Source organism: Haemorhous mexicanus, chromosome 5, assembly GCF_027477595.1.
Source record: "Haemorhous mexicanus isolate bHaeMex1 chromosome 5, bHaeMex1.pri, whole genome shotgun sequence".
Classification (NCBI taxonomy): Eukaryota; Metazoa; Chordata; class Aves; order Passeriformes; family Fringillidae; genus Haemorhous; species Haemorhous mexicanus.
The window spans coordinates 30,866,257-31,110,049 of record NC_082345.1 but is presented as its reverse complement, the minus strand read 5'-3'; the positions used below and the strand labels follow the sequence as shown (position 1 = coordinate 31,110,049).

Sequence of the window (243,793 nt, the reverse complement as noted above, 5' to 3'; positions counted from 1 at the left end):
TCCATGAATGTGAATATCAGCCCTTTGGGATGCAGCACCATCTAGTGAGGCAAACTAGCTCAGAACTTCATAGGGACTTGAAACGGATGCCACCAGCAAGGCTTACAGTGGGCACAGGCCACTTTTCCCAAGAGATCAGTGTTCTACTACTCATCTGGTAACCATTACAGGGAGTTCTTTGGTTAGCATGGCAAAGCACAGGCAAAATCTTTAAGTGTTGCAGTTGATGCTCTCCAAGCCAAGTTCTCATATTTCATTTGTTCTGTAAAATTTGTCTCTGATCACAGTGATTTCTAAATCCCTGCATCAAAATCTTTTTGCCATGTCTTATCATTGCAGACTTCATTTTCTACCTCCTTCACAGATACCTGGGGAACCCACACCCTCTTGTACTTTGTTTAAATTTGCTCCCACCTAAATGCATAACCATTGTCACTAGATCTTCCCATAAGCTCACAATACCTGTTGGATAATGGATCCACACAACTCCCAGCAGGTAACAACACTAAATCAATGTGTAAAATGAGTCAGACACGTTAGTCATAAATTAATCATATTTTTGCATCTTCACAATTTTCCAAGGATGAATAGTATTTAGATGATTCCCATGTCATTTCTTTGACCTTGCTAATGCAGTATTTTCTGATTCCAGTAAATCAGCACGCTGATCCAGCTATTGGAAGGATAGTTATTTTGCTGTCATCTATGAATGCACTTTTCAAGTGTTTCTTCACTTTACCCATCTCTATTGATCCTTTTCTTTGATTCACTGTCGAGAAACTGCCTCCAAAGGCCCTGGTTGCCAGGACACTGCTCACTTATCATATTTCTCTCACTTTCATGTTTTCAGTTCAGCTGTCCCTTACGCTCATCGTGATGACGAACATGGCAACAAAATCAACTTCCTTAACATCCCTCCCAAACCTCTTTACCATAGCGTCTGTAAAGAACTTCAAAACACATACGTTGCTATAAGCACATCCTATAACATAAATACGGGCTGGTAGTTTCCTAGTTAGCCACCTTTTTTGTTTGTTTGTTTGTTTGAACAGACATAACCATTTAGAGGACAAGCACACTTTTATCTTTTATGCCTAGCCGTGCAGCAGGTACAGCGACACAACATGCCAAGCGCCATCCCTGGTGAAACAGGCTGTGGAAAAGCCGCCCCCTGCGGTACCTCCCGCCTGGCCCCGGGCGGCCCCGCGGGGACGCTGCCCGCGGCCGTTGCCCGGAGACAGGGACGCGGCCGGGCCGGGCCGGGCCGAGCATGGCGCAGCCCGCCGGGCCGCAGGCCCCGCACGCCGCCTTCTTCGGGCCCGTGGCGCGGGGCAACCCGGTGGTGGACAGCTTCGAGGCCGAGCTGCGCCGCGTCCTGAGCTCCCTGCGGCGGCTGCGAGGCGCGGGGGAGGCCAAGCACGACCTGCACCGACACGGGTAGGGCTGCACCGCCGCCCCCGATTCCCGCGTCGCCGCCCGCTCCGGGAGCCGCTCGCTGTTCCCTCTGGCCCTGCCTCAGCTCCCTTTCTCGGCCGCACCCCTCCTCCTTCGCTCTGTTCCTCCAGCCGCCCCGCGGGCGCTCCGCGCCGCCGCCCTGGCGCTCCCGGGCCGCCCTTCCCGGCCCGCCGGGCAGCACCATGCCCGGCCCTGCTCGGTCCCCCCTCACGCCAGGGGCTGCGCCGGGAGTCCCGCGCCCGCTGCACTGGGGGATAGCCGGGAGTTTGCTCGCCAAACAAACTTCCGCAGCAGTGTGCCAAAGCACCGGCAATCCGTTTCCTTTTAATTTTTTTTTTTTTTTTCATTGTAACGAAAACCCCTTAGAAATCTGAACAGCTTTTTTTTTTTTTTTAATTTTTTTTTTTCAGTGCTTCCTACAAGTCAGTGCTTTAGGGAAGAAGCACAAGGGACTGTGGAAGTTGGCAGCACCACTGTTGGTTCTGTCAGAGCTGCCTGAGCTTCCTGGTGGGAAAATCCCTTGACGGTGCTGCAGGGACTGGCAGCCCACCAGAGTGTGCGGCTGCTTGCGAGGCTGAACTCTTGTGGGCACGTACATGCCTTCAAAAGTAGGGCTACACGAGGATAACAGCACACAGCTCGTTTTGTGCATATGTCTCTGTCTGCGTTGGTATATTTTTATACACATAGATGCAGGCAGAGCATATGGCAAGTATAATAGTACATATTTGTTTGCTCGCATACGTGCCTATCTGTGGGTATGCATAAGTCGAGATTTTGTAATGCAGTTAAGATAGAGCAACTGGAATCAGTGTGTGATTCATAGTGCATGCATATGTCTTTTACAGACTGTGCATTTCTCATGTAGCTCTTCCTGCTGCATTTAGGCACATTGTGATACAAGAACTCAACTACTTATTTTAAGGTAAATAGTTGATTTTCTATTGTTGTAATCTGAATACTACTCTGTTCTAAGTTTACAGGTCTTTAACATAAACCCCACAAGTTTCCCAAGGTATCAAAAGTTCCTTCAAAAACATCATAGGAGTTAGGTTACAGGGTGGTTACCTTATCACTTATGTGCAGCTTCTACCCTTGCATATTTCACTCAGTGATTTCCTAGAAATAGTCCACAAATTACCCTACTCTGAAGTAGGTGTATACATTTTCAGAAGGTACTCAGGTTCTGCAGCCTGGCCTTTGTCTGAGCTGGAGATCTTTCCTATTCTAAGCTATCTGGCTTCCTAATTTGTTTATGGGGCATGTTCATCATCGGGTCTAGGCCTAGGTGGATCATGCAGGTATCAGTCTCCAGGATTTTGCCTTTAGAATTTTGAATCTCAGTATGTTGGATTTTTATATTGTTTCAGCAGCCGATTTCAGTGGTTTGCTATTTTGAAACATTTTTGTAGTTTCAGACCCTTTTTTCTCAGCTTTAGTTGTTAGATATTAATATTTTGAGAGCTATTCTCTCTGAGTCCACTTAGAAGAAGCAACACTTACTGGCTTCAGACACTACCAAAATTGCCAACAGTGGTTCTTGTGTGTGTTCTTTGTATCTTCAGGTCAGGAGGTGGCCATGCTGAATCTAAGTTGTTTGCAGTATAGTGCTAAGTTACCAGTTTTTGTGAACAGTGTCTCCAAGCCTTCTTTTGCTTTACCTCTCAAACCTAAGTAAGTTCTGTCTTATTCAAACTGGTGTTTTGTGGATGTGACCCATGACCATGCATACCTTGGTTGGCATGAGAGCATTTTCACATCTGAAGGAAGCTGCAGTGTTCATCATGGAGATGAGAACTGACTCTTATCAAGGCCTTGATCTCAGAAGTCTCTGGTGGTAATGAGCTCTACCAAAATTCCAGGGCATTAGCAATATTGAGTAACTTGAAGCTCCCAGTAGCTGTGCATCCTCAGGCGTTCTTCATTTGTATAGGGACAGTACATAGAGAGGTAGAAGACTGGAATTCTGATTATTAGCATATGTTCAGGCAGTCAGCAAAGTCAAGACTTAATTTATTTGTGATTGTGAAATTTCAGGATTTTTTCTCCCTACTCCCTATCATTGTTTGATAACACAAAACTGGAGCATGTGCTGCTTGCAGATCTAGCTGTAGTCTGGTCCTAAGAATTTCTGAAGGTAATGACTTTTACAGATGCTTTCCTAAATGCTCTAAAGACTTCTTGTTATGCCATTTTTCAAACTATCTTTTGTGGCATGGATTGAGATCAAAGTGTTCTTGTTCTTTGAGCAACAAGAAAACCAGCTTCCACATGGCAAGTATGTTAATTTAGAAAAAGAAAATTATCTGCTTCATTCCTCCAACTCTTTCAGACTTTGGTGTTTATAGGTCAACAGAAAGGCCATAATTTATGCATTTAAATGTTCTAATATAGGAAATAAAAATTAGTGAGGACTTCCCTGCTATCACAGATCTTTTCAGTCGGAAATAGCAATCAAAAGTAATTTTTCCTCAGCTAAACAAAAAGTTGTTTTGCTCCATTTCTCTTGGCAGCAGAGCCATCAAAGCTTTACCTTGAACTATTGATTTTATCTCATCTTGTGCGGCTTAGCCACCCTTATTTAATAAGATGGCTTTTGATCAGTATCAGAGAATTCTTTATACTTTTAGTAAAGATTTTAGCCACGTGGGCCTTATCCTGTGCACACTATTATGGGTTGACCTTAGGGAATTTTTTTCTGTTATGGATGGAAATAAAGACATTTCACCTCTGAGCTTCAACAGTCCACTAGGTTTTTTTTTTTAAGCATTTACTTGCTTAACTTGTTACTCTGGTGTCCTACAGGCTGTTTGAAGGAAAGGCTGAGGAGCTGTTTGGGAAGTGTTTCACTCTCCTCTTTTGTCTGTGTCAAAGAAACATTCCTGTGTCATGAACTCACTTGTAGTTAGTCATGGCATTGTAGCAGAATCAGTTTACCTTAACCTTCCCACTGAAGTTGAAAGTCTAGTCAGGTTCATCAGTAGTTTGCTAAACTAGTTTTTTACAGATTTATTACTTGTTTATTATATGTGAGAGTCTCTTGTGTTAACAGGAACATTCATGTTAAGGAAGATTACCATTGCTGGGGACTTAGAGCTGATCAGTATGAAAGAAATGTACTAGTCTTAGCTTTCAAGAGCTTCATCCAGGGTCATTCTTGATACCTCTTTTCCCTCTTTTTCTCCTCTTTCCCCCTTCCCCTTAATATCTATCAAATCTCTTGGTCTCTGAAATTTTCCTAAATTCTTCCTTTAAAAGTCCAAGGGAACTTTGCTCAGCTGCCAGAAAAATTCCTTAGCTTTGGAGCCTCTTTGCAGATACTAACTGGTATGGAATATTTTTCTCAGTATGATAACTCAGTACCCACCCAGGCTGTTCGTTGTTACAGATGGACGAGGAGGGACTCATTCCCATCCATTTGGAAAGTACCCATCGTTTCATTGGGCTATGGTTTCCTTAAAAAATTTCTCCTTAAAAATGCCTTAGAACATTTTATTCTGATTGTTGCTTTTGGCCTAGTTTGTGCTGTTACTGCATTTTTCCTTTAGAATACAACTCTAGGATGCCCTACTTATTTCCTTGCTGCTTACTTTCAAGAACTGAGAGTTGTGCTGAGATGATACTTTTAGAAAAAAATAAAAGGGTTATGATTGTTGCATTTCTTAATTGTAAAGATAATTTTGGCAGATTTCTCATAAAGCCACCTGTTTCACCTTGAAGTGTGAAGGTGGCTCACAATATTCTGTGTGGAAAAAACATTATCTATTGTGCTTTTTTTTAAAAATTGGGAGTGTTCTTATAAGCGGAAATGAAGTTATGTAAGAGACTGTGAGAATGCATTCCAAGTGCCTGAATGTCAGAGAAGAGTTTAACAAAGTGTCTTGCGTTCTAATCTACCATCCCAGTCTTAAGAGGAGTTGAAATGTTCCAGCCACCTCACACCAGTAAGCATATGGTTCATGCATGACAATTCAGCTAGAAGGATATTTTTCAGATGTTAATTTCTTTATAGGTTAATTTATATTTCTTTGGTTGTTTTCTTTCCTCATAAGTTGCTACCTATAAATAGTTTGGCTGTAGCAGTATCACAAGGCACTCTTCTGGCATTTCCATACAAGTGATTTGTTAAGAGAATAAATATAAGAGATGCCTGGCACTGTGAACATTGTCAGTACTGGAAGTGATTTGCTAATGGATACTTCTGTGAAGAAGTCCCAGTGCTTATTGGCAGTCTGTCTGATCAGTTATTGTTTTCCAGCTAGAATGTAGCTTTCTTAAAGAAGCGTAGTGCAGGGAAGTTGTACACATGAGGGCACGAGGCCATCAAAACATGGCTGGTAGGGACTGAAGTACTGGCAGGATGTAGTCAGTGTCTCTGTAGCAGAGGGAAACTGCTTAGAATCAGTTACCGTTTGTGGGAGGCTTGCTGGTTCAGCAAAATAGGCAATTTGTTACACAAAAACATGCTTGATGACAACTGTGGCTAGAGCAGTAGAGGCAACAGAAGAGCATCACAACCATTGCCATAAAATCCTCTCTGTTTTAGCAACTGCCATTTGGTTCTCTCTGAAACCTACCCCTTACAATTTAAAATTCCTGAACATTTCTTCTTTCATGACTCATGGTGTAGCTCTGTATAGCATGAGCTCTATATACCACAGCTCTATATACTCTATAGCTTTATGGTTTATTCCATGGCTACCAGTTTGCAAGGTTGCAGCCATCTGACCATACATTGTTATTTTGGGATTTTTTTTCTTGCTCATAACATTGGTACTTTCCAGTCCAGTAATTGCTGTGAATAATTGCTGTAATTCATTGAATCTAAGCAAATTGCTTCTTCCAACAGAACTTCTCTAATACTAGCTGAAGGGTGGGACAGATTTTCTGCTTGTGACTGTGCTTGAACAACACAACGGAATTATTACTACAATATTTTAATAAGAATTTGCATGGGAGAAAATTCATCCTATTTAAAATGCATGATAAAAACTGGAGACAGAAATGAAACCCAGAAATGTCCTTGTCTGCCCGTTAAATCTGGTTTTAATGATCAATTGTTTTGAAATATGTAGAAGTTCAAATAGATTTGGAAGAAGGGAGTTTTCAAAATTTGGAGCTTTCCTGATTTGTTTACTTGTTATGACAGGTTTACTGCCAGTTTAATATGAAACCTTTTCTCCTGTATCTGTTTCTTTTTTTTAGAGCAAATACTTTGTTTGACATTTGGATCAAATATAAGCCACGACTACCAGAATGGTATTATAATGAAAGACTTGTGAAAGTTGGTGATACCCTTGCTCAGATCAAAGTAAGTAATTTGAAATAAGAAAAGGTTCAATCATAGTCTTTGTTTCATTATGTTTCTATGCTACTTTAATTTTTAATCATATTTTACTGAAAGCTGTTTAGAAAAGTAGCAAAAACTTTTACAAAATAATTCCAGTGATGGTTGTTTGTATTTCTTGCTTTTTTATTGTAAAATTGCCCTGATTTTTAATTTATTTTCTATATCTGCATTTTCTATGCACCCATTGCCTTTTCAAACACCCCCAAATATTTCTTTTTTTGTTTGATGTTTCAGCATGATAGCATACAATATCTGACTGTGCCTTTAATGCTGTTAAAGTAAAAATTGACAATGATAGAGCAGTTCCACTGACTCAACTCAATGTTCAGTTAACCAAACGTGAATAAAAAGAATTGTCAGGAGAGGAGCAGAGAGCAGGAACCAGAGTGCAATTACACATTGTACGACTATATGTATCAGTGATGCTGCATCTTGAATTATGTGTGTATTTCTGGTCTCCTCAAAAAGGGTAGACCGCAACTAAAAGGGATTCAGGAGCTAGATTGTTTGAGACAGAGTATTTGAGAGGTTTCACTATATGATAACTCTATTTTTATGCTTTTACTTAGCCATATGTTACTGACTACTTTTGGAGATGGGATGCCAGGCTAGTAACTGTTGATCTGACTCAATAAGGCAAATACATTTTTATATGCTATTTGTCCTTTGTGTTTCCTGTGAAAAAAATATAAGGGTGAATCATTTAAAAGCTCAATGATATTTGTGTCAGAAGGTCATGTCATAGAATCTGGGGCTTTCAAGGGTAGTTACTAAACAACACTCAGAAGCAGCTCAGAGATGTATAGTTAGAAAGCCAGTTCTGTACCTTCTACTTAATTTTTTAATATAATGAGAATAAAAGAAAATAAATAAAAAAGAAGAGGGCATAACTGGAAATGTATCAAGGAGGTTTGAGGGGCCATCTTTTTGAGACACATATCCAGTGAAACTGTTCTTTCCCTCTTATGTCCTTTGCTTATGGAATGCAGCAAGGAGAGATGCTTTTTGTGCTGTTAATGGAGAGTGTTTATTTGTGGCTGCCTGGTGAGCTTTTCCACAGGCCATGGCAAGGGCAGGAGTATCATGCAGATGTTATGAAGTCTTCTATATCCTTCATTGCATATGCCCTGAAGAGTTCCACAGAGGTGGCCTGCTCCTGAGTAAGAAACAGCCAGCTGAAGCTGAGTTTCAGCAGCACTCAGCCCTCACTGGGAGGCAGAAGAAGGACTATAGAAGAGTCCATAACTGCAAAGCTATTACAATTGAAGGTGCAGGGTCATGGTGTAGGTTTAGACAGAAAGAAATTCTTAAGGAAGCTTGAACAGCATCAATTGTTAATAGTATTGCCTAGACAATTCTGTTCATATTTTCTTCTTGTTTGTATATTCCTGAGGTTCTCATAGGTTCTGGGCCCTAGGAATTGCTTGAAACATTACATGAAGCTTTTAGTGCCTGGGAACTGCTGCTCTCACAGGGTACTCAGTAAGGTTATTTCAAAAGTATCAAATGCTGCTCTCTGTACTTTGCATTGCCTTCCCAAAGCAGCACTCCAATATGGTTTGGTCCTTATGTTCAAGATGCTTAATGACTTGACCCTAGATTTCCTGAAAATAATCCATGTTTCTGCATAAAGACTTCTGTTTGCAATGTCAATCTTCTAGTGTAATGTGAAATTTTCTACAATGAAGTTACCAATGTTGTTGAAGAAGTTGTTTTGCTGGCCAGCCTAATACTTTCAACTGTTTTTGGAACTCACACTTTTAAGTGCATTTCTTTAACTTAATTTTAGAATGAAAACCTAGTTTTCATTCAGTATTTTTCCCTGAAAAGAAATAAATTGAAACAACAGGGAATGGATGCTGCAAATTTCAGATGCATTACAGGAAGGATGAATGTGGTGTAAAACCAAGGTCTGTGATAAATGGGGTAAAGCCTATTCCATAAGTACCCCTCTTGACTCCTAGTTAAAAGCTGGTGTTGAATATTTTAAGTTTTAACCTGCACGTGATATAATACTTAATGATGTGTAGTCTTTACAAAATAATTATTGCATATGAATAGTCAGTTGGTAGGCACCCATTTAGCTTTCTGTCCTCCTGCTATATTTTTCTAATGCCTTTAGATTCCTTCCTATAATACATCTGCTATGTGTTTTTTAAGACACACCTAAATTCATTAAGTCATGTATCTGGAAATTACTTAGTCTATTAGTCATCATATGATCAGTACTGACTCGTTTTTTCTCTTCCTCCCATTCTGCCTGTATCTGCCTGTATCTGCCTGTTGTCTTTGGTCACACACACATATCTTAAACTGTTTAGGAGAGAATTTACCTTTTTGTTGTGTATCAATAACTATCTTAATGGTATTCTGATCCATGGCTTTGGATTCTAGGTGTTATCACAGCCTAAATGTACATGTTAGATTACACAAGTGACTGACTGTCCATAGCTGCCCCTGGAATGCCAAAGTTTCTATGAATGGCTGTTGCTTTCACACAGCAAATAGGACAATAGAGCCATGTGAGTTAGACTTCTCAGATGATGTAAAATTTAAGGTGTTACTGTGGTGGAAGGAATTTATTTTGAAAAAAAGAAGGGTATGCAAGGAAATAAGAATTTTGTGTGATTAAATATTAAAGGATCATTTTTACCAGCAGTTTGTTACTTTTTCCTCAATAATTTATTTAGTGTGAGTGCTAGACTTAGTGAAATTGATAGAGAAACCTAAATGTAATCTTGCTGAAGGAAGTGGTGGTGATGATTCAGTGAATGTCACTTCCAGATCTGAGTCAGTGTTGAACCATAGAGTCAGCGTGATTTTAGAGTGCTTTGACATGCTGCTGGGGAGCTCTGTTTGGAAAGAGACATAAAGCTCAACATCCTCTTTGCTAACAGTTCTTAAAGACCCAGTGGCAATTTCTGGTCTATTAATGCTGATCTCTTGGCCATGTGTAAATTCCAGTTTTCACACATTGCAATCTTTTAAAATTCATCTTACCCTTTCTATCTGTTTTATTTAAAGAAAAAAAAAAAAAAGCTTTGACAACATGGAAACAAGGAAGAGAGAAATGATTATATCTATATATTGCTTATAAAGTTCTACATTAGGAAGTACTTTTTTTCCTGAAGTGTAGTATCATTGTCATCACTGTTGTAACACTTTAGAGTATTCCAGCAACTCTTAAAGTTTATTAAATTAGCCCAGAGCCCTGCTTTATAATTGTTCTCTGATATGTTGTATTTATGATTAGCATAAACAAAACTCAAAACTTGTGATGCACAAGCCATTCTTTTAAGTATTTCAACCTTTCCTATGTTGAGTGTTCACACTACATGCTGGTATTTTGTATGAAACTGTAGGGCTTTCATTCTTGTTGGTCTTTCACATTGATACTTTTTTCATAAAGTTAATAAAAACCCCACATTTATAGAAATAGGAATGAAATATACACACTATAAAAAGAACATATGATTTTTTTCAGGAATATAAGCTGGCACTTCAACAGTGTTATGAAAGATACCTTCAGCAGTTTGTTTCTGTAAACCTTGATGATGTCATGGATGATGTGCAGCGCTTTAAATCTGCCTTTTTTCCAAATGGTGTCAGAGACAAAAATGCACCACTTGTGGTAGGTTGTGGGTTTTTAAAATTTTTCTGGTCAAATACATTCACAGATTCAAAGTAAATAGCCCATTTTATCTTCCACAAATGTACTTCATATTAATTATATATTAACTAACTAATCTTTAATAGTTTGTTGATATAAATTGCATTGACATTTAATGATGGTATGTATGATATAAACATCTACTCTAGCTGGTGTAGATTTTTAAGAGGATATAATGCCTAAAGCTTTTGTAGCAAAAGCCAACCACCATCAACTTAGTGTTAAAACAGCAGTTTTCTCTGAATGTGGTGTCCTGTAACTGCTTACAGCAGTTTTTGCTCTGAAGTTGTTGCTGTTATCCACTGTCAGAATCAGGATGTGGGCAAAATTTGATAAATGTCCTGCAATTTTGGAAATTTCTGTATTGTATGATCTAAGAACCAGGCAGAATGCAAGACATTTAAAACATTATTTTGTATTTTGTACCAAAAAGTGTGCAAAATGCTGCTTGTAATAGAAGGTCATGACAGTTAGAAAAGCAGTTTTATGTTTTTTATAGCTTATTTGCTCACTATGAACAAAAAGGGCAGAATGCTGAATAATTTTTCAAGCGCTTTAAGCTCTAGGAAGCTGAGTGACCTTAAGAATGTGTTGGAATCCTTTTGTGTTAATTGCTTATCAAGGTAGGGACTTGTACTATACCTTTTGTTATTTGTGGAAGAAGGTGTTTCAGTGGATATAGGGGGAATGCTAAAAACATGTTACATTTTACGTTAAGTAGGTCTTTGCTGAGAAGCTCAACTTTTGTACATGGTGAGTATTTTGAATTAATTAATGCAAGTTCTCTGTGATCTAGAATAATGAACAGAAATAGTAGGCGGCTCCTGAGTATTGAGCTAATCAAATTTATATCCTCAAGTCAGAGTGTAAAATAGGTGTTTAGTGAAGAGAAGAAAGCAGACAGTTTGCTTAAAAGCTAGAAGCAGATATCATGATAGAAGAGATACTTTGTATTATTATTTTTCTTTTTAAAATGTGGTTCAGCTTCCTAGAAAGAATATGATCAAAGACTATGTTAATACATTTTTAAAAATGTTTTGTGTGGAGGAATAGAATGCAAGAAAATAAAGATAGTGGAGAAGATAGTCTCATAACTGAGGAGTTGTAGCTGTACCCATCACCAAAGATTAGGGACAGGCCTGCCCTTAATAGGCCACAGCTGTGTCCAGTAAGAAGACATCTGTTGCAAAAGAGTGGGTTAGCTGGGAGAGCAGGGCATTGGAGTTTGTTGGCCATGCTCTGAAGAGGAAGGAGTCAATGCTGTAAGGAGCTACTCCTGAGAAATCACCAAGAAGGTATGGGAATTTTGCAATAAGATGACAACATTTTTGTAAATAAATTTGGAGTTCTAGAGATGCTCTCCTCTGTTTTCTGTATGTCTGCCTAGGCTTTGAACCAGTCCTACTGGTAAATGTTATGGCGAGTCTATACTAAAGTGCCTGTTCTGTGACTTAGTCTTTATAGGCTGAGCTATCCTTAAATTTTCAGATATGAAATTTAGTTTGGCAATTATCCTTATAACTGGAAATGGAAAATGATTATGTGGCAAGTGATTACATCTTAAATGCTTTTTTTTTTTCCCATGTTCCTGCAGTTAGTTTTTTTTTTTTTCTTTTTAACATAACACTAAGAAATGGCATTTCAGGGCTAGAAATTTCCAACTTCAGTGAATCAACTGCAACAAAATAATATAATTTCAAATGTTACCAGGTTAGGAGGCTTTTGAGAGAATAATAGGTAGTGACTGGTCATGTCCACGTAGCCCATTTTTTCATGTTGTTTGTTCAGCTGATGCTGTAATCCAGGCATGAGTGAGGTCGCATTATTTTAGGTATTACAAGGAAGAGAAGGAAAAATCCATCTGTGGAAGAGAAAAGTAACAGATGAGAGTGAGAAATAACATAGTGGTGATATAAATGGAGAAGTGTAGAAAAGTTCAAACTTGCCTTGGTTTATGGAAGATGTCTGCAGAGAAGCTCAGTGTCAAAGCCAGATTCTTTAATAGCACTTTAATGCCTCATTCTCCCTATGAATAGCACTTTAATGCCTCATTCTCCCTATGCCCCTTCCAGCACTCCTAGTGCACTAGGTGCATTTTCATCCTGTGACACAGTGGAAACTGACATTGCTCATGGTACAGCAACCCTGAAGCTTTAGCATTTTCTCCATATTCTAATGCTCAGTTCACTGTCATGATAATTTTTTTGCTGTTGTGCCTAATCTTTTCTTACTCATCATTTTGTTGTATTTTGTTGATGTGAACCGACATATGCTTATATTAATTAACTTTATGTATATTTCTGTGTGTTTTAGTTCCATGCTTTGCAAGCAAGAAGTGTTTGCATTTATCAGATGGTTTGCAGCAGAGACAGAAATCTTCAGAATCAAGAGTCCCTGCAGACTTGTCTCAGTGCCTTGACCTCATTACGACTCACTATGCAAGTGGCTCTACCTCAGGAGAATTTGTGTTGGCTTATCTACAATGGTACCTCAGGCTTTACATTTACATTTCTTTGCTGAGCAAATCTGTGAAGGGAAAATTTTATACTCTTTATAGTCTTTAAGGTCAACCTAAGGGTCATGGATAAATCTCTAGTTAGTCTTCAATCACAGTAGGGTTTTTTCTGGTAATTTTTAATTTTTCTAATATGAGGAATTTTAAAATTAAGTTTTCCACAATGTACATTTTCAGGTGGACTGTTGTAAATGTATCAACTTTTTCATCATTACTGTGCTTAACAGTTCAAATAAAATCAAAACTAAAGACATTTTTGGAGTCCATCCTGATTAACAAAAAACACTCAAGATTTTTATATCAATAAAATGTTTGTTTTGATGGGTTCATTTTGTCTTGTTTCTTTTGGTTACTGTTTTTTTTTTGTTGTTGGTTTTGGTTTGGAGGTTTTTCTGCTTGTTAGTTGTTGGGTTTTTTTTTTTTTGAAAAGGGGATTGCAGATCTAAGAGTAGAAAATTGTCTGCCATTTCATCTTCTGCCATTACATCTTTGTATTTTTGTAAGTACTTTGAATGGAAGAGTTGATAATAAAACTATTCTAAAAAATACCATATGGGACTTAAGGATTTTGATCTATGTATATGATTTCAGGGTGCTGCTTGTAAATGCTTGTATTAGGGAAAAATTGAGAAAAGAATGGAACTTCTGCAAATTAGATGCACAGAGAATGATTTATCAAGACTTTAATTTCAGGAACAACAACAGTCTTTTTGCTTTGAAAGGCAATGTTATTTAGTCAAAAATAAACAGACTAGTATGAATATCACAGAATCACAGCATATTCTGAATTGGAAGGGCTGCATGAGGACCATCAAGTCCAGCTGTTGAGTGAGTGGCCCATACAGGGATTGAACTCACACCTTGGCATTGTTAACACTATGCTCTGATCAACTGAGCTACGATGGTCAATTGTTGGAATATAAATTGAGGAAATAATATGTTCTTAATTTCACTTTGAAAAAAGTACTTTCTCTGAGCTATGATGGGTCAAAATTCTTATCCTTTTGTTTTCTGGGACCGCTGTTGCCCTCAGTCCCTACTTTTGAGGTGTGTTTTTGATTGCTTGTTTCTATGGAAGAAGAATCAAGGTTAAAATATACTCACCTGCCATTCTTTTGTCCTGTTGCCTGTGTGTGGTACAGGTCTCTGTACCAATCCTAGCCAATAATCGGCTCTAGTTAGAAGGGGGCAGTAACTTAGATTTTCCCTAGTTCCTGAGCATTTTTCTGCAATTCAGACAATAGATTTTGTGCCTCTTTACACATTTGACTGATAAAAGAAATCTTTCTAATGCTTGCTCCATTTGAGCTTATTGGGATAATAACACCCTTCGAGCTGTGACAGTTGACATTGTGATGCCTCCTGCTGCCACAGGTGTCCCTTTCTGAACATTCTTACAGGCAGAAGAATAGGCTAATTTTTTGTCTCCCAGAACTGCAGTGTCTTTTATACTTCTAAGACTGAGTTTTGAAAAATTTATGATGTTGCTTAAGTCAAGTACATTTTTGACAGGTTTTTATTTCTAAGTCATTTTGATGCTCTTGGAAACTTTACTAGTTTTCAATTTTCTTCATATCACTTGTCATACTTAATGTAATATTGGTGGTGTCTGCTAGGACAGATGGACTAAAAGAGTCATGTAAGGTCTGTGAGGAGGGGTAGTATTTTGTTTTAAAGAGCTTGGCATTTGGGATAAAAGTAAGATTTATCTCTCTGGCAGTTACTGAGGAAAAAATGGATTAGGTAAATTTAAGATTTCATTCTCGTGAACTCTCATGATTATACTGCTTCATTGTGTTGGTATTTTTGAAACTAATATTGCAGAAGAATTGAATGGTTTCATCTTCTCTAAATTAGAAGTACAGAAAAATCATTAGTTTTTCATTTGTTTAATGAAAAGTCATTAAATTGTTTTTCTCTGGAATTAACAACCCAGATAATAAGAAAGACTGAGTTGCTTAGCATGACAAATTTCATGTGGAGTTATAGAACTTACCTGTTTATTTAAATTTATTTTTGCAGGTACTATCCATATTTACACCATATGCAGGCATTTGATAGTCATGGGTCATTCTGCTAAGGTATGGCAAAAGAAATAGAAAGGGTTTTAAAATCTGCCGAAGTTTAGAAAATGCATCTGTGTTTTGCACAACAACGTACTTGACTTTTCAATTTCACTGGCATTGCCAATAGTAGTACTTTTGTCACAAGGAAATAAAGTGTCTGTGTTTCAAAGTGGTTGGTTTCTAAGCTCTCATGCCTTCCTGAGTCTGCTCCTTCCTCAGCTGTGGAATGGGGCCCAGCATAATGTCCTGCTGGACACTGAGATGCCGTTTGTGAGGCTGTTTCAGAGGATTCCCAGTGCTTTGTTTCAGACATCTCTGTATGTTCAAGAATTAGTCTTTTGCTTCTGAAAATGTGGAAACGTGCTGACACCTGGTGGCTAGGGTTTTAGTTGCTCATACTTGATAAAAACAACCTGGCCTTTCCCCCACACTTTTTTTTTTCTGAATGTAGTTTTTGTTATTCTTAGCTTTACTCTTCTCCTAAAACTTGAGCAGAATTTAAATCAGCCTTAATGCAATAGATTTTCTTATGTGTTTTATTAATCTTCCAATGAGCAGGAAAGGTGTTTTGTTTTCGAACATCATCTGTTAAAACCAGAAGTGATTTAACACCTCCTTTAGCATACTTGGGTTTCTGCTATACAGGAAACAGGAATTGATCGTGGGTATTTTCAATACTTGAAATTTGTACTAAAAGAAAATTTGTATATTGGCTTAATTTAGGACAAAGCTTGTACACATTTTATGTACCTTAGGAAACAGCTAACTCAAAGAAAATAGTAAGAGTAAGATACAAATACTATTCATTCAATTGAAAAGATACAGATACTATTCATTCAATTTAATTATTAAAATTAGACTGCTGCAATGACTGTTTCCCTGGAAGTTAGGAGGCCAGAGTTCCATGGGTATTAATGGATTAATTAATCTAAGCACAGTTTTTCACTGCAAAAGACAGACTCCATTGCATCCCAGATAAGCCTGCTGATCCTGTTGAAAAAGGATCACTAGAGCTGCCAGAAAAGGGAGGGCTAAGTCTCAAGATAAGAGCAGATGAGAGAGAAGGGCAGCATCTTTGTCTGGTGGCAAAACTATAGTGAACTGGAGTGGGTAAGGTAGCTTGGAGGCTAAAATAATGCTTGACCACAGTTTAAGGTGAAAAAAACCAATAACATGCAGCAGAATGTTTTTTAGTCAATAAAATATGTTAAAAATTAATACAATTTCTAGTGATTTTTTTCCCCCCTCTTTCAGTTCGTCCTACCAGGTGAGGTTAAGTCTTTGTATCTGTCCTTTAGAAATAGGAAGTATATTTATGTAGGTTAAGATGCATTCATTTTGAAATCAGTTCTCTTCAATACAGGTCCTGGAATACTTACTGTGGGCCAGTATATGTATGGAATCATCCATTCCACTCTTATCTGTGCATTATTTGACGTGGAGAGCCACCCTGTATACAGCAGTTTCTCAATGTTATTTTGATTGTCAAGCCAGCATTCATGGAGAGGTATCCTGATTTACATTATGTAGAATTTCAGATACAATCAAATGGGAAATATTTATTTAAATATTCCTACTTATTATCAGATCATATTTATTTAGAGTTCTGTCCATATTCCAAAATTTTACTGCAAGGTGGAGATGAACCACATGTAAATGCATAATCAACTCAAATGCAATAGCCCTTTGTATATACTCACTGTCACAAACTTCGAGCATTAAACACTGGCCAGGTACCATGCATATATACAAAAGATACTTTGCAAAGGTTTTGTTTTCCTTTTCAGTTGTTCAGGACCTGACTTTCATTGCAGCTCTTTGCCGTTGTATAAATTCAGGAATGATATTCAAAATTAGATATCAACATATGGGATATGAACACAGGGTATATATTTTTTAAAATTCTTTGGACAGATATTTGCTCGCCGTGGTTTGATTAAGATTGATGAACTGAAGCAGTTAGAAGATATCAGTTCTTCTCTGGAACGTGTGGAGACAGAAAAGATTTTTAGAGAAGCCACTCTAAAGGTATCATCCTGCAAGTCATTATGAAAAGGTAGAGTAGTTATGATCTCTATGAACAGAACATGTACCATAGATGATGACTTACTTTTTTCTTTGTGTCAGATGTTAGTAATGATTTTCAAGAGAGCAGTATATGAATCCAGAAAAAATCCGAACAGCTTTCGACGTGAGTCAAAAGTTAACCCGAGAAAAGCAGTAAATGTAAGTCTGACATTTCATATAATCCTTCTATTCCTCTACTATTGTCATGTAATGAAACCATGATATAATACTTCTACATACACATGGTGCTATACCCAAGCAGAAGGTTTTATATTTTCGATTTCATAATTAACAGAATCCATTAATAAAACTAAGAACAAGCTTGGAAGTAGGGAAGACGCATTAATTATTACTTTAGAAAATTATTCAGGAGAGATCTGTGTAGATCTAAACTACATGGCCTTAATAATCTCCCTCATAATTTCTATTGTACTAATTTTGAAGTAAAATACCATGCAGCAGTGTGTCTGGTTGCTGTGAAATGATTAGTCTACCTAAGTGCTGTACCTGCTTAGCATGAGGCTTTGCTATGCCTTTGAAGCATGACATTAATAACAGCAATATATTTTGCAATATGTTATTTTCTGTTTTGAACATGTACTTGCTTTCTGATGGGGAAATGTTTTGAAAAAAATCTTCCTTTATTGCAAGTAGGTTTAGATACCGTAAGACTTAAATGACCTTTTCTTCCTTAGCTGTCATGGCCTCGCACTGCTACTGAGCGGCTGCTGGTGGCCATGTTTGATGGTGCTGCAGCTCAGTTCCTCGCCATCCTGGAAGCACTGTCTGATCCTAGCAGGAATTTATTGCCCCCTCATCCTCCTGTTCCTGATGAAGTGCAGATTCGTGATGTCACTTCTGAGCTTTTTTCTGCAGGCCTAGAAATCCTCTCAGGTAACAGCTTAAAGAAGCCAAAACAGTTGGTGAGGAGCCTGGACCTCCATTTTATTTTGGTGTTTTTGTATTAAAAAAATAAAAGCATTTGCCTGAAAATATATTTGCTTTATAGAAATAGCACCTGTAAGAGTAAGTAGTCTTTCTTATCTTCACATAGTAGAAAATGAAAATCTGGGTTGATCTGCATGGTCTGTTATAATCAGTAAAAATCTGCAGCACTTTATGCATTTATTTTCTAAGCAAACTGGAGTTCACTTCGTAGCAGCCTTTACAGGCTTTACTGTGCCATATATTTATGGCTAAAACAGTATTAACACAATAGTGCTTTCACTACTGCTAATCAGTTCCTGCACATCCTGAGAACAGCTGGATGGGGGTTGGGCAGCCAGGCAGGGTCAAAATACCATGGTGTTTGATGTATTCTATTTTTTTTTTTTAATTCCATTCAGAGTTACGTTTAAAAGCTTGAGAAAAATACTGGACTTGATGGTTCCTTGCACACTTTTTTTGCTGGGCTCTGGGCTGAATATAGTCCTGGGTATAGAGGTATTTTGTCAGTAAAAGGTTATATAGAGACTAAGTACACTTCAGAATTATATTTTTCTTGATATGGTTACTGGCTAATTGAAATGTAACAAGTCTAATAGATTATAAATTGACTTAAGTTGTCTATGTTGAAGGTGGAGCGAGCGATGCCACCAATCACTTTGGTATAATTAATACATCATCTACTCTTCTGCAGTTGATGCTAGCAGGTAAGCTAGATTGGAATTTCAAAGGAATGTATAACCCAGTGATATAAATACTCAGCGAGCAGAATTAATTGTTAGTACCATTTCTATACATAGAGAGTCTGCAAAATGGTGTCCTCTTGGAGTGCTTCTGTGCAGGGCCAGGAGCTGGATTTTGGTGATCAAGCTTGTAGTTCCCTTCCAGCTCATGACAGTGACTGTGGCATATTGTTAGGAGTGCACAACACTGCTAAATATATTAGCTAAAACACTTGATGAGAGTTCCAAGGACCAGGAAGTCTAGTTTCTGCCTTACTGTGGTCTGAATAAACTTGAAAAGTGAGAAAATTGGCTGCCTGTGTGTATATGAACATTTTTTGATGCAGTAATGAGAAACTCTTGAAAGAAATTGCATGTGTTTCTATGCAATTTTTAAACCAAATTTTGGATAATATGAGTCTTTACAGGGTGATATGCTCTTCCTGCAACAGCAAGGACTAGATCCTCGGTGTTCTCTACACAAGTGTGTTAATATCAATAATTGTAGAGCCTCTTTTGAATGTAACAGGACACTGTGATATAGTTAAGTGGCCATGGTGGTATTTGTTGAAAGTTTGGATTTGATGATCTTGGAGGTTTTTTCAAACCTTTATGATTCTGTGGTTTCACATCCATCATTAAAGCAGCTGGTAAGCATAGACATTACTGTGAAAAGATAACTTTACATGAAACAATAGCTTTATTAAAACATCCTTCAAGATTATGTTGACTATTCAAAAATGTATGGCAATTTCTTTATATTTATCAATACCCAAATGATGAAAATAAATTAAATTAAACTTTCAATAAACTTCTGAATACATGTACATAAAATAGAGAATTTTTTTGTCATCACTGCAGGAGAAGAAGGGGTGTCTGGAGATGCTGCAGTGAAATTTGTAAAATTAGCTTTCAGCTATGAAGAGTGGAACGTGTTTTATTCTGCTTTTGAATTTGTTGATAATTTTCTTGAGGTAATCTGAATGTGATTGAGATGTTATTTATTTAGTCTTTTCCTATGAGGGTAAGGAATATTCAAAATACATATTTTAAAGACCAATTTCTATGTTTTTTTTCATCTCAATTAGGCTCAAGATGACCCAACATGGAAGAAAGCTGACATAGAACTCAAACTTCTTACATTGATGCAACCTATAGTATTCCCAGGAAAATTTGAACGTAGTTTTTCTATTACTGATGGTGGTAAGAGCAAAGAAGGCAGCACACATCAGGGTTCTGAAAAGACACAGACAATTAGAAGTGAGTGTTGTTCAGTTATAGTTGTGTTTGAATTTCAAATATTTTTGCAGCAAGAGGTTTTCTAAATTACTTAAAAACTATGTAATATGGTTCATGCAGTAGTCTATGACCGAAAGTAGTGATTGAGAAAATGCCACCTATTTTTTCTAGTTTTCATTTGTCAAAATATGACTTTATACTAGTTCTCTTAAGTGGGAAATACATGATGTGTGTTAAACATGCATCAAGTTGTAAGCAAAGATGCAGAGTGATTGAATGTTTTCAGACAAGTTTTCAGGGGAAGAGTGAAACAGGTGTTTGAAGGTTTTTTTTTTTCCGTTCTTATACCTAATTCATGCAAAAGTTCTTTACATAGAAGCAAGAAAAACTTGTTAGAGCAATTGCAGTTTAATTCCATGGCAATCAAAAACCTGGATATGTCTTAAACTTTGTTTCCTAGAAAAGGAAATGCTCACTTTTCACAAAAGTGAATAAACTTGGAATTATCTGTCCCCCTCTGAATTTACTGTTTCTTAGACCATGTTATCTTCTGGCTTATATTAGTAAATCAGTTCACTCAGATATTTTCAAACTTAGGTTTTAAATTAGATATAATGTCTTGCCTTTCCTTCCCTCCCCCTTTTTTTTTAATAAATGCTGAATGTAGAGGAATCCTTAAAACCTGGAAATCCTTTTCGTGATCTTATGATTTTGGCAACAACAGCATTTTCCTATGTCTCCACATTTGAGCAGGTAATAACAGAATTTGAGACATTTCTTCTCAATGTATCACTTAATCCATGATGAATGCCTATAATTGGAGATCAAAGGAATTGGTTGCATGACAAAATTCAAGATTATAAAAAATGAAAAAATGTACTTATAAATGTTATCAGTTTTTGAATTTAAAAAGTCTCATTTTTTAAAAATGCTTTGTAATCGGTTACTTAAAAATTGCTTATTAGATATTAAATCTATTTGGAAGACCATAGGGCTGATTCCATGTTTCAGCTAATCAAGCAGAGATGAAATTTCTTTATGTATGTTAGTTTTAGGTGGGAAATATGCTTAGCTGTGGAAAGCACTTCTGCAATATTTATAGAAATGGGGGCAGCTACCCTAAGGAATGATAAAGCCTTTTTAACAGCACTGTCTGCAATTTAAGGTAAATTCTCACTGTAAAAAACTGAAACAAGCAGTAGCAACAACAGAACCAATGAGAGTGGAACTCTGTGCTGAAGTCTTCGCTGTAGAAATAATCCCGTTATGTATCTGACGATTTATTCCCTGTGTAACCAGTTTTACTTATTCAAACTGAGATTTCCCCTTAATCTGCTACTGAGAGGGGAAGAAATTATAGTGCAATGTCACCACTACTAGCACTTGTATTAAAATAGTTTGTGATCCAAAAGGCTAATGAAAGTTTTCCTTAGAAAAAAACTGTTCTGATAACATGGCTTATTTCTTAACTGCAAAATTTATATAAGGTATTATTTGAATATTGCCACAATTTGAATGTAACTGGAGCACACACATTTTTAGCTTTAGATGTAGTATATTTAGCCAGGTATCTTGCCTGTGAGGTACCCCACAGATTACTTTAGATAGCATGATTTTTCAGTTTTTAGTATGACCTCTGTATGGAGGCAGTTATGGGGATTTACTGGTTCTTCTGCTCTTTCCTGCAAATCTTCTTGATCTTCTGTCCAGAGAAGAAAGACAAATTCATCCTTGATTAACAGAGCATTCACTGATGGTGAAATTGCATGATACATAGCTGAGGCCATCTAGCAGCTTGCTGCCTCACAACCAGTGGCAAAAATAATTTTGATTTATATTTTTTCCATTTTTTTTTTTCTCCTCCCAGTTTCATTATCAATATCCCATAAATCTTATGCTCAAATACATGGGAGTATAAGTAGTGTGGATATATCAGGTTTCACTGCACCTTAGATACTAGTTCAGCTCTGCTATAACTGGTGATAAAGATGTGTATTGATCCTTACTCTTGAGAATGTGTTTAACACATAGATGGACTCTATTGCCTTTTAAAATGTGTTAATTGGGAGGTTAACTGACTAGAGTTTAGAATTTGGTAATTATTCTCTTTGTTAGATGCAGATAGGGTTTAAGATTTCTTTCACTTGTTAGGTATTTCAGTCCAAATTTTTTTCTAGTGGTTTGTTTTTCACTGCTTCATCATCTCAAATGCACCAACAGCCCATGGAAGTACTCTGTCAAGCAAAATGAAACTATTAATTTAGATTTTCTTCTGCAAATATTTAAAGATTTAATAAAAATGAAGTTTCTCCAGAACCTATTGGTTTCAGCCTTATAGTTAATTTGCACTCTCATGTAATTTTCATCTCACTGATTTCCTTGTCCGTGTTACTTTTAAGAGCTTGCCAATAAAGAAAAAACTCCCCAAACCTCTAAATCCACTAATATTGTTGCGAAAAAAAAAGCTTGGGTGCTCTACCAGAAATTATTTTAAAAAATTATTTCTAAAGCTTTCAAAATGTCATCTCATATAAGAAAATGACACATTTTATTTACTTGTGTTGAAAAATGTTGAGACTGTTTATGTACTGAGTTATTTGTGTTTATATGCCTACCCATTTCCACAGTTATATTATTTTTTCTTTCCAGAATGTCCATCCTGACAAAGAAATACTTGTTGATGTAGTAATGTGTTTGTGGCAGAAGTGTAAAATGGAGCTTCAGGAAATCCAAAAGTGTGGAAGTCACTGCTTAGAATATATCCACAAACACCAAGCTTACCAAGTACTCCTTCATTGTATTGTATTTCTCTTAATGTGAATGCAGTCTGTTATAGTAAAGGCAGTGAAATACTGGTATCCAGTCTAAGTACCTTTTCTTATGGTAAAGTTCAGATAAATCTTCTTAAAAATATGAGTCATATGTACACTTTGAACACACTGTGCTCACATATGCCAGTACCAAAATATTCTTAGTCGACTTTTTTGCAATAAAGTAACCTCCTGTCTGCCAGTGGGCCACAGTGGTAAGAAGCTAAATTTGTGAAAACATTTGGGCAGGATGTAAGAAGAATTTGAGATGTGGCAGAAAATATCAATGTATTTCAAGAAAGTTGCCTAGATCAGTTGAATGAAGTGGCAAAAACCTTACAACTTAAGACAAGGGAGATGGGAGTCAATAGTAGAATAATATTCAGCCCATGGGATAGTCACAGCCTTACCTTGAATTTGTCCTGTGGGTGAGAGGCTCTTGGTGAAATGGGCTCTTTGGGCTGCCAGTTGGTGCTAACCAAGCAGTTTCCAGAGGAGTTAATGTTGTGACCCTATGTAGTAAAATTGTTTGGAGGTTTCCCAGAAGGTTATTTTCCTCTGTATGTACAATAGTAGTGTTTGGGTCTCTTTTATTCTGAGTTTAAGTGGGAAGATATGGAGCTAAATGAGAGGCAGGTAATCAAATCTTCTGGGAGGCTTACTGTACTAGAGCAAGGTATAAAAGTTATGGCTGTAGAACATTCATAAAACTTTGCAAAAGGAGTGGCAGGAATAATAATGTTCTAAAATAAAACAGTCTGGTGTCTGAAGGAACAGGGGCTATGGAGCAGTATAAATTCAGCATCTTAAGTCTGGTGACATTTAAAAAAAAGAAGCCAGATCCAGGAAGGGAGTTGTGTGCATGCTTGTGAATATTTTTAGTTTTGAATGCAAAACCCTGTCTACCTCTGTAATGCATAAAGGTTGTCTAAAAATTTGATTTATCTCTGTCTTGATTATTTTTTCCCCCCATTTCCTCATTTTCCCCATTTTTAGTGGGTTCATGTACTCTGGATAATGAATGAAATAATTGAGAGGAGCAACCTAGCAGACACTCATGTAATGTTTGCAGAGATAACTTTATGTCTAGCTGCAATACTGGAAAATGTAGCTGATTCTACAAGTGAATCTAAGGACCAAGAAGGTAAAGCTTTCAAGAAAAAAGAGTCTTCTTTCAAGAATGACTTTAAAGATTGGAACTTTTCTGAGCTGAAAACTAACATACATATTGAAAAAATATTGTGAAGAGGTTGTTGAGAGTAGAAGAACAGTGTTTTTAGCACAAAATTTCACCCATTATTGGAGCTAATAAAACCAGTTTTTCCAAGGATTGGTGATTTCTTTCCTTACATTTCCAGTTCTACTGAAGTAACCCTGTTTTGAATTACATCTCTTATTACTCACCCTCCTCACAGGTCTTCTACATGTCTCTTAGCCCCTTCAGGGTAGCCTCAGATCACTCCTATTTTCTCTGATTGTGGGCTAGGCAAAAGGCAGTAACTGCTGTGGCTCATTGGAGCCTTCAAATTCTGGTTGATTAGTTGCAGGCCAAAGAAATGAGGAAAATACAGAGATCAGACTGAAGCTTTTGCATTTATTGGATCATCAGTTTGGTTTTCTTCTCTATGTATTCTTGATTTTTGTATAGTAATTTAATTGTTTTTGAAGTTGAACTTGGCTGACATTATTGGGATATGCTATCACCATCACATTAAACAAATTTCTTTCCAAAACCTGACTAATGCTGTGCAATATGCATATTTAGACATACTTTCAAAGCTCTCTGTTGTGTATTTTGAAATATGAATCATAAATCTCATAAATGTCTTATAGTAACTAGAGAGTAAATGTTAAGGATCTTATTAGACCATATCTAGAAACAGAAAGTATAATAGTTTTGCACTTTTGGAAACAAAAAAAATATTGGGAAATTATTATTTGCTATTAAGGTAGGGTATGTATTGGTTTTGGTGGTTTTATGAAAATCATAACATTCTCAGGAAGACTAAATGAGGACCTCATTGTAGCACCCTTCCTTTTTCAGTTTCAATATGTCTTTTGGGAGAAAAAAAAGCTGAATAGATAGAATCTATTGGTCAAAACAGGCTGACAGTCAACCACGTGCTTGTGTTGAAAAGCACCTATTTACTGCATGAATACTGAATGGATACATATTTTCTTTTTTGTGAGGAAGAGACAGTGAACAAGCAAAAACAGGCATGCAAAAGTGGCACAAGTAGTGACTAGAAGGTTGTTCCTCTGAAAGCCCATAAAGAAAAAAAAATTTCAGCAAAGAAATGAAACTAAAGGGTTTAACCAAGAGCTAAAAAATTGTTTTCTTTTGTTTTGCAGAGGGAAACATAGGTTTGGATGCATTCTTCATAAATGAAAGTAATTTAAACAATCAAAGCAGACTTTTACAAGCTGATAATACTGCTTTAAGAAATACTAAAATGATATAGTATTTATCATAATATGACTTCTTATTCTTAAAAATCGTTCTATAAGTGAAATTAACTGTTAATTAGATAATAATAGGTTTGAATTGAACTGTTAATTATTAGATAATAATAGGTTTGAATTGATTTCAAAATGGAGAATTGATATGAATGCTACAAAAATATGAGGAACTATGGAATGAGTCCTAGTTTCATTAGCTTGGATATGATGTGGTATGAAATATTACCTTTAAAATACAATGTTATTGGCTAGTAATATCCTGTATTAGTGTAACTGTACATAGGCTGCTGTGTATCTAAGCCCTGGAAAGCTCCTCAAGAAACAATATCATTATCTTTCATAGTCAAACACTGAAAAACGGAATTATTGCCAGTCTGAAATTAGAAGTGGAGCTGATCAAATGGTACTAAAATTTTCTGGATTTATTTGATTTTCACTTCTGCTTTTCTTTCTATAACAAAGGAGGAAGTGCTTCTCTTTCACAAGATGAAACCTGTGGTATGCCTGAAATACTGATGGTAATGTCCAATTTATCTTCATTGATACATTGATTTTGAATAGAATAAGAATACTTTTGCTTGAAGCTTTTTATACTATTTTGTATTTAGTTTTGCAAAGATTAAATATTTCACTCAATCCTACTAGTGCAGAGGACAAAAAAACAAAGATATTTTTTCAAATTAAATCAAATTTGAAAATTTTCTCTGAGTCTCTTTTATCAATCCTTTTTCTGGAAGGGATTGTAATTGAAAGTTTTTTTACAGCATGAGCATAGTGATATACTTTAGTATAGTGATTTACCACTGTATACCTTTTTTTTAATGCTAATGTGTAGTACCAGCCTTAAATGGTTTATTGTCACATTTTAGTAAGATAGTAGAAATTTTAGTCCTTGCTTAATTTAGGAAAATATTTTGTGTTGTGTTTTTTTTTTTCCTTTCTGTAAGGATCATGTGGAATAGGTGGAACATCCTGAGTGTCTTTGCTTTGGTCAGCACTGTCACTGACATGTTTTATGAAAAATCCTTTCCTTAGGATTCTTCCCTCCTGAGAAGCTGAGAGGCCTCAGGAACAAACTGTAAACAATTCTTATCTGCTGCTGTGGCATGCACCAGGTGGATCTGTGATTGGTCTCATCTGGTTGTTTCCAATTAAGGGCCAATCACAGTTCACCTGCCCAGGCAGTCTCGGTCCGAGACAAGCCTTTGTTATTGATTCCTTTTCTATTCTTAGCTTAGCCTTCTAATGAAATCCTTTCCTCTATTCTTTTAGTATATTTTTAATATATTATCTATCATAAAATAATAAATCAAACCTTCTGATACATGGAGTCAACTTTCTCGTCTCTTCCCTCATCCTGGGACCCTTGTGGACAATACTACACAGCACTTTGCAGAATTTTCCAATCAGATGACTTAGTAAAGCATATTAAGGAAAAATTATATGTGCTAGCCTGAGGATTCAGGAGTGTTGTCAGTCATGTCTTAATGCTTACACACATGGACAGGGTTTAGTTCAGCGACAGTCTACTTAAACGTGGTGTTTCCTGAAAACTGTGTTTTCTTAATAGTGTTTAGGCATATTGAAAAACTGCAAATACTATGTTTTCAATTTAATTCTTTAAATTTGGTTTCATTCTGCTATAAGCTAACTCTGAGTTTTTTGGGTTTTTTTGAGCTGAAGGAAAATTGGTCCTACTTGAAATTTAAAACATTGACATTAGTATACTAAGGTATGGGAAGCCGTACTTACGTAAAGATTGTGTGACAGTTTTAAGCTTCAACAGCTAAAAAGAAAAGTGCATTACTTTTGATTGTTTATATTATAGTTTTTAATGTTATCTAAGGAAATGTGTTTATATGGGTTTTCATTTCAGAAAACGCCTACAGAACAATTACAAATTGCTTATGAAGTTCTTGAAAAAGCAATTAATGGCATGAACACATCTCGGTTAACAACCCTTTTACCTGATGGAAAGTCGATATTTGACAGCTGCTGTACAAAGGTAAAGTTTACAAAAAGCTACACTGCAACAAAATCTATCAGTAATATATTGTATTTTGATGACACAAACCTCATATTTTATTCATACTTAGAAATCTTAGCACTATCAAATGTACCTCATCTTCCTGGCCCGTGTAAGAAGAGAATAGAAAAAATATATCTCTGTGTATTAGTGTTATGGTTTAGCCCCTGCTGGTAACTGAGCTCCTCACAGTGTCCTGGGGGAAAGGTAAAAGCCAGAGAACTCATGAGTTGAGATAAGGCCAGCTTAATGGGGGAAGCAAAAGCTGTGCACACAGGCAAAGCAAAATAAGGAATTAATTCACCACTTCCCACAGGCAGGCAGGAGTTCAGCCAGCTCCAGGAGTCCCCATCACCTGTAGCTTGGGTGGCTTGGAAAGACAAATGCTATCACTCGAGCATCTACCCCTTCCTCCTTCCCCAAGGTTCATGTACTGACCGTGGTGTTGTAAGGGCTGGAACATCCCCTTGGTCAGTGGGATCACCTGCCCTGGTTGTGCCTCCTCCCAGCTTCTTGTGCCTCCTCAGCCTCCTCTCTGGTAGGGTGATGTGAGATGCAATGCTGTCACAGCCTTGATGCTGTGTGAGCACGGCTCATCAGAAATGAAGACATCCCTGATGTTAGCAGCACTATTTCCAGCACAAATCCAAACCACTGCTTCATACCAGTGACTACGAAGAAAACTTACTCTGCCTAAGCCAAAGCCAGCACAAGTTGAAAGGGCATTTCTCTCTTTCAATAATAAACTATGCACTCCTTTAGGCTTTCTTTAACATTTTCTTTTGAAATAATGATAATATATTGATTTCTTAATAAGAACAGAAATCCTTTTCATATTTATTGTTTGCAACTGTTTATTATTAAAATCAGTTTTTGTTCTTGATGTGAGTTCAGATTTTCACAATATTTTCATTCTATATCAAGATGATATTTGTTCTATGGATTCATAACACAGTAAAAGATAATTTTTACAGTTTTGTCTTTATTATTGATCCAGTTTTCTATTGATTCTCAGATTTTGTCTATTTTTTTTTGTCCATTTTCCGTGCTCTCCCTGTCTGGTCACTCTCCTTTCCATGCTTTCTTGATTGACTGCACATTATACAAATATGACAAATTTCAGTGTTTGTCAGTTTACTGAAATAATATCAATATCAAGAAAAATGCAGTAAGCTAAGTAGTGGAACTTTGTATTTGCTTAATTTACCACTTCCTATTTTTTAGGTGGACTCAAATGATCAGAATTTGAATTCTGTTTTGGGAAATGGTGATGATAAAAGAGGAACAGATAATGGTTTTGTGACAGATTTACACTTGGAGCTCATTCAGGCCCAACATCGAGTAGCTGTGAAACTTCTTAAAATTATACAAGGTAGGCTTCACTAAAGTTAAATAATCTTTATAACTTGATTAGAATCTTTTTTGCTAATATATTCTGTAGTTCTAAGAAATAAAGGAGTATCTGCTTTCTGGAGAGGAGCTGATGTTGGGCAGTTTGTATGCCACATATAGACAGAAATAATGTACTAAATTGGCAGAATTTAGATTTACACGATACTAGTCTGCAACTTCTACTCAACCAGTGGGAGTTAAACTTTGCTGCAACTAATGGATTTCATTTCTAGACACTAGGTTGTTTATAATATTAACTTTTACAATGCCAGTAAAGAAAAATGTTCTGCAGATTTTTCTTCTGTCATGCTAATTTTCTCTCTAGGGAATGACTTTAATATTTTATTCAGTGCTCTTTGTAATTTGAACTTCTATTCCTGTGAAGTTGTCTCTGTATGTCAGGAGATACTCCACTCTTGCCAAATGGCTTCTGAAGAAAACTCGGCTTGTTCTTTCTTTCTTAGTGTTGTTTTGGTTTTTTTAAATTAAAACCTAGTATTAGTTTGACACTGCAGAGCTACACTGTGCCCTGCTCCCTATGATCAAACAAAACCTCTATTCTTCTGTGGTGTTAATATAACTACTGAAGATGTTAGGCAGGAAGGTGGAATATTTTTAGTGGCATGATCTGTACAAGAAATTCTACTTGAACCAAAAAAAAGAATGTGAGATGGAGCAGAGCTTTACTATAAGTTTGCATAATAATCGCTCACTCCTTTTTTTTGCAATAGTACTATCAAAATAACTCAGTATTTCCTTCCCACACAGGTCCTCAAGTTGTTGACAGAAGTCCTAAGTCTAGTAAATCTCAGGAGAAGAATACTGAACATTTCCAATATTTATCAGGTAAAACATTACTTAAGGTTTTAGAAGTATAATAAATTATTGCCATGGTATTATAAATGTCTTGAAATATCTGTACTCTAGAGGAACTTATAAAGAAAAAAATTAAAAGGAATAAGCTATCCAGAGCAATCTTCTTGATGCAAAAGGCTGCACAGAAGTTCCCTGAAGACTTAACTACAACTTCCCAAAGGCAGCTACTGGAGGTAATAAGAAAAACCTTATGATAGAACTTCTTTACCATTAGCACAGTTTTTCATTTTTTGTGTAATTAAGACACATAATACTACTTCTTATAAAAGCAAGAAAAATGGAAGGAACTTGAGAATCATTGTGTGTTTTTAACTTCTATTGTCAATTTTTTTCCTGAGAAGTTTCAAAGAATAAATTGATCTTAAAACAAGAAAAGAGCACATCCCCAAATTTTGTGCATACATGCAAATTTCAGGAAACCTGAGAGCATATAAGATCTTTTCTTCTGTACTGTATCTCCTGGACTTTGCAGTTACGAACCTAGACCGTGCTAAAATGTCATTCAGATTTCCTTACTTTGGCAACTTTTGACACTGTTCTTTTTCCCAGATCTCCAAGTCTTAGAATACTTTAGCTGGTGATGATGACATGGACTTTATTTTATTCTTTCTAAAAAACCAATTTAGATATTGGGATTTTTGGAATCTATTGGATCTAAAAGCAGAGTCTTCCTGGGTTCATTTCAGTCTCTTGAAATCAATGAGAGTATTTCCATTGACATTTGCGCCAGCATCTGTCCATGAAAATTGCCTGCTCATCAACAGGGCTTGAAATTTCTTTATGGCTTGTACAACAGATAACAGAAACTGCAATTTTCACTATATAAAATATGAAAGAGTATTTTAAACAAGGTTACTAGAAGTTGTTTTTCTTTTAAGTGCCACAAATTTGGAAGCATAAGTAATACATATATTTATTACATCAGAAGAATGCAAAAACTGTATCAGAAAACGCATGCATTAAGAATATATCTCATATATTTGTAAAATATGTGTATAACTAATATCAGATGTTGTGATATAGTATGCAAATTGTAACTGTAGTCACTAGTGCAGAATTACAAACATTTCCCAAGAAGTATCTGGTTATCCCAAGCAAATATTTACCAAGCTCTTATACTGACCTTCAGTACCTTTTGCTTATGTGCACTGTTGATCCAGAAAGATGTAGATAAAAAAATATAATATAACTGCAGATAGTTGGCAGAAAATATTGGAATTCATTTTGTCTGGACAAACTTAGCATGATCTCTTCTGATATTTGTTTTGTGATGAAATATTTAATTATATGCTCAATTAACTTTCCTGCTTGAGGTGGATGGTGCTCACTTAATAAGCAGCAAATCCATACTTTTATTTTCATGCTTTTGCTTTTTTTGTATTGTAGAATTTTATATAGAATTGCATCTTCTGGTCTTTTCTCCTGTAATCAGCACAATATGCTACAAATCTGTTTTTGTTATGTAGCAAAATAGGAAGCAGTTTATTTTATTTTGAGAAGCATACAAATAACCATTTCTCATGCAGTAAACAACTGAGTAGATATGGAAGCTTCTGAGTCATATGTGTTTACTCAATTACATCAAACTGCCTAATGACCTGTTATGCATTTTTATTATTTCTTTCACAGTTGTTTTCCTGTCCTGTATGTCTAGTTGGACATCCAGGTTTTTACAGAATTGGATACTCTGGTAGTTCTCATTGGCCAGTTGGAATATGAATGTATGTGATTAAGTTAATATCATGGTGCAAGTCTGTGACAGAGGCAGGGATAAAATGTATTTTATCACAGGTCAAGCATTTGGGGGTTTTATGGTGACATTTGGCTTCCTCAACCGCAAGATTTTTCTTGCTCATCTTGCAACACTGCCACATTTATTATCTTCCAAGTTCTACAATTACTGAAGTACAGGTCATGCAGTACCACTCTCAGTCATAACACCACCTTTAATCAAGCTGGGAGCATTTTCACCCTTGCACATAAACAGAAATATATCCTCAGACAAGAATGAGTCTGTGATGCTTTTAATTAAAAATTGTGTCATAGGACTGCTTACAAAGGAGAAGTATAGCTTTTAAGGAAGCAATGAAACTTCAAACTGCTGATTGCAAAAGCTGAATGGTTGTGTGATACGAAGATTCACTCTGTATCTTGTTCTTTATCTTACATCCTTCCTGTATGTGTCTCACTAGGGTGGATGCAACCCTAATCTAAAGGGTGAGGGAATGAGGTGGAGTGGTAGGGCTGTGAAAATGATTAGCTATGCAAAAGGCTCTGGTAAATTTTAGCTCCCTGTTTCACTCATTTCACCATAAGCCTGAAATCTTGTCGTAATTTTTTGGGCATGAGATTCCAGGCTTAGTTTGTGATCTGACCACTATGGTGTAGTCTTCTAAACGTATGAGGACAGAAACAAGGAACTGTTAAGGTGCAAGATTATAGGATTGTCACTGAATTACCAATAACTTGGATTTTTTTTTTTTTTTTCATTTTATCTTTCAGACTCAGCTCAGCATAAGTCCTTGGTCCAGTGTAGGGTACTAAAAGGTGTCAAATAAAATTTCTAGTTGTAGAAATATGTAATTTCTTGTCTCTACACAAAATGTAATCCTTGTTCATCTCTGTGAGTTGGCCTTTTTGGCTTTGATATGCACTGAACAGCTGCCACAAGTAAAGATGCAGAAGTACTAAGTTCTTAATATTAGATTGGCAAGTTAAGTTTCTCTTGAACTGGCAGTGAAATCAAGGTGAAGAAACCTAACAATTTGCTATTCGGTTAAGTAAGAAAAAAGTGTAGCCTTGATCTCCAACCAAATGGCCTCATAATCACTGTATTCAGGATGTCTCCACATCTTTGACACCCGACTATCAGTCAGCTTTCAGCTGTCTACAGTTAACCAAGGGAAAAATGGCTTAGCCCTACTTTTTCTGGACCCACATTCTCCTCCTTTTTCTTTATTTGTAGCCTTTATTTTTTCCCTCTGTTTCTGAAGTACAAATAATTCAGTCCAACTGCTTCTACAGCTCCTCTAGAAATTCCACAGATTAGGTTTCCAGCTCTCTCCTAAATAGGAGTTGATATCTTTTTTATTTCTTGTTGGAGTTAACCACTGGCTGGCACTAATTGCTTATCACCATTATATGTGATCACTATCTTTTTTCCTATAGGTTCTTCCAAAATTAGATCTACTTCTTTCATAGCATTCTCTAATTATGAAATTAATCTGCATATATAAGCTTACACCATTCATCCTCATTTAGGATGTAGGATAATATGAAAAGTTTACTACATAGCAGTGAAATTTTCTATGACAATTTGAAAACAATGTATAAAATTTAAATGTCTGTTATATTTTAATAGTTTTCTCTTTTGTTTTCATTTCAATCATAGGAAGCACTAGCTTTAATTGAGCAAGTTGAAGCTGAACAAAGTGCATTGTATTGCAGTCTTAAAGAATCTATGAGAAGCAAGAAGAAAAGCAGGACTCCTCCTCCTCCTCTTTTACTTTCTAGATCACATTGTTCCATGATATTTAAACCAGCCCCATTTGATTCAGATATTCAGGTAATGTTTTTTATGATGACTGCATAAGAAATAGCTAAACCATACACAGAGAAAAAGTTGTTTCAACAGTGCTAAACCAACACATTTTTCTTTGTTCCTGAGAGGATTATGTTCTTCTGACTTAATTAAGTATCCCTTTTTTTTTTTTTTCCTGCTGTGAGTCAGTTTTCCTCTGTGACTCACTGTTTTGATCTTCACATTTGCATGAGTCTTTCTTAATCTTGTGTATCATGTCCCTGGGTGCTTCTGTTGTCTAATACTTACTTATTCCACTTATCAAAAGCAAATTTTCTTGCTTAGGGGTTGACTTACTCCTAGTTACCCTCTGAAGAGAGACTGTTGCATCATGTGATGCAAACATCTCTGTTAATGCAGTGTTGAAGTGACACAGTTCAGGTGGAAATAATCCACTTTCTGTTGGACATGTAGAGTCACAGGACTATGTGGATCATAGGGAGTATTAGGAGAGGTCTCTTGTCCAACCTTCTGCTTGGAGTAGGTTTGACTGTGAAACTAAAGCACTTTGCTCAGAGCTTTATGCAGTCAGTTCTGAAAACTTCCAAGAATGGGACAGCTTCTCTGGAAAGTGTGTTCCAAAAGGGCAACTTGTTCATAGAAAACTTTTTTTCTTATGTACAGTTGGAGTCTCCCTTGCTTCAATTTAGATCTATTGTTTTTCCTTCTCCTACCATGCACTACTGTGAAAAGTAAATGGCATCTATTCCTCTCCCTTCCTTTGCTAATCAAGTAATTTTATCACAGAGACCAGTCATGGTGGTCAGCCCTGATTTGCCCTTAGTAAATCCCTTCTCACTGTTCTAAATCACCCTATTATCCATCCCTTGTCCAGAAAGGATTCAAACAGGCTGAAGTATGAAAAATTCACTAGCTGCAGTTTTCTTGAGAAATTTTCATAATGATTTTGCAAGCTTCTTCAAAATACTCATGTGTATTTTGAAGAAGCTCAAATCTTACAAATAGTGGTAAGAATATTTCTTTGAACAGTTGTTTCATAACCTGCAGTTTCATTGCAGTTTTATCAGTAAATTTCAAACAGTTTAATTAGAGAAAACTTTATAATTTTTGTCCTTACTGAATCTAAATAAAATTTAAAAACCCCCAAACTTTAAAGTTTGGTAGTGCATTTGTAGTAGTATATGTTCCAACTTAATTTTGTTTGATACAGGAGGGTGAATGCAGCATCTTGAGCCACTAGATGGCGAAGTGTGATTATTATTCTTATAATTTGAGCCCTGATAGTCCAGAAGACCTTTTTTTCTGAAGTTAACACAGAGTTGTTAGGCAGACAGGAAAGGTATTTTTTAAATGTAGAAGTTATTAACCGAATGCTTAAGATTTAGTTAGTTTCTTAGGATAAATGTGTGCCTCAGATTTAATTTGACATATATAGAGTTCCTGTACTAGGAGTCAAAATACCAGTGAGATTTTCAGATCTTAAGGCTCATTTGCTGAAAATAGTCTCTTCCATTTCAATAACACCTTGTGAGAAACAGTCAATAGGGAAACACCAACAAATGTCATCGTTTAGACTTCTGTGAGGCCTTTGATGCAGTCCCACATGACATGCTGATCTCCAGATTGAAGAGGCATTTGATGGATGAATTGGCATTCAGTGGGTAAGGAATTGGCTGGATGGACACAGCCAGAGTTGTAGCCCATGGCTCCATGTCTAGGTAGAGGATGGTGATGAGTGGGGTCCCTCAGAGCTCCCTCTTGGGACTGATGCTCTTCAGTACCTTCATTGATGACTGACAGTGAGGTCGAGTGCAGCCTCAGCAGAGTTGCTGACAGGAAGCTGAGCTCTGCAGCTGACATAACAGAAGGAAGGAGCGTCATACCTGCATTTCTTTTGTCTCATTTTAAGGATCTGTCCTCAAGTAGTTTGCTAAATCAGAGCTCAGTGCCAACTTTAGAAGAATACCATTGCAGGGATAATGGATCTAGGTGACTTTAAGTCTGTGACCTGTAGAGTCTGTGCTTTGGGATAGCTTTGAGGAATAGGGTAGCTCAAGGTGGGGTAAGGATAATGGAGAATCATCTGGTTTTATTGCCACTAGTAGTATATCTAGTTTTCCATCTAAATAAATTATTGATGTTTTTAGTGCAGTTAGCCTATACTTTTTTATAACTAAGCCAAGTTTTTTTGCAGAGACTGTTTTCATAAAATTTGTACATTCTACATTAGGCAAAAATTGGAAATAATACTGTGCATCAATTAATTTTGTTCTCATTTTCTTCAAAGGTTTCATGGTACTGTATTTTGGGCTGTGTAGCAGGAGGAAGTAATACAAAAGTAAGGTTAAATAATAATAAACTTCAAAATTCAGGAGAACAGGTAAGACAGAGGTAAAGCTTGTTTATTTAATTCTCTCTTCCTGTTAAAAAATCCAACTCTCTAAGTCTTTCTATCGGACATATTTTTCAAAATCATGTAACTGGCTAAGCCTTTGACAAGCTCTTCTATCTTCACACCGAACAACTTCCAGGAATCTTTTTTGAATAAGAAAATAAATTACTCAAAAGCTTCAAGATTTAAACTAATCTGTACCTTGTTTTAACTGTTTATTTGAGTGATGTCTAAGAAATGCAAAAGTAAAAGGAAGTATATGAAGTATTTATAGAGTGTGCTCCAGACACTACTCTTCCAGGAATTCAAAAAAAGAGAAATTCTAAACAGATGAAAATTTATTATTCTTCTTAATTGTGTAACTTCTATCAGCTATTTCTTCTAAACAATACACTGCCTTACTTAATGCTGGCAGTATGGTAATATAACTTTTTCAATAACCTTCACATTCTGGCACAGTTTATTTCTAGGTTCATGCTTTTTCCCTTTCATTCTGTGAACATGTGGTGTGGTGAATCATCCCACACATCTTTAACTACTTATGACTGATCATGTTGACTGTCTTGCTACTTCTATATTATTTGTTCATTACAATTTGACCTTTAATTTTTTTGATTTTTTTTGTTTGTTTGTTGGTTTGGTTTGGTTTTGCATTTTTTGGTAGGTTTTTTTTCCTTTATATCACATTCTGGTGTTTCTGCACAGTCTGAGAAAGTTCTGGTTTTCATTCACTCATGCCTGCTATAGCATCATCCTCCTGTATGACAACAATGAACCATCCAAATACTGTGCATTTTGTAATTTAAGAAAGGAGCAAGAAAACTCCAGCATGTCCTCTTCAGCTTCTATAGTCTAACACCTCATTGATCGCCTCAGTGATGATTTTTGTATCTGGAAATCTTTATTAAGAGTTCTGTTCTTTGCAGGGCAAAAGAATTGCCCTGTTCTTTGTGCAGAAGAATGTTATCAATCTCTTCTGCCTGATGTTTCAGGCTTTCCTGGCTTTGTAAGCAAGCTCTATACTAACACTGACAGACTTGTGTATGGTGATGGAGAGGAAATCTCCACCGTTCGTTCCCCTGGCTCTTCTCCTTAAAGGAAAGTGTATGAGAAGAGAAGGTGAGTGTAGGTGCTGGCAGTAGAGGCTTTGATGTTATTCCTGATACTCTGATCATCAAATCCACAAAACTGAGTTTCCTGTGATGTTTAGTTTGCTAGTTTCAATATTCCACCCCCTATCAGGTGAATTAAGTGTTTGACAGGTGACTTTCACCCCACTGCCAGCTGTTTTTTCTGTACATTTGCTGCAATCCATCCAAGCCACTGACCATCTTAGCTCTGACAGATACTGGAGACACACAGACCTGAGCTTAACCATGCACCTCTGCAATGGAACTTCTGTTTGCTTTAGGATATACTTTTGCAAAATGCTTATCTGCAGACAAAGCGTCTATCTGCTGACTTCAATAAAAAAGTTTAGAGTTCTTGGGTATAGAATGATCTATCAACTTATTATAAAGGGGAGTTGCAGACTGTTGTACGCTTATTTCTGGTTTGCTGGTTCAGAATTCAGCCCCAGCATCCTGAAGGGATTTCTGTTGTTCAGAGGTCTCCTTATGAAGGACAGACTGTTTGAATAAGAGCATTGTGTTGATGCTGTGTTATGATGATCTCAATTCTCATATTATCCTTCCATCACTGGCATTTGTTTCTTGTTTCAAGACCCTTGAAGTCTTTCAGTCTTCCTTATGTAAGTCACCTTGGTTACAGAGAGGAAGGTGGAAAATCCTCTTAGGAGTGAGCCATGATGTTAAAGTGCAGGTATACAATTACTTGAAGGAAAAATTAAGATCTTGAAAGTGTGTTGTTTGCTTCACAGACTCCTAAGTGTGTTAGTGGTGCTGAAAAGAGCCAGAGATATCTCTGCCTTTATCTGATAGAAGAAGGTGGCATGTATGAAGGAGAGCAATGTGGTCTTTGTGTGGAAGCACAGCTCAGGGACAGAGTGTTTCAACTCAGTGACTGCAAGCATGGACAATCACCGTGTGAATGTTCAAATGGACACAAATATCTTAGAAAAACATCAGGTCTTGGTACTTAACTGTTCTCTTAGGTTATGTGCTCTGTGTACATATCAGAATTCCAGAGAAAACGGATCCTTTTTTTCACCTATCATTTCATTGTTCTCTCATAGTTTTCAAGAATTTAATACAAGAATCTAGTACATTACACGCTATTAATCTGGATTGTACTTTGGTTATATCCAAGAGCATTAAACAGTTTGTTTAATCATTAAAGTTTAGAATTTGAGATTTGTTTTTAGTATGTACAGTGAGTCTAACAAGAAAAATATTTTTATTGGTAGATACTGGCAGATGGGAAAACTCTCTTGGAAGTCCAAGGGTTAGATGCCAATGAAAAATACATATTTGCTGTGGCAGCATATTCTGCAGATGGAAAACTTATTGGGGATGCCGTTGGGCAAATGACCAAGCCAATCCTTGCCTATCCACCCCTTTCTGCTACTACTGTTCGGGCATATCTAACTCAGGTAGGGTCAGAAATATGATAATGGACACCTACTTTCATTTGGCTGTAATTATTTGTTTTCAGTGGTTGTTCCAAAACTGCATCTGGTAACAGCTTGAGACCTTCTTGCTGAAAGCTTGATAAGCACAAATAACAATTTTAACATAAAAATAGTATATCTAAGTAAGCTCATTCTTAATTCAAAATTATTAAAAATTTCAGCTTAAGTGGAAAGGACTCAGTTTTCTTACCCATCTCTGTTTTACAGTCTGCATTTAACTTTTTTCTTTTTTTTTTCTTAATAATTTGGGTTTTTTTCATTTTTGTGGTTGAGACTAAGTACTAGAAATCGTCTTGTTAGTCACTATGGAATAAAAATATTATTGAACTTAGCAGATATCAAAGCCAACCATTTTCTTATTGAAATTAGTTTTGTAGTATTGTGTGAAAGGCCACAAAGGTTGTCAGATCATTATAATTTTGTATTCTTACAAAAGGATATTTAAAACAAATTGTGACACAGAGGAAAGTGAAATTGTCTAGCCCTATAGATAGATAATGGGGAACAGTTAGAAGCTTTCCCAAAATATTCCAGTGGGAGATATATCCATGTGAATTTATGCCTATTTATTTGGCTTAGTTTACATCCTGTTATTCAGAGCAGAAGGGCATTCTGCAGTATTAGCAAAATAAAAGTGAACCTAAATGAATTTATATGCCTTCAAGAACTGCAGTACAATGCCTGTAAAGTTTTCCACACAGGGCTGTTATAGCATTGGTCAGCAGTCAAGGAACCCCTTTGCTTTCCCTGATGCTAAATCTGAACCACACTAATATTAGTAGAATCCAATTATTGCTGCATGTATTTTATTCAACTGTGTCGGGATATTCTTAGAGAAATTGTAAATTTACATGTTGTGGGGAGTTTTGAAGCCTTATTTTTCCTGTAATTTTGTCTGGCTTGGTTATCCCATGAGCATGTCAACTCACTGTTTGTTTGTTTTGCAGGTAGCCTATCAGACGGGCAACTTTAGATTAGCCAGAGCAGCTTTTTCACCAATGTGGGATTACTTTGTTTCAGATTCTTCTCCACGGCCTCCCAATGCAGCTGTAATTTCTGCAAGTAGCAATTTGACTATATCTGGAAAAAGGTAATTGGTGAAATGAAATTAAAATAATAATGAATTATTTATAATTGTTTTTATTATAGATGTGCACATTTTATTTAGAAGAGTTCCAGGCTGGGAAATTTTGTTCAGGCTTGTGATATGAAAAATGTTCTGAAGAAAAGGTTTATAATTAGCAGAGGATTTGTGTTATGTATGGCACTGCTAACATTTACACACCTAATTCTTTGTAATGGCTGTTTTCTTAAGATAATTGTGAAACATTTCCAAAGTGGGTACTAGTTTTGTGTGATGCATTTTCACATACAAAATGTATCATATGCATTGGGTGCTTGACTTTCCAATTAAGAGAGCAATAGATCTCACAAATTGTGAACATTTCGTCAAGAACACCAACCAAAACAGGTAAATTCTTGCTAATTTTGTTTTGGGCTAGCTATATAATATGCCAGTAATCTTTGCATATGCTAAAGGTCTTTACAGATATTTAAAATTAATTACTTTATGAAAAAAATTTCAAATGTTCAACTGTAATTATAGAAGTTTTTCATTACCCAGCTAGAAATGTTGTGGCTACATTTACTGAAATTCTGTAGATCCAGGTTCAGAAATACATCAAAACTGAACTTATTCCCAGATAAAAGCTGTTTTAATCCAATAATAGACATGAAATACTATAAGAAAAATAGTTTTATATGTAAGTCAGCTATTTATTATTTGATAAGAAATTAACATCCAATATAGCTGAATACAAATAATCAACTTCAGTGTCTGCCCTTCAAGTGCCACCACATGTCTGATACCAGGCATACAAATGCACCAAGGGTCTTGATGTTACATGCAGCACTTGGGATTTACAGCCTGTGGACTGCATTGATGCTGCCAGAAAATCACTCTTCATACCATCTCATGACTATGTGGGGTTTTTTAATCTATTCCTGGCCAGTAAACAAAAGCAGGAATAATCATTGTGCTGTTTTCTGCATTTTTTTTGTCATTACTGTTTTTTCATAAGCAATTATTTTAACACGCTCAGCTCAAGAGATAACATTGTAGTAAGTCTATTTTCAGATAAATTAGATGAAGACATAAAATTTTAAGCAGCTGTGCAAAGCAGTTCTGGGGATTTTTCTTTTCTGATGGTTATGGCCAAGCCCCCCCACCCCTTTTATTTTTTTTTTTTTTAAATTAACATGGAAGATTCTCACTGCTGCGGTATCAGGCAGTTTCGGGGTTTCTGAGCAGTTGGTAAGAAATTGGACTCCCTAAAGGGCCAGCAGAGGGAGCCTGAAGAAAAGGAAACCTGTATTTCCAGCCAGAAGCCCTGGTGGTGGTATCTTGATAATGTCAAGTGATTGAATGTGTCTATTTGATCTTCCTTCTCGACTTTCAGTCTCTTTCAGGAAACACAATCGAGGAGAAGAAGGAATTTTTTTCTTTTACTTCAAAATCATCGGATTTTTTCTGTAACAAAAATATTAAAAAAATACAGCAATTACAAATGCTCCTCTGTCCCCAGGGAAGGAAAAAAACCAACCAAAAATATCTTGACAGAAAAACAGGCCGAAGAGATGAGATTCTTTTGAGACTTGTAATACGAGACATAAGTGTTGAAAAGGAGTCTGTTAGTAATAGTTAGTAATGGACTTCACAACTGCATGTATCATTGTCAGAATACAGAAGAACAGTGTGTAAAAGGAGACACTGAAAACAAATAAGCTGTAGCATCATCTGAAGTTTTCAAAGACAATTCAGAATTAGTTGCACTATATTAGATGATGCAAATAAGGACAAGTTGTCTTCGATTAGTAGAAAGTGAATAGCAATTTCAAAAGAAGTTGTATTTTTATTTATTTAGCTTTTAATTTAGAAATTTTAAGCAATTTTTCAGTTTTTTATGTAACTCTTATATCTAAAAGAAGTCATAGCAATCGGTTTTGTCCATAATTTTAAAACTAAAGGCTTTATTTTATTATAATGTAGTGTCAGGCATGCAAGATCTGAATCATAATTAACGTGCTTTTACTGTTATTTTGCTTTTGTATATTGTAGGTTACATTTTGAAGCTGTATCTCAGACTTCTCCTATTACCTTGCATCTCTTTTTGAGGAATATATTTGCTGTTTCTGACATTAAGGTCATGGAAGGAGCACTCTTCTGTGATTCCATCTGTTCCAATGAGATATTTTATAAGGAGCAAGTATGTGTGGTTTAAAATAATATATTGGATTTGATTTTACTTTTTCATCAGCTGTATTTCATCATTGCAAGATAGATGTGGCAATCAACTAATCCTATTTACAGAATACTCTATTTTCTGTGGGTTACATGGCTTTTTTCTCTGAGGTATCTCAGAAGCTGTTGGTTATTTGCATCCTGCTAGAATTATTGTTTCTGATTTAGTTATTGCCTAATCCAAAGCCACTGATTCCTACTGAGGAAGGATTTTTCTTGACTTCAGTGGTGGTAGACTATAATATAAGAAAGAAGTATAATAATTTTTATTTTTGTCCCTTAAATATCTAACTTGAATTTTTTTAACTTTAAACTTTTATGTTATGTAATACATGTATTTTAATTAAGATGTGACTTCTAACAGGGTTTCATGGTTTTAATATAGTAATATTTATTTCAGAGTTTTTAATAGTATAATGGCATGTTAATGACAAAAAACACGCTTTTTTTTATTTGGATAGTCAAGATTTGCATGCTGTTTTATTGCATTTCTTTCTTTCCTGAAGTACTTGTAAAAAATGTGAGCAGTTGATTACTCTATGACTTTACAAGATAAACTCTCACTTGCAAGGACTGCAACAGATAACTTGAAGGGAAGGGAAGGATTTATCCTTCCCTTACCAACTCTGAGAGGCTAGCATGTCAAATTTCCACTCCACATAGTTTGAAGTTATTAATCAGCCTCAGTTTGTAAATTATATGGGCAAACTCAGAGAGCACAATTAGATCCAGAGCAATAATTTCCTTTAGTATCAGAAATAATGTGTTTTTTAATGTACTTCAAACAGGTGTAAATTTAAATTCCTTCCTAAACTTTCATCTTACTTGCTGCATATCCTGCTTTTTAAACTGCAGTAACATCTATCTTCTTCCACTCTCAAATGGTTTAACGACAGAATGAATATTTAAATCAAAATGTGTTTTTCCTTTACAGGTGGCTAGATTAGCAGAATGTGAAAGAATGACTGTGGCAATTGAACTTAGCAACTGGTTGAACGATCCAAGTTACGCTCTGCAGTCTGTTGTGCAATGTTATGGTCTCCTCGCCCCACTTATTTATCACAAGATATTTTCAGTGCCAGTAGTTCAGGTGAGAGCATTTTAAGTCAAAGCAGCTGTCAGGTCCTGCAGTTATAGTGATTCAAATTAAACTTATAATAGGCAGTACAGTTGGAGAGCTAAATATCTAGGCTTTGACTTCTTAATAGCTGATGAGAGAAATGCCTTTTACAATTTTATATGTCCCCAAAAGAATCTAAGTTGTGTGTAAGCTGCACACATTCAGCTCTCAAATATGGTGAAGTAACTGCAGAGTATCGATTGTTTCTTTAGGGTGATAGTTGGTCTTTTAAACTGTAGCAGAAATTACAATTAATTTCTACTTGAATGTTATTTGCAGATAGCAATTTTGAGGAAAGAAAGGCATTTGTCTGTGGTTTTTTTTTGTTTGGTTGTTGGTTTGGTGGTTTTTTTTGTTTGGTTGGTTTTTTTGGGTTTTTTTTTTTGTTTGGGGCTTTTTTTGTGGTTTTCTTTTTTTTTTTTTTAAATTCAGAATGTTTTGCTTCATATACAGTTCTGTTTTCTTCTTAAAGAAAAGAAAGCTATTCAGTGTTTTGACAATGCAGTCTTTAGTTTCCAGGCGTCTGCTCCTTTCCAGAAGCAAGCACCTTCTCTTCAAAAACAGAGTACATTTTATGAAGCTGCAGATGTGGTTTTTAGATTCAGCAAGCATACAGTAGAAACATGCAAATGTTTTTCCTGTAATTAGGTAGCCTTTTTAGGTAGCAGCAATAAGAGTGTATTCGCTCTGTGAGAAAGGATGAGGTGACCGCAGTGCAGGTGAAGCACAGAGCAGCAGCATCTGAATGTGGCAGACAGAGCAGGGTGCTGGTAAGAGAATCCAGGACAGTCCAGGGAACGTGAGGTTATTGGGCTGGCCCAGGGTCCATCCAGGAGAAAAAGTCATGAGGTGCAGGAATTGAAGCCAGAGACTGGAGACAAGGCTACAGCACAGGTCCAGGGTCCATCCAGGAGAATGAACTGAAGACCAGCACAGCAGTACCACAGCTCAAGTAGGAACTGAAGGCTTGTGCCTGAGCTTGATTGCCACTCCTGGGCTCCTGGGCACAGGGTATGAGGGGAGGTCTCAAGTGAGGATGCTCAGGGAAGGACTGCTAGGACACTTAGGGCCCTATTTAGTTTTGAGGAGTGATAAGGAAAAAAAAAAATCATCTGTTTGAATACAGGGATAGCTTCTTGCTTAAGATGCTGTTGGCTATGGTGTCCTAAAGGTACAGCTAGCAACTGGAGATGGCTCCTCTTTCAGATTTCTTAAGTAAACTGAAAAATAATTTAGCCACATGTTCTTTTCAATTCTGATGGACAAAATTGGGGAAGTAAGCATTTTATTTTTACAACATACTGGAAATTTTTTTTTTTCATTTGATATTCTTACCATCTCAATATATTTTTAAACAGTCCTCCAGTAGGATTATGTTATTTCACTGAATCAAACATTCTTGGATTCCATGTTTGTTAAATCAGTGAAAAAAATCCATCATGTATCTGTATATTAATATCTGGGATTTTATGTGAACATGTAATTTATTCCAAAAGACTGGTTGAAATCTCACACTGTTCAATTAAATGGAAATTTAATTATTGTAATTTGTACAGCTAATGTTTTATCCTATGCATTAGGTTTCAAAGTATTTTTAAAGTTCACCATGAAATACAATGGGCTGTACAGAGGTACAAGCTTATAAGTATGCTCTAGACTCCAAATTTTGTTTTAACCCTTGTATTTACAGATCCTCATTAAATGCTTGGCCGTTCTCCAAGAAATTCCAAGTGCTACTTTGCAAAGGAGACAGGAAGGTTGTTATGACAGTATTCAGCATATGATAGCTTGTGCTTCATATCATACAGCAAAGGTATGGTGTGAATTTTGTGCTTACAGCTTAATTTGAGATACAGCTCTTGTCATTTTGGGGGGGGGGAAAGAGATTTAGTAAGCTGGCCTTCAGAATGATATCTTAGAGAACCAGCAATCTTAAATAGTAGAGGCATACAAACATTTATTAGTGTCGTTGAATCAGTGCATTTTTATTACAAAGACATTTTGACTTTTTAGTATTTATTCAGAAAATAGTCTAAAACTATTAGTCCATGTCATTAGATCTACATTTTATATGATTGTGTGTAATTTTACATTTAAGGTAGTATTATTTTCAATAAGACATACATGTAATATATGTTTAAAAGTTTATTTACTGCAAATAAGCCATATTTGTAGTTTTAATCAGATTAATATATCTGTTTTAGTTGCTAATTAGGTACAAGAGACTTTGTACTGTTTAATCTTGCATGCTGGCAAAAATAAAAACACCTTGACTTTCAACCATAATATATATTTGTAGATGACATTTATGATTCAGATACTCAATCTATTTAGTGAGATAAGGAGAAACGCAGTACTGGATTTTTTTCCCCTCATGTATAGGGACATGCTGCAGTTAATTACTTGCTATTATAAATGTGTGACACTGAAAAAGTCAGCTTTCCTCTAGCTTTGTGTGCACCTCAACTAAGAGCTCATACTGAAGCTGAGCTGTGGCTAAGGATTTGAGTGATTGCCCCATGCTGGTGATTCCTCAGCTTGGTCTTCATAGGAGCTGAATCTCAGTGCTAACCTCACAAGACCAGATCAGTACCAAATAACCCAAAAAATGCTCTGCAAGGCCAGCATGCCTGTCAGGCCAGGAGCCAAGGGCAATGTCATGGCTGGCAGAGCAGCACCTGGTATTGTGGTTCAGCCAGGCATCCACATTATCAGGCAAATCTGTGGTGATGAGGCAGGTCAGATTTGAAGCTGGGAAGTCAGTTCACAGGTGAGGATAAGGCCTGGTGAGGTGGCTGGGGTCAGACAGAGCCCAGCAGGCTGGTCCACCATGATGGGAACAGTCTGCGGTCAAGCTCAGAAGTTGGTCCATGAGCCAGGTGCCCAGTCTAGTGGATCCATTGTCACACCCAGGCATGACTTGCACCAGGCTGGAGACCAACATTCCTGCCATATAGGAGCCAGCAGGGACTGTAGGCTTAGACTTGAGCTGAGAGGAGCTCCTGGCCCCACAGGCATAGGCCCCAGGTGAATGCTATCAGGGCCAATAAAGCCTGTTAATAAAGCCTGTTAGAAGCCTTGAAGCCTTGATTAAGTGTGTGTTTGTTGTTGGGTTCCTCAGCTAATTGACTGCCACTTATATTGCTGATTTTTTTTCCCTTAGAGATAGCATTTCAACAGGATAGCATACAGAATAGCAAAGAGAAGGAGTGAATTGAAAATGCTTCTCATTAAAGCATGGTATATGTTTTTCTTTTGACTTCCAGTCAGATCATGTACTGTGTTTATGCTAAGGTAATCTGTCCTTAGGATCACAAAGGCAAAGATCCTGATGTGAAGTTAGCTTGCACATAATAGAAGCACTTGGGCCTTTTGAGCTCTATCTAAAGTAGATAAAGCCATCGAAAAACATTCACTACACTGTTAATTTATAAATTTTGCAATTTAAAAATGAATTTCACCAGTCCTTTCAATACAATTGGGATTTTAAAATGTATGCTTGATACCAGAGAGGCAAATGAGGATCATTTAGTTACCCCTTTATGTTCTTTGATACCAGTACTGCCTGAGAACAGGGAGAGTGTCAATCACAGCAATAGATACTTCTGGATAAGTCTTTCTATTCTCTGAGGGATAGGCTAAGCAGAATAGAACACATAGATAACATCTGCAATTCCAATTATTTTACATGTTTACAGTCCTGGGGTTTTTTATTAAAAGAAACTTGCATATTGAGTAATTGATTTATATTTATAATATTCATGTATTTTGACAATTATAAGTTGACAGTAATGAAAAGTTACATATCATGTCAACAAAAAATTGAGTAACCGATTATTCTTTTATAGGTACTACATTCATGGAAAGAGTATGAACTTTCAGCAATTATCATTAACTATGGGAAAAAATTGTTGATCTCACCAGGAGTTTCACCTGGCCAGTCAGGAGATGTGAAAACTGAAGAAACACGCACTGGCAAAGCAGTAAAAGTAGTTGCTCTGGTTTTTAATTTTTCTTTTCTCTAAATTCTGTATTCTATTATTTTGAAGACTAGATTTATTATTTTTTTTCTTCTAGAATCATAGAATGGTTTGTATTGGAAGGGACCTCAAAGATCATCTAGCTCCAACCCCCAGCCTTGGGCAGGGACACCCAATATTAGACCGGGTTGCTCAGTGCCCCATCCAGCCCAGTCTTGAACACCTCCAGAGACTGGGAGGCCCCACGCTTGACAAAATATGCTGTGCTTAAAAAGTCATGAACATAATTTCTATTTCATCAGAAAAGAAAAATTATACAATATTGATGAAATTATAAGATATAAATTTAGCAGACTTGTGATCTAAGCTAAATTCCACTATTGGCAAGCTGGTTTTAGTTAAAGTAAAGCTAAGCTTTCATAACAAAGTATTCAATATTTCAGAGACGTTCCTCAAGGGCATCCCATTTAGCTGCAATGGCAAAAGCAGCAGAAAATCTAAATTCTCTGGAATCAAATCTACTCAAACTGACAGAACCAGGTGGGTGTACTGTTGAAACACATCTTACCTTTGTCTATTGAGTTTTCTATGGTTTGTTTGAAAACACTACATTTACTGAAGAAGTACTTTTATTTCTTTGTCTTCCATGATGACTCAACCAAAGCAGTAATGATCTTGGTAATGATCACCTGGTGATGATGTATATTTTCTTATTTTTTGTAACTTCCACTGGAACACTCGTTTCTTCTTTAAAAGGAATATCCAGTTGTGAACAGTTCTGCAAATATTTATGTTATTCCAATCTGTTTAAACTGGATTCTGTGTTATTTAGGCTTGCTTTATCTTCTTAAATCAGAAAATGCAGTGGCTAAGACCACTGTCCATTTATAGCTTGTCTTGATACCCCACCAATGCTAGTAGCAATGACCACTGCAGGAAATTTTAATGGAGAAAACTCTCCCTGAAGAAAGTTAACAGAAATTGTTCTTTGTGTGAGGGAATTGCATGCATGCTAGTATTTAACTACCTTTTAACTCGGGAATGAATAAATGTATTTTAAAATATCTTGGAGTCTGGATCAAGCACAACAATTTTCTGGCTAATAGTCCTGCCAAAGTTAGATGAATTAACAAGTAAGAATTATAAAGAAAATTTGGTTAGAACTTAATCTCAGAGACACCACTGATTTGTACTCCTTGTACTCCTTGGAACCTGGATAGAATTGTAGAGTAGTATTGGTTGGAAGGTATTTATTCCATCCCCCTTCTCAAAACAAGTACAATAACATCAGCTTGCTCTGAGGCTTGTTCAGTCAAGCTTTGAATGTTTCTGAAGAAAGAGATTTCATAACCTTCATGGGCAACCTGTTCTGATAGTTAACCACTCTTATGGTTAGAGAGGTTTTCTTTATATGTCTTTGGAATTTTCTGATTTCTGGCTTGTTTCAATTGCCTGTTGTGCTGTCAGTGAGGACAGTCTGTCTCCACATTCTGTATTCCTCATAGCCTTTTCTTTCTAAGACTAAATAAACCCAGTTCCCTCAGCCTCTTTATGCTCTATGGCTCCTTGTCATCTTGGCTGTCCTTCTCTCAACTTGGCTATGTTGGTGTCTTGTACTGCCGTGCCCAAACCCAGGCACAGTAACCTAGATGTGGTCTCACAAGTGCTGAGTAGAGGGGAATAGTCATGTCCCCTGACCTGCTGGCCATGCTGTTTCTAGTATAGTCCAATATGCAGCTGGCCTTTGCTGCAAGACCACACCTCTCATGTTCTAGTTATCATCCATCACCTCTGTACATGCATTTGTTCAGAAGAGAAAGCATTTTTATGAAAAATAGGAAGGGGTGATCGAAAAATTTCATTAATCTGTGCAATAATCTTTCATTTTTGCTCACATTGATGCCTGCATTCCTGCAGAACAAGTCACATAAGGAAAGAATTCTGTAAGTTAATTGAAAATTATGTTGATTACTTAATAGAAAGTTAAATTAATGGATTGATCAGTTAGAAAAAACCCTCATTTTCAGTAGCTGGCAAATAATTGATCACTTAAGTCTGCTCTGTTGTTGAAATAGCCTATTTGTCAATAGTTTCAGGATACAAATTGAGAAGAAGCCTTTCGGTGTGGCCGTGCAAAGCTTACAGCTGTCCTTACAATTGTGTATTAATGATTTAGGACAATGGGCACACCTGTAGGGCATGCTGTTAAAAATGTTTTGGAAAAAGCCTTGTCACAGGAAATCCTTATAATTGGATCAACACTTAGCATTCCATTAATGACAGTCTACAAGAGAAATGGAAAAGAGCTGAACCTGCTTCTTTCAAAAGAAGAGAAAACCAAAACATTTCACATGCAGTACAATTTAAATTCTGAAATTTCAAATATTTTCCCATTAAAAAAGTGTTGGGACATATTTTTCTTTGTGAAAATGCTTATTTGGAGCAACATATTTTTGAATTTGTCAAATGGGAGAGAGTACTAACAAAGGGCGTCCAAAACGAAGACTTTAAGAAGTCTGCTTTTCCTGCTGGCTGTCCTACTTAGTTGAACATTAGTTACATTCAACAGACCTAAATTGACTGCTCTCACTGGAGGTTGTAGCTATTGATCCACAATTACAACTGATTCCAGAGTGCATTTTTAATCTTGCTTTTTTTCAGGGATTTGCTGCATTGATGTTTTTCAACCACAGGACTTGTCTTAGCACAAAATTTGTTGATTATATTTCTTTATTAAGGAAAAATAACAAGCAGTATGTGTAACATTGTTTTGGGGCTTGTCAGCTGGTAATGTTTAATCAGCTGTTGTGTTTAACTGCCAGAAGCTTGAATCCAAGTTATTGTCCTATATATTCTGTATACTGTTCATATCTGTGTATTCTATATAAAGTATATTATAGAATATAACTGAATTTCTGTACATCTATTTTTGTAAATATTTAGCTTAAGAAAGAAGAATCCTCTATCTACTTACATTATCCATATGCAGAGCATGAATGTAAGCATTGGTCAATAGCAGTATCATGGGATCAGTTCTTGCTGTATAGCCTTAAATACATTTTTGACATGTCCTTTCTGCACATTCTTCTCCACATATGATTTTCATGGGTCTTTGCTAGATCTCTGATGAACTCCAGACATCCTCTCTCATGACAGTGAGAGATTTAAAAGCAAACTCTGTGCTAGAGAAGGTTTTTTTTTGTCAGTTTTAAATGGAGTTTCAATTGTATATTCTCACTGCTTTTCATAATAGATTTCATTTTGTTATTGATGCAGGTCCTGGAACACGGCTTACAGGAAAGGAATCTCCTTTGTTACTCTACCCTGTAATTTCATGTTGGACATCAGAGCTTGCTTATCGAGAAGGTAGGGTAGTTGGTGTTTATATTAATTGTAAGGGCTCCTTTACTTCAGAAAGTTGCCAGTAAAGCAATCTCATTCTTGCTTGGACTAAGCTCTTGAGAATATTACCTTCATTTGGTTTGCAAATATACAAAATCAAGTGAAACATAGCTTATAAAAAGTTCTCAGTATAAACACATTGAGAAGTGAATGCAACCAATTATTTGGGGTGTTCATGCTAAGTATATAAAATACTAATATTTAAAATTGAATCATGTATGTTTTCTAATAACCTTAGAAACTAGTAAATTTTAAAAATGTATGAAGTTTTCAAAGATTCTCTTTGTATGGAATGTTCTTTTAAAATTGAGGTACCCCATTTCTACATTAAATTATTTCACTGGAAGAGGAATTCACAGAAATCTGTCTCTATAATGTTTGTAGTTCTAGGAGTATATTAAATAAATCATGATGATTCTGGATGCCCAATCACAAGAAGCATTTAGCAACTGCCATTGTGTATCCCTGATTTTAGTGTCACTATGAGTACACAACATGACATAAATAAGTGCTTTGAGGCATGCATAGCTGTAATTCTAGCTGACTTTAGAATTATGTTATGGTATAAACACCTGTGTTATTTGTTACTTTATTGCAGTGCTTAAATTCAAAGCCCACGCACGTTTCCTTGAGTTCTTCGTTCAGCTTTTGCACAAAGTCCTGAATGAAGAGAAGTTTCAGTGTGTTCTGGAGTGGGCAGAGAGTGTGGAAAATACCTTGAAAAGGTAGATCTCTGTTACAGTAGTAGTGATAAACTACTACATGGGCTCATGAGAAAGAAGAAACTCTTGGGTTTTACCCATTAGAAGACCCATCAGGAGTAATTTCCATGACTTCTAGTCTGCAGAAGTTCCATGAACATGGATTACATAGCTATTATTATGGGGTGGTGGCATAGCTTGGGAAGGTATGATGGGTTAAATCAAAAGCAAACTGATCAGGGCCTACTATAGTGTCAAAAAAATTCTGTGGGGAAAAGATAAATGGAGCCAGATTGTAGACACTTACCTGAGAAGATCCTGCTTTTAAAAAGGCACATCAGTATTTCTAAAACGTGAAAGGCAAATAATCAGTGAAAATGAGATATATATTTCAGGGAACAGAAATTGTGGTTACAAGAGACCAAAACAATAGGATGTGGAGAAATTATTTTCAAAAATCTGTAGTATAATTTGGGTAATGAAGAAAACTATTTTATTTTACTAGGCATTAGGAAAGTGATATAGCTGTTACTCACAAATTCAGATTTCTATAATAAATGTTGAAAATTAACACTTCCTATTTTCTTAAGAGGATGAAGAAAAGAAAGTCTTTTGAATTTAAAACTGCAAATGAAATAGGAATTCCATGATGTGCTCTATATGTTCCCAAAGATAATCTTTTACTATGGAAGGAGTTTAACATGATGATTGTTATGATGATGATTTAAAAAATATTTTTCATCAGGAGGAATGAGAACTTCCTCGGTACTGATGGAATTTTAACACAAGCAAGATCTCTTACTCTGGGAGAAAGCCCAAATGCTGCAGGAGTTCAGAAAGTGAGTTTTATTTTTAAGGAGTTGTGTGTTTTTACTGGGTAGCAATACCATAAGAACAAAATAATTTTTCAAAAATTGTCTCATAAAAATCTCATCTAGAGACGTCCACAGTTCCTAAAATTTGGGATACAATCTCTAGTCCTCAGCTGACCTCCGCACTTCTAAAACCAGGAAGAAAAGTTGGCATGGGATTCATCTGACAGACCAACAATTGAGAGAATTTGAGATGAGTCAGAATAAGGCATTCTGAAATCAGAAGAAACTTGCCTTTCCTTACTCCCTTTAAAAGAACATGGTGGTAATAGGAAATGTCTTGGGTACCATCACATTCAGAAAAGGAGATCAGCTCAGGCCTTTTTGTACAATACCTACTCAGACTTTTTTGTGAGTAATTGTTCATGGTTAACTCCTTGTGCAGGTGTTCTAATTGTACAGGAAAGGCTTTTTGTTCGGAATTAATTTAAAATAAATTTTTACTTTTACTGGAAGATACAAATAATCTTAATGAATTTGTATTATTTTTCAGGAAGAGTTTTCTCCCTCATAATTCTCTAGTAATGTTGAAATACTGCTAGCATCTGAGATAGATTAGGAAAAGGGTTTTTCTGTCTCCGTTTTTGCATTGCAAAGTTTTACTGTTTATAATATTAGGAAAAGAAACTATCATTATTTCTGTGATGAAAACACTGGTATATGAAAGAAAATGTTTAGGGACCTGGATGGTTTCTTTGTGTCAGGCATTTGACATGTACTTTCCAGAAAAATGGTGTGTTTTCTGGAATTTTTAAGTATTTCTTTTGCAGTCTTATTTTCACAACCATTTCCAGAATTTTTTTTAATGTTCTATTCCTACGTAAGCTGATCTGCTCTATACCTCAAGTAATTGATAATGTAGGTATAAATAATTATTTAAAGTATATTTAAGATTTTGATGCAAGATTTTTTTTTAAAGGGAAAGAATACCCCACCTTCAGGGAAACCAAAGGCATCACTTTCAAAGAAACCAACAAAAGAAGCTGTGCCTAAGAAAGGACCTCTCAGAGACTATTTAATGAAAAATCCAGATGTAATGAAATCTTCAGAAACACAAAAGTAAATGAACACAGTTGTCGGGCTCATATACAGAAAAAAATATTTTTACTGAAATTTAGATTACAATTAAGTGTGTATTTTAGTTTTTGTATTATATCAAAGAGAGTAATTTCTGCACAGTCCTCTCATTTTTTGATGTAGTTTAGTATAAAATTGGTTTCCACTCAAGGAAACAAAATCTGTTGCATTTCTGTTTAATAGCTGTTAATGATTTCAAGTCTTTGTATTAATAATCAAAGATTGTATTTCACTTGTGTTAGCTTGAGCATGATGATTCATCAAGGAAAATCTCTGATAATCTGTGTATTATAGGGCTTTTCAAACTCTGTAGGGGAGTTTCTGTTACAAATCTAATAAAAATATTTATTATTAAATAATAATAGTAGAAGTAGTTTCAGAATGATTTTTGTGGTCCTTGTGCTAGTCATTTTGGACTATCTGTCCTGTAGCTTCCACAAAACTGGTTTTTGATTAAAAAAAAATTCACCTCTTCTTTTGGCAGGTATTTGTTTATAACATTACCCACTGACCTAAAAGAATGTGTAGTATTCATAACTTGGTCCTTTGGTCACGTCACTTATGGTAATTAGCAAATAGGAAACTATAAATATTTCCATATAAGCAATCATGTAACTGATTCTGGAAGTGTTTTAAATAACCTGAAAAAAGTTTCCGTACAATCTTCTAAATATTCACCTAAACCATCCAAAATGTTATTATTCCTCCTTGACAGAAGAAACCCCACCTTACTTAAAATTATTTTCATGGCTTTCAGCAGAAGAGGGAATGTTAAACCTATCTTGGGTTTTTATCAGCTACTCTTTTGTGTCTTACATAATAGTAATGCTGTATAATCTAATCAAAATATTATGTGGTATACTATTCTGCCCACATCTTAAAGGTGAAAAACAGGCAGAAAAATAATTTAGAATAATAAAGGAATCAGTTCACAGTTAATTTAAAAAAAAAGAGATGTGGTTTAAATATAGCATTGTATGTTTGTGAAGAAATACAGAATTTTTTAATCTCTCAGGGAAACCTTAAAAAACTTTGGCTGGAAATTAAAGGCAGGCATCCAGATTTGAAATACTATGTTCTCTTCATACTGAATGTGCTTTACTACTAAAGCAAAGCAATAAAAAATCAAAATCCAGATTTATAGTAAAATAGAAGACTCTCCTGAATAGACTTTAAAGCACATTGTATTTGCTATCATAATCTGTACAATTCAGGGACAAATAACTTCAAAATTATCTAAACTCTTTAAAGTACTAAGACAATTATCTTATAGAAGCTGGTAAAATATAAAATAGGATTTATTGTGTGTTAAGTGCACTTAAAAAGGGAAAGCACAGTTGCTTTTCTTGACTAAAGTAAAATACTTTTATTTAGAAATATGTCCTATGCTTATGTGCTTATGCATCTAAATCTGGGGATATGCAATGGAATATCACAGTGTATCTTTAACAGGACCTTTTTTTCTAGAGCTTCAAGAAAACAGAGTTTCATTTTTTGCTCCTTCATATGTTTTGGTTTAGCAAAGCCAAGGATAAGTTGAAGATGTTAGCTCATCAAACCTTAGTGATGCTGCTGAGTAAATATGTAACCCGAAGTCGCTTTTGTCAAATGTGTCTTGAAGAGATGCCCTGGAGGTCTCAGATGAATATCTATCTGGCAGTTGCACACTACCACCTATTTAAAAAGAACCTGGAAGAGCAATATAACATTGGAATTAGTCGTTCACAGCATCTGGACAGGTAAATCTTACTGTACTGTAAGTGATTGGTATTAATAGAGATTATTGTGTTATTGCTGTTACTGCAGACAGATCTGAATTACAATATATTCATATGAACAGTTCAGCTTTCAAATACAAATTACTTGTTACTATGTAAAAAGTTTTGTTTTCCATCTTGTGGACATCAGGCAGAGTTTTGGTTGCTAACTTCATTGGTGAGATGAGAGCTTTGAAATATACTATATTAAGTTAGTTTTTGGTTCCTTATGACATTTGGCTATCATTCATTATTTCTTACTCCTAAAGCTGCTAGAGATTAATCACTTCTGAGAAACTGAATATTGTGTATGTACATAAAAAATTTTTTGATGTTGTATGTGGGGTTTTTTTGTTGTTTTCTTCTCTCTCTCCCATTCTGCAGTTACAATATTTTGGATCCTGAGATATTCTCATTAAACAATTCTGGCACTGTACTGGCAAGAGAAGCTGCAGATGATAACATAGGAAAGCCAACTCCTTCTCTCCTTGAAAAGTCAGAAGAGACTGAAACCCAAACCTGTAAGAATTTTTATTGGTGCACAACTGAAATCAGTTTCAATTTAACTTTTTGTTTCTCTTGATTTCTGTCTGTCTTGACCTCCATCATTAGTTGTCCACATCACCTTTGGAAAAACAGTCATGCCAAGTTAATAGAAGACATTTCTAGGTTTCAATTGTCCTCCATATTTTTTTGGCATACCTAGTATAACAGAAGTCGTAGTAAGTGATGTGGCATATCTAATAATTCTGGGCATTGTTTAATCTATTAATAGATATGTTGCATTTTATCAATTATTTATTCTTTATCCTATAATTTATTAGTAAGTTTGTAAGTTTAAAAAAGAATAATTATACTAGCTTTAGGTTTGCAGATACCACACTACCTACACATATTAAATTGATAATATTCTGAATTATTCTGAATGCACTAATAATTTCTTTCAGTTCTGAGGTTTGTAACTGATTGGTAGTTTCCTTTACATTTCTTAGCAGGTAAAAATTTTCCTTGGTCATTCTGTAAGTAGTTTTTAAAGTTATTGACTTAAGCTTATTATTATCTTTCAAATTTTAAGTAGAATTTAATTTTCCTTCTCTACTGCTTTCTCCCCAGTGTTTCCCTGCATCAGAAGCTACCTCAGGAACAATTTATTTTCTACTACTTTTATTTAATTTCTTTGTCTTTCACATTTAATATTTATTATTATTCTAGCTTTTTTTTGTCTATGAGGATTCAACAGGAATCAAAAGGCTCTTATCTGTGGGTAACTGTGAAATGCAGGGCTTTGATTTCCTCAGATGTCAGTGGTAGTGTACAAGTCAGCACAAAGTCTGCATAGGCACCAGAAGTTCAGCAAGTAACCACAGGCCTGGTCTTTTCAATAGCTCTTCAGGGACCCACTCTTCCCATGGCAGTAAAGATCAAGTGTCTCCTGTCTTTCCATGTAGGACTTCCTTAGATAAAATCAGCTGTCCTCTTTGCCTTCTCCAAGTAGGTGTGATAAAAACTAGCACTTGAATTTCTCTATCTCACTGGTTCTCTTTGCAACAGCCTGCTTTTACAGAAACACCTTTGCCTTGATGCTTGCCAGTCACTGAGACACACTGAAATTGGCTGAAACCTCATAAGTCCTCCTTACTATCTCCTAGCATTTTCTACAGTTATGATTAAAAGAATTATGTAAAATGTGTTGTTTGCCATAGAGTTCGAGTATTATATAGGAATTAGCTTCTGGCTGAAACCTATAGTTCAGATACTACCATATTCCACTACCATGAACCTTTGCCTTTCCCCTTGGGGGATATTTGATAGTGAATTAAGTAATGAAGGAATTCTACACATACCACAGAATTTATCAGAAATCCTCCTTTCTTCCTAACATCTCCTTTAAGCGGTTTCTGTTTAAGAAAGATTCTTACAAGCTTGCCAAGAGATTTCTTGTTGTGGTGATTTCTTCCTAGAATTTAAATGAGGATTGTGTTTTGACTTTGAGGCTGAAAACTATTTGGTACCCATTAGTGTTTTGCTGAAACTCGTTTTCATCCCAATTCCTAAGTAAAAAGCATCTTATATTTTAAATATCATAACCTTACAACATGATAACCTTAGCATTGGTATTTCCTAACATTTAAGTATTTAGCCACCACAGGAAAATCCTAGCTGACTGTTTTTTTCTTTTTTTTTTTTTTGAGAACTTCAACTCAATTTTAACGAGGGAGCTTTTTGTTTTCAGCTACAGGTAAATCTCCTAAAACCAAAACTAAACCGAGTCGAACTTCTCGAAGTCGAACAGCAAAGACCGAAAAACAGGACCAGGTTCCATCAAATACCCTTTTACTGAAGCATTTTACAAGCATCTTCTTGCATTTGAAAAGAGCAGTGGTAAGATGTGGTTGGTTTCTTATTAAACTATATATTACTAAGTATTAGTAATTAATTCATTAAGCATGTCTTGCAATACTTACTACTTTTTACATGAAAGACCTCAGAAAATGAAAAAAAATTTCACTGTTTAAAAGTAATGTTTTCTCATCTTCTGAAAAATATCTAAATACAATATATGAAATGTCAGCCATATCACCTATCATAATGGATATTTCTATCAAACATTCAATAATTAATGTAATTGTTTTATTTTTAATTCGACCTTTCTAACTTTCCTTCTCATGTTTGTTAAATTTTTCTGAAAATATTTGCAGATTTAACATTCTCTTTATAGGTTTTAGTGAATCTCACACTAGAAACAGGAGGACCAGTCGTTGAAGGGAAATGCAGACTAACTACTCTTCCCATAAAACCTTCTAAACCCAAGTAGAAGCACACATATAGGTGGTGTGAATTAATTTTTATTTCTTATTTGCACACCAAAACCTACAATTAAACTCACTTATAAATTAGTCCTTTCATGAAAATGTAAAAATTAAGGTTCTGTAATGTCTAGACTGTAATTCTGAAAGATTAACTGTGGCCAAGTTTTGCAAGAAAAGAATGAAGCTTTCAATTTCTGCCTTTCCAAGGTGTAGTTATATTTTGAATGGTATACACAGGTTCTTGCTCACCGTGGTGGCCACTGGACATTGCTTCAAAATGCTTGTCGAGATCTGTGGAGCTATACTCAAGAATTTCAATTGATTGCTAACCAGTCACATTCCCATACTGATGTATTTCCCATCACCTGGGATTTTCTTTGCCACACCATCTGGTTGCCATTTTATTTTGCATCAGACGTGATCATTGATATGATAATTGACCTACAAGCAAGCAGTTCTCTTAAGGTAAAAATTATTAAGACAACTCTTGATTATCACATTTTCACTAGAGATAGTTTATTCTTTCTTGCACTATAGTCTGGTATCTTCAGGTATCTTATTCCCTGTAACAAGTTTTTTAGATGATTACAGTATATTCTGATCTCTGTAATTGATTTGTCCTAAAAGCACATTTGAAAATAACAGGTATAATAATATCTCTTCACTGTAGATTGTGGATCCTGAAGGAGAGTTTTGCATTCCCAGTTGTTTAGGAGGTATTGTGGATGAGAATGGTGGTTCTGGTCTTCATCCTCAGCCTCCCATGGATGATGTGAATGTGGTTGACCTGAGATGGATTTGTAATCTGGTTCTTAAAACAATAGAATTGTTATATCACATGAAGAAGTGGGAAGCACTGGTGCACATAGCTGTACAATTTAACATATTTACACAGTAAGTTATACCAGCTCTAATAAAAACTAAAAAAGTTGATATTATATAGTTTAATATACCATTACATTGCTTAGTTACTACACTTTGGTTTTTTTCCAGTGAGAGGTTCACAGAACAAGTGAGTCCACTCCTGGTGTATGCTCAGAGGCAGCTGCTGGAGAGGATAGAGCAGTTCAGTGGCTCTGACAGCCATGAATCCCATTTCACAAAATATCTGTCTGATGATGCACAAAAGGTGAAACACAGATTTCTTTTTGTGGCACTGACTCTTAATATGAGCTAAATGTGGAGAAGCACTTTCACTGATTAGCTTAATATGCTTTCTTAGATGTTCCCAAATAGTCAATTATAACATTATAAATTAATGAACATAATTGATTGAAGTGCATGAAAAGGCTTATATGACATGATTCCAAGAGCAGCAGGTGACCCAGAGGACATTTCTTCCATGCACAACATACCCATTCCATATTATAAGCCTAACTCTAATTTCATGTTATTTCTTGATGCCACTCTTTTAACCTTAAAATATTTATTTGGATATTGTTTGCTTCTGCATTGGAATACTGCTCCAAAAGTAATAAAATTGAGTTAAACCAAACACAGACAATGTAGATTAAAAACCTTTAAAAAACGTGATTACCACCAAAAAAACCCCTAAGCAGCTCAGCAAGTTCCTCTCATTTAAAGCCGTGGCTCTATGTATTTGCTTAACAGTGCCAGTTGGAAATTTTTCATTGAATTAGCTATTAGAAATTAGAGTTTTCCATTTTTTTGCAATGTCAGGTTTATTTCTAAGAAGTTTTGCTAAAGTCAGTCTCTCTGTGGATATTTTTAGGATGTTTCCATCACTAAAGTAAAGAGAGGATTTGAAGGAGAGGAGGGGGATTTGGAGTACCAAAGAGGTTTGTTCTGAACATGAACATGGGTTTCAGGGTTCACTGTCTTGCCACAGCACAGTGGTGCCCAGGGCGTGCAGGGACTCTGAAGGCCCCCGAGGCTCTCAAGGGCAGCTGGGGAGCTCTGTGTTCTCTGTTTCCTGCTGACTCTCTCTGGCCCAGCCATTCAAACATGGTCCTTTGTCTGTAGAGGGGCACCATAGCAAACCCCTTCATAGTGCTGGTAACTGGGCTGTGGAAAAATAATCATAGTTTTGAAAAACAGCTTACAGATTAAAGACTAGTGTTAGCTGATAGTAATAAGGATTTCAGGTAAGAAATTTGGAGTTTATGGTTACATTTCTTAAATAAATGGCATTCAGAGAATTCCAGAACTAGTTCTATTGGTCCTTCTGCTTCTGAAGTGGTGTAACTACATTAGCAAAATAAAAAGTCTTTTGTGGATTAGTCCTTTATAGAAGTCTGGAAGTTTGCTTCTCTGCCAGAGTTAGGCTGCTGTTGTTACTTGCTTTGAACTATTTTGTACCTCTGTATTTAGCATTCCATTGTGTTTCCCAGGCAACATGTCCTTTAGGCATGCTTAGTGACAGGTTCTGTGCAAGCATGCATCTGAAGAAAAAAGTGTGGAATATTTGCAGAGCATCAGGAGTTGCTAATGATTATGGCAAATACTAAGTAAGAGACAAGTTTAGTGCAGTAACTTCAAAACACTTATATGCAATATTTAGGTGTGAATGTTTAACCTCTTACTGACAAGAGTACTAGTTATGGGCCACTGGTGTCTTTCTTAATTAGTCCTCTTTTTATTTTGTTGTATGAGTGAGTATAGAGATATTTAACTGTAAGAACTAAATGTCAATTTTTCTTAATATTATTCAGTTCTTATGAAACAAATCCTGCTTTTTAGATGAGATGCAGAAACTACATAGGGTACAAATTACAGCTGCCTGTTGCTCGTTCTGCCAGTGAAGGGGTTTTTCCTGGATGCTTTTTCAATCCTCCAGTGAATAATGATTCTACAGGTCAGAGCACAATTCAGTGTTGTGTGTTCTCTTTTCTCCCAGAGTTTTGTCTTTGTTTTATACTGAATTTTTTAAAAATTCTGTTTCCTTCCCTTATCATAGTCTTCCACTTCTCCTACAATTTGTCTTTTATTATAAACTGAGTTTTATCTTCAAATATGTGTTCTTGATATTTTGGCTGGATTGTAATGTTGTCAGGATCTTTCAAAATATATTCAGGCTATGTCTGAAAGCAGAGAAAAGCAGGTGCCAGATAACCTACAGCCTGTGAGGCAGCATGGTGGTCTTGGTCCAGTTTTCTTTTGTTATTTTTGGATATCCAGCAATATACCCATAAGTTAGTGGGAATCAGCACTGTTATTGACAGAATTAATGTTCCTGGTGGTTAATAATTTGCTTTAATTCATAAAGCAACAGGAAAAAAAAAGGGACTACTTTAGTTCTGAAGTTATGAAAATGTTCAAATATGTTTTACAGGGTGGTTTACTAAAAATATTTCTTTACATATTACAATTTTTCCTTCATAATTATTAATTCCTTATAGATCACAATCAAGCAAAAGCCCTAGTTTGTGTGCCTCTTGATGTGAATGATACACTGAAATGTTTTAAAGAAACTCTAGAAAAATCTAAATATGAAAGCAGAGCACTGAGACACAGCAGGAAACTACTTTCATTATTTCTTGCACACACACAAGGTGAGTGATTCATTGAAGTGTTTTGCCCTTAATAAAGTGTATATGCAGTTAAAATAGAAAAGAGTGAAAGGAACAGATTTTTCTGAATTCAAGTTTTAGTTACTGACAATTAGAAAAAATACAGAATATGAAGTTAAATTTGAAGTGCTCTAAGCCTTATTTCCTATGATTTGTCTAATAGTTGGATGATAATTTTTTTTTATGCAGCTGTGTCACCTGTCTGTCTGCAGCCATACTTCCCTCAGAGGACTGACTGGTAGATCTTTCCAAATTTGTTTTCAGTAACAGAGCACATACCCTTTGGTTACACTGACCAATGAATTATGTCCAGTGGGTTTAATTAGGGGACACACAGAATTAGAGCATAGGAAACCAAATGGAAATAGGGCACACAGGAATTTTATATTTGTTTGATTAACATGGTTTGGAAATAGTTGGGGTGCTAGAAATAGTATAATACTTTTCCAAACTGATCATATAAATCACTTTTCTAATCTAGAAAATACTGGAAGAGCAATCAGCAGTCATATCTCTTCAAGCAGAAAGCTGAAATTTAGCGATGTAGATGAAGTGATATTTCTACCGACACCGTGTGATCTTTCTCAAGAAAAATATAATTTCTCCAGTATGGTTGAGAGTAGACCAATACCAAAGTCACATCTTTCAGTAATTATATCTTCCTATGAACAAACAATAGGTAATTTTTTTCATAAATTTCTGCTTACAGACGCAGAATGTTGTTACTTCTTATATCTATGTTTATATTTGTTTATTCTATTGTTATTTTTCATCTGTAACTGTCTGAAGGCTGGTTTCCAGGGATGTACAACCTTCTTCCTCTTGGTTTAGGAAATCTGCGTTAGATCCTAAACAGGCCACAAATTGGTTCATAATTGTTATGGTTATCTAATTTTATGAAAAAGCATTACTTCAGTGGTGTTATGTTATGCTGATTAATCCCCAGAATTTGATATAATGTTTAGCAGATTCATTTTAATTCCATGACAGTTGTTTTTTTTTCCTGGAAAACAGACTTAAGATTCTGTGCATTTGGATGTGTGACTTAGTTACTTGGCTTCCATCTTATGTTCTGGTATGGCTTTACTTGTACAGTCACAGCTCCTCACTACTACCTATGTTTGCTGTATGGCTAAACAGGTCAAGCGTAGTCACTCTGAGTGGTTTTATTTGCAGCGCGGGTTCCAAAACTGTGTCTGTGAGAGTGCTACTGTGCTGTATGCAGGCAGAGTTGTTTAGCAGGGCCAATGACCTGCTTTCCAGTGTATCTTGTGAGCAGGAAGAAATTTGAGGAGGTCTGATGAAACAAAAATACAAAAGATTATGTAAACAGGTCCATACATCTTATTTTTCCTTTCAAAGTTAGTTGTAATAAGAAATGGTACATTTGAAAGCAAAATATACAAGACCAATAAATTTTAAAAAATATTAATGCATTGAATTACATGCAAATTCATGTCTACTCAGGCCAAATTTGTGCAAGGTTCAGTAACTTTTTTAATGATATGACAATGTTTTTTTTAATTAATGAAAAATAAATTACAGGAATCCTTGAAATGAGTAACCAGAGAGACCTCAAGGTACAGGCTCTACATGAACTTGGAAATCTTCACTTTTATGCTGGAAATAAAAGGTACATAGTTACTGGATTAAAAAAGAACAGTTTATTTTTTTTTAATTGTCAGTCCTGTACCTCTCAACTGTCTTGTAAGTTCTTGTACTGTCCACTAGTTCTTTCATCTAACTTACTATTAGCTGTATTTTGAGAGGGCTTTTCCCTATACATTGTTTATTTTTCTTAGCTACCTAATTGCCAGTAAGCAAATTAATGATACATTTTTGTGTTTTTAAGAAGTAATGTCTATGGCTTGAGGATTTGAGTCCAAATAAGTCTCTTGACCAGAAATGGTATCTCTTTTTTTGTGTTATAGAAACTGTATTTCAGTTTTTGACCCAATCAGAATTAGTTAAATCTCAGGCAATAAAGAAAAAATGAAGCAGGTCTTATCTTCCACTTTGGAAAATGTCAGCAATATGATGGTATTTTTTTATGTTACAGAGCTGCTTTTAAATACTGGTGTCAATCCCTTGATGAAACACTCAACATTGCTGATGCTCTTAATACCTGGCAAGAGTTAAGTTTTCCAAAAGATGCTACGGACTGCTTTGCAGTTGGAAGATCAACTGATATGAGTCAGAAATTTCTTTCTCAGGCTGGAGCTTGGGGATGTTTACATGCAGCTGTCCTAGTGGCAAAGATAGCTCAGTAAGTATCTTACCCACATATGTATTTCTGTCGTATTTTAAACAAATTGCTCATTCAAGATATGAGGCAACTTCAATCTAATTAAAAACCAATAATGAGTTGTTATAAAAAGGACTCTCAAAAGCAGAGTAATTTTTCCTTTCAGGGGTAAATTTTCTTCTTTGGAGAATATTGTTTTTTCCCTTTTCTAGAGTGCTCATCTTTGATCATAAATGCAGCTGTGTGCTATATGGTGAGATCATTAAAAGAAAACAAAATGATAAAAAGTCGTAAGTGCAAGGATTTTACAGTCATATTGATTTTCAATCAAAATATCACATTTCCCAAGGTACTGCACATATTAAATATTAATGTATCTTGAGGTCAGATTTACTGCCTAAAGTACTGGTTTTCTGGTGAATTAGAGCTAAATGAAATTTGAATAAAAATCTACCATCAATAAATATTTCCATCCAGTACTCCTTGACTGCTGGCAAAACACTGTGAATGTAATTCTGAGCTGTTCCTCAATGTGCTGTACAAAATAAAAATCTAGAAGTACCCAAGACAGTATTAAATGACTTTAAAAACACTATAACCATGAAAAGGCAGAGTTTCATCCTTAAGTAAATTGCCTTACCTGTGAAGCAGGTTGTGTTAATAGCACTGTAAAATATCTATAAGCCAAGGTACCTTTGCAAGTACTAAGCATGGGTATTTCAGGATGAAGAGACATTGCCACACGTAGAATTAGCACCCAAAAGGAAAAGGAGTTAGTTTAACTTGATTAAAAATGACATCTCTTCTAATTCAGAGCTGTGGTTCAGTCTCGGGTCCAGTTAGGGGAGTCCCCAGCTGCTTCTACAGGTGGCACCTATTTTGCTTTGGCTGCTTTTTGTGGCACCTGTTTGCTGCACTGGATACTATCGCTTTGTTGCTAATATGTCCATTCCAAATCCTGGCAGGATTTGGAGGAAGCTGTCCTTCAGGCTTCTCCCTCAGGTGGTCCTTTTGTGTTTAGATCTGACCTGGACTGTTAAACATCTTTCTCTTGAGTTGTTCTTTCTACAGCAACTTAGTCATAGGCTGTAAAATGCAGATTAAAGGATTCTAATATTGAAGTAAAGATTTCTAGGATTGTTACTCATAGGACTATCCTGCTCCCAGGATGGTTTAAGGCTCTGGTGAGGTACTGTGTGGGAATCATTACATTTAGCCATGTTAAACTCCATGTGTTAGTTTTCTTAGGCTTCTTTTTTGGAAAGAAATACGCTTTAGAGTGTGAGTTGCCTAATCTGCTTGATCTTTTTAGTTTTGTATGAGATGGAGTTTGCACTTAGATTGCCTGTGTTTCTCCTGTAAGTCTGAAGATAATCTAGACAACTCCCTTTGTCTAGATATGTCTTTGGTCAAAAGTTTCTTTGCATGGTGTGGCTGAGCTCCTATTTAAAAACAGGCAGTTGTTTTCCAGTATGAAAACATCTAGATTGAGTTAGTATTATTATCACATTAGACTAAAAACCCAGTTATTTCAATAATTTATATTGATGGGTACATTCATATTTCTTATTATTTGTTGTGCTTTAGGTATATAACAACATCAAAGATAAGATTAAGAACAAAATACTGCTATTTTTCTGCAATACTCTTTAAGGTAAGAATGCAATTTCAGTTCATATTCATGAAGATAACAAATTGCTTCTAAAATGACCCTCTGTTAAAATAATTCTCTTTTTGTTTTGGTTGTAAAGGAAAAATGGAGATCAGAGGTAGTTGACAATTTATGCATATTAGATACAATGTTTTTCTTCTTTGTTTTTTAACATTATTTCTGTATTATAGCCTATAAATTATCACTTCAATAGGAGGCTAGAGTGTCTCAGAGAAAAAATACTGAAAAAGGAAGATGACTAAAACATTTGGTAGTCAAATATATTTTTCTTCTCTTGAAGTATTCTACTCAATGAGCAGAATACTTCAAGAGCTGTATGGCATCAACAACAGCAGAGTGCTGTCTTTTAGATCTGTAGATTCTTCACAGATTGTCTTAAATTTTCAACCAAGAGCACAGACTCTTTAGAAAAAAAAAATTTAATATTTTTTAGCAACGGAAAATATTAGTTTGTAATACTAAAACCTGAACTCTATAATAAGTTTGCTCTAAAACCAGAGGATATTAAAAATGGTCCCGTTTCACTCACAAAGAAAATAAGATAATTAAAATTAAGTTTGCAGACTTTGAGAAAAAAGACCTATGGAGGAAAAAAACCCAATGTTTCAGTTTGCTTTTAAATGGAAGCTAAGATGTCAGTATTAAAAGTAGCACAGGAAACAGAACTGCAAGTGTTCTGCCAGTTATACTCTACTGGGATCAATGATTACTCATCCCAGTGCAGCTTCAGGAAGTTATCTGGTTTCTTCCAAAACCAAGCAATGACACTGTCTGATATCTTGGGTCATGATTGTGACTGTGAGACCTATCCTAGGCCATATTGGAAACATTAAGTTCACCAAAGGGAGAAAAAGCTGAAGAAACAAAGTTAAAGGAGATTTTTGACTTGCTTCTAGCACTGTAATTGCTGAACAATTACAAAGCTGAACAATGGTGATTCCTCCTTTTGACAGAAATGGTAGCAAGCATTTGTTCCAGTTGTATAACAGTGGAAATAATTGTGACTTGACTGAAGTGGGTCTGATATTAATTGGAATAGAAGCAGCTTGCAGGGTGATGGTCTTGAAAAATATAATCAATTACTGTCACTGCACTGCAAGAAGTCCAAGCCATAATTTGTTCCTTGAATTGGAAAGCTTTTATAACCTTGTTTAAATTCCACCTCTGGTGTAGGCTTTAGGCTTGTTAATATCTCTGAACTGAGTGTAAATTCAAATTTCTCTAGCATATCATTGTTAATTATACCAAGATAAACACAATTGGGAAGGAATATCCAACATCAGATACAATGTTAGCATTCTTCCCTTTTTAAGAGAGAACATTTAAATTATTTCCTTGAATTTCATATTTGTTTTTAGTTATATGATTTAGGCTGTGCTAGCTGACCTAGTTTAAGGTGGAGCTAGAGTGAAACAAGCTTGAACTGGCTTTATAGTCAGCAACTCTCCCACAAATTATTAAATTTCATATTAGCTTTAAGTTATATGATTTAAGCTGCACTAGCTGATAAGCTGCACTCTCTGACCTAGTTAAAGGTGGAACTAGCTTTAACTGGCCTTAAAGTCAGCAACTCTCCCAGAAACAGTGGGAGGCATTCTGTCCATAGACTATACTTAAGTACATGCTGTACTTAGACAGCTTGTTTATTTCTCCATCAACTTGACACATAAAACATTTTCTCTAAAAATGTATTCAATATTGTGGCTGGAAACAGCTGAATAATTAAGGCATTTATGGAGCTGTGTTTATGAAGTCCTTTATGAGTTGGAGTTTATGGTGTCTCACTAATACCTGTACACCTTTTCACAAATAATTCATTGTTATTACTTTCAGACTCTGTTTAGAGCTTCTCTTCCACATCCAACATCTGACTATGACTTTGTACAATATGAAACAAATATTCTTATTCCTGGTATTGACCTGTTCTCTGATCGCTACAGAGCTGATATCTCTACTGTAGTTGCCAGTCTGAATTTCATAATGTTTGAACTACATTGTGTGAAACAAAATTTAATAGTAAGTATTGTTTTTATGGTCTGGAAATGATTTTTAAGACATCTAGTCTTACTTTCTTGTGTGGGTGTACTTATGAGATAACCTCACTCATAGGAGCAAAATACTCCTATGGCTTGGTTCTGTGGTACTTAAAACAATGCATAGCTTGCTGCATACAAGTTTTAGAAAACACAGGGAAATTTTTTATTCTGGAAGATGACAACACATGGTTCATTTAGCTTAGGCATTTTAGCGGAAATTTTCTATTATATGCTACTTAAAATGCACTCTACAGAAAAACACAATAAATGCAATATGTCCAGAATGCTTTCAATACTTCATCTTCCAGTAGATAAAAGTCCCTTTTGCCTTTCTCCTTTCCATGTTCTCTTATTCCTCTGTATTTTTATTACATTTTTTATAACTTCCCTCCTATGCTGGTCATGTTCCTATTTCCTCCATTTCATGTCTGACCATTTCCACTCACACCCAGCTTCCTTCAAAGGTGCAGTGCTGTACATTAGAATAAATAGATTGAATTGATTACTAGTACTGAAAAAGGTGCAATACCCTCTCTTTTCTAATTTGGTCCTGTATGTACCAACAGAATTTCCTGTCAGGTGATTATTTTATACCTCTGTAAATCAAACATGATGGAAAACTCTCCATCTGAAAAAGTAGATAGATTTTTCCTGCTTTGATGAGTTGAATCCACTTCTGACAAGGTCCTGCAAATAGCAGAACCAGTGCCAGGGAAGGGAAAAGATTACAGGGCTGGCAGCAAGGAGTAACAAAGGTTAGGAGGTAGGGATGGAAGGGGAGTTAGACAGGAGGAGGCAGAAAGATGTTACACTTTTTTTTGTCAGCAAGTTGGATTGATTTCTTTTGGAGCTTCAGGCTAACTGCCATTGTTGCTTTTTCCCATCCTGCATTACTGGAGTTCACTTTGTTGTTTAGCTTTGTGTAACTGTCCTGGCTGTGGGAGATCCAGTAAAATCCAGGAGCAATTACCTGGAGACAGAGGCACTTAATTTGAGTGGTTGCTTCACATGGCCATGCACATCTTTGATTCTTCCTGCACTTTTGCCAGCAGAATATAGATCCAGTTCATGGATCGTGGTCAAAATTGCAGTTTTAGCTGAATGAGAGCTTCATTTCCCCTGAATGCTTATTGTGTGGGAAGGTTTTGGATGGTGGGTGCTAAGTTGATTTGTCACTTAAATCAAAATACATCAAGATTCAAGTTTTATTAAAAATAAAACTTCAAAGACTAATTTTGTTGAACTACTTCAAATATCAATAGGAAACTGTATGGGTAGAATTAAAACATTTGCCTCAAGCATTTGTAATCCAAATTCAGAAGTATAAAGCTACACTATGAAAACTTTAAGTGAATTTGACAAAAATCTAACAATGCTGTTAGTGTTTTCTAAGCTTGGGGACATTTTAAAGTGAAGAAAAATGTAAAAACTGAACAATAATTAAATTTGGAAGTTCTTTCATTTTCAATAAACACGTAAATCTGTTAGGAAAGAATCTGCTTTTTCTGAAATATTGTATAACAATAGATCATAGAACCATAGGATGTTTAAGTTTGAAAGGGACATTTCAAGATCATATAGTCTCAACCTCCCATGCTAAGGGCAGGGATGCCTCCCACTAGGCCAGGTTGCTCAACACCTCAGCCAGTGTGGCCTTGAACACTTGCATGGTTGGGGCATCCACAAGTTCACAGGTAACCTGCTCCACTGTCTCACTACCCTCACAGTAAAGAATTTCCTCCTAATATCTAACCTAAATTTCCTCTCTTTCACTTTGTACCCGGTACTCCTTGTCCTATCACTACAGTTCCTGATGAAGAGTCCCTCTCCAGCTTCCCTGTAGGCCCCCTTCAGATACTGGAAGGATATACAGTGTCTCTATACTTTATTAGATCTCAGTTTTAAAATGTTTTTTTGTTAGTTTTCCCTACAAAAAAAAAAATTTAAAATGAATGTAAATAAATTTGTCAATTTTACAACTGGTATAATTTCGCTTTGTTGTGTTTATTTTAAGAAGCTTGCAGAATTCTATTCTTCTGTTAGTTGTATTGAAAAAAATATGGCATCAAAATGCAGACAGTTTTAGAAATCTCTTGTATCAACCTATTTTGGTAGGTTTACTCAGTAATGATGTGGTAAAATACCCCACCTTGAACACAGAGAATAATTTGGACAAACTTCCCTTCCTAAATTGTGATTCACATACAAAGTAGTATAAGGGGTTAGCTTTAGTGAGCTGAAAAACTTCTCAACACATTAATCTTTCAGAAAGCATAAGAGAAGTATTGATGCTGTGTGATGGTCAAAGCAGTAATCTTATATTATTTATATACTTTTGATATGTAATTGCCATGTGTATTTCCATAATTGTACCCTGTATGATGTTTATAGCTGCATGACCTACTATTTTGCTACAGATTTTACCTCTGTTCACATTATACCAATATATTGTGTCTGAGATTTGTAAGGACCCAGTTAAATGTATTGAAGGAAGAATCTTCAAGGTAATCAAATAAACTTTCTCTTTCTCAAAACACATTGTATTTCAAGTAAACTTTTAAATTCTTTGTTTAATGTAGTCAATTTAATATTCATATATTTCTACTATAAAAAGTAGTGCTTTAAAGTTCAGCTGTTGCTTAGTGTTACTCAGCACAGCAGATGGTAGGGTTACTGTCTAAATGCAATTATTATTTATACTCTCAGTTTTAGTAGTATGCAGAGCTATTTAAAAAGTTTTACTGTTAATTTCCTACATATGCTGTTGAGTGCTTCCATAAATTCTTTCTACTCTCTATTTAATGAAGAGGAGCTTTTCTTTCTTTGGTCCAGACTTCTCACTTGGTTTTTTTTAATCTTGTTCCACTTTTCTTTTAAATGTTTTTTTCAGTGCAGAACATGAATGACTATTTTCCCCCCAAAATGTTCACATCTGAATGTGTTCTTACTATCATGATAGAACAAGGTTACATGAAATCTAGGAACAGATTTTTGTCTTTTCACTAATGTTCATCTTTTGTTGTTGTTGTAGTTTAAATAATTTGTAGTTTTGGGGTTTTTTTTTCCCAAGGCATCTAACTATCAAGAGTTTTTAAAAGTATTAAGATTCAAAGTGGTATTTGTTTTAGATATTTTTAGGAAATGTTGATATAGGTTAGGTAGAGTAGCTGAGTACTACAAGACTAAGATGGGTAAAATCTATGAAACAGATTTTGTTAAGGGGCTGATCTTGGACAGGCAGTCAAAAACTCTTACCAGATGAAGCAAGTTCTTTCCCCTTGTCAGGAGAAAGTTTTTAAAGAATTCGTTTTTAAAGGCAAAAGACGCATCTTTGAAATACTTCACTATAATATGTAAAAGATTACTTTCCATTGAAGAACATTCTCCATCAATGTACTATTCTGGTAGCCAAATCTATTTGAAAATTACCTTTAAATGCATTTTATTTTGAGCAAAAAGAATAATGTGTAACATTCAAATCAAAGGCTTTGTTATTTTTTCATAGATTAAAGTACTTACAGATATAGGATTTTTTATGGACGCCTTTCATGAGCTGTCTTTGCTTATTTCGGGAGAGAGAATTCCATGGAAAATACCAGCAGGATACAAATATACTGAGCAAGTGCAGGTAAACACCAGAAAAGTATGACATTGAGCTGTAACAATCAATTTTCTTCATGAAACTGCACATAGTCCATGTCTGCAAGTTGTTACATATTCCTAAGAAATTCCTAAATTTCTTTCAATAGATTAATGCAATAGTAGTCTTTGAATGACATTAAAACCTCTCACTAAACAGCAGGAACAAAAATCAGTTTTGAAACGTGTTTTATATACCGAGTACTGCAGATACTACTGTAGGAAAACCAATTTCATCTGCAGGCATGAAAAGTATGGGTAAAGCTGACATGGGCTCTTGTGCCCTGGGGAGGGTGAGGGCAGCCTCAGGAGATGCTGGGCCATAATGGCTCTTGCTGCCCACAGAGCCTTGAGCTCACATCACCCCAGGTCAGTTGGATTCTTCCTCTGTCTGGTCACTAATGTGCTACAAGGGTGGGAAGCTGTTAACAGCTGGCCTGGACTCCTGTCTTGCTGTGAGCATACCTGTGCAGGCAGATCAGGTTGTTGGGTAGGCCTCCCCCATAACCAACCCTTCCTTGCCAAAATAAACTCATGATTTAATCCTGGATGAATGTAATCAAGGGCTCCCTTATCTGAAAGGTGCTTTTGGTAGGTGACATGGACAGAGCACCAGGTGAAATTCAGCATGAACAGTAGGGAAAATTTTGTCACCAAAAGGGTTGTCAAGCATTGGACAAACTTCGTGTTTGCTTCCTTTACCCTGTGTTACAGACAGCAAAGCAGAGCAAATTGAGTTTAATGAGCTGATCTGAAGGGAAATTTCCCTCCTCCCACCTTTATTAACTCATGGGTTTTATACTCATATTGTAACACATTACTCTTGTTTTTTTTCCATTTCACAGGCCTCACAGAAATTTGATACATCAAAATCTCTCATGACTGATACAAATTTGCAGGTAAAAAACCCCTGAAAGAGGCAAATGTTTTATGCTATGCGTAAATATTTATTCTCTGTCTTAAGAGAAAATATCCTTGTTATTAAAAAAATCCAGTAAATAGAAGACATATTCTTCTCAATGGATTGCTATTTCCTAAATTTTCAATTTTTTGACTGACCTCTCAAGGGAAGGGCAGCTACCATTTTCACCATTTTTCAGATGGGAGATCTAGTGTGTACAAATCTGTGGCTTTTCTGTGCAAAACACACTAATGGAATTTTCAGGCTTTGTTGTGATATGATCAGGTGTTTATCTGCTAAACAGTGGGAGTGTCAAGCTTTTAATGTTATAATTTCTCTCAGTCAGAGTTGTCTTCATAGACTTGTCTTAACTCATATGGGGGTTGAAGTCCATTTCTGGGGAAAAAAAAAAATTTAAATTTTGACTCTATAAACCAGTGTCTAAACAGTAATTTTCTGATTTTATTTAAAATCACCTACTCATCACTAACTTCTTTTGTGTTTTTCTGTTTTAATAATTTCATTTTATTAACCTTCTTACAGATCCATTGAGCTGGTAGGGGTAAATGTTAGCAGAATGTGAAAAAGTTGTACCATTAAAACAAATTGCTAAATTACAATCCCTACCTTTCCCCTCCACTTTTCTCTCTTGTTTACAGTGAACTTGTGTGTCTCCTACAACAGTTGGTATTACAGGATGGAAATGAGAAGTGTCTTGACAGCTTTTGATCTCACTAGTTTCTGATTTATTTTGAAGTTGTGCATTTTCTTGTGCTTTTGATTTGAACACTTCACAGTATATGTGGCACTGTTACTGGACTCATGATCTTGCAAATCTGTGTAGACTTTCAACTTCTAAATTTATTAATCTAAAGTGAGACTTATTAACTCATGATAAAACAACGCTATAATGAATAACAGGAGACTATGAAATATGCTAGAATGATGTGGTACAATAATTTTTTTCCTTTCTTAACAGCAGACTTTTCTTTGAGTTGAGATTTTTGAACTACAGATTCACCTACAATGCAGAAAACTAGAACTTGCAGTGATAATAGCTATAACTTCATAGATGCAACTTCTGCTGTAAAACCAATCTCTGAGGCTGTAGCAACTGCTACTAAGTGATGAAGTTTGGAAAAAACCCCAACTCATTCCTAATAAATGAGAATATGACTAATATTCCTCATGTTATTGTTGATTTGTGTCATTATTAATAGAAGCAGATATGTCTTGAACAAGAAAAATGTAAAATGTCATTTCAAATAATCCCAGTTGTTAACCTTCTTCTAGGTACTGGAAGATGCATTTAATTGGAGTCTGTCTTTAACAGTGGTGCCACTGTGCAACCAACAAATTATGAATAAATTAACCTTAGCCAAAATGCATCTCATCATTAGTCTTTCTGCCACAATAAATAATATACCTGAAAAAGTTGAAAAGGTTTTATATTCTGTTGACAACAACAGCTTGCCAGAGCCAAGCAAAACTACAGCATCAAATGTAAAAGGTAATTATAAGGATGGTGGAAAAGTTTATTTATATTGTTTCAAGCTTTTTTTTTTTCACTTTTAACTGCATATGAGTTAATATGTCATATTATGAAAAATATTAATTTTAAATGTTGCTGAAAAAATTCAGTCATTATTGAAAAAAGAAGTAAGACTTGTTAAGATTCTTTTATTATTCTTCTACTACTATTATTAATTTTTTCCATTATTACTTATTTTGATGTTGAAAGTCCCAATTGTAAGTAGAGAGAAAAAAACTATGTTGTTCAAATTACTGAGAATGCTTTTGTTCTGCATCTATTATCTGAAATTTTATCCGTGGTGTATTTGGCAGTTGATGCTGATCAGGATTCAAGACAACAGGAACAAGGAGACAGGATGGTGCATCTTGTTGACTGTAAAGATGAATTAAATATGGCCATGCTGAAGGTAATTTTGATTTTTAGGAGAAGAGGATTAAGAAAAATGCAGATTGATCCAAAAAATGTTGCTAATGCCTTCAATCTAACAGAAATTTTGTTGAGAGGATGAGATATAAAAGGAAACTAAAAATTTCTGTTTCTAATTCGACTGTAGTCTTACTAGCTGTGCACGATGTATTGACAATTTGGTGCAATAATTTTTCATTTTTGGTGCATCATTTTTCAAATGATGGGAAATATTTCCACAATCAGATCTCAGTATGACTATTTCAGCATAAAGGGTAAAGACAATGGGATTTCAAGATAAAATCATCTCCTTTCAGAGGATTCCATCTGTAGAATGTCAGAGACTCTGATGGGGCAATATGCTATACAAATAAAAAAATCATTCTCTACCATTCTCATATGTGAAATATTTGAAATTTTTCATATAGCTCTTTCTGGTGCTTTATTTTGAAGAAAACATAGCACAGCTTATTAGCTTCTTTGTTTGAAGGGTTTTTTTTTAGTTGGATTTTGTTTTGTTTAATTGTAAACTTTATGCTTGTCAGTTTCACATCACAAAAAGACAAAAATTAAGGGCTGACATATTCTTCATTCAGAGGGACCTTTCCCTTTCATTTTGGCCATTGTTACAAACAAACAAATACAAAAAGTACATCTGGAGAAGGGAGGATGATTTTGTATGGCAGTTGGTATAGGTCATACACTAGAAATTTGAAAGTTTTATTATAATTTGAAAATAGCAGCTTGAAAATAACTAAAATAGAAACGTTCATTTGAATTTAATAATGCCCAATTAAGAAGCATAGTATATTTCTTACTCTTATTTTTTCTTTAACTATTCTATTCTTTTGGCGGAGTTTTTATGGTTTGTGGTTATTTGTGATTTTTTTTGAAGTCGAGTTCCGAATTTTAATCAAAGTAATGTATTGGATGATACAAACCTTTAAATTAATTTTTAATTCTGCAGAAATCTCCACAGTTGAGATTTAATTTAAAATTAACTTCATTTAAAATGTGTTTTTTACAGCTTCCTACAGATTTTTTCATCAGAAAGACTGCAAATTATAGTTGAACTTTCAGGGTACATACTGCACACAAAGATGTCAAAATATAGCTAATAAAGAATGTAATACTTCTTTTGACATCTTAAATGTTGTTTTTAATATGGTATTTATTGTTTAAAATTTCTAAGCATAGTGAGAAGAATAGTATAATATTATCAACTATAGCTATTTGATAAAGAAAGGGAAATTAATGAATAGCATTGCTAAGCCTTAAAGTATGGAGTTAAGCATGCATGGCAATAGTGCAGGCACAGTTAAGATGTTGCTGATTTAAACACAGTGATTCTGAAAACCTGACAAAAGCAGAATTACACACCCCACCCCCATTTACAGAAAAGGCATATTGCACTTAAGTTGATTTATTTTAGGATACAGGGATAGCAGGCTGCACAGAAAAAAATATTTCTAAAGAAAATTTTTGTTTCTTTACTCTTTGAAATCATACAACCCTGTGTTCTTCTCTAGGGGATTTTATTGACAGAAGCTGAAGAAAGTCTTAGCTATCTTGTACAGGACATACAGAAAAAATATGATGGGGACATATCTCGGTATTCTGTGGAAGATTTAGAGGCTCTTATTGAGGCCAAACTTGAGCTTGCTTCTATTTCTCACCAAAGGCATCAAGCACCTCTCAGGTAAGAAATACTGTGAACAACCTTATCTTGCTCAGTGTCCTTCACCACCAGTGATTAAAAAAATTATTTCTTTATTACTACATCAATATTGTAAATCTTAGTAGTTATCTGTAGCAACTCCATTAGTATATTTACAAATGTAAGATACACAGGCATTTTTTTTTATTACTGCTTTATTTTGCTTTTTAAAAGATGATCAGTTATAGGGCCAGAGATTCAGTCAACCCAGAGAGTCAGTTACGATTTTCTGTGAGATGTTCTTGTGATAAAGTGTTGTATAAAGACAAAGAAAAAACTGTAGTCTTCATGGTTTTGGTTAAAGTCTGGATATGTTGGATCATGTGAGTTCTTGTAATTTTAAATTGTACAGCAGAGCACTAATTGTATCTCTGAACTACTGAATTCTACTTTGTTCTAGAATGCCCTGTGTTTCTGCCCTAAAGGAACATTTCTTCTTGATGAACTTACTGGTTTCGAATTAAAACACCAAAATTTTATTTTTTAAATTACAGTGATTAAAAAGCATTGAAGTAAACATTAACAGAATAAATTTCAGCTGCATTATGTTGTTAGTCATAGAGTCTAAAATACTACTGAGTTATGTCTATGGCTGAATTATCTCTATGTATCTGTATATATCTGCCTGATATTTTCTCCCATGCGTCCCCAAATTCTGTGATTTTTTTTTTTTTTGAGATTCTGATTTCTTTTGGAGAATTTAATAAAGTTACAGTTTTAATGTTCTTGGAAAATACTGGACATACAAAAATATATTAACTCTGTAGATGTTAAATTCCAAATATTGTTTTGGTCTTTTACCTAGGAGGATTCGTCTGTTTCACATACCTTTTAATTTTACATTAATTTGTGTAAGAAGGATGTTAGTTTAACAGTGCATGATAATTTTATCAGTGTGAAGCTCTTCTTATCTAATATTTTATTAGAGGGTAAAAATCTTTGAGTGCACAAATTCTAACTACAGGTGGAGCATACTCAGGTGTATCACCATCACCTGCCAGACTAGATTGAGATTTGGTACAATGTAATCAGTATTTGCAACGTTTGTTAGGTCCAATCTAACTAAAACACACCAGAATTGCTGCAATAAATCTTATAGCACAGTAAGCATCGAAAAAAAAGAAAAAAATAACCCTTTCTTTATTGTTGAAATAGAAGATTGAAGTGGGTAGGTGGCTTATCAGGCCCATAGATAAATCAGTCCCAATAGGATTTTTACCCAATTAAAAAAATTGTTTTTTCTGTGACAAAACAAGCCACCTTCCTTCTCTCAGCTCTCTTAGCTGAACACTCGCAAAATCAATGCCTTTTAAATAGCACAATTTCTTTTGCATTGTTATGGTGCAGCAGTAAAAATAATTAACAAGGACAGGAGCTTCACAATGCTGTATAGCCTACTGTACTGAAAACAGTAACAGTCTGCAGTGTGGCCTTTCCCCCAGGTTTTGTGTATGTTATTCTAAAAGAAAGCAGTTTCCAAAAATTCAGATATTAGGACTGTAACAATTTAGCAATAACGTCATTAGGGAAGATGCAAAGTAAGAAATTGTAGGTTATGTTATGTGAACATTTCTCAACATGAAATATTAATCCATTTCAGTGCTTTTTGAATTAGATTAATTTACTATAATTTTCAAGGAAAAATCCGCCAGTCGCTGACAGTCACCTCATCATACTTTTGAGTGTCCTGAATTTTATAAAGTCACTATACTAGTAATCAAGGAGCAGAATGCACACTTCTGAAATATCATGTGTGGAATCTTAGCTTGATACTAGGCTTGGTAAAGCCTGCATTGGTAGAGTCCTCTCTCAGACATTCTCACCCTGCTGCACTGGTTCTAGTGTATGCAAGACATTTCAATGCAGGACCCTTCATTTTGCTGTGCAGTTTATATCCTAGGGACTAGTTTCTCTGTTGGTTTATAACTTGTCTCAGATTGAAGAAACTTTTTGTAGAATATCTAGGATTTCAATAGATGTCAAGCATTGTATAGATCACTTTTTTGTGACTCTCACATTTTTGATGGATGCTTGTTTAGTGGGTCTTATATATTGATTGTGGTCAGTATCAGGGAAAAAAAACCCATCAAAAATAGAGTAAGAGTTTGGGGTTTTTTAACCTATTTTGCAGTTTCATTGCACTGCCATGGAAGCTGTTGATATGTCTGCCTCAGATACAAATGAAACATTTCTTCAGACAGCTGAATGTTTCCTGCCTGCCAGCCAAGAAATCAAACTTTGCATGATATTACAGAAATTCATCTTTTTTTTTCTCCTTTGGCGAAATGACCTAGTGGTGAAATTGTTATAGTCAGCTGTACTTTCCTATTTTGATCATCTTGTCACTTTCTGATTCAGCTGATAAAAGGATGTGTATTTTGTCAAGGGAAATATATAGATACATCACTCTTGTTGGCAGCAGAAGAGGGTCACAAAAATTTCATCAAGGGAAGCTTCTGCATTACAAGCTTCTGTCTTGCAAAAAAATGTATGCTTCAGAATAACTTTCTGTATAGGACTAATCCCATTGATCTCAAGGAGACTACTTACATGGTGTCTGTCCTGTAAATGTGAACATTTTAATTGTCCAAATGTGTGCTTCTCTGCTTATGTGAATAAATTGTGGCTTAAGGCATATATGAATCTTTGGGCTTGAGGTCTATATTTTACTTAGGAAATTTATGTGTATGCATGTAGGTAAAAATAGCCTGATTTTCAATATTGCTAAATGTTGACAAGAGCAGTTAACTTGAGGCAGCGGTGCTGAGGAATTTAGGTTAGTATTTGTTAATAACATGTGTATACTCCTAGGTGCTGTACCTTCTCCAGGGTATTTGAGATGTGAACCATAGCATCTCAAGCAATGTTTTAAGAAAAGTCAGATTTTACTGTAATTTTAACTTTGATGCCTTGGTTTCAGGGGAGAGCTCTTAAAAAAAGCAGCTGACCTATGTAATTGTGTTGTCCATTTTTCTGTTTGCTTTTATAAGCAAATTCTGTTTCACCTTTTTTGTTTTTAGAGAGAAACTTATCAGCAAATTCAGCATTGATTTATTCTGTTTTCATTTTGTTGAATAAAACTGAGGTAAAGGGATGATGAAGAAGATTCATGAGGATTGAATTCTGAAATGTAAAAACCAAGATATTAATGGCTTTGGTTCTTGTTCTTACTTTGGGGTCTATTTGTGCTGAATTGGTGTAATCCATCCAGGTCTGCATCACAAAAACAGCAAGGAGGATAGAATCAGAAATGACAGGAAGACTTTAACTGCTCTGTTATCTTAACAGGAGGTTATCCATCCTGTGGTTATACATTTGTTGACAGATTAATGTGTATAATTTAGAAGTAGTTCAGCTCTTGTTCAGAATTCTTGGTGCAAGATCTTTGCCTTTGCAACCATTAGTCTAGAACATCTCAAAAGCAGTAAATTCACACAGACCCTGAATCTCTCTTGTGTTAAAAGATCTTTGCATTGTTCTGGCAGTGAAAAAGGGTGTTAATAATTCTTTTATTTTTTTTTATATGCTACATAACAGCCAGTCTTTATGTAAAGAGAGTCAATGTAAAAAAAGGCAGCGTAGGTAAGAACTTTGGTTATACATTTTAACAATTAACCCACTGAAAAAATCTTTTAAGTGCTGAGCTAAACATACTCTCTGTTAGCTTAGAATTAATAGAAAAATGTTTCTGTGGGCAGAGAACATGTAGAATTGTGAAAAAATTCCAAACAAACAACCCCTAAAACCAAACTCAAATGTTTTTGAGAAGATGTATGAAAGTAAAGATTTACAGACAGAGGAAAATGTGCTATTGGGAGAAACCAATACAAAGAGACTTTGATTTTGGCAATTCTCGGAATATTTTGAGTAGTGTGTTCTCTGGACAACAATTCCTAGTATGAAAAAGGTCTTCTGTCTATGATGGCTTTGCAGATGTCTTAATATCATGAAATAATGGTATTCACGAAGTCTGCTGCTCTAGATACACATTTTTGTACATGTAATGAAACTGGAACATTATATGATGGTATCTGAGTGCATATAAAGGCAACAAAGAAAGGAAAAAAAACCCCAGTAGTTCATATTTTAGGAAACCTGACAATATTTTGCAGTCTAAGCCCGTCATTTTTTGACACATAGGGCTGAATGCTACACCAGTCCTAGTGGTGCTGTATCTTTCAAAGGTGCTGTTCAGAGTGAACTCCAAAAAAGAATTTAGGATATGGGGCGGGGAGTGCAGTCGATGCAATGTCATGTGATTTCTTACTGATGAGGTTTTGCCTCATCACCTTGGTGGTGTTTACTAAGATCCTGTGAGTATTTGACCATGTGGATTTAACAGGAGGATTAATGCATAGCCTGGAAAAGTTTCAAGAAAGGTATTAACCTTAGTTGTGGATGATCTAGAATTCTCCTAATATATCTTGTAATTTTCAGTATTTTTATATCTTCTAATTTCTAAGAACTTATCCCTGAAGACAGATATGCCATGGTTGGTCTTGATCTACTCATTTGACTAGATCTAAGAGTTGGGCTTGACAATCTTAGAGGTCTTTGCCTGACAAATTGATTCTATGATTATGTGTGTAACGAGAAATTATAATGGAGTTCTGTTTTGATTAGTCCAACAGAATATGATATATTTGAGCTTATATGCTATTGATAGAATAGTAGAATCTTTGAGCTCATCAAGTCCAACCATCAGCACAGTATCACCACTGTGACCCCTAAACCACTTAATTGTATCACCCAGATCCAGATGCCTCTTTAACTCCTCCAGGCATGGTGACTCCACCACGTACCTGGGCAACCTATTCCAATGCCTGACCACCCTAACAGTGAAATATTATCAGGTTATGTCTCTTACTGGCCAAACGTGTTCTCTAGTGCTCTTTTGTCACTTTCATAATGCAGTGCCTACAAATTTGGAAAATAGTCTGAGTGTAACCATGTTTTACTGAAGGAAAAATTGCTAACTGGTGATTTACATCTCTGGCACAGTAAAAAAATGAAATATCTATTTTAATAAAATCATAAAGTAGCAAATATAACTAGTATTTTTAAATAATATTGCTCTATACCACAGTGTTGCTTTGGCTTTCTCTGCAATTCGACTTCTCCAAGATGCAAAAGTGTTTTCCATGGATGTGGCACATTTTCAAGAGGAAAAGGATGAAAGGGTATGTGTGAATATTTGTTTTAAACTTATCTTTCTTTGTATATAAATATTTTTTGTATTAGGTGTTGAGTGATTTTCATAATATTAGAACAAGCAGTCATTTGCATTATTGGTTACCATTAACCTGGGGACAAAATGATCTTTGACATGCTTCGGATACCTGCTTGCTTAAGGTGTTCTCAATGTGTCTGTAATCATCATTATAATTTATATGAGGTTAGGAATTATAGTTTTTATTTCTATTACTCTAAAATGGCAGCACTGAAAATCTTCTTTTGTTTAAAACCCCTCAAATGAAAAGGAAATGAAAAAAATAGCTATCAGTTGAAAATCTTCTATTATTCATTTAAGGTACTTTAGATTTTCTGATTGAAAACTGAATTCTCTTTCAAAGAGCCAGATGGACCATTTCACATCATTGCTGTGTTCTACATGGAGCAAGATTTCAGCTGACTTCTGTTGTCCAACACAGGGATTCTGACCTCTGCTTTGCAAAGCCTGTTGGTTGCACACCACACAGTCACTCTTGAGTGCACAGTGAGTCAAACTGACTCACATGGACAAGCAACACTGTTTGTGTTGCATATCAGGGGCTTCTGTCTCTCTGCACTTGCTCCTCTCTTTTCTTAGGATGGTCCTGTAGCCAGTAACTGAGCTATAGATATTTTTTCCTCATTTACATCAAGGCAAATCAGTCATGATGATTTTTTGCATAAGTAAAATGCAGGTGGTGCATTGTCCAGTGATTGCTTGCTGAAACAAATAGCAGAACATGGAGTTTAGCAATAGAAAGAGTTTTTAGAAGATAGCACATATATGAAGATAGCACAAGAAGTTGAGCTGAGCATTCTCACAAACACTTGTAGTACTACATTACACTAATATTTGTTTCTAAACACTAGAAACACAAAAAACTAGAAATCAAAACCCAAAAATTTCTTTCTAGTCATTATTGAGATACCAGAAATTGATACTGATCCTGCTCTAAAACTATACTTTTATTGCCTCAGAAGTTTGTGTAATGTTCCTGTTTGAGTGGAATTCAATCCAAACTCTTAGAATTATTTTTCATAACAAATATAGTATGTAGATATATTTATGGAGTCTCACACAAAAAGTGTTTTACTATTCAGTGCTTAGAATTATTTTATATATATTAAAATTTAAATAATAAATGGCCCCCTGCTATCAAAAATATGTATTTAAACTTCAAATAAATTTCTGTTTAGAATGTAGTAAGATATTTGTAATAATTTAACAAGGCCTGTTGCCTTGTTTGTAGTGAAGTATGTTACTCAGAAAGTAATATTTTTCTTGCTTTTGGGACTTACTAGGGCTCCTCCACAGAAGGTGTTTCACTCCCTCCCCATGTAACAGCACAAGGGCACGTGAATGTACATTTGTGGCTGAGGTGTCGAGCCATGTTAGTGACTGCACTCATGGCACAGATACATGGTGTTGGTCATAAGAAAGGTACTACACTTTCTTGCTTTAGATTTTGGGGTTATAATGGGCAAATGAACCTATGGAGACCGAATTCTTTACTCATAGTTAAAAAATACTAACATTAAGTCTGGGGCTGTATATCACTGAACAATTATTTGTGTTAAATTCATCCAATCCAATAAGGAAAAAATATATTTATGAGCACATTCTCTCCTAGAACATGAAAACAGAAAGTATTATATTAATTTTCATTTAATAGTCATTATCTTTTTATAACTGTACCTAAAAGTTTCACATGTTCTAGTGTAATTAAGAAAGTATGGTTGTTTCAAAAAGTGCTGTTGCTGAGTACTTCTGATTTTAAAAGTATCAAAATATTTTTTGCTTTCTGTATCTCCAATAAATGAAATCAACCTACAAAGCTCCTAAAAATGATCTGGGTTTTTTTTTTAAGGATTTAAGAGAGATATTGCAAAATACTTTTTTTGAAGTTTGGTTATGAATAAAATGTTTTTCATTCTTTAGTTCTATGAACAACTCTGATGCTCATTAAGTACCAAAATCAGTCTAAGTCTCTTGCCAAATTATTTAATCAGTTCTGGATAATTTCTCTGCAGGCTGTTACTATTTTGCAAATTTAACTAAAATCAGATTTTTGGATAAGTAGAACAAATCTCAAATACCTTTATGTTGGTGGCTTGCATAAAAAGCGTGCATTTGGATGACCTTACATCTAGTTCTGTTTAGAAACTAAGTGATTTTTCTTTTTTTTAAAATAAATTTGACACAAAATTGATGAAATGGTACATGTGCAATGTGGAATTCATAATGTCATACTTTCTGTAACTTTTTAGGTAGAAATACTTAAGAATGGTATAGCACACAATAAAGTCTTTTCTGTTGTATTTTTACTATTCATATGTTCTCTCCTTTTAGGAAATGATGTGGCTGAGCGCAGAAGTGTGATAAAAGAAGTAATATTAGAGGCAGAAGCCTTTGGTGATATTGAGACTCAGGCTGAAATGATGGTGCAAGCTGCTATTCTTGACCTGCAAGAAAAACGTCCTGTGGCAGACATTAAACTTCTTTTGCAGGTTTGAACACAAAGGAAAAACTGTTTGCTTTGCTTGGCTTTGATGAATTTTTTGTGTAGTCAGAACAGCTGATGGCAGTGTTAAATAAGTTTGAAATAGTGCATCTAAGATAGATTTTTTTTTTTTTCACTTTGTGTGCTTTGTCCTCATAAATAGACAGGAATATAGTGACTACTCTGGTTTATGTTGTCTGTGTCCAAACAGAATATCATCAGTTTACTCCAAGAGGATCCATTTATTTCCCTGCCAGCTTCTTTTACTCTTGTGAAAAGCATGCTTCTGCTGGCAGACATACTGCCACTGCAGGCAGCAGAGGACTCAGAACATCGCTCTTCTGCAGTGGAACCATTCAACTTGCTTGTTTTGGCACATGAGCTTACCATTAAAGCAGTGAGTACCTGTTGGTGCATTTCCAAATCCTTCCAACAGCCCTAATTATTTATCCTTGAAGCTATTATATCAGTTATTAAGAAGGGCTACTCCTAGAAACTGATCACTTCAGTTTTAAATACATTAGAGTGATGTAAAGAAGTCGTTCATCTTACCAAACTCTTTATCCATACTCATCATGCATGTTCACCTGCGAAGTCTGGCGTTTTCACAGAATTTTAAAAATATTGAATAGTTGCAAAATACACATCCAGATATGAAAAAAGAAATAGGTGGTTTGAGTTTTGAGGAGATGCAGAACACTCACTTTTCCCATTTGCAGTGAGGGACATGTTCATACTCAACACCTCAGAGAGAATGTAGATCTCATTAAATTCCTAAGTCTTAAGAATCCAAAAACTTAGCTTTGTGTCTTAGAATAATTAGATCGTCCTGATTCAATTTAAAGTAGCATGATATTTTTAGGCTGATGGATTGTTGCAATTGGTATGAAGAAATAATTTCCATGTAAAAATTTAAATATGTAATTTAAAAAATAAATCTAAAGATATAAACTTTGTGAGAGCACTAAGCCATTTACTTATTTGGGATCCAAAAATAGGCATTTTTATCTGAACTTGGTACAGGTTATAGAGGAAAATTTTTAGATCAAACTCTTTTCCCTCATATTTTCTAAAACGGAAGTTTAATCCACTGAAATATTTATTTCCCTAAGTAGTAAAGAATCATATGAACCACTTCAGACTCAAACTTCCAACTGTGAGACTTGCTAACCTTCAAGTGACTTGGCACTTTACAATGTCTCTCCATTGTCTTATCTCCATGAATGAAAGGTTTGACTGGCCCCTACATGCTAATTTCTTTTTCTTTTCTGGCCTTTGCTGGATGTCAGATTTCTGTGTAGAAATGACAGTTTCTTTCCAGGGCTCTGGTTACTTGTGAGATCTATTTCTAAATGACTAATTTTAGGGAGTTTTCTTTCAAAAACCAAAGCCTAGCATTACTAAATTCATTCAAGAGTTCATTAAAATTGTTTGTTTGCTTCACAAGACTATTCTGCAAGACAAGTACACACTAAAGTAAAGGAATTCAGGAATATTGAATCCTTAACTAGTGCTCTTTTCAAGACACCTCAGTTTTGCAATACCTAACTTACTTTCTCAAACTGCTCTTTAATTTGCTGTCTGCTACTTGATTTTATTGAGCATGCTCTTCTCACAGATTTTTGATAGTGGTGAGCTCATTGAACGGCAAGGAGAAGGCAGTACACTGACTTGCCTGGTCTTACCCTCGAAGAATATCTACCTGCCACATATTAACTTGCTAGCCCTAGTCAAAATGAAAATTGGTAAGCAAAACACAGCTCATTATTATTTTTAAATTTTGGTGAATTTTCACTCATATTTTATGAATGGGTTGATTGGTGTAGCTTGGGCTTCTTTTGAATGGCCTAGGTAAACTTCAGTGGCATCATAAAATAGTGAAACACTATTATAGCTTTGTATTTATACCCATCAATCACTTGAATTTTTGAGCATTGGATTGTAACAGTAAATATGTAGCAGCATTTCCTCTCAGGAATTAGCTTAATGTTGTATAAATTGGTTGTCTACTAAATAATTTAAAAAGAACTGTTTCATTTTTTTCTTTAGGACACACATTAGCTGAAAAAGTAGCTTCCACAGCTGGAAGACATCCTTTGCAATGGCTACATGCTCTCAGGCATTTAGAATCAGCATTGAATCTTTGCAGAGCAGCTGCAACAAAAAAATTAGATTTGGAAGCTGAACTTCTTTTTCAGATAGGTAAATAAACCCCTGTTTGTACATCCCAAGTGCCATCCTTGGAAATGTTATGCATGGTGTGTCTTAAAATGGAGACATTTTACTGTAAAACTAGAATAAGTTTGGACATTTCTCAATGTCTCTAGATGCAGATCTCTCTCCTGTGTTTAGTACCACACCACAGGAGTTCAGGATTCATTATTCTACTGGTTTAGAGCTACTTTCATCTATATGTTATCAGGGATCCAAGGGTGTGGCCAGCAAGATTAAAAACATTATGTTTTGCACCACGTGTTTTGCATTATGTGTTGGTTTGTGAGGATCCAGCCAGAAAAACATTGAAGACTTTGTAATGTATCTCTTAAAATGCCATTTTTTTGGAGTTAACACTATAAAAGAAAAATGTGACAGTGTAAGTAATCTCCTATTACTGCAGAGGTTGAGAACTCCAAGTTGTGCAGTATTGAATGTGCTTCCAATCAGGGCGTGGAACAACATGCAAATCCTTTCAGTGAAAAAAGTTGCCTCATTTTGGTCTTTTAGCTGTTCTTGAGAGAAAACAATGCTATTCATTATTTCTACTGTCAAACAAAAAGCATGTTCACATAAGATCCTCTTGCTTCACTTTTACAGAGAGGTACTGAGAAGATGCTACCAACAGACTCTTCTGTTACAGCAAGCTGGCTGTGTTTATCCTGTGGGATGTGACCAGCACAACACGGGCCTGAGGGGCACACCGTGTGTGCAGCACAGCACAGAACAGGCCTGTGCCTGCTCATTAACTCCTCATCCACAATGCTCTGCTAGTTGGGATCAGGAGGTGTTAGGGGTCGTTATGATTCCCAAGTTTGGTTATTTCAGCTACTCTGTGAATTGTTGTACAAGCATTGTGCATTACCTTTTAAACAAACTGGAAAAGATCTTGCTTAACAGGAGGAAAATAGATAATGTACTGTGTTGTTTGACTTTTCTGGAGGGAAAAACAGATTGGGTGGATCTTACAGAAGAAAAATTATTAACATCTTGAAAGTCTACTTTCTGTATTTCTTTCTAAGGTAAGGTGCGACGCCAGATAAGTGAAACAGGCAGTAACAAGTCATCTCAAGCTGTTGAAACCCTGTTGGAAGCTATTAAGCTCAGCCACCAATATGAACAAAAATATGAGTAAGAATCTAGCTATATAACTTTGAAAAGAATTTAAATCATACATTAATATAATTTTTAAACAATTTTTTGGGATTTGGTCTGGGACTTCTATTATGGAGTATTTTTTTGTGTTTTAGAGAGTTTTATTTTGATAGAGAAGAGCTAGTGGATATTTATTCTCTTATTTAAAACAAGTGATAAGAGCATTTAAAAGCATTTTTAAATGCTACACAAAAGTTACAGCTTTCTGTTCTATTTCCAAATTTGTGCCCTATCTGTCAACACTGAGAACAGAGCTATCAATTAAACAGGAGGTTTATTCATATTTCAGAAGATGAGCTGTGGTCTGCCCCCTTCCAGATAACAGAAATCCAGCTTGAAAAGGTTACCAGCCAGAAATATTCAGAAGAGCAGAGGCAGAAGGAGCGTAGGAAATGTGTTTGTAACAGATATCAGGACAGTGACTTTGGCATTAGTTATCAGCCTGGAAGATGCCTGAAGAGCTGAGCCAAGACAGCCAATAAATTCTGTCAAGCAGCTCTGATACATTGGACTTTAGTTTTTTTGTTTCTTGACCAGTCTAAATGAATAATGTGCCACATCTAGTTAGAGACAGTGTAAAGGCAGCAATTTGCCTTGCTTGTTTGGGTATTCTGTTACTAAAGTTAATGAACCAGAACTCTGAACGTAGAAGAAGTAGCATAGTAATAAACCTCAGCAAGCAGCAAGCATGATGGAATATGGTGCAGAAGTGGACTGTGGTGAAGTTTTGCAAGTTTAATTTGCTACACTCTCATTTAATTTGCTACCATCTTTCTAAAAGAATGTACAGCGACATCAATGGACCATGGCTTTCTTGTTTTAGAGAACTTAACATCCTGCTGACATTTATACAAGCCCTGTGATATCTGTGGTATTATTTAATTAAAGTTGTTTCTTGATGTCTCACATCCTTTTTTGTTAGCAAGACTAGAAATTTAACTAAATTGTTGCCAACCGAGTGTTGAATTTGCCATCTTTTCAGCTAGTTTGCTCAGTCTTTAACTGTGCAGCACTCTGACTTTTGTATTTTGCTCAAATTGTACTAGAGCTGGAATTTATTGTACTATATAGACAACCAATTCTGTGCAATATGTATCTGTCCAGAATAGTAACTATGTGAGCAGGAGTTTGTTGCTATGCTTGGGGTAGTTAATTCTTAAGTGAGAGCTGAAGAAACCTGCAGAGCCAGGAGGAATCTGCGTAAGAAGACTGTTATAAACCTATAGGGAATAGAAACATTGGAGAAATTCTGCAGGGATAGTGATTTTCAGCAGGTTGAGGGGAATAATTCTGCCCCTGTGCTGTGATATGATGAAATCCCTCCTGGAGCACTGCACCTAGCTCTGGAGTTCTCAGCACAGGAGAGACATGAACCTGTTGGAGTGGGTCCAGCGGAGCCCCACAAAAATTATGAGAGGCTGGACAACCTCTCCTTTGAGAAAAGGCCGAGAGAATTGGAATTTTCAGCCTGGAGAAGAAGGGGTTCCAGGGAGACATTTTGGCAGCCTTTCAGTACTTAAAGGGGGCTTATAGTATGGAATCAGAGTTTCTAATAGTGCTTGTAGTGATAGCACAATGGGAAATGGTTTTAAACCAAAAAAGGGTAGATTGAGACTAGATATTAGGAAGAAATTTTTTACAATGGTGATTCACTGGAATTGGTTGCCCAGAGAGGTGATAAGTGCCCTGCACCTCAAAACGTTCAAGATTAAGTTGAAAGGTGCTCTGAGCAACCTGATCTGGTTGAAGTGTCCCTGCTTCTTGCAGGGGAGTGGGGCTAGATGACCTTTAAAGGCCCCTTCCAACCCAAACTATTCTATGATTCTATGATTTTTGCTTAGTTTACAATACTACTGTAAAAATCACTGAAAAGAGAAGGAGACATAGGAGGAGAGGGAGGATAGGTGAGCACTGTCTGAAGATGTGAAATGTTCTGGTACAGAACTCAAAACTAAGAAGGTTTGAGCCCAGGTAGGAAACAAAAGTCTGGTTTGATCACTGTGGGTATTTTTGCTGATCCTCAGGAGAGTTTGACTGAGGACTCAATTTGATTGATATCCAAATTCAGCTACCTATGTTTCAGGGAAACCAGGGCAATGGATAAATGCCTTAGCTTGAGCAAGGAAGACAAACAGTACAGGAGGATAACTTCCCTTGCAGAATTAGGGTTTTCTTACTAAAAATTTGCAATTTATTTATGGAGTATTTGTTTCAAATAATGATAACTATATTTGATGTACTGTTAAATGAAGGTGTTGTTTGTTAAGCACACCATAGGGATGTTTTAGACTTACATGACTTTAAAACAGGAACCCATGGATTTCTGAATTCCTAAATTTCTGAAAGAAGTTGCACTTAAAGTAGATGATGGGGGCTGGATGAATGATTTATTTGGTGAGGTATCCAGCTAGTCTTATGCAGGAGACAGATTTTACCACTGTAATGCTTACTTTGATAGTTAAGCTGATTATTATGTGTGCTTTCTTACAGGTTAATAAGACGGTCTTACCTTGAAATAGCACTATCATATTTCCATTTTGCTGAAAATAATGAGGATGAATCAGAGACAGATAATTCGGTGCCTTCCAAATTAAGTGTATGTTTTCTATATTTTGGGCAGTGGCCTCTTCAAAACAGGAAATATGTATTGAGCACCTTGCCATATTATTACTTGCAGTGACTTACACATCATACTCATACTAAAAGTCCTCCTAGAAAAATCACACAAAGAAATCATATAATAGAATTTGATCTTGTTTGATGTTATCTCTCACATTTATTGCATTGAATCATAATATTTAAAATATTTTTCTATATAAAATAGGAAGACACAGAACCAATGGTATTTTCATTTCCCATTATGTACAAGTTAATTTGTACCTTGGAAAATGTACTTAAAATTCAAACCTGTGTTTTTAAATGCTAACTTTATCAAATTTCAATTTTTCTATACAAATATGAATGAAACCATGAGAAATACATGAAAGTTTGTACGAGCCATAAATGGAAAGCAAAATGTGTAGCATTAGAGAAAAGAAGTAATTAAGATTCAAAAAAGTGGAATATGATAGCAACACTGTATACAGTAGTGACCATAGTATAAGCTGCTCTGAGAGCTTTTTCCAGGAGGAGTCAATTAGTATTCTCTAGAATTTTTTTTTTGTTTTTAACAATTAATGCATGGATTTACATTCAATGCCAATTTTTACAACTTAGAAATAAAACAATTGCTTTATAAGTTGGAGGACTTTCTTCTATGTTTAGAAAATATTTTACTGTAATATATTTAGAATCCTGATTATGAACTGGCATATAATTTTTAGACCCCTTCTCAAGATCGGGCTTCTGAGGATGCTATGAAATCAGAAGTGTACAAAGCACAAGCCTGGATTGCAATAAGAGCAGCTACACAGGTTGGTGCAATATTTTGAAGAGGTAATTTTTTTTTTTTTTTAAATACATTTCATCTTATTCTACTTACACAAACAAATAAGGCAATGCAAACAAGAGTGTTAAGGTTTCCGGAAATTTCTGGCAGAGGTCTTGTTTAATAAAATTAATATGGAACCTGAATAATGCATTTAATCTCTCTTGGACAGATATGACTCTGCTTACCTTAACTTTGATTCAGTGCAAATAAAATGGCACATGACCTGATATGTGTGCTCATGTATTTGACACGTGGACAGACATCAGTGGCATCCAGATGAGGATATCTGGTTTGAAATCACTATGTAGTAATTAAGCTGTCAGCAGTAATGATTTATTTTGATATAATGTGTACCTTATGTCAGAAAGAAATAGAATATTTTCCTAACTTTAAAAAATATAGTATGTTGAATAATTAATTTTTTGTCCTCATCTTGCTACTCTAAGACATTAAAATCTACATAAATTTTGTAGTGAATGAGTCCTGAATAAAAGAAATGTTATTTTTAGGTCAGTGAAGCTATGCTTGCTTCTCAGCTGTTAATTGGAATGAAGACTTTTAAAGAAGAGAACATGAAGGATGAAGTGCAACAAAAAATCCCAGAATTTGCTTCTATGGATCTTTTTTCTTCGTACAGAGATTTCATATGTGGTATTCCTTTATACCTAGTAATATCAGAAAATTAAGTAGATAATAAGCTATATATGCCATGTAATCTAGTAATATATTTACTATCTAGTTTTAATTTATGAAAAGTTATATATCAGCTTTGGTAAGTAAAAGTCTCATCATACATAGCAATACAAAATATTAAGTAGAGACTTCATGGGTCTTTAAATATCAGCCTGTCCGTGTGTTCAATATGTTAAGAAAAATTCATTGTTTGCATACTGTGGTTCAGAGTGACAGAGTGCACATACTGCATAATTTTGGATGGTCCTTTGTTACAGGACTTCCCCAGACATATAAAGTAGATATTGGCCTCCTTATCAGTCATTACTGCTTTATTTTTTTTTCCCCAAACATTGACTTATAACTGATGTTTTTCCCTAGGTATATTAGCTTTCCCTTGGAGAGTTTCAGTTTTACTCTTGATTTTGCAAGGAGATGTTGGTGTTGAATAGCTTCTTTCCCTGCATCATCCCCCAAAAATCTCAACCCAACCAACGAAATAAAAACAAAACCACAGGCAACAAAACCCACCAAAACTGACAAACTCAAACTCTTGCAAAGTTTTCTGCCTGTGTACTGTCATCTAAAAGTCAAAGTCGGTAGAAAACTTTCACTGTCTTTCCAATCCAATGGATTATTACTTAGATATGCTTCCAATAGCTTGGTGGAACTTCGCCTGGTTTATTTCTAAATTCTGCTTTTATTTTTCAGCTAAAGGAGTTGATGAAATGGAAGTTTTTGATCTAAAAAAACCTCAGTAGTGAAACTACTAATTCTGAGATAATGATTGCTAGATGTTATATAAACACTAAGGCAAAATATTCATGTTTATTTTTAAACAAGGAACCATTAATTTAGTGATAAAATTTTGGTTCATTGATTTAATTTCAATTATCCCAAGTGACTGACAAAGACTAAATTGCTCTGCCTGATAGGTGCTGGCAAAGCTGAGCCATGTCTGCATACTGTACAGTGTTTAAACATATGTGTTTTGATTGGTTTATGAAAACAAGTGTTGTATGCTAAGACTTTCCATCTGATTGTTTTGCACTAGCTCCATTTGCTTATAATTACAGATATTTTTTTTCCTTTAGCAACGGCAACAGGTGTTTCTCCTGATAGTTCTGTTAGGCAATACAAAGAAGAGTAGAAAATGTAGAAAAGCAATAGTAGGCCAAAATACAAAAATGTAAATTGAATTGTAAATTCTCAGCATAGCACACTAAATATTTTCTGTTAAACTTTTGGTAAAAAACATATTTAAGTGTTCATCTATAAAACAATATGGCCATTTTGGCATTGACAGTGAAATGTGAGGAATAATAGAGACATTCAGATTTTGTAGAAGCACTCATGATTATTGTCTGAAAGATTACTGTTAGGAATCACTATAACAACATTTGTTCGATTTGGAGTGAGAAACAGAGCTCAAGAATTGTGCTTTTGAAAGAGCCATCTACTGTTACAGTGGAAACCAGTATTGAATGCAAACAGTGATGCAGTGATATCTGTACTGATAATTTTTTCCTCTTTCTGCACAAGTACAACTTTTAGGCAGTGCAAAAAAAAAAAATTATCTTTTGTTTTATTTCACACTTAAGAGTATATTTCAGTGAAAATGTTCTCAATATCTAAAATGGATGAAGAATTAAAACTAACAATGAATACTTCAGAGTACCTAACTCTTCTGAGTTAGGGTCTACAAAACTGGGAAGTTCAGCTGCTGCAATTATGATAGGTGACTCCTTGTGTTGTTTCCATTTAGTAAATATCTTCTATTGAACAGTGTGTAGGAATAATGGTTTCATATTCAAATTCAGAGAGAGAGAACGCACCTTGAATTTCTTTCAAGGATTAGTAAGGTGCCTGCCTGTGATCTGAGAAACAATTTTCAACTAATTTTAAGGCTATTTACTACTTCAACTCATATTAAAATGAGTAAAAATAATTTTTCTTGTATGAAAAATATAAGCAGTTTCACAAGTTATACTTGTAGTTACAGATTAGTCAGTCCAGCACAACGCAGACATAGCTTTTGAATTCCAACCACTTCATGTGTGTTCTTGAACTCTTATTGGATTGCAGATGGATACAACATTGTCTCTGAAACTCCCGAAGTATCTTCTGCTGAAAACAAAGAAATCACAGAAGACTGTCAGAGTGAATGCCAACGAACAGCAAGTCTTGTCACCAAGGCCAGCCAGAAGAAAAATACAATAACATGGGTTCTCATGATTCGCTACCACAATCTTTTGAAAAGAATTTATAACACAAAACTATCTGGTATGCATTTTTATTTCCTTCTAGAAAACTGCTACTGTTCTTGAGGGCAAACAGTGTCAGATTTAAAGGCTATCATCTGAAATAGCCTAATTTTTAGTTCCTTTAAACTATATAAATGCAAAAAAATCTTCATGGAAATCCAGATTTATGTCAGTCTACACATGCTGCAAGTGAAGATATTGTTACCTTTCTTCGTAGTTATTCATCAGCCTCCACAATACAAGGAAGGCCTCCCTCAAAACTTAATTGTTATTACTACATATGATGCATTTCTAAAAATCATAATCTATATTTATTTTTAGTTCTAGAAAAATCAAGCTTAAGTCACATCATAAATAAATCTGTTCAATCTGAGTATCTGTTTTGGAGACCTGAGTGTAGGGTAAATGGGAAGGCTGAGCACTATTAAATGTGTTTTGACTGAAACCCCAGATGTGATTTGCAAGCTTGGGTTATTTCACAGCAAATAGAACTTGGTAATAGATAGGACTTTGAAACAGAGTAAGAATCCATTAATTGCAAGGCCTTAATACTGTGCACCTACATGTGATGGCCAGCTTTTGGATATACAAGTGAAGACCCAATAGGTGAGAACAAAACTACATTGTATGTATAAATGTTGTTTAGAGAGAAACCTAGCAACTCTGAAAATAACAATTCCAGAGAGGGCTGGGTTTTCTCCCTCCAGCATCAAATGAAACTATTCTGGCTCACCACTGAACTGTAAGGAAGGTATCTACAATTAAGTGTCAAAGCATGAATGTAAATCTCAGCTTTAGTTACCTGTTGGGGAGCCCAGGGGGAAACTCAGCTGATCAGCCCCTAGCTGTCTAAACTGGGGTCTTAAGAGTTCTTAAAGCTGATTTTGACTGTGTTAAATATGTGATTATTCTAGTGGGAGCTTAGGTGTCTAGAGAACATACTGGTGCTTACACTTTGAATTTAAGTACTTACACCTCAAAATTGCACCTCCCATTTGATGCTACTTTATAATGTCTGGAGAGAGTTTGTTTCATTATCTGATCACTGGTGAAAAATTACAAATAGCAGAAGCTAGTAATATTTAAGGGCAATCAGTATAATTGTTGGTAATGCATTCATTTGACATTGAATCTATTTACATATTTTATGATGCTTTCAAAATTTATGAATATAGCGTATATGTAGTAACTTGACATTTTAATGGCAAATAATGTAATTTTAAAAATCTCTTTTAAAAACTGCCCCTAACCCAGGACCTGGATCACTTTCTGAAAGAGATGGACACTTGGGTTTGATTTCTGACACAGGAATTGTTCTACGCATAGCAGAAATGCATTACTTCCTCGAAAAGAATTTGTTTGAATATTCATTTTGTTGTCCTGAGAATTTTCCAGTAGAACTACATGATGTAGAAATGCCACTCAGTAGTACAACTGATTCTTCAGAGGTACTTAATATTCTTTCTAATGTTTCAAAAATATTATACTGGTATTTAATTCAGATTCTTGGTAATTCCAATGGTAATATTTCTGGGAGCACTATAGGAGCACTATAGAAGAATGAAATTATATGCAGAGGATCAGTACAAAACCAAACTCCTGTGCAAGCAGTGAATTATGTAGTTAACAAATGCAAATATCCTTGTGTTATTAATTCCTGCAAAAATAATCTCCATCCCATAGCCAGTGTGTTTAGACCCTAGAAGATTAAGCGGAATGATATTTAAAAAGGTGTTTTTATTGGTTAATAAAGTTGGCTGTTACCCAGTAAGAGCTGAGATTTAATATCTTGTAGATCTTCATCTTTCATACCATAAATGTCTTGATGTTAGTTTTGTAATATGTGTGTTCAAGTTGCTATATTGTTAATTCAGTCTATAATAAAAACATGACTTTCTAAAAATATGTACATTATATTTCCTCCAAAAAATTTTTACGGTCTTGTATGCCAATTTTTTCACTGATTATCAGCTGGCTAGAAAATAAACCTTTTTAGATCTCTGGCTCGTGAGCAGCCTATTTGAGCTTTCAAATGTAGGCAGCTCAGAATACATTACTCAGATAAATCCTGAGTTAGAATTCTGGACTCTACACTGACCATGGCATATGTTTTGAACATTGAATGAAATTTGTCTTTGAAGACCCACTGTAAAAATAATTGTCTTCAAAGTTTCTCAATCCCATGTCTTACATTAATAATTATCCTAATACTAAAAATTGAAAGGAAAGATCAGTCTTTGTGGCTTATTTTTTAGTTATTATATTCAATATTAAATGGAGACAGGGGAGCTTTGAGGAGGGAGAACTTGGTATGTTATAAAACTGAATAAAAATACTTCTGTGAGAGTAGCTTGTCTAGAGTTGGTGAACTTTCTGCAGTGTTGGACAGCATATCATTACTCATTTCCCAACAAAGAGCTGACTGTGCCACTGAATAAATTGTAAATATACGGTATGTGACATTTATAACAGCCATCATATATCAAAAATTATTTTACTCTGTCTGCTCTTTTTTTGACATAATTAGTATTACAGTGTCCTAGAATAATAAGCTTCAGAGCTCACTGTCATGTTCATGACGGGTGCAAGCTGCATAATCATGTGTTAACTTCACTGTCGTAGACAGCTAACAAGCATAAAGCTCTTACTTTTTTTAATTCTAAGATTCATTGATTTTTATCACAACATTTTTAGAAGCTTTAACTATCCAGAAGGTTATAGATGTTATTTAAAAATGTAACTGTAATTTAATCCTTTGAGTTTTAACAGTACAAAGAGACATACTTTTTGAAAGAATGAGTTTTATGTACGAAGTTGTTTCACTTATATCTATCTCTGTAACCTATTTTTGACTCTTGAAGGCTTTTTCTGGTCTGCTGACCAAAGAATCCAAATTACATTAGGTCTATATTTAAAATTCTGGGCCCTGTTACATTTTTCATGCTTGTTTTTTGTTCTGCTCCATGATAGTAAGTAGGTCTGGAAATAGTTGACTAAGACTGTTTTCAGGCTTTTGAGAAAGTTGAATAGACAAATATTTATGTGTGTTATTCAGCAACCTACCAGTTTGACAACAGCAGTTGTAATGTCCTTTTTCAAAAAGATTCAATGTGAATAGAAACCCAAAGGATGTGGTGCCGTGAAAAAAAACCCATAACAAACATTTTAGAAATAAATAGCATAAACTGGAATTTTGAGAGCTCTAGTTCAGGGGCACAGAATAAATAAAGTTCTTCCCATGTCCATATATGTATTTTCTCCTAATTTTGTTCACAGTCCATGCTACCAGGACAGTGATTCATTACTGAATTAAAATAGGGCTGGTGTTGGTGGGTCCTCCATGCACAGCTCATGGCTTACCATGGGTTATGGCCACTGAAGGCACATCCATGTGCTTGAATTTATGACTTCCACAGACCTGGGTGCATTGTTACCTTCACTTCTACTAAAGCTTCATGTGGGATGTAACTGCCTTAATGGTGTAAGATCAGATTATTGTGAAGAACCCGTCTTTTGCTCACTTGGATTTACTGCCCTGTAGTTGTCCTATGCTGAATTTTCTGTAGAGAAAGTAGGTTAAATTCTCCATTTTTTCAGCAACAAACATTCAAAATTTGAGAGGAACTAACATCCCCGGGAGCTGTTTTCAGTGTCCACATTTTGGAACCAATGATGGAGACGTTAGACCTATTTCAAATAGCCTCCATGCTCCCTGAAAATGCGACTGTTTGGCCAGTGTTCTTTGCAGATCTGTGTAATGCTTCAAAAAATAGAGATGGTGTGTTACTGTTCAGCCTTTAAATCAAATATTTCACAATTTTAAGAAAAGGTTTTATTCATACATGAATGTTGGCTGACAGTGTTCCTGCATTAATTCCGTGGTGAATGACAGCCAGCAGTAGCTATTTGATGAATGCCCTGCTAATGTTCCATATGTATTTTATAAAATACAACAAATCCTCACAAATTAAGTGATTGCATTTTAAGCAGGTGTCACCCTTTGCTAGTTGCACAGCTGAGAAAACAGATAGGTAAACATAAATAAAGCATTATTCTAACATTGAGAATCCTATTTTAATTATCAATATGTATACTTGACAAATTACTTTTTCATTACTAAAATTTGTATTATCAGTGTGCCAAATAATAGATTTGAGCCAAACCCATAATGCCATAATGATTTTAAGTCAAAGGCAACAATCATTGTGACTGTGGGTATCTCTAAGTCAGCCTACAGAGCCTTTGTATTAGCTTTAGAAATGTGTCATCACATAAGCATTGAAAAGTCTTAACTTGGTAAAAAGGGCACCTTTAAAAACTACCCATTTACCTAAATAAACATATATTTATGCTGGAATGAAAGTCATACCAATTCCAGTAGACACTAGCTTATAACAGATTTTTCCTGTTTCACTACAGAAAATATAGTTTAAACTTTAAATTTATTTAAATGATATAGTTTAAGTATTATTAAATATTGCTATTTACTAAAAACTTAACATTTATTTTGTGTTTCAGATGTCTCTTGATGTTTCTGAAAGTACATCAGAAGTGTCACAAGTGAGAGCAGCTTCTTCAGTTTCTGTCTTTGCAGAATATGAGAAGACAGAGAGTAGGGCAACAGTTGCTGCAGATAAAGAAATTAACATTCAGTGGTACATTCCTTCCATGGCAAAGCAATCAAATGATACAGAAGCTAAGGTATAACTAGAGCAAAGCAGTTCCTTAGGTAGTGGAGCAAATTAAGTCTCATTTCCAATGAATATTTGTGTTATGAGTTACCAGCTTTTTAACAGAATTATGGTGATAGGAAAAATTTATTTTCTCTGCTGCAAACATGCTCTTTAAAAAAACAGAATGCCCTGACAGTTATTTGTTGGCAGGCCAAAAAAATCCACCTTTTTTTTCCCATATAGAACTTCCAGGCTATACTGTATATTCATGCCTGTTGTAAATCCCTGATGTCTTTAAGACCTCCACTCTAAGTTTGGGTAGACGTGACTGATACATTCGAATACTAGTTTGGTGGGAGACTCTTGGAAACATGAAGATACACATATACAGGGAAAATAGGATTTTGTAAGCCTCATTTCCCTAAAAGATCAGACTGAAAATGAAAGATGAAAGAGATGACAGGGTTGCAGGAGTGTGAGAAACTATGACATGGAATTTGTTTTATCTTTACACAAGGGAACAGGGTGTAGGTAAAATTTCTGCAACAGCAATAAAAATCCCTGACCTTAAACTTTCTGGCATAGCAGATCTGTTTCTAAATTTCTATTAGACCCATTTATCTTTATTAGGAAACTGATAGAAACCCCAGGAAGTTAATGTAAATAATGTACCTTTACGTGCGGTTTTGCAGGTTACTTTAGTGTGGCCATACAGATCAGTAGAAGACTAGGGACAACTCTTAAAACCAAATAATGCATGAATGCCATATATTTGACATTTTCCATATAGTCAAAATATTCAGCTACCATTTGGAAGCATATTTTCAATTACACTAGTAAATACTTGCAGTGAAAGATGAGAACATTCTACCTAATTTTCTTATAATGGTATGGCTTTTTTAGATTGGTGAGTAATGCACACTTCATGGATTTAAACCTACCATGATGACAGCCATGCATATGATTGACCATGATCAGGACAATGCTGGGATTTTGCTAGTGACATCATGTGGTATACCTAATTTTCAAACCCACAGTAATAATATCCGATTTAATTAATTAAATTAATCTAAAACCTATAAAAACTTGAGTGTAGTACAAATTCATATGAAGTCATACTCCTCTCTTTTTTAAAGGTCAGTTATCTCAGCCTTCATCAGTACACTGTATTTGATATTTATTGTACTCTTGTATGACTTAAATAGCTCAGGTCTACTGCATTACAGTTTACCCATCCCATCTCTTTTATAGGTTTTGTTGCTTTATGCTTATAATACAAGCCCTATCAGGATTAGCGACATCAGTTCAACATCTATGTTTTCAGGCTACTTGTGGATTCCATTGGCTAGGTAAATAATCACTGACTCTGTCCTGTTATTTCATGCTGTATTAAAGATCAATCAGCCATTTTGGATGAGAGAAAATAAAGTACAAAATATCAAAGAGCTGTAAATCTTTAAAAGCATTCATTTTTGCTTTTCAAAGCTTTTTCACTGTAAAAACTGTAAGATGTCATACATGTGTTAAACCCATCCAAACAGTTGCTTTTTCAGTGCATTCATTAGCATTTTAGTTTTGATTCTTAAAGAACCAAGTAACATATGCTAATTATATTACACTGCCATAGCAATGTAGCAGATCTAAAAAGCACTCCCAGCAGTTTTTCCCATTTTCTCAGTGAATCATCTACTTTTTCCATACCATATTACAACTCTAAGAAAGCAAAAATTTTTCTCAGTTGTAGCACTGGACTCTGGCCTTAATTTTGCATCTTATGGCATTTTTCATTATTTCTTTCTTGTCATTCATCTAGTCTTAAAATTTTTGCAACTGCTTAGTGGGTGGAAGGGAAGAAATAATGGGGAGCCTTTGCCACCCTGGTTGGATGAAAAAGCCATTTCTCACAGAGGCATTCCTAAAATAATACTTCCCGTTTTTAATGTAAAAAGCTAATGCATTCTGTATCTCCACTTTATTAAATGGAAAACTTATTTTTGTAAAATTATGAGATCAGTCTTAAAATGAAAGAAAATGTAGAACCTAATCAATATGTAATAAAAGCTAGGTCAGCTTAACTATAACCTGGAAGCAACAAATGTTGTTGTTTGTAGCAGTAATAATGAAAAACTTTGTCTTCTTTTAGAATTATTTCTTTAAGGGAGAAATTGTCTAATCTGAAGGAGCAAATTGAAATATCGATGCAAGTTTCTAAGAGCTTGTCAACTTCAGGACGTACAAGTTTTCAAGAGCAAAATGAAACTTTGAAAGTAATTCCTTCATATACACCCAAGAGAAGTGATGCAAAAGTGCATCTTGATGGTAAAATAGAAGTAAGTGAGACCAGCTTGGCTCTTATATATGTTTGACTTGATTTAAGATGCCTGTTTTGGGGAAATAAATGATGGGCAACTTGGAAGGCAGACATAAAGGTAGGTGGTAAGCCTCCCTCACCGCTTTAAAGAAAATACTTTCACTCTTCATTTAATATTTTACTTTTGCTTATATATTTCTTGTCACTTTAGAAAAAAACCCCAGGTATTTTCAACCTTCTCCTTGAAAATAAAGGCTACCTCTTCAGGTACATAGATTTGGAAACTGATACCTCATTTATAGTAATCTACATCTGAAAATCCTTGGCAGTGTGCTAAATTAGCATGGTGATCAACCCAAAAGTGCTTTTTAAACATCAGTTATACATCTTCAATGTGAAATGGGCAGTGGTGGTTTCTGAAATAAGAACCTTCTAATAACATTATTGAGAGATGACTAAAATTGGCATGGAGTTTAATTTCATTTTCTCTTTGCCATCCTCTTTTGTTTTTATTAGCAAGGCTGAATATGGTCCACAAGCAAATGCTCTCCCCACATACACACACACAAAAGGTAATTTCAGAATTTTCCATGTGCTCTGTTTGAGATAATGTCATTGGAATAGAATGTTGCCACAGCATAAGTGCTGCTTGATAAATGCCAAGGCAAAATAGACGTTTATTTTCAAAGTGGGAGACATTTATCATGTGACAGGATTCTCTTTATATCTATTATGTGAAATGATTAATGATGTAGAGGCTGTCATTTTGTCTGATGGATGCTGTGAAACAGTGACAATTGTGCACTGTGCCATTATTACGAGGCTGTATTTTGACCAGCTTGGAGAACAAATGATATTTTGGCCAATCACTGTGTTCAGGAGGGTAGACAGAGCTGTCCTGTAGTGGGTGTTTCTGATTACCTGAAGGTGTTTGCTCAAAATTTCATTAATATATGTCAGTAATTGGTAAAAATATGTGTAGAATACTAATAAGATTAACATGCCATGCATTATACATGTATAAATATCATCTTGTCAGGGTGTTTGTTTATCATATCTTCAGTAAACACATAGCCAAAGTATGCTCAGTCACTGCATTTAAAACCTGAACCTGGAGCAATTTTGCCTCAGTAGAAACTGCAAGATTTGGGCATTGTGTTTGTACAGGAAACACTACTATTTGTGTTGCAGAAAATTTATATTCATCAGCTAAGGTTTACTTTGCTGTGAATTCAATTAGAATAACCTAAAACTTGAATATTCTGAAAAATTTTGTAAGGCTGAGCCATCTGTTAGCTTATCGGAGGAGACTGATAGCACAGCATATGTTTGTAGTACACAGATAGTACACATTTTTTCTTGTTTTATACCATTAGGAAATTGCTAAAAGGTGTTTATCTGAAGTCAAAGCACTGCTGTCTGTTGTTCCAGCCCTGTCCTCGCCATTAACTGAGGTATGTTTTTCTCATTAAGAGTAAAAATCTGTTTTGAAAAATAAAACAATTGTTTGAATAAACTGAAACAAGGATTATACCACTAAGCATCTTCCCATTTTTTTCCTTATTTTGTTTTGGTTTTATTTTATCGTCTTTACAAATAAAATACAAATGTGCATGATTATAAACTGTGAATATCTTCACTGTTCATTAGAATCAACTTTTCATACACGCAAAAATGTATTAAAAGGGGATTTTTGCTCACAATGGTTAATACAGATTATCCACCACTCTCTGGTCATTGTTTCCACAGACTCCAGTGAATTTCCATGATGGAATCACCAAATGCAATTTCTTTCCATTTTTGCAGTTATACAGGCTTGATTATTCCATTTTCTTTAGCTTTCTCTGTCTTGCCCATGACATGTTTAGAGAGAGAGCATGCCATTATTTTGTTCATGCTGATGGGACAAAGCATTTTATTCAAGCTGTTACCCAGTGCAGTCAGTATCCCAGAGGAGACTGTGGGAACTGGCCCATGGTGGGGAGCATTGCTGTTCAGTGTTCTCAGCCACCTTGGGGACATCAGGGAAGGACCACAGCTCCCAGGACTCAAGGGACTCCACAGGAGATTCTGGAATCCACTGTAACTATCACTCCCTCAACTGATCCTCAAATATCTTGCCAGTAATTGTTAACAATGGAACGATTGTGGAAAAGGCATCCACTGTACTCTTCAGCTCTTCCTACCAGAACAGAATGTGACTTTTATCTGAGAACAGTTGGGCTAGTGCCTGTTTTAGCAGAGAGAACCTGTCCTGTGTGTCCTGCAGCCCAGTACCTGAAAGCACACACTTCCCTTTGATTACACATTGCACCATTCTTGCCACCCCTTGTTATCCATCCTGAAGCTCTCTCTCAAATGACTGCCAGGCCTTCATATCACACAATCTGGCTTTATCAATGCATCAGAATACACCACATCCCTTCTGCAAAGCTGTACTTTTCAGAGTCCCACTGAAGTATCTTCCATGGTAGCAACATTTGATAGATTCCTAGGGAAAGATACAGACAAACTTTCATAGAATCATGGAAAATTTCTGGAACTGTTTAAGTTCTTGTGAATTCCTTTTGCATTGCCTGGTTCTATTTGTGGATCTATGATGGAAGTGAGAGAGCAGATTTAGTGGTGTTCTATTAAAAATATGATGTTTACTGCACTGTTTTTATTCTCTCTAAATTCCACATCCAGGTGGAACATCACAGAACTTTTCATCATGAAGTTTCTAATACAAAATTCAAACTAAGGTGCTTTGAGATATGGTAGTTTTGGTTGAGCAGCTGAAGCCTAATCCTTCAAGATGCTGAGTACCTTTGCTCTTCTCTGAAGCCAACAGAACTTTCAGGGTGCTTAGCACTTCATTTTGTATAGCATATTTCAAAGTAGCATTTCCAGACTCTCATATAAGTTGTGTGTGTGCATTACCCTGTCTCAGCCAGAGACAGAAAGCTCAGGGAGGGACTATGTACACCACAGAATAGTACATTCCCTTTGTTTTCAAGCATGCAGGAGAAAGCAGCAGATACATTTCTTATATGTAGTTTTTCACCATTTTCCCCTACCAAACGCTTTTGTGTTGCTCATCTTCTGGTGAATTAATTGGGCAAAGTCAGTTCTAATTTGTAGTCTTTGTTTTCTCTTTGTCTGAGCTGTCACTCTTCTGTCGTGTTGCCGCTTTCTCTTCTTTGATTCTGTTTTTTCTCTCTCTGTGTCTTATAGTGCTTTTGATTCAGCCCTGAATTATATTTATAAATGGAAAAAGTGCATTTTCATTGAATTATTCATTTAAAATTATTTGACTCTTCATGTTTTAAGAATAAAAAATTATCAGCCTACTTGTTTTTAATGCTGTTTAATGGGTAGCTATGTCCTTGAGAGAGATATAGTGTTTGGAAGCTCCAATCTTAAATGTTAGAAGTAAATTTATAAATAAAATAATTGCATTAAAAATTAACCTCCCTATGTAACTTATTCCAGTCATCTCTGTCTTCAATTGTTTTTTGTTGATGCCTAAATCAGTTAAATAGTTCTCCGTGTTCAATGGACACTCAAACCAGTTTATGATTGCCCTCTATTTCACCTTTTACTGTTAGCTCAATTCCTTCATTTTCTCATCTGAGGAAAAGCCTTCCAAATTACTAACCATCCTTGCCACTCTTCATTTTACCTACAGATGGTCATGATAAACTTTGTGAGCAAGACTGTTCATAAAGGTTTCCTCCCCTGAATTCTGTTTTACTAGTTTGCTGCAAGAGATGTCATTAACCACAAATTTATACCCAGGCAATAAATATTTCTAACTTACTCCTTGGTTGTATTTCAGAAATCTGGCTTTATATGAAACTGTTGGTATAGATATGTATGTATATTGGTATATACATGTGTGTGTGTGTGTGTATATATATATATATATATATATATATATATGTATGTATATATGTACTTTTTGGTACCTCTGAGCTTAATAAAGTTATTAATTTAGTATTTTTTTTTTTGTTTTCAGATCCCATTTGATGTTACTTTGCAATCAATAACAAATTTGAGAGATATGTTTGATCTTGCCAATGGATGTGTAATAAGTGATGGAAGTCTTTTCGACTGGATCATTTCTCTGCTTCACTAAATGCTATTCTGCAATAACTTAATCAGTTACTAGCTGAATGCTACAGACTTAGACTTAAGTTCTTGTATTGATGTAACAACTTCATTAATCCCACCAGGATTTGGCTCCTGTTATGTTTTATAATTTTCACTTTTTAGGTTATTTCCCATTTTTAAAGCACTAGTAGTATTTAAGATAAAAAATAGTTTTTTAGGAATTTAATATTTTGTAAGTAGTGTCTTTGTAAGAGGATTCTCTAGCTATTCAATAATTTCTTATTGTTTAGAAAAGCTGAATAGGTTTGTAGCCTTCTAGTGTTCCTGCTAATTAGATATTCCTTTTTCCCCTGAAGTTGTATTCTCATCGGCAATTTTAAAATTGTTTTTGCAGTTATCAAAAGTTGGTATTATTTCTGAAGTTGAGAATTTCTGGGGGGTCTAAAATGATCACTGAGTTTGTTCTTTTATTCATCTGTTTGGAAACTAGCATTTCAGGTTGGTGAGGGTACAAGTGATCACTCAGATGTCTTCATAATTTCAAAGCATTTTTTAAAAAACCAAATAAACCCCCCAACAAATAAACACCCCCCCCCCCAACAAGGCAGTACAAAGAATAAAATGGTACAATATTGAATATTTTTTTGTATAGTTCTAAAAAGCTAAGGGCACCTTTCTGAATGTTGCTGTAAATATTATTTTAAAGTACTCAAGAAATACAAATGAGTCTTAAAAACAACCACATGAGGCAATATGCTCGAGCATATTCTCCATCTCAAAGGGTGGAGCATCTGAAATGCTCCAGTGACTGAGATGGAGAATTTGACATGCACAAGTGAATTAGCAGACCAGAGAGAGGCCATGGCCCTTTGGTTTTGTTACATCCCAATGCCAAGCACTCCTTTGTTACTTGTATTGATTTGTTTGCAACAAACAGCCAAAAACCCCAGGACATTTGGGCAGGAATCCTGTGAGACTTTCCTATGAGTAGTTATGGTTTTGTATTTCCAGGAAAATTCAGCATTAATTTTTACCATTCCTGGGCTCATTTCCTGTGAAAAATGCCAGTCCCTTTCACTTCACTTCCCTGTACTGTAGCCCAGTGATAAAACAATAAACTTTTTTGAGCTATTAGGAAATTGCAGATTTACCTTGACTTGTGCTTTTCAGAAAAATGCTACCTGGTTGAATTTCTTTTAGGGAGGAAGAGGGAGAGAGAGGTAAGATTCTGAATAATGTGTATCCTAAATGTGATCAGTGCAGGAAGAAAGGGAATAAAGTTCTTTCCTATTTCTCTTTGCTCCTATAAAAGAAAGAAGACTGGATGTATTTGTGTTATGTGTAGCTGTTTAAAAGTTGTGCTGCTTTTTATTTTGTGTACACTTTTCTGGAATGCTGTAGGTAGTAGGAAAATTAGAAGGATAATGATACAATGATGAAAAGAACGGAACAAGTGAGTAATTGATGGGGCAGTTATTTTTGCAAGACAGTTTTAAAACTGAGTTAGTATGATTATTTAACTCGACTGCCTAACAGCCAGTTTGGAGGAGAAACTCCTTAGCATTATTCTTTCATTAAAAGAATTTATTATTCTGCAGTTGTTCAAAAAGTAGGAAAGATAAAAATTTACATTACTCATTTTTCTTTTACAAGGAACAAGTAGGAAACTGCAGCTTTTTAAAAACAAAAAAGGTGTTCTGTCTTTTGTTGTGCTTTGTACAAACTAAAAACTTACCCTTTTTTGTTTGGGGTCACCTTCAGAATTGTCATAGGACTTTTATGCAGCTTAATTATTATTTGTAAAGGATGCTATAGGCATCAGGTGAAAATGGAAGTGAAGTTCTATTACAGACAAGGTGTTTTTTCAGTGCTGCCTGTCTGGACCTTGTTATATTTTCTGTACTTGAAAGAGAAATATTAAATAAAAGCCTTCACCTATTCATTTAAAATACATTACTCTACTTACTTTCCTATAATACATATTTTCTAAGATTTTTGTTTTAAAGAAAAATATTATCCTTTAACACAGCACAGTGAAATAATAACATTAAAATGTTGACCTCACTGTATCCACAGCAGCAGATTTTATTCTCATAAACACAAGATAAAGTATTCAGTGCAGGTTTCAGAAAAACATTGGAATAAACATATTTCTTTTAGCATATAATTAAACTCTTTAGTTAAAATCTTCTTGTATGGAGGGAAGCTCATACCTGAATGTCTCCAGTAATCACACAGAAAAAAAGTATAAAAGCAAAGCAAATTGTTTCTTGGTTATGTATTGCAATAGTTGGGTGGGGGTTTTGTCCTTACCAGTAAATGGAGACTATATATATGAAACCAGAATGGAGACTTCAATATGTGAAACCAGAATAGATTTGTGTCAGCACGATGCTGAATTAGATTTGCATAGAATACTTGTCTGTGTCACTGTCTCCAAAATTAAAAAGGAAGAGGAGGAAGGAGGAATTCACTTTGTAAGGGAAGACCTTCCTGCTATGGGAGGTTCTTCTCTATGATCTGCCCCATACAACAATGCCAAAGAGCTCCTTTCCATATTGACAGCTTTGAACCCCTGGCAGGTTTATCAGTTCTTTTCAAATTTTAACTGAAATATTTCTCCATTCTACATCTGTGAAAGGAATGGATAGTGCTTCCCTATCTGATAAATCGTGGGATGGGGCAAGGAGAAAGAGAGATATAGAGGGAGAGCACACTGTGGGGAGAAACTGAAAGATTCTGAAAAGAATGATGTTTTATCTTCAGTGGATCCCCTTGGGTGAGGGACAAGAAAGACCTCTGCAAAACTAAAGAATAGTAAAAAGAGGTGTTTGGGTTTTTAAAATTATTTCAGTATTTTCTGTTATGTGAACTGAATGAAGCAAAAATACTGAGAAAAAAAATAAAAAAAAAAGCTTCTGGTCCTGTAATTAAAAATTGTATCATCAAGAACATGCTGGAGCTCAAATTGAATTTGAACAGGGAGCTTAACAGTGAAAGGTCTGAATGGATTTTAGAGTATTTCAGTTTTCAAATACTGTTTCAATATAGTTTTAAGTTATATTGGTGCCTTGAAAGATGTTCTATATTCAAGGTATTCACAGGATTTCTCATGCCTACAAATATATAGTAACTTGAAATTATTTCTGGTTAAATTAATTTTATGATGTGGAAATCAGTAATTTCACACAGATTTATCCAATTGTATGTGATTGGTTTTTAAATTCCACTACAGCTACAATTCACAATTTTTTGTTGTCCAAAGAATATATCCATTTTCTGGATGACATCAATCTAACAAAATAATCCTAGTAATTACCCTCATTATGCCTCAGTTTCTTTATCTGAAGATAACAGTAATCCCCTCATCAGTGAGGGATTTTAAGTTTTCTGCATCAACATTTGGAAAATATTTTCACATCCTTGAGTGAAAGAGGAAGGCTATTTATATTATTATTCAGTTAAGACACACTGTAATGGAACAGTCATTTGTTTCCAGTCCATTTCAGTGAAATCCAAGAAGGAAGATTTTTTAAAAGAATAATGATGGAGTTAGAATTAATTGTTGGCTAATATGCTGAACTAATTAAGCCAGCAGAGAGATCCATTTATGCTTGCCAAAGGTTTTCTTTGAGTTAAAGATACTGAGAACATCATTAAATGAGAGAAGTGAAAATATGAAGCATAGGTTAATCTTTAAAAGAGAGTGGGTGAAAGGGTCCAGAGGCAAGTGCTGAAGTCAAATATTTACCACTGCAATTTAATTTTCCACTTTGAAACCCCAGAGATAATTAGAATTATTCTCATTTATCTACCATCTCAGCATGATTTAGGATTCTACTTAATGTGCAAATAAAAAAAGAAAGGATGTGCTGAAGCAAATGGCACCAAAACTCTCAGTGTGGAGCCACAATACGCTACCTAAGAAATAATCATGAGCTGACCTGAGCCAGCCCTATAGTCCTGTGTGGAGGCTGAAAGTCTGTGAAAACACAGAGCACCTACAGGGCTGGTTTAGCTCCTGGCCAGACATTCAGAGTTGAAAAATACATTTCAGCAGCCACCAAAAAATTTCAATGCCCTAGGCAAAGCTCCATGCTTCTTGGCAGTGATACTTGTTTCATTCCCTGTGAATTCTGCATTATACAGCTACTATGCAGGAGAGCTAGCAGTGAAAGTCACGATCCTGTCTATCATCTGAAATTACTGTATATATTTCATCATCATACAATGTGAAATGTGTTAATTATCTCTGTCACATTCCTACAATTCCACTACCAAATAGGATAATGCCCACTTTTAAATGGTTTCCAAACTGCTCTTAAAAACAATTATAACCATAAAGAAATTCAGGCCTTTCTTCCCCTAGTGTCCTGACTGGTCTTACTCCCCTGGAACTCTGTGGCTTGTCCTTCAGAAACTAATGTCAACTGCCCCTACAATGAAAAACTTGTTTATGGGCAAAAAAGAAACCTGTGTATGTTTAAAGGCAAAAATTTACAGTTGAAATCTTAGCCTAATCCAAGAATTGTTATCAAGCCAGGTCTAATTAATATGGGAAAAGAAAGAATATTTCTACATGAAAAAGTTTTATTAATAATATTATAGTTTAAAATATTATGTAAAGTGGTTTTGCCTCTCTTCACTTGTGTATTGCCCACACTTCCACTGTTTTTACAGCCTTGCACAATTGCTGGGAATGCCCTGCCTTGCACAGGTTTCAGGTTATTGTTTCAGCAACAACACTACTTTGGCTTTAAGGATTAGGATTCCCCAAACAAGACACACCAACGTGTCCCAATGGTTCCTTACAAATACCAAGGACAAGCACAGCACAGGTGCTGGCATAAAAAATGCCAGCAAAGGTCCTACCAGCAGGAAAAACTGATTTAACTGAGGGGCTGTTACAGAATGAAGCAAAACATGCTGATCATGTTTGTTTAAAATCCCCGAATTTTTAATTGTTCAAGGTTTCAGGGCTTGTCAGGCAGGTGCTCACCTGTCTTTAAAAACAGTTTGCTCCACAGTGAGGAGATAAGGAAAAAAAGCCAGAGGATATGGCTGTGGGAAAGAAAGGGCTTTAGATTCTCTCTGCACTGAAGCTGGGATGGAATAACAAGTGCTGGCCTCAGAAGTGAAACAGGACAGGTTTAGCAGCAAGTTAGGACTATAAAGTGGAGTGAGGGTAGAAGACTTGCAGGAATGCTGTGGATCCCTTAACACTCAACTGAGAGGGCAGGTGGTTGAAGATGTAAATTATGACTAATGGTTGGGTAATGAGGATTAACAGATGCAATAACGACATGAGGCTCATTGCTCTGGGGAAATAATGGCATTTTGTGTAACAGTGGCATGATTTCTCCTGATTCTGAGTTCACTTCTACAGACTAGATATGAAATGAACTTGGAAAATCAAGACTCCATCAGAAAAGGAAAGTAAATCGGGGACACAGGCTAAAGACTCACTCTCAAAGGCAGATCTCTACAGAAAGTTTTGCTACAGGTTCCATGTCTAACATACCTTCACATTTAGTGTTTAATTTTGTGTTTAGGGGTAGAAACCAGGAGTGCAAACAGTATCACCTTAAAGGAACTGCTACCTTTTATTTTACCGGATGAAAATAACAAAAAAGCCCCTCCTTCTGTAAAATTCAGCATGACCAAGGAAACAGTTCTATTGCAAGTCAGGAAACAGACGCCGCAATTCTCTATTACTTGGTGTTCCTATTGGTAATGTATTAACCGCTATAATTTATTTCGCTCTGTGGCCACGATGTCCCCTTGTCCCAGAGGTACGGACACCCCAGAGACCGGCTGTGCTGGATGCCTTTTGCTCAGCACTGCAATCTGCCTTTCCAGTTCAAAACGCGGCAGATGTGGCGCCCCTCAAAGCCAGTCTCGGCGGGTTTATTGCGTGGCCAGCGCCCCTTCCTTCCACAGGTGTCAGGGAGGGCTCGGTGCCGTGCGGGCTCGGAGTTCCGGCCGCCCCGGCCAGGCCCCGCTGACGGATACGGGCGCGTCGCGGCCCTGCCCGGCGCGGGAGCCTCCGCAGGATCCCTCCGGGCCGCCGTAGCGCCGGGAGCGGCGCGCGGGGGCTGCCGGGACGGGGCGTGTGAACTTGGGCGCGGCGCGGCAAGTCGGGCCGCGAGCGCGCGCGGGGCCGGGGCGGTGCGGCCGGGCCCGGCGGGGCGGGCGGAGTCGGAACCGGGGCCGGGGCCGGGGCCGGGCCGGTCCCTCAGGCGGCGCTGGGCCGGGCCTAGAGGCGAGCGGGGGCTCGGCCCGGTGCCCGCCCGGCCAGGTGCGCAGCGCCGCGGGGAGAGCGCGGGAGCGGGGCCGGGGCCAGGGCCGGGCGGGGGCGATGCCGAGGGGCGGGTGCGGCTCCTCCCGCGGCCTCCAGGGTTGAATTGCAGGGCGGGAGACAAGCGAGGAGCGGCTCCGCGGGCTGCTACCCAGGGAAGGCGTATGTGGACCCTGAATTTCTTGTGTAGTTTTGTGAGTGTTAACAGTCCCGGCAGTAAGAATGAATGGCCTAAAGCCGTGTGGAAACGTCCTGTAAACTTTGACTAAGGGCTGGTTGTATTCTCAGCTGAAGCGAAGGCTCACGTTTACAGTCCTCGTCTGTTGGTAGTTTAAAATTACCAGGAATAAACAGAGAGCGTTTCAAACCAGGCACTGCTTAACCTGGCTTTAAGTCTTAAAAGGTGTCAGTCAAAATAAGTAGCAGTACATTGTTCTTGGCCTTTTTGCTTCGTAATGTTTTGTAAGGAGCGATGAAAGGTGACTCATTGTTGCTCATATTCTGTTGTCAAAGGTTTAGTTTAAAGGGTTCTTGGATGTCTTTGGAGTGGTGAGATGAACGCTGAAGTGAGTCCTTTAGGTCCGTACTGGCAGCCTTGCCTTGCAACAGTTTGATTCTGGTTTGTATATCCCCATCTGCTGGTGGGAAATGGGTCCTTCAGATACTCAAGGCTTCCCGGTAGGCAGCTGTGAACTGTGGAGATAAAGGCTTCCTTTTAGTCTCTTGGTGCCATAGAGGGGCTGGCTTTATGAAAAAGAAACCATGCATTTCCTGCCAGAGTTCAAGCAGCAAAAGCTTGGAGTGTCTGCTGCTTTCACTCGTGTATGCTGCTGAACGGTACTAACTGTTTAACTTTCCAAGTAAATGTTGCAGTTATCAAGAAAATGTCACCTGTACCATTTAAAATTGCCATTTTGAATTGTTAGGTTGCTTGGTTTATTTTTTTGTTTTGTATATTTTCACTTATTCATTTATTTTTGCCAGAACAGGTGCAGCCATGCAAGAAAGCATACGTTTTGCATCATCAGGAGATGACATTAAAATATGGGATTCCTCATCTTTCACTGTGGTGGAGCAGTTCAATCCACATACACCCTCACATCCAGTCAGTTCACTGTGCTGGGCCAGCAATAGTATCCTTTACAGTTTCAATCATATTTCTGTGGGTGTTCTGCAAAATTCCAGTGTTTATTTTCTTTCCTTTTTTTGCTGAAGTGTTTGTAAAACACAGGCCTGAAGTGTTTTGAAGTCTCGCATAAAAATGTTGGTTTATATTTTGACCAGCGTTTTGCAGTTCCCCGTGCTGAAGGGATTTACAGAATGAGTTCGTGATGGTAAATACTTGTGAAGAAGTTTCTCATCTCAGGAGCCAGCACTTTTGTAATGGCTGTAAGATGCCTGAATTTCCTGCCAACTGTAAAGCTTACTCATTTGTTTCTTCAGTAGTTATGGTACTTGCTTTCAAGACAGTGCTTAATTAACTGAAAAGCTTGAGCAAAGCAATTTCTTGTGTAGTAAAATTCTGTACATAGTACAGTGAGGAAAATTGTAATCAAAGATTTTTTTTTTTGTAGGACAGCTTTTTGTTCATTCTGACAGTCTTTGATAGTATTCACTTACCTCTAAGCACTGGTTTTCTCTCCATTGCTTGTAGTATTTGGAGAGGAAACACAAACGTGTTGTGTAGGATAACATTCACAGGATGGTGGTGGTTTGTCATCAGAATGGATCTGACCCATTTAGGTCTTTCACCCCTGATTTGGAAGCCAGGGAAGTCTTGGATAATGATATGAGGGGCCAAGTGTTACATGAGCATATGAGAAATCTCATTGGGCTGTCAGGCTTGTGTGGCTGTCACAGGAGAAGATGGTGATGCCTCATCTTGACGTAGAAGGACAGGATGCTGGCACATAGCCTATGAGTCCTGCAAGTTCTGAATGTCTGTCCTCTAAGTTAATGTATGAGAAAAAAAGTTATACCAATTGGAAGACAAATGAATGGTTTAGCTATGGAGCTTGCAGAGGATTTGAAACACAATGTTTTCATGTGTATGCATACACGCTAGTATGTGTTTAGTAAACAGTCTGTCTTACATGCTTTCTTCTACCAAGTCTCCTCTTCATCTCCCAAGACTGAAACAATGAAGTTATTTCATAGACATGTCAGCTTGTTCGGGATAAAGCATTAGTTCTGGTTACGCATAGTTCTGTAAAATGATACAAAAGTGCCTTAAAATAATGAAAGCAATAGCAAGCACTATTCTGCCTGCTGGTTCTGTTGTGTTAAATCCAGCCAATTAACCTGTGTTATTCTTTAATGAGCAAATACAAAATCACAATGGGCATTGGCCAGAACTGAATGATTACTCAATGTTTTTGGTGGTGGTGCAGATGCAGTTTCCTGCTCTGTAATTCTGTAAATGTTCTTATTACTTTGGGGTACTTGGTTTCATAAAAGGTTCTTTTTGGGCTTTTGTTTTTCTTTTCTCAGTACAGAGTGGGAGAAACTGGCAACTGCTCTTTGTACTCTAGAAACTGTATAGTGAAGTGGTCTAACATTTGTCATGACTAGGACCGTTCTTTAAATCCCTAGTCTGCTAACAGCCCCAGACATTCCTTTGAACTAGTGATAAATGGGGCTCTTACTTGGGGGCTTGGGGAAACAGAATTGTAGACTGGATCAGCTGCCTTAGTGGTAGAGAGCTCTTAAATAATACCTGGCAGATATTTCTCGTCTTTTCTATCAAAGAAATTGCTGTCTGTCTTGTATTGGCAAGTAAGGGCTGTAGTTAATTCAAGAGCTTCTTAATGAAAGCTTGGAAAATAGCCTTATGTTTCTATTTCTAGGTCCCTTCAAGGTCCAGTGCTTTAGACTGTTTAGCCAATCTGTCTTCTATTCAATAAGGGAAACTTCCTGCTGCTTTTATTAATCACCAGTATCCTACAATTATGTTCCTTAACTTGTGTCAAAGATAGATACCTGGCTACTGCTTCTGCTGCTGGTGATAAAATAGTTGTTTCAGGCTGTAAAAGCAAACCTGTCCCACTCTTTGAAATAGCTGAAGGAGTAAGTATGAGTAATGCTTTTCTCTCATTTTTTCCCCAGTTCACCTGGTATCCTGTGTATCTCACATCTGTTCTGCATATTGGGATCAATGTAATTTTAGTATTGTTAGAATTATGACACATACATAAAAACATTTCCCCGTGTATTGTTAAACACAAAGATAAAGAGTGGGGGCAATAGTGCTTTTAAAATAGTTCTGTCAGTAAGATACAGATGCAGTTATGCAAGTGTGATAACTTGAGGCAGTCAGTGATTCAGGTGTGATCTAATGTTTAGGAGATGGAATAGCTCAAGTTTGAACTTCATTTTCCAGCTTGAGCTGTCAGTATTATGCATGCCTATGAATTGTACACTGGAAAGCATAAGAGTCTGTAGAGGGGTTGTTCTTGGAGCATATATGTGCCAGCCTGTATTGCAAGAAACAAGAGAATTTGTGTTGTGTTCAAGGCTTTTTTTTCTCCAGTTAAAAGGAAGTGTGACACTTCAAAAAGCTGAACTTAGTTTTAAAAGAGTCTCTTCACATGCTCACTTAAATGGCTTGTTAGTGTTCTAAACCATTCTAATTATTCTCCTTGGATAGCTCTTGTAATGCTAATTTGGACTGGAAATTTTCTGAAAAGTTATTCAAACCTTGCTTTTAGGGTGCTGAAGCAAACCCTTTCAAAGGTGGAGTGTTTGTCCTGAAGATTTCACTAAATTTGATCTATAACTAATGCAATCCCTTGCAATTTTATCATGTCAATAATTAGATGGACTTGTTTTTTCTTCACTCAAATTTTGAAAACTTAAAAGTGAATTTTCAATTTGTGAATAATAATTTGTCCTCAATGTAGGCCTATCATTAAGACTGCCTTTTTTTTTTTTTTTTCAAAAACTGTTACTTCAGTGATTATTTTAAAAAGAACCACTTAACTGAATTATGAGGTTGGCTGCTATAATATTCCCTGTAATGTTTAGGGAATGTGAAGTATGTAACTTAGACAACTTATTGATTTTCTTCTAAGAATTTTTTTCCTTTAACTTAGGATTTCTTTAAGAAAACCTGAATACCTGAATAGAATACTATGATTGCTCTTTATGGAGCTGTAATTTAAAGGGAAAATGCATATTGGAGGAAAAGGTGCCAAAAAATTCAAAATGAGGATGGGGAAATGCGAGTATTTGAAGGTTTATTAATTAATATACTTACATGTTGAAGTATATTAAATATATGTCCAAACTGGACTTGATTTTAAATGCCTTTTGATAGGAAATGGCTGTAGAGTATGAATAGGTCTGTCTGTCATTGGGGCTATTTGTACTGATGAAAATGGAAACGCACATCAATATGCTTTGAAGTAGATTTGAATAAATCCCTTAATTATCTTAAGCATACATTTTCTTCTTTCTCCATTAGGCAAAACAGACATGTGTGAGCTTGAATTCTAGTTCTTCGTATCTCGTCAGTGGAGGCCTTGATAGCACAGTTAATATCTGGGATTTGAAGTCCAGAAAGATTTATCGCAGCCTAAAGGTAAGTTTGGCTGAGGAAGAGATGTAGCTTTCCACTCCCAGGTTTTGCTGCCAACTGTAAAAAATGTACTTTCTCTAAGTCTGGTGTTTGTCTGGATCAAGGTCACAGATAGGAGCTAGCACACATCTGGGTCTTGTTCAAGTTTCTGTTCTTTATGTGTTGTAAATAGCAAATTTAATGAACATATGTAACTTGGTGTTTTCAGAGTACAATTCTGAAATTAAAATATGTGTTTAAATTTCCAGAATAGGCTTCTTATTTTTGCAAATTTTTTGTTGGTGTTGTCTGATGGGGATTTTTTCCAGGAGTTGCCTTCCAAGTAATTGCTGGTTTTGATACATTGAATGAGAAAACACTTCTCTATTTGTGGAATACTGTAGCAGAACTAATGTGCAAAACTGGGATGGTCCTCTTCTAACTGATCCAGGATGAATTCTCTAGAACTTTTTTATGATGCACAAAATGTAGGATGATTTACTGTCTTTCCCACATGCCTACAGTAGATGGTTTGCTCTTATTTAGCACCTCTGTTTTAAGAGACTATGAAACTTCAGCTTTATCCTTTTTTTCTTGGACTTTCAGAGTTACAGTTGGAAACAAAACCTCTAGGTATCCAATACAATACTTTAAATATCTATTCCTAACTTTTGGGTTAGAAGTTCTCCATTGTCTTCCCCTATATAGGAATATAGGGGAAAAAATAATATGTTCATTATACACAATATTATCACTGCAAATGACTGTACTGAAAAGCTGGTTGGTAAATATATGCATTAGGTCTAAAAGTGACAGAAGAGGAAGTTCTCAGTAGTACATCACATTAACAGGAAGTATATTCAAGTATCACTGGTTTCTGGGAGACTTCACTTCTAAAATAATGTTCATAACACCTGTGGTGAATATCTGTGGTTGTCATATTAAAATATTGTATATAATTATATGTTCGTGTTAACTAATGTATTAAAACCACCCAATGCAAACAATCTGAGAGTGGTTATGATTGATCTTTGGTATGTTTTGCTGCTGCTTCCTGTGATATTCCATAACAACTCTTAAATCTTTCAAAATGTTACAGATAGTTAGAAAAAATCAGCTGAAGTTTTTTTGCAAAAGCATAAATTAGGAAGAATGTCTTTAACACTCTCCCTCTAACCTCCCTTTCCCACAGGAGCATAAAGATGAAATCACGTGTGTTGCATATAATTGGAATGATGGCTATATTGTTTCTGGATCTTTGAGTGGTGAAATCATCCTACACAGTGTTACCACCAATTTATCAAGTAGTCCCTTTGGTTATGGCAGCAGACAGGTAGGCTATCTCTGTTAAGTTCCTTTCAAGTACTAAGCTTAATTTGCAGTCTTTAGAAATTGAAAGTACATATCAAGAGCCTTTAAGTTTTGGTATTGTGTTTCATTTTAATTTTTAAGAGTGCCCTTAAGGAAAGGAGAAAGCAGACTGCTGTGTGCATTATTGCCTTAAATCCTAAGTAGCATTGAAATACAAATTTCTCAAGTGCCTTTTTTTCTATATGGGTTACAGCAAATTTTACTTGGTAGACACTGGCTCCTCAAGAACAAACTTTTAGATATCTTAGAAGTGATTGAAGCATAGTTGGCTTTACAAACCAAAACAGGATTTCAACTCACCATTCAGAGTATATTGTTGCAGAGGGCAAAGACCATGCAGTCTGGGTTCTAACATACTCAAAGCTATCTGTACAGGAGGGGTGAATACAAGACTGTATTTGGAAATAAGTTTATTTAATCTGGAGATTAAAATTGCACAGGTGCTCAAAGAGAAAAATAATGAAGTTTTATCTTACCTACTTAGGTGTTTAGGTAGTATGTGGGAGAACGAGTTTGAAGGAAGATGGTGCACAAGGCAAACACAAAGCATATGTACTACCTAAGGACCTTGGTAGGGTTTGCCACTGCAAATCTTTTCTGCCAATTCAAAAGATATTAAAAGAATTAGTGGGTATCACAAGGGGAATTCCTTGATACAAGAGTATTTGCAGTAGTAAATGAGCTGTGTTGTCCCACTGGAAATTTCAATGTGTGCTCTTAGTGAGAATTGTCTTGTCTTATGGATAGCCATGTATTCGAGTTCTAGGCATGCTTTCATTGTTTACTGAATCATTTTTACAGAGGTAGGGGCTGCCTGGGGGATGCAGAACTGTTGCTTTGGTTCTAAACCTGACCTTTAATGTTGCAAGGAATGCTGAAGATGTGACTTATTCCTTTTCTGTTACTGCAACAGCTTTTTCATTCTTAAATTGCAGATAGTGTCAAATTAAATTCTTCTCCTGTCTCACATGAACAGTATAACATGGTGAAAAATCTCTTACAATCTCACAGCATCTCGGGAATTATGGTCTACTTTCTGATGAAAAATCGCTGTGAAGTTTAAACTATTTCTGCTCCTAGGTGCTGCAGTGTCTTTGATCCATTACCAAGCTCATACTTATATTGAAGCAAAATCATACTTCATACTTGGTTTGATCTTAAAAATCTATCTGTATAGTCAGGTCATTTTTCTGACTTGATTGTTACAATCTTATGAGGAATGTGTATGTGAGGCAGGAGCAGGGAGGTCCATGGCTGGAATATGGAGCTGAGGTGAATATCCAGAGTGTGGACTATGCTGCTAGTTAATTGGAAAATGAAGAAATTCTTGTGAGGATTATTTGCATTAACCTGTTTGATATATTCAGTTCTTTCCACCAGAAAGTGATTAGGATTATGAGATATGCCGTGAATAACTGTTGTGTCAGATGAAATCAAGAAGTCTGCTGCAAAGCTGAGTGACCTTTAGGATGGATAAAGCTATTTGATGTGTTAAAGTAATTGCAAACAAAGAGCTCCTGTTCACATTCTTAAGGGTCTACAACATTTTCTTAGGGAGGGCAGTTATTTGATTATAACTTTCATTTAAAGTGGGATCAAGCTATGATTTTGTTATGAATTGGCTAGTTGGATGTCCCAGTTTACCAGCTTGTCTTTGATCCTAAAAATGTTCTTTACTTTTATGTGCAGAAATGCTCTATTATTGTTTTGGGTTTTAATTGGAGAATTGATTCTACAGCGAAGAAAATATCTGAAGACTTGTGTAATTCTGTTAAATTTAAAAAGCCTTTACTTGATTTATAGCTTAGGGGCCAGGTTTCCTTAAGAGTAAACTTGAATAGATAAACAGTGTATTATACTGTTTGATCCTGGTACTAGTTTTCTGGCTTAGGAAGGGTCACCATTCCATAGTGACTTTTTTTAGAATTGAAGAATGTGAAGTCTAACTAACCTAAAAAATTTTAGCTTGTCTGTGTTTGATTTTCAGCATGCTGGAATGTAGTTTCCATGCCAGTTAATTTCTCATGTTGTGTAGATTCTACAAGTAGTAGAATAGCCCAAGGTTGCCATGCTTTCTCTGACTTTAAACAAAATTCTTTTCATAGGAGCATTGGCCTATAGTCTGTTAATTGATTTTAATTTAGAACACCTTTGTGTTTTAGTAGAATTGAGTTCTTGCAGAGCTGTTTGCAGATCCCATAATTTGTCTTTGCTATTGGCATTCGTTTAGACTACCAGATTCTTATCTGCTTGCTGTTGTGAGGATAAATTAAGGTTTGTTTCAAAATATAATGTTTGTTCAAGTCTTCACTGCCTGGTGCAATTCTCCTAGCAACAGGATTTAGTTTAGTTGTTTGAACAGCTGGCTGATTTGTATAGGAGTGTGATGGATTCTGGCCACTACATATAATAAAAAGTTTGTCAGCTTTTAAAGCTAAAAGTGGGGAACAGTGGTAATATGGGGAATGTAGGCATATGAAAGAAAATGGAGAGCTTGCCCAGACCTGTGAGATTAAAAGGATAAAGGAGAAAAGGAAATGGCTGACTTGGTAGGATAGCAAAGGAGGTTTGAGAAGAGCTAGAAGCGAGTAATATTGGTGGGCAGAAGAACAGGAGTAAGAAAATGAAACATGAGCAGATGCCAGGGCAGTAAGGAGGAAGGTATTTGGAGGTGAAGAATTGAGAGAACTGTGAGGGCCAGGAATATTTCCCGTGTGGATCCTGTTTGTAATTAACGCTGTTACTCCTGAATCTCTCAGTATTTTTTTCAATGTAAGCAAACAGAAAATGATGATAAAGTTGTGACCAGTAGAGAACCGTATTAATGATGAAGAGTTGTAGTTGTTCCTATTTGAATATGCAGTTGAAGGTGCCACCTCTTTAAAGCAGGTTGAAGCAATTTGGCTTCCAGCAAGACACACAATACAAGGGCTGGAAGTGATGCTGGAGGAATATGAAGCAACACATATCTCCATCAAAAGAAAGTTAGAGACAGAATAGGATAAAGGCCAGTACAGTGCATTGTCGTGTGGTCTATGCCAGAATAAAATAGCTTCTCGAGAGCATTTTCAGGCAAATTAAATATTTCAGCACTCATCGGACTGGACTTGAGTAAAGTACTTGATTCAGTCCTTTGTGAGAAAATACTAGATAGGATGGGTAAGAAACTCATTATATTGATAAATCAAACAAATATTTTCTTTCATGATCTGTCTCGTTTAATATTTTCAGTAGTGCTTATGATAGTAGAAGTAAGGTTAGCAAAACTGGGGAAGGGTCAGGAGTGAGGTCTTGTGAGGAGCAGCTGAGGGCGTTGGGGTTGTTCAGCCTGGAGAAAAGGATTCAAGAGGGAACCTTATTGCTCTCTACAACCACCTGAAAAAAAAAGGTACTAGCAAGGTGGGGATTGGTCTCTTCTCACAGGTAACAAGCATAGGAGAAGAGAAAATGGCCTCAAGTTGCACCAGTTTAGATTGGATATTAGGACAGAATTCTTCTCTGAAAGAGTAGTGAGTAAGGCATTGAAACAGGCTGCCCAGGGAAGCATGGAATCATCATCCCTGAAAGCATTTAAGAAACAGATAGCATTTAGGGACATGGTTTAGTGGTGACCATGGCAGTGCCGGGGTAGGGCTTGGACTTGATTGTCTTTGAGATCTTTTCCAGGCTTAACAATTCTGTGATTCTAGGTAGAACTGTGATGAAACCCAGTTTCATCACTTGCCCATAAGAGGGGATTGTGTCAGTATCAAAAAATGATTGAAACTATAGACACAGGAGTAACTGTGACAGAGTAGAAATCCAGGTACCAGATTTAGGGGACAACTGAGGTTCTTATTGGAGTAGGATTTCAAAATTCCCAAGGGAAATGAGTTGGATTTCTTAATATGAAATGACAATGACTAAAACAGACTCAAATAAGAGCCAAATATTTTGAGGATCATAAAATATTTTCGTTATCCATATTCAAGAAAGATTCATACTGGAAGAGTTGCAAAAAGACTGATGGTACTGAAAAAGGAGTCCTGGGGGACTCTCTTTTTTTTTTTTTTTTTAATAGCAAAAGAAAGCCCAAAGGGTGAGCTTGCTATTCTTTAAAACGGGATAGCAGCACTGGGGAGTTAGGAAACTGTTTAAGTGTAAGGGCATTATGGTCCCAGGAGCAAATAGGTACAGCTGGGTCATGAGTAAAATGAATCAGGAAATTGAATACTGTAGTATTAGAGCAGTGAGCTTGAAATGTCCTCTGAAGCAATGTGGTGGAAACAAAATATCTTTTATGAAAGGCAAGTTAAGTTTCTGGTTCTGCTATAGCTTGGCTGCATGTGATAAACCACACATTATCCTCTTCTTTGGTCTTAGTCCACAGGTTGAATTGAGTTCTGCAGGACCTACATACCTGCTTAAATCTGGAGTCAATGTGTCTTATCAAATTGGCTGATATCCAAGTACCTCAAGTCAGTGAAGGGGAATTGAGTTTAACATTCTTGGCAGAACACTAGTTGGTGAACTAATGTACCTTTTCACTCCATTAATTTTTGATGTGTTGTGGGGATTTTTTTGTATGAAGGCATGATATTTGCTGAAAATTTGAGAAACTTTTCTGAAAGTTTCATTTTTCTTCTCCTTAATTTTGCTGATCAGCTCATATGGTACCCCATAATAATAATAAAAAAAGAAAGTCTCACCCCCAATAGCAAAAATGGCATTTTACTGCAAAATTATTTTTTCTGGTTTTACTATTTATATTTCAGAATTGGGAGCCTTTGTAGACTACTTTAAGTTTGTATTCCTAATCTGTTTGTGTCTTTAGAAAATATTTTAATATTATATTTAATATTGTTAATGAAATACATTTTTATGTGTGTTTTACAGCCTATTCGACACTTGAAATATTCATCCTTTAAGAAATCCTTGCTGGGCACTGTTTCTGACAGTGGAAATGTAACTCTCTGGGATGTAAATAGCCAGAACCCATATCATAATTTTGAAAATACTCATAAAGCACCAGCCTCAGAAATCTGCTTTTCTCCACTCAATGAGATGCTGTTTGTAACTGTAGGTTTGGATAAAAGAATTGTTTTCTATGACACTTTAGGTAAAAAGTGAGTATATGAAAGACCATTTGATTTTAGAAGATTCCATATTTGGGTTTTATAAACTGAAAAAACATGCCTAATTATGACATGAATTATTTAATTCAGCCCACATGCAGAATGGCTGAAGTGGTTGGCATATTGCTACTGGAGAACCTGTCCCATAATCTGTTTTGCTTTCTGAGTTAACAAACAAACAATTGAAAAACCCGAAGGCATATGGGAAGTAATTGAAGTCCAGTTTATGGGCGATGTTCTCCAGTGCTCGTGCATGGGCTTTTCTGGTTGGTAGAGAGCAGTTAACTTCTGTGAGGGGCAGTACAGCCTGTGCCAGCCACCTGAGCTTAGCTTGCCTGCTTTTCTAGTTAAGATAAAAGATGTAACTGTGCTGCACAGAACTGCTGAGACAGGGAGAATGTTGGATGAAAAAGCAGGAAGGGTGGGAAATAGGTAATGGGACTTTGTAGTAAGAGAATGGGATGGCAAGTGGTTTTGTGGGACATTGGTTTTAGCGTGAGTCGAGCTTTTACTCTAGCTCCTCCTAGCAGCAGGAGTCTCTTTGCATTTTGAAATGATGCAGTAAAGGATTGCAAACTGATTTTTTTTTCTTAGAGCTGTGGGAGGGGTAGAGCTGATAGGCTTGGGAAGCTAGAGGATAAGAGGATGTATGTAGTGTGATTGCTGCTGCAAATGATGATGCCAGTAAATAATGTTGGTGTTTTGCTATTAAGAAAGTAATGTGATCCTGTCCTGATGAACTCTGTTGGGGCATATGCAGTTTTTTTCCTGTTAAGCATGAATGCTTAGTGTAAGCCTAATCCACTGTTTCTTAAAATAGTTCATTGAATTTACTTGATACTGGAGAAGTTGAACTACTGACCTGTAGCTGAATTGTGAAAGCTTTTTTTTTTATATATATATATATGTATATATATTCCTTTTAGATATTCTGTGTTGAAAAGTCCAGCTTGTGAATTCTAAAAGATTCCTCCTGTCATTTCTCATATTTGAAGGTTACTGAAAACAGTTGTAGCTGATTTTCCTCTGACCACAGTAGACTTCATGCCTGATGGTACTACTTTGGCTATAGGATGTTCCCGGGGAAAGATCTGCCAGTATGACTTAAGACAACTGACATCACCAGTGAAAGCAGTTACTGCTCACAAAGGCTGTGTGAAATGCATACGGCTTCAGTTCAGCAGCACTTTTTCCAAGGTACTTTATTGCTCAGTATGCAGGTTAATGAAAGCAAAGCATAAGTTTAAGTTCTGAAAAAAGTTTAGTATTTACTTTCTAAGCATTACAGATGCCAACAAAATGGGATCATACCAACATAGGAATTATAAACTGCTTAGTCTTAACTGTGTTTTAGGCAGTGTTAATGTGGAATTCCCCCCACTCCTGGCCTCAGTGTAAAAATAAGTGGAACTTGCAGTCTTCTGGGTTTTCTGGTGTGGATATGCTGCCTTTGCAGATCAGCTTATGGCACCTCTGGTTATTTGTAGGCAGCAGCAGAAAGGTCTGTAATGGCCCTTCTACTTAAGGAGAAGACACAGGGCTGCTCATCTGAAGATATTTTGTAAGTCCTATATATGGACTTTTGCTAGCACATATAAACAGTGTAGAAGTTAATTAAATAATAGATGAGACTTAAGAGGTTCTTCCAAGACTTAATTAGGCTCTACTGTATTGAGAAACCCTGTGCTTCCATTTAGGGGATGCTGAGTGGACCTTTGAAATGGATTCTTTACCACTCGGAGACTTTCCTTCTCCTCCAGCATACTTGCTGCTAGTGGTTGACTATTCCTGTAAAATTTGGAGTCCCTAATACTGTAATCTCTTTTTTTCTGCTATGTCTAAACCTGGGATCAAAATTGAATCATGCAGGATCACTCCACTGTTAAATTGTTGCTATCCTTGTGGAGGTCCTCACAGATGTTTCCCATGCTCTTTGAAGTTACATGAAGATACCTTTTTGTTGTATTTATAAAGGCATATCTCCTAGACAACCATTGCAACTTGAACTGAGGTTTTTTTACTGTTTTTTAAAAGGAAAGTATATTTTCTTGTATTTTTACTTCAGGCTGAAGGAATAATTACTTCTTGTAATTGGTTCTATTTTTTCTTCAGTCTAATATCACAGGTTTTTCAAATAAACCTGTGTCCAAAAGAGTAGAAGTCAAAGCTGGTAGTAATCTTGGAGGAATTCAAAATACTGGCATCAAAAACATTGCATCTTCAGCATCAGCAACAGTTTCCTCTCATCTTACATTGACAAATGAGAATAAGGGAGGAGAGATTTTTCAGGAGAAAACAGGTAATGTTGTGTTCCTACTCTTACAATAGTTGGCATAATGGGGAAGATGGAAGCAGTGTTTCATGTTTTGACTATTACAGTATAAAAATTTCACTGAGAGAAGGGCATTTGTTAGGAAGTACTGTGTGTATGTACCTGCACATACAAATACTTCTTTTCCCTCCCCACTGTGTAACACATGCTGTGAGACTGTAGGAGGTAAATTGGGTCCTACTATATGCTTAAGACACATCAAGTCTTAAAATTGTGGTGGTACTGTGGGACTACCTCTTGCATTCTGACTTCTTGCAGATTATCATTATGTACATAATGTAGTTTCTGATGCAATGTCTGCATGGAATGCAGGGCTAAAGATTTGTAATTCTTGTAATGAATAGGAGTAGCTGACCTCATCCAAAAAAAACCCAAAAAAACCCAAAAAACCAACCTAGGAAAACACAGAGGAAAAAAAGCAATCTAGTCCAAAAACCCAAGTGACAACTGAACTATAATTTTGTGAGAGGCATGATTCCAATATCACATGGTAGGAAAGATGTTAAATATAGTTACAAGTATGATTAGTTGTATAACTGTACTTGCTATCTATACCTCTGAAATTAACAAGTTCTTTGTAAGAATTCTGAGCATTCCAAAAACTGCCACTGTGTGAAATGTGCTCTTAAAATTTTATTTAATTCAGGAGTTCTGAAAATATCAAATCATTAACACTGCTAGTTTGATTCTTTGAAAAAATCCTCAATCCATTTTAATGTAACAGCACTTCCCCCGCCCCCCTTTAAAATAAGGAGAAATACTTTTAATAACAGTAATTAGGCAATAAGCCACTGCAGTCCATAGGGATGTGTATTAATGACCTCCCTTGGGTATGCAGTGAAGTTTGAGGTGAAGTAGAATATTTCCTGTGTATGCAAGAACTGTTGCTAATCAACATTACTGAATGGCATGAAAAATTTTATTTTGGTTGAAACATATGATTTGTTATCTTTATTTGAAGATAAAGATGGCTGTAATGGCTGTTACCCTTAAAGGGGACTGTGCATAATAAATAAATGTTTTAAGAAAGTAAAGGCTGACCAAATAAAACAGTTTTTCTTAATCTGAGTGTTCCATTTAAAAGTAAAAACCTCTAAATACTGCAGAAGATATGGTCTTTAAGGTTAAAAATGGGAATGGATGAGATACCACAAACTTCATTTGTTGTCTGAATTTTTTCTAGAACCTGTTCATGGGATTTAACTTTGGAGAAAATAAGGGGCATTCAGTAAAGTAATCTGATAACATATTTAAGCAAAATTGAAACTTTCTGTCACAGGTATTTTTAAGGTACAAAAGTATAATTGAAGTCAGAATGTGATGAGAAACTTAGATGTACTTTGAGCTGGCTTCCCATAAACTCCCATTTACCAACTGTTCTCTGCTTTAAGTACCTTACTGCATTTGTATTTCTGGAAATGGGTAAAAGTGCACAAGATATTTTGGCCCAGTTTTACGTTACACTTTCTCCATGTAGATCCTCTAAATTCTGATGCATAAGTTGATGTTGCACTTCTGATTTGACTCAGTATACCAAGTATTTACTTAACTAGCGAGTGCAATCCTGTGTTGATGTCACAATTGACACATCTGAAGGAGTGAAAAATGTAATCTATTAATACATTTAAATATGAAATCATAAAGGTGACTCAAGTTCCACTTAATGTAAATTCTTGGACATGATTAATTGCAGTCACCCACACAGTCATATTTGGATCACTTCACCAAGTAATCCCACCTAGAGAAGTACTCATAGTTTTTATGTACATTTTGTGAAATTATGAAAGTTATTCTGGTGGTTGTCTGAGCAGTTCAATTCCCTTTCTAAAAATTGTAGTTTGAATAACCACTGACAATTTTTTTTGACTTAGGATAGGCTTCCATTCTTCAGACAACTGTCCTTGGTGCCATGCATATAAAAAGCTTTTTCCCCCTTGGATTAGGTCAGGGAAGGGGCTTGAGGGTAGAGTGAAGAAATGTCTAGGAACAAATTTTGTTGAGGTTTTTGGGTTTTTTTGCCTGCAATTGTAATTTCAATTTGATTTTCTAATACTAGAATATGTAAGTTGATTTTTCTAATATTAGAAATAAGCAGAGAATATACTAACACTAGGTAAGCTTTAAAAAAGGTGTTTCATATCATTTCCCTTGGAATGCTTAATGGCCCTAGTACAGCAATTTTTTCTTCTTGCAGAATAAATTTAACTTTTTATCATCTGAATGTGGTTACCTTATTAGCAGAAGGTGCAGTCACTAGTTTCACTTCACGTGATACACCATAAAAATTGCTGCACCCATCATATAGATTTCTCTGAGCATGGGTGGGTTCTCCAGGTTTACAGCCCTCCTCTTGAGCTTTTAGTTGTAGTCAGCTTTGTTGACAGCCCAAATGAGGAGGTTAATATTGACCCTCTAACTGGCATCTGCAGATGGTTCTGAAGTGCTTACTGGACTTCCCAGGTATCATGCTTGGTGTGAGATTGTTTAGCCATAATGTATGTTATTTTTTGGAAAAGGTCAATTACTAATGGAATGATATTGCCCTTTGAAGGTTTTCCCCATAGTTCCAGCTTGGATGTCATTCCATCTAAAGAAGCAGATCACGGGAGAAGTGCTGAATTAAGTAATTTTGATGATTTGGGTCGAAGTAGTTTGGGAGATATGTTTTCTCCAGTCAGAGATGGTGAGTTACTAATACTGGAATTTGTAAAGCATCATTCCTCTGCATGTAGTGTGACAAAGTGTCACTTGTGACTTACTGCTTACCTACTTGATATTGTAATTTGTCTTTGATTATGAACTTGATGCAGTGATACAAATAAACACTTCATTTGTCTGTGTTCTGCTGTTTTGTAGATATTATTGCAAATAAAGTGACTGAAGATCCTCAAGGAAATGGTAAGCATATGCCAGTGATAGGTCTTTGGAGGTCTGTGCTAGTTCTCACATGCTGATTTTGTCATACCTTTGAAAAAACAAATGACCAAAGCAGACACTGAAACAACTTTTCTGGGAATTCTCTGACACATTGAAAGACCCAACATGGTAACAGGAAGTCAAGAGTATGGTCCCAAAGTGATTGGGTTTTTTCCTTTATTCAATTCATAGTGATACACAGAAACTTTTAATGTTTTATTACTTTTATAAGGATGGGGGCACCATAAGTTGGATGGAAGGATGTAGTTTTTTGTGGAGTGCATTTTTTGGTGATTTCTTTTATCAGTCAGCTTTGTATGAGTGTGCAGGCATTTTAACTGTGGAATAGATGTGGCATGTGTGTTTATTGACCTGTGTGTTTCATCTTTCCCTTTTCATTTTAGGCTTGGATTTTCAGTCCTACCTGTTGGGTTTGGATTTTCTCCCACAGCCAACCATTGCCTTTCCAGTAAAAAGAAACCTAGTGGGCAGTAGTGCACAAGGGACACAGTCTAGCCCATTACATGCAGTTGTGGGATCTCCAATTAAAGAAGAAGAGGAACATCCAGAGACTGACTCTAAGAAAATAAGTCTTGGAAAACAAGAATCTAAAGATGTCTTAAAGCAGGTATTCTTGTTATGAGTGCTGTTTTTAGAATCTTGACAGAATATTACTGCTTGTAATATCTTGACAGAATATTACTGCTTGAAGGAAAGAATATTGAATAATGCCCAATGTGATTTTATTTTGCAACTCTGTTCACACACTATTAACACAAATCCATAAAACCTTGTGTGATTTAGATGAATTGGCCTTCAGCAATGAAAGATAAATGTATGTTTGTCTTAAATAAGATCAAGTTACATAAGTTCCCATGAAACAAAACAGGTAGACTGAGGATTATTTAGATTTTTGTAGAAAATCAAAAAGGATCACTAGACGGTTGCACCAGTATGATTGATTGTTTGTTAGGTCAGTTCTACTCTCTTCTTTCCCTGTTCTCCGTCTCCCTCTTTTTCTTGAGATATCTTTGATATGTCTCTGCACAGAGCTTAGCTACTTCTGTTTTGCTCTTGGGAAGTCTGATTTTGCTAGGAGTGATACAACTTAGTCACAATATTTTTGATGTGAAAATTAGAGGCCCCCGCCTTTTGCACTTGCTTCTTTGTGCCCACTTGAGGCAATTTGGAATGTTTTAGCAAGCCATTTTTCAGATATCTTCCTTGCTAGGAAATGAAAAGCATGTATTTCTGAACAGATTCCTAAAAGCAAAAATGTTTGAAGGTGCATTTTGGAAAGCTTAGTCTTCAAGTGCCATTAGACAATTGTAACAAGTAGTTTTCATCTTTAAAATAAAAAAAAAAAAAAATTCTGTTGTCAGGTTTCAAAATCAAGCTTGTCAAGCATAGAACCTTCTGTACTATCAGCTACTCCTGATGCAAATGAGAAACTAATGAAGACTATTCAGGCCCATCCTGCATATGATCTACCAGTGAATGGTACTACCTCAACAAGTAAGTTGATAATTTTGGCCCAGTTCTAGGTGTGGTTGATTGTAAACTGACATGAAATCTGATAAAATGGACTTTATCTTGGTTCTTTAAATCCAGCCAGCCCTCCTAAAACGTCTCTAGTTGCTTCTGAAAAGACTCATTCTAAATCTGATTTTTTTTTTACTGAGCAATATTTGAGGTAAAAGTCATTCAATAAATATTTATGTTTAAAAAGTAATGCGGTATATGAGTGGGTTTTATTTGTCATGAGACTTCTCCGTATTTTATTTTCAATTGTAAAGGTTCAAAGATAACATCATCTGTCACTGCTGGAGTTGCAAGTTCGTTGTCAGAAAAAATAGTAGAAACCATTGGGAGTAGCAGACCAAATGCACCTCTGACAGCAATTCAAATCAACTTCATTCAGAATATGATACAAGAAACAATGGATGACTTCAGGTACTGCTGTTCCTGCAGAGTGTTTTGTTTTCAATGACATGTTTTCTTAATGAGGTGTTTCAGCATCTGCTCAAACAAATTTCTCTTCGGATTAGAAAATTACACCCTTTATAGCCCTATTTCTGAAAAACTAGGTATGAAACTTAGTTTTTAATAGCTCTGATGACTAATTAGACTGATGCCTCTGAGGACTGTTGGTGTATGACTTTGCTGATGTTTCCAGAATGAGTGAATATTTCTCAGATGGTAAATTTAGACTGTATAGCAAGGTCTCTACTCTTTTCCTAAAGCCTTGCACAGATTTCTTTTCCTCCTTGCTCATCTCCCTATCCCAGCAGGAGAAATTTCAAGTTGACAGGGTTTGACATAGCCAGTTGACTTGTGTTGGCTTTGATTGTTGTTATCTTGGCGTGTGTAAGGTGAAACTGTGTGTGTGTATTTCTGCTGGTGGAGCTTTCATTGAAATAACATCTGTGCTGTAAGTGATGGTTGGTGTCAGCTTACTTTGTGGATATCTAACCAACATTCCACTTGTCTTGAAAGAAGTCAAATTAGCACAGTTCTATTTAGAGTGGAGTTTGAAGAAGGTGAAGAAGTTAAGAGAATTTTATCTAGGGCATCACTTCCTAGCCTGTGTTTAAGATGAAGTAGGTTGAATAGAGATAATGGAGAATAATTGCAGGGCAGGGGAACTGCTGCTGTCTTGATGACAAAAAAGCAAAGCAAAACTAGTTTAGTAGGTCTGTTTACTATGGCTGTTCTGTATCTGCCAACAGAAAAAATACATCCAATGTTATTTAATGTCTTTACATAAATGTAGTATGGTAAAATTCCCCTGGGTTTTTTTGGTTATAAACACACATCTGATAAACACATGTAATTGATGTAACTTAAAATGCAGTCTATGTATTGCAAATGTGTTTTCTTTAATATTTATGTTCAGGCACCCCAGAGTTAAAGTTTTGCTCGCCAGTCTTTTACTTCCAGTACCTTAGATCTGGAGCCTTAAATATTGTGTTTCTCCTCTGACTTAGACTTTCTGGAGTGGCTGGAAGGTTCTGCTGGCCCTTTTCCCAGTTTTAAGTTGCAGATACATTTTAACTGATAATGAAAGATTGTCAGTACTTTGGTTTTACTAGTTAGTAGTAAACTTTAGTAAACAAATTTTTAGTGTTAGTACTAGTGGTCAGTAAGAGGGAAGAGAACTGTTGTAAGCTTCCCATTGATGTAGCTACTTTTCACCTGCTGGAACCTGAGGAAGGATTTTTATCTTCCTTGCCTGAAATTCATTCCTCTTCAAGTAAACGAGGGGAAAACCAAAAACTTTGAGGATAGGACCAGGAATAATATGTAATTCATTTGGTTCCAAAAATATGTTTTTTTCTTCATCTCCCTGTCTTTGGGAGATAACCTACATCTTTGGATTTATAGGATGCTAGCTGGCATCTATACTTGATACACTGAAGAAGATTGCCTCCAGTAGGAATTCTGTAGCACACGAATCTGTGGAAAGACAAAGTGGAGATTGCCTTTGGGTTTGCTGTATGTTTGAGGAAAGGAAAATGAAGTAAGATCTGTGTGTGTCCACTTAAGAAACACCTTACTTTGACAGGCCAGTGGTACCTGTGGCACAGTACTCAGTCCCAGACAACTGCACTGTGCTGCACTGTTCAGGAAGAACTTGTCAGCTTGCCTGCTTTTCTGTGAGCTGATCTCCTTGTTCTTCCTCAGTTCCTGGAACAGTTGTGTTAATGTCATGATCAGAGGCTATTTTCAAAGCTGGGTTTTGTTGTGTGGAATGGTTGTCCGTGAATTAACAAATTCATGTCCACTTCACAGACAACACTGCCACTGCTTTTTATGTAGATTAACCTGGATTATTCCGTGGTATTGAGAATAATGTATGATTTACCACAGTTGATGTTTTGGGCCCTTTTACAAAAGACTGTTGAAAGTCATGCACTGAAAAGATGTATCTTCAAGTAGAGATAAATATCTTTCTGTGTGGTGCTTATGATCAAGGGATTGAAAATTAGCTTTGAATGGTAAAAATGAGAGGAGCTTATAGCTTGCAAGTGAAGAAGAATCTTGATATCACCACATATATATTTGTGTTTATAAACTGAAAAGCCCTGCATCTTCTTATGTGCTGAAAAAAAAATGGTATTTATAAAAATCAATATCATAACAAAAGTATTCTAAAATAAGGTGTTGAAGATGATGTTTCATGGTCTAAGGGTTTCTAGACTTTTGATGAGAGTGAAGGTGAGGAATTGTGGAGTTTTGGGTGCTGAGGGTATGAGAGAGACTGTTTCCTAAGTAAGTCTGAGCATCTTCCTTTTACAATTCTTCCCCCAGAGAAGCATGCCATCGAGATATTGTGAATTTGCAAGTGGAGATGATCAAGCAATTCCATATGCAGTTGGTATGTACAAGGACCATGATGGGAAATGTATTCAGTTTTCAATTTTGGTAATACTAAGGCATGCCATCTTCTCTCAAAACTGAAAATCTATTTTGTTTATTAAGACCAAGAAAGGGAGGATTTCATGTGAAGGAGGGGGAAAAGTATGAGTGGGAATCTGTTAAATTGCTTTTTCTTTTGTTAGTAAAGGGAATCTAGGGGTTGAGTAGGTATGAATTCCATATTTCAGGAGTTATAAACAAATTCAGCTGTCCTTCGGAAAGAGCCAAAGGCTGGGGTAAGGAGAAGATAGATGGAATTCAAATAGAAAGCTTCCCTTGTAGATACTGTATACATACTGAGCTGTTCTGTATTCTTTAGCTTCACCTTTTTATGAATCTTTGTTCTTTTGATCTGCATTAAAAAGACTTTGTCTGGGTTCTGAGCATTTTAATGGAGTCTGCATTAGTAGATTCTCATCCTGAAGAACTGCAAAATATCCTTTGATAAAATATTCACTAATGTATTAATGATCAAAATACTGTATGTCAGCTTAAAAGGGAAAATCGTACTTTTCTTATCAAAAGTTTTTAAAAACAGAATTATCTCCATTATTTCATTTTTAAAAGAAATGTGAAAGCCAATAGGACAAAACTGGAATTATTAACTTTATTACTACTGATCGAGACTTTTTTCTTTTCTGTAGAATGAAATGCATGCTTTACTTGAAAGATACTCTGTAAATGAAAGCTTAGTAGCTGAAATAGAGAGACTGCGAGAGGAAAACAAAAGACTGAGGACTCACTTCTGAAAGATTTACATTGCTGATTTTATTAGCGTGAACTCACTACAGGTGGTGTGTTGTCTCTGACAGATCCTGTCATCACTGAAGTATTGTTTGAAGACCTGTTACTATTTTGAACATGAATCTATCCTTCTAAATAACTGGTGTAAGATACTTTGTGTAATTATAAAATTTGTAGCAGATAGGCACTGTGTAGAGAACATTTGCATCCTCATGCTGACCACTTGCAACGCAGCCTTCTAACAGAAAAACTCCAAGGACAAGTACGGTAATGGAGTTTTAGCAATACATAAAGTGCCTTGTCTTAAACAAAATCAAACCAGGACAGATGCTTTTAGTATAAGAACTTTTTTATATATACCTACTTTTCTATCTGCTTCTTTATTCTACTGCTGTCAGAAGCAATCACTACAGCTTGCCTTTTCAGATACTTTCCTTGAAGAAAAAGGGGAGTGAAAGCTCCTCTTTTGTGCACAACATGGAGTCTTGTTTACAAAGAGCTGGAAAGTACAGTAGTCAGTTAAGTTTATTCAGCTGGCAACTCTTCTGTCCTGAGTAAAACTAGAGCTTGAAAATATTCCCAAATTCAGTGCCACAGTCTTTCTTACTAAATTCTTAAGTTTGTTGTTGTTGCAAATGCTACATCAACTGCACAATGAGATTTTTTTGTTACTACTTTGGCTATGAATCTAGAATTCTTTTTATTTCCATGTATTTGAATGTTGTCATAGCTTGTCTGATTTGAATGCAACTTTAGTCTTCAAAATGTAAGTATATTAATAATATAGCCATTAATAATACAGTAATGTGTAATTGAAGTCTTTCAGTCTGATTAAAGCACCTTTTGTGCCCAACCTCCCCTTCCATTGGTAGTGAACAGCACTTGATATTGAGCAGTTGTGTTGCAGTTTTGAGGCATGTTGGTTTACCATTATTGTGGCCTTTTTCAGATAGCTGCATACCAAATCTATTATCTTTTATTATTAACAACCATTAAAGAGCAATCATTACTTCAGTAGCATAGTGGTAGCATACTGGTATGTCAACATTTCTGAAATGAAGCTCAGTAGGAAGTTCTGACTATTGAAGTGCATGGGATATTTGGCTTGGCCTTTATTTTGCCAAGAAGATTAAATTAAAACTTCAATTTTCAATTGCTTTAAAAATCAAATGAAAATTTTAAATTGAGTTACAAATTTCTCTGAAAGACTTCTTCTGCAGGTGCTTCTTGCTATTTATGTTTTTCTGGAGGCTTCTTAATTTTCCCTCTAATGTTTGCTTGTTTCTTTTCATAAATTCAGAACTCAAGCAAAGTCTGAAGAACACGGCAGGTTAATTATTTACATCATCTAGAGTTTAAATCCACGATGACACTCTGCTACTAAATGAGTAGATAAATACATGAAAGCCATAATATATAGTGTAACTTATTTTTTATATGTTGCAAAACTAAAGAAAAACTCCAAACATGTCTATAAGGTTTCCTTACCTTGAACTTTTTTTGAAAAAGGGACTTCCTTTTTTTGATATCATTTAATGAAAAACAGTCTTGTAGAAAATGACAGTGTTCAAGTATCTTTTAATATTAGGGAAATGACTTGAAATGTCTGTAGTTCTACTGCTTTTAAAAGCTTTTAAAAATATTTCTATATCACATATAACTTCATATTGAAAGGAAGCAAAGAGAGTTGGGGTTTTTTTACTAACTTATCACACAGTGTAGAGAACTCTTTGTTAAGTTTGTAGGATATGTAAACTTGACACATAGACCACACAGTTCATGAAGACAGTAGTAGTTGAAGGTAGCAAAAATATCTTAGCATCCTTCTATGTATGCTTTTCAGTGTTAATGAAGTAACCTTGCATATTTCCATATCTTGATTTGTTCAAGTTCTGAACTCTTGGTGGTGTACCTGGATGACACCAGGGAGTTAGACCATTATCTTGGGTATTTTGCTTATAGGTAATTTGTTTTCCTGACACTGAACTGTATAATGTTTTTAATTCCCAAATGGAGGTGACTATAACAAGAGTGATTAAAAAGAGTTTTAGGGCTTTTGTCCATGTCTCAGGATTACTGTAGTGCAAGTGGCTACACATGGTGTGTGGAGACCCACTCTGCCTATCTCTATTAAGAGTATGTTTTGCCTTGTACACAATCTGATTTGTATGTTAAAATAAAGCTTGTTTCAACCTTTTTGAGAAAAAAAAAGCTGTGGTGACTTGCTTATTAAAGAGAATAATCTGTGTTGTAATTGTTATGCCTCATCAGGCAACATCTACCTGAAATTCTGGAGTGATCTCTCTTTCTGCCTCTGTGGTCTCATGTAGACTATCCAGTCATTTCCACCGAAATGTTCACAATACCTCATGCTCTTAGAGTAAAGGACAGATGAGCAGGTCCCCCTTCCAAACTGAAAACTGTTACAGTCATGCCAGAGAGATCATGTTCATGGCTAAAAATCATGGTCAAGCAGATGTTTTGGGCAGGGGGAATAATGTTCTCTCCTTAGACCCTGGTGAGTGGGACATCCTGTGTTTTCTTCATGTTGAACTTACAGATGTTTAATTTTTAAAATTCCCTTCTCTCATGCTAATACAGACTTTCTCTGATGAGACGTTTATTTGCAAGATATGTGTGGTTTGAAAGCTGATTTTGACTAATTGATTTATTCTCCTAAAATGCAAAATGCCAGCATGTGCTTGCTTCCTGGCAGCAGCCCACCAGTGCCTGATACACACGCCGTGTTCTTCATAAGCACGACAAGGATGAATTTGGAAGTTGCACATTGCCCCTCCTGCACAAAGAGCATGGCATACTAGAAGAGCATGCTTTACAGACTGCATTGCCAAACTGTACAGTTCCTTGCCAGCAGCTACCCTAGATACCAAAACTGAAGATGCAAAATGGTTGTAGATTATTTGTATATAAAGGTAACAGATCTGATACTGCTGAGTGCTTAAGGCTGACAGGTGCTGTGTCTGTGCTTCCCACCAGTGCACTTGTGTCTGTGTGTCATTATGGTGCACGTCAAGAGCTGCACCTTCTGGTCAGGCTGAGTACAGCCCATTTTCATATCATCTCAGGTCATGCATCTGGCCAATGCTGATGAACAAATTCTCAGCTGTGGAAACAATCTTGTACTCTTCCTTGAGCATCCTGTACCAGGCACTCCCAAAGTTAAAAGGCAAGAGGAACAAGAGTAAAAAATTCTGAGGTGTTTTCAGGATTACCTGTGAAATTAACTGTGATTCTAGAGGTCTCTCTCCAGCCATGGAAGTACAGACAGTACTAGTGCACTTCACATTTTTATATTTGTCTGGCACAGCTATAGGACAGGGAAATTTAACAGTGGAATCATACTCAATACTAAAAGTCATGGAAAGCACATCTCTTGTTAGCTGATTATGGCAGTTGAAATGGTGTTACATTTGTGGAAATGAGAGCCACAATTCTTCAGATGTGGACAATGTCATACCTAGTATGCTGTCTACAGCAGTTGCTAATAACACTTTTTGTTACAGACCCACTTTTACTAATGTTAGGGGCTTTTATGAGTTTCTATTTTATGTGTGTGTGGAAAGGTATCGTAGAGCTAGAATGCATATCTAATATTTTCAAAATAAACAGAAACTTTTGAGGCAGTGCATATTTAATAAACTGTGGGTTATTAAGAGCATCTTTGAGATGGTAGGGGGGTGATGGCCCAAAAAAACCTATTCTTGGCTTAGAAGGCACTTGATTTTGAGAGCAAGTTAAGAGTCCACTAAATCAGCAGAAACTTAGAGGTTATTCTGTCTTCATTGGGATATAAACAGCAGCTGACTAAAAATGAAGGAAAGAGAAGTGTAGACTGCTGATACTTATTCCTTAGCCCCATGAGTACTCAAAACACCCAGACCTGAACTCAAGTAGGAAGTAGCATTCCCTCTTCCAGAGAGACTGTATCATGACTGAAGATGTTTGGTGGAGTAATAACTGCCCTATTTATTATGGACTGTGCCTATGCTGAACCACTCCAGGCCTCAAAATGCAGTTGCAGCATAAACAGTAATGCCCATGTTGTTTTGGGGCTAAATCCTGTTAGAATTTTCCAAGTGTCTGGCTTGGGGCTCTAAAATTGGCTGATGGATGTTGGAAGCCATCCACTGTCCATCACGTACTAGAACAGGAGTTCTCTGAAACAATTGCCGAGCTTTGTATTAGCAGTTGTCCCATGCAGCCATTGGCCTAGCTGCAGACATAATTTTGGAGGGAGTTTAAAATTGTCATTATACCTCTGAGGATTACCTGAGATGTGTTCTGGTAGTAGAAGCTTCTGTTGTTCTTACTAGCAGACTGTTTTTCTCCCTTAGTTCTGTCATGTGTGAGTTGCAGGACAAATGCTCATGCCTTGAGCTCTCTCTCTTGGATTCCTCATTTGTTCTCTCATTCTAGCTAAAAATACCAAGGCTCATATAATGGAAAGTTATTATAGTTCCTGTCTAATATCTTACACCACAGAGTTCTGTCTCTTTATGGAAATCACTAAGAGACAATGCTTTTTCAGCCTGTTATTTTGCAAGAATGATAATTCTGATTTATTCTTTTCATCCCTACTTGTCCTCTGAGTAATGGAGAAGGAATGAAATTACAGAGAGAAAAGGACGCATGAGAAAAGAACACGATTTCCTATACAGGTTATTTACATACAAGTGCCTTTACTGGTTATAAAAATACACATTAACTAACACAGGGCAGAAGTGTTCCAGAATTAATTTTAAAAAATAGTATTATAAATAAATACTAGTGCTTGGTTGCATTACTGTAACACTACTTACCAGAATGCCTGAATGCCCAGTGGTGTCCAGCTGGGGATATTTTTTATAATTAACAGGTTGCAGAGGGTGAGCTGTATTTTCTGAATAGCAATTCTTCATGTTTTCATAAGGTCTTAGACTGGCCAATCAAAAATTAGGGCGAACCAACCCGATTCATCACTTTTGAAAGTTTCGGGCCAAGTAGATGGAATTGTCCCCCTAATTTTGTAGCATCTAAACTGAAGCAGTTCTGGGTTTCTGCTGTTCCAGTTCTCATCACTGGACTTTTTTATGAGTCAAGAAGTTGATGCAATTTATCCAAGTCCACCTGAATAAACAGAAGGATGCAAGATCTTTCCAAAGCTTTAAGAGTCAAAGCATTTGGTCTGCCATTTACTGCCATCCACTCAAGTTTTAAATTTCCAACATGACACAAGTGTCTGCAGATTTATCCGCTAGTTATTTTATTTTATACATCCTCTTGACAAGAGAAGTCAGCAAATTAAGGCAAGCCTAAATTAAATAGACCCTATGTCCTCATGCCATGATACTTAAAATTATTTCCTTTACATATTTGTCCAAAAGAAATTGCATGTGGTGCTGGAGGTCACGCTCCCGCTTGTCCCCATTGGGTGGGGGAAAAAAAGTCACTGCACTGTGTCCAAAATACTTGTCCCCAGAGTCCTATCTCTTATCAGCTCCTCCAGCTTTGAGAAAGCTGTTGACTCCTGCCACTCAGCATCAGCAGAAGGAATTATAAATTTCCTTGCCCTGGAGGCATTTGGCCCTGCTCCTAGAGCCCCTCTCCAGGGTGGTGCTCAACACTGTCTCATTTTGCCAGTGCCTAGATCCCACTGCAGGTGTCCTTCCACAGGATGTGCTCCACCAGCTGCAGGTCACACCATTAACTGAGACTAACTTCACATGCCCTGTATGGGTATGGGGCTCACAAATATACATAAATGCCACTGCTTGTTTCCATGGTAACTGATGCTTCAGAGTGAAAAAGACAAAAAAGCCAGGAACAACAGAAGACTTGCAGGGAGGTAACAGCACTTCAGTCACATATATTTGTGTTGCCCTGTGCTATTCTGCAATGCCAGAAATCCCAGGTATGTCAGACAGTCATGCTATGATGACACTCCAATGATACTATGATTTCTATATTTACCCATCCCATACTTGATTTGGCTATATATTTTTTGTAGTCTTGGGGTTTGTTTTGAAGGCTACTTTCTACACAATGTATTAAAAGCAGTGGCATCGGTGTGACTGCTATGTATCCTCTAAGAACGATATAGAGATCAGTGGTATGAATGCTTTGAAAGCTATGCCATGCTTTTTAGAAATACAGGGATTTATGTATGAAACCCGCATGGGAATACAACTGGGATCAAACAAGATAAACATTACTCCACCTTTTGAAAAGTGTTTGTCTTTGTAAAGTTGAAAAGCACATTGATCTCATTTCATTAATTGACAGCACTTAATTGTTGCTGACCTCTCACAAGTTTAATGCCTAGTCATGTAGTATATGTGTTCATTTCACTACTGAAGGCTGGTTTTGTTCTAGTTTCACTTAAGTGGCAATTGTGTGGCAAACTCCATGGGAAGACTAATCTTGTACTGAGAGAATTGGTAGCTCATCACCACCACCACCACCACCACCACCACCACCTAATCATCATCGTCATCTTTGTCAAGAGGTCTCCTCAGGGTAAGGTAAATGTCAAGGAAACTCTCCTGTCCGACCATCCAGGAGGTGCCCTGGCAGTCACACGTGCACCACCTGAGCTGGGACTGAAGCCCTTTCAGTTACACACCCTGCACTCAACACGGTCACACCAGGTTTCCTTACCTCCTTTCAGGCTGGTCCCTAGCTTTCCCAGAGTCTCAGGCGTCCTGATCCTTAAAACAATTTAATCTCAGTGCTATAATTAAATAACAAAATAACAACTTGAGCTGGTGCCTCCGAGGAGGAACCACGAACAATGGAAACCCTGGGCTTTTATCCTTGGAGAGTCTTAGCACGTCAAGCGAGGGGATAGTGGGCTGCTGTCCTGTCTCTGAGGGTCTGGTCCCCTGGCCGGGCCACAGGTCCCCCGGGGACTTTATGCAAAGGGTTGGCACTTTACGACCCCTTACCTGAGGCTCTCTCAGCTTGCAAACCGAGCTATCTGCATGTATTCCTCAATAGTAAAGCAACCAAAATATTTCATATCTAGTCCTTAGATTTCACTGACGATTTACTCTGCTCGTGACTTTTGCCTGTTCCCATCAGTTCAGTCTCTGCATACATCACACCAGAGTCATTAGGAGAGCTTGAAGAGCTGTCTTTCTGAGGGAGTTGGTTGCTATGCTGTCAGTCAGTTCAGGTGTCCTTTCTGGACAGAGAATGTGATAACGGGGAGAGTCCACATTTCAAATTACTGTGTTGTGTTGTATCTTGTACCTTTCCCAGGAATAACACTAGGTTTGAGAAACCCGAGTACTTGTTGATCATAGCATGCTTAGGAAGGAGGGAGAAACAGACTTAATGATGCCTGAGCAATTAACCTGATTCACCTGCTAATCTCCTTTGAAGATGGGGGCCTTGAAGCTGATCTACAATTGAAGAGAAAACCCCGACTACCACTGCAACTGTTCCTCTCAGTTAAGGCGCTTCAAAAAATTCCCTCTAATGCCTCCATTACACAGCAGATGAGCTGTTTCATATTTTTCTTCACTGAAGCTGCTCTCCCTAGTAAATTGGTAGGTAGTATCTTAACCTAGGGACCACAAGGCTTGGCTAATAGAAGCCAGTCCAACTGCATCAGAAAAGATGGAGACATTTCTTGCCACTGTTGCTGTGTGTTAAGAGCATCGAAGAATGAAAACAACTCTCAGAGGATTTACAGCCCTTACCACACACTGAGTCACAGCACTGAGGATTCAATAACAGGAGCCCTCCAGGCCCTTGAAATGCTTCTTTCAATGAGCATCCACTCCATCACACCAAGGCTAAGCATAAACAAACTTTTCTATCCATATACTTGTCTCGGCCACATATTGGGTTTTCCTGATAATGCCACGGCAAACTCTGAAGGAGAAAGCAGAACAGCTACTCCTTGTACTATTTCTGTATCGGGGACAAATTAGCATCCCCGAGGGTGGGACAGCTTAATAAGACTTCAGGGGGCTTGTCTGACGGCTCTTTCTAAAAACAAGAAAATAATTTGGTACCTGTGGGGTTGTGCAATGAACACTGACATGGAAGAAGTGGAGGGAAGGATGGAGCTAAAGGGGCAGAGTGGGACCTCGCTCAGCTTTGCGGGACGTGAGACATTCAGGCCCCGGCCGTGGAGGAGGAAGCAGACCTGGCTCTCGGGCGCTGCCGCCCACCTTTCCCGGGGCGTCCGAGCACAGCCGGTTCCCTGCCCGGCGGGGGCAGGTGGGAGGGAGGACGGGCAGACCAGCCCGCGATGGGGGGCGGCCCCGGGAGCAGCGCACCGGGTGTCTTTCCGCCGCTCGCTGCCCTCCGCCTGCGCTGTCCGGGGCCGCTCGGCTGCGAGCCGGCAGCTGCAGGTGCGCTGCCTGCCGGGCACGGCTCCGCGGCGAGCCCGATGCCCGTGCCCGGCGAAGAAGGCGGCCGCAGGTGCCCGGCGCCGCGCTGCACGCCGCGGCAGTCCCCGGGAGCGGCGCCGCCCCGCCCGAGGCTCGGCGCGGCCGCAGGTGCGGCGGGAGGCCCGCAGTACCGCCGGGCCCCCGCAGAGGGCAGGGCCGCCCCGCGCCTGCGGCCGCGCCCCCGCTCCGCTCCGCGCCGCGCCCGGCTCGGCCCGGCCGCACTCCGGGCAGCGAGCGCGGGCGAGCCCCGGCCGAGCCGAGCCGAGCCGAGCTGAGCCAAGCCGAGCCGAGCCGAGCGGTAAGTGCCCCCTTGGCGTGAGCCGTGAGCAGCGCGGCCCGAACGGCCGTCCTGGGGTCCGTGCCCATCCTCCTGAGGGGGCTCGTCACGGCGGTGGTCTGGTGTAGCAGGATAGGTCCGCTTTGAAGAAGTCTGATAAATAGGTTTTCATTCCAACAGTTTACGGTGAAGAGATGAAAAGCGATTTAAATTTAATTTCAGAGCTACATGAAAGCAATATCCCTTTAATTAATTTTTTTAACTGATAATTATTCTCGGTAATTAAGATACGAAGGATTCACTAGGACCTACATTATGTTCTAGGGGCAGAAGGAAGACGTGAAACAATAGGATGCTATCAGATGACCTCTATTGTGGTGGCTCATTTCCTTCCACTGTGAAAATAGTAAACTTCATAAAGCTAAAAGCAAGGGAGAAAGTAGTTTGAACTACTTCAGTGAGTATTTATAACCTCTCTCTTAGCGGACCAGACCTTCTCTATCCCAGTGTTGTTGTAGCTATGCATCTCTAATAGGAGTGTGAGACTTCACATGACCCCATAGTCGGAGGTCTGAGTCACTTTGACATTGTGGGGTGCCCTGCTTCACCTCTCTGCCACAAGAAAATGTTACTAGTGGAGATCAAGACAGCCAAACAGAAATATTAGTCAGTATTTCTGTTTCAATTCGGGAAGAGCAGGGACTAGAGGTAAAATTCTCTGTCATGATAAGTAGCCTACGAACATACCATACTTTGTCATAAGCTTTTAGTCATTGTCGAATTCACTCTCACTTGCCAGGGAAGTTATCTTAAGTCTTGAAATAGTCACCTTAACACAAGGTCTGACAGCTGTTGGAGAACAGCAATCCTTGCTAATGCCACACCTGTGCGAGATAACCCTGAGAGAGTGCTAGACGTGACTCCAGGGTGGCTGGGCTGTATCAGCATGTGTGCAGGTGCAAACTGTGGGGGAATTAAGGCTCTTTGTAGCTCAGTCCTTTCTTTTAAAGCAGTGAGAACAGACGGTCTCCTTTTCCCATTCCCTTTGATGTGGGTTTTGGAAGAATTTGGAGACAGCAGCTCTCAACTGCAAAAGGAGTCTGGCTCATAGAACCTTGATGGCCACCTTTGAGTGGACCATATATATATATATATATATATATATATACATATATATATATATACATATATATATATATACACAGTTTTTGTGTTGTTTCTTGTCCTGTGAATGACCCCACCCATGGGACAATATTTGTTGCCTTTCAAAGCTTGGATAGAAACCATGGCATAAGGTAACTCAGTGTTGTCAGACTTCAGTGGTTCTTCATGTGCCTCGCAGCAGAGAATGGGGGTCTGCCAGGTGCTTACAGAAGCCAGGTGCCAAGTTCAGCTCTTACCTTTTATACTCAGATGCAGTTAAGTACTTAATGGTCTTGGAATTTTAGCATGGATTCATGTGCTTGTTTTTACTGGCTGGAAGTTCAGGTCAGGCTATTCTTTATAAGTTAAAAGAGTTAGCAATGTGATAGGAAAAGAAATACCAAGATTAGGGCCAGATGACCTTCAAGCTAATTCAACAGGGTGTGGAATTGTGATTAGAATTGTTATTTGTGGCCACAATGTAAGGTATCGATTGGATTCTGAATTATTTTGACTATCTTGTTTGTGTCTTTTAACAATAATAGAATTTCCTATCAGCCTGTGGTCAGTAGGAGTGGAAATAAGAAGTAAAGGCAACAATGAGGTTTTAAAGCCTCTGACTCACTAGCTGCTACCCTTTTAGGCTTCAGTGCACAGCAGAGCATGTTCCTTAGAGACAAATCACCTTTTCCTTCTTTTGTAGCTGTTTCAATCTGACAAGAGTTCTTCTGAGACTAAGTTTATGTGTGAAACGGCTGTAGTTCAGGAAGGGAGAGGAAATTTTTTGTTAATTTCTAAAGGCAGTGGACTCTGTGGTCATTCACACATCTCTCAAGAGGGAGTTACATGGCTTTGTAGATGCCATGGGTAGGGTACTGGTTTCTCCTGGGGCAGACTGTTAGTTTTGATAGGATGCAGCTGTGGTCCTTGAGTAAAAAAAGTCTCAATAAGTGGCATAGATACTATAGATGCTTTTGTTTCTCTGCTATTCATTGAGAGAGAGACTTCCAACCAGTTGTGTTCAGTGCAGAGCTGAGAGATGGAGCCTAGAGCAACGTCCCTGGGCAACATCCTCTCCCTCCAGTGAAGATGTGCTTCTCTCCATTGAGGGTATGACTGGAAGTCCAGGTCAATAACTTAAGAGCTCAGAGTTGGGTAGTGCATGTACATCCTGCTCTTCATCCACTTGCAGGCATGTCCAGGTTCTTTTCAGGCTGCTGCCTGCACTGAACATTGCTGTAGGGTCGTGTGCTTAAAGGAGTGAGGGCATGGGAAGAGCAAGGGGCCTGCAAAGTCATGAAAGAGTTGTTTTCATATGACTGAAAGACTTTTTCTTCCTTTTTTCCTATTCTTCCCTACAGCCTGTGGACTGTTTGTATCTTTCATTTGCTTACTAATGGTAATGGCCATTGGCATTTACATCGGAAAGAAGGGAACACCCACATTTCATGTGACACCGAGCAAAAGCAGTTTGGGGTTTGGATTTTGATCATGTTGGTTAAAGTGTCTGTGCATAGTTCTGTATAAGCTATTGAGAGTATTTATATTTAAAATATTGTTCTTCAGTTTAGCTACTTTGAGATGGCTTTTATTTATTCTTCATCTATGACTGCACTGATGTTGAGCTTCTGATTTTTTTTTTTTCCTAGAAAATGTAGTAGAGGACCATTCTGTTTATTTGGAGAAAAGCAGTGTATGCCTGACTAATAGGCTGAAATAAAGCAATAAATAACATTGACAAAAATTTGCATAAAAGCAAAGTTTGTCAGTGTGAGACATGGTATGGTGACTGATTATTGAATAGCAAGGCCAGAAGGAAGGTTTTCCTTGGGTCTGTTGGGTAAAGACTTGCTTTAAAAAAAAAAAAAGAAAACAAACCAAAAAAGAAACCCCAAAAAACCTTATTTTAAAATAGCATAATGTGGAATTTTTCACATTCAATGTAAATTACTTTCTCTTGTTAATCTTAAGAGTTGTCTTTAGGAACTTGGTGTTTTATGACAATTAATTTGGAGATAAGTGGTTTTGTTTTTCCTTAAAACAATATCTTCTGGATTTATGATATTTCCACTGTGTGCATTTTCTGTTAAAATAGAGTAGAATGACACTTCCTTTGTTTCCTGTTTTTTTTTCTTATTGTGCATTTCGGATGTGTACCCTCTTACTTCTTTCTGTTTATTTTGGCCTCTGGCTGCCATGTAATGGGGGATCAAGCTTAAAATGGTTTCAAGAGACCATTTCTTCATGTGAAGACTCTCCAGGGCTGCCAGGAATAACCAACAATTAATGCAAGTACTGTTCTTGTTTGGAGTTGAGTCACACTGCTGTTTGTAGCATGAATTTGTAGCACAGGAAAAACAAACACCGTGTGCTTGGCACCAGACAGCTTCAGGTTGGAAGAACCATAAGGGAGATGTAAGTGGGTGAAACCCAGGAGGAGGTAGTAAATAAAACAAGACTGGATGGTAATCAGTGTTTGGTATGAGAGAATTAATCTGAGGAGGTGTTGAAGCAGAGGAAAACAAAAACAAAGTCAAAAGTATGCTTGAGACCATATGTGAAGGTTGATGGTTATTTGGTTTGAAATGCATTAGGAAAGCAAGCAGAGATGAACCTGTGGTTTCAGCTGAAAATAAAGTACCTAGCATGTGGCTGAGGGAGGGCAGAGTAATGAACCTCTCATTTTATTGAGCTGCATGAGTTGGATAAACAACTTGTAAATAAATTTGAAACAAGCATTACCCCAGTTTAAGGAACAGTAGCTTTTAAAAGTGAAACTTATGATGTTCATTGTGTTCCTTGATTGCTTGGCTGAAGATCAATGGCTGGATTTTACTCTCTGAGATCATAAAGCTGCATTATGTGTTATCCTGAAATTAGGGGAAAGGCATAACCAACAGGTACAAAGCGTAGGAGTTTCACAGTCTGGGAATAACTGTGATAATGGAGAGACTCAGGAAAATGCTTTAACTTCTAGACAGTGTTTTACTGTTTGCTTACAGAGAGTAAGTATAGTCTCACTGCTGCAACAGTGGAAACCATGAAAACCACCAAGGCTCGGATAGAAAACCTGTGATTAATTTTATTATCTTAATAATCATGTGGTGATTCACAGAAAGTGCCAGGGATTTTTTCCATTTCAAATGGATTGATATTTTACTTGCATACATTCTAAGTAAAAAAGCTGAAATGATTTGTAACAGAGCTCAGCTCAACTAGATGGGTCTATACCAGCAGAGGATTTGTTCCAGTTTCCTCTTCTGTATTCATTAGAACAACTGGGAAACTGTTATTTTCGTGATGTAATGCACTGGTTGTTTTAAGAGCTAATTCCCAAACAACGTGCTAATTGGCCTGAAATAGTGCAGTGAGCGAGGTGCCCCCTTGGGATTTGAAGTTAGGGACGATCCAATTTGTTAGTGACTTCAGACATTAAACCTCTCATGAGTGTTCTTACTGTGCTTTTGTAAGGACTGAGTGAATAAGTGCACGATAGCTCGAAACACGGTGTTCAGAGCAGTTGTTCTCTATTACATGATTGCTGGGCAAACTAGACTTCCAGTGGAAATTTCCTTGCAGGCTACTGTGCTGAAGTTTTCAGCTCACCAGCATAGGGTTGCAAAGATGTGATAGAAGGTATGACATAAACCCTGGTCTACTTTTGCAGTAAACTAGAAACCATTCAGAAACTTCTAATGGAAAAGCAAGACAGATACTTAGAAAGAAGAGTGCAACATATAAACAGAGGCTTGAAATGTATGAATTGAATTGCATTTCATGTAATTTTTCTGTATGTTCTCTTGCCGAGGTGCTATGCTTTTATACTAACGCTGCTTTACGACATTGCTGAGTGGTGGAAGAGGAGTTGGAAAGAGTTTTGACTTTTTACAGCTTTGTAAATGATGGTGAACACTTCAGCAGTTTGGAATTTAGATTGACAATTTTAACTGGATGTGCCTGAGCAGCTCATCAGGGACACAAAATTGATTAAGATCTTGCTGCCTCCCCACCTGCCCTCCCTCATTTAGGCTTCTGCATCAACTTGATTAGCTGAACAACTCTGTTCTTAATTTTTCAGATTTGCTCAGGATGTCTCCAGAGTAGGGAAGATGATATTGTGCTGGATTTCGTTTGATCCGTGTCGGCGGTTTCATGACTGTGAGAACAGGGAATGTGTTTTGTTTTCAAATTAAAGGCTATGTTTTTGTGTGGTGAGGTCCCAAACTCAAGGAGAAATTTCTGCAGTGATTTCTACAGTGAGCTAAAACCTACTGAGCGGTTGTGGGCCAAGATCAATGGTTGCATTCCTGCTGCTGAGACTCTCCTGCCTTGGGACTCATCTCTGGGCTGAGTCTACCGTGAGAGACATTGAAGGTATAAAACTGGTGAGTAAGTAGATGTTTTACTGATGAATAATGATTCAATTACATAACTTAACTATAATACCTGCTAATGGGAGTGAAGTGCAGAGCAAAAGAGGCATCGTAGGCCGGTATGTGTGAAATGTGAATTAATTCCAACAATGTAGAGAACATTGGAGACTTCTGCAGTATTTTTGTGAGTGTTATATGTGCCTCATTTTAATTGCTTGATGTTATTCTGCCAAGCTGCATGAAATTAAATAAAAGGAAACTTACAATGGAACAAACAGGAAATGAAATAATAAGTGGAGTAAGATGTCTCTGGAGAGAATGGCAAGGGATTTGCAGTAATATTTGAGAAGTTATTAGATGTGAGAGTCCCACCTGTGTGCTCCAGCAGCCTTTTTTTTCTTATACCCATATAAAACTATATAAACTACATCATGGAGAGAAGTGAAGGTGGGAAAGCCTGCATGCATGAGATGCAGAGACATTTGGAGTGGGATACAGAAGGAATGTTATATTTCTTCCCCTCTCTGTACCCCTCACCGCAGCAAGTTTGGATTGCATATGACATAACCACAACAACTGATGAAACAATAATTTGTGAATATTTGAGTCTATGAAGTGTGGTCTCCTACAGTGTTTTCTCCACCTGTTCACTGAAGTTGATGCCCATCATCCACCACTCCCCAGCTGCCCTTATACTTCAATGCCTCCTTTTCCTCTTGCTGCTCACCACTACTTGCAGCCTCCTGATGCATACCTGAAATCATGGAGCAGTACTCCAGCTCTGCCTCCTTGAATTCTCTGGGCCCTGTGCTGTAGGTGGTTGAACTCATGCTAGGCTCAGAATTTACTAGAGGAGCACTGTCAGACAGCATGGTCTGGTTTTCAGCCAGTTTGGGAGAGAGGCTGGTTTTGGCTAACTTGGTATATTGTGGGCAAGATCTTCTTGCTGTGGCCACCAGGAGCAGTAAAGACTTTTCTGGTTCCATCTTCTCTACTGCGTGGGTACTGCTGTCATTGTCAAGTGGTTTCCTCGAGTGCTGCTTCACCTCTAGCCTTGCCATCAAAAATGGAAGCACTTGCATAGGCTACCCATCATTACATTTACTGTTACACTGCCTAACCCTCACCAAATGGAGAAATTTGTCCCTTCATAAGTGGAATTTTAGTGTAATTAGCATTGGCCAGCCTTGGTCCTTCTTTAGAGTGTAGGCTTTGCAGTAGTGCAGTTTGGTCAAAGCAGTGTGTTCAGCGTGCTACTGTCATTTCAAGCATACAGAAAGGACCAGTCTGCTGGTTTCCAGGCTGGCATATACTATCAGTGTTTTGAACACAGTGTTTGCATCTTGGTCAATGTGGCTTTTTTTTTTCCCCCTCTTTTTTTCCCACTTAATACAATGGAGTTAGCATTTTTGCTGACTGTGGCTCCCACTGGAGCTGATTGAGCTGGTATTTCTGTTCTCTGAGCCTCATTTGTGGTTTCTATAAAGTTGAAAGTAGTTCTTGGTGCTGATTATGTTTTTCCCTGGCCTAAAATTTCATCCCAATTTCATCTGTACCAGATAACCCGTCTTGGATTTATTGAATGTTTTCCAAAATTAAAAGAAAGCATTCTCTGTGAAGTTTTCTGAATTTGAAATAGTCTGTGATGTTTCTGCCAGAGTAAACACCTTTTGCTCAACATGTAGTCAGTTTTTTGAAGTGAGTTTGATATGGGACTCGGGGCATCAAAATAATTTGGTTTATTGAACTGTAAGATGGCAATACTTTTTTTCTGTCAGGCCTGGGAGCTCCCTCCTGGTAAGCTGTAGTAAACTCCTAAATATTAGTATTGAAATTTTTCACACCATCTGCCTTTTTATTTGATACCTCATCAAAATGTTTAGGGTTATTTTTAAAAATGAATGCGTGGGGAAAAAAAAGTATTGCTTTGTCACTTGCAAAAGCCCCTACTGTCATGGCATTGCAGGGTAAGTTTGGCAGAAGTCGGCATTTTTAGAGGAAAAAGCTCTGCTACTTTTATTTAATTCTTGCCAAGTTTAGAACTCTCTGAAAAATATGTGTCAGTAATAAAATTGTGGAAGCTTACCTGTCATCTTTGTGCATTTATGGAGTGGATGTCCCATCCTGGCTGAGCAAGCAAGAATGTTGCAGCCCAGGGTTACGGTGTGTTTGAACAGACCTCCCTAAGCAGCGCCTTGCTGCTGCAGGCTCAGGTTTAACCACAACCTGAAATGGAAAAGGAGCTTCTCTTTCCAAAGTTCCTAGTGACCAGCAGATGAAACGCATGCCAGGCTGTGTCAGCAGGTGGAAAGAGGGAAGGAGGAAGGACTGAAGGAAGGAAGCAGGAGGAATTTGGACATGGGCCCTGGTGACTCAGGGTGGGAAAGGAAGTTACCTGGGAAGACAGGTATCTTCTACTGGAAGATGCTGTGGTTGCTCAGAGATGTCTCTGAACCTCTTTTTTAGGTCCTCAAGCCTTATCCTTCCCTGGTTTCTATAAAGAGCTATATGAGGTTGAGGAAAGCATCCCTGTGAGAGCCCAAAGTCTGTCTTTGGAGCAGGGGCTGGGCACCAGGTTTTGCACATTGATTTCTGCTGGTCTGTATAACACAAACTCTGCCACCACATTTGTAGTTTGAGTTCTGTCACGCAGAGATTAGTGTCTGTTGGCACTGAGATTGAGACAATGTTTGTACTTTTTGTCTTGTGAAATGTTCATGTGTACCTTATTTGAGCTTTGATTATATACATATCTATATATATATATTTACTCCATTCTTGCATTGTTTTGGGAGAACAAGTTGTTATTAGTAGATGTAAACCTGAGACATGATTTAAATAGGATGAAAGTTATTCAAAATAGGAATTGTCTTGAGGTTTTTTTTTTTGTCTTCAAATATTAATTCTTTGATTAATATTTTATATGATGATGTTTGTAGTATGAATTTTATCGGCTCCATACAGGAGGCAGCAAATACAAATTGTGTGATCTAACAGCTTTAAATTCCCCCTACACTGCTGTGTTAGACATCAGTTTCACAGACTGTCCTCATGGATGCTGCCCACCTGCTGAGCCTCACTGCTTCATCCATGGCTGCATCATTTCTAACCATGTCTGGTAAAGCCTTGGGGCTTTACTGGGGCTCCTGTCAGGAGCCATATGGATACCTAATAAGTCACAGTCACAGTCCTGGAGGGCTTGCCACCTGAATGGAGAAAGACACAGCAGGTAATTGACACACTCAAGCAGAGAAAAAAGAGGAGGCGAGAGTGGGATGGCTTGGTCAGATGTGGCTTGGTTTGGTGTTGAAGTTGGTGGGCAGTGCTACCCCATCACCAGGTTCAGTCTCTGCTGGCACTGTCAGGTGCAACATACAGTCCTCTGCAGGTGAAGCTTCTCCTCAGAAACAGCTTGGCTTCATCCTCACTTTAGTCAAACAGTTCCCCATGGTTCCCTTTTACTGAAAAGCTGCTCTAGAACCAAACCTTTTGGCAGTCAAATCCTTGTCATTTTTAGTTTAAAGTAATTTTTTTCCATGGTAACAAATGACCACGCATTCCTTGTTGTCCTCTGGTGTGAAGGATGGTTTTGGCTTTCATTTTGGCTTTCATTTTGGCTTAGACAAATCAGCGTGTTTCTTGCATGAAAAGGCATGGCTTTTACCTTATGAGCATGCTTACAGTGGAGATGTTGCTGCAAGTGTGCCTCTGTAGACACACCTGACATACCTTTGAGCTTCCTCATTTGGCAGACTGTTAGCAACACAGTTGCCACAGTTCAAAGGTCAGTATCAGGTGACCAGATTAATTTTGAGTATTCTAGTTTTTGGGATTTTTTAAATAGAACCTAGATTTCTGGAGATTGAAGACCTAAGTCTGCTGCAGAAAACTTGTGGTCTTTAGAATTTTTAGATTCTTCTTTAGAATTCTTTAGATTCACTTCAAGCCTCTGGCCAATGTCAGGGCCCTTCTCCAAAACAGTTCTGAAAGCAATATCAGTTCTCTTGACTGCACTTTCCTGGTCTCAGGATGGAACCACAGTGATAGTTTGGAGTCATCCTGCACTCACAGTTCTTACAGACACTGCATCTTGCACTGCTGAACCTTGTTTTGTGTTCATTGACATGCTTTTGTTCACTCCTGATGTTCAACTCTATCCTGAAAGAATACTTTGAAGGAACTTCCTTAATAATGATCTTTTTGCCAAGTAATTTCCCTTTGCTCTTGTTTATCTTTTAAATAGTTTATCTGATTTATACATCTTATACTTTTGCTGACTTTTCCCACTTTTTTCAGTTTAGCCTGTGGAGTACTTTGCCAAATGATTTATTAAAATCCAAACAAATTGCATTCACATTTTTTGTGGGAATGAAATAGAAAAGCGACATTTTGGACTAGTATGCAATGATCAGTCTTCTCTAATGTATTTGATCTGCTTTTATTTTCCATTCTTTTGTCAAGATCTGTGTGCTATCTGTAGATGACTGATGTGCCTGTGCTACCAGAATGACTTTTTTCCCCTCTTTCCTTCCAAGTATAGACACCATATTTGGCTTTCTCCAGTCATGTGGTACTCCCTCATTTGATGGATTTATTTAATATCTCGCTATCAGACTTAAAATTTCATGTACCAGTTCGTTCAGTGTTCTGTGATTAAGATGGTTCTGCCACCCAGACTTGACAGCAATAAGCTCTGGATTTTGCTCCTATCTCAGTAATTTCTGTCCCTGAGAACTCCTTCTTATTAGCTGTCATGTGTCTGCTCCACTGTTCAGCATCTGTTTGGAGTTTTTTGAAAATGAGCAAGCGAGTAATTTCTTTTGGGAGGTATGTGTACTTTTAACAGGAAGTCTGCCCTACTCCAGTGAAGAACTTAATGATTCTTTCATGTGCTTGCTGTGGTAATTTCTTTGCTGTTGTGGGTTTTTGTTTTATTGGTGATTTTTTGTTTGTTTGTTTCTTTTAGTATTTAAAATGTGTCTGAAGGACTGTCTCATTCTCGGTATTCTCTTAGCAGTCTGGTTCATCTTCAGCAACCCTGCTGCTATCTGTTATCTGTCTCATGTGCTTGTGAGTTTTGGGACAGCAGAACACATTCAGCAGTTACAGTTTTCATTGTGTAAGACCTCTTTTTACTGTTTCTCTTGAAGTTATCTTGTGCTGGGCCCTTCTCTTACCAGACTTTCTGCCCTTGGGTAAAAGCTGTTATAATAGCTCTGTCACTGCTTCCTTCAAGAAATTCAGCATCACTGCACACGTCTTGAAGGGTCTCTGCTTTTTTAGTGACTTTGTGGAAGTAAAGAAAAGGATTGTGGGAGAGCAGAAGGGTGATGTAGGTTGTCTTTCAAACAATAAAAGAGAAGACAATAAAAGCATGAATGTCTGTAAAAAGTACTACAGACTGTAGGTAGAACATCTAATTAATCTGAAGCTAAATAATTTTTTGTATTGGGCCTTTTGTCCCCTACTGAGGAAGAGGCTCAATATTTCTGAAGTATTCCAGAGTAATTCCATTGCCAGCGACACAGATCATAAAACAAACCCCAGAGTTTTACAGTGGTTTTCTTGGGGAGAATTTAAATTGATCTGTCTTTCTGGCTTCTTTTAGAAGTCTAGCAATTAGGAGCTTTGCAGACTTTCAATGTCAGCTTTTTCTTTCTGAAGATAGTTCACATAACAAAGAGTGACCCAGTCTTGGAGTGGGTGCAGAAGCAGCGTGGGTTTTGAAAAATTTTAGCCAGCTCTAATTGCTCTATGCCGAGGATGTAACTATACAGTGAGTTTTTGAATTCATATCAACTGCACCAATTAAATTCTGTGTGGACAATTCACGGACTCTTTGTTATCTTCTGAAAAAAATTTAAACTGCAAAGCAGCAGGGATGTATTTTTAGTTTTCTTCTAGTGTTCCTGTGGGGCACAGGAATTAAATAAGGGCACCTTGCTTAAAAGGGCACAGATGAAATTGTACGTGGTATGCTGCCATTGCTAGCTTTGCTCATAGATCTGTGTCTGGTGCCACGTGTGAGATGCACTCTCTGTGAACCCTCCACCTGACAAACTGTAGCACTCTGGAAGCTGAAGCAGTTTGTGACCTGAGGAGATAGTGCTGAGGGGTGAAGGAAGATGTCAACATCTTTTGTCCTGGTACAGGGACACAGTCGAGTTCAAGCTGCCAGTGTGTGATCAGACAACAAAAGACTGTAAGCAGGGCTGGCCTTGTGAAGAATCTGCTCAGTTCTGCCAGGGTTTGGTAGCACCAGTGCTGTGAGATTCAGACTGAGCTAAGCCCTTCTGGAGGCATCTCAGCAGTGCTGCTGCTTCTGGGCATTGCCTGAGCATGTGGGTCTGATAGGGCCATGCTGGCTCCACAAACAGCTGCTTGGCTTTTAGGTTGGAGCACTGGACTTGAAACAAATCCAGATTTTCATGCTATGCTAATGCCAAGTTAGCCAGTCCTCCTAGAACTGGAGTGTTAAAGTGCAGATCCACTGGTGTCTTTGTAGGCATCAGAACCAATGTGGTAGGACTAAATGAGGCCAGGAGACCCTGTGAACCTGAGCTGACTCTGTGTGCCTTGTGGTTTTGCTCGGAAAGCCACAGCTTTTTTCTGTAAAGGTTTGGTACCCTGGTACTGTAATCTCAGTTAAAAAAAAAATTAATTCCCAAGGTAACCAGCTGGGGAAAGCAGCATTCCCAGGGCAAACTGCAGACACTATAACAAAGGTAGGTTGGATTAGCTGGAACTCCATGTGCAGCAGGTGGCTGTTTCACCTTGCCAAGGCTGGTGTACGTGTTTGTGTGATGGCATTTTTTTAAGATGACATTCTGTATGTTCTGGCAGGTAGGGGGGAGCCTATAGCCAGAGCTTTAAGCTACATGTTTTTAGCTATCTGTTTACTAAGTACTTGGGAAAGGAATAAAGGTTTTATTATGTGTGTCTGTACCATGATGGTATTATAAAAAATTCTAGGTAGGCTTTAAGCATTCTGCTGCTTGCTTACTGGGAGCCACCAGGACTAAATAAGATTTTGCCTGTTTTTTTCACTGTAGGTGCAATCCTAGATGTCTTTCTATATTGAGAATCATCACAGAAAGCAAATTTAACTAGCTCCCTACTACAGCAGGTCCTCCATGCCCATTTGACAGTGTTCTTGATTCCTGACTCTTTTGTTCCTCAACAGATTAGTGTCTTCCATTGTTCTGCTCTACAACTGGAGATTGGTTTAGGGTGTTTGGGAAGTCTTAAGTCTGTGCTGAATCTGAGCATAAAGAATAGATGATTGTGAATGCAGAAAAAAATGCAGTTACTTGTTTTCCATTTGAGTATCCAAACGCAGTTTCAGCATGTGTGCACACTGGAGTCATACCATACTCCTTCAGGCTCGAGTTGACATCCTTACTACATTTTTAATTTTTTTTTTTTTCCCCATACTGCCTCAGTTTCAAGTGGACTAAATTTTAGCCACTTTTAGCCAAAACTATAAAATTAATTAGCTGCCCCTCTGGATGATTAGGTCAGACATATTAGGGAAACATGATGAGAAATTGTCACTGTGAGTGCTGCAGCACTCCTCATCTTTGTGTGTGCATTGACAGAAATGGATGTCCAGGAAAAACAATACCTTTAAGAGCCCTTGGTTGAAAATATTACCTTTACAGGTGTCTGTAACTGTCTCTTGCTGTGAAGAAAGAGATTTGAAGGAACTGCAATTCTTCCATTTTCAGACGCTGAAACTATGGAAGACAATTAGATTTCATAGTTGGCTTATTTTTTTTCCTCTGTTAGTGGGAGGAAATGGTGGAGCAGTTTTGTAAACAGTGCTAATGCTCAGTTTCTGGAGTGGCACTGGATTTGATAAAAAAACCTTATCAGAAATCCTGCAGTTCAACTCTGCAGGATTCAATAGAACTATGATGTTGGTTATGTAAAAGGTATTTGAAAGGCTGGAGAGGATGAACAGCAATGTTTACTGTCTTTCATTAAAGAAGAATCAACAGCAGGATGCAGAACTTAGTGTTTTGCAATTCAGAAGTTTCAGGCTATGGTAATAAATTAGAAGATCAAATTACAGCAGTGCTTTGATTTAAAAAAACAAAACAAAAAACCCACCCAAAACATATGAAAAAGTGGTACTATTGGATATTATAATTTCTTTTGCCTGAAAAATATCACTTTGATATATAAACAGTATCATTTATGAAAGAGAAGTTGCTGAGTTGTATTTATATTAGGGTGAAAATTTAATTTCTCTTCCAGTTTGTTTACTGGAGGCCATCACAGTTAGTACAAGCAGCTATGTGTGTGTGATAATGACTAATAGGGTGGCTGTTGATGGTATTGAATGTTTTAAAGCTGTTAGTTTAAATGCTTTAGGTTTATTATTAAAAATGAGGAATTAGATTCTTAAATAGATAATATACATAACCTCAAGAAAATGAAATATAACATATTGGTGTCTTATGGAAGCTTAAACTAAAATTGTCTGCCAGCAAGTTTTTTTTAAAATCAGATTAGCTCTTAGTTGAAGTCTCTGCTCTATAAATGTTTGGATTGCCAGAGACCATGGGGAATATCTCCTTCCTTTGTAATTAAGTTGAACAGAGTCATGTTTATGTTACATCTTTGAAAGCCCCTCTTTGAAGGCATGTAAGAGAGCCCCCTTTAGCAAGGGAAATGCTGTAGGCAAATGCAGTGGATATTGATACAAATATATGCTGTTTAATGAAGAAATCTTAGAGACCAAAGTTCAACAACAGCAGAGGTGAAATGAGAAACACTTGGGCAAGTGTGCCAACCTAAAACCTACATAATTGATCATGATATGAGCACAATAACATAAAGGTTAAGAAACACAAAATCTCATAAAGCAATGTCTCTGAAGTGGCTGGAGCAGAGTGGGTAATTATTCACGGGCCTGTGATCTCTCCAGCACAAACAGTTCTGTGCTGCTACTGAGGTCAGCGCTGCTCAGCCTTCTGCAGTGCTACTGCTGTAAATGCAGTTGAGAAATTGTGCTTATATTGTGAAGATGAGTGGATTTTAAGTTCAGGAAACTTTCTCCCTCATACCTAAGAGCTAAAATGAAGTGGCTTTCTTTATGGTCCTGTTTCAAAAGAGGTAACTCTTCTGCTGCTCCTTACCATCCCCAGAGTTTTATTGTTATATCACAAGGGTTGTTTACCTCTCTTGCCCCACTCTAATCTGTAATTCCTTGAGGGTGATGTCACAGCACTTGATTTTTGGCTGAGATTTGGGACTTTGATATACTGTTCAATCTCTATCTCTTTCCAAGAACTTCTAGGAGTTTGGCATTGCTCTGGGTTTCCCTGGAGAGTTTTGAAGGTGATGCGCTGCAGTGGTGGTCTCTGTGAGAAGGGCCCAGAGGCTGCTCCAAGCTGGACATAGCCAGCTCCAGTGGACTCACCACAGGACACAGTAGAGCCCATCAGCCATGAGTGTGGCACCTCTGTAAAACTTATTTAAAAAAAGGGGCAAAAATGCTGGACAGGAAAAGGAGGAGGGGGAAAAGTGTGACAAACAGTAGAGGGAAACAGAGGTCAGAGAAGGAAGAGGAGGAGAAAGGTGTTTCCTGATACCTTAGCAGATGCTGTAGCCTGAGGAGGAGCCCACACTACTGACAAATTTTTTCCTTAAGAGCAGCAGCCTTTGTGAAGAGGCTGGGCTGGAGCAAGGGAGAAGAGCAAAGAGGGAAAGTGTGGGGGAATAGAATGTAAGAAAATAAAGATAGTGCAGAGGGTAATCTCACCCCTGAGGAGTTGTAGCTGTACCAGTCACCAAAGATTAGGAACAGGCCACAGCTGTGTCCAATTAGACGAGTGCTGCAAAAGAGTGGCTTAGCTGGTTGAGGGGAGAGCTGGGGTTTGTTGGCTGTACTGTGAAGGAGAAGGAGTCAGTGCTGTAAGGAGCTGCCCATGAGAAATCACCAAGAAGGTATGGAACTTTTGCAATAGGATGACCACAGGAAGGGGTGGTAGAGAGGAGCCCTTGTGTACTATGTAATGCCCCTGTTTCTCCTGTGCTGCTCAGGGGCTGGAGGAGTGTGAGGAGTGAAATTGAGTCTGGAATGGAAAGGAGGAAGGATGTTGCTTTAATGTTTCTCTGTGTTTCCCTTGACAATAAATTGAAGGAGTTTTCCTCTGTCAAATCCATCTTGCCTGTGAAGGTAATTGGTAAGCAATACCTCTGCCTTTATCTCCACCCACAAGCTTTGTCATCCTATTTTCTCCCCCTTTCCTGCTGAAGAGGAGTGAACAAGCAGCTAGGTGGGCATTTGGCTGTTTGCTGAGGTTTCTCCAGTACTTTATGCTTGGGTCTTTATGGTTTCTCCAGTACTTCATGGTGGGTTAAGAGGTACCTACGGGTCTACCTTCTAATAACAAGAAACTTTAGCTGTGTGTTATGCCACTGTTTTGCTGTTAGGCACAAATATTCTGTGAAAAGCAATAGGAGCAGAGAGCTAGCTGATTCTTTAAAAATTATACTATGAAATAGACTTGTAGAATTTTAAATTTCAATACATGTTAATTTAGCTGGAATTTTGATTATCTCTATTGTCTCTTATCTTCCCTCCTTACTGGGTAGTGAGTCCAGTGGCTGGGCAGGGAAGGGCTGTGGGGTGAAAAAAATTAATTCTACTGTAAAGTCTCTCTGACCTCAGTGAGCTTATGGAAGCATTAACCCTATGAGAGTCTCTTTGCATGGTTGGATCTTTGATTTAAACAAGTATTTATTTTGAATTCAGTATCAAGCCAGGAGAGACATTAGGGGGTTTGCAACATGAAACAGATGGCTGTTTCTTTGGAGGAAGCTAGTCTGAGAATTGAAACCCAGTCTAATTAAGCAGTTGACAGGTTGAGTCTCTCATCTTTTCTGGGCAGGCTGCAGCAAAATTAAAAATGCGAATCCTGGAAATAGTTAATTAAAAGCATCATTTTGGCCATGCAAGTTGCTTGATTGTACTGAATGGGGTTTTTCCAGTGATCAGTCACCTGTGCTGAAGTGTTTCCAGGGTTTGCATTTTTTTGTCTGTGAAGATCTAGACTAAGGTTCTTCAAGCTGAGGGAGTCTAATTTTTGTTGACTTTGTGATATTGAAAGCCCTTAAGTCACAGTACTGAGAAATACACAGACACTTTGTTCATCCCCACAAACTGCAACAGCTTAAGTCTGTTTTTAAGTACTCAGAATTAAGTACCCTTAATTCCCTTCTACCCTTAGATCCTGGGTGTGCAGGTTTTCCAAAGGCATCTTTGTTTTTATCAGGCCTTTCAAAGGCACCAGGACAGGTGAGTTATCTAGCCAATAGGTATTTCAAAGGAGGATTCAATTACTCCAGCTTCCTCTATATCTTCTGAGCTCAGTGAAAAGTTTGAAATCAGATAAAACCTAAGTGATTTTAATTGTTTTGTAGGGATCTGATACTGAAACATACCTGAAAATGCTTGTTGAGGCCGAATAAGTGTTGCAACACTTCTGGGCAAGGGTAGGCAGTTTGCTCATAGCAGGAAGAAGTTACAGTATAGAAGGAGGATGAAAAGCACATGAACTTGTATTTTCTGTTCTTCTTTGCCTTTAAAAAGACCAGGTGTATCCATTAAAATACATCAGGTTTTATCTTCCTCATTTTGAAATCTACAAATTTAAAGTGATGACACTTGAACCTTTTCCTCCTACTTTCAGTCCTAGAAATACCTGTTGGAAGGACCATTTCTCCTTCATGTTGCAGAAAACAGAATGACAGTAGCACTTAACATTTTCCATCTACATGAGGAAACTTGAGCATTTCTCCCTCTCATATTATGGATGATTGTCATGGGTAAAGTGGAGATTGAGGTTTGCTGAATTATAAAATGCAGCTGTTTGATCTTGTATGTAGTGGATCAAAAAGAGCCATTTCTCATTATTTTGTGCTTTCTTGACACATTTTGGTGCAGCTGAAATGTGCTATTACAATGAGAACTATGGAGGAAGCCATAGGTTTTCTGTCCTCTGGCAGTATGTATAAAATAAAAATGAAGTATTAAAATTAGGATGGGGTGATATATATTCAAATCTCTGTAAAAGTTTTGTTTTGAATAAGTGCATTTCAAATTGTCTCTAAGAACATAAAGACATTTTAAAATGTGGTTTCTATTTACCTCCGCTCATTTCTTTTATTAAAGGTTGTTGGTTAACATTGTAATTCATAGTTTGTTGATAAAACACTTCAGAATGTTCTGCAGTGCTTTCCACAGTTTAACAGAACAGAATTTAAGGCATTGCTAAAGGACTGGTATCTGTCTCTAGAGCAATGAGGGGAGAATTACTGCAAAGACTTGCCTTGTCAAAGGACTCATCCTTCTTGGTGAAGTGGTTGTATATCTGATAGAGTTCTGATACATTTCTTCATCTCACTTTTGTTTTTATAATTGTCTCTTTCTTGCTGCTTAGTTCTTCTAAATGTGAGATGTAGGAAATGGAACAGATGTTTGTATAACTACTTATTGAGCTCATAGAAGAAATGCGTAAAGTGGTATTTTCATTGTTATAATGAAACTATAATTACATTTGCTTGTGAGGTTTGAATTGGGTTCTTAACAGGAGCATGTTCAACAGGCAAAAAAATATTAAATGGCATAAAACATCATGTGATATTCGAATAATGAAAAATGTATCACTTAGCAGTGTTTGCATTATTCAGAGTTATACACATACAAGTGTCTGCTCTAATCCCTTGCCAGTATGTTGTCTTGGTAACCAGCTACCTGCACACCTGCTCAGCTTCTGCAAGTGAGGGAAAATGGATGGTTATTGGCCACAAATATATTGAAATGGAATATAAAAATCCAGCAGAATGTTAATATTTAATAAGGCTGTGCCTTCAAACTTCAGTGTTCTAGCTCGTCTTGAGCAGCAAGTTTTATACCTGAACAAAAAGAGATTTGACATCATTTGTGTTTTTTCTGTAAAGAAGGGAGAAGTAAAATTCGGATTTGTACCCAAAGATCCTATAACTCAAAGAAGAATGTAAGCAGTATGTATATTAAAAATCAGTGTTATTCTAGTGAGAATTTATTTTCTGTTGAGTAACTATGGAGTACTTAATAACTGTCGAGGAATTAATCACTTTTCAAAAAACTTCCTATTGACCACTGAACTGAGCTGTCAGTTCCAGACAGGTCCATGGACCTGAGAACCAGAAATGGGTGTCAGGGGGCTGGGAAGAGGAGGGCAGGTAGATAAAATGCTGTTAGGATTGGACCTGAAAATACCCTCTGTTTTGGCTGAACTTCATTGGCAGAGTTTTACCTTAACTTGAAATAATTTGTCCTGCTTGCTTCATAATTACAGCCTTCTACTGAGCATGAAATGGAACTTAGCTCTGGGATTTTAAGAGCTGGTAAAGAAGGCATAAAGGCTCATATGGGCATTTTTATTTTTCAACTCCAACTTTATGATAACTTCTAGAAAAATGGGATTTTTGACTAACTAGTATTTTATAACTATACAGGGAAAAATATAAAGCCACCAAAAAGATGAGTGAAATATGTAAATAAAATATAAGAATAGGTACCAAAACAGGGATTTTTTTGGCACAGGGGTGCCTGGTGCGCAATTGGAGCCAGAAATAAGCCAGAATGGTTATGGGACTGGTGCCTATATGATGCATGAGGCTGTGTGCAAACTGATATTGTCACACTAAGAAAAGTCTTTCAAGTGCATGGACAGAGTGAGCTTGCATTTGCCTACTGCTGTAGCTGTACACCTTTGCTGGGAGGTATCTCTCTATATAGATATATGTATACTCAGAGATGACAAAGAAAAGTTATAATCACAAAAAGGACATCTGCTTGATGTTAACCAGATGCATATTTAGCAGATTGTCTCCTGAGTAGGATAATGCGTGTCACTCCAGCATTTCTTGTCAAGAATATTCTAGGCATCCATTCGTATGGTGTTACCTGAATCACAAAATGGGTCCACATGCTTTAGAGGGATTTCTCCTTGTAGTATAAAAATTGGATGTGTTTTGCCTTTTTTCCTTTTTTTTTTTTTTTTTTTTTTGTATTCTAAAATGTGAGGGATCAGGAAATTAGAATATATGTATGGAGCTAGAAGCCCAGCTTTTTTTAAAAAAGGCAACCTGAACCTGTATTAATGTTAAGGTGCAAGTGGGTTTGTTCTAAAAACTACCCTGGTGCTCTTTTAAAAATGTGCTTTACCTCACTCCTTTTTATAATGCAGGGTCTTACATATATTTGTGGTACAAAGAGTTGAACTGTGTGATCTGGAAAGGTGGAGTTCAGCCTTTTCAAAAGAAAAAAGGCAGAGTCGTTATTCTAAATAACATGTAAAATATCTTGAGTTCAAAAGCTGGTTCTAATCTTTTTGTTTCTGCTCGTGTTTCAGTAGCCTTGACAGCATGCTATGTTCTGCCCACGCAGAGGAAGGATGCTTCCTTGTCCTAATGTGTAGATCCCATTGCACAAGACACATGGCAAAAACAAATGAATCACCACAGGAAGAGTTTCAAACTTAGCTATATTTACTCCTGTGCTTACTCAGAAGTTGATCTAAGATGAACTGGGCCTCTTTTTAGAATCATGTGTATGCATATGTATGTAATTTATATACATAAAATATAAAAATTGAGTCCTCTAGATTTTTCATTAGCTGCTTTTACTATTAGCTTTTAGGTTAACTATTAGTTAAAGTCTCTAAGGGTAAATTTGATGCTATTGTATTGGCAGTTCTGAAGGCTGGAGGTCACAATAGTTTTATATGAATCATAATTTACTTTTGTGTTGTAATTCTCTTACGCTGTAGGAATATTCTTTGCCATGCTTTTGGCATCAGGATGATAAGCTTGGACAAGTGAAAGGACAATTGTGATTGTGTCTTAGTTTATAGGTCGTGTAACAAGCCCAGAGATTTTGCTAATTCGGATTTACACCTCAGGATGAAAGTGGTTTTACTTTCGCAGCAATGCGAACTTAATAAATTGACAACATTTTGAAGTGTAAATACAAATTCTGTATTTCAGAAGTATGAGAAAGGATATCTCTCTCTGTTATACTGGTTATTACCTCTCAGCTGTGTGGGAAGGGTGTGTGCAACACTGAATCTACTTAAAATTGCATGCTCACTTATGCTGCTCCCCTCTGCTCAGCCCTGGTGAGGCACTGCAGGAGGGCTCTGTCTAGTGCTATCTCACTCCAAGAGAGTGGAGTGTGTCCATCGTGGAGAGGATCCAAGGTCTTGGAGCATCTGACATACAGGGAAAGGCTGAGAGAGCGGGGAGCTCAGACTGGAGAAGGGAAGCTCGGGGCAATCTTATCCACGTGTGTAACGGCCTGATGGGAGGTGAGTAAAGAAGATGAAGCCAGGCTCTTCTCAGTGTGCCCAGTGACAGGATGGGAGGCAATGGGCACTAACTGAAATAAGGAAAAACCTGAATGAGGAAAAGATTTATTCTTTTAGGGTGGCTGAGCACTGGACCAGGCTGCCCAGAGGGTTTTTGACATCTCCATACTTGGAGGTATTCAAGACATGATTGGATGCAGCACTGAGCAGCCTACTGTAGTTGCCCCTCCTCTGAGCAGGGGGTTGGACCAGATGACTTCCAGAGTTCCGTTCCTACATGGATGCTTTTGTTAAATTAATCAGAAAGACCTTGCTAATTGTTTATAGGTTCTCTTTACTCTTTCATCCTGACTGATGGTGGACACTGTTAATGTCACACTGGCATCCAGAAATTATGTTTAAAGGCAAGCATTATGCATCAAGCAAATGCTTTTTTCCAACATGTTGTGGATGGGGCACTTAAATTCTAGGGTCCTTTGATTATTAAAAGCTGAGTATATGCTTGCTTCATTGAGAGCTTCAGAAATTAGTCTGTCCAGCACACCGAAGTGCTCCACAGGCACATGGCCACGTGCAGAAAGCACAGCAGTGTTGCATGGGTGACTTCGAGCACAGGTTTGTGTCTAACCTTGGGAAATTCTAGTTATTATCACCCAAGGACATGATAAATTCCCATCCAACAGCACTCTGCCTGTTGCTGGCTAAAGTAGGCAAGGCAAGGTTTTAGAGACTGCCAGCCCCATGATGAGCACAAAGGGGTTTTTTCCTACATTCTGTTGAACTATTTCTGCCTGCATCTGTAATTAAAATATGAAAGCTTTTAGAATTGTCTGTTGATCATAAACTGCAGATGCCAAGAGTCAGCTCAGAAGGTAAACAGTTAAATAAAAAGGGTAATTATTAAGGTCTGTATTTCAGAACCAGCCTCTGCTGTTTCATCTTGAGCCTGTAATCAGCAGCAGCTGTGAGGGAGAGGGAATATGAACATTATTATTTTAGTGTAAAAACCTAGTTCTGAATAAACCCTTTCTTGCAGATGTGTTTCTGGGCACCAACAGAAAATCTCATTGTGAAGATTTAATTCCATTTTAGTATGCAGGATTGTCACTGACAGTGCACTCTGGAAAGGAGCAATTCGCTTTAGTTAGGGCAGAGTGCTTTTCAAGCTAAAAGCAACAAAAAAAGCCCAATCAACAAAACAGAAGCCAAAAGCCAAAACAGAAGTCATGGGTATAGTGTCTGAAATGCTGCCCAGGAAGGAAAGTTTTTTCTAAGATGAATGCTATGTGTGTATCTTCAAGAGGAATGTATATTTTTATAGTGGGTGCTCTCTGAAGTTCCAGTGTACTTGTAGAAATGACTGGCAGCTCCAGGTGGGCATCTTTTGCAAATTAAAATTAATTTGCTTCCCGTAACTCATCACATTGTTGGGTATTCCTGTGCAGCTTTGCTCAGATTTTAAAGCACATTGAGATTATTTGAGCGTTTTGATGGAGCTCCTTCTGGACTTGTGAACATATAAACCTCCAGAAGTAACTTAAGATGCACTTTGTTCCAGAAGAGAACTTCTGAAGAGATGCATAATGGAGGAAAAGGTATGGGTATTATTTTGTTTTTTATTAGATCTTTTTAATCTAATTTGCTGGTTTTGAGACTTGAGGAGGTACTAGTGATTATTCACAGGTTCTGTATGCACAGTATAGGGACAGCTTCACCTTTAAAGCAGTTGCAAACCATGCTGTAACACAGAGCCTTTCTGAAACAGTGAAGTCTAAACTTCCTTTCTTAAATACATTTTAATCCATGTGATAATACTTGTATTAATCAAAACTCCAAAGATGAAATTTGGTGGCTGTGTATGGAAAATTGAGATATGGGAAGGAGTGGAACAGTCAGCATGCTGTAATTTTGGTGTGGTTGGAGACAGTGATGCAGGTGTGAAGGTCAGGTTCAACAGAACAGCCTCCATACCAATTTTCTATCAGAGTAATTGATGTAAGGGAAGTAAGATTAGCCTTCACTTCTGTGTGATGTGGGCAGCATATTTAAGCACGTATTTGTGTTTCGTCCTGTTACCAAGATATTAGCAAGATAGGTGATAAGCACCAAATTAGAGCAATTTTCAATGATGGCTGTATATCAGCTGATTGCTGCACTGGAGTGGCACATCCCATTAGCTGTGCAGCTGTCCTCTGCTCCCTCCTGACTGAATGCTCCTCTGGTGCTGGGATCTGCCACCCCACATCTGACACTCCAGGGAAAGGCTGGTTGGATGTTATTAATCTCCTTATCTTGTGGATGTGTAAGATGTGCTGACCTTATTTCTTCTCCATTTCCAGTTACTTAAATTTGACATTACTGCCTGAAGAATGTTTATTTTCTTTAAGGAGAAATGCTTTTGAAAAAGTTGTGGGTTTTTTTTTTTTTTTAAGATGAGGTCATGAATGAAAGTAGCACTGCTCCTATTTTACTGCTGATTGTACTGATAAGATTTATATATATTTTCTTTGGTCATAACTGTGGTGAATTTGTTAGGATTAAAAATGAAATTATCAGTACAATCTGTAAAAGAAAAAATGACAGTTATGAGTTTGTGTGAGTCCATGAGCAAAGTCTGAGTGAAATGCTGAAGATGGAAAAGTTTTTAACTGCTGATTCTAGAAGGTCTTTGGTTTGATTTTGAGACCAAGCTAAACTTTGATTTTAATGCTGTATCTTGTAACCACACAGCACAGCTGAAGCCTTTATAAGTTGGTCTGCTTATTTTACTGTAGTTATGTTCTTTTCTGCACTTCTTTTCTCTCCATGACTACTTGGAAAATGGTTGATATAAATCAGTGGTCATGCAATGTAAGCAAAAATGGTACTTTCAAATAAAATTTAAATGTTTCAAATAGGCCATTGTTTGTGGAAGCTCTGCACCTTTAAGTCATTCAGTTATAAAAGTTAGTTATATTGATTCTCAATTAGCATTTTCATGGGATATGCAGGGATATTAGCAGACCTCAAGAAAGCATGAAACAATCTCCCTCCCTTTCAGATTAGCATATAGTTAAAATCTAATTAAGGCAGTACCCATTATACAGGGTCATAATTTACAATTTAAAACAATTGCCTGGTAAAATAACTAAATATGCATTAAAAGAAACAAAAAAACCTTAGGAATTCATGACCTTTTAAAATTGGAGTAATCAATCCAGACTTGTTTTCCACTTTAATGAATCCTGGCACCTTGGGTTTAAATGCCAAATGGTGTTTCTTTTCTCTCCTGTGGGTCTGAGGACATTTGTTGTAGAAGTTAAGCAGAATGACAGCTGGTTTTGTCTGATGGGCAGAGCTCTTGATTATCCTGTTTTTACTTTCCTCCATAAGAAGTCACTAACAGAAATTCACTTGGCTGCAGGGTAGACTTAATTTGTCGCAGGTATTGGGCTGATGTAACAGCAGTGGAACGCAGGAGAATAGGGAGGGATTTTTCTATGTGGGCTCTTTTGGACTTGCAGATGTCAAACATTTTCCAGTAAAGAAGTTCTGTCTTAATGCAGTGAAATTTTAAGTAGTCAAGCTGTCTTTGAAAAAGCATGTTCTCAGCTAAATATTTGAACAAAGAGAAAATTTGAGATTTTTTGCCTTGTGTTTTTGTATTTGCATAGTCAGATATTTCCATGCTATTGAAAATAGTTTTTCTTATGAAACAGTGTATCATAAGATCTACTATTAATAAAGTAATATTCTGAGAGGAAATAGAAAACTTGGGGTTTCAGTTGTATCCCAGGTAGAAAATCTCATTTTCTTTTTCAGGATGTAAATTATCTGTGTTTCATCCTCAAGTGCTTTTTCCCTCCATTTGAGTAGTCTAATACTATGGTCAAAGTTTCCTTGTGAATTTTTGCAGTTGGCACTGCACCTTTGGGGATCTCAGCAAAAGGACAAATGAACAGTAAATATTACTTCAGAATGGCATAAGACAAAGCAACTTATGTAGTTTGATACTGGCTTGCATTTATTATGAATTTCAATTCGCTGTATGCCTCAATTAGGAAAGAAAAATCTTTCTTTTCAAGAAGTATCTTGAAGAGCAAGATGTTTACAAAGTAATTCTTGCACCAGGGTAACCTTTACAAGTTTTGGTAGCACATGAAATATTTCCCTAAGTTTGCTTTTATTTTTTACTTCTTATAATCTGTGTTCTTGATGGTAATTCTGTAAGACAGAACCAGAAGCTGGCATGCCTTCCCACAGCTTGATATAAATCTCCTCTGAAACAAAATGAGTTGAGCTGCAGTGAACTTAAATGCTAATGCTGAAGACAGCAGGCAACCTGCTGTTTAGTATCACAAAGTTTTAACTTTGGCTTACTCCCACATCTTCCTTGTTCCAGTATGAGTTAAACTGGCACCTTACCATGGCTGATAACAAAAAGCTGTCCTTATCTGCAAACAAAGTAGTTGTATGATCAAAAGACTCACTAATAATGAGCATCGCACAAAGTTGTATGTACCACAGTGCAGGCTTCAGTCAGCTAATTAATAATCCCAGTCCTACTTAAATATATAAAAAATTATCAAATGGGTTTGACTGTTGAATATGAGTATTGTATGGGTATGACATTGTCTTTAGAAAAAACAGTATTTTTCTCAGCCTCCTAACCTGTATACTGGCAGAATGTATTTGATCTATAGTACTGCATATTTCATGACATAATTCTTTTCTACAATGCACACAAGTCTTTTCATTAATTACCTTTAATTTTAAATTAAGGGCCTTTCAATGATAAGGTATCACAGCTTCCTTCCTTTCTCCACTATATGAACTTTCATGTAACAAACTGAATGAACTAAATAACGAGGAGTTTTTCAGAGGCTTAAATGTTCTAAGTTGTTCTTTGTTACATCTAATCAGGAGAAGAAAATTTTTATGTCTACCTTTTTGCTACAAATTTGGTCCTGCTAAATAGTTCTGCTTAAACTTTTCAGGATGTTTTGCAATGTGTGGGAGGATTCATGAGAAATGTTTCTTAGTTGGGGCAGGTGTAGTTTATCCATAGTGGGCTGCCTTGTGTCCCTTTCCCCTGTGGAATGGAGGGATGTAATCCTGATCTGTCTCCACAGTATCTGAAAGAAAATGCTGAAATCAGGCACTGCTTCTGGTGAATGTCAGACCTTGTAATAGGGAAGATGAAGGGCTAAAGAAACATGAAGCTCTGCCTCGTAGCCAGTGGGGTGTTTTGCAGCTCTTGGTTGGAAGCTGTCATTTCTTGGTTTACTGCACAAAGCAGGTATAGACTGACACAAAAAAATATTGCCTGCTTGCTTGCCCTCAGTCTGAATTTCTTTGTTTCCTCTATCACTTGAGATACTAATTTTTCTATAAGACTGAAGAAATTAGGTATTAAGTCTTCCATCCCCTCTTCCCCACAGCAAATTTTCCATCCACTATTTCTAAATCCCATTGTTTAGAGCCTATGAATTTATGGGGGGTTATGTGGTGGGCAGAGCCCATCCTGTGATGATCATGTGCTTGAAGGAAACATGCTCAAATCTGACCCTGAGCAGGGTGAAGAAAGTCCATCTCTCACAAGAAGGAGGTTTTTTAAATGCATAATGCATTGGAAATTCTATGGTGTGCTTCTTAGTTCATTTAGAAGAGTTACTTATAACCCTGGGCTAAACTAGTTGCAAGGCTGATTTATTTATATTTCTGTTATTCATTTAAAGGGTACTAATTTTATATTAAAATTAAATCCTTGGTTTACATCAGGAGATTGAGAAATGAAAAGTTTTGAAAGTATAATGTGACTCTCTTAGTCTGTTCTTTTTTTCCTATTTTTTTTTTGGATATTATATTAGTGAGATATATTGACTGCTAATTTTTTTCAATTATTTTGATTATTATTCAGGTTGTATTTCCTGAAGGTGGTCCTACATCCTGTATAGCTGTAATTTTAGCTAAGGTTTTCTGACATACTGGTATTTGTCTCCTAGTAAAACATGTTGGTATTTGTCTCATCTTGGGAAAAGAAGCTTCTCTACTTAGTTCTGACTTTAATCTCAGAATCTCAGAGTAAACTGAGTTGGAGGGGACCCACAAGGATCATCTAGTACAATTCCTAGCCCTGCAAAGGAGAGTGCTGCTATTCTGAAATATTACACAAAGGGTAAGAGTTTCTCAGTCAAAATCTCAGTAAAGCACCCTGTTCTGTGATTGACAATTTCTTGCAAATAAGAAGTAAAAGTGTTTGTGTCCTTTCATGTTGCATATATTAGTGTATTGCTATAAATATTTTAAACCAAGATGAGTTTTATGGTTGAAATTTTAAATGTTTAAGTGTGCTATACATATAGACAGTGTCACAGGGTAATGGCCTTATGGTAATTACCGTGGTTTAATAAATTGACTTGAGCAAATTGGTTTGTTTAGACTTTGTGGGCCTGCTTTTCAGCATGTGGGATAAGGAAGTGAAGCTTCATGTTCTGTTGCTGCAAGCACTGGAAACAGTTTCAAGAAACTGCAGTGAGGATGTGATGAGCCACAAAAAGATTTAAAGAAAAATATCTGTGCAGTTCTCTATTTGCAGATGTAAGGGTTTTGCTAATCTGTCTGCACAGATTACTAGATTGGATGGCTGGAATGGGACTGTTGTCTATTTTAATTTCCTCTTTGATGTTATCTGCAAATTGGGAGATACAGCTAAATTTTTCATTGTTAATAAATAATATTTGTGTTCTTTCTCTGGCAATCTTCCACATTAGTTGTTAGTGTGCCAATTTAGCTATTTTAAAATAGTTTTCCTTATGTTGGAAATGATGGATGCATGATGCATTTGAATATTCAAGCAGTGGTATTTTCCTTCTATTTATAACCTTTATTTGGTCATTGGATCCTTGTTCTGAATATATTTATTTATTTTTGAGGTGTTTGTAAAGAACACCTCCAGAGATGGTTAACATTTGTCAGCTCTTGGAATGACAGCTCCAGTCACTACAGAAGACAAGTAATTTTCCCCTTGAAGAAAAGGGATGCTAATCTCCACCTACAGTAACATGTTTTAAGAAACACAATGCACTAAGAAAATGTACCAATTACTTGGCTGAAAATTGCTTCCCTTCTGCAAAATAGACAATCATAACATTTTTGGACTTTTTTTTTACTAGTTTCATAACATAACTCCCTCTTCTACAAAGTTGGAAACAGGAAGTTTTAGAGCAGACTGGTATTCTATCAGGTATTGGAGCAGCACTGTGCTGTGGTATTTCAGATTCTGAATCATGTCCAGGCTCTGTAGCTGGAAAAAAAATAGGATTTGATTTCTTAGGAAAATTAGGTACATATATGCTCCCGTGTGTTTTACTTACACAGCCAAAGAGTGATTCTTACACTGTTGTCTAGGATGGGAAGTTATTTTTTAGGTGTGGTTTCTTAACTGGCTTTCAGAAGCACATTACTGACTCTCACCTCCAAGTACTGTGGAGGCTGTAGGTGGAAATAATATGTATGTGCATGAATGAGTGTATGTCTTAATATAATTATTGGCATATACTAAGAGAAAATACTGAGGAAAATGGCAATTATATTAATAAAGTTGCTTAATTGCATATCATGAAAATTTTAATTTACTGAAACCTATTGAAACTATCATTGACCTAATAAAGATTATACCCTTTTACTTCTATTGTTTTCTGTTTAAATCAGCAGGAGTGTATTAAAGCAAACTGCTTAATTGTTGAGAAATTAGATTATTTGGGATGTAGAAGGAGAACAAAAAGATGGTAATATAAAAATTGATTCTATTTAATAAGCAGTTAGACAAAACTATATTTTTGAGAGATGTTTTGTGCCACAGGCTTATGACATTAGCAAATGAGTCATATCAAGTCACTTTACTTGAAAAGATTTCTTATATTTCAGCTGGAAGCCATTTGCAGTTATGTCTTCTGAAAATAAGGAACTCTGTCGCTTTCATTCCCAGCCTCGTGGGACTCCAGTGGGGCAGAGGTATGCAGTGAGAGAGTGGCCTTTAAGGGCAAGGAGGAATAAAGGAGAGAAAAGGCTTAATTGCAGCTCATTCTGAAGGTATGTTCTTAAACTACAACAGTGGATTTCTGAAATGTAAACAGGATAGCTGGAGCTGCATCTGGCCCCTTTCCTGCTCAGTGCTCCAGCCCACCACTGTGCTTTCCTGGTGCTCAGACCCACCTGTGATAAAGGTCCCTCCTATGCCCTGCTGCCATCACTTTTGTAGCCTTGTCTCTCCATCTCCTTGTGAGACCTCGCTCCGTTAGCAGCACAGGTGTTAGCTGCTGCTGCCCTCTGCGAGGGAGCTGGCAAAAGGAATTGCAGAGGTGGAAGGAGATCAGAAAAGTTTGGGATGAAGTTCAAGTCCTGTGCAGAGCTGCCAGAACAACAGGTTTCTGGTAGGATATAACAGAGGCAACTAGGAAAAAAGTCATGCTAGCTTAAAGGCTGGAACATCTGTTCAATGGCTTAGAAAAAGTTTAATGTTCAACTTCACTAATGGCACTAAAACTTGCTGTCGTTAATGTGAATGATAGAGTGACTCACTTCAATGTCTGATGAGGTTTGAGAGGGATGATTCCAGCTGGAGCTCTGCAACTGCTGCACTTGAAGTCATAGCACTTTGCTGGAGAATTCCAGCAGGACAAAACCTATTTTGAGGTGTGTTATGCATGTTTTTGGTATCTGACTAATCCAGTTCTATTTTTTGTTACTGGCCCTGGTTATTGCCTGTATTGGTATTGTGTACCAGTGCTTAACTCCATCATAAGAACTAAAACATCTCAAACGTTAAAGTTTTATTTAAATCTCCTTGTACTTGGCTTGTACATGGGGAAATACACAGCCTGAGTAAAGACTTTGTGTAAGGAGGATTGTTGTATTAAATGTAAGCCTGGAAATCCAATTAACTGCATGACAATTTGAATTTTTTTTCCCAAACCACTGGTTTTTTTTGGTTTGTGGTTTGTTTTTTTTTTTACCGCTCTGAGCGATTTTCATCATCCCTCTCTTACTTTTAAGCTAGTTGTATCTTTGGAAAAGTAATAAAAGCTTATTTCTTTTGTAACTTGGTTTGTATACTCATGGCTGTCACATTAATCTGGTGTTAGTATTAGATTTTAATAAAAGGCTCTACATAGTAAGAAGAAAGATCCTTGCTGATATTATAGTGTATTTCATATAATTTAATTTTTTGTTTCTAATATTTATGCTTTTGGTATATTGTGAGTGATATTGGACTTTGCCAAACATCTTTTATAAAAAAACAACCAAACAAAACCCCAAATACAAGAGTTACGTTGAAGCAATACGAAGACAGTGACAAAAGAGAAATTCTGAAAGGGTAGAAATCTGCTAAGTGCTTCTCTTTTGCCTGGCTTTGAGATTCAGGGAATGAAAGCGAGCATTAACAGTGAACTAATGTTTCTTATTAGCAATTGCATTTTGCATTAACAGTTCCAATGAAGTTTTATATATTTGGTGGAGTTAACATAACACAGCATTTGAGAATGGATTGTAGGGGCGTTAGTGTTAGAATCCCCTTGGAAGGTTTCTCTGGGGCATGTTTGTATAATAAATTACTACAGGTGGTCTAGAGGCAATCCAATGGCTTTCCACATCTTGATAAACAAATTATTCAGTTCAGGTTGCTTCCCACCTATGGGGCTAAGTTTTGGCTGGTGTCATGGTTGAGATGACAGCTACATCTTATTGGGTGAGGCAATCATGGAAAAGAATACGGCTGGCATAGTGCTACTTCAAACAAGCAAGAAATTCCCATATCCTGTGCTCTTGCAGGCAAGAAAAAAATTGCCTATTAGTAATTCCTAACAGTTATTGCTATTGCCTTATTTGTTATCCATCATATAATCTCTCATGGCTTTTCTCTAAATTACAGTATTATAGTTTTAATGAGAAAAAGGGGGAACCCTTCCGCCCTTCCTAAAGAACTGTTAGAAGCAGAATCTTTATATGTAAACTTGATGTAATATGTATTATTGGGGAAGGGGAAGAACAAGAAGAAATTTGGTTTTCTGTAGAATTTCCCATGCCCACCAGTTCACAAATTTAAACCCTGCCATTACTGGATGTTCAAATTTAATATGGCTCCTGAAGATCCTTGTTTTAACGCTCCTGCTTATACTTGCTGCCCGAAATTCCACTGAAGCCTTTTTTTTTTTCAGTACAGCGCCTCTGAGATAAAGGTGTTAGGTAAACTTAGGCCATGTGCAGGGTAAGGGGTTTGTGATACCCTGAGACTGGATACTGCAACCACTTCAGAGGTTTTTTTCCTACTCACCAGGCTGGACCTTGATCTAATACAGGTTTACAAAAGAATGAGTTTGGGCATGCACCACAGATACCCCACTGCCTATGGGAGAGAACAACAACCTTTGCTATAAATTCCCAATGATTTAGTTCATTACTAGGAAAATGAGGTGTGGATTTCTGTGTGTACACATCCATGTGTGTACTCTGTCTGGTTGGTGTGGGGTTTATGGATGCCTGTAGAGCGTATGTGTGCTTTTTCTGTTAAAAAAAGGTGTTTTGTGATATCTCTTGCTGCTTGTAGGCACTTATCACTGCCTTTATAGACATTGGTTTCTGACCTTGGGAAATTTGCTGTAATTATTTAGTAATTGTAGTGTGTGAAGTAGTGTAGAGAAAAAAACCCTACTAAAACATAATTAACTACAGCTTCAATAAGTTCTACATGTTTCTAAAAGTCAATAGCAGAGATGAAGTCTAGGGCTGTGTTGCTTTTTTTATGCCCCTCTGTTTTTTTGTGGGGTTTTTTTTTTTTTTTTTTTTTTTTTTTTTTTTTTTTTTTTTTTAACGGAACTAAGGTTATTTGAGCAGGATTTCTGGGGATATGGCTTCTTGGAAGTGTCAAGGTTTAAAAAAAACCTCAAACAACAAAACAATGAGCTCTAATTTTCTTTCCCTTTATAGTTTTTGACAACAAGAATTGAAGATTCATTGTTTAGTTTTTCTAATATACTTTCATAAGAATTTAAATCCAAATACAATTGAATATATTCTTGAGAAAGATTTACTTTTGAATTACGTTTTCAGTTTTGGAAATACTCTTTGCAAATTGACTACTGCTGATCTGTTCCAATTTCAATGAAAAATATTTCTAGTTGCTTACATTTGAGAGTGCACACCACATGTAGTTTTTTGCCTGGGAGCTTGAAAAGTGGAATTCTTGTATGTCAGGGAGGAAAGACGGGGAGAAGTTTCACAGATATGGTTTGTGTGTCTCCTTTTTTGGAGATGAAAAACTGCTTTGGTTTATCAGAGGCAGATCCAGCCTGGGTTGGGAGACACTGCTGTTAGAGCCAAGATTTACCTTTGCATTTTCCAGCTGGTCTTTTGGTTTCTGGGGTTCTTATTTTCAAACTTTAGTTTGGTAGGTAAGAATGATGCTGATTAGGATGCTTTGAGTTAGTGGTTGTTGGGATGGAAATGTGGCTTTTATCTCTTCTGGGAACTTGAGATGACAGTCAATGTAGTGTTGTGAAAAAAATGGCATAATGACGTTGAAATATGTATCTTTGTTAACACCAGCACATATTGATATCTACCTCATGATTACTGGGCTAATGTGGGAGAGAAGAGAAAAAAGCAGCAGTCTGCTGCCCATCTTAAATTTCTAAATGCCATCCAAGATAGGCAAGAACTAAAGAGGAAGAACTGTCAAAGTTACACACTATGAAAAATCTGGTAAAGTGATTCAGGGGCTTGAATATTTATGTTGCCTTATTAACAGGAGTGACATTAGTTTGTCAAGGTTGTACATGCTCTGAGGTCCAGACTGCCACTTAATTTGAGCATGGAAATCTATGGGTAATCATTATAGGTGGAAAAGGGAATTAATGGTGATCTTCTCATGTAGCTAGCATGATTACTGTCAATGAGTAGGTGTAGAAAGGGGAACAAAGAGATTACTGTTTTATTGGCTGATCCTGATTAATGTCATCCCATTTAGAGAAATGAGTAAAATATTCCCGTTGAAGAAAACATTGACAGAATTTTCAGTGAAGATGGTGAATTTATAGAAAGATGGAAAAAAAGTAACAGAATGGAAGAAAATGATCAGGCAATTGCAGACAATTTACCTAACTTAAGCTCAAGTAAAGTGCTGGAGTTTACAATCTTTGACAAAATTAAATAAAACCAACCCATACAAGACATCTTGACTGAGGGCAACTCTTTTCAAACCAGTCTAATTTAATTTTATAAAAGTGCCAGGCCTTTTAGAGTCAGAGAGGCTGTAGATGAGATAGATTAGAGGCAACTTGCCTTTAACACCTGGACATTTTTTTTTGCATGCTTCACTTTTAAGAAAAAAAACAGAAGGCATGGTGGATGAAACCCTGCAAACTGAATCAACCAGTAGTTAGGAGTCTGTGCAGACTAATTGTGTGAAGCATCTGCTATTGAATAGGGGACTGAGTATGTGTCTGGAGGGTTAATTTGGGTCTGCTTGGCATAATTCTTTTACTTGGCAGGTGGCCACGTTGGGGAAACAGCAAGAAGTTTGGAGGACAGGATTAGAATGAACATGCTGGAGCAACAGTCTACAAAAAGTTGGGAGAGATTTAGTAAGGACTTTTGCAGTGTGACACCCTTTGGAACAAGCAGCTGCACAATCACAAGGTGAAGGAACCCTTGCTTAGAAAATACTGAAGAATAGCTTATGATAACTGTATTGGATAAAGTTACCCTAAATGTGAACCCACAGTGTTCTGATGTTTAAACATAATTTATAAATAGCATTACAATATGTTATGCATAATAGGATCATGGCAGAACTTCTGTGCCATGTTTGGGACACTGAATTTAAAGAAAAGTGGGATAAACAACGGAATCAAGAAAATAAGAGAAGTAGAGAGAAGAAAGAACAGTTACCAGGCCTACTGAGAGCAGGAGAAAAGAAAAGTTAATTTGCATTGAGAGAGATTCAGATCAGATGTTAGGAAATTACTTTTTTGCAAGTGACTGAGGTAGGTGACCTCATCTAATGCTTGGGGAATGTTGTGGAGATCTCTGCTGCTGGAAGCCTCAGTTAGAAAAGGTGTGTGGATGTCTGTAGCAGAAGTGATTGGTCTTACCGGGGATTATATGACCTGTTCAGACCTTCTTAATACATTGTCTTGCTTTCCAGAAAGTTTTATTTGAAGAAAAAAAAAAAAACCACCAAAAAAAACCCAGAGCAAAAAAATCCATCTGTGAGTCAACCAAAAATATTGTAGAGCAGTATTCCTCAGTAATATGTGGTGTGGCCTTTTAATATGAGATTGCTTCTGGGATTTCTCACTCATCTGTTTACCAATTACTATCATTATTGTGATCATTTTTTCCTAGCAGAAAGCAGAACAAAAACTACTGTACATCATGAACTTTCTTAAGGGAAATGTCAAAAGTGTCATTCATTTGGGAAATTTAAATGCTGACTTCTTTCCTTGGACTTCTCTGCAGTGTGTCATACAGTGCTTTACTCTAGTCTTTCAGAAAACAATGCAATATAAAAAAGTGCTTCAGGTGTCAGCTTTTCCATTATCTCTATTGTTAACTGCATATTCTGTTTATAGGGACTTGCTGTAACACAGCAGAGTCCAAATATTTATTATTCAGGAAGCAGCTTTTTAGCTCATTTACATGACAGGAAACATTTTAAGAAATCTTTTATGTTGATTTACTGTCAAGGCAGCAAAGCATATCACTAGTAATTTTATTGCTGTTATCTAGCTAAATATTACAGATTTTATTTATTTATTTAAATTAGCTGCATAATGTTGGGATGTGTACCACTATGCCTCAAAAACCTTTTTGAGTAATTTTTATATTAGCATTCTTCCTTGGTCTGCCATTTTCAAATGAATGTGCATTAGGTGGTAAGTTACAGATTCAAAAATTTTAGATGGCAAACAGAGTGGCATAAACATTTTCTGAAAAATCCATCATTTTAACTAATCTGTTGCCTGCCTACCTAAGGAAATGAGGCGTATGCCATTACTCCATCTCTATCTGTGTTATAATAGCTAATGCATCTTTTTGCCTATTTAAAGCAACATCTTAAAAAATTTGAGGTTTTAGAAGTTGCATGAAAATTGGTGTTGAAACAGAGTAGAAATCCATGTTTATGCCCCATTGTGAAGAAGGAAGGGAGACTTCTGCTCTTGTGACCTTTGTTTTCAGTATGTGCTTTTAGAAGCGGCTCAAGGCAACTCTGGAGGAAAAGGGAGCAAGAGTCCTGTGTTGAGGAGTCTAGGATTAAACTTGAGTATGTGGTGCTGTGTGCAGGAGTGTTTGGGGCAAGAATTGAGCAGAAGCATACCAACTGGCTTAGTCTGAAACAAGAAGTCTATATGGACTGGGTGTGGCTCTGGGCATGTTGGGCAGATATGGGCTGTTGCAGTGACAGATGTCAGGGATATGAAGGAAAACTGGGGTTTGTGAGGGACATGGGGGACACCAGGCTAATTAGTTTAGGGGCTCAAAGGACAGTTAGTTAAGGTCCCTTACTTGTTCTTCTGCTCCTGAAACTGTTCCTCCTATTGACTGAAATCCAGTCACAGATGACCAGACATGGGCTGCAAATTAATCCAAAAAGACTACTTATAATATTCTGATTATTATTTGGTTGAACTAAAGAAACTTCTATAATACAGTACAGAATATTTTGTTCCCTGCATTCCATTTCCCTTCTGAAATTGTTCCAGGCCACTACAGCACTTCTGTGGTTGCATTTACCATTTTTTTACCCTTTCATTTAAGAAATGTTAGTCATCAGTTGCTCTTCCATAGCAAGCATCAGAGAACACCTGGGGGGCAGGAGGGCAGGGGAAAGGTTAAGGCAAATGTTTGCAATCACTTCACTCATAGAAAAGTTCAGCCTTACAAACCCACAGACAAAATTAAAACAAGAAATGAGGCATAACACATAACTGTCTGTATCCAACACATGGTATTAGGCAGATTGCTTATCTGATCTCATTGTCCAGCTGTCATGGGATGAGTAGAGGCCCTGCTTTAGCCTCAGAACTTGATCACACTTTAAAATGAAGGAATCACTCTGCAAGTTCTAATGATGTCAAACCAGATCTATTTATAAAAGTGAATATTAAACAGAGAAGAGATAACAGATGAAAGATCTTAATCAGAATTACTACACAGCATAGAAATAAAGAACTCCAAGTAGATCACAAACTTATATAAAACAGTACACTATATCAAGGTTCCTATATGAAAACTAGCGAAACGAGTAGTATGAGTTAGGAGTTGAATGTAACTTACCACCAGAGTGATGATAATGTACAGAGTTCTTCATTTAACCTTTTGGAAGTAACAGACAATCAGGTATCCCTACTCAAGGGAGAAACTGCACAAGTTTCCAGGAAAATGTTTGGAAGATTGCTGCTTTGTGAAAGTGCAGCATTTATAGTTTGTCAAGTCTGATGTTGTGCCCAATCAGTATAACTGTGCCCAACCTGTGAGCTGGTTGCTCACCCTCTGCATGATGTGGTTATCCAGCTGTGAGCTGGGCATCTTGTCCAGAAGGATACGGTGAGAGACAGTATCAAAACTTTGCTGAAGTCCAAAGAAATTATATTTACTGGCTTTCCTAGATCAGCTTGGTGGGTTACCGTGTCATAAAAGGAAATCAGGTTCGATAGGCAAGGCTTTCCCTTCATGAAGCCATTCTGGCTGTGACTGATGTCGGGAGATGTTAATTGCTATATCCAGGATTATGGATTCTTACATGGTCTGCAACCCAGCTGAATCTTAAAGGTTTGTTATAGCTGGATGCAGAAGTGTTTTGGGCCAGGATTAAGCAAAAGTATATCAACTGGCTTAACTGAAAAAATCTAATAGTGTCAAAGTTTTTATATTTTTGTTTGTTCTAATTAAAAGAGTTGACTTTTTTCCCTTTAAGAATAAAAGGCAAGGTAAAGTTAAAAATTCCTGAATAATGTAACTCATCTAGAAAGTGTTATACCTTCTGAATAATACCAGGAAATTATAAAGTCTTTTGTTTGAGAAAGGTCTGAAATTCTAGAGGGCTGGAGATGTGATCTTCATTCCTCAGAAATATCTCCATTCCATCTTCCACTTACAGTGAATTACTTGCCATATGCTCTGACTCACTGTCAGGTGTTCTCAAGGTGAATTTTGTTACAGTTGCTCTTCATAGTGCAAACTGTTATAAAAGCATGTCTCCTGCAATATGCATAATTCATACTTATGATCTAATGATTTACATAAAAGGAAGTCAAGGACCTAAGTCGTTTATCTTGAAGATATCTGCTCTCTAAACAAATACAGGACCACGAATAAGATGATTAGCTACCCAGGTGATGGGCATCCATGAATCCTTGAGTCCTTGAAACCCTTGACTCTTGGATGACATAAACCCACATTATTTCCTTTTTACCATGTCAATCTGTATGTTGGTAACACTGAAAGATATCACTTCCACTGGCATAATAACAAATAATATAGTTGAACAGTAGTTTGCATATTGAAGGTAATTCACAGTATGACTTTGGATTGTTCAGAAATCTCATAGAATATGATAGGACTCTTTCTGTTCAGCTTTGCAAATCACTGCTTTGAAACTTCGCAACAAAATGGAAATCAGTGAGACAGCTGAAATCTCATATTCTGCCACAGATCATGATGCCTGTATTGCCATGAGGTTAATTAAATTGCATAACTGCAGAAGCCAAACACTAGATAAACATTATTGTTTCTACGCTGGGATGATAGGACCTCTGTTACTCTTCTCATCAGAATATCCATGAAATCTATTTCCTATGGCCATCATTCAAAATTGCTGAGACCAGGACTCCTCAAAGAATATGAGAATCAGTAATCCAGTCATCTTGGAATTCTGATTCATTGAACTCTGCTAGCCTGAAGGGACAGTATGATATAATGAGGATTTTTATTGTGTCTCTGTTCCAGTGTGAACCACTAAGCCTCAGTCAGATAGTTTCTCTGTGCTTCTTCCATGTTTTCTTCACTTCTAGGAGAAATTGTGCTACAAAGTGCTTATACAGGGTCTCTGCTCTGAATTTGTTCCTGGAGAAGCCTTTCTTTCTCTAAGTGTTGAGGAGCCACAGGTATAAGCACCTTAGTTTCAGTGGTGTGAGTACCACCCCCTTTGGAAACTTGAAAAAGCTTGGTTTTTCAAGATGGGTTTGTTGCAAACATCTTTTTTTTTTTTTTTTTTTTTTTTTTTTTTTTTTTTTTTTTTGGTATGTGTGTACCTGGGCTATTTTTGTTAATATGCTTATATTTTGAAGTAGTATTTATGCAGTATCAGTCCAGTCCTGCTATAGTGTCAAAGGGATATTAGGAGTAGAAGTACTATTAATTATTTCCTGTGATATTGTACCAAGGAATACTGGTTAGCACATGTAGCTGAATGAGGTTTGTAGCAGATGGGTTATTGCAGGCAGGAATTAACACAAAAAACATAATTAAAAAAGAGGGTCTGGATATGTTGGCCAAGTTACTGCTTATATTTAGTTGCTCCAACATACCTGTAATAAAGGCTGTGATGTTTTGAAATCTCATTCAAAACCTGTTGAGTAAGACCGTGAATGATCCTTAATGGATTATTTTTAGTGTTTTAATTATCTGATAACCTAAAGGGGGGGAAGAACCTTTCAGAAACTTGCTTATCTCTGATTACACAACAGAAAAGCTGTTACATGGAAGGGAAACTTGAAGTCAGCAGCTAAATAAATCATTGGAAGGAGCATTTGTGGCTTTATTGATATCCTGTACTCAGGGAATTTATTATGTGAGCAGTAACAATTTCCTATATGGGCCCTGAGGAACCACGATTGTTGAGGAAGCCTCAGGTTTTTTTTCCAGCTGTATAAAAATAAGCAGGTGAAGGCATTTTGGACAAACAAGACAACAAGAAGTCCAAAACAGAATTATATAGATCCCATAGGGAACTAGTCCCATGATAGTTGTGTAAAGCTGCAGAATAAATCTGCTCTGTCAGTAGTGAGATACAGCTGAATCCAAAAGAATAGGTCATGCAGCAAATTGATACCATAGTCATGAGCACAACCCTGCCTTGCAGCATCCAGCCTGGAGCACAATTTGAATTGATCATGCTGCCTAGCTTTGAGTAAACTCATGGCAAGCCTGAAGGCTTTTCACGTGAAGATCTAAGTGTACTTCAGCATTGTCTGGTTTTACTACATTTCACGCTATTGGCCTGACCTTTAATCCTCAGTTGGTCTGTCATTCAGCACTTGAAATACCTGAGTACTTGGTTCAGATTCATCTGGGGTGCTGACTTTGATCCTAGATCAAAGATAAACACACAAAACTGTTTTCATCAAAATGTGGTGCATTTCAGAGATATGTAGGTAGAGTTTTCCAACTTGCCTGATTTTGTCAGATTGTAGAAGAAAAGTATTGAAAGTTAATGTTCCTTCTCCAGAATGCTTTTTACCAGTGTAAATACAACTTTCTTTGAACATGTCCTAGGGGGTGGAGCTGGGAAAAGGCTTTTACTTTATGTCTAATTAAAGTCTTGTCTTTTTTTAAAGCTCTGCCTTTTGCTGCAGTGGGAAACTCCCAAAGTTTCTAAATTCTGAAGTTTGCAAGCAAAAGTTGAACAAGTTTCTGGGACTCCGACTTGAGGGAATAAGCTCCATGAAGTTTGGTCCTTTTCAAATTTTTTTTTCTTTCTACTTCCTGAATTAATAAAGCAGTACAAATTTTTAGGTGGTTGTATGTGGGATCGGGTTTTCTTTTGTTGTGTTTGTTTGTGTGAGCTGTAAATTGGCTTTTGGTCTGTTTTGGTTTGTTTTTTTCTTTTTTTTCTTTTCCATAGGATCCTGCTTCTTCTGAAAATGAAAAGTATTTTCCTTGGCATACAATACTTGGGTTTATGAGAGAAAATTTAATGCCAATATTCTTCATTAGAAAAAAGACTTATGAACTTGTGATAAATAGGTATGAGTCCTGCTAACAAAATTGAAACAGTAATCAATATTGATACAGTAATTATTATTTGGAAATAATAAAACAGTTAAAAGGTGCAATGCCAAGAAATAAAGGGAGAGGAGGGGTTCCCCCCCCCCCCACCCTTTTTTCCTGCAGATGTTCAAAGCAGGAAGAAGCAAGAGATAACAGTTACTAAAAATTACCAGAGAAGAAAGAAAATCTGGTAAGGTCCCAGAAAAATGTTAATTATATGAAATTTATTGCTTTGATGCTTCCAATGCTCTCTGTTGGGGTAGAATTTAATGGAAAGACTGCCTACAGTGAAAAGAAAGCAATGGTCTTCACTGGAAGCCAGAAAGTAATGAGAATGAACGTTCCATACTTGCCTTATTGTCATACTCTCCAAGTATGACCTCTTTTCTGCTGGTTTAGATGGCCTCTTGATCTGAGGGGAAAAAAAAAAGTTGATTGGATGGTTTTTGAGAGGTTGATTATTTATGCTGGGCCTGCTCTCTTGACAGAGCCTGATCTGGATCTCAAAGGTGTAGGACCCTCATAAATTATAGGGACATCATTGCTGCTGCTTTTCCTGGCCAGGCTCTAACCTGCTTTGAGACTGGGCTTCCAGCCCTTTTCATCTTGGGCCCTTGGAGTGTGGCCTCTGGGTATTGATCTCTTTAACACTCAGTTCTGTACTACCACTGGGACCTTGTTGGTCTGACTTAAGGATATCACCGTTTTCAAGCTACAGTGTGACTGCAGTCCAGGAGCTTGTTGTTAGCACTGGAGTCACCTTGCATGGAGGTAAATTGATGGGATGCTTTTGACTGGGCAGTGTGTGCTTCCAGAGAGAGGCTGGGTGAGTCCATTGTGTGTATGTTATCTAATTCAGAAGCAGTCATTAAACATGGGGCTGGTCATATCACCCTGGCTTTCTTTCCCATTGTGTCATACTAGCAAATTGCTCAGAAGTTAGTTTTATTGTTCTGCTTGCTAAGGATGAAGCTCTGAGTCAGGGAGAAATTTTCTCTCAGTCTCAATTAGGGTCACCTTTATTGCTGTCCAGTGGCTGTGCTCAGGTTGCAGGAGCTGTGCATCCAGAAGTTGTCTTGGGGTGTACTTGGTAGCTGTGCCTCTTGGAATTCACAATTGCTCCATCTCAGGTGTGCAGGTATGACCACAGGGTCTCCTCAGCAATTTCTCCCATTGGAGGTTGGATAGCACAGAAATTATGTGAAGAAATTGAATTCAAAAGAGGAACAAGACATATGTCTCTCCTTTGATACTGTTTCATCAAAGAAATAGTAGAAGTCAGTGGACTTTACCTCAGGAAATTGGTTCAAAATGCTCATCTTCCAGTGTAATATTAAATACTCAGGCTGTAGGATAGACCCACCATTTGCATGGGCTTCCTTATATGGGTTTTTTTTCTGAAATAGAGGGTCCCTTATGACACTGAAGTAGTTATTGCTGGGTTCAGTTTGGTTGCTTTTTTTTAACTGACTTTAGCTTTTTTTTTTCTTCTTTTTTTTTTTTTTCCTTGTAGGGGTAGAGCATCTGTAATTCAGTGGATATTTATTTGAATCTTGTTATATTTGTCAGTTATTGTGAAAAACAGAAATGTACAACAGTGAGCATGAGGGCAGAATTTTTTATTACCAGTTTAAGTCCTGTGCACTTCTTGGATAATCCCTCTCCTTACTGACTTTGTGGGGAAGAAGAAAAAGATAACTCTGCTTTTAGTGGTATTGGTAGAACTATTTTGGAATTTAGATTAGGAACAGTTGAAACTTAGTCTGGTTTAGGCCTATATTTATTCTGCTTTTTCTTCTGTAACTAAAGGTCTCTGTAAGGTTTCCCTCTGCTCTTCTCTCTCCCCAACACTTTTCTCTTTTCCCCTGGGTATTTTCTGGGTAATTTATGTTTTTGGAAGTTTTACTTTTGAAATGGGATTACAGGTTTGGCAATACCCGCTGAACATGTAATGAAAAGAAATCCTACAGTGGCTAGGTTTTGTGATTCACCTTATGAAAACAGTCTAAAAAGATCACCAGTTATTGAAACCAACTGTGAAGTAGTCCTCTGAAATTGAGAGCTTACTTAAAAATATATTTGTATGATTAAGACTTTCAAATTGCTACATCCTACTAGTCACATAATGTTAACAGGAGTTAGGATTCAAGGGTTTGGGTTGCAACCCAAACCATTCTAAAATTTGTCAGTGGATTTTCACGCGTGTCTGTATCTCTACTGTTTTTATTTACAGCATGACATGTTTGAGTATCATTTTGAAGTTATGGTAACAGATACATCCTTTTCCACTGGGTGGCTTTTGGAGTAGACCATGGCATGCAAAGATCAGGTATAACCAAGAGCTGACACATTTTAATAGTTGGTACCTTTTCCCCTGCTATTTGAATATCACTTCCTCAAAATAGTGGATGATTGTTCTTTCTCTGTAAACAAGGGCATAGATAGAACTTTATAATGCTTTTCCTTTTGTATGTAAAAACATAAATAAAAATGTGCATTTGAACAAAATGTACTTGAATTTTAATTAAATTCAAAGGTTTCTGTTTTTCCCTAATAGTACTTCTTGTTAATGAGATAGATGAGTCTGCTTGGAGTCACAAATCTGTTTAGGAGCAGTGGGAAGTTTCAGACATAAAAGTAGCTCATTCTCAGTACTCAGCAGGTTACTGTACTTGTTTTTAACAGCAGCTTTTCCAGAAAATTCTTCACGGAGAAATGAAGTAGAAAAAGGAGCATTGTTGGAACATATGGTAAAAGGGTAATATACATCCTTATCTCATTTCATAATCAAACCATCTATATTTGTATTCCTGTAATTTCAGTAGTTCATCACAAGAGCAGTCACGGATCTTGTACAACTTTGGAGTTCTGTGGTTTTTGCTGATCCGTTCTTCAAAAATATGAACATGAATTAATCTTCTTCTAATGTGAGGATCATCCTTAGGGAGGAATGCTTCACATATGATCACCAGTTTGAATATCTGTCTAACAAGCTTTGATTAAGCTGCATGAGTAGTTTTTAGATTTTTCCCCTTCAGGTAATTTCCAGCTTCGAGTAGCATTGCACCAACATGGGTTAGATTCACATGGTATTCTTCCTGACTGAAGGAAAGAAGGAAAGTGAGCAGCCAGGCTGGAAGGTGGCAGGGTTATTGCTCTCTTACACATGCATGTGTTTCTGCTTACCCGTGGAGAAGAGTTTGAGCCTCAATTAGGGTATCATCACTTTCAATGAAACTTCATTTTTAAAGAGCATTCATTTCAGGAAATGAAGACTGAAATGCCAATAGAAGTAGAGGAATGAGGGCCAGAGAAGTACTCGAATGGCAGAATTATAAGCAAACCTTTGATGCTTTTCCTGGTGGCCCATCTACCTGTACAGAAACACACAGTGCATAGGAAACAACAAGGAATACAAAGTCTGGGTAGCACCTGGGTGCCTTTTTAGGGGCACAGAAATTTGGTATGGGATGGCTCACACCATGCAGACTCTTTTGGAAGTACCAGCTGCTAAGATGTAAGAAAGGTTTGTGTTCCAATGGTGGCTTGAATTTACAGATCCAGATTTGCTTTGGAAGGAGTAATAAGCTGGTCAAGGAAAGTCATCAAAGGAAAGTCCAACATAAATGCCTCTCAGTGAACATCTGCTACTGACCGAGTGGGAGAAGAAAAGAATTATCTGAAACCTTCTTTAGAGGACAGGAGGAAGCTTGGTTGAAATCATTGTTTCTTGTGAGCAACTTTGACCTGTCAACATTACTGGAGGGCGTAATATGGTGTGGCACATGACATCAAGGAGATTTTTGGGATGTGATGAGGATCTGTTTTAATGCTAGTGCTTTCCCATCAGGCACAGAAGGTGATCTGCTGCTCATGAGTAAAGAGGACCTGGTGAAGCGGGGGAAGGTCTGTGGTAGCCCCAGCTGCACACCTGTGAGGTGGTGGTGAGGAAGGTAAATAAATAGCAAGATTAGAATCCTGGAGTTCAGAGCTCAGTAACACCTTGGTGGCTGAACTGATGAGATGCTGATTACACAGACTAAGGTAGCTGGAAAACAAACTTGACTGCTGGACCTAAAGGCTTAGGGTCAGTGTGAAGTCCAGCTGATCACCAGTTGCTGGAAGGTCCATAGGGCTCAGCACTGGAGCCAGGACTTAGCTCCTTCATAACAACCTGATTATGGTTCTATTGTGTGCAGTCTCAGTACGTTTGCTCAGTGTTGCTCTTTTTGGAGGGCAGTGGTTGATTTGCTAGAGTGCAGGGCTGCTCTTCAGAGAGCTCTCAACTGGCTGAAAAAATGGGCTTGGAGGAACCTTGCCTTCAGCAAAGGCAAATGCAAATTTCTGCAGTTAGGATGGAACAACTGCATGCAACACTACACAGTGAGAGCTGTCTGGCTAGAAAGCAGCTTTGCAGAACTCCAAACTAGAAAAGCAGCAAAAGAGCTGAGGGCTGGATTGGTTAAGTATAGAAAATAGAAGACTGAAGAGGAAGTTTGAGACATAACTCTTATTGTTGTCTTCAGTTGTCTAAAAGGAGTTTAGAAAGATTTTGGGTTCAAGAACAGATGGTGCAGCACCTTGTCCAGCTGAATCTTAGATGTGCCCAATACTGGGGAATCCACCACTTCCCTGGGAAGGTTATTCCAATGGCTGATTGTTTCCATTGTGAAAAATTTTATTCCTGTGTCCAACCAGAATCTCTCCAAGAGCAACTCATTCCCATTACTCCTTGTCTTTTACATGTGACTCCTTATAAAAGGGGGGTCTCCCTCTTCTTTGTAGCCACCCTTTAAATATTGGAACGTGGTGATAACACCTCCCCTAAGACTTCTTTTCTCAGGGTGAACAGTGAACAAACCCTGTTGTTTCAGCCTTTCCCTTCATGGCAGGCTTCCCAAATATCTGATCACCTTTGTGGCCCTTTTATTGGACCTCTTCAGCCTGCCTGTGTCTGTTTCTTATAGTGGGGACCAAACCTGAGCACAGTATTCCAGGCGTGGCCTGACAAGCACTGAAGTGCTCTACACAGGCACTTTCTTCTTGCAGTTCTTAATACTTTGTCAACACCTATAAATTTAGCATATCCAAAGAAAGCCAAAACCAAGTAATGACAGCAAAGGCATGGATAAAATTTAGGACTGACAATCTTGCAGATACACAATTCCTTTTAAAAAATGAAATCTGTTAAAGAAATTGAGAACATCACATTTGTTAGTCAGAATTGTGTTGTCACTCTCCATATTTATTATGAAACACATGTTTATAACCATGAAACAAATGAGTAAATTAATAAATAAAAAAACCCTTGGATTTAGATTAGTAATCAAAGCAATTCAGCCAGCAGATCCGTCCCAGATGTTAGCAGATTCTTTTTTTCTAACCATAAACAAAGTGTCTTGAAATTTATTTTTACTTTTCAGATACTCTGGATGAATATTTCTACTTTTACTGCTACTTCTTCTTTTTCCAGGAATCTGATTCAATATTATAAAAATAGTGAAAAGAATACCAAGAATTTCCATTTCTCTTGTGCTAATATATTACCATGTACTGGAAGTGGGCATTGCCTGGGCTAATGTTGAATCTGAGTTAAAGGACAGTGCTGTCAGCCATTATTCTTCCCTCCTGCCTTGCTTAAAGACTTAAAATTTCTGATGTTGGATAACAGGCATCTGAAAGTTAAGATGATATCCTCTCCTAGCAGAAATTCTGTTTCAGAAGAAGGATTCTCAGGAAGTGTCTGAATTTTTGAAGATATTTGAGATGTTGCATTGTATATCTGTATGTCCAAAGATGATCATCTCCTTCCTTCATCTGCTACTTGGGCAGGTTTGAAAACAGAAGAAGGCAGAGACTTTACTTTCACTGTTGCCTATGCTGAGATATACTCAACACTCTGTACTTCTAGGTAAATTTGCTTCTGTGATTGATTTGGGACAATAACACAGCTGCAGTTATTTTTCCTGGGGATGTAGTGATTCCTGCTCTATCTCAAAGCACTTCAGGGGTATGGTGTGCACTGAGGGCAAAACCTACAGGTCTTGTGCCAAAGTGTGCAAGTCAGCAAGAGTGCTTTGTGTGTTTTAGCTCTAGTGATCACAGATGCCCATCTGTGAATGGGGGGAACCTGCTGCCTATGAGGTGCTGACGGCACTGCTAATGCTACTGAGAGCTTCAAGGTCTTTGTGCCTGCCTGTGAATGAAGATAACTGGTTCAGTGGAGGGTGAGAATGGATGATAACAATGCAAGTCCAGTGGCATTTACATGATGTTGAGTTTATCTCCTTTTCACGTGAACTAACCAGGTGAATTTAGGGAGTTTTTTTTTCCCCTACCATCATTTGGTGTGCTTGGACATTGCTCTGTCTCATTAGCTGTTGCCTTTGACAGCCCTGAAGAGATTGATGTGATATCTTTTTGAAAGGTTGTGCCAGAGGTTTTTCCAGCCTGCTTTGTACTTCCCTCAAAGTGCTGCAGGGGTCTTGGCTGCCAGGTTTCTGGCAGAAGGGTTTTTTTCAGGCAGATGAAGCCACTCTTGAGGGGTAATGGACAAAAAGAGAGGGAGCAATTACAGAAGAGATTTTTAAAGATAGTAAATGCTAATAGTTCCCTTTGAGTCCTTTAGAGACTTGTACCACAAATTATTTGATAAAGAAGTCCTCTGTGTTGCAAAAAATTGGAAAGCTGGTTTTTAAAAATGAAAAATACTAGGATTTTTCAGTCATTACTATATGCTAAAACTTTTAGTAGATTTTTATGTCACTGTTGAGTCAGAAATTACACAGAATCATCAGAAGGCTAAGGGCTAAAAGCCAGCCTGTTTATTGAATCCTCTTGTTTGATACCCTGGTTCGCTACAGGTGGACCTGACTGGTCACTGAATCAACACATTTCACATGATTGGCTGATTAAGAAGACACCCCGTTGGTGTAAACAACTGAGGAGAAAGGCAACTTGTTATAAACACCACCTGCAGATTGTTACCATTTGATTGTTATCATTCTTTCTCTCCAGCTCCCTAAAGCTTCCCAGACTGATTCATGGGAAAGCTTATCTAGCTTTCTCTATCTCTGACCAGACTGTCATAGCCACATCTTTACAACTCATAATAGGTCTTTGTGGAAAATATTTGAAATGCCATGGAAGGGAGATTAATAGCACTTAGACAAAATTTAAATATCCAGTTGATGTGGGTGAAGATGGTTAAGAATGGTGTCTCTCAAATTCAGTCTCAAAGAATTTAAATTTTTAACTTTCTTTGTATTTTACTATTTAGATTTAAGAGATTAATTCCAAACATGGTTTCACCCAATGTCCAATCAACTTTTGAACTTGTAAAAAAATTCACTTTCCAAATTGGTTGCTGAAGGCCAGATATGACATGGATGCATTCACAAAGATCTAGACTCCTCTTTTAGTGATACAGAGCACCAAGGCCTTGCTTAATAGGGAGCACATCTTCTCTCTGCCTTAGCTGACAGAACTGGTCATGGAGCCACTAAAGATGGATCATATTTTTAACGTGTTGTCTTAAGTACCTCACTTGGCTTAATAATAAACAATCTCACTTTTAGAGGACTAGAGTGAAAGAATTTTCATTTGATTTGGGTTTTTTTCACCTTTTCTCCCCATATCTCTGAGTTGGAACCTGTATCTGTACTGGGGAATTACTTAAGTGCCCACTTCTAAGTACTTGTGAATGTGCTTCCTACCTTGACATCCTTTTGGCCCACAGCTGGAATATCAAATGATAGGCAAGAAAAATTTTGTTTGTAAACTGGATACCTCAGACTTGTATAAACTTTAACTGGGGATTAGCGTTTCTTGGTTGGAATACAGACATGCTAATTACATTCATGCAGCACTGAAAAGGCACATACAATGCTGTAACCAAACAGAAATATCCCCACTAAGATGGCCTCCCCAGGTCTGTTAGATTGTTGTTTTGAGTCAGTTTCTCTTAACTCATTACTAATTCTAGCTATGGTGCTAATTATATTTCATCATAAGGTTTGTGTTTTGAGAGCAGATTTGTGGTAAAACTATGCTGAGAACTTCTCTGCTTGTAGGGAACACTTTTCCTGCTGAGTTTGATTTGCATTTCTGTTTATCTCTTCTGGTTCTTGACATACACTTTTAAGAAGATATAAATCAGCATTTCTGCTTCCAGAAAGACTCAGTGAATGCTTTTGTCATTCTGCATGCTTCTGAGCAGCCACCTGCATTAATATTGAGGGTGCAGTGGCTTGTGCATGAATTCAAGTTGATTAGTCAAGTAGAGAGTGCAGTTCTTGGTTTTATTCAGAAAACGGACTTTTTTATGAAGGGCAAGGAATTTATTTTGAAGCGGCAGCCAAGATACGGATAATATTTTATATGTTTGTACATTTACACCATTGTTCATGAGGGCTGGATGCAGCCCTCCCAACTCAAAATTGCAATATCTTGTTGTGTTAGACATGAAGCCTTGCAATCCCAATATCCTCTTCTGAAAACCTTTGCGGAGAATTATATTGAGTAATAAAATTTAGGTTTTGTGATACTGTGCAAAGATTATCTTGAAAACATAAATTAGCTAAACATTAAGTTTTCAACAGTTTTTTAACGAGAGCTTTTTCAGTTGAATGGTTTGTTAAATTTTGCAGCACTTCTGAAATAAAAGCATCCACTGCATTTTCGCAATTGATTATAGAAATTGGGTTAAACTTAATGTTATGTTCAAAAGAAAATTCTGGAAGCAAAAGCTCACCCCAAGCAGTAGTTTGACGGAAACCAAACATTATGAAAACAATTTAGTGTTACGGGAAGAGAAATTATGCTCAACACAGTTCCTTTTGCTATGTTGACTGGCATCTGATCTGTGGGGAGCAATTTGCCTGTCCTGCCAAGGAGAGAAAAAGTATGGTAATGCACTGGCAGCTGTTAACAGCAGCTACCAGAGGGACATGGAGAGAACCACACGGCTTTTGTACAAGCAGAATTATGTAAAGGCTCCATTCCCCTTAGTTAAAGATCTTATCCTTTCCTGTCTCATAGTGCTAAGAATCAGAAGGCAGAGGTAGGGATATTCTGCTGTTGTTTTGTTGGTATCTCCTGTTTCTGAGTCTGCGTGGTTATTACAAGCCCAGCTGAAGAGCAAGCTAGCTGACATTTAAGTAGAGCAGATATTCACCACTGGTTTTCCTTCTGTGTTGCTGCTAAATGGAAGTGTTGCTTGACTTCATTGTTTGAGGGAAAGGATTTAAAATATGAGTTCATATCATTCATGTCTTTGACCGCACATTTTTGGACTTGAAATTGAATTGATGTCTTTTGGTATCTTTTATCTCTCTGACTTGTATTTGAGCACTGTGTCCCCACAATGATGAGAAGGTGATTAGGCCATTGCCATGCAGACCCCATCTCTGTGTGTTTAGCAGAGCTCAGATTTGATTCTGCTCCTGCTTGCATTATTGTGTCATTTTTTCTTTTGCTTTCCTCTCTTCCTCATCATTCCTCTGTGGCCTGCCATGGCTCAGGTGCTCCTGGTTGCTGTTAGAGTCCAGGATTTATGAGCCATCTTTCATAGCAGGTCTCACATTCCTGGCAAGAACTAGATGGATGAAACGTCCTGGATCATCACTCAGTGCTGGTCTGGTCACGAAGAGCATGTGGTTGCATTGTAGGGCCTGATTATTTCTCAGGAAGTCCATTCACTAGCAAAGAAATACTGAGGAAACATAATAAAAAAAGTTAAAATATTAACAGTGGTGATTTTTCAGTTAAACTTCAGAGAAAGTATGACAGTATGCTCCCATCCATACAAAAAAAAGTGCCCTCAAGATAAAACCAGTGTTGGTGTAGAGGATGAATTTTTATTGACTGCACTTTGAAATTGTTGCCTATGTATGACTGGCTAATCCTGGGGATCACCTGAGCAATCACAAAGAGAGCTCGACACAAAACAGCAGTGTGCTGTTCCTTAAAATGATGTTTTTATCATGCGTTTTAGCCTACATTAAACTCCTGAATCATTCCACATTGTAACAAAACATAAAATATTCTTCTGGCTATTTAGTTGTGTGTTTGCATATGTTTTTAATTTTTTTTTGTGTCACACAAGTAAACAAAATAGACAATTTTCTGAGTATTTTGTGTAATGGCAGTGCAGAATGTTATGACTCTATCTACTTGGCAAAATGTCTTGCTGAGATATAAATAGATTTCTAATGGCTGTCAGGCTCTCTGCCCAAGAAATTTTCTTGTAGATATCTCATTACAGAAATAAGATCATCAATAAAATAGCTGAAATATTTTGAAAACGTGGGAATATTTTTTACATCAGTAACTGCAATGAAAATACCTACCATATGCATAATTTGAGGCTGATTTGAAAACTGTAATTTATCATAATTATCTGCGTATTATAATGGCAAAACACGCCTAATTGCTTTTGACTGGACCGGTATTACGATGAGAAGGAAAGTTAACAGCAGATGGCCCTACTGTCAAAACTGTAGTCTCTTAACCCAAAATGAAGTAACAGACTGAACATAACATGTTTCTGGCTTCTTTTTCTGATTTTCATCAGGAAGTGTGAACTAGCATTTGGTGGGGTTGCAAATGTTTACAGACCAATAGAAATTATCTTAGCTGGTGACAAAAAAAGCAATGAAAACCTGATTAGATAGGATTCCTCATCTCAATATGACTTAGATTTTCTAATGCACATAATGTTGTTTAAAATATTAAACTGGTCTGCAAAGCAAATTCTTTCCAAAATATTAGAATGGATCATAACACTGTTTTCTGCCCTTTTACCACCATACGTGCATCTTCTACTTTCAAACAGCAATGAGAAAAAGAAGTGCTTAATCTTCTGTACCTGTCTGGCTGTGAAGAAATAAATTAACAGTTGAAGAAACAGATAATTTTGCAGTGCTTCAAATAAGTTCAGCTTTGCTGCATCAATTGCAATATGCCTGAAGGATTTCTTTTGTATTAATCACAATGTGCATGCACAGATGCAGCGCTGTAAAAATCCCAGCATCTCTACTCACAAAATGCCCAAGAGAATTGAAGAATTTAGGATTACATTTGTACAAAGTTAAATTACAGAATGGGAGAGAGAGAGGCAGGTTTGGTTTGTTTTTTTTTTCCTAAATGTCTAGCCAGAGAGAATCACAATAGGCAGGTGGTATATTATACTGCTGGATGGTCAATGAAAGTAAATTAGCTGCTTCAGCTGATAGAAAGGAAATGCTGGCCTGATCAGCTTAAATAAAGGTGACATGTTATTTGTGAAATAATGCGAATACCGAAATGAGGTTTAACTGCAAAGTTTGTGTGTATATTTGTATGTATGTTTTGTCTGTGCTTCATATTATAGATTTTATAACAGTTAATCTTCTAAACTAAAATAATGGGTGAATTTATTAGAAAGAAGAATTCATTACAGGGAGAGATTTATTATTTGCTTTGTGTCAGAACTGATGTTGCTCAGATGTGCTGATTGATAGGACAATGTAATTTGTTCATCCTAGTAAAAATATGTTAAAGGAAAACAGTGGGACAAAGATACTTTGCACCTTAAACATTCTCCCCTTTTACAATTCAAGCCTAACAGGAAGGTTTTTAGAAGATATCCTATTTTTTATAGGACTAATCAAAATAAATCAGTAGACTTTCTAGATGTAAATTAAGTAGTAAGACATACACAGTTTAGAAAAAAACCCTTTGTGTAGGTATTTTTGGCATGAAGACTTTTTCAATACATCATCATTTAGTGGTGATGTTTCTGGAAACTGACAGCCAGTTGCCAGTTACAATCTGTTTTATGCCTATTTCAGGAGGCTGTTAGTTTTTTAATCTTTAAATTTGTTCCTTAGGCTGTATCATCTTGACCCTAGTTTCAGTTAATGCAGATACACAACTTGATAACATTTCGTGGTGTATTGCAGGTATACAGAGGCACAGTGCTCAGACTTTCTCTGCTCTTTCAAAACCTGAAAGGATGTACTTTGAATAACCTATTACACATAGCAATAAACTCCGTGCAATATGTATATAATTTTTATTTAGCTTACTGTATCATAGTAGACACATAGGTATTCTTGAATACTCAAAATCAGTTGTATAAAAGCCTGTAAGAATTTTCCTGTTCTTTTTTTTTTTTCTTGGAATCATCCTTGTCTTTGTAGGAAGTTCTCAAGATAGGTTTTCTTTGAACATCTAGTAATCTGATATTTTGCTTTTACCCCATGCTGGTCTTCTGAGCATCTTCTAAGAAGGTTTCTGTGATCCAAAGGAAAGTTCCAAGTTCAAATTAATTAAAATATCTCATTATTTGAATCTAATTCATGTACTGTAGAGGTTTTTTTAGGAGGCTTTAATGAATCAAGTTTGAATTAAAATTAAAAAACTTGATGATTCACTTATCTTTTGCTAATTCTCTACATTCCCTTGCAAGCATTAATGCAGTACACAGGGCTCTTGGAAGTGGGTTGAAGAGCACAAGCTAACAAGAGTTTTTAAGATTTTACCTGCTAAGTTATATTTTTAAATGGATTCCTTATACAATTCTGGGAAAGTTCTCTTTGTTACTGGAGAATCATATTTTTCATTCTGTCTGCGCAGTTTTTGTTACGCTCTTTTGCACTCACCAAAACATGAGCAAAGAAGCAGAAGCCGTTCACAAAAATGCATCAATTCTGATGATTCAAAATTTTGCCTATTGTTTCTCCTCTGCTGTCATTTTTTCATACTACATTTTTTAAACCTCTGTTAAACTATTTTTTCACTTTTATTTATTGTTCATCAAAGTGTTTTGCTCTCGTTAAAAAGCTGATATTACCTATCTTTTTGTGAGTCAGCAGAGGGGTGAATTGTAGAACATTGTGATAACTATCAAGATTCTGAAAGCCTTTCTGTAAAGCAAACACATTTTTTTGTAGCAGGTTGACAGCTGAAGTCTTGACAAGTGAATGTAGAGCAGGATATCAGGAAAGGAGTGAAAAGCTAGATATAAAGAGACAACAGTATTCCAAATGTTACAGTGAAACAATTAATAGAATAATTTGAGAAAATTTGAAATAGTAAGGAAGTCACTTTGAAATTATGCCTTGACATTTTTAGTTCAGTAAGATGTTCTGGCACGGGTTAAACAGTTTCATCTTCCAATGAAACCTTAGGTCTAAAGCAAAGGAGTAGAAATCTCTATCAGTGTGCATTTATAAAGAAGTCTTCTTCATATAACTAATTGGAATCAAGTATCCTTGCATAAGGCATCTAAAGGTAAGTATAGTCACATTTTTTCTCTATAGAATTATTGTTCTTGCTTCAAATACTAAATTATGCTTTAGCTGTGTAAGAACTAAGTGGCTTGTTTTCACTACTGACAGATTATTAAGTTGGTGAATTAAAAGTTGATTGTTTTCCCAGTTCTTTTCACTTGAACTTTAGTACAGGGGAAAACCAAAAAAGATATTTATTGAAGATGAGAGTGAAGTTGTTAAAGGCTAGAAGAGTGTCACTGCAGTGTTGCACATGTCATCAAACCAGCAGATTCTGGCACTAGAGATGCAACACAATTCCTCTAACATTTTTCTTTTTCCTGCTGGAAAAGGCAAGCTCTGAAGGCCTGTGTTGACAGGTAATGAGATCTAATAACCAAGGGGAAAAGGGGTAGGTGGGAATGAAAGAGAAAGGGAATATCCATATTCATTATTTAATCAAATAAGATTCTCTTGGTGGATTTTGGGAATACTCATTCCTCGCTTCAAAAGCTTCTCTGTGATAGCTGTAAACAAATTACCTCTACGAATAACTTCTTAATCAGGGAAGAGTAGAGCTGTTCTCTACTTGATCTCTCCCTTTGGGTGGTCCCAGTCAGAGAGCAGCAGCCTTCCTTCTGATGGCTTGGCTTCAGAGAAGCTATATGATATTATGCTGACAGCTGTAGACCTCTTTTTGTTAGGGATAACAAACATCCTGTGCTGAGGACAGCATCAAGCCCAGTCTGCAGTATGCCCAATTAGAGAAGCTAAAATCTCATTTGTTTCACCATGGGAGTCTCAGAAAGCACACCGTTTTGGCCTCATTACAGTATTTTTAACTTTACAAAAACAATTTCATTATGGAAATTAAAGGAGCTCATTTAGTCTTAGCATTTATGCTTAACTTAATAAATTCCACAAGTGTATCGGTTGCCCTAGTGTGCAGGCTTTTTGTTCTTTATGTAAGAAAAAAATTGCTTATTTGCAGAGACTGTTTCATAAAGGAATATGCCATTTTAATATGCTGGTTATTTATTATTAAAATGAACAAATTTCTGGACTTCACGGTAGTCATTTTCCTGTGCTGAACATCTGAGCATTGACCAGCATTGACTCTGCTGTACTCTACTATGTAAATCAGGGAAAAGATGTCAGATAATCTCTTTTAGTCCCTAGTAATATGGGCTAAGGATAGGATACCTTAAGGTACAGGTGAAATTGCTGTTTGTCCTAGTAACTACATGTGAAATGCTTTAGTTTCTCTGAAATTTTTCTTTAAGATGAAATAAGTCAATAGAAGGGAACTGCTATAAACTGTGCAGTTACTGTATAGTTCTGAAAACAAACTAAATTGATTGTAAGCATCTGTTTTTATGGTTTTTTTTTTCCTCCTTGGAATATGTCCCAGTGGCGTGTTCTTTGTTAGAGTGATCCAATTTACCTAACAAGCTATAAATATGTTAAGCTCAAGTCAACAAAGGTGTTTTCAACAAGCACAGCTGCATAAATCAAACTTTTTTCTTACAACTCTTATGGGCTGCAGTAGGAGAAAGGTAATCAGTATCATTGGTGCACCTGAGGCTTTTCTGGTCTCAGGTGCCAAATTCTTTTTTCTTGCTGCTGGAGCAGCACTGTCACCGCTGCTCCATTTTCACTTGCTGTTGCAGACAGGAGCTGGAAGGAAATAGGAGTGAATGAGGTAGAGGCAACCTTGTTCCACCATTCTTCATCTTTTTTCTACTCTCACTGGAGCCACCCGATCAGCTTCCTCAAATTTGCAGTGTTAAGATTTATTTAGACTGGTGAGAAGTGTCTGCTTAAATCCAGCTTAAATAACTGAGTCATTTTTCAGAGAAGCAGCTGTCCAACTTGCTTCAAAACTGGGCTGTGTTTAGTGGCCATAATAATTTGTTTCTCTTGTAGCTTGCTTTGTTGGTTAAGCTATGGCATTTTCCATAGTAAGAATGTGAGCTGTCTTTGTTTGCTTTTTGTTTAATTAGGGTGAAGTGATGCGGAGGACTGTGAGAACGTTCTGTTTCCCTTAAAATAATTTTACTTCAGTTCTTCAAAGATGGTTGTTTTCTTTTTTTCTCTGCTGAAACCCCAAATCCTTACATTACTGAGAGCTCAAGTGGTGAATTTATCATTTTCATCCCTCTTGGCTTTCCAGCAATGTGACAAGAAGTAGAAGTTGGACTCATTTAAATAAGTGAGCATAAATAAAACTATTAAAATGGAGGATTGGTGCAAATGGCTAATCTGCAGTTGGCCTACAATAGGTATTCTCTTAAATTACAGATGCACAGTCTCTGTCTCTGGTTCTCCTTTGGAGACATTCAAAACTTGACCAAACATGGCCCTAAGTGACCTGATGCAGCACAAAAGTTGGCCTGGCTTTGAGTGAGGACTTTGTCAAGATGACATCCACAGGTGGTTCTAAGTCTAGGAGTGAAAGACTAGCAGATGCTGACCATCCAGTTCCAGTGGACAATTTCCTTGGAAACATATTTTTTCATCAAAACTTGCTTTAAATAGCTCTGTGAAGCAGGGCAATGAATAAGTAGTTACTGGAAACTAATTCTGTGAACTCCTTGTGGTTTCAAACTGGCACTGCCATCAAAATCACAGCAATGTGCTATTACTTTTTCTCTTCTCTCCCCCTCTCTCTCTACCTCCTCTCCCCCCTTCCCCCATTTCCTTCTCCTGCTCTTCTCCTTTTCTCTGTAGACATCCCATACCCCTACCTGGTTAATGCACCAACCATTTTGTAGCTTCATTGTGAACAGAAAAGAGGACTGATCTTGCTGAAAAAATCTATTTTAATGGACTGAGTTTTAGTTAGTTTTTTTAAAATTAATAAAACCCCAAACCTTGGCAGAACTGCAAATGTGTATGAGGGCATGGATGTCTTGGGAAAAACTGGTCTGGGAAATTTGTAATGTTTTGGTTTTTTTACTATATGTGTAATAAAACAAGTATTACAAGGTGAATGGTAGTCTTGGAGATCCTTATTTATTCATACAAATCTAAAGAAGGGAATGAGATTCCTGTTGAGTCTGAATAATGAGAGTCTTCAGTCATTGGGTGTCCTCTGAGACTGACTTTTGTTCACTATTTCAAATGTCATTTTGTGTGTTAGAAAATATCAGGACTCTATCTTGCATAAGCTGCATAAAAAAATACAGTTTCTCTACTTTTCTTTCAAATCCAATTAAAGTGTAAAGCTGAAATAATACAATGTGGTTAAATTATAGATCAAGCAGTTGTGCAGATGTATCACTGAACGGTGCTCAGTCCATTTTATGCTATTATAAACTACAGAAACGCTGTGTTTACTTCCTTTATAAATCAAGCAAATCTTGTTTTTATTGCAGAGAGTGGGAGGTGAGGTAATAGTGGAGTGGGAGGATAATTTAGAATAGAGGTACCTGCAACATGCAGATACAGTGCTCCAGAGCATTAGGATATGTTATGTTCCTTTCGAGAAGTTGTTTGTAATGATTGTTAATAGCATCCCACAAGAGGAGGCAGAATGTAAGTATGCTGAAATCCAGTCAAAGTTGTGATATAAAGTTCAGGATCATTTATATCGGATGAGAATCTTAATAGGAGGGCAAAGAATAATTTTGTCAGGAGCTCAGTCCATACTCCTGCAATTTATTGAAGTAGTGAATGGTCTGACCTGTCTGTTTTCTGGAAGAACTCTGTATATAATGCTTATCAGAAACTGAAAGGGTGATGATATGGAAAAAATGTGGAAAAGAAGATAGTAATTCTAACTGGTAATGAGGCCGTGTGTTACAACCAGAATTTGTTTCAGCTGACATATAACAAAATGAAGAAAAATGGAAAGTAAACATTTGACTTCCATCTAATTTTTCCTTCTACTTAGGGTGTCCCGTTGTGGTTTGACAGAGTTGGTATCCTTTAACTCAGCTCTCTTTATTCAGTAAACAAGAGGCTCTACCAGTATCACTGCTTCTTCTACATCAGTTATTTCATCCCCAGGAAAGAAAACTGCCTACGTGGAACAGATTCCTTAGTATGCATATATGTATTTGATCTGATACTGTAAAAAACTTCACAGACTCATATTTTTCTAAAGCAGCACAAACTGAGGGGAGCTTTGAAAATTTGAAAGGACGTATTTTGGCAAGAGAGAGCTAATGATAATAATAGATATATGTACTCTAAAAATATATATATTTGCAGAAAGCTTTTCATAGCAATCTGGTAGGAAATCTACTATCAAAAAAAATTGTTGGCTTTTAACAAATGGCATCTAGGCTCACCTTCATTGTTTTTAAAATTGTTGCTTTAACTCATTCTGGTTTTGTTAAGGAAAAAAGGTTAGCAGTGCTGCAGCAATGTTTGTGGTGTCTTTGGGCTGAAATGTTGACATCAAATTGGTGTGAGATTTATCATGAGTGAGTGCATATGAATATATATACATCCACCTCTGTGTATGTGTGTGTATATATACACTTACCTCTGTGTGTGTATATGTATGCATAAGTATGTGACATCTGATGGCAACATCAAGGAATGAAGGAGTAATAAAAACTTAATTTTTTCAGGAATTCTGACATTATTTCATCAGATATCTTTGAAGAACAGGGAGACAGAACTAAATGCTGACTTGCCAGCTAGGCCCTCAGTTAAGAAGACTGCTGAAAATGTGATGTTAGATATAATAAGCATTGTGATGGTGTTTAGATACAACAAATTCAGTGGCTTCTTAAAACAAAGGCCTTTCCTTGGAGCAGGTGTGTCCACGATCATGTGGCTTTGGAAATGAGTGGGAAAGTTTACCTTTTGTATCCTACTTGGAGAGGAATTGCAAACCTTCCCCTTTATCTGATCACTTGTTCTCTTACAGGTCTCGTCACCTTTCCCTCTCCACCTGTGCAAGTTCAGGATCATCTGGATGTCTGTACCTAGAGTTGCAGGAAACTGTTTCTGTTGTGGTTATGCATGTAACAGTTGGGCTGCTTATGCCAGCTTAATCAAGGCTTTTCTCCTCATCATAAAGCTTTTCCTTGGTTATTATGTATGTTCCAGATGTACATTAATCTGCCTTGAAGCAGTTAACATACTGAAAACCACTAGGTATCTAACAGGCTCCCCACAGTTATCCTGTGTGTATACAAAAGACAAAGTAACTTTAGTGGAATCTGGTCCTTGTAAGTACTTTCCAAGCAGGGAAGCACTAGATTGCACTGTAACATATGTCATCAAATTAAAACAATTTTGCTATCAAGGTCTTTGATTAGGACACTCAAAAGTATGCATATTTCATGGGGCATGCAGGTGCCATTGGCCATGGTGAAAGGACATCTGCCAAGAAATGTATACATCTTTTGTAGAAGAAAATGAAACCTCTTGTGAATGGAAATAAACAAGTTCACTAGAAACTTTCACCCAAATGTATCGTTAGTTGCAGCCTACAGATTCTTTTTCAAATCATTAACTATGTCTCACTGTGTCTTGCAAACAAAGAAATGGAGGCTATTGCTTAATGAGCCTTTCTTTAAAATATATCCGACAGCCAAGGTTCTTATGATTGGCCAATTTAAGAGTTAGAAAATGGTTTAATTTAATTCATCCACTAGGGCTTTGTAAATGAGTATATGTGTATATATGTACTACATGCAATGGTAAAATTGTCAGATGTGTTATGTACTTCATTTCCCATTAACTCCCAGCTGCCCTGCCTGTATTTTGCCCATTAATGTGTCATGGACTTTAACACTTCAGACACACATTTCTGAAGAGCCCAAATAATCTCATTTTATCTATCAAAATTAACTTTTCATATGAATAATTTTTTTTTAACAACCTTCTTTTTTTTAAATTAATGGATGAATTTTCCTCTGAATGTGTATTTTATTTGCTGTTGTATATGCAGAACCAGACAAACATGGGTACTCTGTTACTCCCACCTGTTGTTAAATCCAGGATCATGTTTTGCTCTGAGTTTGTGATGTTCTAGTTTGTATTTTTTGGTCTACCTGGTTTTAAAAACAAAGGATTTATGTGATGTGTGTGTAGAAATACACAGAAGTAGGCGTATGCTATAAATCAGTACTCAGGTTTTTATATGAAATTGAAGATTAATAGATTTGCCTTATCATTTAACTAGGCAGCATGAAGACATCATTATAAGAATTGCTATTTTTTTTCTCCCAGATAAATATTGATACAAATTTGTAATCCCTTCTGTTTTCCTGATGTTCTTGGAACTTTTTAAAAAGGAAAATCCTTGGAAAATATAATGTATTTATTTTTTTACCATAAAGCCAGGTGATATTAATATAATCAAAGGAAAAATTAGGAAAACCATGACTTTTCTTATTACTTAACCCACTGTAGATATTTTCGGTGTGGGAAATCACACTTTGTTTTGGGAAAGCTGTGAGGAGGAGATGTGTTCTGGGACATCCATCCAAGCTTCTCCCATGAAGGTGCTCCTGGGGGTAGCACTTATTGTTGATGTAAGTGTTGGTGTCTTGGGGAAGAAAGCAGGAACTGGACCAGACTGGGCTGTCAATCCTGTTGCTGCCAACATGAACACAGAGCTCTGCCTGGGCTCTGGAGTGTTGCTGGTGCAGGAGTTGTGTAGGACAAAAGGGTAGCTAAGGTTCCAGAGTTCTGTGGGGCTGCATCCACCCTTTTTTCCACAAGCTGGAGTATGAGCAGACCATAAGCCAGCCCTGGCACACAGATGTCAGCTCTTGCTGGGAGCTTCCCAGGGCAGTGAGTTGCAGCAGTGATCTCTGCAGATTTGGAGTTACAAACAAGTTTTCATTCGGTGCACTGTTACCTTGCTCTTTCCTGTTTTTATCAAAAAAGAAGATGTCTCAGAGAGAAGAGTGAATCCTTTCGCCCTAAAGTGATGTGAGAATGTCTGTACAGCTTTTAGGTTTATGTTATATCCCATCTCCCGGAGGGATGCTTAGCAGATGTTTTGATAGAAAAATATCAGCAGAACAAACAGTAAAAATGTTTATCAATTTTTTGTCCTTGCTTCCACAGATTTGATAGTTTGAATGCTTCAGGATAGTATTCTCTTCTTCTCAGCAGAAGAGAAGGAAGATAGTAGAGGGATTTATTTACTTATTTTATATTTAACTTCCTTAAATGCTACTCTGATGATTGAGTCATCAGTTGTTTGAGTCAGAGTTTTTCACAATTTATTTTGCTTTTTAGTTTGATTAATGTATTAGTTACAATAAAGGTAAGAGCGAGAAACTTTAAATGTTTTTGTGTAGGCTTTGTTAATTTTCCCATTGAATAGTTAGGTATTTTTGTCCTAGCTTCTTTAGAGCTGCCTATTAAAATTTAAATAAGATATTATTACTGATTGTTCATTTGTGTAGTGTTAACTCCTATTTATTTGATGCTTGTAGTATGATATTGCTCATTCTCATGTGTGATTATTAAACATGTGATTTTAAATTGTAGAGAATTATTGAACAATGACTGTTAGAATGGAAGTTTTCTATGGTATCATTATTTTATATTCAGGCTTGTGTTGACAGCAATATGAACCAGAAATGTTTTGACATTTGAAGATTTTTTCCTTTTTCTGCCTGATTGAAATGGTTGTTTGCTTTGAGTGGCATTTCTGTACAAGTCCCTGGTATACCAACTCTAGAAGCTCTGATCACTTTTCAACTGAGTTTTTTCAGGCATCTCTGAGTGAAGTTTTATTTGCTTTGGTGATGACTAGAAGAATAGAAGAGTAGCTCCAGCATCCACTTTGCTGTCTCTTGATGCCTGTGGAAGCTAAAACAGTCAGTGGTTACCTTGAGTGGTTATCTTTCATCTTAAAAGCATCACCATGCCCTTTGTCATTCTAAAATGTTAATTCATATAATGGTTCGTTCCTCAGTCTGCAAGAAAGGAATGATTTGCCACTGTGAGGAGATGATTCAGGTGTGCATAAGCCCACAGAGGGAGGAAAAGGGGACCAGGCTTCTGGCATGACAGATGGAGTTAGTATGAACTGGATAGAGGAGGAAATGCAGAATGGGGATTTTGGACCCTTCTCAATACAGTGAGGGAAAAGCAATGGCATGTGCAGCTGGGGGGATTAAGGATTCTCAGAGAGAGTGTGTGTCCTACAGAAGGCAAGAAAGCAGAAAAATCCTGGGGCATTTTAACTGACAGCATGTACTTTTATTTTAAACAAGGAGTGGGATGTTACAAAGGCTAGTGGAAGATAGGTAACTTCAAACTGGAATACTTCTGAAAAACAACTTATTGGCTTTTGAGACTTTTAGGTAGTTGAAATAAACTAGTTTGGGTGATTTCTTAAAAATGTGGATCTGGAAGTCTTTTGCTTGTTGGTGTGAAGATAAAAACCTGGAAACCTGCGATCCAGCATTGGCAGTGCCAGTGGGTAGAGACTGCTGCTATACTCATTGTTTGTCCTTTCTTTCCCAAAAGACTTGTCAAGAAGACTGTCCGGAAGATTTTTATCTAACTCTCCCCTTTGGATTTGGTGATACTGCTCAACTCAAAAATATTTTGTAGCCTCTATTTGAAGCTGGACTTTTCTGTTTCAGCTTTTACAGAAGTCTTATGGCTCTGCCAGATATTTGAAACCCGCAGATTTTGTGAACACAGTATTTGTCGTTGAGGAAACAGGTATTTTGACTTCTGTTGCATGATAGAGCTTTGTAGTTATATTTTATTATGAAGTACAAGTTTTCATTTGATACATTTTCTCCATCTGAAAAATGTCTGAAGCCAGAAAATTACTTTTTATTGATTTCCTACACTTCTAAGAACTTCAGGTGGCCCTCACAGATTTCCTTTTTTTCAATCCCCCCGCCCTTTAGCTTGTACAAGATGCACAAAATCTATTGGAAGTGTAATGTGTGAAGTCAGAGTTTACAAGGAAAGGAATACAGAAATATTTGATGCTTTGGGGTTAATATAGAGTCAGTGTAATTTTAAAGATTTGGAGAACTTTAAAGAAATGTGTGCAGCTCTTCCTAAGCATTATTATGTAACAGAAAATTTGTGTGCAGAATGTCTTTGTACTCTGAAGTTAAAAAGAGTAATTGAAGTTTGCAGAACAGAATCAGGAAAACACTGTAACTGTAGATGCTTCTGGTGTTGGTTTTTTGAGATGGTTTTAATGATCTGTAGCTTGCAAATAGTTGAAAATTTTGTTCTTGTACTTCACTGAAAAGAACAGCTTACAGCAGTGGATACATTTGACAGTTGCATCAAGTGCACAATTACTAAGCAAGGATGGGAAACCTGGCAGTTTTACTTCTAGCAAAGCAGACCTTTGGAGGATTTTAGGCATAGAGTTTCTATCAAAAAACAAAACAACCCTTTCCTTTATTACCCAACCAAACAACCTCCTGCAAACCAAACAAAACCTTCACTAAAATCTAAAGTGTTGAAAAAATGCTTAGGTCAGTGTTTAATTGGAATACTTGTATAGGTAAAACCCAGTAATTTTCAGTAATTATGTACTCACAAGATAATTGTTTTTACTGGAAAATATAAATATGAAAGTTACTGGAAAAACACAAAGAATAAGAGTCAAAAGGAAGCTGACATGATTTTTGGAGTAAAATCAAAAGACTTTCAATAAAATATGAAAATTAACTTTACTTAAACTAGGTTTTTAATTATTGAAATATTTTTTCTCATCACTGAAAGGAGTGAAGTCCTGTAATAGAGCACTGCCTATTTCTGTCATACACATGGCATATTTTACCTTACCTAGGAAGCCTATAAGCGTTCTGGTTATATTCTATAGTGTATATAGTATAGATTATATTTATAGATTTTCCTGGTTTAGGGCAAATTTGGAAGGAAACCTCTGAATGGGATCCCTCTAGAAAGCAAATCCAAGTGGGGCCCCCTGCTACCAGCTTGAGAAAGATTCTCTTGGAGAAAAGTGGAAAAAACTGTTTATTTAACAAGCAAAGTACTCACAAACATGAAAAAATGAATAACATTAAACAATGGATCCTCTCGCTACTCTGAAGAGATGGCAAGTTCCAAAAGTCCTTGTCATGGGCTGTAGCTTGGCTCACTCAGTCTCTTACCAGTTCATCCTGTGCTGGTAAATGCCACATACCAGGCCCTGGTGGGCCACAGTTATGAGCTCCTGGCGTCTTTCTGCGTTTTCACTCCAGAACAGTTCTTGGATGATCAGTTCCAAGAAAATTGAAAGCTACAGCCCGGGGAACTTCCCTGCCTCAGCTAGCTAAAAACTAACTAAAAGCAAAGGAGAGCTCTGTTCCACTGTCTGTCTGTGCTGCAGACAACACAGTCTAGGAGCAGGAATGTGGAGGTGTGAGTGCAGTTTCTGAAAACAAACTCTGCACTTCTTCTCTCCCCTTCGCTCTCAGAACCAGTTGTAAAGGTGCAAAACTTAATATCCAGTATAAGCAGAGCAGACGACTGGGGATACAAGCATCATAAAGTCACCCTAGGACATAGATCCATCTATTTTCCTGGAGAATGAGGAATGGTGTCTAAACACAAGTTTGTGGAGGGAGGCATTTGTCAGCATGTTGCCCATACTTTGTGTGAGTCTAATGCAGTCAAGAAAATTATCGTTCAAAAATAATGAGTACAATTTCCAGATCCTCTGTTTCCCCTTGCCCCACATGTCTGTTGGGGTAGGGGTAAAAAAGACTAAGATTCTTCTCACTGGTGCCCAGAGACAGGATGAGAGGTAAAGAGCACAAATTTAAATACAGGATGTTCAATTTAAACATAAATTTTTACTACTGTGGGAATGGTCAAAGACTAGACTGGTCTGCCCAGAGACCTTATGGAGTCTCTGTCTTTGGAGACATTTAAAACCCAACTGCACATGACCATAGCCAACACACTGTAGTTTTCCCTGCTTTGAGCAGGGGATTGGACTAAATGAACCTACCAGCACCCCTTCCAACCTCAGCTGTTCTGTGTGCCATTTTCATTTTATTGCACACAAAATTTTGGTTGCATTTGCTCTCTGATTCCTATGTTTCCCCACTGTCTTTTTGGATGGACTTGAGAGAAATTTCGATGCATTCCAAAAATCTGCACTGTTGAGGGGTTTAGAACTGCTTTCATATAGAGTAGTTAAAGGTTGCCATTCACTGAGAAATATAATATAGCAGCAAAATACATATAGGGGTTTAACTATAATTTTTTAGAAGCTCAGGAGTCATGGCTAGCTACTCATCTGTCCATTTTATATGGTATGCTACCAGCATGGCTAAGCTTTCATGTTAACATTTTGTAAAGATCATATTTTTTCTCTGTAAAGGGTTTGCTGGACTGTTCTCAATGTGTTAGCTGGCAACAGAATTTTAAAAAGTCTGCCCTATTTACTCAGCTAAAGAATACGTTCACATTGACAGGGTCTACCCTCCTTTCTAGCAAGCCTATACCTTAGCCATCCTTAAGGAAGGTCCAACTCCACTGCTTAATCCATTATCATAAAAAGTGGGACCTCATTTATTTTTGTCATGGGGAAAGAGGTTATTATTAGGATAATAAGCTTATTATTCATTATTATTAGGATAATAAGCTGTGCCAAAAGGATGCAATTGATACTAAATAGGGTGCAAAAAGAAAATTCTTCTTAAAGAGTGGGATCCATTAGTGTTTATTGTAAAGGGTGTATTCTCTGGGCAATGTCATATCATCTGAAAATATTTAAAATAGACCCTATTATGATCATAGTAAAGCTTCACGAAGTTGGGAGGACTTTGAAATTATAATAGCCACTAGGTAAAATACCCTACTGAATCAGAAGTGAAGTAACAATGTAGTATGAGATGTTTGAGGGAGATAAATGTAATTTTCTGAATATACATACTGACTATGTATACCTTCTGCTTTGTGTTGCACTTTGAAGGGAGGTAGGGATAAGGCATGTGAAGTTCCACTCCTTTGCCTGGTTACCCCATCTATTGCATTTTCTCAAGGGGAAATTGTATGGCTGGATTTTGTATCTCTGAATTCCCATCCTGACACCCTGTTCCGTGGCATACACATTTTATAAATATTTTGCTTTGATCTCTTATGCTGCTTACTCCATATGTTAGCTAAAATTTTGTGTTCAGTCCTCAGTTTTAAAATTTGAAATGTTGAATCTGACAGTGACAAAAGATGATAAATTCTCTTCTGTTGGTAATTTGCGTTCAAATGGAACGACTTTCTGCAGAATTATGGAAAGATTGGATACACTTCGGGTCCGGTTCTGCATTTAGCTTGTTTAGTTAGGGACAGGAATAGACATGTGGAAAAAAAAGATGTTGGGGGAGAGCATCCATCCACCTTTCTGCAGCAAAGCTCTTTAACTTCATGTCAGTTAATCCTGATGCAGACAGCTTTCTCTTTCAGGTCTTTGGCATGGTGAGAGCCATTGGTAAGGTTGTGGTGGCTTTACTGTTCCAGTGACTCATCCCATGTTTGGAAGACAGTTCTGTAAAAAAAGGGCTGGGCTTTGTGTTGGGCAAGCTGAACACGGGTGCATCTGTGTCATGAAAACTGGCTGTATTTTGAGTTTGTCCTGGTTTAGGGCAAATTTGGGAGAGAATCCCCAAAAAGGGGCCCCTCCTCCCTTCTGGTTCGGGAAGAATTCCTTGGAGAGAAGTGGAAAGAACCTGCTTATTTAACAAGCACAGCACTCCCCAGCACACAAAATGAACAATACTGGATGACACCACTCTTTCACCGCTCTGAAAAAGATGACAAATTCAGAAAGTCTCTCCTGGGGTCGTTGCTCTGTTATCAGTCCCTGCGGCGCTGGGGCAGCTGCTGCGGCCACAAGATGCAAACTCTCGATGTTTCCCAGGTCCCAGTCCGGAGCAGGTTTGGGTAAAGCCAATAAGGAAAGGAGAAACAGTCCAGGAAGAAATTTGGACTGTTTAGCTAAACTAACTAATGAGAAGAAGCAGAAAGCAAGAGCAAGCAGAAGCAAAGCAGAAGCAAGAGCAAAGCGAAAAAGCAGGGCAAAAAGCAAAAAAGCAGCACTATGTACTGTACTATCTGTATGTCCCACTGAGTGGCTGATAAGAGGCCCGAACCAAAACTTTCACTCTGCAGAGCCAGTCTTAAAGGCACAGAACATAATATCCAGCATAAATAACACACACGAATGGGGATACAAGCATCCAAACATCACCCTAGGACAGAGTTGTAATAGGAAGAATGTGGAGAGCAAGTTGAGGTTATTTTTTTCCCCACTTTTTGTTGTCACTTGTGAGTCTGTAGTTGCATAAGTGTGTGCAACTTTGGGCTTCAAGCACAAGAAAGATGTTCATAGGGAGTCCAGCATGTGGTCACCAAGGTGAGTGCTGGAGAAAAGATATATGAGGATTTATTCAGTCTGCCCAAGAGAAGGTTTGGGGTGATCTTATCTTCTGTTATCTGATGGGAGGTTATAGACATGACCTCTGTTAGGATTGTGCAGTAATGAGTGAGAAGCAATGGGCACAGGAGAAATTTGATTAGTTATCAGAAGAAAACCATTATCACATGTGAAAAAAAATTAAGCACTAGAAAAAGTGCCCAGCAAGGGCATTTCTATCATGGAAATGCTCAAAGCTTAACTGAATATTGCTCATCCGTAATGACATGATTTAGTTTTTAAGTTAGATTCAACAACAAATTTGAAGGAAGATTTGGGGTCAGATGACCTTCCAGTCTTCATTATTCTGTACTTCCTTCAGCCACCTAGGCCACCAATAGCAGGGACAATTCTTATGGAATGAACCAGGAAATATTTCCCTGTCACAGAGAGTATCACACATCCTGAATGCATTTCAGTCTCTTTCCTGTCAGTAGCTTCTGGGCTACTAAGAGATGGACTGCATGTTTTCACAACAATAAATAAGAAGCAAAATAATTTTGGTTGTTATTCAGTAGGGTTTTTTTGATATATTGAATGCATAGAATTTTCAGTGTTAATATTTATCACAGGCATGTCAGTTTTTAAATTGCATAATTAAAAAAAATGCATAGACTATTGTACACCAAATGCTGTCTAGTTTGTACTGACATAGAAGTGAATTCAGCTTCTTTCTTGCTACAGGAAGCCCATCAAGTACAGCTCATGCTCTTGTTTTTGGCATTTCCTCACATGCCTTCTTCCAAAACATGAAGGATATCTGGCTATGTGCAGGAACCATTAATTGGTTGATTCCTTGGTTGATTCATATTTAGCTTAGATCAGTGACTTTCCTGTTCTTTTTAGGGACAATACTTTACCCTGCTTTTCTGGACTTGCTCCATTGCGTCTTCTTTCAGACCAATTACCGATGGGAATGAGGAATCAATTGCTGTTAAAATTTATACAGGAATAAATGTTAATAAATTCCTTTATTGTCCCAATGCTAATGAGAGACAAACCCTCACAGTAAACCAGCGTATGAAACCAGGTTTGAGCTTTATAGACTAAATTAAATTAGAATGACTTTTAAAAAAATAAATGGCTATTTCTCTTTTCTCTGCCCCTGCCCTTCTTCAAGGGTGAAATATGTATATATATTTCTAGCTGCCTTGAATAATTTTCCTTATTCTTTTTTATTTTCTCCCCTTTGGGAAAACTGACAGCAGTGGTTGAATATATCTGTGGCTTCATACGAAGTTTGCAGAACTGGTTTAATGGAGGGAAGTACCCTGTGTTTATTGGGGAAGATCTAATGTGTGCCCTCAGTAATGGAGATAAATGCACACGGCACTCTTCACAGTTCTGGGACAAATTAAGATTCTGAAATATGGCATCAGACATTTGCTGTGTTGGTGCATGTCCCCATTTTTCTTTTTCTGCCTTGTCCTTACCTTTGTACAGAATTGCTGCAAGTTTGAAATATTTCCTATAAAATGAGAAAATTTATTTTTAAGAGTTTGGAGTCTGCATTCACAGGCTTTTTTTTGTAAAAATTGAGCAGTGGGCTTACAAGCCTTTATCTCTTCTGCCCCAGCCTCAACAGGGGCACATGTACACATGGCAGTAGGTGTTTGAGTGAGGCAGGAGTATTGAGGCAGCTGAAGGAGAGGTGTGAGGGTGACATGGGGTGGGTGGGCAGATCTTAGTCAGGAGCTGGTGAAGCTGCACTTTCTGTAACAGAGACATTAATAGTAACTAGAATCTGAAATTGCATGTGAAATGGGAATACTCCTGGGAAAGAGGGAGGATTTTCCTTTCTAAATGCAACAGAAACAGAGGATGTGGCTGAGCTGTCAATTGACTTTTAATAGCTGAAAATGCCTAACTTATCAAGCTGTTGCAAAATGGGCAGCGTCTTCTGTTTACCTGTGCACAGCTTCTGCTTCTCATTTCTCTTGCATTTTCTTTCTCCATCTAGTTCTAGACTCTTCTAACTCCTGCATTTTCTGCTCTCTCCCTGCCCTGCATCCGCTCTTGGGTCCTCTGTGGCATGGGCTCTGTCAAACCAGAAGACAGGTATGGCTTGGAAAGCTATTGGGTAGATAAGACCTTTATTTTAAAAATTATTGCTTTAATTTCCACACCTTTGTTTCTTTCACTCGTTCCTTTTTGCCACTGAAAAGGTCTGCAAGATCTTAAAACAAATTCTGTGTTTCTGTTTTATGTCTGCCCAAGAGAAATGTTACTCTGGCTGTCAAGTGCTCTCCTAAAGCCAGTGGTGAATGAGAAGTAGCACATCAAAGAGGTCTGGGGGAGGCTGTTCTCCACACCTGCCATGCAGGGCTCATTACCAACCAGAGTGTATTTTCTGGTTGCATACATTACCATCAGCCAGGCCCTCAAAGAGGCAGGTGAGTCTCCTGCAGGATGACTGGTCCTAAAATAATGTCTGCTTAGCAGATATTCCAATAATTTTGAGAGTCACTGAGAAGCTGCATGGAGAGTGAGGCACACCTGCAGGAGATGCTGGTGGTACATTGCTGTGGTGTCTCCTGCTGAAGTCTGAGAATTGGGGAAATTGTAGATTTGGCAGGGGAAGCAGAACAGGAAGATGTTATCTTCCCCAAGCATGCAATTTGAGACATAAAAATGGGCAACATGTAATGGAATTGGTTATAACTTTAACATAGTCAGCATAAATAGATATTAAAAATGTAGAATAATTAAAATGAAGGTGCTAAAGACATTGACTGTGGACTTGAGGTCTGCAAAGTTTCTGTAGAACCTTGTAAAATTATATTGGAAGTGAGTAATAAAATCTAGCAGTAGAGTTTAAAAAACTACATCCTGTTCTAAACTATTTAAACGTGTGCATAGGCAGATGTAGCTGGAAATTCTGGTTATTCTCTGAACATAAACTCTTTGTTTCAGTACTCCACCATCTGTCTTCCACTTTGATGTCCTTGTCTGTTTCAGTTAAAACTGTCATGGAGCAGCAAGAGTTGGTGGATCCCAAGGGATGGAGAGCCGAGGGTGACCCTCACACCCGTTTCACAGTCCCAAGGGCCCTGACAAAAATAAGCAGCCCTACTCAGCAGTGACATTTTCTGCAGCTAATTACTGGCGGTGTTTGAGGCAGTTGGTTTGTGCTGGTGTGATCAGGGGGCGGTTCCAAGGGCAGGCGGGTTCTGCCGTTCCCTCTCGGCAGCTGCGCGCAGCCGCTCCTTGTCGGGGCTTTGTAGCCACTGACCTCAACTGGCACCTTAAAAAATTGTTTTGGATACGTACGGTCTCCATATTTTCTCCCAAACATTTGTCATATTGGTTTCCCCCCTCCTGGAATTGTGATTAGTTACATGAACAGAAGTGACTTTGGTATTAATGATGCCATTATATACTACACTGAGTCCATTAATAAATTAATAATGCTGTGTCTTGTTTGTTTATAAATGAGGCTTACTGAGGGCTGTTTCAGATGAAAAATACCACCGATCGCTTGTAATTTAATCTAGTGAGTTTTTATGCATGTGAGGCAAAGTCAATTAGCCCTAGCTGAGGTATTTCTGACTTCCAACTAGATTTCAAGTTTAATGCAAATAATAGAAACCTGAAAAAAAGGGAAAAATATTGCCAAAACTCTTTTGTTTTAAAAGCCCCTTTTAGTAGTTATTTCTGTTTTGAAACGTGGTTCTCTTTAAGCCTTCTTTTTGTGTGTCTGAAAAGAATATTTTATTTTTTGTATGTAGTCCTAAATTTGAAATTTATGTAGATTGTGTTGACATGGTCTAGCACCAAAATCTGGAATTTTCCTGTAATGCAAGATAAAATGTCATTAGGCAGCACAATTTGTCAACAAAAGCTTGTAAACTGCAAAGTTGTTCAAGCCTTTATTTTCTTCTTTCTTTGTCAGCTTTTTGCATTGTTGATTGATTTGCTATAGTGCTGCTGTCAGTAGTTTACCAATAGCCTAGTAGAATCTCATGACTGGCATTTTGCCTTTTTAAAAACCATCTCATTGCTGCAGTAAAGAATCTGAACCTCTAAATCAGCTATCAAAGCTGTTAGCCTTCTTTTATTATTATTATTAATGTGCTCTTGGGAAAGGAATATTGAACAAGACCTAGGACCAAGTAAAGTACTGGAATAAGCCTGAAAAGGTCAGTCCCTAGGAAAGAGGCCTTTCGTATGTTATCTCTATTTATTTCTATGTTCTAATATAGTAACATAAATGAATTTATATTTTGAAATGGAGTTTAAAATGCTGCTCTTTAAAATATCAGTAATTATTTGCAAGCCACACCTCAGCAGCATGGGTGATAGTCAGTTTAATTCCTAACTACTTTATTTTAATGTTTTTACATGCTTTTTGTTGAAAGTGGCGACAAATATTGTGAATACTTTTCCACATATTGATAGAAAAATACTGAATATTGAGAAAAATGTGACTCTTAATTTCTATAAATTAAGGTTTTAAAATGTAGATGCAATGCAATTTTATTTTATGCTGAAGGGACCTTAGGTGAAGAAAGTGATGTCAGAATTTAAGGGAAACTTACGAAAAAGTTTGTGCATCATAGCAAGCAACTGCAACATGCACAGGAAATACTTCTGCAGGAAAATGCCTTTAAGCACTGCATGATGCTGTGGGATATCAAAAGTTTTGGGAGTAATTTTTAATCTCTTGCAGGTAGGTGAATTGCTATGACCAAAGACCAGGAAAGCTAATACAAATCTGTAGGAGTATTAAGAGATCATATAAGAATTCTCTCTTTTTAATCCTTAGTAGTAATAAAATAGTGAACTATCTTTTATATAAAATAATTTAGTAATTTATTGCTCTATTTATCTCATGGGCATTCTTTAATATGTTGCTCTACTGACTACTTGCATTCTAGAAGATCAGAAAACATAAGATCTATTAAAATTTTTCACTACTCAATCCTAAAGGTAGATTTTCCTTCTAGTAAGCATCTACATATGTGTGTTACATGTCCCTGAGATACCAGTGCTAGTATATTTGTAAGATAATTTAGAGGCTGTGCATTCCTCATGCATTCAACCCTGAAGGTCACTGCTGATCTCTGTGTGTATGTGAAATAATGAAGTATAGAAGACGCATCTGGATTTAAGCTTTCAAAGGCTAATTATCCCATAAAGTAATCTATAACTAAGTGGATTTTGTGAAATTATGGGAGGGGAGAAAGGCTGCAGACAGGAAGTTCTATGAGCTGAGAAGGTGGCAGTGAAAAGCAATTCTTCAACTGACTATTTTTTGTTGAAATTCTTAGATTTTTGTCAGTGTTCAAAAATTAAAGATCATCCCAGAGGACATATAAAACAAGGTAATGAACAGTTATTTTTTAAATCAAGAAGTATTTTAACACCCCCAACAATATTAATTTGGAAATTTAGGCTCTCTTTTCTGTCCCTGAGTGTCTAAGTTGCATGCATGTATTTACATTATCCAGGTGACAGCTGGTAGCATGTCTTGCTAGAAAATGGCAGAAAATATTGTTTATTAGCACTGCTTAGAACTGAACAAATGCTTTCTACTATATTGAGACAGCTGGAAAATATCATACATTTACCAAGCTGAAGATGAAGCCAGTCTTCTTCATTAACCATTTAATAGTGAATTTAAATGCAGGCATATTAAGTATTATTTAGAGGTATTGCATGTTCTACATCTGACTTATAAGTCACAGATTCTAATGAGATTTCAGAAGAGCTGTTCCTTTTTATTAAACTCTGTACTCTTTAGTATCATTTTGCCAAACAAACTGAGAAGTCTTATCTGCCAGAACTTTTAATTCAGCGCAGTTTTTTTTCCTAGCACCTAGCAGCATCACCTTGGGAAATCTGGGATGAATTGGAACAGCAAGTCTAGAGGAGGTCATTTTTCTTTAGCAGAGTAACCAAGGAAGATGCAGGAAAATAATCTCTTGAACAGGTAACATTTTGGGAAGTCTCTTTACAGTGACCTATCAATTTCTCTCTCTCCAGAGAGTAGTTTGTAGTAAAATTATTTCTTGCAGAACAGCCCATTTCTCTTGGCTACATGGCTGCTTTTTTTTTCTTTTTTTTTTTTTTCTTTTTGATTATATTTCCCATGGGTGAGATGGAGAGAAGAAACTATGGTGGAAAGGATTAAAAGCAGGACCAATTTCCATAAGCTAGAATTCACAGATGGCAGAGGAAGGTTGTGGATAGCCCTACTTTGACTGCTGTAGAGTACGTATGCACAGTATTAGTGTAGCTCATGCCTGTATTGTACTGTAGGTGTATATGAGAGATTTGCCACTTGTTCCATTTTTCTATTTGAGCCGGGTCCACACTGCCTTTCTATCTTGTTACCCTACTTGGGATAAATGGTCTAAACTTTTCTTTAGAGGATATAAACCATTACAGGGCTGTATCCATATAACAAGAAGAAGAAAATACTTAGGATTAGTTTGGAATAAAGCTTTAGCCAGTCTGATAAGGATTATTTGTAATCCTCTGTGTGAGATTTGTGTTTAAGGATAATACTTATGTGTATTTGAAGTTTTTTATTGTTCAGCACTGCTTACTCTGTACTTTTTCAGGCAGGTGTCTTTGCAGAATCTTCCCCCTCAAGTTTTCAACTTTAAGGCAGCTATCAGCAATAACTATTTTAAAAGCTAAAGGCCATAAATCTTCAGTGATGTGAGTGTGATCCAACCTAATAATGAGTGAAAGTCATATAATGTACAGCTCAAAGAATATATAAGGCTATCTGTCATTCGAAAAGTCTCTATTGTCATAAATTTGGGGGAGTTACATTTCTTTGAGTTCTTCTTGGGAAGGACTCATGGGATCATGTTGGGAAAGTGGCGGAATGTATTTTATTTGCTTGTTAATTAGCAAATTCAAATGGCTGATAAGAGGTGCAATAGTTTGGCTTTTTGAAATTTACCATTATTCTGCGCAGAAGCTTTGCAAGTCTTTCAGTCCATTCAGCTAGAAAATGGAAATCTTTATTTTTCAGTAATATTAAAGATACACTTAACAGATCAGGAGAGCATCTGGCAGTTGGTAATGTTTAGAAAAGCTGAGATCAGCAAATTGTTTTCATTCCCACACAGCTGCACATTTCCAGCCAGTTCTAGACTATGCTAGACCTGTTTTGTTTTTTTTCCCCCTTGTCTCTGGGGTATTTGTAGTTCAGAATCATCTATGAGTTTGGATCAGGAGTGGGAAATGCAATGATACCTGTTTCATTTCATAAGATAAAACTGGTAGCTTTGACCAAGACGTACATAGATGTTTAGTGATTAAAAACACTTTTGCAGACCCCAAACCCCACCCAACAAAACCAGAAACCAGCCAAGCTCTTTTGACTCCCAAATGACCACAATCCCATTTGCTGTCTGGCTGGTGTATTTGCTGTTTCTTTTTCTGCAAGGCTGTCCTCAAGTGAGGCGAGAGAGACTGCATGTCTGGCAGCAGCTTCCATTTCCACATTTTCTTAGCTCTAGCATAAGCCCCACTAGTATTCAGACTGAGAGGGGATTTTAGCTGTCTGCAAGGGATGATGATTATTTGTTTGTTGTTAATTGTTTTATTTTTAATTAAGATACAAGTTAAGGCGGTCCATGCACAAGAACTTCAAGCCTTGTAGTAGCTTTTTTGTCATCTTAGGCAGGTTGTATTTAACTTCTGAGTGGGACTGTGTGAAGTTCTGCTTGTCCTGTTTTCCCCAATGCAGTCCCATTTGAATTGGGTACAAAGAAGGCTCCCCCACAAAGGGAAGAACGAGTCTGTTTATTTTATAAAAAGAAAGGTGTTGAATCTCTTTCATATGCAATGCAAATGCCTTCTGCATACCAACTGTAGGACATTTCAGGCTTTCAAAAGTGATTTACAAAGATATCTTTGAAGTTGGAAGGCATTTAAAAGTCTTTTTTTTTTTAAATGCTTCTGTTTTCTGTGTATCGGCATCTTAATTTTTTCAGCATTCTTGTTGTGCATTCCTCTTTCCTTCACCACTAGAAGGTTTTATAGTGCATCTAGTCAAATGTCAGAAGGTGATGCTCCACTGAAAGTGTGTCAGGGAAATCTTTTACTAAAGGTCTGTAGAAAAATACCTGAACAGCTGCAGGGGAAGAAGCATTGTCTTGTTCTCACTGCTTTTCTTGACTCACAAAAATCTCGTTTGGCACTTTGATGTGTTCAGAGAAATTCTGCCAAAACCTAGAAATGGCACATAAAGCCACAAAAATAATGGTTCCCCCTTTACTGAAATATGCACCCTGATGTGAGAAGAGTACGAAAACAGCTCCTTGTGGGCTGGCCAGGGTTGGCACAGGGTCAGCCCAGAGCCTGGGTCATCAGGCAAATTCATGGTTACACGTGTGGGCCAAGAGAGAATCATTTTTCATGTGTCCTATTGTGGCCAACTGAAAGGTCAGATCCCCTTCTGAACAGAGCCCTCCCCTTCCCTCTACAGCTCTGTTTTGCACGGGCACAGGCATTTACAGTTAGCTCTGAAACCTGCCTCTCTTGTTGCTCAGAAGCTGACCGTGTATTTAAATACTGGATTTTAAACATCTACATTTAAAATACAACATATCAAGTCAAATCAGTATGAAAAATTTAAGTGATGTTTGGGACAGAACCACACAAATACTTTGCTACATATTAATTTTGGAAGGCGTAAGGAGCGCATGCCTACAACAAGTTATGAGGGCAGAAAACTCACAAAAGTTGTTGTGTCTTAAAATTTTGACAACTGACAAATTTTTCAGGCTCTTAGAAAATGGAATAAAAGCTGTTTGTAATAAAAGCAAGAGCTCATGATTTTTCCTAATTGGCTTTTCTCTTTAATTTACGGTGCATTAAAATGAAGGCTGGTCTGAAGTTCAGTAGTACCATCATTTTCCTCATGGTTGCTGTATTTTCAGCAAATCTCAGGGCAATGTAGGTAAAAAGAAATATTTTCTTTTTGAAGCTTTTAGGAATATCTCCTTTTGCTTTTTTCTCCATCAGTTCCATCTGAGTGAACTTGATATATTTTCCCAAGGAACTAAATTCACTGAAAATTGAAGTTTACTCTGGAAGAACTTCAGAATTTCCCCTTTTTATTTCTCTAATGAAAAAACACTTGTTGCCTTTTTTTTTTCTTTCTTTTTCCAGAGGCACGAAGGATCAAAGGGAGCCTTTTGTAAAAATAAGAGGTTGTCCTGATGTTTTAACCTGATATTTTTTTTTCTCCCCTGCGACAATTTACTGTGACAATTTACTGTGACATTGGCTGGCCACACCTACCCATGCCAAGAAATGCCAGTTTTATACTTTCACTGTGATTTGTTTATAGTCTTTGGAGTATTTTAAATTCCCTAAGACCCCAAATAAAGTATTTATTTAAATATAGCATGTGCTATTATCTTGCATTACTTGTAGCATTACCAGATAAATCTGGCATTCTTTTGTCCTCTGTGTATTTCTATTTTATTATATTGCAAGTTGTATTATCCTTATTACATATTACATGCACTGAGAATTCCCAGTGTATTTGCAGATATGATTGTGCTATCTCAAATTGTTGTAGCATAAATGATAGTAGTACTGGCTTGCTTGTGCTCTCAATCCATGTACTTTTAACAATTAGTACTGATTTACCACTGATTTTTCTTAATTTTTTCTGTTGATTAAATGAACTTGTCTTTATGCTGGTGTTGCTGTGGGGCAGGAAGATCTGCCTGCTCCACCAGTGGAGACTGGCTGCTGGGAGCCCCACATTGGAACAAGGCAGGTGTGACCATCACAGCAAGGAGCCAGGGTGCTGAGTGACGAGTCAGGGCTGGAGACAGTGGTCAGGCTCAGAGCCTGAGCAGTGATTTCCCAGCAAGTCCGCGGTGAGCTGGGGCTTGTCTGAAGCTGAGCCAGAAGGTCTGGGCCAGAGTGAAGGCCAGGGTGGTGGGAGAGCAGGCACAGATGCAGCTGCAGTGCAGCAGTGAGGGGAGCCAGTGGTACAGCCCCAGCCAAAAAGCAGCTGGGCAAGAACCTCCCTTCTAGTTTTTTCATGATGATGCTTCTCAGCAGCATTGATGAGTTTGGACTCACATGCTAAGCTGGACTTGGCTTAAAGCCCTCAAGAAAGATGTGTTCAGAGCCCTCGCAGTGGCACAGGCTTAATTTCTTCTCGTTGGTGTGACTTCATCAGAGGATCATGGAAGGGCTGAGGTTGGAAGGGATCTCTGGAGGTCACCAGGTTTAACCTCCCTGCTCAAGCAGAGCCACCTAGACCAAGCTGCCCAGGACTTTATCCAGATGGCTTTTGGCTGTCTCCAAGGATGGAGATACAGTGAAATTAAAAGCTGTACTGGAACCTGAATCATTGGTACCCAAGAGCTAATTAGCTGGCTTCCAGCAGCCAGGTGCTTGTAAGTGGTGCATCCACATAGTTTTCTATATTCTGCACATGGCAATATTCCCCTTATAAGCCCCTAACCACAGCTGGAAATGCCAGGCAAGAAGTGCAGTAAACAACAATGTGTTTTCTCTTTCCCAGCCCATTTTTTTAAACGGTTTCTTCTCTCTCTTAGTGTTGGGGTTCAAACATGTCTAAATCTTTTTCACCTCCCACCCTGCGTTAGAGACCATTAATGTGAGGTTTTCTCAATGTACAATGTACAATGATGAGCTATCTGTGCATCTCCTTTCTTCTTAGCTGAATTTAGAAACCCATGTGATCAAGAAAAATATCTAATGTCAACTTTATAGTATGACACTAATCTTGAGTGTTGAATTAACAGCTTCTTAATTCTTAGGACACTGTGTTACCGCACAGAGGCATGTTTGTGGTTTTTCAGTTGTGTTCTTTAGAAACTGAAAAGAAATATTTGATTAATTTTCTGTTAAAACAGATTGTTTGAGCTGTACCGTGGGGTTTTTTTCTGACTGTGTGCAGTCTGTTCCTCATGCCATTTTATTTCTGCTTGCTGTCTCTCTTAAATTACACATATCAGCCTTTTAAATGATTTATTTGAGTAGAGTGGTTGGCGACCTGTTAGATTTACCTTCATAACTGGATAGAATGGGTCTTTATGTCACTGTCTAACTTTTTCTTGAAGACTTAACAAAATTATTGCCCAGTAACGGGCAAAAATTAAACACTAAAAGCCACTGAACCTGTTTCTCAGCGCTGAAACTTGAGCATGTTTCTGTTTTTGTGTCCTTTCCAGCCTTCATCCAATATTACATAAGGACTTTGTTGGCTTAAAAATAATAGCAGGAATTGGAAAGAGAATGGATATGCATATGTTTCTGGGAGGAAGATTTTAAGTGTGCTTGGGGTTTTTTAATCTTTATACTTTTAATCAGGAAATCTATAGGCAAATAATTGCAATGAGTCACCAAAAAAAGTCTTAAAGAAAAAAAAAAAGAGAAAATGCATGATAGATGCTAGAAGATCATGCTGGTTCAGAATTTCCCTTGTAAAAACAGTTTCCTGAACTTTATGTAGGAGTATCCTTAGTAGTCAGGCACTGGGATTGTAGAAGGACTGGGATAAAGTGCTAGGAATTTAGCTGCCATGGAATTTAAGTGCCATTTCTTGTTCTGTACTGTAGTATTTTGTAGTTGAAATCCTAGGCATAACACATGTAGAAATTTTTCTTCAGAAATATACTAGAAAAGTTTAGGCCTTCCAGAGCTGTAAAAAAGATGTTTTAGTCCTTCTTATTTCAAAAGGCTCAGATTTCCATAAAGATAAAGGTTATATCTCTTATAACAGTAACCTAGAAGGTTGAGAATGTTTTTGGGTTTTTTTGGTTGTTTTTTTTTGTTTGTTTGGTTTTACCAGCACTTCAGGTCTAGAGAAAGCCTAGAATACTACTGGAATTTAATGGTGGAAAGGATTAGGGCACCTTATGGTGTTTTGTTTTTACTAGCATCTATTTAACTCCTGTATAAATTTGAAGAAGTTGGGACATGTTAAAAGCTCAACCCCTCTCCTTCCGGTATTGTATGGCTTGTAGTGTGAAAGCCTTAAAATTGAGAATTGAGATTGAAGTTTCAAATGCTTAAATTTTTTTTATTTTAAAAAGGAAGAACCAAAACTAAGACTTTTTCCTAAATAAATAAAGAAAATGCTTTAGGCAAAATTCCAGTTTAAGAAAGCAAGCCAAAAATTGATAGTTCTCATTTAGAAAACATTTTCTAAATGAAGAATTGATGTTCATTTAAACAAAGCCATGATTCCTTTGGAGACAAGGTTGTTTTGACAAACCATTTTAATGTTATGACAGCAAACTTTTAAAAATGAAATTCTTCTCAGATGGCATCCTTACAGATATCTGGCAGTGATTTATGAAACTATTGTGGTGTTGTTAGTTAACCAAAAATTAATACTTGTCTAGCAGTAAAAGGAAGAATTTGCATTGATTATCATTAATGCTGGTATAATTTTTAAATGGAGGAATGTTTGGTCTTATTCCACACTGTTAAATCCAATCTCAGTATCTTGATTGTTTGTTTGTTTAATTATATTTAGATTAAATTCAAAACAGCCAGCTGATCTTAGCAGCTGGTAAATATTTACTGCTCGTTTGCCAAATTCCTCAGAGCACAAATTTTTGCTTTTTCTGTGTCCTAATACTTAATAGATAAGAACAGACTCCTCAAATACTGCGCTGTAGGAAGTAGCAGGGGTGGCAGGGAGCCTAGACATTCTGGATACTGCTTCTGCACCTTAAAAATTTATGTGGAAATTTTGGGAACATTACAGGGCTGGATATTCTGTATGTTGAACATAAAACAGATCTCCCTTGAAAATGCACCAAGACTTGAGTGAACAGGTGGTAATTATTAGTGTTTTTCCTGGGGTGTACCTGTGCCCATGCTTGCTGCAGCTCTGTTTAGCACAGCTTCATCCAACAGGCTTGGTATTTAGGAAGCAAAAGGAATATTGGAAGAGATGTGAAGTTGGATTTGTGTGCTGAACCTGTAGGAATCATACAGCAGTGAAAGCCACCTGACATTTGCTTTAGAAAGTGCAAAGGAAAGACATTTACTTTTTGAATCATCCATCAGCCATTGGGTATGTGGATGTATCTGTCCTAGGAAAACACGATGGAGTGTTGTAAACCAGTAAGAGGTGCTATGTGTTCAGGATGTGGCAAGGACTGTGTTTTGGTCTATTTCACAGCACAACTCCAGGCATGTGTCCCGTGAAGAAAAAGTAAATTTCAGAGGTATCTGGCTTAGAATGAACAATTTAGAAGATAATGCAATTGGTCATTACAGTCCAGCAAACCATACAACTCTAAGAATATACAAAAGGATGTATGTGCATTTTTAATTGGTTTTGATACAGAATAAAAGTCATGTATTAAATTTATGGGACAGAAACATTCTGTCAAGAAGTAAAATAGTCTGCTCGGCCCCTGAGCAGAAGGAATGTTTCATGAACTTGAAATTTATATTGTATTTTTTGTCATTTTGTTTTGTTTTTTCCCCACCCAATTACTTTTCACGTGGGGAGTAGGTTTGGAACTTGATTAGGTGTTTTTCACAGAGAAAAACATCCACTTATTTATAGTCAAGTTGCCAATTATATGAAGTGAACAAACTGAAAAGTCTAGATAAACTTGTCAAAGTTTTAACAGTGTACCTCCTCTTACCTGCAGTAATATTATATGCCACTTTTAACACTGCTAGTTGGCATAAAGTAAAAAGATCCAGCTTTCTTAACAAAGGGGATTTTTACTTCACAATGTGTCTTGGGATCCAAGAGTCTGTATTTAATATTTTGGGGTCTTATTAATATCATCTGGAGCTGTGCATTGAAAAGAGAGGTAAGCAGTTCCCAGACATTACAATGTGATAAATAAACAGAGGGGACAGCTGATCTCTTTCCTGTGTTATTTTCCTCACTCAGGGAAGCACAGGATAATTTGAATTATTCATGAAATCCTATATGTTATTGACTGAGTCTAATCCCCGTTCTTGCAAACTTTTTTTGGTTCCTTTTAAAACATGCATCTCCTTTCATCACTAGATTATTTACTTTTTCTACAGCTTGCTTAATTCTGGGTGAATCTGTCTATTTGAAAACTTGAAGGAATGGTCGTAGGGAAATGAAGGGTAACTGCCTTTGCTTAATATTTCATAAAAGAGTGAATTGCATTGTGCCTCTGAAAGCATGAGATTTCAGGTCCTGCCTCTAAAAATGTGTCTACAAAGAAACTTTCACTGAAGCATTCATTCAGAGGGTTTTTTTTTTCCTTTTCCCTTTTGCTATTTGTTTCATAATGATATGTTAATGCTGATCCTGCTCTCCTGACTGGCACTTCAGTGCCTCAAGGCATTTGGGTATGGGTTGTAACACTAGTAAATTGCCACATGTATGGAAATTGCCCATTTGCCACCAACACCGTATCAGAGAGGCAGCAGGAGGTCCTCACTTCCCTTCATATGTGCTCTTAAGTTAATGCTTTTATTAGCAGGGAGCTGTGAAGAGGAATATCAGGTTTTATTCTCAGGTTATTTTGCTGTGAGCTTTGCTGTCAACTTTTTGCAGGGCTTTTTGGCACAGTCTCAACACTCAGTGATAACCACTTAATTAGCGTCTGTTTAAAAACTTGTTTTGGACTCAGGATACTGAATTTCATGGCCTGTTTTAACTCTTGTTGCTTGTAAACATAATGTTTTCAAAAATACATGAGCAAAAGGTCATAATGAAAACTGGGTGTGTTGATTTACCTGCAGTAAGGTATGTTTTACAAATGTTTTATATGTATTTTATACTTAAATATTAAGTTCCTGCTGTGCACTGTGACCAGACAATACCCATGAGTTCATTTTTCTAACTGGATTTTATTCTTTTGTATGCCCTTCTGAGAAAAAAGTTCTTTGAAATGATCATTTATCAATGTTATAATTTGAAAAGTATATACAAAAACCACCCCAAAAGTCCAGCAACATAGATGAGTAATTTGAATTGCCCCAGATTTTTATATAACTTGTGTGATTATACTGCTTCAGGCAAGGAGTAGCGAATCAGAGGTCTTCCTAAAGCACTTCATCACATAAAAACTGGCATTAAGCAGTGGCTAATGTTTCGTGATATACTTTATTTTCTCCTAGGAAACTCATTTTTTTATTATACAGAAAATGTGTGATTGTGTTGTGCTAATTATTTTCTAGGTAGCAAAAGAATATGCTGCTAGGGGGAGGAAGTTAAGTTACTATATACTGGCTTTACTCTCATCTTCTGATGCAGTTTTCAGATTGAGTTTGGATTTTAAACAGATAAAACAACAGTTATGTACTTACTATGTAAACCATTGGGAGATAAATAGCAGAATTTATCCATATCTACCTAATGGAGGAAAAAGGGATTTCCACTTGCAGAATACTGTTAGGATGGCTAGTCAGGAAATCACGAGATCCAGAAGGAAAAAGACATAATTAGAAGTGTTGAAGACATTCTTATGACAGATAAAAAGTACAATATAGCAGAAGATTGGTAAAGATCCAATTTATGAAAAGAAGGCACAGCAATGCAGTATATAAAGGAAATGACAGCACAAAGTTTAAAAATGGGAGTTGGTAAATTCTCTTGTTAATCTAGGGCAATGTGAAAGCCTAGACTAATAAATTTGTTTCCTACATTTTAAAATCTTCCACGTAAAGATTAAAACTAATTTGGAATCAAATAATAATAACTTGTAGTATAATCCCTGTTAAGTCCTTTACACATGCATATGTAATCTAAAATGTTTTCTCAGGATGTTTGAGAGGGTACTTGTGGAAAAATTAACTATACTGTTAGAAATATGATAAATTGGAGTTAACATGGAATCTGGAGATCTCTGTATATTACTAATGTAGAATGAAACTCCTATCTAGGACAGCAGATTTTGTTTAATATTGTGAGGATGAGAGCATAGAGACTGTGAAAAATCCTTGCTCAATGCTTAAAAAGTTAGGTGATCTGTAATCTGAAAGAACGGACATGCAACAAGGAGTAAAGTGAGAGAAATATCTTTTATCCTCTTGGAATTGCTGGAAGAGCAATAAACAGGGATTTAATGTGCATAGTACCTTTCACAGGCCTCTAGTGCTCTGCAGAATGGCAGATGCTCTACTACTAATACAGAAAACACAAAGAGAACAGCAGTTGTGGTTGGATGTTGGAGTACATGTTTGTATGTCAAGGCAGGGTCCCATTAAAAGTTTGGGCAGACCCACTGCCTAACTGTGATCTAAAACAACAAAAAATAACAGAGCAGGTAAATACTAGGTTTCCTTGCAAGATGGTGTGGCCAGCTTTGTGTGGCTCACGTTGATGTTTGCATCCCTTCCTTTCTCGGTGTATTTGAGTGTTGCTAGTTTGTGTCTTTGGAGAGCAGCAGGCATTCCTGTGGAAATGGTGGCTTCAGAGGGGTGCAGAAGGCCACTATCAGCCAATTTAATGGCATTCACATAAGCAATAATTTTGGCATGTCTGTAGAATAAACCAAAGATCTCCTCACGTGACTTATTAACAATGAACAGGCTACCCCTGGAAGTGTGTTGCATGTCTCTGTTAACATGGGTCATGCAAGTTTCTCACACAGGTCCAAGAAGGGGAATCTTTCCTACATGATTCCGTTGCTGTTTGTGAGCAATGATGTGATTGCAGCACACCAGCCATGAGCAAACACAATTTTCTTGTACTAGGCTTGCAAGTTTTGGTAAAATCAAGATCCTTGAACAGCTGAATCATGCATTAGCTGCTTTGCTTTGTCTTTTCAGTCTTTGCAATGACATTACTGCCAGTGAACTCTAATCTGCCTGCATTAAATGCTGTAACACATCTCTATTGCCCTCCATTGTCACCTTTCCATCAGCTGCAGTAGCAAAAACAGGAGGCATTTATGCACCAGAGTCATAACATTGGTTCTGCAGAAACAAATAGAAAGAATGTATGTAGGAACAAATGTCAATTCTAAATGTGTCTGTGAGCTAGGAATATCTTCATTCAAACAGGGCAAGCAAGTTCTCTCTGAAAGCATCCTAAGACAAATATTGGCTTTAAAAAGTGAGGAGCACATTGACAGAGATCCCTAGGAATCCTAGCAACAAGCCTGTTACCTAAGATATCTGCTTGATGCAATTACACAGGTGTGGGTTGAGTGCTTCTCTGCAATATATCTATTCAGAGGTGAGCTTGCTAATTCTGGATGTTTATTCTCAGTTAAGTACATATCCTCCTTGGGTATAACATCTGTGCATAATTTCCTTATCTGTGAATAAGGGATGTTAAAATATCTTTCAAGGTTTCTGGCAAGTTTTTCCTCTGGTGCTTTCTTCTCAGTTGCTCAGAATTTTGTCAACAGACTTGCCTGAAATTTTAGTTCTTGATCAAGATTATTCTTACTTGTTTAGTAGAGTCAATGTTATTGTTCAGATAAAATCTTCATGTCCCTTTTTTACTTCAATATTGCTGAACATTAATAAATCAAGATTTGTTTTTGAAAAGGCTGCTTCTGTTAATTTTCTATACAAAACCAATTACTTTGGGTCTTTTAGTATGATGATGAACACAATAAAATTGTAAACCATAATACAGCAAATATCCGAGGTGCAGAAAAATTTGAAATTAGTTGAGCGTGTTCTGCCATATGAATGATGACAAACAAAAGCAACCTTCTCCCCCTTCTCTCTGTCTCCAAAAGGGAATAATGTTAGACTCCCCAAACTCCTTACGACTAGGAAGTCAAACAGAATCTCATTTTGTGACTCAGCTGCATGTTATTTAAGCTATAGAAGCAACATTGCTGCTTCTTTTTAAAGAAAAACCAAAATAAATCTCATTTTTAGACATCCAAGTGGAAAAAACCCTTTGTGAATGAAACACTAGGCCTAAACTATCAACACCTGAAAATAAATGATATCCTATATCATAAAAATGATTTTCAGTCAGTTTTTCAATATATTCCATTTTCAAACAGAGCAATGGGAGATTTAGCTCTAGTAGGCCTTGCTGGAAAAAAAAAAAAAGATTGAGGGGAATCAAAAAAACATTTGTAAATGGCTGAGAACTTTACCTGGAAGAAGGATGTGAAAGTTTTTTTCCCCCCCCACTAAATCTCTGGTTTTACAGGACTTTTGGGGTAATAAAAGCATTATATAGAAATGCTATGAAATTGCATAGCATAGTTTGAATATTCTAGAAACCCAAAAATGTGCAATGAAGATACAATACAGTGTGATGTGTAGCTGAAATTATAAGTAAATTTATTATGTTTATTCTAGTAGTTATTAAGAAGCAGCAACACAATAGGTTCATACTGAGAGGATGAATGTATTGAATTAATTTATGAATCTTAGGAAATTAGTGGGCATCATTATACAATTGGTTGCAATTTTTCATTTCCTAGTGGTCTTTAACAACAAAGATTTTTTTTTCAAGCTATTATTTTTAATTTTATGATAATTGTAGAAAATTGCTATTTAATTTTTGGTTTCCCTATTTTCGTTTTCTAATAAAAAAGAGAGAAAACAGTGACCTACAAAGAAAGAGTTGGGACTTTTTGCTTATTAACAATGGAAGAAAAATTATTTTTTTGTTAACAGTTGTAATGCAAATAAGGATTCATTTAGTCAGTTTTCTTTTTTGTCATTGACCAGAAAGATTAAATGTACTTTTCCTTTATGTTTCTGAAATGAATGTGTATTCAAAACAGAAATGGTATTCAAAGAAGTGTGCTCTACATGTATTTCAGTCTAAAATTCAGAAGGAAAAGTATTTTGTCTTTAAAGGATACTAGGTTTTGTTTTTCATCTGGCAATGTTAGTATAAAGTGAATGCTCAATCTTTTATTAAGGTTTTTATCCAAGTCTAGTTGTGAGGACAGTTTTGTCTGTGTAATGTGTCTGCTGGATTTCGCTGTCTGTGCATGGGTAGGGCAGTGGTGAGGGTCAGGCTTGATTCCACGTTAAGGGGTGGCTGTTGGGTGACTGTGGGTTGGGTGGTGGATTTAATTTTCTTCCCTCTAAGCTCCATGCTGGCTTTTGTACTTCTTGTCAAATGCAGCACAGCACTGACAGTTTTGTCGACAGCTTTTATGTTCTGGAGGCTTTTGCTCTTTGTTATTGATACTTCTCAAGACAGACTTTGAGCTATTTCGGAGTAGTATCAAAATGTTTGTACTGTTCTTCAGATGTTCGTTTGCCAAAAACACACTGTCTGTCAAAAGCCTCTTTAGGATCCTGGATTCTTCCATTTTCATTGCTTGCCCAGACTGATGCAGATTGGAATTGCGTGAGCTTTTGGCATGAGATGGACTGCTATGCGAGAGAACACAAATTTTTGTCACATCCTGTTTGTCACCTGTAGCCCACTGCAGACAGCACTCCTGACATCATCCGAGTTCTGGGGGAAGAGTTACAACCCAAAGCTGGGGAGGAAGCTATAAAAGAAGCAAATGGCACCTGCTTGTTGCACGAGCCTGTCAAGTGGCCGATCCCTCAATGACTCTGTTTGTGATAACACTGCTGCAGCCTGAGGATAAACTTGCTTTCGCAGTTTGGAAGAGATTTTGTTGTCAACAGTTCCTGGCCAGGGGAGACGGCAGCCAAGGGGAAGTCTGTTGGCCACTTTAAATGTAATTACCTCATTCTGCTCCTGTGGAGGCTGCATACAAAGTTTTTTAAGACTGTAAAGAGCAGAGACCTTTAACATTCAGATCCTTTAAGGGTCCACGGTTTCCAGAGTTGCCAGCTGTCAAGCTCCAGGTGAGTATTAGTGACCTTGGGCTACTGGATGTAACCGGTGATGGTCAGGTTTATGGAGGAAGGCTATTTGTACTGAAAATAAGGCCAGAGATGAGAGGTAGACAGCTCAGTCTAACCTAATTTGTGACAAACTCATCAGGAATACATATAGTTCTTCGTCCAGTGTGTTTTATTATGCAGAAATGGATAATGGATAAAGCCAGAGAGATGCATTTTGACAAAGGATCTTACAGAAAGGTCCTCAATTTCAAATTGTTTTCCTACTTATGAGTCTTCCATTGACAGATCTTCAGCTGGCAGAAAAAATGTGCAGGATTTTCAAATGTGTTTTCAAGACTCAGCTAAACTAATCCCATTTAATTACCTGCCACAGATGCAGTGTGTTAGTCCTGTTCCAATCCAGTTGTCTGGTCTCATATTCTAAATGAGTGTTTAGCTTGTGTGGTAGTCTGCAGTTTGAGGGAGTTAAACTTGGGAAACTTGTGAGGGATGGCAGTGGTGATGTTAGTTTGGTTTTGTTTAGGGTTTTTAGGAACTGCTGAGTTTGCGTGCCTTGAGCAGATGAATTTGCCGGTGCTGAGTGCACAGCTCTCCGTGGCTGTCTGGGGTCATCAGAATCACTTGGCTGAACAGTGAAGCTGCATGCACAGGCACCTTTGTGTCAGGGAAGGGAGGTGTAAGGTGTGAGATCAACACCACTGGTTTCTCAGGATAAAAAGAAAAATTCAGCTGTAATTGTTGTACAAGGGGTGATCATTATCTTTCTTCTTCGCTGGAGCAAAGAATTCTGTGTATGTGATACTGTGAGTAAGGGAAAGCATAAAACTAGAAGTGAGGAAAGTAAATGTTAAATCAATCACAGAAGATTTTTCACATATTGCAGATGTTTTCTTTTTAACTTATACTGTTTTTCTCTCTTTTGTTGTTGACTTGCTGTTTTTTAACAGTTTTTCTTTTCATCTATCCAACATTATCATCTTGCTAACCTAATGTTCCATTTTGCAGTTTATAATTATCAATCTGTTCCTTCATTGCCTGTCTTTCCTCCTTGGGATTCTAATTGACTTTTAATGGTCTATTTCTGCATTGTTTTTTTTTTTTTTGCTGTATCTTTTACTTTTCAGCTGCTTACTTTCACATGCATCTGATCATGTCTTAATCTAAATTGTAGTCTTTGCCACCCCTCCTTTACTGATGTAAACAACCTTCTCTTTTATAAGAATTCATGACTGGTAGGTTCATTGTTTTCATTCTTTTTAGATCTCTGGCTAAAGTGTATTGGTTTGGGGTTTTGTTCAGGACTGCAATGGATTTCTTGACTGACAAAACACCAATGGAGTCTTATAGCAAAATGTGCCCCCAGCTTTCAGTTAGCTGTTGCAGCATGGTAGAGGTGTGTACCCAGGCATTAATGCTGCCTGAAAATTATCCTCATCCAGGGTTTCAGTGAAAATCTTAAAGGCAAAGCAAGAAAAAAATCTCTAATACTTATCGGGGTCACTTCACCAAATTTAAGTTACAAGTTGGTATTCTTATCAGTGAAATTTCCACCAGTGAGAGCTTTCTGGATTAAATGTGGGTAAGGCTGGTTGTTACTTATTTGTTTTCAGTGTTTCCTGTGGGTTTTCCTGCAGTCTCCATAACAGTCAAGATGAGGGCAGAGCTGCTGTTGTGAAAGGAGTCCTTGGGGATGGCGGCACTTGGAGACTCCCATTCCTCTGGGGCTGGGACTCTGACCAGCCTGTGCTGGGGGGTCTGGTAGGGTGTGGGGACAATGACAAGGCTGTGTGGTACCTCAGTGGGGGACACTGGCTTCCACTTACCATCCTACAGCATGAAATCACAAGACAGTTCTGTTACAGCCCTTGCAAAAGACAGCAGCAGCAAGAAGAATTTTTATTTTTTTTCCCAAATCATTTTAGAATACCTTTCTAAAAAGTATCTTTTTCAGCTTTTTCCTCTGATTCTCGTTTTAGATGCTAAACAAACACTCCTAGTTCACATTGTAAACAGCAACAAAAATCCAGTGTTTTGTTCATCGTCAGAGAGCATAATTTTCAAATAGTTTTCATGATACAGCCAGAAAGTTCAGCAAAGGGCCTTGATTCCTACCTTTCCAGTGACAGAAATTTGTCTTTTCCAATGATACGTAGCTTTCCTTTTTGTTGTAGAGTGGTCTTTGGTATATTAAATCTGTCTGCTGCTGGTTCTGCATCTTTGACTAAAGGGATTTAATGAAGATGAGGGAATGCAAATGAATCTGTTTCTGTCAGAGTTTAATTTAGGAGAAATTTCCCTGTAAATGCTCAAAAAAAAAAAAGCCTCCCAAAAAGACAATTATATGAATAAGGTAGGTGTGAATAAACCAGTAAAGGGTGCACCATCAGGAAAATTAAATTAAATTTATGTGGTTTATCAGTGTGTATATGCATCAAGATAAAATACTCATATTCAGAACAAAAGTGTGACGTGTTAGATGAAAGAGTTTGTATAGATCCAGTTTTTAATAGTAAATTTTCCTCCTAAATTTCTCTCTTGTGAAGGTGCTTGAAAATTGGTTTCTCCCTTGAATGGGAACAGACTTGCTAAAAAATCTTGTGAGGAGGTAGTTTTGTGTGTTTTACTAGACATATAGCATGTACTGAGTAAAACTGGAGAAAAGTTACTTCAGAGTAACTTGTTATTTTAGCATAAGGCTTTGGGTAAGGTGCAGGATATCATGCTGTGCTGCAACTCTGTAATCTAGTGAAGTAGAAGGCTAATAATAATTCAGAGACTTTCTTTTTGTTTGTTTTGGATTGCATTGGGCTCACTTGGAGCTTCCATTAGCCCTTCGCTGTTTTGTGAACACCACGGTCAAAATAACAATGACATTTGCAGGGTAAGTGCTTCACTTGGAATATTCAAAGAAGCAGTGTTTTCACATGTCAGCAGTCTACTTAAGCACCCTACCTGAATGACTGAATAGCTGAGCAAAATGCAATCGCTGGAGCATTGTCGAGTGATCATGCTGTAACACTATCCAACTGTTGTATCCCTGTTACCTTTCAGACATCGTCATTACTCAGCAGGAACAAGCTGTGGGAGCTGTGTGAGACCTGTGATAATCTGATCAATTGTATTTTAATGTTTGCCAGATCATTTTGTTAACTCTGAAACTCTGATTCAAGTTTTCTTTCATTTTTGCAATATATCTTAAACCTTTATTCACTAATAATTTGTTGAAAAGGAGAAAATTATCATGAAGTTGATAGTGCTATCCTTACAGGGATGGTAATAAGAAAATCAAAATCCTCTGGAGGTAGTTCTAAGCTTAGTGATATTTTTAAAGCTTAACATTTTGACAGCTGTCAAGTACTATCTGATCAAAGGAAGTGCATTTGATAAAATTTAATGGTTTGGGAGTCACTTTAGTAGTAATTAATCCTTCTTGCCTAAGCATTTCTTAAACTCTGTAAATCCATTTGACTGCTTTAACAACAGTCCTGTTATCAGCTTATTGGGGAAGTTCAGATAAGTGTCCCTGTTTTGCATGTATACTGTGAACAACTTATCTTTAGAGACATTGTTTTTAAACGGGAGAAAAATTAGAATTTACTTGCTTCAAAAATAGGTCTGGATTGTTTCTTCTCTCTGCACCACACTTCCTTTTCAAATTGACTGGAAGAATTTGAGGGGTAGAGCTGAGGAAAAGACTAGTTCACTTGCAGTTTATATAAGCAAAATGGTGCAAACTTTTCTATAAAGCTGTAAAGTAATTTAATGATGGTATTTATATAAATACAAAATGTTATATGTTCAATAAAATTTTGAAGAGTTGTCTAGGTAAGTCAACAAGAAAGCAATTTTCTTCCACTCCAGTTAATTTGTTCACAGGGAACATATCTTCTGAACAAACAAGCAATTCTAATCCCTTTAACTTAAAACACAATAATCAGTTTTTAATATAGAAGTGTGTAGGAATCTAGAGTTCTGAAAATAACACCACATATATCATCTTAGATTTAAGGCTCAGGCTGAGGAGTCAAGTCACTGAGTCTCATGTCTCCTATCCAGACTGCAGCAGATAGCGGTGAATGCACAGAAGGTTTTCAAAATGTTCAGACTAAGTGTTGACAGTCTCTTAAATTCACAGAACTTCTTGAATGGGGGAATATGTTTGAATTCAGTCTGACCTATTTGATTCTTACTTCTAAATGAGGTTGTTTTTGTGTTGTTTAAAAAAATAGAAAAACCTATTTCAGTACAAAGCCTGACATAATCTCATGGTAATGCACATTGCTAGAAACATGACCTGCTTACTTCTTCCATGGATCTAAAGAAATTTGGTTGTTATTAGCTACTTATCTAGAAGCTGTATCTCATTTCATAAGGTTTTTTCTGTAGATGGTGCAGACCTATATACTTAGTTTCAGAGATGGCAAAATTAGCTATAATACATTTGCTGTGTATTTCCACAGGGCCTTGGCCTTTATCAACTGAGGTAATGTGCCTGTCATGCTACTGAAGTAATATTAAGTGAAAGTAGCATCTTGCATCCAATTTAAAAGATACTCTTACAGAGTATTTGATTGTAGGTATGCTACAGCCACCCTGATCTGTTTCAGCACTTGAAGCAAACCTAAACTACTGCAAAATTTTCCTGCTGTTCATAGTTTCCTTATGAAACAAACAACATGTGGAAGAGTTTGGCATATTTAGAGGTTTGAGATCTGATATGTGTGAAGGTAACAATAAATAGACTAATCTGCTAGGATTCACAGGAGGGGAGAAAGGCAATTGTTAGTTATTGGGATAAAATGTTTGATGTAACACTGTAATAAGTAACCTCTGTCTGACAGATGTGATGTTTTTGAAGAGTGTGCCAAGTACAAAGTTTGTCTTTGATATAATGTATACATTTTCTAATTTCCAATAAGCATATGTGTCAGAGAAAACAGGAACTCAGGTTTAATGTGAAGGCAGCTAAATAGTAATGGGACTTTAAAATGAAATCTGCAATATTCATTTTAGAAAGGCCTTCACTGACTAGCTGGGAGTTTTCCCCATTTTTATCCCCCCCAAAAAATGTTTTTGACCACTTCTGTTTTTTAAGGCAATATAAAAAGAGGAACGTATCTCCATTTGTGGAAAAAAAGGAAAAAAGCCCCAACAACCAAACCCCTCAAAATGATGTCTCTTTCCCTGCATGTCCCTTATGCTTTCTAGATTGAGTGATTGGGTATTGAATTTTAATTTCAGAGTAATTGGCAACCATGCTAAAGTATATGTTTGGAGTTTTTTAAACTAATTGTTGGCTGATATCCCCATCATTCAGTCCGATTTATGCAAGTGCATCCTGGTTTAAAGAGAAACTGAACTTTGCAGGTCCAAAATGGTGACATTTCTCCAGTACAGAGCAAATTGCAGAATAAAGAGGCATCACAGTAATGTTAAATCACTTGCAAAGAAGCTTGTATTGAGTAGTGTAAGTCTGTGTGAGGTGTCTTGTAAATCTAGTGGTTGATTAGAACATTGTATCTGAAACTTTTATTTTCCTCATGAGTTTGAAGGTGCTTGCATTTTTCTGACTATGAAATATGCATGTGGGCTTTTTTAAGAGGGTATTTGTTTGAAAACTTACCATCACTGACAGTAATTCAATGATTGCTCACTACAGGCAGTAAAATAACAATTAGAGGCTGAATGTTCTCTAAGGTACTTCAGAAGGAATTTTATTGCAGGTGGTAGATAAGGAAAAAGCCATCTTTGACATTCAAAAAGTAGTAAAGTTTTCTGTTTGACTTCAGTGGAATTTGATCTATTTTATAACTCATGACAGTGTCTTAAGGTGAAAGTCTGTTGCCTACATACAACTGCCTTTACAGGCTGGAATCTTCAGGTTGGCTTGAAAATTGTCCATGCAATTAACCTTACTAGGGACTACAAAACCATGAGTTTAAAGATCTGTTTGTTTTGGAAGTTACGACAAAATTACCCCTTCATGTATCCTAATTTAATTTTTTTTTTTGGTAGCAAAAGAAGATGACTGAAACTTTTGTATTAATGTTTGTCCATATTTAAAATTGCTCGCATGATCAGTAATATACATTTTGAATCAATAAAGACATGTAAAAAAATTACTTGATACTGTGGTATCAAGTCATATTAAAGTTGCTAAAAGTCACTGCAGTGAACAGCCTGTACACACCCCAGTAACATGCAGCAGATCTGGAGTACTTTGTCTGACTGAATTGCCTTTGCACTACAAACTTGACTGAGTATTGACTATTCTTCAGGAGCAGTCAGGATGGGTCCATGAGGAGAGAGCCGTAGATGTTGTCTACCTTGACTTCAGCAAAACTCTAACATCCTTGTAGGTAAGCACAGGAAATGAGGGTTAGAGGAAAGGACAGTGAGGTGGATCAAGAAATAGGTGTATGGCAGAGCTCAGAGGGTTGTGATCATCAGAGTAGGATCCAGATGGAGGTCTGCAATCAGTGACATTCCCCAGAGATCAACACTAGGTCTGGTCTTACTCAACTTGTTTATCAGTGACCTGGACAAAGGGGAAGAATGTACCCTTGGCAAGCTTGCTGGTGATACGAAACTGGGGCAGTGGCTCATACACCTGAAGGTTGTGCTGCCAGTCGTTGGGAGGCTGGAGAATTGGGCAGAGAGAAACCTAAAGAAGTTCAACAAGAGCAAGTGTGGCTTCCTGTGCCTGGGGAGAAATAACCCCAAGTACCAGGACAGGTTGGGGGCTGATGCACTAGAGAGCAGCTCTGAAAGAATGACCTGGGAGTCTTGGTGGATGACAGACTGACCATGACCCAGCAGTGCCCTTGCATCCAGGGGTGCCAATGGTGTCCTGGGGTGCATTGGGCAGAGTGTGGCCAGCAGGTCACAGGGTGTAATCTTTTTGCTCTACTCCACCCTAGTGAGGCCACAGCTGGAGTAGTGTGTTCGGTTCTGGTTTCCACAGTTGAAGAAAAACAAGGAGCTCCTGGACAGTGGGTTAGAGCTGACTGGGGGTCTGGAGTATCTCTCATATGAGGAGGGACCACAGGAGCTGGGCCTGCTTAATTGAGAAAAGACTGAGAGGGGATCTCATCAATATGTGTTAATATCTGAAAGGATGGTTCCAGACCTTCTTCAGCAGCGCCCAGGGACCAGTGCCCTGCTGTAAACCTAAGGAATTACACCTGAACATTAGGAAGAACATCCTTACATTAAGAGCACTGGAACAGGCCTCCCAGGAAGGCTGTGGAGTCTCCCTGTCTGGAGACATTCCAAACCCATCTGGATCCTGTGTAACCTGCTCTAGGTGATCATGCCTTAGCAGGGAGGTTGGACTAGAGGATCTACAGAGGTCCCATCCAACTCTATTCTGTGATTCTGTAAGTGCCTGTAAATCTTATTAAGGCTCACCTGTCTGGTGATAACCCATCCAGGTAACCCTTAGCAGTGTTTCTTAACTCTAAGTCATGCTAGATTTCAAATAGAGTTTAGACTCTAAGTCCTACTAGATTAGAGTTTATCCTGTACACCTGGATAATTTTTACTAAAATAGAAGTTTGATCTTTATACCATTGAAGCATTGTTGAAAAGGAATGAAGGAATGCTAGTTATCCTACATGGTTGTTGTTTTTTGATGTTGGCTTAATGAACAATATGTGTTGGGGAGCTCTGAAGAGATCCCAATACCACTATGTGCCAAATGGCACATTTGGGTGCACCAATTAACACTTGCTTTGCCCTTCATTCCTCTTGGAAAAACTCATTTTCACATGAGAAGATTTTGTGCTTTTTTGTCCCGAGCTTCTGTTTGTACAATGAAATGTAGCACTACTAGACTTCATTCCAATGGGGGTCTTTGGGCCCTTTAGAGCCAGTAGAAAACAAGAAAAAAGTGTCTGAAATTTGAAAGGCTGAGGAACTGTAGTGCCCGGAGTGCTTTTGATTGAGGGACAATTTCTTGGAACACTTTTGTTTCGATAAACGAATGTGTGATTGGTCTGGTAGTCCTCCAGTACTATTGATCTATAACTATCTAGGGGAAGTTTCAAAATGCTTAATCAGTAGGGCTGGAAATACTGAGTCATAAGAACAATAATCTATGTTTAATGCCCTAGAAATTCATAGAATATCCAAAAAGGCTTATTATAGTTTGAGTCTGATGCTTCTGTCCCACTGTGACCTCTGTGGGGCTCCCAGAACATGTAGAAGCATCATTGAAATAAAGTTCAGGGCAAATTTTGCCTTTTGACAGACTACCCAGGCAACTGTGCAGATTTTGCTCTGCAAGAACTTGCCATTAAAAATGCATTTAGTAGGCTGAGACATATGGAAGCTATAACACATCTGGTCCCTAAAGCCAAATTGTGTATGAAGCACTATTGGTCTTTTTTCATTCCTAAATGTTCTCTACTCTGATGGTAGATTAAATGCTTTGTAATGTTTCTCAATATGTTGATGTTCATGTAAATCAACACATAATCTATCAGCACTGTATAATTTTGTCTAGTGATAATTCTCACTATTGATTTTGTATAGCTTTGAATGCAGAATACTGGAGGAGTGATTACCTTAGTTACACCATTCTTTTTGTTTTAAAACATGAGGTCATTCTGATCTGTTTTTATTTCTGGTTTAAAAACTCTGTTGCACAAAACAACAGCTGACAGTCATTTTAATGAAGAATTAAGATTGAGGATATGAGCACTTGCACAAGCGTAAAAGATACTTGATGATGTATTATAATGTTCCCCAAGAAAAGCATGCCTAAGAAATAAAAGGGAATCATAATGTAAAAGATAAATGTAAAAGATGGCAAAGAGAATATGCAGACTTGATATACAGATATACACTTTCTCTTGCCTGAGGCAACTTACCAAGTATAACACTGAGTAATTGTACTACTTCTGTTCTCAGAAAAGATTATATTAATAATCAAATTAAATTTCATAGTCATATTTCTACCTCTTGGATAACTATGGAAAGCATTTTTGAGGTTGTTGGGGACAGCAGTGGCACTTTATAGAATCATAGAATGGTTTCAGTTTGGAGGGACCTTCATGGTTGCCTATTTCCAACCCCCCAGCCATGGGCAGGAACACCTTCCACTAGACCAGGTTGCTCCAAACCCCATCCGGCCTGGCCTTGAAAACTTCCAGGGTTGTGGCATCCACAACTTCTCTGGGCAACCCGTGCCTGTGCCTCACCTCTCTTTTGTAAAGAATTTCTTCCTAATATCTAATCTAAACCTTCTCTCTTTCAGTTATGGGCCCTTGCCCTGTTCCATGTCCAGCCTGTACAAGAGAGCATGTGCAGATCTCTCCTGAGCTAGCAGGTTCCAGGTCTAAAAGGCAGGGAAGTTACAGCAGGAAGATGTAGCACATGAGGGTTTTTTTCTTTACTTCAGGTATTCTGAGGGCTTCAGATGCAGAGATGTAGTGACAGATTTTGACCTCCTTAAATAATACTGTTTGCTTACAGTGTCTCTCAAGAGCAGATGTAGCACGTTAGGATCCAAGCTTGTCGCGAGTCTAGGATCCTATTGACAACATGGCTTTTCATCTCTGAAAGAGGACTGATTTAATTCACTTGTTAATTAAATCAAGGTTAATTACTCTACTGAAGAGACTGTAGTTTGATGTTGTGACATGTTCTGGCAGGATCAGGTTGATGTTGCTGCTCCCTGATGTCCATTCCCACTGTTGACCAGCTTTACTGACAGAAGTGTGGCGTAGTCAGTGCAGTGACCAAATTAAGGAACTGATCCGTCTGAAAAGCAACCTGTTAAAATGAAACAAAGTGTTTCCCATATTTTAGTATTTCTTATACCAAACAAGACCAGCTTCCCAGCATTCTATGCCCTCACGGAAAGCTAAGAAATTATGAGAGGATGGGAAAAGCAGCAGGTGGAAATTTTATGATGAGGAATTTTGTAGTAAGAGACCACGACTACAGGTGGCAGGGAATGCAGAGCTTTTTTCCTAGCTCTTCCACTCAAGAGTTGAGTGACTTTGAATTTATAACTTTCCTGTTTGTAATTCTTTTAAAACTCTACTGAAATCTGAAGAAAGTAATTTTTTACTGAAAAAATGTTAGGTCAGAGGAGCACAAATGTTTCAATTTTACACAGGCTTTTTCCAGAGGATGTGTTTTGCTACAGTGAGCTACATGAGGACTGTGGTCTTCCTTGACTTTGCTCCATGCCTGAAAGTCATTGAGTCATAGGATGGTTTGGGCTGGAAGGAAGCTTAAAGACCATCAGCACTTGGTCTTAATTACAGTCTCCTGAAATTTTTGCATGTCTCTGCAAGCAGCCTAAGAAGTGTTGGAGTCTCAGTTCTAGCAAGAGGCTTTCAGAAATTCTATGCAGTTACCCTTTCTCATCAAGGAGAGCAAGTTATGTTCATGGGAATCAAGGCAGTGTGGTTGTCTTGGCAGACTGATTTTTTCCTTAAATCAGATGTTTCTAATATCCGAGTGACTAGAGAAGAGATATTTTTCAGAATATTTGACTTCTAGGAACAGAAACTCTGTTTTGATCATCCTTATTTTATGCTTTTACTGAAGATCTCTGTCTGATTTTCATATGTTTTTGGTTTGTTTATGTTCCTTCATTCATTTGCTTTCAGCACTCCTACCTGGAGAATGTCATATAAAGATCAGTTCTATAAGAGTTTATTTCAGTAATCCACTTTCATCATCCTTTCAGGTCATCACTGGAGTCCCTCTTTTCCTTTGGCTGAAGTTGACATGCCTTAGTCTCTGTACAATATATGTTTAAAATATATGGTTGTTTTTTTTTTCCTCTCAGATGGTCATTTTTATATTTCTGTGATATTCCACTACTTACATTGTTTTTTTCAAAAAATTGTTTCATATTGTAGATGGGTGACTGCATGTCACCCATCACTTCTATATGCAATGTTAAAAAACATAACAAATTTTTTTTCTCCTCTCTAATCTAGTGCATCTGCAGACTAATTCAGTAAACTGCATATGAAAGGAGGGATGTCAGTAGTCTTTGACTGTGTCTGTACAGAGATCTTGGACCCTGGAATTCCTTCCAGAAGAAGGTAATGGACCAAGGACCTGATCTCTTGGTAGAACATACACTGTGTTTCCTGCAGTCACCATTCCCAGTGCTTGTTTCTTAGCTGTGGTATCCCAGCTGAGATGTAGCACTTGGGCTCTTAAGCTGCCTGTCCAGGTTCTGAAATAGACTGAAAAATACTGGCCTATTTATGCTACAAAATGGCTAAAAAAAGCTTCTCTTTACGATTTTTCAACTGTTTGTCAACCTTCCAGCTGAGACGAGAGGTAGTATTGGATCCATGCTACACAAAACAGTCAAGTGTGAACATAAGAGTAATGCAATAGGAGCTTGCCATAGAGAAGGCTTAGGTGAAGTATGTGTTTGGGTATTTTTGTCTTGTTTGAGCTTCTTTAATCTTGTATAGTAAAGACCTAATACATTTCTTCTGTGGATTCTAGTGGTTTTATATTTTAAAAGTAGGATTGCTTGTTTGTTTTTTTAAGAAATGCTAGTAATGACTCCCTGAATGCTGTGGTGATCCATTTTTAATTTATGTAACAGTTATCAGCTTAAACTTGAGGTTGATTTATTTCACCTGCAAACTGAATTGTATGGGAAGTTCTTTTCTGCACAGAATGGGTTATGTGTAGATCCATGGAAGGACACAGATTTGTTGTGGAAAATGTGAGGATAACTGCCCAGGCTGTTTTGTGCAATGATTGAAGCAGTGGTAATTTATCACTTTGGGATAAATTAAATTTTTTATCCATGCATCACTCAGAATTGATTTAGCATAAAAATGTCAAACTTACTTTATAATCTTGCTCTCATCAACATTACCTTGGCTGTCCAGTGTTACAGTGACCTTCGAATAATACATTGTGTGTGAGCAGTTGAGCTTGATTGATGATGTGTGGATTTTTAACATCAGTTGGGACTGGTAACTATGTATAACTGGGCACCAATTTGTTTAGTGATGGAAACAGTAAGAGATGTATGCACAATGTATATACAAACTTTTCTGCGGACTGCTGATACTGAATTTATCACTGTTCAGTTTATCACAGTTGCAGTTTGCTTTCTGATAGTGACGTCACAAAAAAGTTTTATTTACTATTTTATTTTTTAGAATATTAATATTTAAGGTATCTAAATACACTCAGTTGCATTTGTCTTTATTCCTAGAACTATCGATTTTGAATTGAAAGTGTAAATTAGTTTAGTAAATTTTCCTTTTCTCTCTGTTCCCATCAATTTTTTTCTCATCTTTTTTGCCATTATCCCCAGTATTCCCTTTATGCACTTTTTCTCTGTTTTTTCATCTTTGTTATCTGACATCACCCGAGCACAGTAAAGAGAGTTGCTTTTTATTTCTGCTGAACAAAGCATGGTTTTTGGGTAGTTCTATATATTTGCAGAGAATGGTCACCACTTAACTTTGATTTTAAATTTGCAATTCTATGATGATAGGGAGTTCCACAAGGTACTTTATTCCCCCTAAATGTGTTCATTTTGTGAAATCATGTTTGTATCTGGATGCTTTAGTTTATTTTAATTTAGTGACATTATGTACATAGCTGCAAGTTATCCCTGTGCATCTTTCGAGGCTCTTTGTGGTGGTGAAATGGAGAATACAGTTTGCATATAATGAAATCACTACTCAGCTCTGCCAGAGTATCATCTTTGGAGATGTGTTTCCTTTTAATTAATGATGTAAAAAAGGAACTGGCATTCTGTGCAAGATCCTGAGAGGAGCTAAAGGATCTGGTGCTTACTCTCTAGCAAATACTGTATTTTCACTTATAAATAATGGATCTTTAGGAGGCAGTAAACACAGAATCCCACCCTTGGTGCTGTTTTTCTAAGGGTTCATGTGGGAAGTGCACTTCAAGACACGGTACCACATAAAAAGCTGTACGTCCTGTAGAGATCTGTAGAGGTGTGTATTCCCTGAAATGTTGTCTAAGTCCTGAAAGCTGATCTTTGGCAGGTTTCTCAGCTCTGTGAGATCTTACATTGTGACTGTTCTCCTTGTTTATAAAAGCTAAGGTATTTATTTATTTATTTGACTTGAAGCTTTGAGATAGGCAGCCTAGTGATTTCTCTAAGCTGCACTGCTTCTAATGGAAGGACCAGGATATTTGTGAGGCCTGGAACATACAGCTTATGGTTTTTGAAGTAAGGTCTACAGTCAGTTTCTTTAATCATTTTGGTTTTTAAGCTGCTCTGCGGCTGGACCCCTGGTTTCCCTGACTTGGGGCTTCAAAACTTTCTGCTTCCCTCTGGATGAACAGGATATCAGTGAATAGGGATAAAATTGCTTTTAGCTTTCTGTACAACTAAAATGGACTTCCAAGTTTACCTCAGTTCAATTGTTTCTCTGGCATCTGTCACACTGCTTTTGCTTTCATTTTTTTTTTTAGCTTCCCAGCCAAGTTAGTAATAAAGCTTGAAATCTTTCTCCTCATCTGAACCCACTTGCTGCTTCTATAGTTGTCAAATTTGTGCTCTGTACTAAAGTGTCTCTGTAGTGCTTTTAAATTTAAGTGTTAGTCTGTAGCTATAAAAAATCCCTTTTGTGCCTGCCTATGCAAAAAAATGGGCAGAATTAATACTTAACTGATGGCTGTGAAAGACTGGATTAAAGCCTTCTAGTAGATGTCTTCCTTGCTATTTCCCCACTTCTCTGGCCACAGCTAACAGCATAATCGCTGGCCTTTTGAACATAGGCTGAGATTTCACAAAGCAACCAGACAGACCTTATGGATTGCTGCTGCTGAGACTGCTGCCTTCTGGCTTTCTTACTGGGAACCGTGAATCTGATCCTGGGTGAATCACAACAGTTCACTGCTAGGAAATTAATCTATGGAAAAAAAGCAGGGGAGGGAAAGTGAATTTCATCTTCACGATTTAAAAATCTAGATCAGCTTACTTGAGCAAATTGGGCCAAGGAAAGATCCTGACTGCATTCCTGAGAGCTGAGGGGCTCCAACGAAGCATGGATCACCCCTGACAGTCACTACTTGATCAGCTAGATCAAGCTGATCTAGCTGATCACACTACTAGAATAAAACCTTGCTCTTCTTCAGCAGATTCTTAAGATGGCCAGTATGACAACAAGGGCTGGGACGAAGCTATGTCTATTAGATATTTGGGTTTGACACTTAGTGCTTGCAGAAGTTTTCTACCTGTTTGATTTTCTCTGATTGCAGGTAACAAGACATACAGCTGTGATTTGATCATACAAAAAAAAAATCAGTATCTCCTCACACACTGGATTGGAGCCAAGAACTCTGTGTTATCCCTGCATAGCAAGAATAAATTCTTTGGTTGCAAACGTGGTATGTCTTTGTGAGTGGCAAACAAAAACTAGCAGCATTCTAAACTGTACTAGGCATATTTTTAACTGGCTTTACCCCCTGACATGGTAAAAGTACAGAATTCAGTAACATGAAAATAAAACATCATTTGCCATGTCACCATGTGAACAGCGGATTCCTTCTTCCTACTGAGAAAAAGGAGTCAAGAGGTAAAATATTTAAGCCAAACATATTTAAAATTGGAAGTATTTTGCCTTTTAATATTAGGTACCACTGCCATGATCTGGCCTAGAGCTCTCTGCTTTGTCGTTTGGTTTCTCAGAAACAGAGGTCAGAAACACTTCCTTGTTTTCTAATATTCCAGCATAATAATATAGGTTTAAGAATTTTATGTTTTTACTTTAACTCACAGCAGCCTTCCTTTTATCTGTCTCCTCTGCATAATCCTACCAGTAGGTGTACTAACAGTGTGACCTGCAGGCTGTCAACCAGATGATCGTCACTTAAGTCCCTACTTCATTTTACCACAGGAGCTCAGTCTACCATATTTTGGCAAACTGCTGGTATTAAATGCTGGAATTGACCCTGTTCCCTTCACGGATCAAAGCAGGCCTTTTCACTTCCTTGTCTGTAGCTCTACAGTTCTGGTGCCTGTTTGGCATATGCTAGTGCCATATGTGAGAAAGGGAGGTGTTAGCTTCTCCCTCCTCTCTGTGCGTAACCTGGGAAGCCACGGGTGATGTCTTGCCTGCATGTGAGGAGTGCCGGCTGCAATCCATGTGTGATCAGAGCAGGCTGAAGTTCTGCAATCTCACAGCCCTCGAGATGGCTATTTAACAGCCCTATCCTACTCTTTTCTTCCTTGCTGAAGGATGTATTTTAAAATAATTCTTACATTCAAGGGTGATTTTGTGTTTCGGTTTGCTTTGGTTGTTTTCTCCTACAAGTTTGTTAAACTATGTTTTTAGCTACAGTGTTATGTTAACTGCATGAAGCAGTTAACATATTATTGATAAGGAAGTGGCTGAGGAATCAGTCTGTAATGATGATTCAAACCAGACATCCTTCAGAGTTCTTTTTTTTCTTATGAAATAACAAATATGGAGGTTTTTTCCTATAGGTGACAGGACAGTACAGCAGAGGGAATGAATTTTGGTGGTGGGAGGGGGAGAAGGATGACATGAAGCTGTTGCAATATGCAATGCTGAAAGAAACATCTCTCCCCACTCTGAGAGTCACTTAAATAGATAATCCATTTGCTTAGGAGGTTTATGGCACTTAATGAAGAAAGTTCACAAAGGTGGAAGGCCCATTACAGTGTCATCAGCAATGAAAGGCCATCACTCACTCACTTGGGGAAAAGGGGCTTTGGGCTATGTGCTGAAGTCTTGAAATTCTTCTCACCCCATGCCAGCCTGATTGACACTACCAGAGGAGCGTGTGACGTTTAAGTTCTGACTTTTTGTTTGATGAATTGTCAAAATACTTGTTTGATTGGTTTTATTTCTTAGAAGGCACATTTCTGAGTAGGGGTTCCTACCCCTGCTTAGAAGCAGGTGAGAAATGAAAAGTGTGGCTTCTGATGGAGAAGCCAAAGCTCAAGGTGGCCACATAGAGCAGAAGAAGGACACTTAGGGGATGGAGCTGTCATTTGTCTACATATGTCTACATATTTCTTCCCTTTGTTTTTTGTGCAGGCTTTGAGGTGTAATGAACACTGTAAAACATTGCTTTTGAGCTCATGTACAGCACTAACACATTAAGTAAATGATGATAAAATATCTTTGTTGTAAAGCCTTTAATTTCAGAAGCTGCATAAATGCATTGTGGTTCCTTTTTTTTTTTTTTTTTTTTAAAGTTAACTAAACTCTCACAGTCTAAGAAGCAGGCAAACTGCCTGGAGTATAGCTGTTAAATTTTCTTTGGTTTCCCTACCCAATCAGGCTTTAGTGCAAATAGTGCTTGGAAAAGTGTGTAGCAAAGCTTCTTCCAAACACATCTTACAAATGATTTGACAAGAAAATCTCTCTCTCTGCACCATAGAAACTCTTGACTTCCATCAGTGAAAATTGTAAAATGATGATAATTATCTGGAACTTTTTGGCTGTGCCATAGGAGAATGATAGTGTCACCTCACTAATAATTTTACTTTCAAGCTCATGATGGACTTTATAGACAAGAATATATCCTTTCCATATGATGCATATAAAGTAAATGATTATGTGCATGTGTCTAGCTATCTTTTATAACTCCTGAAATTGGAAATAATTGAAAAACACCTGTTTCACATCTTGGCAAAAAATTTGTGCCTGTAACTCAGACCTCAGTGAAAAGATTTTGATGTTCTTAAGAATCCTCTGCATTCATAAAAGAAAAACTAAATGGATTTTTTTTTGTGGGAATGAGCCCTGATGAAAAGAAGATGGTTTTGATAAAAATTATGATGAATGTCTTTCTATGAGAATATAGGAACCAAAAAATCTATAAAAGTCTAGGAAGAATGGTGCCTCATAGCACAATAATATTTTTTATTATTTTTAATTTTTAAAGTGTTTTATATTAGTGAATTTTGGGGAGAATCTAACCATGAAAGAACAAATTATAAATTATAATAACTTCTTTTATTAATTGTTACTTTTGAAACTGTTGAAAGTTGTGTTTGCTGAAGTTTTAACATGTTAAACATTGAACTTGTACGTCCTCTGCCCTTCCCATTGCACCTGAAACTGGGGAAGGTGAGGCAGAGGAGGTGAAGCTGGAGGTAGCAGGCAATTATGTTAAACTAAAACTGCTGCAGATCTGTTAGCACCTATCTAAAAGTCTGTGAAGTTAATGGGACGATTTCCACTGTTTGTATGTTGTGGATGGGATGCTTTGTGCATTCTTTCTTCATTGTGTCATTCTGTGTCACTTACATAGTTAGTGTTCTTCATTAATTTATTGCCTCTCTGCTCATACCTGTTACAGAGCCAAGAATGTACTGTTGGTACTTGTCACATAGTAAAATCATAGTAGTATTTTGTCAGGACAGGTTGTTCTTCCATGTAGGTGCATTGGAATTCACAAAGATTTTGAAAATATGGATTAATGTGACCCTCTGAGGTTTTAGGAGGAACTTTCTGCACTTTTCCTATAATAGTGTTAATTATTTATTAGTACACTGTAATAAAGCTGCAGTCTTTAGGTTATAAAAATAATGCTTGTCATCTGCTGGTTCTGGAAAGTTTTAGCTGTTATCTGTTTTTTATTACTGTTCTTCCACCTGAAGAGAAGCTTATATGTGTATTGAAGAAACCTGACCTTACAATTAAAACTCAAAAGAAGGGAAAAGTAGAGAAAACAAGACCTGGCCAATTGTCTTGTTAGATTTAGGATGTTTACTTTAAGAATGTCC

The 243,793-nt window shown here is 37.1% G+C and overlaps 2 protein-coding genes across 3 annotated transcripts; both read left to right on the top strand.

Moving 5' to 3' along the window:
• Positions 1–1,261: 1,261 nt before the first annotated feature.
• Positions 1,262–105,290, top strand: CFAP54 (cilia and flagella associated protein 54). Its single transcript, XM_059846738.1, has 69 exons — positions 1,262–1,437; positions 6,661–6,766; positions 10,290–10,436; positions 12,789–12,960; positions 15,013–15,071; positions 16,420–16,563; positions 16,971–17,084; positions 17,184–17,282; positions 17,819–18,017; positions 18,701–18,775; positions 19,652–19,764; positions 19,879–20,050; positions 20,697–20,782; positions 22,679–22,813; positions 23,836–23,983; positions 25,762–25,817; positions 27,176–27,304; positions 28,550–28,697; positions 29,486–29,563; positions 29,645–29,766; positions 32,985–33,158; positions 35,422–35,514; positions 37,892–38,077; positions 39,064–39,206; positions 41,235–41,382; positions 42,352–42,507; positions 44,228–44,350; positions 46,386–46,526; positions 46,961–47,057; positions 49,794–49,883; positions 50,518–50,644; positions 51,366–51,459; positions 52,412–52,551; positions 54,090–54,308; positions 54,711–54,847; positions 56,560–56,708; positions 57,374–57,601; positions 57,807–58,030; positions 58,130–58,265; positions 59,837–59,951; positions 60,496–60,648; positions 61,148–61,345; positions 62,212–62,299; positions 62,726–62,932; positions 64,499–64,565; positions 66,417–66,599; positions 69,037–69,123; positions 70,125–70,247; positions 71,104–71,157; positions 72,453–72,669; positions 73,005–73,099; positions 74,628–74,797; positions 79,902–79,995; positions 81,329–81,467; positions 82,377–82,534; positions 82,739–82,924; positions 84,146–84,272; positions 84,577–84,729; positions 85,764–85,872; positions 88,387–88,492; positions 89,220–89,309; positions 89,836–89,977; positions 92,084–92,281; positions 93,517–93,710; positions 96,781–96,963; positions 98,187–98,284; positions 99,079–99,265; positions 100,623–100,700; positions 103,247–105,290. Exons 1-69 carry the CDS (start codon positions 1,271–1,273, stop codon positions 103,364–103,366), a joined length of 9,393 nt encoding a protein of 3,130 aa, XP_059702721.1. The 5' UTR covers positions 1,262–1,270; the 3' UTR covers positions 103,367–105,290.
• A 3,703-nt stretch (positions 105,291–108,993) lies between these two features.
• NEDD1 (NEDD1 gamma-tubulin ring complex targeting factor) lies at positions 108,994–133,301 on the top strand. 2 transcript variants are annotated; one of them, XM_059846736.1, is made up of 15 exons: positions 108,994–109,071; positions 110,629–110,772; positions 112,611–112,705; positions 114,102–114,218; positions 115,387–115,527; positions 120,441–120,670; positions 121,675–121,876; positions 122,792–122,978; positions 125,563–125,694; positions 125,868–125,909; positions 126,332–126,555; positions 127,310–127,442; positions 127,724–127,880; positions 130,239–130,305; positions 130,991–133,301. In XM_059846736.1, exons 2-15 carry the CDS (start codon positions 110,637–110,639, stop codon positions 131,093–131,095), a joined length of 1,968 nt encoding a protein of 655 aa, XP_059702719.1. In that variant the 5' UTR covers positions 108,994–109,071; positions 110,629–110,636; the 3' UTR covers positions 131,096–133,301. The 2 variants fall into 2 exon arrangements, with proteins under 2 accessions (XP_059702719.1, XP_059702720.1); XM_059846737.1 differs by lacking the exon at positions 108,994–109,071 and adding an exon at positions 109,487–109,639.
• The last annotated feature ends 110,492 nt before the right edge of the window (positions 133,302–243,793 follow it).

Excerpts from the sequence above, each read along its gene's own strand:
- NEDD1 (XM_059846736.1), top strand. The coding sequence starts at position 110,637 with ATGCAAGAAAGCATACGTTTTGCATCATCAGGAGATGACATTAAAATA. Across the intron at positions 121,877-122,791 it reads TCAGCAGCACTTTTTCCAAG|TCTAATATCACAGGTTTTTC; the intron begins GTACTTTATTGC and ends TTTTTTCTTCAG. Across the intron at positions 127,443-127,723 it reads GAATGGTACTACCTCAACAA|GTTCAAAGATAACATCATCT; the intron begins GTAAGTTGATAA and ends TCAATTGTAAAG.
- CFAP54 (XM_059846738.1), top strand. The coding sequence starts at position 1,271 with ATGGCGCAGCCCGCCGGGCCGCAGGCCCCGCACGCCGCCTTCTTCGGG. Across the intron at positions 20,783-22,678 it reads ATGTCTCCACATTTGAGCAG|AATGTCCATCCTGACAAAGA; the intron begins GTAATAACAGAA and ends TTTTCTTTCCAG. Across the intron at positions 62,300-62,725 it reads TTTTATGCTGGAAATAAAAG|AGCTGCTTTTAAATACTGGT; the intron begins GTACATAGTTAC and ends TTTATGTTACAG.